Here is a 288,358-nt window from a genome sequence, read left to right as displayed (position 1 = left end):
CTAGGACAGAGCCTTGTGATACCCCACTTGATACAATACCTTCTTCCACTTGGACGTGCAGCCATTTATGACCACTCTTTGAGTATGATCACTTAGTCAGTTCTGAATCCACCTAACAGTTGCCTTGTCAATCCCATATTTGGTCATTTTTTCAGTAAGTACAGTATGAGATACTTTGTCAAATGCTTTACTAAGGTCAAGATAAACTGTATCCACCGCATTTCCCTGATCAACCCAGTCGGTGATACTGTCATAGAAAGAAATCAAATTAGTCTGGCATAACTTGTTTGTTACAAACCCATGCTGGCTCTGGTTAATTACTCCATTTTAATCCAAGTACTTGCATACATGCTGTTTAATAATTTGTTCAAATATTCCGGTATAGAAGTCAGGCTCACAGGCCTGTAGTTTTACGGGACCCACCTTCTTCCCTTTTTTGAAGATAGGTACAACATTTTCCCCTTTCCAATATTCTTGGACTTCTCCTGTTCTACAGGAATTTTCAAAGATTATGGCGAGTGGTTCAGCAATTACCTCCGCTGCTTCCTTTAGTATCCTAGGATGTAATTCATCTGGACCTTGAGACTTGAATTCATTTAAGTTAGCGAAGTGTTCCCTCACTATTTCTCTGCTTATAGATAGTCTGCATTCTTTTATTCCCCCAATAGCACAAGGAAGATCAGTTGATGTTTCATCTACTTTCTGAGCGAAAACAGATACAAAATAGGTGCATCACAGAAGGGGAAATATAAAAAAATATATATTATTTTTTTTTAAATATATTTTAAAAACTATTAAATTTGTGTGAGTGGCTGTCTCATCAGTGTCCTGCACAGGTGTTATTCGCTCCTCCATTTGGTAGTCAGCTACCTGCATGGTGAGAGGATGCATCTATATGCACTCCTTACTCAGTAAGTAATGGCCGTTTTCTGTGATTCCAGATACAAAATAGGAATGTAAAAGTTCAGCCTTCTCAACATCATTCTTAAGCAATTGACCATTTTCATCTTGTAAGCATCCAATAGCATCTTTGACTTTTCTTTTGACATACCCCCAAAATCCTTTTTATTGCTTTTGGCCTCTGTTGTAAGCTTCAATTCATTATTAGCTTTAGCTTTTCTGACACCTGCCCTACAGTTTCTGCAGACCGCAAATAGTTATAAGTGACTCCCTTCTAAATTCCCCAAAGCTGAAGTCACCCAATTTTGAATCACACACACTTAAAAACAAACCACACTTTAAATGAAGCCACACTCGCACTTTTGTTTGCTTTAAATAGCTCTTAGCAGCAGTAAGGGCGAGCACCCACTGGCGTTTTTTTAGCTGCGTTTTGCGTTTTGCGTTTTTCCTGCACAGGCATAGAGATAACATGTGTTCCTGTCCACTGGTGTTTTTTTGCATTGCGTTTGCGTTTTTAACATAGGAACTGTCAGTTGCATATGTGTCCTTATTTTTCTCCATGGAAATTAATGGCAAAGCCGCGAAAACGCCGCGAAAACGCCGCGAAAAACGCCGCGTTTTTTTCCCGCGGGAAACGCAAACGCCAGTGGGTGCTCGCCCTGACTCCTTTAATGAATCCTCCGTTTGGAAAGGACACTGCAAGATCAGCAACATGTGAGAAGGGGGAGCGACAGCCACATGCCAGATACATGGCGACTGTGTGGCTAACACTTTATGGACCAGACGTTTAAGAGCTAGCCAATCTCTTTTAGCATTTATGGCATTTCCACAAGATACATTTTATTAATTTAATTGAAAACAGCAATACCTCGTTAATGAAAAATGCCAAATTTTCAAGCTCTGAGGGTAACCTTCTGGTCTCTGTCCGTGCTGCACTGACCAGAGGGCATGAGACAGTTCTTTTTGGAGGTTAATGCTTCTTCTTTGGGTGTAGGGGCAGTTTTACTGCAAAAAGATGCATCTGGTAAGAGAGTACCATGCGTTTTTCTCTCCAAGTCATTTCCCACAGCAGAGCGAAATTATTCTATAATGGAAGCTACTGGCCAGCAAGATGGCTCTGGAATTTTGGCAGTATCTGCTAGAGGGAGCTTCTCATCCCATTGTAATTTACACTGACCATAAAAATCTGACATATCTTCAGACCGCACAGCGACTGAAGCCCGGGGGCCTTGTTTTTCGCACGATTCGATTTTGTCTTATATTTTCATCCTGCCAATCAGAATATTAAAGCTGATGTGCTATCCAGAGCATTTGACTATAATGACACAGAGGAAACTTCGCAATTTATCATCGAACCTACCAAACTGGTAACCATAGCTCCTGTCCGGGTCAAGAATATCCCACCGGGGAGGACGTTTATGTCCGATGTCAAGAGAAATGGTGTCCAATCCTAAGGTCACTGTTCCAAGTTAGCTCGTCATTCCAGGCAATGCAAGACTAGTGAGTTAATTCGCTGTCAGTACTGGTGGCCATTCATGGTGAAAGATATCCGCAACTTCATGTCTTCCTGCCCTTCCTGCACCCAGAATAAACCCCAGAAACAGACCTGCAGGTCTTTTGTGCTCATTACCTATACATGAGGCTCCGTGGCAGCATATTGCCATGGATTTTATTACAGATTTACCTCCGTCCAGAGGGTGTACTGATATATGGGTAGCAGTGGGCTGTCTTATCCCCCCCAAATTTGTCCCCATGGGATGAGTTACATATGTAGCAAGTTTGGTTGAAATTGCTGCAGGCGTTCATGAATTATGGTGGCACATTCATACATACTACACACACACATTCCTTCCCTCCCCCCCCCCCTCAAATTTGTCCCCATGGGATGAGTTATAAATGTACCAAGTTTGGTTAAAATTGTTCCAGGTGTTCATGAGTTGTGGTGGCATCAACCCAGAGTTCCCCTGCCAGTCTCCACCACATCTGAGGTTCCAGCAGCAGCTTCATCAGCAGAGAATTTTGCCAAGATTTGGCAGGGGACCGAAGTGAATCTGGAGAGGTTAGTCGCTTCCATTAAGAGGTTTGCTGATTGCAGGCATCGGTCCTCTCTGCAGTTTGTCCCAGGGAATAAAGTTTGGCTCGCCTCCAAATGTATCAGGCAGAGAGTTCCGTCTTATAAGCTCGCCCCACGATTTTTGGGTCCGTTTGAGGTTTTGAAGAGAATTAATTCCATATTTTACAGGCTGTGACTCCCCTCCTGCCTGCGTATCGCCAACTCCTTCCATGTCTCTCTTCTCAAAGGCACAAGCAAATCCTGGCATACCTTCATAATGTGAGTACCCGCCTTGGTAGTATTTCCTCCATTGTAGCAGCGTAGCAGTCCCCCGCTGTTGCGGCAACTGCTGCATCATCCCCATCGGTTGTCTCTGTCTCTGGTTCTGGCCCTCGCCTGGCTGCACCGCCTTGTTACGAGGGGGACTCCAGAAAATGTCATGGGTTTCTAAACCAGTGTAGCTTACACTCTGAACTTTTGCCACATCTTTTTTCCTGAGATCGCACCAAGATTGGATTTAGAATATCTCACCTTTCAGGCCAGACTTTGGCGTGCATCAGAGCAGTGGTTCCCAAACTTTTTCAGCCATAGAGCCCTTTTTGAAGCAAAAGTTTATCAGGATGGTGGAGCCCCGTAGAGGGTGTAGTCAGGGGAGGGGTTAGGGGCATGGCTTATCACATATGATTTTTACCTCCATCGTTATAAAAAGGACAGGGCCATTAAAAAAAAAAGAAAAAGAACAGGGAGGAACACTGGAGCACTGGATGGGCTATTGATATACATTAAATTTAAAATGAACATGCTGCAGAATTAAATCCTGCACCACATGTCAAAATCCATATGGGTTTCGGGCAGATTTTTTCCACTTTCCTACTACAGCTACTGTAAATTCCGCAGCAAATCTGCCCCGTGTAGTTATAGTGACCACCTATAATGGTGGCCCCAGTAGTAGTAGCATACCCTATAGCGGCCCCAGTAGTAATACCATCCCTTATATTGGCCCCAGTAGCAATAGTGTCCCCCACAGTGGCCTCAGTATTAATAGTGTCCCCAGTATTGGTGGCCCCAGTAGTAATAGTGTCCCCTATATTGGCCACAGTAGTAATAGTGACCCCCTATATTGGTGGCCCCAGTAGTAATAGTGTTCCCTATATTGGCCCCAGTAGTAATAGTGACTCCTATTGCGGCTCCAGTAGTAATATGCTCCCCCATTGTGGTCCCAGTAGTCATAGCACCCCCCATTGCCACCCCAGTAGTAATAGGGTCTGCCATTGCCACCCCAATAGTGATAGGATCCCCCATCGCGACCCAGTAGTAATAGGGTTCCTCATAGCCGCCCCAGTGGTATTAGGGTCCCTCATATGCTTTTCAGATGCAGGGAAAGGTTTACCAGTGAAGATTACAATTGGGGCCCCCTTGGAGCCTCTGGCCCTGGGTGGTCGCCCTAATCTTGCCCATTATAATCCGCCATTGGTCCCCACTCCACTTACCCCTGTAGCGGTGTCCACAAAGCCTGTACTGAGGAAATATGCATGCAGGACCTGTGGTCAGCATAGCAACACGGATTACATGACTGGAGCTGGCTAATGTGATCCGCGTTGTTATGCCAACCACAGGTCCTGCACACTCATTTCCTCATTACAGGCTGTCCGGACACCGCTACAGCGGTGATTAGAACGGGGATCTAGACCCTACATTGGAGCCCTTGACCATCACTCACGGAGCACACTTTGGGAAACCCTGGCCTAGAGGAAGATCGCAGGGTTGTTCTTATCAGGACGCCAGTCTTGCTTATAAACAAGGTCTTCGCTCTCCCTGTTACCAGCTAAGGGCAAGGTACTCTTCCCTAGCCTATCTCTATATGGGGTTTTGGACATCAGGCATCTTGTCTCCGACGCCAGCGTCAGTTGTCAGCCGTGCTGGATTGATTCATCACTTAACCTGGTAGCTTGATACGGTGGTTCCACGTCCGTAGTCAGTACAGGTGGCAGGTATTAAAAAAATGACTGAACCTTTAAAGTTCTGATGAAATTCTATCCTTAAGGGGCTCACTCAGATGCCTGCATGTAACACACGTAGTATGCAGCAAATACACATGTAACATATATTCACTGAGTATTTTATGTACCCGGCTATGATAATGGTGTATAATAAGCCCAAAATAGGTGTGTTTTTTTTTCACACGTGTAATATGCACATGAAAAACGCAGGTCTGAATGGCCCAATGTAAATCCATGGCCTTGTAGACCTGTGTATTATGCACACAAAAATACTAAAGTAATATGCAGGCTAAATACACTCATGTGAGTGGGCCCTAAATCATATATCCCATGACTCCCTTTCCTTTTAAGTTTCTTGGGCTGATTGTAAGATGGCTGCCACCAAAATGTCTGACAGACACCACCATAGTGCCAAAAAGTTCCACCCCACACCTTCCCTATATAAGTGCTCTAAAAAGTTTCCTACTTGTATGTCTTTTTGTTCAGGAAATGTTCCAGATGGCCTTGATTTTTGATTCACCCTGATTTGATATACTATTGTTCTTTTTATGAGGTCTAACAAGCACCCCTACCCCCTAAAATATTTTTACGTAATATGCCGAATTAGATTCTTTCAGTATATGAAGGCTTGCAGAGACCTCATTGCACACAACGTGTCCTTATAACTCAGCAGTAAGGCATCCTTAGGAGCAACATTCAAGTTCTGTAAACTAATTCATACTTACTTACAGGAGTAAATGCCACCTATGCAGATTTGAAGGCACATTCAAAATTACAAACTTCATAACATCCAGCCTTTCAGTACATCACTGCCAAGTCACTGAGCCAAGAGATATTTCTACTCTGCTCTGTACTTTTCAGATGGAGGAGCAAATATATTTTAACTTGTCTGTGAAGAATTTTTAGCAGTGTAATTACACAGTACACGGCCCTGGGCTGCTTGATTACAGAACAGCCTCTGTGTGAGACCACTGTTTTGGGTCAAGGACCTGCGTTAAAAGCATTCTCAATATGTACATAATAACAGACATGTGTTTTAATACCAAATGTTAAATTATAGAACATCTTATAGGTCATCTGCAGAATAACGGAGCGACTGACCGCTCACCGCACTGCAGAAGAGACAGGATGAAAGGCTGCTTCTAAGACCTTAAGACGGGGTCAAGCAGTGAAATGTGATCACTGTAGTAGCTCTGACATCCCCTCCTATACATATATTAGGAGCGTTCCTTCTGAAATGGATGATAATTGGTATAATGCAGGGGTTGCATAGCAAGGTAACTGGAAAAATAATCCTCCTTCTGAGTAAAACAGCAGTCTGGTGGCGAGGTTGTTCTGCCTGAGCCGAGTGTGTGCATGATATAAGTATATTACATTTGCCTTAAAGGCTTCTTCAGATGACCGTATTTGTGTGCGTAAAATTTGCCTGTGCAATACATAGAGAATAGAACTGATGACGTCAATGATGTTTTGCGTGCGGATTTTGTGCATGCGCAAAAAAATAGGAATTGCTCTATTTTTCTTGCATATTTGCATAACAAGGGCCCCTTAGACGTCTGCGGGAGGTGCGCAAATACGCACTCAGTCTGCACGCAAATGCACAATATGCTGTACAATTCTATGGGAACAGGAACACATCCGCACCTCACTAGGCTAAATAGACTTTTAAACCATGGAAAGGGTGTGTCACACTCACGTGACCTGCCCTGCGTGTATGAAAAGTACAGTACTATATGCAGATACTCTCGCAAATCTACCTTTCAGTGAGCTGTGCAGGCATGGACAGCATAATCTGGTATTGGGAGGCACAGCACATCAGCACAGGTGAGTATGATTATTTTTTTACTATATGTAAAGGGCACCTTTAAAGAGTGGGGGCCTATATGGAGCATTATTACTGAATGGAGGTTTGTGGGGGAATTATTACTGTGTGGGGGCTTGTGAGGTGCATTATTACTGAGGGGGCCTAAATAAGGCTTCATTACTGAGTGGGAGCCTATATGGAGCATTATTACTGAATGGGGGCTTGTGAGGGGCATTATTATTGAGAGGGCCCACATGAGGCATTATTACTGAGTGGGGCCTATATGGGATATTATTACTGAGTGGGGCCTATATGGGACATTATTACTGAGTGGGGGGCTATTTAGTGTTATTATTGGTAATGGTCTTGGTATAATGGGTTTTGTTGAGTGACGTTATGGCGGTAATTATACGGGCCATGATGATTACAGTGATACGGTGTGTGTGTTTTGTTTGTTTTTTTCACTTTTACAAGATAAAAAAAAGTTTTTGTTTTTTTAACTGTGTCAATTTTTTTAAATAAACGTTATTAATAGAGATGAGCGAGCGTACTCGTCCGAGCTTAATGCTCGTTTGAGTATTAGGGTGTTCGAGATGCTCGTTACTAGAGGCGAGCACCACGCGATGTTCGAGTTACTTTCACTTTCAGCTCTGAGACATTAGCGTGCTTTTCTGGCCAATAGAAAGACATGGAAGGCATTACAACTTCCTCCTGTGACGTTCCAGCCCTATACCACGCCCCTGCAGTGAGTGGCTGGGGAGATCAGGTGTCACTCGAGTATTAAAATCTGCCCCGCCAGCGGCTCGCCACAGATGCATGGTGACAGAGATCAGGGAAAGTGCTGCTGATGCTGCTGCTGCTATAGGGAGAGCGTTAGGTGTTATTTTAGGCTTGAAGAACCCCAACGGTCCTTCTTAGGGCCACATCTGACTGTGTGCAGTACTGTTGAGGCTGCTTTTAGCAGTGTTGCATAATTTTTTTTGTATATCGGGCGTGCAGACCATTGCGTCCTCAGTCTGCAGTCATTTTACTCAGTATAGGGGCAGTACTGGTGAGGCAGGGACAGTGGGAAAGGTGAAAGAGATATACTGTGACCGTCTTCAGTATACTGCGTGTCTGCTGGGGGTAGTAGTCCTAATTAATACGCAGCTAAGCGTTACAGCAAGCTTGCGCAAAATTGTTTCCTGGCTCTGCTGTGCCCGTTACATCACCGCCGTGATAGCGCCAGAGGGAAACAGTAAACATAATATATGCTGCATACAGTATCTGTCTGCTGTTTCAGCTCACCATTTAAAAAAAGGGAAGCCAAATACTTAAGGCGTACCACTGCCCTTTGGCGACTTGACTGCTTCTGCGCTGTGAATTCCACTAGCTGAGTGATACGTACCTACGTCTCACTACAGGCGTGCGCAAAATTGTTTCCTGGCTCTGCTGTCTCCGTTACATCACCGCCGTCATAGCGCCAAAGGGAAACAGTAAACATAATATACGCTGCATACAGTATCTGTCTGCTGTTTCAGCTCACCATTTAAAAAAAGGGAAGCCAAATACTTAAGGCGTACCACTGCCCTTTGGCGACTTGACTGCTTCTGCGCTGTGAATTCCACTAGCTGAGTGATACGCACCTACGTCTCACTACAGGCGTGTGCGCAAAATTGTTTCCTGGCTCTGCTGTCTCCGTTACATCACCGCCGTGATGGCGCCAGAGGGAAACAGTAAACATAATATACGCTGCATACAGTATCTGTCTGGTGTTCCAGCTCACCATTTAAAAAAAGGGAAGCCAAATACTTAAGGTGTACCATTGCCCTTTGGCGACTTGACTGCTTCTACGCTGTGAATTCCACAAGCTGAGTGATACGCACCTACGTCTCACTACAGGCGTGCGCAAAATTGTTTCCTGGCTCTGCTGTGCGTTCCGTAAGCGAAGTCAGCCTCCAACCACAGGCCAATAAACGGCACATTTAATTACAGCGTTCTGTTTCTGCTCTACTCGTAATACACCATGCTGAGGGGTAGGGGTAGGCCTAGAGGACGTGGACGCGCGCGAGGACGCGGAGGCCCAAGTCAGGGTGTGGGCACAGGCCGACCTCCTGATCCAGGTGTATCGCAGCCGACTGCTGCGGGATTAGGAGAAAGGCAAGTTTCAGGGATCCCCAGATTCATCTCACAATTAATGGGTCCACGCGGTAGACCTTTATTAGAAAATGAGCAGTGTGAGCAGGTCCTGTCGTGGATGGCAGAAAGTGCATCCAGCAATCTATCGACCACCCAGACTTCTACGCCGTCCACAGCTGCAACTCTGAATCCTCTGGCTGCTGCTCCTCCTTCCTTCCAGCCTCCTTACTCCATTACAATGACACATTCTGAGGAGCAGGCAGACTCCCAGGAACTGTTCTCGGGCCCCTGCCCAGAATGGGCAGCAATGGTTCCTCTCCCACCGGAGGAGTTTGTCGTGACCGATGCCCAACCTTTGGAAAGTTCCCGGGGTCCGGGGGATGAGGCTGGGGACTTCCGGCAACTGTCTCAAGAGCTTTCAGTGGGTGAGGAGGACGATGACGATGAGACACAGTTGTCTATCACTCAGGTAGTAGTAATTGCAGTAAGTCCGAGGGAGGAGCGCAGAGAGGATTTGGAGGAAGAGCAGCTAGACGATGAGGTGACTGACCCCACCAGGTTTGCTAAGCCTACTGAGGACAGGTCTTCAGAGGGGGAGGCAAGTGCAGCAGCAGGGCAGGTTGGAAGAGGCAGTGCGGTGGCCAGGGGTAGAGGCAGGGCCAGACCGAATAATCCACCAACTGTTTCCCAAAGCGTCCCCTCGCGCCATGCCACCCTGCAGAGGCCGAGTTGCTCAAAGGTCTGGCAGTTTTTCACTGAGAGTGCAGACGACCGACGAACTGTGGTGTGCAAGGTTTTTTGGCGCCAAGATCAGCCGGGGAGCCACCACCACCAGCCTCACCACCACCAGCATGCGCAGGCATATGATGGCCAAGCACCCCACAAGGTGGGACGAAGGCCGTTCACCGCCTCCGGTTTGCACCACTGCCTCTCCCCCTGTGCCCCAACCTGCCACTGAGATTCAACCCCCCTCTCAGGACACAGGCACGACCGTCTCCCGGCCTGCACCCATACCCTCACCTCCACTGTCCTCGGCCCAATCCAGCAATGTCTCTCAGCGCAGCGTCCAGCCGTCGCTAGCGCAACTGTTTGAGCGCAAGTACGCCACCACGCACCCGCACGCTCAAGCATTAAACGTGCACATAGCCAAATTGATCAGCCTGGAGTTGCTGCCATATAGGCTTGTGGAAACGGAGGCTTTCAAAAACATGATGGAGGCGGCGGCCCCGCGCTACTCGGTTCCCAGTCGCCACTACTTTTCCCGATGTGCCATCCCAGCCCTGCGCGACCACGTCTCCTGCAACATTGTACGCGCCCTCACCAACGAGGTTACTGCCAAGGTCCACTTAACAACGGACACGTGGACAAGCACAGGCGAGCAGGGCCACTATATCTCCCTGACGGCACATTGGGTGAATTTAGTGGAGGCTGGGACCGAGTCAGAGCCTGGGACCGCTCACGTCCTACCCACCCCCAGAATTGCGGGCCCCAGCTCGGTGCTGATATCTGCGGCGGTGTATGCTTCCTCCACTAAACCACCCTCCTCCTCCTCCTACGCAACCTCTGTCTCGCAATCAAGATGTGTCAGCAGCAGCACGTCGCCACCAGTCGGTGTCGCGCGGGGTGGCAGCACAGCGGTGGGCAAGCGCCAGCAGGCCGTGCTGAAACTACTCAGCTTAGGAGATAAGAGGCACACGGCCCACGAACTGCTGCAGGGTCTGATAGAGCAGACCGACCGCTGGCTTTCGCCGCTCAGCCTCCAACCGGGCATGGTCGTGTGTAACAACGGCCGTAACCTGGTGGCGGCTCTGCAGCTCGGCAGCCTCACGCACGTGCCATGCCTGGCCCACGTCTTTAATTTGGTGGTTCAGCGGTTTCTGAAAAGATACCCACGCTTGTCAGACCTGCTCGGAAAGGTGCGCCGGCTCAGCGCACATTTCCGCAAGTCCAAGATGGACGCTGCCACCCTGCGGATCCTGCAACATCGGTTTAATCTGCCAGTGCACCGACTGCTGTGCGACGTGCCCACACGGTGGAATTCTACGCTCCACATGTTGGCCAGGCTCTATGAGCAGCGTAGAGCTATAGTGGAATACCAACTCCAACATGGGCGGCGTAGTGGGAGTCAACCTCCTCAATTCTTTACAGAAGAGTGGGCCTGGTTGGCAGCCATCTGCCAGGTCCTTGGAAACTTTGAGGAGTCTACCCAGATGGTGAGCGGCGATGCTGCAATCATTAGCGTCACCATTCCTCTGCTATGCCTCCTGAGAAGTTCCCTGCAAAGCATAAAGGCAGACGCTTTGCGCTCGGAAACGGAGGCGGGGGAAGACAGTATGTCTCTGGATAGTCAGAGCACCCTCATGTCTATATCTCAGCGTGTTGAGGAGGAGGAGCAGGAGGGGGAGGAGCATGAAGAGGAGGGGGAAGAGACAGCTTGGCCCACTGCTGAGGGTACCCATGCTGCTTGCCTGTCATCATTTCAGCGTGTATGGCCTGAGGAGGAGGAGGAGGAGGAGGAGGAGGATCCCGAAAGTGATCTTCCTAGTGAGGACAGCCATGTGTAGCGTACAGGTACCCTGGCACACATGGCTGACTTCATGTTAGGATGCCTTTCTCGTGACCCTCGCGTTACACGCATTCTGGCCACTACGGATTACTGGGTGTACACACTGCTCGACCTCTCGTATAAGGAGAACCTTTCCACTCTCATACCCGAAGAGGAAAGGGGTTCGAGAATGATGCTATACCACAGGACCCTGGCGGACAAACTGATGGTAAAATTCCCATCCGACAGCGCTAGTGGCAGAAGGCGCAGTTCCGAGGGCCAGGTAGCAGGGGAGGCGCGGAGATCAGGCAGCATGTACAGTGCAGGCAGGGGAACACTCTCCAAGGCCTTTGCCAGCTTTATGGCTCCCCAGCAAGACTGTGTCACCGCTCCCCAGTCAAGGCTGAGTCGGCGGGAGCACTGTAAAAGGATGGTGAGGGAGTACGTAGCCGATCGCACGACCGTCCTCCGTGACGCCTCTGCCCCCTACAACTACTGGGTGTTGAAGCTGGACACGTGGCCTGAACTCGCGCTGTATGCCCTGGAGGTGCTTGCTTGTCCTGCGGCTAGCGTCTTGTCAGAGAGGGTGTTTAGTGCGGCTGGGGGAACCATCACGGATAAGCGTACCCGCCTGTCAACCGACAGTGCCGACAGGCTTACACTCATCAAGATGAACAAAGCCTGGATTTCCCCAGACTTCTCTTCTCCACCAGCGGACAGCAGCGGTACCTAAACAATACGTAGGCTGCACCCACGGATGGACGCATCGTTCTTTATCACCATCAAAAACAGGGACCTTTTAGCTTCATCAATCTGTGTATTATATTCATCCTCCTCCTCCTGCTCCTCCTCCTGAAACCTCACGTAATCACGCCGAACGGGCAAATTTTCTTAGGCCCATAAGGCCCAGTCATATTACTTTAGTAAACAATGTTTATACGTTTCAATTCTCATTAAAGTGTTGAAACTTGCACCTGAACCAACTTTTATTTTAACTGGGCTGCCTACAGGCCTAGTTGCAAATTAAGCCACATTAACCAAAGCGATTAATGAGTTTCACCTGCCCTCTTGGTTGGGCATGGGCAATTTTTCTGAGGTACATTAGTACTGTTGGTACACCCATTTTTTTGGGCCCTCGCCTATAGTGTAATCCTAGTAATTTTTATGGGCTTCACCTGCACTCATGGTACAGCAAGGTGTGTGGGGTTGGCCTACACTTTGGCTACATAAACATAAATGTAACTGGGGCCTTGTCTATACTGCAACTACTGAAATGTGAAAGAGACTGTTATCTCCCTAAACTGCTGCAACGGGAATGTTACTGTGGCCTGTCTGGACTGCTACTGCTACTGAAATGGAACTAATACTGTGCTCCCCCTATACTGCTGCTAGTGATATGTTACTGGGGCCTGTCCCTAATGCTACCGCTGAAATGTTACTAATTCTGGGCTCTACCTCTACCGCTGCTAATGCTATGTCACTGGGGTGTGGAAACGGAGGCTTCCCAAAGACATGATGGTGGCGAGGCCATTTCCCACCAACGCGGTTACTGTTAAGGTGCATATAACCACGGACACGTGGAGAGGACACGTAGTGCCTTAAAAACATCCCCCTCCTCCTCCAACAATGAAAACATTCTTGGCAAATACCTTTGCGTTGGTCTGTCTGGTGGCAGTCCAAGATTTTCACCTTTACCGACACAACAAGAGAGCCCCCCCCCCCCACCATCCCCCCACTTAATCCTGGCCACATTCCGAAAACCAACTAAATAAAACCGCGCCACTAGGTCCGCAGTCGCCACCACATTCCCACCAACGTGGTTACTGTTAATGTACATATTACCAGTCTGACTGGGGCATGCACTGTGGGCCGAAGCACACCTATATTGTATGTGACGTTAGCTCTGTTGAGCAGGGCACTGCAATGGGATACATTTATGTACCGCCGGTGGGTTCCAGGGAGCCACCCATACTGTGGGTCCACAGGGACTTCACATTAGGGATTTGTACCTGCCAGTGTCTATGTATTAAAAACCCCGGTCAGACTGGGGCATACAGTGTGGGCCGAAGACTACCTGCATTTAATCGGACGTTACCTCAGCTGTGTTGGGCAATGCAATGGGATATATTTATGTACCGCCGGTGGCTTCCTCGGACCCACCCATGCTGTCGGTCCACACGGAGTTGTAACTGCATGTGTCCACTTCTAAAGAACCCCAGTCTGACTGGGGCATGCAGTGTGGGCCGAAGCCCACCTGCATTAAACCTGACACAGGATTGGATTTCTCATTGCTTCTGTACAGCATTGTGGGCTATCGCCCCGCCCCTTTTAAAGAGGGTCGCTGCCTGGCCGTGCCAACCCTCTGCAGTGTGTGCCTGCGGTTCCTCCTCATGGCAGACGCACTTATAGACTCACATGTTACCCAGGAAAAGTAGCAGCGGAGTGTCATGCAGGCAGTGATTGTGCTTTGTTGGAGGTAGTGTGGTGCTTAGCTAAGGTATGCCATGCTAATGAGGGTTTTTCAGAAGTAAAAATTGTTGGGAGGGGGGGCACTCTTGCCGCTATTGCAGCTTAATAGTGGGACCTGGGAACTTGAGATGCAGCCCTAAATGTAGCCCCTCGCCTGCCCTATCCGTTTCTGTGTCGTTCCAATCACTTTCTTGAATTGCCCAGATTTTCACAAATGAAAACCTTAGCGAGCATCGGCGATATACAAAAATGCTCAGGTCGCCCATTGACTTCAATGGGGTTCGTTACTCGAAACGAACCCTCGAGCATCGCGAAAAGTTCGTCTCTAGTAACGGGCACCCGAGCATTTTGGTGCTCGCTCATCTCTAGTTATTAACATTTATCCCATTATCTATTTAGACTCACTATGGACATCATACTTTGATCTTTGATATACTCAGTATAGTAAATAATTATTCCATGTGCATCTAAACTGTAAAGCAATCTATTTAGTGGTGCTGAAGGATCACCCTAATAGTCATACAGCAGTCACATGTCTGGGGACCTTTCCTAGGCACTTTGGCTGCCATGGTTACCCACCAGGATCCCACAATTACATCATGGGGGTCACAAGGAACAGAGGGAGCTCCCTCCCTTTGTCTAATCACCTAGATACTATGGTCGCTATTGACTGTGGCATCTATGGAGTTAAAAGATAGAGATCAGAGTCTTTCTGATCCTGGCCATTACAGCGAGAGTTCAGTTGCCAGTAAACACAGGGATCATACCCAGATAGAATACAACCAAGGGTTCTAAGAGAAGTAAGTGGCATGATAGACAGACCGCTATTTCTTATATTTAGGGACTCTATAGAGACCGGGGGTTGTAACACTGGATTGGTGCATTGCCAATGTGGTTTCAATATACAAAAAGGGGTCAAGAAGAGAACCTGGTAACTACAGATCGGTAATTCTCACTTCAACAATTGGAAAAATATTCGAGGTTTTTTTTTTGAGAGATTCCATCCTGGAATACCTCAAGGAAAACAACGGAATAACTCCTCATCAGCACGGGTTCATGAGGGGTCGATCATGCCAAACCAACTTGATAAGCTTCTACAATTGAGTAAGTTCTAGGCTGGACCTGGGAGAGTTTATTGATCTTGTTTACCTGGACTTCTCTAAAGTATTTGACACCGTGCCGCATAATAGGTTAATATATAAAACGAGACAGCTCGGTCTGGGCAAAAACGTGTGTAGTTGGGTAAAGAACTGGCTCAGAGATAGAAAACAGAGGGTTGTAATCAATGGTTCATACTCTGATTGGTTCTCAGACTTCCTGCCACCGTTGCTAGTGGGGTGCCACAAGGTTCAGTATAAGGCCCTATTCTATTCAATATATTTATCAAAGACCTGATAGAGGGAATGCACAGTAAGATGTCAATATTTGCAGATGATACGAAACTATACAAGGCAATTAATACAACGTAGGACAATGTACGGCTACAAATGGATCTACATAAGCTGGGGGCTTGGGTAGAAAAATGTCAAATTAAGCTCAACATCAATACATGTAAGTTTATGCACATGGGCAAGAGCAACGGATGTCACCAATATACACTAAATGGGGTACTACTGGGGAAAAGTGAGATGGAAAAAGACTTGCGGGTACTAGTTGACTGTAGACTCAATTGGAGCAATCAATGCTAGTCAGCTGCTGCGAAGGCAAACAAAGTTTTGGGGTGCATTAAAAGATGTATAGAGGCGAGCGATGAGAGCATTATTTTGTTCCACTATATAAGGCACTTGTCAGGCCTCACATGGAATACTGTATACAGTTCTGTACACCAGTACTCAGGAAAAATATTGCAATGCTTGATGTAGTTTAAAGAAGGGCAACTAAATAAATAAATGGAGTGGGAAGACTGGAATACTCAGAGAGACTAGAAAAATTGGGATTATTCACCCTGGAAAAAAAGACATTAAGGTGCAACTAAATAACTATGTATAAATACATTAGGGGACAATACAAGGATCTCTGGGACGGTAACAAGAGGGCATTCACTACATTTAGAGGAAAGCAGGTTTCATCACCAACACAGAAGGGGGTTCTTTACTGTAAGAGCAGTGAGACTGTGGAACTCTCTGCATGAGAACATGGTGATGGCAAAATCGATAGAGGAGTTTAAAAGGGGACTAGACATCTTTTTAGAGTGCTATGATATTACAGGATATAGACATTAAATAACCGGTAGGGTTGTTGATCTCAAATGTTGATCCAGGGATTATTCTGACTGGCATTATGGAGGAATTTTTTTCAACCAGAATGAGGGTAAATTGGTTTCTGCCAACTGTTTTTTTGCCTTCCTGTGGGCCTACAAGGGGTTGCAGAGGGGGTTGAAACTGGCTGAACTGGATGGACATTTGTCTTTTTTCAGCCTAGCATACTATGTTACTATGCGAGTGCAGGACACATTACATAAATGTCTGTCATAGAAGCTAAAGACAAGCCAGTCAGTGAGGTTCATTTATGTCATAGAGGCTTAACAGGTGGCACCTTAATGTATACATTCATCACTTCTGACATGTTCTATGTTTCATAGTAAATTTGTTGCAGTGAGCTGTGGCGCACGATTTGCTGCCCCCCTGCCTACCTGTATTCTCCTCTCTTGCTGCTGGTTTGGACCCACCAACAGCATGGAGCCACTTTGTAATTTTTTTCCAGGGCCACTTTTATTTCCACACCTGATGTCGACTCATTTGAGGAAAACTATCAACTCCAGCAACCAGGTACGGACTGTTAATCCTGGTAAACCAATATGAGTTTTCATCATTTTCCCACTAACTCAGAAAAACAGAACTTTTCCTGTTGATTGCAGCTTGTGTTATTTTATACAAAAGACTATGCTATCCCAGAATCCAAAACTCGGTTTGGTCTCCTGATTGCAATTTCATTAATGTTTATTGTTTGAAGCATACGTGATGACTCCTGAGATCTACGTCAGTTTCCAGCAAAGTCCTCATGCTACAGAGGCTAGAAGGACCTATTTCAAGACCTGACCCTCTCCTGAACTGGTATGGTCGGAACCAGGTCATGCAGTCTTGGAGATCAGCCTGGTGCTTCTATCCTCAGAGACAAGGCTGCTTACTATAAATAGAGGCAGGTAGGAAGAGAATGCTCCCTGGCCCACTTCACCTCCATGCCGGTAGTACTGTGAGCGATGGTGACAATACTCAGTTCTGTTTAACAGCACAGAAGTGAGCATCACTGGGATGAGTGTCGGGCATCGTTTGCCTGACAACTCGTCCCATATAAAAGGACCATTACTAGGAGCACTAAAATGGAATTAAACAAGAATCCAAGAGATATGTGAACTAGTTTACCAGAACCACTCAAACTGGTCCCTCAAATGGAGCACGCTTCCCAAAATGGCCGGCCTCATTATGGGAGGAAGTCTGAGAACCAGTCTGAGACATACTGACAACACATGACACCAAATGTAACACCATTGAGACTTAAAAATGTATATTACTAAACAGATTTTATCTTGGATTTTCAGGACTCAAACCGAAGAGCTCCTGTGCACCCACTGAGCCAGCAGCCCATTTGGATAGTGCCTCTGCTGAACCTAGCCTTGTTTCCAGCTCCTGCAATCCAGTTCTTGTTTTGGATCTGCCTTGACTCCTGATTAGAGACACTATATAAATCTGGCCTTGTCTCTCCTTCAGTGCATGGTTATTCACCCCGAGCCTGTAACCTAGCTCGCCTATTTCCTACTTCTCTATTATTGGACAGATACTACATGTATACCGACCTTGGCTTTCCACCGCTCTGCTACTTGCCTGCTCTTCCTGAACTGCAACAGATACTACTTGTGCACCGACCCTGGCTTTCCATGACTCTGCTACTTGCCTGCTCCTTGTGGAACTGCAACAGATACTACTTGTGCACTGACCTCGGCTTTCCACGACCCTGTTACCGATCCACACCGGTTACAACCTAGTGACTCCAATCTAGAACCAGACCATTACAGGGATACTGATCATAGGATGTCTTGGATTTGAGACACAAGATTCCCTGGCACAGCCAAATGGCCAGTACACAAGATGTATAACCAGCAACCCATGTACTAAGGGGCTGGTTTAAATATCTTAACATGTAAACTGATGGGCTGATTGAGCTGATCAACAACCCAACCAACCTATCAGCACTGGCACTCGTTCGCTGACCTGTGCAGAATGACACTTGGCACGCCTGAAAACCCATTTATAAAGTTACACAAAATTTGATTAATTATGTAGTTGAATATTATATGATAAAAGAGAATCATTTCCCCTAATGGTTGGTGCTCCAGGTCTAACATTTCATTTATATATAGTGCTGCAAAAAGGAAATTTTCCCTCCATGTACCAGGTTAAGTCATATACCGGATAATTTGTTTTCATGGGACAACTATTTTAATTGGTTACAGGTTGACAATTCTGAGTTGAAAGTATTGTAACTTGAGACCATAACACTATGTAAATCTAGTAATTGGTTCCAGAGACACAAAATATTACCCTAACATAAGCGAAACGTAAGACTAAAGAAAGATAAACAGATAACTAATACAGATAAAGTAAGCTGTTATACATACTAGTTAAAATGTTATGGCTCTCTATTAGAAACAAAGTAATCTTGTAGATATGATACATTTTAATGGCTAACAGAAAGAAATGATGTTACAGCGAGCTCTCTACTTAGACCTTTGCATCAGGCATATACCGGTAATAGCAAAATTTCTGAATACAAATGTGTGTATTAAATTGACAAAAAAATCCCTCCCTTAGAAGAAGTTGTTGGAATTGAATGAAACTCTCTATGTGTAACATTGATATACCGTATTTTTCGCTTTATAAGACGCACTTTTTCCGCCTCCAAAGCGGGCGGGGGGGAGTTCCTGCGTCTTATAAAGCGAATGTGGCGAAAATTTGTTCCGATCGCCATTTTTAGCGCGATCGCGAATTTAACGCGCGGACGCGATTTATTTGGCGCGATTGCGCGTTAAATTCGCGATCGCGTGAACAAATGTGCGATCAGTTAGAAGATTTCTCTCCTCCTGTCAAAAAAAAAAAACTCACCTGCCCCGGCGTTCTGCGGCACTGCTGCAGACTGTCGCTCCCTCCTGGTCCCTGGCAGAGCATTGCTTTCTGGACGCAGGGCTTGAAATCCCCTCCTCCAGAAAGCTAATACTGTGATTCACTAACACACGCCATCAGCCAATCACAGCCATTCAATGACATCATTGAATGGCTGTGATTGGCTAACACACGTGCGCTTCAGCCAATCACAGTATTAGCTTTCTGGAGGTGGGGATTTCAAGCCCTGCGTCCAGAAAGCAATGCTCTGCCAGGGACCAGGAGGGAGCGACAGTCTGCAGCAGCGCCGCAGAACGCCGGGGGAGGTGAGTACTGATTTTTTTTCCCCTATTTTCCCGCTCTAAAACGGGGTGCATCTTATAGACCGGCGCGTCTTATAAGGCGAAAAATACGGTAAGTAAGTGATTATGACATTATTCATTGTGGAAAACTATACACTTGAGGGAAGGCTCTAGTACCATGTTGTACCGCCTCTAGCTTGGAAACAAGATGTGATATGGAGGGGCATGGAGGCTCTAGTACCATGTTGTACCGGCTCTAGCTTGCAAACAAGATGTGATATGGAGGGGCATGGAGGCTTTAGTACCATGTTGTACCGGCTCTAGCTTGGATACAAGATGTGATATGGGTGGGCATGGAGGCTCTAGTACCCTGTTGTATCGTCTCTAGCTTGTGTACAAGATGTGATATGGCCAGGCATGGAGGCTCTAGTACCATGTTGTACTGCCTCTAGCTTAGATACAAGATCTGATATGGATGGGCATGGAGGCTCTAGTATCCTGTTGTACCGCCTGTAGCTTGGATACAAAATGTGATATGAACAGGCATGGAGGCTCTAGTACCCTGTTGTACCACCTCTATCTTGGATACAAGATCTGATATTGACGGGCATGGAGGCTCTAGTATCATGTTGTACTGCCTGTTGCTTGGATACAAAATGTGATACGGACAGACATGGAGGCTCTAGTACGCTGTTGTACCACCTCTAGCTTGGATACAAGATGGGATATGGGTGGGCATAGAGGCTCTCGTACCCTGTTGTACCGCCTCTAGCTTGGATACAAGATGTGATACGGGCCTGCATGCAGGCTCTAGTACCCTGTTGTATCGTCTCTAGCTTGTATACAAGATGTGAGATGGGCAGACATGGACGCTCTAGTACCATGTTGTACCACCTCTAGCTTGGATACAAGATGTGATACGGGCCTGCATGCAGGCTCTAGTACCCTGTTGTATCGTCTCTAGCTTGTATACAAGATGTGAGATGGGCACACATGGACGCTCTAGTACCATGTTGTACCACCTCTAGCTTGGATACAAGATGTGATACGGGCGGGCATGGAGGCTCTAGTACCCTGTTGTACCGCCTGTAGCTTGGATACAAAATGTGATACGGACAGACATGGAGGCTCTAGTACCCTGTTGTACCGTCTCTAGCTTGGATACAAGATGGGATATGGGCAGGCATGGAGGCTCTAGTACTATGTTTTACCACCTCTAGCTTGGATACAAGATGGGATATGGGCAGACATGGAGGCTCTAGTACCATGTTGCACTGCCTCTAGCGTGGATACAAGATGTGATACGGGCAGGCATGGAGGCTCTAGTACCCTGTTGTACCTCCAGGTTGGATACAAGATGGGATATGGGAGGGCATTGAGGCATACAGGTTGCATATAGTATTCTGTAGTATATTAGTCCACATTTGCTGTAACTGAGCCACTAGTGCAAACTCGTATGCTGTTGAAGTTGGCGTCCCAGAAAGGCCCATAGATGTTCTATTGGCAATAAATCTTGCGACCAGGCAGCCACAGAAGTGTGACAATGTTGTGGAGACATTCCTGTGATCCCTTTTTTTGTGCGCCAAGCATTATCCTGCTGGAAAATGCCTCTTGGAAGCCACCATGATAGGAACACCTGTGGCTGCAGGATGTCCTGAACATATCGCTAAGCTGTCATTGTTCCTTGTAACACTATTAATGGTGTTTGAGCCGCTCCCTCCTAGGTTTCCAGTGCGAAAACTAAACCTGGATATGTCACTGAAGACAACGCGGTTCCACTTCATTGGGTTTCTTGTGGCAGGACATGCAGAATCTTTGAGGTCAGGTTGGTGAGGCAATGGGACACATTTCCCAATTGGAAGACACGATAGCTTCTATTCCTGCTAAGGTGGCAGAATTAGAGAAATCTGAGAACCTATGAATTCAGTGGGCATATGATGTGGAAAACAGGTTGCGCAAAAATAATCTTCACATTCCTGGTCTGCAGAGCACTCTGAGGGTCAAAACCCATGCCAATTTATGGAAAAGTGGCTAAAAGACTTTCTTCCGGAAGCTTTACTGTCTTCTGCATTCACTGTTGAAAGAGTTCACAGGGTGCCAACTTGTCCTCCACCTTCAGGTGCCCCACCAAGATTGATATTTGCCCACTTACTGAGTAGCAAGTACTGAGTAGGACCGGTAGTGTGGGCACTGTGTCAGGTCCGGCAGCTCTGGGGGTCTCCGTGCCCACACTACCGGTCCTATTACCCGGGCTGTGGGGGTGCAGCACAGAGGAGCCCGAACTTGGTGACCTCCCCTGGCCGCCGCGATCTGGTACGCTGGCTCCAGGTGCATGCTCCCGTGCGCAAGGAGCATGTGCCTAGTTAGCTAGGGATGCAGCGGGTTACCTCCCTGTGCCACGTCCCCATTGCCATGACACTCAGGCGCGTTCCTTGTGTCGCTGCCAGTCTTTAGCAGGCGCTGGGGGCTGTTCATTCCTGGCGTCCTGTGATTTGGTCCTGCTGCTGTCAGGCTCCCCGCCCCAATCAGCTGCTGGGGCAGGAGTTCTGACAGCTTTTAAACTGCTCAGTTTTCCCCAGACCTGGCCAGTGTATGTTTGGTCTCCCGCTACACCAGTATTACCTGTATTTGATGCCCTGTTTTGACTGTCTGCTTTGGACCTGACTTCGCCTTCGTCTGACCCCTTGTACCTCATTCTCTCCTGTTGCCTACCCAGATTGCCTAACCTGCTTTTGTGTTTGTTTGTTGTCTTGTATTTGTCTGTGAGTCTGACTCCTGTCCCGCATCCCTAGTGAGGCACCCAGTTGTCACCCTAGGGCCTAGCCTAGGGGGGGAATTAGGTAGGGACAGGGGTTGCGGGTCGTTTCAGGGACTTCCAGTACCCGTACACCAGCTCCCTGACAGGACACTGCTCTGCAGGCAATTAGGCACAATGAGAACTTGAATTCAATAATGCGGTTATCTCCATATTTCTGGATTGCCCTGCTGCCCTTCAAAAGACAAGAGCATCCTTTACTAGTATTAAACACCATCTGCAGGATGCTTCTTGTAATACTTTATGGCATACTCAGCTCCATCTACACATTATTCACAATGACTGGGCCATCTTCTTTTCTACTCAAAAAAAAGCTGAAAACTGGCTTCAACTGCTGCTATCACCCAGGTATTAGTATGTTCTCTGATTTCATATGCTGGTAACAGAAGCTTTTCAGTCCTACCAACTAAAGCTCTCACTGCATTGTGAGTTTTGGGGGGAAGGGGTTTTGGGTTCATACAAGTTATATAGCAAAATTGCTCTTGTTTAGCTATAAACCCATAGAGGCTGTCCAACCTATGTTATTGGGGTCCCTTAACCTCTTACAGGGCGTGTGTGAGAGGTTATTGTGCCCCTCTACAATTACTTCTCTTGGGTGCTCTCTACCCATGTATTATTTAGTTTCGTGTACCAGTTATTGGTGCTACATTTCTCTCACTTTGGTGTCCACAATGACATGATGTTTCAGGTTTGTTTGATATTGTTATGTAGTTCTAGATGGTTTATGTAGGTTTTACTCCAACAAGACAATTCTGTACTTCTGTATGTAACTCTGATATGAAGCTTTGTTAACATACCGCTCTTAGAATGCTTTTCTCTCAATCAATGTTTATGCTTATCCACTAGGGTGGCCCATGGAAATATGGCATAAAGTAAAGTGGCAGGTATACAGCAAGACAGTTTCCCAATTTGTTACATCTGCTAGTAGTAATCATAGGGTAAAGTTTTATTTTTTTATTCAAACTGCAAGATGGTGCTCAAAACTGATGTATATTATGAGAAACTAGTAATTATTAGGAAATTATAGTACCAGTGTTTCTGGTGGCTCAATGCATCACACAGCTCTGCTACATGCACGACACACATACAGCTCTGGTACATGCATGTCACACACACACAGCTCTGCTACGTGTCTTTCACATATGAGCTGCGTGTGTTTTAAGAACTTCAGCTGGTGGTTGAGGTGAAATCGTGGCTTGTCGCTGTATCATGTAAGCTGCATTAGCTGCACGGGGCATGGGTCACCCTAATTATCTACCACATTGCATATAGCCAGTTTTACTTTGCCATGGGACAAGTGGTCTGTACATTCTACCTAGTCTTCATATTCTTGAGGGATTTTTATTCTCGTCCACAAGCAGCTTAGATCAGAGACAGATCTGGATTGAACCATTGCCCTATGTAATTTTAGGTTTTTACCTACCTCCGCCAGCTACCTTGGTAATTCTCAATCAGGCTTCCCAATTTGCCGCTTAGTTCCCTAATGCAATGGTCCTTTGTGTTGGTGATTGCAACTTACCCTAGATGTATCCCTATATAAATTTCATAACACACAACCACCCACAGTTGCATCACACCCTACTGCATTAGTATTATTTATCCAAGAAGTCAGTTGGCAGGATATTTGGAGAACCAGACACACCAACACTTGTATATTCTCTCGTTATTCTGTTGGCAGCAATTCCCTTTCCCGCATTGAGCACCTTTTCAGTAGTGCTCAGGCCTGTACTGCAGTGGTCCATATTGTATAACTCCCCAGAGCGATGCCTCACCATTCTCCTCATCTGGTGTAATTTTGTACTTCTGCCCACCAAGTTATTAGACATGACTGGAGAGTGCATCCCCTTTGGCTAAGTCTATTCGCTTGAAATGACAGAAATCCTGATCCGCTTAATTTGTTTCTAGAAATAAATGACCCTGCTACCCATCCTGTTCTGTTCTGGGAGTCCTTCAAGGCCTTCCTTCAGGGGTGCCTTAAAATCTTCCACCTCATTTGTTAAAACAGACTCTTCCTGGTGTGAAGAAGAAGAAATAGCCTCCTGTTATTCCGGATTAGAATTGGCCTAAATTGCAGATCCCTCCAACAATAACAAAACATGTGGTTACAGCAAGGTTTGCAGTATCTCCTGTTACTATAGGAAAAAAACTCGTAGATCCACTTTTTTTTTAGCTAAACAGAGATATTACGAGCTTGGAAATCAGTCTGGCAGTTTACTAGCCCACTTATTTCACCAGAACTCCACATCCCCTGCAGTTCGTATGAAATCTAACACAGATGAGGTGCTTTCTGATGGGGACTGAATTAAGGAGATATTTCAGCAATCTTATCATGATTTATATAACACTAGATTTAATAATTTCCAAGAAAAACTAAATAATTTCCTCACTAATCTCTTCACCCCGACACTTAACTCAGCCCAGAAAACGCTCATAGCCTCCCCTTTTACGTAAACAGAACTTGTCGAGGCCTTCTCCGATATGGCAAAAGGCAAATCACCTGGCCCAAATGACCTCCCAGTAGAGGTATATGCAACGTATCAGGATATACTTGTTATGTCCGCTCGGCGCACTAAAGCGCCACACCTCAATACGGATGTAAGATGACGTTCTTTTAAAACCACAAACACACTATAGTGTTGCATAACACCAATTGCACCTCTCCAGGCTATGATGGAAGGACACCTGTCCCTTACTAATCAGGGAAAGTGGGGCACCCCTGCCTAAAAGTAGGGTGATTATCCCGATAAGGACAACCTTACTGTCTTCATCTGGGACCTGGCTATGCTTGATTAGGAAGCTGGAGAGATGCACCAAAAACACAGGACACAACACAATTCACACACTCTATACACAAAATAGGACTGCACATAAAACACATGCCAGGCCACTTGCACAGACATATTAAACACGTCACTGTTCACAACAACACACATGGTGTGAACTCACATGCATACATATGGTAAGCTATAGCCAGTCCAAGTGTCCTCACTCCATGGGGAAAGAGAGTCAGCAACCATGCTGAGATACATGGAACAGTGCCAGGTATCACACATTTGACACACACGCAAGACATCAGACGTCTGGAGGTCGCACCTGACAAGGGATAGGGAAAAACCTGCGAGCTCATACACCCCAGAAACCAGAAGGAGGGAAGGGACAGCAGGTGTCCAGACCGTCTTCAGGGAACGAGAAAGAGACACTACAGAGAAGCATGCAAACACCAGCTCTGAGTGGTATAAACACAGAGATATATACAATGACCAGCAATCTCTTCACAAGAGTTGTTGGTATTTATCTTTAGCAGACAAGAGGGATTGGCTGGCGGAGAATACCAGACCCAGCCATCTCAATTAACCACCAGCTGGGAAGGTGTGCACAAGGAAATCTGTAGAACCACAGGTCCCAGACACACAACCTTAACAGTACCTCCCGTTTAAAAAAGTGGCCTCTGGACCCTTAAGGCATTAAAAAAATAAATTATGCAACTCCTCCGCACCTGCTAATGGATAAGAAGAAACCTGTGGGGTCATACACCCCAGAAACCACAAGGAGGGAAGGGACAGCAGGTGCCCAGAGTGTCTTCAGGGAAAGGGAGAGACACTTCAGACAAGCATGCAAACACCAGCTCTGAGTGGGATTAATAGTGATACTGTTACGTTCACTGGGCGCAATAAAATGCCACACCTCCGTGCGGATGAAGGATTGTGTCCTTTTAAAACTGCAAACAATCATACTGCGTTTGCACTACAAATTGTACCTCTCCAGGCTGGGATGGAAGGACCCCTGTCCTTTACTAATCCGGGAAAGTGTGGAACTCCTGCCCATAAGCAGGGTGCTCGTCCCGATTAGGTCGGCCCCACTGTCTTCATCTGGGTCCTAGCTATCCCTGATCAGGAACCTAGAGAAGATGCACTAAACGCACATGGTTGGACACAACACTGTTCACACACACACTGAACACAGAACAGGACTGCACATAAAGCACATGTCTGGCCACCTGCATAGGCGTAGCACATGTCACTGTTTACACCAACATGCAGAATAACACAAACCACATTGAACAGGACTGCATATAAAGCACGTCTGGCCACTTGCACAGACATACCACACATCACTGTTTACATAAGTGACGTTAAGGGGCTAAGGAGTAATGTCTATATACAAAGCCTGGAAGATGGGAATTGTGCATTTAATGCATGCCTAACTTGCAAGTATCCCAAAACGTGGGCACAGGGTAATTCATGCTTAACTTGCAGCTGGTCAAAAGAGGCTAAAATGTTAAGTATACGTAAGTCCTCCAAGACCTGTATACTGAATCGTTCCCATATATGGACAACTTGTAGGGAATATAATTCAGGAAGGCCAGGGTTACACAAAGAGGCATATCAGCCACTATGTCGGCAAATTTACTGATTGTTTCTGAACTTGGGAGGACAGTCTAGGCACAAGAAGCAGTATACTCAACAGCATTCTAATTGCCAATGGCAAAAAATACCCACAGGTAATATCCCCTAAAATATAATCTAAATTCTTTATTATTCAAAAAGACAAAGACAACATTGAATAATATTTAAAATAAAGGGTCAAATAGTCGTAGCAAATGAAATGTGACCAGCAGTCATCAGTATCATGTGTGTAATTGTGCATATGCACAATAAAACAGGCCTGGATGGCCAACTTCCAAAAGCCTATGTAGAGATTATTAAGTCAGCACCACCAAAACCCTATTAAAATGTAGTCCATTCACTGAAAAAACCTGGGACCAGTACTGAAAAATGATGTAAAACGTAGAGAGACATTTAGGCAGCACTATCATTTTGATTACGACAAGCAACTAAAAGTAGTAATGAACCCCATATCTTAAAATTGAACTTAAAACGGTCTATTAAGAGGTATACAAGAAGATCTTAGGAGCACCTAAAGTTGTTGGATACAGGAATTTCCAACTACTTGATCGTATTAGTGATTTGGCGACTGCAAAAGGAATTGGTAGTGATGCGCGGTATATCTGTGCAAGAGGCCAGACATGTGCTTTATGTGCAGTCCTGTTCTGTGCTCAGTGTGTGTGTGAACAGTGTCGCATCAAACCATCACGGGACAGCGACCCCTGCTGTTAACCCCTTCCCTGGCGCGATCTATGTAGATCGTGGCATGTAAAGGTTTTACAGAGGGAGCTCGCACAACAAACTGAACACACGTTTTAACCTGCACTGCAAAAAGTGTAAAAAGAAAACCTAAATAAGGGTGGGTTCACATGAGCGTGTTTTTGTGCATACATACGTGTGCACCTAGGTACGAGCAAAAACACGCGTGAACACAGCTGCGTGCTTGTTGGCAATGGAGCCGCGGCTGCTGCTGGCGGCTCCATTGCAAACAATGCTCTGCCGGCCCTCTGCATTCTTTTTCAGGGAAGGGCTTTACATATAAGCCCTTCCCTGAAAAGAAACATTTTAGTGTAAAAAAAAAAAAAAACTTACCTCTCCGCCGCTGCTGTGACCCTCGCGGGCATGAGGAACACATCTGCCGCATGCAGATGTGGCAGATGCAGCAGAGGAATTCTTCAATTCTCAACCGCAGCTGTCACACATGACAGCTACGGTAGAGAATCCTGCTGCCGACATCCCCGTCAATGGCTTTTCAGGGAAGGGCTTCATAAGCCCTTCCCTGAAAAGCCATTTAAAATAGTGTACAAAAAAATAAATAAAATACTGACCTGCGGGGCTCAGCGGTGACTTCTGCCGCTGTCCCCATCTCTGTAGTTCTGAGTTATCAGCAGAACTAAATACCCGCCTGCTGATTGCTCAGCAGTCGCCGTTTAGCCCCAGCAGCTTTTCAGCCTGAAAAGACTTTTAAAATAGTGTTTAAAAAAAAAAATTCAATCACAATCAGAGCTACCAGCAGGCAGGGATTTCAAATCCCTGGCTGCTGATAGCTCAGTACTACAGAGCCGGGGTCAGCTGCAGAAGGCTCGGCTGAGAGCCGGCAGGTGAGTATTGATTTTTTTTTTTACTTTTTAAATTTTAAATCCCGGCTGCTGATAGCAGAGAACTACAGAGCGGGAGACAGCGCCGGAGACAGCGGCAGAAGTCGAGTCTGAGCCCCGTCAGGATTTAAAATCCCTGCCTGCTGGTAGCTCTGATTGTGATTGGCTGAAGCGCTCAGTCAATCACAATCAGAGCTACCAGCAGGCGAGGATTTTAAATCCCTAGCTGCTGATAGCTGAGAACTACAGAGCCGGGGACAGCGCCAGAAGTCGCGGCTGAGCCCCGGCAGCTGAAGGGAGGTGAGTATGCTTTTTTTTCACACTACTTTTCTTAGATTTTCAGGAAAGGGCTTATGTTTAAAGCCCTTCCCTGAAATCCAGTGACAGGGATGCCGGCAGCAGGATTCTCTACCGCAGCTGTCATGTGTGACAGCTACGGCTGAGAACTGAAGAATTGCTCTGTTGCATCTGCCACAGATTTGGCAGATGTAGCAGCAGGGAATTCTTTTAACTAGCAGGGGCGAAGGCAACATCTTCCGCATGTGGCAGATGTGTTCTTCATGCCTGCGGGGTCACGGCAGCGGCGGAGATGTAAGTATTTTTTTTTTACACTAAAATGTTTCTTTTTTAGGGAAGGGCTTACATGTGAAGCCCTTCCCTGAAAAAGAATGCAGGGGGCCGGCAGAGCATTGGTGCACGCATGTCCTATCTTTGCAGGCACGCATCTGCAAAATACAGAAATGTTCACACACCATAGGGAATGCATTGTTGTAAATACAAACGTGTTTTTGTGCGTGCGTATGCACGCACAAAAACACGCTTATGTGACCCCACCCTGATTTTGCCTCCCAAAAAAAGCAATGAGTGATTAAAAAAGTCATATGTACCCCAACATGGTACCCATAAAAAGTACAGCTTGTTACGCGAAAAACAAGACCTCACAGAGCTCTGTCCATGGAAAAATAAAAAAGTTATAGGACTTTGAATGCAGCGATTTAGAAAAACAAATAATATATTTAATAAAAGTATTTTATAGCGAAAAATGGACAAACCTAAAAAAAAAATAAGAATTTTGGTATCACTGTAATATCATTGACCGCAGTGATTTTCAGGGAAGGGCTTGAAATATAAGCAATGAATTTAATGAATGGCTGAGTGCTGCTCTGATTGTCTGAGCACTGCGACCAATCACAAGCAGCGCTCAGCTGTCATTCAATGAATGGCTGAGCACTGCCTTTGATTGGTTGAGCGCTCAGCCAATCAGACCCAGTGCTTTCAGGAGGTAGGAATTTTTAAACCCCTAGCCAGGAGTAAGAGCTTCACAACAGTGTCGGGGAGTTAGCGAGTAGACACGCGGAGCTGCACAGTGGCAGAGAGGTGATGTATATATTTTGTTTATTTTTTACAGCAGCTAGGGATGATTTTCAGGGAAGGGCTTATATTTAAAGCCCTTCCCCTGAAATCACTGCGGGGGTTGCCTGCATCCGATTGCTTTTAATGGGGAGGCTGCAGCGCCAGCCTCATTGAAAGCAATGGGTGAACATCGTGATTATTTCGTCCCTGCAGGGAGTCCCATCATCACTGAACTCTGTGACAATGCTGTTACAGTGTTCAGTGATGAGGGAACTCCCCGTGGGGAATCTTTATGTGCAGCACGGACCTTGCCGGTGCACACATGTCCTATCTTTTGCAGGTGCAAAGATTTTACGCCTTTAAAAAATGGAAAAGTGGGCACTGCATAGGAAACCAATGGTTCTAATAGACAAGCTTTTTTGCGCACATTGCCACGTGCAAAAAAACACTTGTCTGACTTCACCCTTAGGATGAAAAACACTGATACCAACATTAACAAATGATACATTTTAAGTGGTATTGGAATCAACTTTATTTGTTTTTCCAGCTGCAAACAGATTGATACAACTACATATGATACACCATTGTTACATCACCCCCATGAGTCCAGAGAAAATGGGTAGAGTGTGATCAGCAAAATGTATCAGATGTTCATGTGTTTATTCTGCTTTCTGGCACATGATTTGGGCATGCCCGTTTATTCAGGATTTCTGGAGGGAAGTAATGAGTTTCCCTTCTGAGATCTTCATAGTCTGTAAATTCTTCTGCCCTGGTGTTTGTCTATTTGGAGTTCTTGATGAGGAAAACTGACAGCACAATATAAGGGAAAACATTATTCTTAACGAGAAAAACTATTGCTTTAGGGCTCTTTCACATGGCCATAGGCATTTTTAATAACGAGTGAATGGGCGCACAAATCTAATATTTGTGCACCCGTTCAGATGGCCCAGGCCTGGTGCATATATGCCAAGGCCGCAATGCCGTCTCCCGTTCCCTCCCCCTCTTCTCTCCTTCCCTCCGGCTGTTTGCAATGGATGGGGTGGGGGTGGAGCTAAGCTCCCACCCCTCCACTTCTCTGCAGCCCGCAATAGGAGGGGGTGGAGCTTAGCTCTGCCCCATCGCGCTCCCTCTAATTGCAAACAGACGGAGAGGAGGAGAGAGGAGGAGAGAAGGGGGAGGAAGTTTAGCAGTCATTGGCCGGCTGCTGTCATTGGCTCCCATAGGAGTCTATGCAGAGGCCAACGTATTCCGGGCAGAAAGATAGTTCCAGGACTATCTTTGCTGCCCGGCGTAAAAGCGCCCGGTGCTTCATTGGCCAGCTGAGCGCTTTTACGCCGCGGGAATACGCCTGTGTAATCTAATGCATTGAAATCCAATGCATCAGATGTTAGCGTATACGCTCGTGTGAATAAGCCCTTATGGTGGATGGTTCGTAAAAATCCCTCCCTATCCATGTGAATAAAATTGGTTAACTCTGTCATCCCATTTAACTACATCTATATATATAAAATTGAATGTATGTCTGTGTGTCTGTCTGTCTGTCTGTCTGTCTGTGTGTTTGTCCTTTATGCGCTACTACACCATTCATCCGATCGCCATGAAACTTTGGGAAGTTGTTGAGTACACTCCTGGGAAGATTATAGGCATAGTACAATTATCCTACGATAAATGGCGCGCGTGCGTGCGTCGTCGAAAGTTACGCCCCCCCCACGAAGATCGTTCGATTTCCATCACTGCCACTAATTTTCTCACTTCCCCATGTCATAGAAATTTGAAATTTGGCATGAGCATTGATTATGTCATAAATAGGAAAAGCTAATGGGTCCCAACTCGATTATTCAATTCTATGCGCAAAAGAATTAGCGTCCAAATTTTACGTACGGAATCTAATTTTCTCGCTTCCCAATGTCATAAAAACTCGAAATTTGGCACGAGCATTGATTATGTCATAAATAGGAAAAGTTAATAGGTCCCAACTCAATTATTCAATTCTAAGCGCAAAAGAATTAGCGCCCAAATTTTACGTACGGAATCTAATTTTCTCGCTTCCCAATGTCATAGAAACTTGAAATTTGGCACGAGCATTGATAATGTTATAAATAGGAAAAGTTAATGGGTCCCAAATCGATTATTCAATTCTATGCGCCAAAGAATTAGCGTCCAAATTTTACGTACGGAATGTAATTTTCTCACATAGAAACTTGAAATTTGGCATGAGCATTGATTATGTCATAAATAGGAAACGCTAATGGGTCCCAACTCGATTATTCAATTCTATGCGCAAAAGAATTAGCGTCCAAATTTTACGTACTGAATCTAATTTTCTTGCTTCCCAATGTCATAAAAACTCGAAATTTGGCACGAGCATTGAATATGTCATAAATAGGAAAAGCTAATTGGTCCCAACTCGATTATTCAATCCTAAGCGCAAAAGAATTAGCGCCCAAATTTTACGTACGGAAAATCTAATTTTCTCGCTTTCCAATGTCATAGAAAATTGAAATTTGGCACGAGCATTGATTATGTCATAAATAGAAAAAGCTAATGGGTCCCAACTCGATTATTTAATTCTATGCGCAAAAGAATTAGCGTCCAAATTTTACGTACGGAATGTAATTTTCTCACTTTCCGGTGTCATAGAAACGTGAAATTTGGCACGAGCATTGATTGTCATGAATAGGAAAAGCTAATGGGTCCCAACTCGATTATTCAATTCTATGCGCAAAAGAGTTAGCGTCCAAATTTTGCGTACGGAATGTAATTTTCTCACATGGAAACTTGAAATTTGGCACGGGCATTGAATATGTCACAAATAGGAAACGCTAATGGGTCCCAACTCGATTATTCAATTCTATGCGCAAAAGAATTAGCGTCCAAATTTTACGTACGGAATCTAATTTTCTCGCTTCCCAATGTCATAGAAACTCAAAATTTGGCACGAGCATTGATTATGTCATAAATAGGAAAAGCTAATGGGTCCCAACTCGATTATTCAATTCTAAGCGCAAAAGAATTAGCATCCAAATTTTACGTCCGGAATCTAATTTTCTCACTTCCCAATGTCATAGAAACGTGAAATATGGCACACGCATTGATTATGTCATAAATAGGAAAAGTTAATGGGAAGTTGTTGAGTACACTCCTGGGAAGATTACTGGCATAGTACATCTATCCTACGATAGGTGGCACGCGCGCGTGCGAGCGTCGTCGACAGTTATGCCCCCCAGACAAAGATCGTTTGATTTCCATCACAAGCACAAAAGCAAAAGGCATTACGAGCAACGGGATGCGTGTTCAACTACAAAATGATGCATCCGCCGAACATATCACAAGACAATTGCTGGATATTGAGAATGCTGAGGTAAAATAAAAGCTGTGCTGTGATTGGTTGCTATATATTATACCGCTGAGGTAAAATGAATGCTGCGCTGTGATTCGTTGCTATTTTTTATATTGCTGAGGCAGAATAAAAGTTGCGCTGTGATTGTTGTTATTTCTCTTACTGCTGATGTAACATGAAAGCTGCACTGTGATTGGGTGTTATATTTTATACTGCTGAGGTAACATGAAAGCTGCGCTGTGATTGGTTGTTATATATTATACCACTGAGGTAACCTAAAAAAGCTGCGCTGTGATTGGTTGTTATCTAGATATATAAAAACGAATGTATGTCTGTCTGTCTTCGCAGCAACGCGCGATGGGTAAGCTAGTAGTTTATAAAAGACGCCGTTGTCCTGAAAAATTCGACAAACTTGAGGAGGTGCAACTCTCCTCTTACTCAATATTCCCCACAATGACTTTTCTCATTTATGCCAGTATTTCAGAGGGTTTCCCCCTATTAGCTATGTCTTAAGATGGGACCCGTGATCTTCTGGTTTCTTTGTTCTATTTATAATTGATTGGCTCTGATCATTGTTGATTGAGTTTAACGTTCTTCCATCGCTAAATGGACCGCTTTTCAGGCTGAGAAAATGATAGGCGGCTCTTCATACCTTGTCAGCGTGTCCTACTTTTATACGGATTGGACTAGTTGCAATTTTTTTCTTTTTTACCTACCTTGTATACTAAAATTGTAATGTACTATGTGGTACTTCTGTATGATGTTTATACTTCAATAAAAGGAGTTTAAAAATATATATAATTATATTGCCATAATCATACTGTCGCGCAGAATAAAGTTACCATGTTATTCATACTGTACAGTGAATACAAAACAAAACTACTACTTCTTTTAACTCTAGATGAATACTCTAAGGCCGAACGCACATGGCCAGGTCGGATTCCGCATACCAAGATAGGTTGTCAAGCTTGCCATCTTTTAATTTGAAAAAAAAAAAATAGCTTAAAGGGGTTTTCCAGTGAGAATACTACTGATGATCTATTCTCAGCATAAGTCATCAATAGTTGATCGGCTGAGGTCCGTCACTCGGGATCCGACTGATCAGCTGAACGGGTGCATGCTGTCAGCGACAGACCTCAGCCGATCAACTATCAATGACCTGTCTTGAGGATAAGTCATAAACAGTATTCTCTCTGGAAAACCCCTTTAAGGGCAATCTAATTACTAAGTACAAATACATGAATGAGCGATGGAGAGTTTATTCTAATGATCTTTTTATACCTTCACCTCTTACTCTGAGAAGGGGTCAACCTCTACATGTAGAAGAAAGAAGGTTTCACTATTGTCATAGATGGATATCATGTCTGTTATGTCCTGTCAAAGCGAAAAACACTGAGATTGTGAGGTATGAATCTCTGGGGGAATAAGTAGCCAGACAATAGAAAGCAGGCACCAACAGGGAAAAGCCGTGGGACGGGAACCGCGATCTAACCATGAACTAATTGACACTGCTTAAAAGCAGGTCTACAGTCTTGAAAGGTGCTACCCCATGTCGGGAATCTAACTGGATTCCCTAAATGTTCTTAGAGGGTGATAGGATGGGGCATGACGGAAGACAAAGTAGACAAGATGAGACCGAATTGGAAGTGTGGAACATGGGAAAAGGGACACACACACTAAAAGTGATCCACAGCAGGGCAGGAAAAAATGTTGGGGGAAAGGCAAAAACCAATGGGATGACTGATGTACAAGTACTGAAAATCAATAACCAAAGAGGCAAAGTTTGCAATAACCACAGCAAGGTAAAGGCTAGGCTTATCCGATACTGAGACCAGACCACAATACAGGAAGCATTACGGAATTTTCTGCAGAGACGCCAGAATAAATACCCCACAAGATAGGCTGATTGACACAATTGAATGCTCAGGCAGTCTATCTGTAACATAACAGAAGGGAGCTGTAACTTCCATAGCGTTCAAAGTAAAATGACAATTCACATGTGCCGGTAGCCACATCATGTGGTCCAGCGCCTACGTATACAACCTTTAAAGTGCCAATGAGATGAAAACACATTTTTTTCCATCCCCTACCCCCTCATCTGATTGCCTGCCACACTATGGAGGTCTCTTCTGTGTTTTGCAGCCACTTCCATGCAGTGCAGTCCCCTGCCGGATGCTTATCAGTCACCATCTTGAGAGTGAAATTTTTTCCTTTCACTTTCAAATCTACCTGAATCTAACCTACCATGCATCAGCACAGCATTAGCTAGAGGCTATACCATTCTGCCTGCTGGGGAGACATTTTAATTATTATTACCCTCTATATTCACTTAAATAAGATACAAACCATAAATATACAATCAGGAGGCTGAGCTGTGATCTCCTCTATTATGTCTGTGTGATAGGAACTGTGTGATGATCACCATCAGTAACTGTGATGGGAGTGCCTGTGTCCACCTCTAGGAAGTTTTTGTGGTAAGGTTCATCTAACAGCATCACACAGACTGAGAAATTGACTTGTTTCAAACAACATAAACCCAAGTAAATCTGAGCTGATCAGAATTGAGAAGAAAGAGCTGGGAGATTCAGAGAGATAAGGATAAGGCTACTTATAGATGGCACAGTTGTCGTTTGCATGAACAAACGAGCTGGTGACATCATAACCAGCTCATTTCCTCTTGTGCAATTTGTTTGGACAGGCAGATTCTCCGTTGACTCGTTCAACGACAAACATTTACTTCTCATTCAGTGTTTCACATTAACCAACTATGGTTTTTTATGTCTGCAGAAACTGAATGATAAATGAGAAGCGTTTAGACTGAATGATTATCATTCACTTTCATTCGTTTGGAACCATAGTCATTCTATCTAGAAGCACCCATAGTCACCAAGGTTATACTAGCCCACTCATAATTTACTGGGGGCTAGCTACATAATGAAGGAAAAACAAAATCACCGGGAGTAGCCCTTTAACTAAATTGCATTCACGAATCACATCAAAACCAAAGCAAACCTATATTTGACTATGTGCTAGCAGTATAGCTTCCTGCTTCTTCTGTAAATACACTATGGCTATGTGTGAACATGTGCAAACTATTTCTATGGAAAAACAGTATAAAGCACTTCTCCAGCTTCACAGGAAAAACAATTCTAGTGCAGGACTTTGCAATATAATTGTTTTTCTAAATTATTCTTATAGACTATTTTGCTGTTTATCTGTTCTCTGTGCCGCTGGTTCCTGAAATGAAGGCAGCAGCGTACAGTGAAAGCAGGGTGCCGCCTAGTTAAGTGCAGTCCATAGCACAGGCATCAACAGGTTTACACTGCAGTTAAAAGGCAAAATACTCTAATACAATCATTTAGAAAAACAATTATATTGCAAAGTCCTGCACAATAACTGTTTTTCTTGTGAAACTGAACGTGGCTGTTGTCCACATATGTTGTTTACCCATTGAAGCCACTTCTATACTAGAAAAACAGAAAAATACTGCAGAATCCTCTGGTAATACATAAGATGTCACTCTTAGAAATGTTCACAAAACTGCTTTTATCACAATGTGCAATTCTAAAAATGTGAATGAGATATCAGTGGGAACTCGTCTGAGATACAGCTCGGAAAAATACATTTTCACTTCAGTTTAGGAACTGAATGTTGTGTTTAAAGCCAAGAAAAATGTAGAGTAGAACATGCATGAATCCAGCCTAAACCGGCTTCACACGGGCATATTTGTGTGCATTTGCGTACACAAAACTTGTGTGTGCAATACGTAGAGAACAGAACCCACTGATTTCAATGGCTGCATTCACATTTCACATTTCAGTTGCACAAAAAAAATTTTAAAAAACAGAGCATGGTCTATTTTTCTGTGTATTTGCACACCATAGGTCCCCATAGAAGTCAAAGGGAGGTGCACTAATACGCAGGCAATACGCAAGGAGATGCATGAACCCTTGCGTGATTCCCCTGGAAAAAAGAACACCTCTGGAACTCATTAGATTAATTAGCCGTTTCAAATGGTGTGTCTTTGTTTGCTGCGTTCATATGAACATACCTTGTGGATGCAAAACGTACAGTAAAATACATCAATGCGCATGCAAAACAAGTATAGTTCGTTCCGAAACAACGCTACACTCATGCGCACACAAATATGCATACGCTCGTGCGAAGGCAACCTAGTATGCAGATTTTGCTGTGAAATTCAACCCTCACAATACAGTAACTGAAGTCCATAGCAGACAAAGAAATCTGGTAAAGGAAAGACTGCCAGGGAGACTAGTCCTGATCTGGCACACGCCAACAAGTTGGTCATGTTGGCGGATAAGGGGATGTCAATTCAGGATTAGGAGTGATGCAGCATGACATTTTCTCTGACCACCAGGAGAATGTCTACTCCAATAAGAAAGGAAATAGGAGTAAAGGGCAGGCTAGACAGGTCCCGGTAATGAGAGACTCAATTATTAGGGGGAAATACAGGGCAATCTGCCACAAAACTGGGATCGTTGAACGTGTGTTCTCGTCCTGGCACTCGAGTTCAACACATGACTGACCAGTTTGACAGATTACTGGAAGGGGCTGGTATGCATCTTATAGTCATGGTACACATTGGCACCAATGACAGAGTTAAAGGTAGGTGGGAGGTCCTTAAAATAATTTCAGGGATGTAAGCGTAGGGCAAGGACCTCCAAAATAGTATTTTCTGAAATACTACCTGTACCAAATGCCATACCAGAAAGACAGGTAAACAAGTGGTTCAAGAGTTTGCTGTAGGAAGGAGGGGTTTGGGTTCCTGCAGAATTGTGCTGACTTTGCCAATAGCTACAGGTTCTACTGCAGAGACGTGCTGCTTCTCAATGGGGAGGGTGCAGTTGTGCTGGGAAAGAAGATGGCTAGAAGGTTGTAGGAGTGTTTTAACTAGAAATTGGGGGTAGGCCAACCCCAAAGATAGAAGGTAAGATAGTGTGAACTGTAATCTAGGATTGGGTACTGGAAATGGCGATGGAGTAGTGGGAGGGGTCAGTACAGTTAAAACTGGCAGAATATAAGGGAGTGCTGGTAAGTACTGAACCTACCCAGAAAAAAATTGAGCTAAGAAGCTGTAAATTGCAGGGTATACTTGTCAATTTGTCTATATTTAATGATGCAAAAATCAACTACCTATGATTTTAACGTATCCTTTTTTTCCGGTCTAAAGTGAACATGGCAGCATCTATCAAGACGTTCAGTGTGGAAGAGCATAGGACCATAATCAATTTCCTGTTTCTCCAAGGGAAAGGTGCAAAGCAGATCTATGATGAAATGTCATAAACTTTGGGAGAAAGTGTCCCTTCATATGTAACAGTTAAACATTGTGTTGTACATTTTAAAACTAGCCATTTCGGTGTTGAAAGTGAGAAACTCAGTGAAAGACTTATTTCCTTCTCCTTGCCTGCAAATGTGAAAGCCAGCCATGACATGATCATGGAGGACCACCGAATATCAGCCAAAAGTATTGCTATATATCTGGCAATATCACGTGCGAGGTGACTTCGGAATGAGAAAGCTTATAGCCAAGTGGATCTCAAAACTTTTGATAGCCGAACAGAAGAGGAGACGTGTGGAGACATTGGTGGCTGTTTTGGAGCACTTAGCAAGAAATTAGTCAGATTTCCTGGACAAATTGTTAACTGGTGAAGAGACATGGATCTACTGTTATGATCTAGAGGCAAAGGAATAGTCTAAGGCCAAAGAAGTTCTGTGTGCAAGTGTCAGTGCAGAAGCAAGTGGCAACATTTCTTTGGGATAAGAAGGGAGTTCTGCTTGTGGACTACCTCTCAAAGGGTTCCATCATCAATGCAACATATTACTATTGTTATTGACAAAGCTGAGGCAAAATATTAAGGAAAAACCTAAAAGAAAGCCCTCCAAAGGTGTCATCCTGTTGCATGACAATGCCCTGTCACACACTGCAGGTACCAGTATTGCAAAAATGACCTCCTTAGGCTTTCAACTGATGCCCCATCCACCCTATTCACCCGACCTTCTATTTGCAGGGACTTAAAAATCTGCAGAAGACATGTTGCAAGTGCATTAACATCCTGGGGGAATATGTAGACTAGTGTGGCAGTTTCAGCTTCCTAGCTCAATTTTTTTCTTTGTAAGGCTCAGGAGGGACGTATCTCTTCAGCAAAGATTTATGAAAAACGTTATGAATCCTCCATGACTCCGGTAACGCCAACTCAAAAGCCACCGGATTGATGACTCTGGTGACAGGGAAGGGTCCCACGAAATGTGGGGCTAATTTCAATGTGGGGACCTTCAATCTAAAATTCTTGGAGGATAGATACACCAACTGACCAACGGAGAAAGAATCCGAGATGGTGCATTTATTAGCACCACCCTTTAACATAACTCTCCTGGCCTGTAGTAAATTCTGTTGGACCTCACCCCAAACCTGTTGTAGCTTAGCAATTCTAGCATCAGCTGCGGGGTTCTCAGAAACAGAAGAAACCCCCAATGAACATCTGGGGTGATAACCCACATTACAGAAAAACGGCAAGGTACCGGATGTGGAATTGCAATGGTTATTAATAGCAAATTCTGCCAACGCTGAAAACTCTGCCCACTGCTGTAGCTGATCGCTCACATAGAGCCTGAGATACTGAATAAGTTCTTGATTCATGTGTTCCTTCTGTCCATTGGATTCAGGGTGAAAGGCCGAAGAGAATGACAACCCCACCCCCAAGTTCTTACAGAACACACGCCAAAAACGGGCCACAAATTGTACCCCCCGATCAGACACTACATCATCGGGGATGCCATGCAACCGTACCACTTCCTTAATAAAATGGATGCCAATTCAGGAGCCAACGGTAACTTCTTCAATGGAACAAAATGAGCCATCTTAGAAAAACGGTCAACTACCACCCGTAATATCCTTGAGAAACAGGTAAGTTGGTAATGAAATCCATGGATAAATGCGAACATGGTCTGGATGGAACAGGCAGTGGCAGTATAGGCCCCTTAAGGGCGCTCCTCTTACTCTTCCCACGAGCACAGATGGTACAGGCCTCCACAAAACACCTGACATCCCGGGCCATCTGCGGACACCAGTAGAAACGTCTGCATAATTTTAATGTACTACAGATTCCCGGGTGACCTGCTAAGACTGATGTATAGACCTTCTCCAGTACCTGTAACCACCAGGCACTGGGTACAAAAAGCTTCCCTTCTGGAAGAGAAACGGGGCGTCAACCTGAGCCGCCAAAATCTGGTTGGATATGTCTGACGTCAAGGCCCCCACCACTACCCCTGTTAGTAAGATTCCCTCAGAGTGGGAATCCTTCTGCTCAGGGGGCTCCGAAACTGCAAGATAAAGCATCAGCCCTGACGTTCTTAGACCCTGGGATACATGTTACGACAAAATTAAAGCGTGAGAAGAACAAGGGCTACCTGGCCTGTCGCGCATTAAAATGTTTGGCGGACTCTAAGTATATCAAATTTTTATGAGCAGTAAATACTGCAACTTGATGCTTAGCCCCTTCCAGAAAATGTCTCCACTCCTCAAATGCCCATTTGATTGCCAATAATTCTCTATTGCCACTATCATAGTTTCTTTCCGAATTTCCTGGAAAAGAAGGCACACAGCTGTAATTTGGCAAGAGAGGCAGACAAAACCGTACCCACCCCTTGTCTACCTCCACCATGAAAGGCAGGTTAAGATCCGGTTGTATCAATACAGGGGCTGACGAAAATGCCTTCTTCAGACATACAAAAGCCTCTATTGCCTTAGGTGACCAACTAACTAAATCAGCGCACTTCTTGGTTAGGTCCGTCAATGGTTTGACCGCCACAGAAAAATTCCTGATAAACTTACGGTAAAAATTTGCGAAACCAAGAAAGCGCTGCAGAGCCTTTATAATGGATGGTTGGCACCATATCGGAATCCATCTGAATGGCAGAAGGGGTTATAACATAGCCCAAAAATGATACCTTCTGCACCCCGAACTGACACTTCTTCAATTTGGCAAATAATTTATTGTCACGAAGACGCGAAAGAACAACATGTAAATGCCTCACATGAGATTCCCAATCAGGAGAGAAAATTAATATGTCATCCAAATATACCACCATAAAAGCCCCTGTAATATCGTGAAAAATGTCGTTCATGAAGCCCTGGAAAACGGCCGGAGCATTGCATTATCCAAACTGGATTACCAAACATTCAAAATGCCCAAATGGAGTATTGAAAGTGGTCTTCCATTCATCCCCTTCATGGATTCTAATCAGGTTGTAAGCTCCCCTCAAATTAAGCTTGGAGAACCATCTAGCCCCCACAACCTGATTAAGTAAATCAGGAATCAATGGAAGTGAGTATTGATTCTTTACAGTAATCCTATTTAACGCCCGGTAGTCAATATAAGGCGGGAGACTACCATCCTTCTTCTCCACGAAGAACAGTCCGGCCCCAGTAGGAGACTCCGAATAGCGTATATGGCCAGGGGTTCTGTCGGGACTGGTTAGGAACGAATGACTGGAAGTCCCTACAACCAACCCTCTCCCCTGTACCTACCTACTTGCCCCCCTGGGCTAACCCCCAGGGCGACAACTGGGCGGCGGTCCCTGCTCTGCACTGAAGGAACCCCGGGGACAGGGACTGGAGAGACCAACTAACCAGAAGACAGAAAATACAAAAAGCCAAGTCAGAACTAAGAGAGTCAATTAACCACCAAACAACTATCAAGAAATCCAGAGGGAGACAAATAGGTCAGAGTAACCTGGGTCACAAGACTGGAGCGAGCAACTGGAGCGGGTGTTAGCTGGAGAGCAATTAGCAACCACTGGCAGGGACTGACAGTGTCTGCAGAGCTAAATACCCCAAACCCCGCCTAGGTCGGGGTTGAGCCTGGTAACGCGCCAGCCAGTAATACATGAAATCCGGCCCTCCTCCGGCCGCACGCCCCCTAATAGGGGAACCGCGAGCCTGGCCGCCGAGGCCCTGCCCAGCAGCACTGCGGACCCCACGCCCGCACCGCGCACCACCACCGGCGACCGCAAGTTCCCTCCTGAGAAAAGTGAACTAGAGCAGACTGAATATATAGTTTTATGGGAAAAGATTCAGTATAACTTGTATTTCATTCATTTATATCTCTGCTCATTCAAAATTGAACAGTCCAATGGGCGGTCCTATCAATGATTGACAGTTATTTCTGTATATGCTATCATTCACAGATAGCTGTCAATCACTGATAGGACCGCCTATTCGACCACTGTTTTCAGAATGAGCAGAGATATAAATGAATAAAACACAAGTTATACAGAACCTTTCCCCATAAAACTATATATTCACTTTCTCAGCTCCTCCAGCTCTATAGCATGATGCCTGCATTTTGGAAAGAACAATCGAGCTGACAGATTCCCTTTAAAGCCCACACTACAGGAAGCTGTATGTGAAGGAGATGAACGTGTGTAGTCTCTATGGGTAGAGATATATACAGGAAAAAACAATAATAAAATCCTCACCAAATATAAGAGAATCCACTTAAAACCTAATACTACAACAAATAGATGAAGCAGCAAATCACAATGATTTAGTTATTATGGGGAACTCCAGCTATCTAGATATAAACTGAGAAACTGAAAACTGTATATCTCATAAAGGAAACAAGATTCTCTCAATAAGTAAAGATAAAATTATCATTCCCAACTTGTGTAGAACCCAACAAGAGGGATGGCCATTCTCCTCTTGAACTAATATTATCCAATTGACCTGGCAAAGCAAAAAAGATGCAGGTTGAGAGGCACCTACTATGGGAAATGGTGAACATATTCTTTTTCCATTTTCGATTATTCCTCCCCCTTCAAAAAAATTGTAACTCCTTTATTTATCCATCGATGTCGCTGTATGAGGGCTTGTTTTTTGCAGGACGAGTTGTAGTTTTTAGTGGTGCTATTTAAAGTACCATATAATGTACTAAAAAACTGTAAAAAATTCTAAGTGGAGTAAAATGAAAAAAAAAACAACATTTCGCCATCTTTTAGTGCGTCTTGTTTCTACGGCGCACAAATGGCAACAAAAGCTAAATGATAACTTTATTCTATGGGTCGGTACGATCACTACGATACCAAACTTGTATAGTTTTTTTTTTTTACTATACCATTCTTTTTTTTTTCAAAGAAATTTAATTTTTTTCAATTATTTTCTGCCGGCATTTTGTGCGCGCAATAACTTTTTTATTTTTCCGTCGACGTAGTTGAGCAAAGGCCCATTTTTTGCAGGATGTCCTGTAGTTTCTGATAGTACCAATTTGGAATACATATGACTTTTTGATCGCTTTTTATTGTGTTTTTTCTGTGAGACAGGGTAACTAAAAAAGTGCATTTCTGGCGTTCTTTATTTTATTTTTCGGACGTTTACTGTGCGGGAAAAATAATGTGCTACTTTGATAGTTTGGACTTTTACAGACACGGCGATAGCAAATACATATTTTTATTGTATGATTTAGATTTTTTAATAATAGATATGGCAAAAGGGGGGTGAGTTAAACTTTTGCAACTTTTTTTTCTTTACAATTAAAAAAAAACTTTATTGAATTTTTTTTACATTATTTTGAAGTCCCCCTGGGGGACTTTAACATGCAATGCTTTGATCGCTCCTGCAGTATGACGTAATTATATAGCATTACGTCGTACTGCTTTTTGACAGGTAGTCTATCAAGCCACCCCACAGGGATGGCTTGATAGGCAGTCTGGTAAGCCAGCCCTGGGGACTTTCATTAGGCCCCCAGCTGCCATGACACCTGCACGGCTCCCCCGATCTCACCGCGGGGGGGCCGTGCGGGACCCCCCGAATCACAATTGACAGCAGCATTAAAATGATTAATAGCGGCGATCGGCCACACGGCTGACACCCTCTCTTCATACATACCCCGCCGCTCCATGACGTACCGGTACGTCATGGAGCGCGAAGGGGTTAAAGAATCCCACTTGTCTTTTAATAGGGTGTTTTGTTGGGAAGCTACATAAAGACTAAGGGCGAGCACCCACTGGCGTTTGCGTTTTCCGCGGGAAAAAAACGCAGCGTTTTCGCCGCGTTTCCCGCGATTTTTCCGCGCGTTTTTCGCGGCGTTTTCGCGGCTTTTCCATTAATTTCCATTGACTTTCATGGGTGCATTAGGAGAAAAATAAGGACACATATGCAACTGACAGTTCCTATGTTAAAAACGCAAACGCAACGCAAAAAAAACGCCAGTGGACAGGAACACATGTTATCTCTATGCCTGTGCAGGAAAAACGCAAAACGCAGGTAAAAAAACGCCAGTGGGTGCTCGCCCTAACATTTAAGAAAGCAACATTTTAAGTTTAGGGATGACCTTTATCTTACTAACTGACAATATCCTCAAAAATAAGAGTACAGACAATAAATGGGAAATTTTTAAAAGCATCTTAAATATTCATTCTGAGAGGTACATATCCGACAGCAATAAAAGCGTCAGAAACAGGAGAAAACCAAAGTGGTTAAGTAAAGATTTAAAAGGAGCAATCAATAACAGAAATTATTTAAACTACTAAAACAAAAAAGCAGTGAAGAAGCATCAAAAAGCTATAAGGAAAAAAATACATTATGTAAAAAGTAAATAAAAGCACCAAAACTGGAGACAGAAAGACTCATTGCCAAAGAGAGTAAAACTAATCTAAAATTGTTCTTCAATTATTTAAATGGCAAAAATGTTAAGATTTAAAAAGTAATAAGGGAAGAATTGTAGAGGGTGAAGAGGAGAATGAAAATCTATTAAATATGTTTTATTCTTCACTGAACTCACAGAGGATAATGAAATTTCTGGTGAAATGTAGAGTGATAAAGCAAACTCTTCATTAAATGCCATTCATGTAACCCAGGAAAAAGGACAAAACTTAGAGCATTATTTCTAATATTTAAAGGGTTGCTCCCATCTAAGCAAGTTATTGCCTATCCACAGGCTACATAATAATTTGCTGATCTGTGGGGGTCTGAGCATGCACCTTAAAGTGTAGGAAGTAGAGACTGTGCATATATGCACCTCTGCTCCATTCTTTTCAATGGCAGCATTGAGGATAGCTGAGTGCAATCTGTTATTTCCAGCAACCTCTTCTGCCCACACTTTGAGATGTGCCAGCTGAAATATTGGGATTAGTAGAGGTCCCAGCGGTTAGACCCCCACCAATCAGCCCGTTATCCCATATCCTGTGGAGGTAAGTGCTAGATTGGAACCGGGGAGAGTCATTGGATGTCATCTTGATTTTTTTAAAGCGTCTTATAATGTGTCACATAAAAGGTTGGTATATGAAATGAGGATCCTTGGTCTGTGCAAGAATGTGTGTAAGTGGGTAAGTAACTGGCTCAGTGATAAAAAGCAGAGGGTGCTTATAAGTGGTGCATACTCTGATTGGGTCACCGTTACTAGTGGGGTACCACAGGGGGCAGTATTGGACCCTTTTCTTTTTAATATATTTCTCAATGACCTGGTAGAAGGATTGTGCAGTAAAATATAAATATTTGCAGATGATACAAAACTGTGTGACACAGAGTGTTAAGGCTCACGACCTAAAGGTTGCAAGTTCAACCCCGCTGGTTCAGGTAGCTCATCCTTCTGAGGTCGGTAAAATGAGGAAGGGGGGGGGGGGGGGGGTAATAAATTATCTGAAAGTGCTGTGGAATAAGTTACATGTTATAGACAAAAAAAGTAGGCGCAGAAAGTAATGATACAGCTACATTTTTACCATTTGAGACTGTCTTCAGGAAATGTGGTTCCGGTTCCTTATTGGCTTTCACATTTTTAGGGTCTAGAGTGAGTTTTCTCGTAGTGCTGCTGTACACTTTTGTTTGTTTGTCCATGTTATAGTCTGTTATAGCCTGATGACTTCAGAAGGGTCAGTGATCCAGGGATTATTCTGACTGCCGGATTTGAAGACAGGAAAGAATCTTTTCCCTAAAATGAGAAAAATTGAGCGCTCTACTTCATACAGGGGAGTTTCCCTTTCCCTGGATTAATATTGTAGGATAAAAGGCTAAACTGGATAGACATACTGCAGATTTACATTTTTGCAGTATACACTACATGAGGATTTGTAAACCATGTTCACTTTTTTTTAGACAGATTGGAATGTATACTGTGCAAAAATATGTCATATACTTCAATTGGTTTGTCCACTGACAAAAAATGTGTGACTTTTTACACCAGACGAGTGGCAGAAGTGCCCTGATATACCTTGTAGTGCTGATCATCATAACCGGCTACGCTATTTGGAACCCATAAAATTGTACCCTAATAGCACCTTCACGCGGGATGTAAATGCTGCAGAATTTCCTCAGTAAACTTTGCTGTTTGAAATACTGCAGGTGTTGGCAGCAGACTTCAACCTTTGAAATGCAAGGTTTGAAATAGAAGGCAAATCCACACCGATTAGGTGTGGATTTTGCCCCTGCAGATGTGCCGTGTATTCACTACCAATGTTCTGCTGTTGAAAGTCAGCAGCAAATACTCTCCATGCAAAGACGCCCTTCAATGGAAGCAAAGCCTTTTGTCTGACGTCTGACCCCACTGCACTGTCAGCAGACTGAAGAATCAGCTAATCAGTAGGCATCCCAAAAGGTGAATACCTGCCAATCGACTATTGATGATTTATCTTGAGGATAAGTTATCAATAGTAAGGTGACCAGATGTTCCGCTTTCCTCCGGGACCCCAGTGGGACACCCATTGAAAATTATAGGTTATAAAGGTAACATAATATGTTAGACTAAAAAAAAGACCTATGTCCATCTATGTCTATTACATACACCCACCTTCCCCTCCAAAGTTGATCGAGAGGAAGGCAAAAAGTTCCAGTGAGGTAGAAGACAATTTTTCTAATTTAAGGGGAAAAATTCCTTCCTGAATCCAAGTGTCGCAATCAGAATAATCCCTCAATCACCGACCCTTCTGATTCGAAGTATTTAGTGACTTAAACATGTAATATTGCAACGTTCCGGAAAGATATCCAGGCCCCTCTTGAACTCTTTTATTGAATTTGCCTTTACCATGTCTTAGGGCAGAGAGCTCCATAGTCTCTGCTATTACAGTAAAGAACCCCCTTCTATGTTGGTCTAGACGTAGAGGGTGCCCCCTTGTTACAGTCACAGTCCTGGGTATAAACAGATGATGGGAGAGATCTCTGTATTGTCCCCTGATATAGTTATACATAATTATTAGGCTGCCTCTCAACCATCTTTTTTCTAAACTAAATAACCCTAATTTTGATAACCTCTCTGGCCATAGTAGTCCGCCCATTCCATTTATTACTTTTAGTTGCCTGCCTTTGTACCTGCTCAAACTCTGATATGTCCTTCTTGAGTACCAGTGCCTAAAACTGTACACAATCTATATATATAAAGACGAAAGCCCTCACTGACTCACTGACTGACTGACTGACTGACTGACTCACCACTAATTCTCCAACTTCCCGATGTCGTAGAAACATGAAATTTGGCACAAGCATAGATTATGTCCAAAATAGGAGAAAGTAAAGGGAACCCAACTCGACTATTCAATTCTAGCACAAAAGAACTAGCATCCAAATTTTACGTACGTAATCTAATTCTCTCACTTCCCAATGTCGTAGAAACTTGAAGTTTGGCATGAGCATTGATTATGTCATAAATAGGAAAACCAAATGGGTCCCAACTCGATTATATAATTCTAAGTGCAAAAGAATTAGCGTCCAAATTTTACGTACGGAATCTAATTCTTGCACTTCCGATGTCATAGAAATTTGAAATTTGTCACAAGCATTGATTATGTCCTAAATAGGAAAAGCTAATGGGTCCCAACTCGATTATTCAATTCTAAGCGCAAAAGAATTAGCGTCCAAATTTTACATACGGAATCTAATTCTCTCACTTCCCGATGTCATAGAAACTTGAAATTTGGCACGAGCATTGATTATGTCATACACAGAAAAAGTTAATGGGTCCCAACTCGATTTTTAAATTCTAAGCACAAAAGAATTAGCATGCAAATTTTACGTACGTAATCTAATTCTCTCACTTGCCGATGTCATAGAAACTTGAAATTTGGCACGGGCATTGATTATGTCATACACAGAAAAAGTTAATGGGTCCCAACTCGATTTTTAAATTCTAAGCACAAAAGAATTAGCATGCAAATTTTACGTACGTAATCTAATTCTCTCACTTGCCGATGTCATAGAAACTTGAAATTTGGCACGGGCATTGATTATGTCATAAATAGGAAAAGTTTATAGGTCCCAACTCGATTATTCAATTCTAGCGCAAAAGAATTAGCGTCCAAATTTTACGTACAGAATCTAATTCTCACACTTCCTGGTGTCATTTTATATAAAGGAAATGTCGCATGGTTACTTCCACATGGTGTTTCCTGGGTAACGCAAAGAAACATGCTAAATGGTGAACATATTTTTTTCCTTGGCATCTTTATAGTAACCACGACTTCATAAGATTTTCCGTGTGAACACCAGATAAATACCAGTACCAAATTAACTCGGGCGAAGCCGGGTATATCAGCTAGTATTCCATAAGTGGTCTGACCAATGACTTGTAAAGAGGAAGAACAATGCTCTCATCATGTGCCCCTAGACCTCTTTTGATGCACCCCATGATCGTATTTGCCTTGGCAGTAGCTACCTGACACTGGTTGCTCCAGTTAAGTTTACAATTAACTAAAACCCCCAAGTCCTTTTCCATGTCAGTGTTCCCCAGTGGTCTCCCATTTAGTGTGTAATGGGGACATGTATTTGCTCTGCCCATGTGCAAAACCTTACATTTATCAGTGTTAAACCTGATTTGCCACTTTTCTGATCCCAAATTATCCAGATCCATTTACAACCGTATTCTGTCCTCTCTTGTGTTAATTACTTGTGTCAAATATTGCTATTTTTCTGTTTAATTCTTCCACCAGGTCATTAATAAATGTATTAAAAAGAATGTCAGATGTCAGGCCCACTTTTGACTGGAGGAATACTGAGACCCAGGTTAAACTTATTTCCTGATGCCTGTTATTACTACAGGTTAAGATACAGATGACCACAGCAGAGAGGTCCCTAAGAGAAGCTGATGACTTCAGGGCAGTGAGGACACATACCCACAGACTGCATTATGGAGGATAAGCCAGTTTAGAGGAAAAACGGCCACCACCAGCAAAGGAACTATTCATGAAGTGTTGTGCCTCCGGATTTTGGATGTTTTTATGACAAGTAAACTGTGGGATATCTGCCTCACTGTTCTCTGGACAATCTATTATGTGGGGTTCGCACTGCACCAACACCTTACTGGACAACAGAAGCAGCCCAGTACACTACATCATCATGCCATTTAACCACGGTGTGACTGACCAGATGTGTGGTCGACCCTAGATTCAGCCACAATGGACAATTTAAAAACTTAGCCCCTAAAATAAATTCAGACTCCAGACCCCGAAATACATATATACATACATACCCCTAAACTCAAATAAATAATGTGTTAGATAGACCATAATTACTTATACTTAAGGACTCTATTGTGACAGTGTCTGTTCCACTGGATTGGTGCATAACAAAAGTGGCATCAATCTTCAAAAAGGGTTCAAAAAGTGAACCTGGAAACTATAAGCGGGTAAGTCAAACGTTTATTGTGATTAAATTTCAAGGATTTCTAAGAGATGCTATCCTGTAGTACCTCAAGGAAAATAGCTGTATAACTCCATATCAGCATGGGTTTATGAGGGTCGCTCTTGTCAAACCAACCTGATCAGCTTCTACAAGAAGGTAAGTTGTAGACTGAACCGGGGAGAGTCATTGGATCTTGTGTATCTGGACTTTTCCAAAGTGTTTGATACTGCGCCACATAAAAGGTTGGTATTGGGCCCTATTCTTTTTAGTATAGTAAAATAACAACATTGTGGAGAGATTGTACAGTAAAATAGCAATATTTGCAGATGATACAAAACTATGTAAAGTAATTAACACAACAGAGGACAGACACGAATGCAAGAGGATCTGGAAAACACTGACATGGAAATGGACTTGGGGATTTTAGTTAACTGTAAGCTTAACTGAATCAACCAGTGTCAGGCAGCTGCTGCCAAAGAAAACAGGATCATGGGGTGCATCAAAAGAGGTCTAGGGGCACATGATGAGGACATTGTTCTTCCTCTTTGCAAGTCACTGGTCAGACCACACATGGAATATTGTGCACAGTTTTGGGCACCAGTACTCAAGAAGGACATATCATAGCTTGAGCGGGTACAAAGACATGCAATTAAGTTAGGGCTCCTACCCACTTGCGTTTTTTTAATGCTGCAATATGGCTGCATTTTTTTAACGCAATTGTCCATGGGACTTTCTAATGTTAAAAATGCATCGCAAGTTTGTGCTTTGCCATTTTTGTGCAATGTGTTTTTAACATTAGAAAGTCTCATTGACAATTGTGTTTAAAAAAAAGGAAGTGATATCGCAGCATTTCCAATCCAATCTGTGTCCTGGTTTTCCTAGGGGGCTTACTCTTTTTCTGCCATTATACAACAGCGCTATCTGCTGGCTAAAGCCAGTACTGCATGAGGTGACATGTTGGATAGGCTCCGACAGCAGAGAGGCTGGTCATATACAGTAAGAGAACCCCGATGAATGTCTTCCAACATCGGAGCTGTACAGCCTTAAAATGATAATGCCTTCAGATGTCAGACAGTGGATTGGAAAGGGTTAAAAAAATGCAAGTGGGTAAGAGCCCTTAAAAAACAAATGGGCAGTCTACAATACCCAAAGAAAAAACTGACAGCTGAGAGGCGACCTAATAACTATGTATAATTATATCAGGGGACAATACAGGGATTTCTATTTATACCCAGGACTGTGACTGTAACAAGGGGGCGCCCTCTACATCTGGAGGAAAGAAGGTTTCTAAACCAACATAAAAGGGGGTTCTTTACTGTAAGAGCAGTGAGACTATGGAACTTTCTGCCTGAGGACGTGGTGATGGGAAGCTTATGTAAAAAGTGCAAGAGGGGCCTTCTTGAGCATTACAATATTACATGATATAGTCCCTGATGACTTCAGAAGGGCCGGTGATCCAGGGATTATTCTGATTGCCAGACTATAGTTGAGAAGGAATTTTTCTCTCCTAAAATGTGGAAAATTGGCTTCTACTTTCTGTTTTTTTTGCCTTCCTTTTGATCAAGATTGTGTGTGGGTGGGGGAGGGGTAATAGGCTGAACTGGATGAACATATGTCTTTTTTCAGCTTTACACACTATGTTACTATGGTGTATCCTTAGAGTAAGTAATCCATAGCTAATCAGCAGTGACAGCGCTGGTAGTAGATTGCATTGTCTGTACTGTGGGGACCCAGGTTGGTACTATAGGCACAGCTCCAATTGGACTGAATGGGAGTGGTACATGTAGTACCAACAGGCTACTGGAGTACAGACAGCGCTTTCTACTTTCAGCGCTCTCCACACTGACAGTGGACCTGGTGATCAGCTTATCCACAGAAATTCCAAGCGGCGGATCCCTGTTGATCAGCTCTTTATGACTGATGCTGAGGACATGTCATCAATAATAAAAATCCCAGACAACCCCTTTAACAATGTTTTCATAGAGTGGCATGAACCCTTATTTTCAGTGACATTGCTTCAGAAAACTACATCCTCTGGTAAAGCTGAGAGTTGTCTCTGGGACTTGTTGGTGAACAGTTACCAAAGTAAGGAGTAAAGCAAGTGACAGTAGGACACCCTATCTGATGCCACCTCTTTCCGCAGCCATTACTTTGTCATATCTGAGTTTCCTATGAAGTCCAAAAATGTTTGTGAGGCGTAGGCTTTTACTTTCCACCTCTTTGGCATTGAGGCTGTTACCAAAGATTCCATGATCAGGCAGATTTTAAAGAAGAGGAAAAAATAGAGACCAAAAGGGTCAATTTTTCATTTCTTGGTAAGTATTTTCTGTGCTGCATCAACTTTTGTAGGACAAATTCTGGGGCCAAATTGTTTCAATGTTCTTTTTTTGCACCTCAGCAGAGTTGGTGTTGGTGACTATTTCCCGCTCATCCGGTTTATTGTCTGGCAATGTATTAGTTGTCTTGTGGGACTCCATTAAAGTTAGAGTGCATCCTTCAAAAAAAAAGAAAAAGGAGATTCATGGAAAGGATACATTGTGATCTATTTTAAGTCTTTCCTGGTTGCAGCTCTTGCAACGTATACAGCTCCAGAGTATTTGGTTTTAATCCTGTCAGTCTTTGTGGACTCGCTCTGGTTGTTACAAGAGGAGCTGTTCTCAGCAGCAGGTGCTGAGGGGAGAGAAAGAGGAAGGGAGGGAAGAAGGAGGGAGGGAGAGACTGGAGCAGAGAGAGGGAGGGAGTAAAGAGGAGGGAGGGCGAGAGTGACAGAAAAGAGACACACAGGAGAGAAACAGGGAGAAAGGAGAGAGACAGAGAGGAAGCAGCCAAGGAGGGGACCACGGAGACCTGTCTCCCCATTACACTGGATGTTATACAGGTAGGAACTGAGGATCTGCACATTAGTCTGGGGTGTTCTGGTTCAGCAGCATCAGGTAGTGCCTTGCATGGTTTGCCACAACTCTGGTTACTCAACCCTCTCCCCTTTTCTTCCCTAACCCATGCTTCTTATGTATGGCAGTTGCCTCCTACAGCAGAGACTCTTTCCCTAAGGCTACCCCTCCCCTTCTCATCGCATGAAGCTATATCACCCATAAGATTAGTAGGTAATTTAAATCCTAAAGTCTCACATATCCCAATCTGTATATGATGATGCGATCCTGCATATAATTGTATGATCAAGCACTGACTGCTCTGCTGCTCGTGTTTGGAGATTCAATGCTTTGATCTAGTCGGAGATGTGATTTGGAGAAGAGACAGATGGTGAGCACAGGATCTGCCTAGGAACATGAATCTAGGAATGAAAAATACCCCAGAGGCCATAAACATTCATTGTATGAGAAAGCATTGTAGTCTTATTATCCTCACTGCTTTAGGGCTTTCAGCTTATTGGATGGTTTATGATCTATGGATATCGATGCAAGTCAATGGAACAATCCACGATAATGGAGCCAACAGCTTGCACTCTACTTACACTGTGTTGTCTGGGTAATAGTGTTTCGTCTTTCATATCATGATAGCAACCACTGCAAGCAATTAGTCCTAATAATTCCACTCATTACATGTAATTAATGTATGTTCACAATCTACACATTAGCCTGTAGGTTATGGAAATATATGTATATATATATATATATATATATATATATATATATGTTTTTTGGCATTAGCAATTTCTGCCTGCCTGAACCTGGGATATCTGGGGTCAGTCTTCCAGGCTTTTGGTCTTTCACGAAGAAGGATGGGAGTGGCTGAGTGACTCTTTCTTAAATGCTTCAGGTCTGATGCAGATGGCTGCTGATCTCTAAATTATATGGACATATTTATGGGAATGGACCTGTTTACCCCGTAGGGCAGGGTTGCAAGTTTTACTAACAGCGAAATGTTTAAATATATTTGAAGCAAGACAATGTAAAAGAAGGAAATAAGGTTTGTTAGAGAAGAACTGAAGTTGAGCATGATCCCATAAGAACAGGTGTTCCGTGTAGCATGGCTGGATTTTTATGTGTGGACACTGTCATTCTACTTGGATGTTTCGGGATTAATCATATAGGTGTCGGTGGTGTCTGAGCATCACATTAGTAACCTTCCTGGCATGGATCACATTTGATGATAAATGGATTTAAAAAATAATGGTGTCTTTGAATCTGAGATGAGACTTTGGAAGACAAGAATGGGACGGTGCGTTAAGAAAGTTCCATCCACAGTAGTGTTCCTGGCTGATCAAAGTTTTGTCTCTTTTCTGTCATCTCTGGTCAATTAATTGTGTCCTGGTTGTATTTCTCCAGCTTTCTCTTGACATATAATATATAACCCACATGAGGCGTCAATGAGATAAAACAATTTTATGTCTCAAAGTTAATTGTTTAGAAAGGAGAAAACTTTTGCTTTCTGTACTTTTTGATGGTGACCTTCTATAGATATATGCTCATAACTGCATGTTCCTTAGTATATGAAGTCACCCATGTTTGTAACGTGTGCTCCTGAAAATAATCCTGTTACATCTGCTGTCAGCAAGATGCAAGAAGGCTGGCTGCACCTAGTAATTTGATGTGAGCAGCTTGCACTGAGGGTGGGTGAGGTGGACACTGGAACTCTGGAAGATGTTTAAGCAAGAATGGAAACAACCCCGAAAGGTACCGACTAGAATGGGACAACGAATCACAGTACATGACATATTTTTTTAATATATTTCAGTGGTATATATCAATATGGCAGAATATGCTATGTTGAATTGTTATCCTGTATATATTATCCCTATAAGGACTTATTCACACGGGCGAGAATCTCGCACATTGGTAGACACACAAAACTCACACAAATATGAACTTTATTCATTTGAATGGACTTATTCACATTTCCCTCACAGTATGCGCTATCTTTTGGCGTACCCCCGGAACGCCTCGCCCGTTTTTTCAATGGGACTTTAAAAGACATCGCATTCCACTCGGATGCCATATCCTGTGCATGCGAGTGTGATGTGATGTTTCCCATTGAAATAAATGGGAAACACTTGAGATCCTCTAATGCACATGAAGCATATGCCTGAGGATCGCAATTTCACAAATGCGATGCAAAGCGTTTTTGAATAAAAAATGTCTCACATCGGCGGGAAAAATGCACGTTGGCCAGTGTGCATCTGTGTAACTGTAACCTAAGGATGCTGAAGAAAACCCCATACTTCCCTGGTTAAATGTATTCAGGGTAAAACTAGTCCACCAGATCTTTCCCTGGTGGACCCAGACTCTGACACAATAATGGGCCCCTATTACAGTACGATTTACAGGGGTTAAGATTTCAAGTTATCCCCTATCCACAGTATAGGGGATAACTTTCTGATCGGTGCGGGTCTCACCACTGAGAGCTCCAGAGATCTCAAGAACGAGGGCCTTGCGCAACCCCTTCCTCCTCACTGTGGGGCTACTACACTTGACCTCAGTGAGTAGGAGACTAAATGGAGAATTGATCACGCAAGCATGCTGGTGATCCTTTCACTTTTAGTGGGACTGCTGAGATACCCAAGCAGCAAGCGCTTGGGTATTTCTGTCAATCCCATTGAAATGAATGGAGCGCTGACCGCGCATGCACAGCAAGCGCTCCAAACATTATGATATCACTGCTGGGGAATACACGACCCCCACAGTGATAGACAGAGAGGGACATGGGAACCCCATTTTTGAGATTGGCAGGGTGTCCGTGGTGGGACACCCAACGATCAGCAAGTTACCCCCAATGCTGTGGATACAGGGTAACTTGAAAGCTTAGTTCAACACTAGAGATGAGTGAGTACGCTCGGTTAAGGCAGTTACTCGAGCGAGCATCACTCTTCTCGAGAAACTGCATACTGGTCCGAACAAATTCGGGGGGGGGGGGGGGGCGGCAGGGGGTGGCGTGGTGAAGCGGGGGGAGAGTGAGAGAGATCTCTCTCCCCCTGCTACCTCCCGGCGCCCCCCGTTCACCCCCGCCACACCCCCCCCCCCCCCCCGAGCCTGCTCGGACCAGTATGCAGTTACTCGAGAAGAACGATGCTCGCTCAAGTAACTGCCTTAACCGAGCATACTCGCTCATCTCTATTCAACACCTTTAAAATACCCAAAAAGTAGTCTACAATCCCATTTGCCACTAGGTTCCATTCCGTAACAACAAAATGTATGATGTTATTAAAAGTGGGGATGCACATGTTCTATATAGATGGTAGGGGAGCCCACAGAGTCATTTCCTTTGCTGTGTTAAGCAACCAAAAAGTTCAGTTCATTGCAGAGTGTAATAGATGATTGATATCACTTAGGAGTCCCATTACATTACATGTGTCAGTCTAAACACATGCCATTATAACATTATTACAATTTGTATTGTTAAAGGGGTATTTAAATATCTTCAATTTTTAAAAAAGCCTTTTCCAGATACGCATTTTTCTCTTTTTATTGCCTGGCCTAGTGTGTGTCTGATAGTCTTTGGATGAGTCCAAAACTGGTGTTATGGTACTTGTGTAAGGGACCGCAGGCAGCTAGTTTTAGGCTCTCTCAGTCTTCCAGGTTGGTGCCAGCCTAGTGGGCATAGAGCTGGCCTGATTCCTGAGTAGGGAGAGCAGGCCGAGCTCCACAAGAGATGTCACGGTCTCTTTCTCTTCATATGTGGGCCATTGGGACATTAGGAACTTATGACACAGTTCCGGGACACACTGGTTCAGGTAATGGACAGGCATTGAAATAGGCCCGATTAGCAGCTGTGGCATGGAGGCTTTGGGGATAACTAACATAGATTGCAGGAGTCACCATTACTGCACAAACAACAAGTTACTGTAACTGTAGTTATAGAACTTGGCTCCCAGAATCTGGGGTAATTCATGCTAGTATTCCATGTAAAAGCGATTAGCAACAAAGAGAAAACAGTCCGTGTCCCGTGCAAGTGGAATATCAGCAAAGTTCTGTGTCCGGTTAACCAGGGATTATCTCAAGAAGAGCAGCTTGACTTCAGGTTTCCAAGCTTCCTAACCTTTCTCAATGTGCTTGCAACTTTCCTGGAGGGCACTGTCCTCAGGATCGTGACTGTGACACTGCTGCACCATGAAGAAAGACTCCTTCCACCACCGTCTAGCTTACAAAAGTGAGGAAACGAGAGAATGAGGACCCGGACAGTTGGGATAGAAGATATTGTTGAAAAAGTGGAAGTCAATTGATTGTTTAAACAATTTAATATGAGTCTAGACAGAGTAAACTAATTCCAAAAGACACGGGCAGCTCCAGAAGTCGTGTACCAATAGCAGGTCAGAACAGGAGCAGAGAGGTCAGCTAGGGAAGATTTGTGGATGAAGTCTGATTTGTACTTTGTGAGACATAATGATCAGACAACAAAATGTCAAAAGCTTGATATTTAATTCTCAGGCTAATTGGTAGAGACTGCGGTAATAGGAGGGGTGTATTACCGAAGTCCTTCTCATGAAGCAAATGCAGCCAATAGAGACGGCATTGGGTATGTCACTCCACCATATGTTGTTGGGAGATTAGCCATCTGGCCTCTCCTCCAGTCAACAGAGACAGTCACGTGATCGGCACAACTGATATTGGTCACAAGTGGCCAATCCCCAAACCACAAACGGCAGAGTGATACACTCAATACCTCCGCTATCAGTCATACTAGTAATTATAGTACCAGTGTCTCTGGTGGCGCAATGCGCCACACAGCTCTGCTACTTGTACGTCACACATACACATCTCTGCTACATTGCTTTCGCATATGAGCCGCAAGGGATTTCCGAACTTCAGCTGCTCACTGAGGAGATATGTTGGCTTGTTGCTTTTGCGTATGAGCTACGCAAGATTTACAAACTTCAGTTGGTGGCTAAGGTAAAATTGTGGCTTGTCACTGTGTCATGTAAGCTGCATTAGCTTCGTGGCGGCGTTGAACCCTCTGTGGTGACATGTTTGCACAACAGCAATGGGTTGTTTCAACACTGGACAGCGATTCACGATTAGATGAAGGCTGGACTGCGGCTGGCGGTATTAGCACTTGAGATGACATGATATCAGGTTCAGGAAACTGAAGATAGTGATGAATGACTATGTTTCTAACATTTATGAATTGACTATATAGTAATTATATTTTATGTTTTTATCTTTTCTTGGTTCTGTTTTTATTAGTATTTTTTAAGCGTTGATATTCACAAGATTGTTGGCTTTATTTTTTCTTTTCTTTGCTACCTTTTCCTAATTTATAAATTCTATTTTTATGTCACTCAGCACTTTTGTCCAGCTGACTGATGAAGGGGTGTATGGTGCCTCGAAACACGTTACTTGCTGATTGTGAATAAAGCTTTCTACTGTTCCAAATCATTGGCATTTCCTATTTCTTAATATCTTGCCACCAAGAGATCACACCAGAGCTCTAGTTTTCCAGCTGTTTCCATCTGCTTCCTGGTGCTAATATGGCCTTTAGTCTACCAGCCATAGTAGACCGGCAGCACATCTCGCACTATATTTTGCGAAATATCTCAGAATTGTGCCTCTTTTTAGCTTCTGTTCCCACCCAGATTGCACTGCCCAACCATCCTCCTTACCTACCTCTCTGCAAAGTTCAGGCCACACTGAGTATCTACCTATTTTTCTGTATGGGATATTTTCTTTACATGATTATACATAGCTTGTGCTTGAGATACCTATAGAAAAGGTAAAAGTTCTTCCACACTTTTGTAAAGCTTTAGATATTTTCATTGTTTCTCTGTAGATGAATGAACAAGATGGTGCTACAGAAACCCCAATCCAAACATAGCAACTAAATGTATGTGGATTTCAGGACATGCGGAAGATTTTCAATGCAAAATCCCATCAAATCTATAACAAAATCATACGACAGATGCAGATTTTTGGCTAAAGATTTTCTGCAATAAAATCCAAGGCAGATTTTTCCCTGCGATATCTGAATGTACCCATATGCCACATGGTAAGCAGTGCAATTGACATAAACTAATCCATAACTGCATCTGCCATATGCTGCGACCATTGAAAAGAGTCAAGTTTAAGCCCTGCAAACGTCAAAGCAGATTTTCTGTGACTTGCGAGCCACCTGTTTGTGGCTTGGGCAATGGATGTCCATTTGTTTGCCGTGGTTTGAATTTTTTTTTTTCCTAAATCATAGACATTCTGGTAATTTTGTCATCTTCGTTAGCTGTGAAGCTTATGTCACTGCTGACTGCTAAAATGACAATAAAAGCTTTCTTGCTGCATTGTTGAATACAATCTATAGCAAAGTAGAGGCTGACTGCAGTGTTCTTAAATAGGATTACTGACAGGAAGTCCATAAAATCCCGGCTTCCATCATCACTATGTTATCTGACACATCTGCACGTCTCATCATCTCCAGGAACACTTACCTACATATCTGGAGCTTTCTAGTTAGTATTTGTCATCCGTCAACTGGGTTATTAACTAAGATTAAAAATTATTATCTCCGCCACTTCTGAGTTCTATTTTGTATCCCGCTGAATCTATTCTGCACTATCCATAAACTTTCATGGCCAGAGCCATGCAGTTTTACAGATTTTGCGGATTTTGTAGTGTAGCTTGCAGCCAAGTGGCAAGTAGAGGTGCGGCAGGCGAAAATCATATCATTCACGTATGCTTGAAAACCGCAGCCATTTGTAGTAAAAGTATGTGCAGTTTTAGCTGCATGGTTTTCTCTACATGTGGCAATAACTGAGAAGTGCACAAACACACTAATACCAGCAAATGATAGAACGGAACCTCGGCCGCAAAAAGGCCGCAGCAAATACTGGATGTGTGAAGATGACCTAAAATGACACGGAGATCCTCACCAAATCCACAGGTCTAAACACAGATTTTGATGTGGAATTGCCAGCAGAATTAAGGCATTTTCAATTCCACATCAAAATCCCTATGTCAGATATGCAGATTTTGGTGCACAATTTTCCACGCAACGCAAATTCAACTGCCTTTTCCATCCCATGTGTTTCTTTATATATGGCTGGCATCATATGTGCAGCTTCTGTTGCAGTTTTTGCTTTAGGGCTTAAACAGATTTAGTCCCGTTATGCGGTGTGAAAATCACGGCTGCAAAACGGAACAAAACGAAACCATTAAGTTCAATGGTTCAATGGATTTCACGAGCGGGATTGTTGCGCGTTAATGCTATGTGTGGGAAAGACAGGTCAGGACATATCTTTCCAGGTTTTTTTTTTTCAAATTCGCACACAAAAGCACGAAGTTTGAATAGTCAAAAACAAAACTCGGTTCATGCGCTAATACACTCCGTAGCTGCGAGCGTATTAGCGCATGCACCCACCTGTTTAAGCCCTAATCCACACATTACAGAAGGATTTCAACCTGCTTATTGAAAGGGGAGAACTCCGCTGTGAAAATTTAGAGCAAATAATTGGTGCAGATGTAAATTCTCCACCATACGTAAATCTGTGAGAATTTTTTTGGATGACACTTTGCTGCTACTACAGGATTAGGGCTTTGACAGATGAGCGTGATACACAATATGCTCTCTCCAGCGCAATTTTTTTGTGCAGTGAAAGAGTGTATCTTGTCCGGTTTTCAGAGAATTTTTTCGTCTTGATTTTTTAAATCAGCATACTCGATTACATAAAACCTGAAATGTGCCTTCCATTCAGACAAAAAAGGTCTCTACACTACAGGCTAATGGGTATGCGCTAAACGTGGCATATACCCGCTACAACCTTCACTGTGTTAGTCTAATTAGCCATTTATATCGGGGTGGGGGATTCCCTCAGCCTCGTGAAAAAAGGTCTCCCACACTACAGGCTAATACCCATGCGGGCAGATGTGCGTTTTTGTGCACCTCCTATAGTCCTTTATGGAGCAGGTCCTATTTTTTGCGGAAAAAAAAGAAGTGGGAATCAACTGAAATCAATGGGTTCGATTCTCCACGTGCAATTTTCCCAAATGCAAAATTAGCGTAAGGGTGGTTTTTGACGGACATACGCGCAGCTACCCTTGCCGGTACGGAGCGTAGTTGCGCATGAACGTCTTTTTTTCTCTTCGCCGGCCATTCAAACTACCTGCCATAGCGCAGAAGTTCGAAAAAAGTAGTGCGAAGAAGGGTCCTGCACCATCTTTCTAGAACATAGTATTAACTACGTGCAGGAAAGATAGGGCAAGTCCTATCTTTTCTCGGGTGCTGTATTGGTGCTTGAGAAAAAAGCTAGTAAAAATGAAAACATTGAAATCAATGGTTTTGTTTCGTCCCGTCATGCGGCCATGATTATCACAGCTACATAATGGGACAAAGAAACGCCCATCTGCTTAAGCCCTAACGCATTCATCTGTCGAAGCCCCAAAAGTGGAAGATTTTCCAGACACAATTCCATTTGAGAAAATCTACAGTGTGAATGCAGCCTCAGGCTTCGTCACACATCATTTTTTTTATGTGCAGACAGTAGTGTGTCGAAAAAAGTCTGGCTCATGGCACAACTTTCCAAGAGAAGAAGTTTTGACAAGAAGTTGAGCATAAAGATTTCTTTATTGATGAATTAACAGGGCTGGCCTCGGGTTTATCCACATGCCGTTATGGAGCCTGACCTTTTGCCCACATGGCTCAGCTGTCTTCTCGGGGAAGGTTGTGGCGCGTACCAGACTTTTTTCGACGCCCTACTGTCTGCACATTAGTCCACACTTAGCACCAGTAAATCTGGCTGGCAGCACCTCCATGGGCCCATTGGCTTAATCCTACAACCTCAGCTTAAGGGTTCGTTCACACAGAGCAGAATTTCTGTAGAATGTCTGCAGTGGCCCGCAGCACAAAATCTGCATCAAAAAACGCATTATTTGGTGCAGATTTTGATGCAGAAGCGTCACCTTTAGGAAACTTTTAGATGGGCGGATTAGTTAAGCAACGCTGCCGAATAATTTGCCGCCATGCGAAAAAATTGCACACCCAATCTTCCACCACAATTCACACACCTGACACAGGAATTTCGATGCAGGATTGAAAATGGGAGAAATGGGAGCCTGCAGTTCCACACAGAACTCAGACATTAAAGGGGTTGTCCAGTTATCGGATAACATTCCCCCTATAGGGCCCACTACGCTAAAATAACAAAAAGAACAGTACTTATCCATCCTTTGCCCCGGAGATCCAGCACTGCAGCCCCTCCATGGTGCTGGTGTTTGTTGTGGCAGAGGATATCACCAGAAGCCACCTGACCTGTGCAGCCAATCACAGGCTGCAGCATCACCATCTGTTCTCCTGGCATCAGTGTACACATCCTGGACACCACGATGCCGGGAGTTCGGAACAGTGGTCAGCTGAATTCCGATGACATCATCTGCCAACAAACACTGGGACCATGGTGGGGCTGTAGCACTGCATCGCAGCAGCACAAGAGAGGTAAGTATCGCTGATTTTGATATTTTTGCACAGTAGATCCTATAGGGGGAATGTTCTTCAGTAACTGGACAACCCCTTTAAAATTGTTCATGTGAATAAGCCCTTAAAGAGAACCTGTCATCACGTTTGAACCCCATAAACTACATTAGGGTGGAGCTGTCTTTGGTACTCCGCGACTCCCCCATTCCAGCGCTGTGTGCCTGAAAAGGGGGGTCCATGGATAGAATTTGGGGCCCCTGGCAGGATTGGTCATAGGGAGCCTGAGGAGGGTGCATCATGATGAATTTCCTCTGCAGGAGGAATAGGCTTGGTGCTCTCGGAAGCTCAGCAGAATGTGGAGGTGGTGGGAAATAATCTTCTGTCATCGGATATTGCTGAAATAGGCACGGTTGCAACTGTCCTTACCCATCCGCAGCGTGAAGAAGGACATTGTTTCTAACAAAGGATGCTTGCATACGGGAAAGTCTTTTTATTAACAAAGACGGAAGGATATTGCTACAAGGCTTTACAGATCACCTTCCCTGGAGAGAGAGACCACGTGGCAGGCTTCAGGGCTCCGGGCGTTAGGCTTGGCAGTAGCTAACTAACAGCCCATTTCTTCCATTCCATTCTTCATAGCTGTGGATATGTAACTCTCAGAGAGCTCAGTACGAGGCAGCACACCCAGCAGAGACTGGAATGAAATGCGTTTCTGGTTAGGCCGTTGGCCAATGAATACACACATCTGTCCTCGCTGCTCGCTCACTCTCTGCTGCCCCTTCCCACGTTCCCCGCATCCCGTCTGCCAGCCACAGGAGCGGAGAGCATGAAAGAAAAAAAAAAAACTTTCAATAAACAACTGTTTCAAATCAGTAGGTGGCAGCAAAACTATATTTTTGCATCAACATAGTACAAACATGACTATCATTCTTCACTGTTTTCCTCTATAACAGAAAGGCTTTCCCCCTTTACATCTCTATGCGAAGATGCTGCGTACATCCAGCGTGACTCATTTCAGCCGGCTGTGTGCGCATGTTCTGCCATAGAGATAAGTATCAAACACAGCTTCCCAGGCCCCCTATATGTCACATTTGAGCCCAATAGCATAGTTTATGGGGCTTAAATCTGATAACAGGTTCCCTTTAATAAGTATATTATATTTCCACTGACAAAGTATAGAAATGGTTCATGCATGAAGCAGATTGGTCGGGATTTGCTGCATGTAATTCTTATGATGGGCATGTAAAATATATCAAGAGCTTATCATATATACTCCAACATAATGCACAGCACATCAGTCTGCAAGGGGCTAAAGTCGCGAATTCATCTCATGAATCATGAGGCCGTGTGCCTGTGTATTTCCAGGTATTGATCAGGTGATAATGCACAAGCTGAGCAGTGTTTGCTAGATAAGTGGTGTTCAAGACACCTGTAATTATGTGTGAACATTGGCGCTGTTTGTATATTTCAAAACCTTTCAGAAAATAAATGCCCCTTCCCTGATAACATTTTAGTCACCAGTCATCATTTAGGACTATTTCCAGGACAGATAGAAAAAGGTGCACATTTTTTTGCTTTGTTTTGTTTCTACAGAAAAAAACATTAGGAAGGTACATAAATAGCAAATCCCTAAAATCCCAGCTAAGAAAATGGCAGTACAGAGGAAACATGAGTTAGGTCTCCTTCCACGAACGGATTTCCGCCGCGTAATCCGCTGCGTTGCCCACAGCTATTAGGTTCTATTGAACCTAATAGCTCAGGGCACACGATGCGGAATTCCACCGCGGAATTCCGCACCATGAACTCTCCCGTTCTCACCCGCGGCATGCTCTATTTGCCGCGGGTGTACGCGCTGACGGCTTCCATTGCAGTCAATGGAAGCCGTCCATTCACGCTATCTCCCGCTGTAACACAGTGGAAGATAGCGTGAAAACGCTTTCCCGCCTACCGCCGCCGCGTCATATGATGCGGCCGGCGCATCACATGACACGGCCGGCCGCGTCATGTGACGCGGTGGGCGTGTCATGTGACGCGGCGGAGGTGGGCGGGGAAGCGTCATGCGGGAGCGAAGACACCGGATCCGCTGGTAAGTATGGGGTCTCTGGGGGGCGCCGTGACGGGCTTCGCCGCGGAATATTCCACAGCGGAGCCCGTCACGCTCGTGTGCAGCCGGCCTATGGGAGCCTGCAGCGGAATCCAACCCTTTGCCCGGCCGGCGTCTGCGCGCACCTTTTATTAGGCCTTCTCTTCTGTACTGTGGATGGTCTGCATAGCTCGCCGAGGACATGTGCAGTACAGATTTTTTGTGTAAACCCCTGCTTTTTCTGCAATGTCAATTGCGAAAGGGCTGCTGGTTGGACGGCTTCCATTGAAGCTATCCATGAAGACTCTGCTCAAAAATACAAAATGCTGCGATTTTTCCCTTCGCAAGCGGAAAATTGCAATTTGTTTCCGCTTGTTTGCAGGAAAAAGTGCTTTTCCATAGCATACTATGGGCGGTATTTGCTGCAAAACCCGGAGGCAGACGCCCGCTCCGGATTCCGCAATGCCAATCCTGACGTGTGCAGCCGGCCTTAGCAGAACTCTCAAAGAAGATGACCATCATTCATAGGATATGAAGACATTGATCAAGCTGTGGTCTGGAGAGGGATTGCGGAGTGGGTTAGTGGCCAACCTTAATAGTGCAGCCTGGAACAATTATATAAGCTGCCTTGGATGCCACAGAGTGGCTGATAGGGGCAGTGGGCTTGACTTTGCTTCAGGGCTCAGTACATGGCAGCAGAACTGCTGTAACCCATAAGAGGGGAGCAGGGCACTGCTGACCCCTCTTACACACATGGCCTTACATGCAATTATAAATATTGTGGTGCATCACTTCATAGACGTGCAGTTATAACAGGCTAGTAGTACCATCAGTCATGTGCCAGACATGTTCCCAATGTGCTACATGTGGCCACAATGCACTGACCAGCCAACTTCTTAAAGGACAAGGCGCAGTGCTCAGACTGACAACAGCTGCACATAACGCTCTATTCACAGTCGTTGATCTCTAGTGATTGTTCAGAAGATCCAGCCGTGTTGTAACAACTGATGATTACGCTGCACTTTAAGCGCTTAGAGCATTTTTCATGCTCTGATGGGTTATTTGAGTTCAGCTAAAATACCGAGGGGGATAAAAAGCTCTGTGTGATGGGGACTGAAATAACGTTACATAGAATTATATATCAACACTTGCGTACTCCCTTGGGCCAGAGACCATTCTGAAGGGAAGTCATGCTGGGCAACCTCTTCTCATTGTGTGGCCTACCCAGCAAGCAAAAATATCTCAAAAGTGGAAAACACTCTTTATGCCTAATAGAGCATATGGAAATGCGTTATATTAGGGTATATTAGTATGGGGCGGAAAAATCTACCAAGGAGAAATCTGTACCAAAACCCACACAGTTTACATGCGGATTTGTATTTAATTCATTTATATAGGGGATATGTACTTTGCAGCGCTGTACATCATAGGGTTTGGTCCCCAATTCACCTATTAGTATGGGTTTTTTTACATAGTTTTACAGCAGAGTTAAAAGGGCGAAATCCATACCAACTCTGTGGCAAATGCATGTTGAAGCTACATGTAACATATGTGGATTTTGGTGTGGATTTGTCCATTGAGTATTGATCCTCCACATGTGAAACCACCCTTAAAGGTGTTTCCTGGTTTTTATGGAATTTGTTCTATTGATGACCCATCCTTAGGAAAGGTCCTTAATAGATAATCAGAAGGATCCAACAGATCAACTGATTCCCGTCAGTCAGTGCAGGAAGCAAATCTCGCTGTCCAAATTGCAGTGGCCCGGTTTAGTAGTGCAGCTTTCATTTAAATCAATGGGAACAATGCCTCTTATTAAACTTCCAGCTCTAACTGCTATAAGGAGCCGTAAGTGTACTGGAAGGCATTGCTCCCATTGATTTCAATGAGTAAAGTGGTCTTTTACACTTCCAGCGCTTACCACAGTAGCAGGCGTCCGGCCACTCTGCACTGACAGCGGGGTGAAGGATCAGCTGGTCGGCAGGGATCCCAAGAGGTGGAGATCTGCTGATCAACTATTGATGACTTATCCTGAGGATAGGACATCAATAGTAAATGCCCAGAATACCGCTTTAACTACCAAAGGTCACATAGGTACAAGTTTAATTAGGGTAACAGATATTTTCAGACATAACTTCATGCTATGACCACATATTTTTATGTGAGACTTTGAAGCTGACTCTACAGACATTAAGAGGAGCATCAATATTCCATCCTAGTATGTAAAGAATGAAATTTCATGAACCCCCTGTGTATGGCGGTGCTAAAGTTCACTGGCATTTGTATAATATAATTCCTAATAAGTTATGTTTTATGAAAATGTTGAATATATTTCAAGACGAGCTGAGGAACAAGAATCCAGGTCAATGAACCGCTTCACACCAAACCGGTGACAGCACCTAAAATTGTCAAATAGTTCAGCTAAAAGCCTCACGGATCGAGGAATGGTCCGAAAAAGAAGGTTTCCCTTTACTTATATATTGCTTTACATTTCTAAAGTTCATATTTGGTTTAGTAGAAATTCATCATTTTTTTTGTGCAAGTTTTTTTGTCCCTTTTTTTCCAGGGGTGGGAACACTGCAAGTAGATGTTAGCTGTAGGTCAATGAGGAGTCATGAAATACACTACAAACAGAGCATTTGTTTATGGCAATCTAGCCCACTTTTCTAGTGTTTTTGGGGTCTACAGCACTTGTTTTTCAAAATACAGCATATTTCAGGTGTGGTTCTTTTTTTCAAATGTTTTCCCATAGATGTCTCTATAAGGCAAATAGATAGAAGGTGACTTTATGATCGGTGGAGGTCTGACCACTTGGACCCCAACCAATCCTGAGAATGGGGTTCTGGTCGGTCCACAAGTGAATGGATGACAGCACTGAAGATGGCTAAACTGCTTAAATTTGGTAATCTTTGGCGCTATCATTGAAGTTTTTTGTGGCTGCGCAGCTTCCACTCTCTTCACTCAGGGACCGATCAGACGCTTGTTCTCGAGATCAGTGGTGGTCCCAGCGGTAGGACCCACACCCATCATAACATTACTTCCTATCTTGTGCATAAGGGATAACCTTATAACTTGGCACAACCCTTTAACAACTTGCAGCTAGTGAAGACTAAATTCATAGTCAGCTCCACAGATCTGCATCATTGGCGTAGATGTCAGTCACATCCTTGCCATAACCGAGCTGTGTGGCAGCCATGTGGCTTCTGTTATGTGGGACCGTACCCTCATAGAAGGCCAGCTAGGCTAATGGGGCTGTGTCTGTGGACAATCTTGTTGATTGTTCCTGATAACTGTGAGAACTGTGAATGCAGCTCAGGAGTATAATGTCTAATACAGGCTGTAATTTACAATAAATAATGCAATGTTTTTTCATAATATACAGAACTGTTAAAATGTTTTATGTAGAAAAAAAATACACTGTGTGTGTGTATATATATATATATTCTATTTGGATACATAATTTGCCATATGTGTGTTATATAAATATCTATGGCATATTATGTTTGCAAATAGAATGCACCATATACCTGTCACGCTGACAGCTGGCAATTTGTCTGCCTGCCAAAGGCCATTAGATAATGATCTTAATTAGCCCCCTGAGCTCTTTTTGAAAAACATATGTGATTTGTTCAGCTCAATTAAAGCTATGAAGTAGGACAGTGGCCTGAGGTCTCGCCTGGACGTCCTGATCTCTTGCTTTGTACAAGTGCATGGTCATTTATGTGGTGTGTACAGTTTAGATGCTTTTAAGTGATTTACGTGACCCCAAGCACTTTTCACTGTGGACAAAATGATTTCACGCAGACTCAGTGAGGACTAGTGGGGGCTGTCAGACATATGCTGCATGAATGACTATATATACCTACTATTAGGATGTACGGGACTATATAATAAAAAACATCATCTCTGGCATTTGTGTTGCATTTTTCGTCATTGACTTAACTAGAGCAAAATAAATTGGCAAGAAAATTGACAAAAAAAGGTCAAAAGCATGCTCAAGTCTAAAATTTCCCTTTAAGGGCTTAGACAGGTGAACATATGCACAAATACGCTCCCCGCTAAAAAAATCTCACTAGGGTTTATTCCGACGTGTGTATATCAGCTGGGTTTTCACACCCGGCCAATATATGCTGTCTCTCTCTGCAGGGGGAGGAGGCGGGCTTGGCTGGGAGCAGTGCACTGAGCTCCCACCCCCTCTCCGCCCCTCACCACTATTTGCAATGGGAGGGGGCGGAACTTAGCTCCACCCCTCCCATTGCAAACAGTGGTGAGGGGCGGAGAGGGGGCGGGAGCTCACTGCACTGTTCTCGGCCCAGCTCCTCCCCCTGCAGAGAGGGACAGCATATATTGGCCGGGCGTGAAAACCCAGCTGATATACACACGTCGGAATAAGCACTTACAGTTAGCAGAATGTCATGTACAATGAAACTGCCTGGACTGTACCACACAGGCTCTTCACAGGAGGAAGGACAGAGGCAAAATCACCCATGTGAGGGAACCCTCCTGGCAATGGGAAAGGCCTATTAAATGGTGAGATAATTGTTATTATAAAATAACAGATGGTTGCCATTAGTAAGTTCACCCTACTTCAGTCCTGTATACACACCCCACAACACAATGTATATAGTATTACTAATGTCTTGGTACATCTTGCTCATACTCCTAGGAGTTGGGGCTATATTTTCTTTGCCTGCTCCAGGAGAGAACAGATGGACGGGTTTATGTTCCAGAAACTATTAGTCCTTTATTTAACAGTTTGGATTATGACAAGACCCCTATAGCTTGTAAGCCAGGGTCACAAGCAGCACACCACACTCCCAAATATGGGCAGGAATTAGATACTTAATGCAACAGCCACATGGATCTGGACCGCATCCACTGGTATATCATGCAAAATAAAGAAAAGCGGCAGCATCCAATGGTGTAGAAAATCTCAGCCTTTATTGTCCCATAACCACAGGAGACACAACGTTTCGACCTTTGACAAAGACCTAACCATAGGTCGAAATATCGTGTCTCCTGTGGTGTCTCCTGTGATTATAGGAGAATAAAGGCTGACATTTTCTGCACCATTGGATGCTACCACTTTTCTTTATTTTGCTTAAGACCCCTATACCTTCTCATGAACTGCCCAGTCCATAGACTCTAATGAACAGCTCATGTGTCAGTGCTGTGAATCTTAGTACATATGTAAGCATAGTGATGTGTTATGCAGTAAACCTGTATTGCTCTTGGCATACTATGGCAACATGTATGCGCTGGTTTCCTGCAGTATAAACTGTCATCATATTCTGCCCCGTGCCATCTGCTTTCCTGGGCATTGCTACCTTTATGCGCTGGCAGATGCTCTTACAGGTACAAACAGAGCTGTCATTCTCCCTGCTGGCAATAGTCTGGTTTTTATTTTATTCTGCTTCTATCCTATTTGCACATAAAAAACAAATGGCTTTTCGAGTTATTTACAGCGTAGAACAGACGTTGGAGAAGCGCACTGCTCGGATATTACTGCTCTGTGAAAGGAATGGTAATTCTGCAAAATGTGTAGGCTTCACAGAGGCATAAAGATGTATTCCCATACAATACGTAGTGAGGGCTCAATGGGAGCTCAGTGGTTTCATTTTCACTGCGGGGATTTCTTGTGAATACTACGGCCGAGAAAATGTAGGACCTGCCCTATCTTCTCCGCACATAGTGAATCTTCCCTTCTCTGGCACAGAGTTTGAACTGCTGGCGAAGAGAGGAAAATTTGCCTCGTTCAGGCGCAGCTACACTCCGTACTGCTGACCGTATTTGCGCATACAGCAGTGCGCTTTCAATATGTTCTGACAGCTAGACGATACATTATAGATTGTAAACCCTAATGGGCACAGTCCTCTTTTCCTCTTTATCAGTCGTTAATTAATTCAGTTCATGTTTATTGTGTTTGCTGATTTTCTTCCGTCCCGTATTTAAACCCCTGTTTTCATATGCACAGCGCCTTGGAACTAATGGTGATTTACAAAAATTAGAATACTGTAATGATTATTGTAGTGAATGGGATTTTCAGTAATACTGTTTATCACGGTAATGGGGCCGATGGTCACCAAGCTGTGACATAGGGTCAAACCGTAAGGTCAACTTATTCCCAGCTCCCTGGATCCTGTGCTCATGCAAAATGGAAACTAAGTCACACCCACACGGCCTCCTATGCCCCAAAACACTCCGCTGCCACCACTGACCATTTCTGATAGGTAGGTTGGACACCTCGGTTCTGCTCACTTGGATTATGTGCCTTCCCGATTTGCACTAGCCGAAACACAATGAAAACAATTTTGGGGTTATGGATTGCTTAGAGCTCAAGGACAGACTACATAAAGTTTAAGGCTTTATTCTAAAAACTACATAAAGTTTAAGGCTTTATTCTTTATTTTCTAGCCGTGCTTAGAAAAAATATACCAAATAAGTTATTTACAAAAGGGCAATAAATATACAAAACAGTTATTAAAATAAAAATGGATAAAATAATATAAAACTCCAGTGTACGAGGTTGATTCAAATAGCCCTGGTTGCAAGGAGCACTCAGAAAGATGGACAGTACTGCATCAGATGCGACTCCTGAGTCTGACAATGGGGAGGGGACTTCCCTTTAGTTTTAAAGACTCTTCCACCCACCTCTGCACTCCTCCTTCTAACAGCACAGAGAGGTTGACTACATAGATGCGCAGATCTTACAGATGGAAACCCAATTAAATATTTCAGCCATATTTCCCCAAGAGGCGCTCCAGGAGGGAAACTATGGCCGCCATATTTAATAGCTTGAATTTACCAACAATAAGACATCAAACATGATATGTAAAGGATTAGTCCGGCGAATAAGCAATTCCATGTGCTTTGGGGATCGAAAAATGATGGGAGTGGATCCTTTGTATTCGCTGTACACCCCCAGTTCACAAAATATAACTGGTGTCTGGCTGACATTCTCACATTACTCATAATCCCAATTATTAATTTTTTCTTTGTCTCATCCCAGTAGTTGGAGACCCAGACAGGCAGTCTGTGAGAATATGTATTGGAAGAGCAGGGGGACAATGGAATCTCCGGCAACTAGCTAATTACGTTGTCATGGAACAAAGGATTCCTGGTTACCCCAAAAGGAGCAGAGGGGTTCAATGGCCTCCTGTTCAGGTGTGAATGCTGATGAGGCATTTGTTGGTAACAGGTATATACAATAGGTGAATCTGGCTGATACTAGAAACAATAGCTTACATGCCAAGATGGGGGAATCTACCAGCATTACTTAATTACACTGTTGATAAAATAGGGCTTAAAAGACGTTAAAACCACCTTTTGTTTCAGGGGGTAGGATGCCATGTGAGTGTTTGTATTATTCCTGGCTGTTATATGACTTGAAGCCTGCATTTTTTAGCAGTTGTTTCATCTGTAGGCTCCATAAGTAATTCTCAGTTATCCCTGAGCTGGTGGGTGTACTACTTGCTCTGATATCTCCCATGTACTGCATACAGAAAGTGTAGTGGCCCGAAGTATATATATATCTGGCCCCTCCATAATTGTCATACATGTCATGTCTTTTATGTGGATGCTCTGGGCAAATTGTCTTGTCTCTAGTTATGTGTATTGCACAGCTGCAGCATGTAAGAAGTTAATGTCTTTGAATGTCTGGGATATGTCTGGAAATTGTAACCAATTGTCATGTCACGTGGGTATTTAAGGTATAAATATAACTGAAAGGTAAGATAGAAAGGGTCAATTGCTTCAATGGTTGAGTGTGGAGAGAGAGTGCTGGCCACACGAGGATACCTGAAACCCTCATGTGGTGAAGAATGGAAGAGAAAGAGAGGTACCCTGATGACCTAGTCCCAGGATCCCCACTAAGAAAGATCGAGAGAGACCACCATGCAGTGTTCAGCAGCCTGCGTAAACGTGAGTGTCAGTGGAGTGTGTTGTGCTCCTCCAGTGTGTGCGTCCAGTAGCGGAGTCATACAGATAACTTGGACTGTAGGTCCAGTATCATCCTGTGCCCTGGAGCGGAGTCATACAGATAACTTGGACTGTAGGCCCGGTATCATCCTGTGTTCCAGAGTGTATGTGTCCAAGAGCGGAGTCATAGAGATAACTTGGACTGTAGGCCTGGTATCATCCTGTGTTCCAGAGTGTATGTGTCCAGGAGCGGAGTCATACAGATAACTTGGACTGTAGGCCCGGTATCATCCTGTGTTCCAGAGTGTATGTGTCCAGGAGCGGAGTCATACAGATAACTTGGATTGTAGGCGCGGTATCATCCTGTGTCTTGGAGTATGTGTGTCCAGGAGCGGAGTCATACAGATAACTACAACTGAAGGCCCGGTTTCATCCTGTGTTTACCTCCCTGACCTCCATAATTTGTCTTTCCTGCACTGGTGTAAAAATTTGCCTATTCTTCAAGTAAAGTTCCAGTCATTAACCATTCCCAGTGACTGAGGTTGTCAAGTACTTGTGTGTGGACTCTGTTATCCTTCTTCCCGTCGGACATTCTGCGTAGTAAGGAACGGTGGCGTCACATAATTCTTGAGATCCACCACACTGTTTATTCGGGTAACCGCTGCCCCAGTATTGCCTAGGCCAAAGTTGCATGCATCCCTCCGGGGAGGAGTTGGTAGAGCCACCGTGACAAGTGCCATCTCTACCCTCACCATTTTCTCAGCGTTGGGCCTTGTGTCTCAGTCATTGCAAAAGTATGTTGCAAAATCAGATTTTGCTCCCCTATTTCATATATAGCAAAATCAGCATCATAGAAGACGTTATAGAGAAGTGCTGAGAACTATAGATGTGATCCTAGTAGCTGTCAGACAGTAGAAGAATTACTACGGTATTAACTGCAGGAGCATCTATGTATGTATATTTCCTCTACTTCACTCTACCTCCCCCATACCTCTCCGTAGACTTCCATGGGCAGTATGTAATCTGATCTGTGAATAAGCTTAGTGTACTTTTACATGGGCTGATAGTCGCCCAAATAATTGTTCAAACGAGTGATTACAGGCGACTGTCCGCCCATGTAAACATGACACCCAACAGAGTGCTAAACGAGACGTTGCACAGTATTCGCTAGTCGTTCTGTTTCAGCTCATTGAAATGGAACAAGTAGTGTTGTGACTTCTCTCGCTTAATATGAATGGGCAGACCTTCATCTTTGAATGGCTGCCAGTTTCAGTGAATGATGGCGGGCGACCGGAAGAGATCTTTGGTGTGCCCTGCCTCTATTCTCTGATCAACCATCGCTTTTGTGTGAAAGAGCAGAAGAGTCGTTCATCTAAAACCACCCTTAGTCCACCTTGTCTACAAAGATGGATTTTAGCAGTTTCTCAGAGTGCTGATAAGTGAAGACAAAAGCATTTTTCTCTGAGAAATTATATTAGAAACTTTTTTATATTCATCTGTACTATTGTAGTGGCCTAGTACATCATCCTGGTCCCCTCCATAAATGTCATACGTGTTTGTCCTATGTTGATACACTGTGCAAACCTGTCTTGTCATTTCCAGTGTAAATGTTGCACAGCTGCAGAGCTATAAGAGTTAAATGTTTAATAAAATCCAAAGCCTGCATATAAATGTATCAAGTCTGTCATGTGATGTGGTATGAGAGAAGGTATAAATGTGTGTGCTGAGAGCGGGAAAAGGGTCTTCCATTTTGTCTGCAACCTGAGTTCCACCTAACACAGAGCCACAAGGAGGCACCTTCGGCCTCCCTGTTGGGAAGATGGAAGAGGAGGAGAGATTTCCCAGGCTGCTTGTGTTCTGTATGTAAGTGGAGTGAGCCCCCAAGCCAAAGAGAGCATTTGTAAGTAACTACTTCTTCTCAAAGCCAGTGCAGAGGTACTATCTCATCGTCTAAGTTTTCTATGTGGCCGTTCAGAGCCAGGATCAGCGTGTAGAGGTGCACCCTTTAATTGTCACATCCACGCGTCTGCAAGTCGTGGTGGAGGTACTGTAAGAAAATAATCTTTGTTCACACATGTGTGTCTTTGAGCTTAAGAGAGCCATGTGGAGGTACTATGTTTGAAGTCATTTGCCTGCACTGTAAAGTCTTTAATCAAACTGCCTTGTATTATCTGTTCAAGTTTACAAGTAAAGTTTAAACTGGATTCTAACCATTCCTAGAGACCTGTGGTACTCAAGAACTGTCTGTGGCTACATTTATTGTCCACCGAGAGTCATTCCGGTGTATAGGAATGGTGCCATCACCTGTGACAACTACAACCCCTGTTATCCTGTTAGTGGACATTCCCTATCCTAGGGGTGTCCCAGGTGGCCTGCAGTGATACTCTGGCCTTGCCTGTGAGTGTCCCTCAGAGAAAGGAGACTGGTAAATGCCGCCGTGACAAGCCAGCACTATACCCTCCCAGCTCCCCATGCATGTCAGGTGTCCCGGGTCGCCCTATGGGACGCTGCACTTTTGATTTATATAGTTTGGTGGAACAATAGCAACTGTTTAAAGCTTCTTAGAGCATGTGAAGCAGGGTAGGTGGTGGTGTTATGGCGCAGTGGTAACAGACAGAGGCAAAAGCGGCACACATTTATTTTTATTAAAAAAAATGTTTTACTTAAGAAAACGTGATTTGGATCATTGCACTCCATAGGAGGGCAGTGGTTACTTAAACTTTACATAACATAACTGTGTGTAGTATTTTAAACCTTCTTAAAAGGGTTCTGTCATTACAAGAAAAAAATCTATACTTACCTATTCCTCCCCAGGCAGTCTTCTTACCAAATCTTCACCTCACCTATCTTTTCCTGACTCCTCCAGATCACCTCACCTCCAGCTGTCCGGATCCTCTTCATCCTGTTATGTAGCGTCCATTCGATACAGTTCACTTCCTGCAGGTCAGTGTATGCTATAACACTGGTGACATAGCGTTCACTGCCTAGCAGGGAATTCCAGATCCTTGGCAGCCTGCCTTAGCACGCAGGTGCAGTGTCTCGCTGCTAGTGTTCATATAGTATATGAATAGTATATTACTACTCGCAGAGAGACAGCACACATGCGCAGTTGCGGCAATAGCTTGCGCCCACGTTACAGCATGCTGATGAGGATTCAGTATTTCCAGCTAGGCAGTAGCAGCTTGGCCACTAGTGATGTAACATACACTGACCTGCAGGACGCAGAATGCTGAGAATGTACGCTACATCACAGAAAATAGAAGATCCGTCCAGCTGGAGGTGAAGTGACCCGGGTAACTGGAGGAGCCAGGAGAAGATCGGTGAGGAGAAGATGTGATAAGCAGACTGATAGGGGAGGAATAGGTAAGTATAGATTTTTTTTTTGTAATGACAGAACCTCTTTAAAGCAACAGTCCTTACCTTAATCTGCATCATAGATGCTGCGTCCTTTCAACAGGAACATCTGACGTCATAGATGTCTCTCTCACCTAGATCTGCATTATTCTGCCACCTTCTCTTGAACTTTATATTAGATGGCCTGCTACAACACTACCCTCCATGAGAAAAAGACTCTGAACTCTTTCGTAAGTAAATATCTTCATAGGTGTACTCCATACTCATTGCGGGAGTTCGTATTACATTTTGAATTTCCGCAACATGACAACATCACGGCCTAATGCACTGTAAGTGTCAAAGTACATCTATACATTAGGAGCTCCACGTCACTGCGGACTCAATGTACTGAAGGTGTGAAACGACATCTCCAGTACACTTTTGTCTTACATACTCTTTAAACTGTGCATAACGCAGCTACCCCAAAGTGCTTTGTTCCCCATCACAGTATATCACATGTACATATCACATTTTAAAGATAGACATCAAACTCTCAAATACAGCATCTCAATTCCCAACTTCCCCATATCACAGTCTCTATCGGGGAGATAAGCCCTCTGTCGCATATGTCAGTCCATCACAATCCCTATTGTGCTCATATTAAACAGTGGTTGGATCAGTCTAGAGCATCCTGTAGCTTGGTCACATCTGTATCCATAGCACTGTCATTGAATCCAGGTCTATCGTGCTACCTTCTGCTTCATGGACGGAGTCCCCAGCAAGAAGATAGACTCCTTCTACTTCCACATGCTGTGTGGTCCTTTGCCCCAGTGGTGTGACTGGTCCTCCATCCATTCATCTCTTCGGTACATGGGTCATCAGGCCCTTTGGGTCACAGGCAGTTTCACTCCTGGCAGCTTCCCAGCATGGGGACTTTGTCTCAAACACTATTTCTGCAGACCTTTCTTTGCTGTCATCCTCTTCTCACACCCTGAATTTCTTCTGCATCCCTATCTTAAAATGGCTGCTGGCCCTTCCCCATTGTGTCATATAGAGCTAGACAGCCAGTAAGAGCTCTTTTTCCAGCAACAACCTTTGCTTTTGTTGAAGGTCCATCTTATGGCCAACTTCAACAGCACAGTCTGTCATTGAAACATAGAGTTCCATCTAGAATGCCACCAAGTGGCCAGCATTGACTGAGACACAATCAAAAGCAGGTGGGGAGCAGGGCATTGCTCACCCCCTTTGCACATGTTGCCTCATAACATTTTTAATTTTATGCTTTGTATCATAGTTGTACAGGGATTTTGATGTACTTAAATAGGAAGATGATAACAACAGGACCAGGAAAACAAAAGGACATACAGTGAAATTCACTAGCCAAATCAAGCAGGTGATTTGGTCAACACCAGCCAATCTAGTCCATCATAGGTAGGAAAAGCAGAAGGTGGTCAGTAAAAGAGGGGGAAAAAAAGTGGGGAGGAAAAAAGGAGAGCAGGGGTATCATACCAACATGCTTAGAAGATCGGTTGCCCCTATTGGTTAGGCCTCATGTCCACAGGCACACACAGATTCTGCATGAGGAATCTTCCACAGAATCCGCCCGTGCCCGCAGCAGGCGAACTTGCTTACCTGTCCATGTCTTCTTTCTTCTGTACTGTGCATGTGTGCAGAAGCTCACCGGCACACATGCGCAGTACAGATTTTTGTTTTTAAATCTCCTGCTCTTTGAATCCGTGGCCCGTCCAAAGTGTCAACTGCAGACGGGCCGCGGATTAGCTGGCTTCCATTTACTTCATTGGAAGCCATCCGCGAGCGGAAACCGCAATTGTTTTCCACTCATATACATGAAAAATAATTTTTCAATAGCATGCTATAAAGGGTTATTGCTGCGGAAACGCCCGCTCCGGATTCTGCAGCAAAAATCCACCTGCGGACATGAGGCCTTAGTGGTATATCCACAGTATACAGAATACAGTACAAGGTCAGTGTCTGAGATGCTTGATAGTAAATGAACCATTCAGTGACTCAGAATCTGGTACCTCTACGCTCACTAGATTACATTTAGTATTCAGAACCAGTGCTCAGCAGAGCCAAATTATCAGATTGCACAATTCTTTTTTGGTAACAATAAGTTCAAAGAGTATCTTGTTGCTGGGAATCCCAAAGATAAAAATTCCTTACAATCCTCTGGATTATTTTTGGTAGATATCTGTGGTCAAAGGCAGAAATATTGATAATATTTTATGAAACCATGTACATGCCTATACCTAAATAAAGTTAAAAAAAAACAGATGGGAGAATGAAGTCAGCTTCTGGCCTTTATCTGAGGCATTTTTTTCAGGGTTTTTCTAATTATTTTGGGCATGTTTGCCAGATATATACTTTTGTGTTACACTGAACTTTAGTGGAAGATTGCAGATTAGCACCAATATACAAATTCAGGTAACTAATCTAGGAGATTAAGGCCTCATGTCCACGGGCAAAAGAAGAATTAAAATCCGCAGCGGATTTTAACTCTTCTCCTGCCCGCGGATCCGCACCCCATAGGGATGCATTGACCACCCGCGGGTAGATAAATACACGCGGATGGTCAATAAAAGTAATTTAAAAAAAAATAGAGCATGAAAAAATCTGGACCATGCTCCATTTTCGTGCGGGTCTCCCGCGGCAACGGCTCCCGCGGGCTTCTATTGAAGCCTATGGAAACCGTCTGGATCCGCGGGAGACCTAAAATAAGAATTAACTCACCCGCAGCGGGCCGGGAGGGTCTTCTCTTCCTCACGGCCGGATCTTTCTTGTTTCGGCTCGGCGGATGTGCCCGGCGGATGCGCGCGGCACGCCGGCGACGTGCCGCCGGTGTGCTGAGTTCATCTGCCGGCCGAAAAAAAAGATCCGGCCGTGAGGAAGAGAAGACCCTCCCGGCCCGCTGCGGGTGAGTTAATTCTTTTAAATTCCTATTTTAAGCGCTCATGTCCGCGGGGCAGGAGGGACCCTCTGCAGATTCTCCATGGAGTATCCGTAGCGGGCCTGATTTTCCCCGTGGACATGAGGCCTAAAGAAGATCCCTCCAAACTAGCTGAAATTTTAATTAGTTGCTAAAATGTTTCCTAGTTAACTCATTCTACATGAAAGCGGTTCTAGTTCTAGCAGTAAGGACTGATTACATTATAATAAAATTCTCTTACCACCAATGTGTAGTGCAAGTAATAAAGCACAGAAATGGCCAAATATTTTGTATTTGTCATTTGTTCTTGATTTTTCCATCAGCTCAGGGGTATGGCAATCGGGAGCCCATGTGCCCCCACTTATGCCAACCTATACCTGAGTTGGTGGGAAGAGAAAGTCAGGATACATAGGCCTCAGGGAACTATCTTGTGCTCTAAGTTCTTTTGTAGCCCCTGCACATCCCACCAAGATCTAATGTAATCCCAATATATGGTCGTAATATACCTCATGTTCAGCCACTGAGTGATCATAAGATGTGATTGATTCACACCTTTGATTCAAGAGCAAATGACATACAAGATATTTGGACAGTTTGGGACTATTTTACAGAGTTATGGTGATCTTGTGGGTGTTCTGACACAGAAATCCTTTTTAACTTATAGAAGGGGCAGGAAACTAAGAGATAGACTTGTCCATAGTCATCTTGGACCTATTGTCAGGAGATGTGGCTTAATCATGATATTGCAAAGGGAAATTTTAGATGTGGCAACTGTAAGGCCTCAGGTCCATGGGCACAGATTCTGAGTGTGGAATCCAGCAGCGGTTTCCACCCAGCCCGCAGACATGAGGCAAAAAATTACATTTTACTCACCTGTCCAGACGCTATGGGGCTCTCCTCCGTCGCGGCCGGATCTTCTTTCTTCTGCTCAGTGGGTGCGCACGACACACCGGCCCCATGCTTTCTTTTTTTAAAAATCTTCTGCTCTCCCTTGGATCCGTGGCACAACCACAGTGACAGCTGCGGGTGTGCCGTGGCGGAGACAGCTTTCATTGACTTCAATGGAAGCCATCCCTGCGGGATCTGCAGAAAAATGGAGCATACTGCGATTTCTTCCCACGGGTGCGACCCGCACACCGGGAAAAAAATCACATCCGCATACCCTAAATTTCCTTGCGGATGCTATGGGCTTCTAGGTCTGCGGATCTCCAACACGAGAGACACGCATGGATTTTATAATTAACCCTTTCCAATCTACTGTCTGATGTCTGAAGACATTATGATTTAACGCTGTACAGCTCAGATGTTGGAAGACGTCCGTCGTGGTTCTCTTACTGTATATTGCCAGCCTCTCTGCTGTCAGGACCTATTCAACGTGTCACCTCATGCAGTACTGGCTTTAGCCAGCATGTAGCGCTACTGTATAACGGCAGAAAAAGAGTAAGCCCCCTAGGGAAACCAGGATACAAATTGGATTGGAAAGGGTTAAAATCCGCCCGTGGACATTGGGCCTAAGCCTGCACATTCTAAAGGAAAAGTAACTAGTTTGAGGGTGCATCAACAGGCAAAAAATATGGTAACAGGGAATTCATTAATTGCAAATCTAGAAATATTGTCTTATGAACAACATGTCCCTGGTGGGCAAAGCACACCAGCAGTGCAGGAGACGTATACTGGCCCATGTGGGCAACACTCTGCGAGAAGGACACACCTTTGGTGTTTCATATTCTGACACACCACAATGATTATGTGAATCTAAGATCCCAAGTAATAAAAGAAATATGGCATAATGGGAGATATGTTGATCTAAATAAAAAAACTCCTGCAGAAGGAATCCCGTTAGATTTTTAGACTTGACTGCTGTCACCTACGGGTTGTTAAATGAAATGTTATCTTTCACCCCTTTATCTAAATATATGATCCTTTACAATCACCTTACTTGACATTATTAATTTTACCTTATGCATTAAGAATCCAATGAGAGTATCTAATTTTGCCCACCTTGGGGCTCCTACCCACTAGCGTTTTTTTTCACTGCGAAATTCGCAGGTTTTTTTTTCTACAGGAGGTCTATGGAACTTGTAATGTTAAAATCGCGATCGCGCGAAATCGCGATTTTGCAACTTCCATAGCCCAAAGACCCCTGCAGAAAAAAAAAACGCTGCGAATTTCGCAGTAAAAAAACGCTAGTGGGTGGGAGCCCTCAGATGTATGACATTGTGTTGCATTATGTGTTCTGTCCCACTGGTTCTCTATCTGTAAGGGTTCATCTAGACTACATCCTTTATGCCTGTGTTTCCACTATGTGGCTCCTTATTCCTCTTCTTCATCTACTTTACATAATTTGGAAGTTATGCTTGCATGATCCCATTTTGCTGAATCAATTAGTAACCAATGGATCACTGTGGGTTAATGTATCGGTGCATTCCTGTCACTCTCTGCAGTTGCTGATGTTGTTCCTTCTACAGGCGGGAAAATGGAACTATACCTCTGCAACACCAACTATTGGAAGGTAACATTCCTGCAAGTTAATGTCAGACTTTTTCAACAAGCCTCATATAAATGACTGGGAATTGTAAGACAAAGCCAGAATGCACACATGGACAACTTTTTGTGGGTTTTTGCCCCTCATCAGTGTACAGTAGGTTTCTGGCTTGGCTAGTGAGAGGCCTATAATGTAGGTCAGGAAGGGTATTGTTTCTCCTTAAGGAGAGCACCTAGAAAGTGTGGGAGGAGACTTAGGCCTCCTTCCCACGAACGGATTTACGCCGCGTAAATCCGCGGCAAAAATCCGCTGCGTTGCACCATGCTATTAGGTTCTATTGAACCTAATAGCACAATGCTCACGATGCGTAATTCCACCGCGGAATTACGCACCGCGATTTCTCCCGTCCTCACCCGCAGCATGCTCTATTTGCTGCGGGTGAGGACGGGCTGTACGCGCTGACGGCTTCCATTGCAGTCAATGGAAGCCGTCCGTTCACGCTATCTCCCGCTGCAACCAGCGGAAGATAGCGTGAAAAAACGCTTCCCCGCCTACCGCCGCGCGTCATATGACGCGGTCGGCGCGTCACGTGACACGGCCGGCCGCGTCATGTGACGCGTTGGGCGTGTCACATGACGCGACGGCGGTGGGCGGGGAAGCGTCTTCACGCGATCTTCCGCTGGTAAGTATGGGGTCTCTGGGGGGCGCCGTGACGGGCTTCACTGCGGAATATTACGCGGCGGAGCCCGTCACGCTCGTGGGAAGGAGGCCTTATAATGTCATCCATGCTCCTCTGGAAAATATGCAAATGAGAAGATGGAACAATACCTCTGCAGCGCCAGGTACATGTACGAGGGAAGTCTCTTCAGCATGGCTCTATATGGGAGTCGTGGCTGTATGTTCCTCCTTTTAGCGTACTTGGGGTTTCCCGTTGTGTGTCTTCATGGCAGGGCAGAGCCGACATTGGGGCTAGAAGAAGGATGGAAGTATCCCATCGTTAGATGGGGCAGCCGTGTTGATATCTTTTGAGAAGTTGGTCTTTATTGCACTTACTCCGATACAAAACTCCTAGGTGTCGCATTGTTCGGGTGTCCTTGAATTGGTTCTATTTCTCAGTCTTTTACCCATACTATTGGCACTACCTTTGAGTTCTGCTTATTCCTTCAAGTAGTCAGGGATTGCTTGTACTGGCAACCTAGGCTTCTATGTAAAGATCTGTATTTTTATATCTTTTGTCATATTTACTAGTGGCCCAGTTATAAATATTTTCTTTTAATAAAAGTTACATTTTAGGGATTTCCCTTGTACTTTACATTGGTGGTAAGATTTTATCATGATGTATTAGTTTCTCTTTTTTAATTGATATCAATAAATGTTATGTTTTTATCTCATTTGCTCCTCCCTTTCCATGTTACTATAAAACATTGGTTAATTGATACAGTTGGGAACTGTTGACTGTACTTCCTTTTAGTTCTGTTCTGTACCCAAGTCCCCCAGCCATCACTTGTCATTTATATGCAAATAAGGAAGATTGAACTAAACATCTGCAGCACCACCTATTAGGTAGCAGCATAACTTCAAATTAATGCTTGACCCTTTATACAGGGCTGTAGAGTAATGATTGGGAATTGAAAATCAAGACAGAATGCATACTCAAACAGCTGTTTTGGGGGTTTTGACCCCTAATCAGTGTGTAGTTGGATTCTGGCTCAGCTAGTGAGATGCCAGTGGTGTGGGTCGGTAGGGGTAAAATCACTCCTTAGGGAGAGCACCAAAAAGGTGAGTGAGGAGACTTATAAGGCCATCCATGCTCCTCTGGGAAATATGTAAATAGGGAAGATGGAGCAAAACCTTCATAGTGCCACCTATTGGATGGCAGCATTGATTTGAAAGAATGCTGCCATCCAATAGGTGGCGCTGCAGAGGTTTTGTTCCATCTTCCTTATTTGCATATTTCCCAGAGGAGTATGGATGGCCTTATAAGTCTCATCACTCACCTTCTTGGTGCTCTCCCAAATAAGAGATGATACCCCTTATCATTTATAGTACCGCTTATGTGGAAAAAGACTTTTGGGCTTCCACAAACACCAGAGCTTGGTAACTAATCAAGGTACACACTACCCATTACACCACTGGGTGTGATTATAATTAATCTGTTTTGACTCTTATCTAGGCACCTAAACTGGTCTTGTGCTGTTCTGGTCTTTTGACTTATATTGAGTATTTCATTACATGGGACCCGAGCGGACATGTTTTATGCATGGCACAGGTTTAGAGAGATGACAAATGACATGATCATTTTTAGACTTAGCATTTAGGAGAAACAGTTGGAATTGTAGAAGAAGGAAGGGGGTTTTAGTTTTTCTAGAATTAGTCTTTATTGGAAACCCCAGTCAAAATGATCTCTGGATATGTAATAAATACATTTAATAAATAGATAACATTGGTAAAGTCAGTTAAAAGGTTCTTCAGTAGTGTCCAGAGGTTCCTGGCACTGAAACAGTGGTAGTTTTCTCAGAATGTTGATTCATTTTTTTCAGTAACAGAAATCTTTGAGCAGTAGAAAAGTTCTTCAAATTTTCTAATAAACTCCTTTATTCTGGAAATCAGTGGTGGTCTGAGATCACACACTTCACCAGTGTCCTCTTCTTACAAGTATCTAACAATGTTTCTCAACTCTAGACCACGAGCCCAACAGGTCATGTTTTCAGGATTTCCCTAGTATTGTACAGTGGATATAATTATTGTCAGTGCCTCAGAAATTGACACGGGTGTTCTCACTATTGGATGCTCTCAAATCATGGCCTGTTGGGGATACATGAGGAACAAACTTGAGAAACACTAATCTATAGCATATGCAAAGATTTTTCTGACTTGATTAACCATGTAAACAAGCAGCAACGTTTGCAGCCCCTGACTTGTTCTAAATTAAAGGGGTTGTCCACCTCTATACTATTGAAGTCCTATTCTCAGGATAGGTCTTCAATTGTTCATTAGGGCAGGTCTGCTGGGAGAAAAGCTGATTGGTCAGGACCAAAACAGTTGACCCCCACCAATCAACTATTGATGACCTATCTTGGGGACAGGTCATCAATAATATAGAGATAGACAACCCCTCTAAGTTCCATCTCTTCATCTTAGTTTCCGTTTACCTCATTGCCCTCAATAACTTTGTCATGATTTCCATTTGAAGACCTTTTCAGTAGATATAAAAGGGCTGCACCTAGGCATATAGGAGGTGCTAGTGAAGGGAGACTAGTCCCAAAATCAGTAGTAGGTGCAGGCGCAGCACTCTCATGAATGGTCCATTTGCTTGAAATGACGTTTCATTATATGGTCATGAGAAACTGTCCTAATTACCTTCTTTCTTGGAGTTATTAAATCTTTAATTACCTGATCTGTTATATCATGGCAATACTCTGTCTCACTGTGTGCATATTCACTCCTGCTTTACTGTATCCTGCTGTCTGGTTCCTCCTACTCTGAGGTGCCAGACACCGGGGAGCAGAAAGGAAGCCCAAGCACTGCCACAATATAACAGATCAGGTGATTAAAGATTTAATAACTCCAAGAAAGAAGGTAATTAGGCTAGTTTCTTATAAGCGTATAATGAAATGAATGCTCTGAGTTCCCATCATTAGACCCCTGGTTGGGCTGGGGCACTTGTTTGTATTACAGGAACTTAAATGAGCCGGTAATACTTTAAGTTTAGTTTCATACAAGTATAGTATATTAACAGTTGCAGTCAGGAAATAGGGAGATGTGGGTCACAGAGAGGAGCTATGACAACATGGGGGGTGTTAGCCCATCGGATCATCATCTTTCCTCTACTGGATGAATGTTCACACACCAGCAAACCATGTCCAGGTCAGATGTTTCATACAAACTTAGTAAGTCAGTTCTTTATTGTGGTAAATCAACAGCAATCATAACACAATCTTCACATTGTGTTACTCTTCACAGTGTACTCGAATACATACAAGTCATTGGCCATCTGGCAACTACATAACAGACTTAATCCTACTTAGCATATAGTCCTAGTGCCTTAACACATAGTGTGAAAGGCCATCACAGGTTCTTGGCTTTCTTAGCCAGCATGAAGCGTTTAGCAGTGGACCATGTCTTGCTTTACAATGGACCCAGAGCTCATATAAACCTTTCTGTACTGAAGCCACAGCCACCCAGATGTTGGCTGGTTAATTAAGACCAAAACCCCCTATGTGCTGGAGATTTCCTCTCAAAACCTGTTCTCAAGCACCATAGAAATCCACTTCTGATACTGCATTCCTACATATAGCCCCCTCTGATAAAGGCTATAGGTCTTATGACAGTACGCAATCCCCTGGCGTCAAAGATCCTGCCTTGGGGAATTAATAGCCCTATTAACTCCACTAGGGACCTATGTTTCAGCTGTCTGTTTCCATCTGCATTGGCTGAAGACTTAGGCCCTTTACTTGTCTAGAACACCAGCTACTTTGTCCCTCTACTATCACTGGAACATTCTAGGCTCTTCTGTCCTTTTTCTTCTGTTTGTGACTTCTAGGCTTCCCTTTCACTCATGGGTTTCCGCTTCAGCTCTTTGCAAGTCACCTTAAATTCATCCATTAATTCTTCTCTGGTCAACTTATCAACTGACAAGCTAGTTCTGTAGGATTTTGGTTTCCCAAATTCTTCACTGGAAGCTTTGCAGCATAGACATTTGAACTTTTTTTTCAGAACACCATCACCTTCATTTGCAAGATCTTCTTTCACCATTTGGACTTTGCAGATACTGTTGCATCCTCATACAGCTCAGGAATGACAACAGGATTTCTTAATTATTTGACATTACCTTTATGTGTCAACATTTCGGGACCATGGCCATGCTTTGTCTTTCTCTTCACAGAAAGTTTATGCTTTACATGGATCATCTCCACAGTCATACATCTCACCATCTTCAACTGGGCCTTCATGACTTTTACTTGCTGTCTGAACTGGATCCTAGACTTTTCTAGTCTCTATACCTTCTTTACAGAAATACAACTGATAGATACCCAGTGTTTTACCTGTGTGCTCAACTTAATGATGAGCCCTTGTAACACAGCCTTTTCTTTATAGACTTTTTTTTATCTCCAGCTTCATTTGGAGTACTTCATATTCCAATAATGTCTGTCATCTCAGGGAAGCTTCCAGTCTTTCATTTTGGCTTTTTCTCTCAACTTCAGAGGCTTGTTTCCACCACAAAATTCTTTCTTCATAATCTTGTTTGCACTGAGCCACTTGCTCCTTCAGTATCCGTTTTAGGTCAGCTTCACCTTTGGCTAATCTTCTAAGGTACTCATTCTTGTCTACCTTCTGCTTTAGGAAGACTTCAGCCTTCATCCTCTATTCCAGGAACCTTCCTATTTCAGCTTTCTGTCTAGTGGCCTATTCCTGTGCCTAGACCTTCGCCTCTCAGCTTCTTCAGTCAGAGCACATAACCTGGCAGCTTCCTTTTCTACCAACAATCATTACCTCAATGCTTCTTCTTCATGAGCACTGAGCATGAGAACCTTTCTTGCAAGTTCTTTTTCATTGCCTTCGGCCGCCTGCACACGGGCGGAAATCCCGCGGCGGTATTTCCCGCGGGATTTCCGCCACTGAAAGTTTGCATAGGAGTGCATTACAATACGCACTCCTATGCAGACGGCCGCGGTTTGGCCGCGCGAAATCTCGCGCGGCAAACAAACCGCGGCATGTCCTATTTTTGTGCGGGGCACGCACTCACCCGGCCGCCGGCTCCGGTCTGCGCATGCGCCGGCTGCGCGCCGGCTGGCACATGAAAGAGACGGGGCCGCCAGGCGCGGGTGAGTACGCGCTCGTCCCTGCAGGCTCTCGGGTCGGGTCCCGCGGCGAGAATTCTCGCTGCCGGATCCGACCCGCTCGTCTGCAGGCGGCCTTCTGCTTTCAATAACCTCTGGTTACATTCTTCTTTCACTGAGTAAGGCCGCCTGCACACGGGCGGAAATCCCGCGGCGGTATTTCCCGCGGGATTTCCACCACTGAAAGTTTGCATAGGAGTGCATTACAATACGCACTCCTATGCAGACGGCCGCGGTTTGGCCGCGCGAAATCTCGCACGGCAAACAAACCGCGGCATGTGCTATTTTTGTGCGGGGCACGTACTCATCCGGCCGCCGGCTCCGGTCTGCGCATGCGACGGCTGCGCGGCAGGCGGCACATGAAAGAGCCGGGGCCGCCTGGCGCGGGTGAGTACGCGCTCGTCCCTGCAGGCTCTCGGGTCGGGTCCCGCGGCGAGAATTCTCGCTGCCGGATCCGACCCGCTCGTCACTTCTATTCTGAATCACCACGTACCTTGACAATTTCACATTTGAGGTGGGCACACGCCTTTTCCAGCACCCTGCACTGCTGCTCATCATTATTTACCTTTGTCTTCAGCCGCATAATTTCTTGGGCAGCCCATAACTTGGGGAAAACTGTTTCTTCGGCTATCTCTCTCAGTTTCTCTAATTCTTTTCCTGGGCTGGAATTAACCTTACAGTTTCTAGCTTTACCGTAACACTAACTACCTCCTCCTAAAACCTAGCTGCTACTGTCACTCTTGACATAAATGACTTCTTTCTCATCCAACTGTGGATCTACACCTCCTATAGAACCTAGGGACTCATGACTTTTCTCTGTTTCTGTTTACCTATCTGCCCCCTTTACTTGCAAGAAGTACTTCACTCTATTGCCTAACTCACTATCCCTTGCAGTTACTGTACCGCAGCCTAGGCAGGGAGAATTAATATTTTCAGAACCCCACAAATGACCTTTGGTTGCTGGTAGCAACGACACCAGTTTCACCCAAAACGGCACTGATTACATCACTCTTTGGCCAGCAATCACATTAATTTCATCACATGTAATTTTCACATCATTACACATTTCTTTATTGTCCCTCATTTCACTCTTTTGACGAATCACCACTTCAGCAAGTATAGACAACAGTTCTGGAGTTACCTTCATTACAGATAACACTGGTCAACAGTGAAAATCTTTCTGACTTGAAAATAGGCATTTCCTAATTATTCCATCATGGAAGAAATGAAAATGACATTGAAAGGTTTGAGTTCGCTCTTGGCTCTGAGATATAGCCCATTTAAGTTAAATATATGTCCCTTTATTCAGATCCCCAATGTTACATGACTAAAATCATTAAATAAACAAAAGTAAATATAGTAAAATAGTTGAATAATTAAAATGTAAATCAGATACCGTAATGCTTAAAAGGGTTGTCCCGCGGCAGCAAGTGGGGTAAAGCACTTCTGTATGGTCATATTAATGCACTTTGTAATATACATTGTGCATTAAATATTGGCCATACAGAAGTTATACACTTACCCCCTCCGGTGCTGGTGTCCCCGTCTCCATTGCGCCAACCGAAGCCTTCTTCTCCCTCGATTAGACGCGCTTGCGCTGTCTGCTCTTCTGTTCTGTTGAATGGGGCCGCTCCGGCGTGCTCGCGCCGTGCTCGCGCCGCACAGGTCTTCTGCGCATGCGCAGACCAGCTCTCTGGCGCGAGCACGCCGGAGCGGCCCCATTCAACAGAACAGAAGAGCAGACAGCGCAAGCGCGTCTAATCGAGGGAGAAGAAGGCTTCAGTCGGCACCATGGAGACGGGGACGCCAGCACCGGAGGGGGTAAGTGTATAACTTCTGTATGGCCAATATTTAATGCACGATGTACATTACAAAGTGCATTAATATGACCATACAGAAGTGCTTAACCCCACTTGCTTTCGCGAGACAACCCCTTTAAATCTTAGAATTGATATGTATATATTACAATAAAAAATGCAATTAAGTGTTGTCCAACTTGTTTTTTTTTCGTAATTTCAGGTTAGAATCCAGTATGCCACATAGTTTTAAAAAATATCTTCTGAAATTTTTGTTGCATGGGCTGAGGTGACATTTTCTGCCCTGAAACGTCAAATTACTTCAATCATAAAGACTGCATATCACCAATATTTCGGTATCCAGTTAGGAGATCAGGACAAGCACTGGGCGACTAGCAAAGAGAATCCGTTCACGTGATTAAGCCCTTTTATTTGAAGTTAGTGTATCTATGAAACTGGAGTTAGGCCAACTAAACAAAATCTAATGTCATATTCATTTTCTTCGACCCCAAATTAGGATAGATTAGTTATGTTGAGAAACGAAAGCATTTCAAAGCGTATTTTTTAGTATTTTCATTTGAGATTAGTATATCTTACAACACAGAGCTAATAAAAAATCTAATGTCATATTCTTGTTTCTTGACCAAAAATTAGGACAGTTTAACTATTTTGAGAAAGGAAAAAATTGTGCCTTTTTGTTGTCCAGTGTAATGTGCAGACAGAGTAACCTGACTCAACACTGTCTTTAATAACCACACTCTTTTCCATGGGGCAGATTAGCTCAACTGCACATATCTCAGCAGTTATATGACTAGTTTGGACAGCTAGCAACAAGGTCTCACACACACACTTCAGGGTTAAATTAGGTCAGTACAATATGTTTTCATCTCCCATACAACCTCATCACTTACTGCAGCAGATTTAGCATTCTGGCGTTTAATTTTGTACACTTGACCGGGGCCTGCTGCACAGTTCCATCATCAGTTAGAGAATCGCAAAACAGTCTCACCAGTGTCTGGTCCCTTCTCAATGAAGAACAATATGTATGGTGGCACTCATGAAACCTCTTGGCTGGGGTCCAACTTGACCAACTATTGGGTTTCACCGGCCAACAGCATACAGGTCCTCTTCTCCATCTTTTCTGGCCTCCTGGCCAGAGGACACTCAGGTGTACACTCACTTTGTTGCACCTCAAACAATTGTCTTTTTGCACATTTGCGACTGCCACCTGCGATTGTTACCGCTGGCAAATAGAACAGTCTGTCTGAGCCCACTTGGCTTTGTGGACTGCCGCACAATCCTGTGGGAATGATGTGCAACTGGGCCACCATAAGAACACAACTCCACACACAACCCCGGTATAGCTCCTGTCGGTTATCATTGTTAGCAACAACCATCCGTTCCCCTTATATGCTGGAGATTTCCTCGTAAAACCTGTTCTCCAGCCCCCTAGAGGCCACTTATGGTACTGCATTACCATGAATGGTGCTTATTACTGTGGAGGGGTCACAAAGAAGGGCTTATCCTCATATGGGTAGGTGATTAATGTTATTTGTGGGAAAACTCCTCTGAATAATGCATAGTATTGCAATTTGGGTACTCTACGAATTATATGCTCATTACCATAAAAAGTTTATTATTTTCTCTTTTCTGTACTAAAACAAGCTTCATCAGTCCACAGATTCTGTAATCCAGCCTAAAATCATCTTGTGAAATACTATGTAAACATGTCACTCATACCACCTTTCTCTGGTATTCCGAGATTTCCATTAATAATAATGCCTGACCCCATTTTGGATTGGTGGGGTGCCAAACATATTTCTGCCCAGGGCACCGTGTAAGTTAAGGCAGGCCTCGCTTAATATGATTTCATGCACGACATAAGACCTTCTTTTATGGATTGTCTTTTAGGTAATGAGAGGTTTGTTGATATTCTAATCCATTTTTATGTTAATTATTGAACGCTATTGTATAGTAATTGGCCTTCCAGCATGCTCAGCTTAGCTTGCACTACAACCACTTATTATGTTTACTGGTAGCAGAGACCTATGGGATCAGTGTTGTTAATTACTATTGTACCTAATGAATAGTGAAATAAGAAAGGCTGCTTGCAAAAAAGCTATAATTATCTAGAATAGTAGCAAATAAATGTAAAAGCACCCAGGAGCACCCATTCATCCGCAGTAGGGCTGCAACACATGCTGCAGGATGAAGACAGTTTGTTTGCCTTGTCCATGCCTTTACTAAAGAACCGTTCTCTATTGGCAACTTGCTTGAAGTGAGGTTTACAGGGCGCATTGCTTTATATTATGGAACTAGACAATGGTGAAATGCCTCTGCAGCGCCACTTATTAGACGGTAGCTTTCCAATACAGATATATCATCCTTAAAATTAATTTTCGTCGCGCTGTGAGCATCCGTATGGCACGATGAACGTTTCTACACAATTTGCGGAGTGCAGCCACTGCCATCCAGTTTCAATGGCCAGCTTCGCAAGATGCATTAGTGCCGCTGCATCGGTAAGTCAATATCTGACCTCCTAACAGGCTTTACAACATGACTGCAGATATGAGCCAAACTAGAATCTCAGTGCCTCACCAAATTTGACTAAATTACCACTAAAACGCTATGGAATAGCGTAGCAGACAACATTATTCCATACAGCGGTATCCAGCGTAAAAAAACTGATTATTGTGCAGTACGTGTTCTTTTTTAACATGAGAGTCTATAGGTCACGGTTGCCTCTGTATGGCATCTGTCACAGACATCCATGTACTACCTTGGGAGTTTTTCCTAGCGCATATGTTAAGTGAAAACCAAAACTGTAATGTGAACAGAGCTTTACTATTCACTCAATTATTTAAAAGTTGCTAAGGAACATCTAAGAAAATGTGCATTTCAGTTTGAATGGATCTGCAGTTTCTCTAAGGACTCACTCATATGTGGCCCACATATTAGGGTGGTTTCACATAGAGAATAGAACCTCTTGAGTGCAATGGTTTCACCCCCACCCCCTGTTTTTGCGCGCTCTGAAAGAAATGCAGCTTGCTCTACTTTTTTGCATATTTGTGCACCAAAGGTCCCCATAGAAGCCTATAGGAGGGGTCCAAATGTTCAGTAAATGTGCACGTAAATGAGAATTACACTACGTAATTCTGTGAAAAAAAGAACACATCTGGACCTCACCAGTCTACATAGCCATTTAAATCCGGACGTGTTTGTCTGCTGTACACAAATGAACATACCCTGCCTGCATGAAAAGTACAGTGAAATACACCAGTATGTGTAGCAATACCCATCAGCAGTGGCCAATAGCCACATGAGTTTACTGCAAAATAGTTTGATCTTTAGTCATTGCCGTTGTCAGGAAGGATTAACATTTCCACTGCCATTGGGAATGGTTTGGCCAAGTGTGGCCATCCACACCATGTGATTTCACTGTTAACCCCCAGTGTAGCAAACCATTTTGGAAGGACCTGGTTAGACTGTAGTTATTACCTTCGAGGCAGGCAGCTAGGCTTGTTCCCTAGAGATGGTGCTGCCTTCCATATATACGACTGAGGTTTGCCATCCCTTTTTTTTCTAGACTGGTTATTCAAAAATCACAGAGAACTCTTTTTCACAGAAAACAGACCATTTTTTCCACATTTGGAAAGCAAAAATGTATCATAAAGATTATAAATAATATGTGTCTGATGTTCAGAGTATGAACAGATTTCCAGCATTTACAGTGACCTGTAAGAGGATGAAAATTTCCAATCACAATAACCTGCACAAGCACCTCAAACTTCCAAAACATCACAGTTAGAGATGCAATTAAGGCAAATTACTCAAGCAAGTATTGCCATTTTCGAGTACATGCCCGCTCGTGCCAAAAAATTTGGTGGCTGGCGGGGGTGAGTAGTGAGTTGCGGGAGTGAGCATGGGGGAGAAGGGGAGAGAGAGATCCCCCCCCCATTCCTCCCCACCGCCCCCCTGCCCCCCGCCGGCCCCTGAATCTTTTGGCACGAGCAGGCATGTACTCGAAAATGACAATACTCATTCGAGTAATTTGCCTTAGCGAGTACGCTCGCTCATCCTTAATCACAGTGTATCAATGTTTTTATTTTATGGCCACTGAGAAAAAAGTCCCCTATTTTTACAGAAGGGATTACCACAGTAGTACTTGTGCCTTATTTTCAATCTTAGGCTAGGTTTATGCTGTGTTTCAGTGTACGCCGTCGCAGGGTTCATGGGTGGAACCATAGCCTTTCATTAGTCAGCGACCTAAGCGTTGGTCTTCATTTAACCCAGTTTTTGTTTCTTTCTGTTATCTTTGTAGACTATGATATTCTATCTAATATATTTGCTGGAGAGGAATCAAACCATGTCAAGTGGAGACCAAAGTGGTCTTCATTTGACTAATCAGAGCCTGTGGTTCCATCCAGGGTTCCATCTGATTGCAGTTTTCGATGATTCAGCCTGAACCCCAGGACAGTAAGCCTGTAAACACAATGAAACACAGTGTAAGGCCAGACTTGGACAACACATGGACCGAAAATATGGTTATGTACATAAGGTCTAAGTCTACAACTGACTAGACTCTCGCAGCACACGGACCCATAATAGTCAACGTGCCAATTAGTCTTGAGTCCAAGTTAGCCCACTGCGCCTTTCGCCACCGCAAGTGATTCTGAGTTTGCAACAGTTCCTAGTTTGACTTTCTGCAGACAAAAAAAGAGACTCTGTTGTGTCCCAATAATGTGGCCTTGGTTGTCTTACTTCTTGGTCCACCCATTTAAAGATGGTTACCTCTACTTCCACGAGTCCCAGTTTGCCCGTTTGAACTTGTTCTTCTGTGGCCTTACAGAGTTCTACAATTATTTAATCGCAGCCCTTATATATTAGTGTAGGTTCACAAAAGGTGAATCTGCAATTTCAGGAAGTGAGAGCACCAGCTACGTAAAGGCTGTCAAGTTTTAAACATAATTTCAAGAGACATTGCTTTTGGGCAGTGCTTGTTATATATGGAGAAGTCTAGACAGGCCTCAGGGCATGATACTTACTATCACTGTCACTCTTCATTTTTTAGATACTCATCTGTAAAATCATATAATCAGCCCTGTAAGAGCTAGGCCTAACAAAGGTGAAATTGCCTGAAAATGTGTGTTATTCATATCCTCTTCTATTACTGGAAGACAGTAGATTGGAAAATTGCATGAATGTGGGACATAGTAGTTCTTCAATTAGATCCCATGAATGGGTTAATATGAAATAAGCTTTCTCCTGTATCACTAAGTGCCTCTTAGCAACCACTTATGTAGTATTGTTAGTGTATGATGGGGGACAGAAGAGCTGCATTTGTGACACAAAGTGGAGACGAGACCTGATGTTTTTCTGTAGAGGTTCATAAAGAGAAGTAAATTTGGCAAGTACTGACAGTGCTGTTGCCTCAATCCAGCTTTATATAAATGTAGTTAAAGGTACTGAGATCCCAGTATTGCACCAAGGAAACCTGGGTCTACCAGTAATGGTGGAGAGGCTATTTTTGATGGTCACCCTGGGCCCTAGGCTCCCATGGGGCTATGACCACCTAATCAACCACATCAGATAGGAAGGACAGCGCTCCAAGCAATACAGAACTGGAAATTTGCCTGCTGTGACCAACTTGTCCATTTTGGGACGGGCTAAAAATCAATCAGCCTGGATAATCAATATTAATGTAGTACCTCGGGAAACCCATTCACACAGAAGGGTGCTAGGCAAAAGGTCAAGATCCAAATGGTATCAGTGATACAGGGCAGCCAATAATTGCAAACTTGACCAACCAAGTTCCAAAACCTACGCTTTATGGTGGTACCATAAACGCCAAATGTAAAGCAATGCGTTTTGGAGGAAATGTATAAACAAATACCTCCTTTCGTGAGCAATTAAGAACCCCACAAACTTCATGTGTCATCTTCTCTCAATCTGGACCAAAGATAGGATATTGATTTTATTGTACAGCGATCCTGGATTCATGTGTTACATTAACCTGTTTTGGGAAGTAAGTGGCTTAGCACTTTTTATGGTATTCATTACTACATAATGGTAAGAAAATATGGGGATGGGAACGTTAACTCTAATCAACTTTAGTGTGACAGACCCTGCCTAGAAGACCCCAGTAGGAGCGGCCGCACGTCAAGAACCTAGGGGGCCTAGTCTTCCGTGATGGAGGACAGGGAAGATGTTTAATGCAGATGGAAACAGCTATGTACGTAACACAGTATAAGGTGGAGGTGAATAAGCCCAATACAGAATAAATAGCACAGATATGTAGCTGACAGAAGTCCACTGCCTCACCAAGCACCTCAGGCAGGACAATAACCAGCGCCCATGTAGAGGCGGACCTGGAATAAATATACTTCCATTATGGATGATTGGCCGGCTAGGGAAAACACCTCCCTGTCGGCCAATCAGTCCATACACCACAGGAGAGGGTGTATCAGGGATGTGAAGAAGGCACATTATACACTGAGCCTACTGAGAGATTTCCTGCAGATGACACTTAAGAGTCCATCTGCAGTGGCAGGAAGAAGGCAGCACAAATGTCTGTCATTTGTAAGTTCATCTTAGTCTTCCACAAAGGGCAGCCATTGTATATTACATTCACTCCAAACCATGAGTTGTAAAAGAGGATGTTAAATCTGCAATACTTCTGGCACAAAGGCACTCATTGGCTGAATGACAAGGCACATGCGCTGAAGGCGCAGTCATGTGTGCCAGGGCTGATGTTCCCACCCCAGCCCCACTTCTGACTCACCTAAACAAATGACTTTTGGAACACAGAGGTGGGAAAAAAATCCAAAAAATTACCGAGTCCTTAAGTCCCAAACTAGACTGCATCCTTAGGTTATAAAGCACACTACTTGTCAAAGATTTTCTTTGTGGCACAAATGTAATTTTTGTCACCTTTTAAGCTATTAACACCATGTAAGGTAGTTTGCAAAGCCGGTTTACATTCAGCCATTATTTTCAGGTTTAGTGCATTAAAACTTTAACTTATCATGATCTTAATTGATTGTGTTTGCATAAAGATGTTACCCGTCAGCAATGACTTGTCCCCTTTTATCGCATACCAAGAAAAAAAAATGCCAAGTTGACTTTAAATGAAGCCGCAGCGAGGCAGTGAGATGGCGTTCTTAATGTATTAGCTTTGCAAATATTGTTTCATGTACAGAAAGAAAAATATGGCTAAAGTAAAAAGCAAACACAAAATAAGTGAGCGCTGTGTAGAAGAGCAGCGATCCCAGAGAGGCCGCTTCCCTCCTTCTCCACATGCATTATTAAGTTAATTACCTCCGCAACTCATTCATTTGCTTTCCTTACTAATGAAAAACAGAGCATTGCTTGGTCACAGGGGGACAGAACCCATTAGGTAATGGTACACCGAGGACTTGTCACTGCTGTTTAGAGTCAAAGCCCCTATAGTGGGGAACTTTGTGGACAAAATGCTGAACTGGTGAACTTTTACCTGCTTCATAATTTAGTGTTTAGCTCTGCTAGAACTATATAGCTTTTCAGATGGCAAGTCTCTAGATTGTGATACCAAGCGCGATGATCCGTGGCCGAGGAACTGAGGTGTGTCCTAGCATGGACATGCAGCATCTGTCTGTGGAAGAGCAACACAATGAACATTGCTTGGTAGCTAAGCAATAGTTTTTCTAGCATTATCTATGGGTTACATTAGGATATTTCTGTTAGCACAGGGCATACTTTCTCCTACTTTTTTACCGGACAGCTGTGATACACCAAAATATTTCCTATTTCGTTAAGTTCCTCTATGGTATAGTAGACTCTTGAGTACACAGGCAGTAAAAACATGGACAGAACCGCCGTAACCCACTCTAACTGTATCTCATAATCACGTCTTATTATAGGCGAATGCGCTTTAAAATTAAATGGACAATGCCACTCATTATCATCCTACTGTTAGACTTCTCAAGAAAATCTTTAAGATTTTCTAGACTCAACAGTCGTATAGATTTTTATGTGCATTATAAGCATATGACAGGTTTTCAAATAAATATTTAAAGGCTATGTACTCCTGTGCACTCTTTTTTGTTCTTTTTAACCAATGCGTTTTTTTAAATGAGGACTTTTTGTAATTGATTTTCATTAAAAATTTCTGATTGTTTGGTTTCTATGCTTATGTTTTCCAAGGCACTTCAGAGAAGTGAAATCTTAGCAAATTCTGACAGTCAGAGTAAACTGACTGAATCATCCTCTAGCCAGCTCGATTGTTGTAAATGTGCATTCAGTGTCTTTACACTTAGCTATTTCAGAGGGTTGTATGACAGAGCTGGAGGATGGTGGAGAAGATCAGGAAGACAGAGATAAGAGCAGAGACAGGTACTATTACAGAGGGCTGTGTAATTTACTACGGATTAATTTTCTGCTTTTATCAGCAGTGAGGGGAAACAGAACTAGCAGCTATTCAGAGGATGGATGTGATAGACGAAGACATAGCTGTGTAGTATTTAGAGGGTGTGATTATGCTACACAACCTATAAACGAAAAGAGGCAAAGGGAAGCTGAGCTTGTACTCCTTCATGAGAGACACCAGCTGATCAGTGATAGGAACACCGCCCAGCCAGAAACTTGAATGTAGGAAAGCCTGCAAACAAAGTACAAGGCCTGCTAAATGCAAAAAAAACAGAGAAGTGCATTATTTTTGTCTGCAGTGAGTTAGTAAGATGTGTGTGTACTGATTTTTCATGCACAAAGGTTTCCATGGCCTTTAATTAGTATCTAGCTTTTAGGCTAATCAGTAAGAAGTAAAAATATTATAATGGAATAAGCAGTACATGCCCCACAATTTAATATATGTAAGTATTTTGCAGTAGGGTAACAAATGTTGTGCATAATGCTTGACTTCCCTAGCCTGGCGAAGGGGGAGAGATATCCCCGAAAGCTTGCTTGCTGTAACATCATGCATTTTTGTTAGCCATTAAGAGGTATCATATCTACAAGATTACTTGGTGTCTCTCACTAAGAACAATCACACGGTTACATCCATGTCATGTGGTTTTTCAGGAGGCTTATACAGTGCATCTTTGCTTTTTTTGTCAGTTAGAACATCCCATAGCAGCATCTATCATAACCCCATAGTTACAAAAATTGATTCTGTTGTTAGTGAACACAGGGTTCTGATAGAGCAAAGTATTTTTCAAGTCTAGCGAGAGTGAACGGAGTATTTCAGTGCCCTGAAACATCTTGGGAAATAGCTAATATCTTAACAGCTGAGTCCCGCCGACAGCTGAAAATGGTGATAGGAATGAATAAATTTAGCCTGAACGTATTCTATCATGTCATCTCACCAATTACTAGTATAAAGGGGCCACTGTAATCCTCCAAGTGCTTTGTATTTTCTTTTTGTTCTCAAATTAGACCTGAACTTGTAATCATCTGATTATTTGTGCTATATATCGCAATGCTTCAGTATTGCAGTGCATTACACTACTGACATAAGCCTATTAAGCCCTACCACAATACTCTGAAGTCCATGGCAGTCCTGGAGACCTTCACCGGACCTAATACTGCCACGCAAACCTGCTGTACCTCCCTACAGCTAGCTGTTAAGATATTATGGTCAGCATTGATCACAGCATCTAAGTAGTTAAATGAGCTAGCTCAGATTACTTGTCGTTGCAGCCAGTTAACAGTTGTATAAAACAGCTCCTACCTATGGAGTACTCTGGTCCCAAGCTAACTCCATAGTTCCCCTACATACATCCGTCATATACTGCACATATGTGAAGGGGGATAACTATATCAGAGGTCAACCAGAGATATTTCCCATGATCTATTTATACCAAGGACTGTGATTGTAACAAGTAGGCATTCTCTATGTCTAGAGAAAAAAGGTTTCTACACTAATATAGAAGGGGGTTCTTTACTGTAAGAGCAATGAGATTATGGAACTCTCGGCCTGAGGACATGCTGACAGTGAACTAACTAAAAGAGTACAAGAGGGACCTGGATGCTTTTCTTGAGTGTAACAATATTACAAGTCACTAGACTACTCTAGAAGGGTCAGTGATCCAGGAATCTGTTCTGATTGCCAGATTTGGAGTCGGAATGGTTTTTTTTTTACCCTAAAATTAGGAAAATTAACTTCTATCTCCTGGGGCTTTTTGCCTTCCTCTGGATCAACATGGCAGTATAATAGGCTGAGCTGGATGGAAGTATGTGTATGTTGCAAGTCTGGTGTTGCTTTATCTCACATGTACTATACAGTCCCAGATTTCAACAGGCCAAAAACGAGAGTACACTTTAAGGGCTTAGTCACTCGAGCGCATCGGCGCCCGTGTTACTGCAGGAAGAAGACGGCCGCACTTTAGGACGGATGTCTCTCTGCAGCGCCGGAAGAAAGAACACGTGACCGGCTTCATTGCCAGTCATGTGTTCTTTCTTCGACGCTGCGGGGAGTCGTCCCTCCTGAAGTGCAGCATTCTTCTTCCTGCAGTAAGGGCCAATGCGCCCGTGTGACTAAGCCCTAAAAGGACCTTTCATATTTGCAATCATTGTGACTCCCTATGCACTAATACTACACTGATTACATGATGGAAAATGACCAAAGTTGAACTGACTTTAAAACCTATTTCATACTTTTGTAAATAGGAATAGATAATACTAACTGTGGTAGATAATTGGCTCACAACGTCTTGTTACTACAGTGGTCGCTTGTTTAGTGTGCCTTGATGAGGCAGCCTTGGATATGTCCACAAGGCACCTTTCTGACTCATGAACGTATAGTCCTCAATAGGTTTTAATTATCCCAAATATGCATTTAATCAGGTAACACTGTGTGGAATAGTAACAGACAAAAGTCAATACTTATGTAAATACTATACAGTAACTGGAGAAAAATAGGATATTTCCAGACCAATAAATAGGTGTTCAGTGGCTGGGATTGTCATAAAGACCTTTCTGGCCACTTATCTAGACAGAGAGCAATGCACTTACTATGTTTATTGTTGCTTGTGTAACATCATTAAAGCGCAGATGAGAATTTCCAGGAAGCTTTCATCCAAAGAGGAAATTAAAGCTGCTTTTGTTTGCTGGACATTTAAAAGCTTCTGTGTTACTTAAATAAAAAAGGTCATGCTTTTATACATCAGCAAATCTTTACGTATTATGGAAGTTTTCAGATGTGTTAAACTCCCAGTAACAGATAGGACAACACAAGATGCAGCAAGACATTAAAGAACAATTCTTGCTGTTTATGTGATGCCAACATTGCCGCGTTGTGCAGAAGTCAACCCCATTCACATTAGCCCTGGTCCTCAATAAAACCTACAACTTACCTTTAGACTATGGATACACGGTGACAAGAGTTTCACAACAACAAGTTGCATAGAAATCACGTGACAAAAAGAAGTTGAGCAACTTCTCTGTAACTTGCTGTTATCCGACCTTTTCAAAGCTTCAATTTGGCTGTTAAAAAGCAGCCAAGTCACAGAAAGTCAGTCGGATGTAACTTATACTGATGCCTATGCATGAAAAAAGTTGCATGCAACTTGCAATGACAATCCAATCAAGTCTATAATACAGCAATAACCTCTATCCATGACTCAAGAAACAGTCGTACTATGTACAGGTGGATTGATGTCATGATTACCAGTTGTGGGTTGTCTGATTTATACAGATGCAGCACATTGACATGTCAATGATGGGTCCCGATGGCATCCACTTCAGGGTGTTAAGGGAATTAAGTAACGCCATACACAGACCCTTGTTTCTTATACTTAAAGGGGTTGTCCCGCGGCAGCAAGTGGGTCTATACACTTCTGTATGGCCATATTAATGCACTTTGTAATGTACATTGTGCATTAATTATGAGCCATACAGAAGTTATCAGAAGTTATTCACTTACCTGTTCCGTTGCTAGCGTCCTCGTCTCCATGGTGCCGTCTAATTTTCAGCGTCTAATCGCCAGATTAGACGCGCTTGCGCAGTCCGGTCTTCTTCTTTTCTGAATGGGGCCGCTCGTGCCGGAGAGCGGCTCCGTGTAGCTCAGCCCCGTCACGTGCCGATTCCAGCCAATCAGGAGGCTGGAATCGGCAATGGACCACACAGAAGCCCTGCAGTCCACCGAGGGAGAAGATCCCGGTGGCCATCTTCAACCGGTAAGTAAGAAGTCACCGAGAAGTCCCTGCATCGGGTTTGTCTCGCGCCGAACGGGGGGGCTGTTGAAAAAAAAAAAAAAACATTTCGGCGCGGGACAACCCCTTTAAGGACTCTATAGTGATGGAGTCTGATCCACTGGATTGGCGCATAGCCAATGTAGTGGCGATATTTAAAAAAACCTCTTTATTTTTTTGCCTCCCTCTGAATCAACTTTGGAAGGTAATAAGCTGAACATAAGTCTTTTTTCAGCCTTACATACTATGCTACTATGTGCTATTTCTCATTTGTGATACTGACAGGAATAGAACTTGCAATGAGGTTTTCATACAGAAAAAACATTAATATGAAAAGCCTCATAGGCTATAATGGGGCTGTGTGGTCTCTGTAGATTCCAAATACAGTAGTGTGCCGGAGGCCTTAGGGTGTACTCACACTTCGCTTGGACTGTCAGTTAGAAAGCCTCTGAAAAGAGAGGCAGATAACTTCACACAGCCTGATATTGCGCTAGCCAACATGTGATTTTGCCGCAGATGTGGGGCGTTTATGTAACAAAACTGCCTTGCATCACTTCAGTGAAGTAATGAGGATAACAGAGCTTCTCTCACTGTTTTCAATAGGGGAAACCGCATCACATCGCACCGCGTGTACCTAGAGGGGGTGCGATGCTACCGCTAGAAATGAGTGAGCGTACTCGTCCGAGCTTGATGCTCGTTCGAGTATTAGCGTGTTCGAGATGCTCGTTACTCGAGACGAGTACCACGCGATGTTCGAGTTACTTTCACTTTCATCTCTGAGACATTTGCGCGCTTTTCTGGCCAATAGAAAGACATGGAAGGCATTACAACTTCCTCCCTATACCACCCCCCTGCAGTGAGTGGCTGGCGAGATCAGGTGTCACCCGAGTATATAAATCGGCCCCTCCCGCGGCTCGCCACAGATGCATTCTGACATAGATCAGGGAAAGTGCTGCTGATGCTGCTGCTGCTATAGGGAGAGTGTTAGGAGTGATTTTAGGCTTCAAGAACCCCAACGGTCCTTCTTAGGGCCACATCTGACCGTGTGCAGTACTGTTGAGGCTGCTGTGAGCAGTGTTGCACTTTTTTTTTTTTGTATATCGGGCGTGCAGAGCATTGCGTCCTCAGTCTGCAGTCATTGTACAGAGTATGGGCCAGTACTGGTGAGGCAGGGACAGTGGTACAGGGAAAGAGATATACAGGCTATATAGGCAGTGGGCTTTTTCAAAAAAATTGGGGAAAAATAGTATATTTGGGCTGCCTGTGACCGTCTTCAGTGTACTGCGTGTCTGCTGGGGGTAGTAGTCCTAATTAATACGCAGCTAAGCGTTACAGCAGGCTTGACTGCTTCTGCGCTGTGAATTCCACTAGCTGAGTCATACGCACCTACGTCACAGTGCAGGCGTGCGCAAAATTGTTTGCTGGCTCTGCTGTCTCCGTTACATCACCGCCGTCATCCCGCCAGAGGGAAACAGTATACATAATATACGCTGCCTACAGTATCTGTCTGCTGTACAAGCTCAGCATTTAAAAAAAATAGAAGCAAAATACTTAGGGCCTACTAGTGGCCTTTGGCCACTTGACTGCTTCTGCGCTGTGAATTCCACTAGCTGAGTCATACGCACCTACGTTACAGTGCAGGCGTGTGCAAAATGGTTTGCTGGCTCTGCTGTGCGTTCCGTTACATCACCTCCGTCATCCCGCCAGAGGGAATCAGTATACATAATATACGCTGCCTACAGTATCTGTCTGCTGTACCAGCTCTGCATTTAAAAAAATAGAAGCAAAATACTTAGGGCCTACTAGTGGCCTTTGGCCACTTGACTGCTTCTGCGCTGTGAATTCCACTAGCTGAGTCATACGCACCTACGTCACAGTGCAGGCGTGCGCAAAATTGTTTCCTGGCTCTGCTGTGCGTTCCGTAAGTGAAGTCAGCCTCCAACCACAGGCCAATAAGCGGCACATTTAATTACAGCATTCTGTTTCTGCTCTACTCGTAATACACCATGCTGAGGGGTAGGGGTAGGCCTAGAGGACGTGGACGCGGGCGAGGACGCAGAGGCCCAAGTCAGGGTGTGGGCACAGGCCGAGCTCCTGATCCAGGTGTATCGCAGCCGACTGCTGCGGGATTAGGAGACAGGCAAATTTCAGGGGTCCCCAGATATATCTCACAATTAATGGGTCCACGCGGTAGACCTTTATTAGAAAATGAGCAGTGTGAGCAGGTCCTGTCGTGGATGGCAGAAAGTGCATCCAGCAATCTATCAACCACACAGACTTCTACGCCGTCCACTGCTGCAACTCTGAATCCTCTGGCTGCTGCTGCTCCTCCTTCCTCCCAGCCTCCTCACTCCATTACAATGACACATTCTGAGGAGCAGGCAGACTCCCAGGAACTGTTCTCGGGCCCCTGCCCAGAATGGGCAGCAATGGTTCCTCTCCCACCGCAGGAGTTTGTCGTGACCGATGCCCAACCTTTGGAAAGTTCCCAGGGTCCGGGGGTTAAGGCTGGGGACTTCCGGCAACTGTCTCAAGAGCTTTCAGTGGGTGAGGAGGACGATGACGATGAGACACAGTTGTCTATCACTCAGGTAGTAGTAATTGCAGTAAGTCCGAGGGAGGAGCGCACAGAGGATTCGGAGGAAGAGCAGCTGGACAATGAGGTGACTGACCCCACCTGGTTTGCTAAGCCTACTGAGGACAGGTCTTCAGAGGGGGAGGCAAGTGCAGCAGCAGGGTAGGTTGGAAGAGGCAGTGCGGTGGCCAGGGGTAGAGGCAGGGCCAGACCGAATAATCCACCAACTGTTTCCCAAAACGCCCCCTCGCGCCATGCCACCCTGCAGAGGTCGAGGTGCTCAAAGGTGTGGCAGTTTTTCACTGAGAGTGCAGACGACCGACAAACTGTGGTGTGCAAGGTTTGTCGCGCCAAGATCAGCCGGGGAGCCACCACCACCAGCATGCGCAGGCATATGATGGCCAAGCACCCCACAAGGTGGGACGAAGACCGTTCACCACCTCTGGTTTGCACCACTGCCTCTCCCCCTGTGCCCCAACCTGCCACTGAGATCCAACCCCCCTCTCAGGACACAGGCACTACCGTCTCCTGGCCAGCACCCACACCCTCACCTCCGCTGTCCTCGGCCCCATCCAGCAATGTCTCTCAGCGCAGCGTCCAGCCGTCACTAGCACAACTGTTTGAGCACAATCGCAAGTACGCCGCCACACGCCCGCACGCTTAAGCGTTAAACGTGCACATAGCCAAATTGATCAGCCTGGAGATGCTGTCGTATAGGCTTGTGGAAATGGAGGCTTTCAAAAACATGATGGCGGCAGCGGCCCCACGCTACTCGGTTCCCACTCGCCACTACTTTTCCCGATGTGCCGTCCCAGCCCTGCACGACCACGTCTCCAGCAACATCGTACGCGCCCTCACCAACGCGGTTACTGTCAAGGTCCACTTAACAACAGACATGTGGACAAGCACAGGCGGGCAGGGCCACTATATCTCCCTGATGGCTCATTGGGTGAATTTAGTGGAGGCTGGGACCGAGTCAGAGCCTGGGAACGCTCACGTCCCACCCACCCCCAGAATTGCGGGCCCCAGCTCGGTGCTGGTATCTGCAGCGGTGTATGTTTCCTCTACTAAACCACCCTCCTCCTCCTCCTACGCAACCTCTGTCTCGCAATCAAGATGTGTCAGCAGCAGCACATCGCCACCAGTCGGTGTCGCGCAGCGTGGCAGCACAGCGGTGGGCAAGCACCAGCAGGCCATGCTGAAACTACTCAGCTTAGGAGAGAAGAGGCACACGGCCCACGAACTGCTGCAGGGTCTGACCGAGCAGACCGACCGCTGGCTTGCGCCGCTGAGCTTACAACCGGGCATGGTCGTGTGTGACAACGGCCGTAACCTGGTGGCGGCTCTGCAGCTCGGCAGCCTAACGCACGTGCCATACCTGGCCCACGTCTTTAATTTGGTGGTTCAGCGCTTTCTGAAAAGCTACCCACGCTTGTCAGACCTGCTCGGAAAGGGGCGCCGGCTCAGCGCACATTTCCGCAAGTCCAAGATGGACGCTGCCACCCTGCGGACCCTGCAACATCGGTTTAATCTGCCAGTGCACTGACTGCTGTGCGACGTGCCCACTCGGTGGAACTCTACGCTCCACATGTTGGCCAGGCTCTATGAGCAGCGTAGAGCTATAGTGGAATACCAACTCCAACATGGGCGGCGTAGTGGGAGTCAGCCTCCTCAATTCTTTACAGAAGAGTGGGTCCTTGGAAACTTTGAGGAGTCTACCCAGATGGTGAGCGGCGATGCTGCAATCATTAGCTCACCATTCCTCTGCTATGCCTCTTGAGAAGTTCCCTGCAAAGCATAAAGGCAGACGCTTTGCGCTCGGAAACGGAGGCAGGGGAAGACAGTATGTCACTGGATAGTCAGAGCACCCTCATGTCTATATCCCAGCGCGTTGAGGAGGAGGAGGGGGAGGAGCATGAGGAGGAGGGGGAAGAGACAGCTTGGCCCACTGCTGAGGGTACCCATGCTGCTTGCCTGTCATCCTTTCAGCGTGTATGGCCTGAGGAGGAGGAGGATCCTGAAAGTGATCTTCCTAGTGAGGACAGCCATGTGTTGCGTACAGGTACCCTGGCACACATGGCGGACTTCATGTTAGGATGCCTTTCTCGTGACCCTCGCGTTACACACATTCTGGCCACTACGGATTACTGGGTGTACACACTGCTCGACCCACGGTATAAGGAGAACCTTTCCACTCTCATACCCGAAGAGGAAAGGGGTTCGAGAGTGATGCTATACCACAGGACCCTGGCGGACAAACTGATGGTAAAATTCCCATCCGACAGCGCTAGTGGCAGAAGGCGCAGTTCCGAGGGCCAGGTAGCAGGGAAGGCACGGAGATTAGGCAGCATGTACAGCGCAGGCAGGGGAACACTCTCCAAGGCCTTTGCCAGATTTATGGCTCCCCAGCAAGACTGTGTCACCGTTCCCCAGTCAAGGCTGAGTCGGCGGGAGCACAGTAAAAGGATGGTGAGGGAGTATGTAGCCGATCGCACGACCGTCCTCCGTAACGCCTCTGCCCCCTACAACTACTGGGTGTCGAAGCTGGACACGTGGCCTGAACTCGCGCTGTATGCCCTGGAGGTGCTTGCTTGTCCTGTGGCTAGCGTCTTGTCAGAGAGGGTGTTTAGTGCGGCTGGGGGAATAATCACGGATAAGCGTACCCGCCTGTCAACTGACAGTGCCGACAGGCTTACACTCATAAAGATGAACAAAGCCTGGATTTCCCCAGACTTCTCTTCTCCACCAGCGGACAGCAGCGGTACCTAAATAATACGTAGGCTGCACCCGCGGATGGAAGCATCGTTCTCTATCACCATCAAAAACGGGGACCTTTTAGCTTCATCAATCTGTGTATTATATTCATCCTCCTCCTCCTGCTCCTCCTCCTGAAACCTCACGTAATCACGCAGAACGGGCAATTTTTCTTAGGCCCACAAGGCTCAGTCATGTGACTTTAGTAAACAATGTTTATACGTTTCAATTCTCATTAAAGCGTTGAAACTTGCACCTGAACCAATTTTTATTTTAACTGGGCTGCCTACAGGCCTAGTTACAAATTAAGCCACATTAACCAAAGCGATTAATGGGATTCACCTGCCCTCTTGGTTGGGCATGGGCAATTTTTCTGAGGTACATTAGTACTGTTGGCACACCAAATTTTTGTAGCCCTCGCCTACAGTGTAATCCTAGTAATTTTTATGGGCTTTGCCTGCACTCATGGTACAGCAAGGTGTGTGGGGTTGGCCTACACTTTTGCTACATAAATGTAACTGGGGCCTTGTCTATACTGCAACTACTGAAATGTGCAAGAGACTGTTATCTCCCTAAACTGCTGCAACGGGAATGTTACTGTGGCCTGTCTTGACTGCTACTACTACTGAAATGGAACTAATACTGGGCTCCCCCTATACTGCTGCTTCGGAATTGTTACTGGGGCCTGTCTTGACTGCTACTACTACTGAAATTGAACTAATACTGTGCTCCCCCTATACTGCTGCTAGTGATATGTTGCTGGGGCCTGTCTAGACTGCTACTACTACTGAAATGAAACTAATACTGTGCTCCCCCTATACTGCTGCTTCGGAATTGTTACTGGGGCCTGTCTGGACTGCTACTACTACTGAAATGGAACTAATACTGTGCTCCCCCTATAATGCTGCTAGTGATATGTTACTGGGGCCTGTCCCTAATGCTACCGCAGAAATGTTACTAATTCTGGGCTCTACCTATACCACTGCTAATGCTATGTCACTGGGGTGTGGAAACGGATGCTTCCCAAAGACATGCTGGTGGCGAGGCCATTTCCCACCAACGCGGTTACTGTTAAGGTGCATATAACCACGGACACGTGGAGAGGACACGTAGTGCCTCAAAAACATCCCCCTCCTCCTCCAACAATGAAAAAATTCTTGGCAAATACCTGTGCATAGGTCCGTCTGGTGGCAGTCCAAGAATCTCACCTTTACCAACACAACAAGAGAGCCCCCCCCCCCCACCATCCCCCCGCCACGGCCCACTTAATCCTGGCCGCATTCCAAAAACCAACTAAATAAAACCGCGCTACTAGGTCCGCAGTCGCCACCACATTCCCACCAACGCGGTTACTGTTAAGGTACATATTACCACCCTGACTGGGGCATGCACTGTGGGCCGAAGCACACCTGTATTGTATGTGACGTTAGCTCTGCTGAGCAGGGCACTGCAATGGGATTCATTAATGTACCGCCGAAGCCGACCTGCATTTAATCTGACGTTCGCTTTGCTGTCCAGGGCACTGCAATGGGATATATTTATGTACCGCCGGTGGCTTCCTGGGACCCACACATACTGTCGGTCCACACGGAGTTGTGACTGCCTGTGTCTACTTATAAAGAACCCCAGTCTGACTGGGGCATGCAGTGTGGGCCGAAGCCCACCTGCATTAAACCTGACGTTACCTCGGCTGTGATGGGCAATGCAATGGGATATATTTATGTACCGCTGGTGGGTTCCAGGGAGCCACCCATGCCGTGGGTCCACAGGGACTTCACATTAGGGAGATGTACCTGCCAGTGTCTATGTATTAAAAACCCCGGTCAGACTAGGGCATGCAGTGTGGGCCGAAGACCACCTGCATTTAATCGGACGTTACCTCAGCTATGATGGGCAATGCAATGGGATATATTTATGTACCGCCAGTGCCTTCCTGGGACCCACCCATGCTGTCGGTCCACACGGAGTTGTAACTGCATGTGTCTACTTCTAAAGAACCCCAGTCTGACTGGGGCATGCAGTGTGGGCTGAAGCCCACCTGCATTAAACCTGACGTTACCTCAGCTGTGATGGGCAATGCAATGGGATATATTTATGTACCACCGGTGGGTTCCAGGGAGCCACCCATGCCGTGGGTCCACAGGGACTTCACATTAGCGAGTTGTACCTGCCAGTGTCTATGTATTAAAAACCCTGGTCAGACTAGGGCATGCAGTGTGGGCCGAAGACCACCTGCATTTAATCGGACGTTACCTCAGCTATGATGGGCAATGCAATGGGATATATTTATGTACCGCCAGTGGCTTCCTGGGACCCACCCATGCTGTCGGTCCACACGGAGTTGTAACTGCATGTGTCTACTTCTAAAGAACCCCAGTCTGACTGGGGCATGCAGTGTGGGCCGAAGCCCACCTGCCTTAAACCTGGCGTTACCTCAGCTGTGATGGGCAATGCAATGGGATATATTTATGTACCACCAGTGGGTTCCAGGGAGCCACCCATGCCGTGGGTCCACAGGGACTTCACATTAGGGATTTGTACCTGCCAGTGTCTATGTATTAAAAACCCCGGTCAGACTGGGGCATGCAGTGTGGGCCGAAGACCACCTGCATTTAATCGGACGTTACCTCAGCTGTGATGGGCAATGCAATGGGATATATTTATGTACCGCCGGTGGCTTCCTGGAACTCACCCCTGCTGTCGGTCCACACGGAGTTGTAACTGCATTTGTCCACTTCTAAAGAACCCCAGTCTGACTGGGGCATGCAGTGTGGGCCGAAGCCCACCTGCATTAAACCTGACGTTACCTCAGCTGTGATGGGCAATGCAATGGGATATATTTATGTACCGCCGGTGGGTTCCAGGGAGCCACCCATGCCGTGTGTGCACACGGAATTCCCATTGCGGAGTTGTACCTGCCTGTGACTATTTATAAAAAAACGGGGTCTGACTGGGGCATTCTGACACCTTGACAGAATGAATAGTGTGTGGCACATGGGTTCCCCATTGCTATGCCCACGTGTGTAGCTCCTGATGGCGGTGGCACAGGATTGGATTTCTCATTGCTTCTGTACAGCATTGTGGGCTATCGCCCCGCCCCTTTTAAAGAGGGTCGCTGCCTGGCCCTGCCAACCCTCTGCAGTGTGTGCCTGCGGTTCCTCCTCATGGCAGACGCACTTATAAATAGACATGAGGGTGGTGTGGCTGTGAGGCCAGCGTGTGGCATGAGGGCAGCTGAAGGTTGCGCAGGGACACTTTGGTGTGCGCTGTGGACACTGGGTCGTGCGGGGGGGTTGGGCAGCATGTACCCCAGGAGAAGTGGCAGCGGAGTGTCATGCAGGCAGTGATTGTGCTTTGTTGGAGGTAGTGTGGTGCTTAGCTACGGTATGCCTTGCTAATGAGGGTTTTTCAGAAGTTAAAGTTGTTGGGAGGGGGGGGCCACTCTTGCCGCTATTGTGGCTGAATAGTGGGACCTGGGAACTTGAGATGCAGCCCAACATGTAGCCCCTCGCCTGCCCTATCCGTTTCTGAGTCGTTCCCATCACTTTCTTGAATTGCCCAGATTTTCACAAATGAAAACCTTAGCGAGCATCAGCGATATACAAAAATGCTCGGGTCGCCCATTGACTTCAATGGGGTTCGTTACTCGAAACGAACCCTCGAGCATCGCGAAAAGTTTGTCTTGAGTAACGAGCACCCGAGCATTTTGGTGCTCGCTCATCTCTAGCAACCGCCAGCCCCATTTAGAACAATGGGAGATGCGATGCAAGAGCACGCACAAAGATAGGGCATGTCATGATTTGTTTTGCTCATGTGTATGACCCCATTCAAAAGAATGGGGTTCATATTCCTGCAAGATTTGTGCATTTCGCAACGCACAATCTCGCATGATTTTCTCGCCCGTGTGATTTCAATGGGTTTAAAAAAAGGAAAGCTTTCAGTTTGCTTCTGTTATGTTAGATTTTCATTATGGGACAGAACAAATTGTGCGGTCTGTAGCGCTATTTGTTCCATTTAAAAAAAATGGGAACCTAACGGAACGGAAGCAAACAAAACTTTTGGTTTGCTTTTAAAAACCCATTGAAATTAGTTGGGGGGGAGAAAATGTTTATTCCCGCTTTAATTCCATTTCTCTGCTCCAAAAACAGAACAGAGACAGAATTATAACTGGCAAGACTAATGGGAGTGTGAATATACCCTGATCTGGGTAATATATTGCAGAGGGAGCATTTATCTATATTGACAAGCAGATTATGACACCTCTCTTGTTTTGGACGTAAGACAGCGCCCCTAGTTCTCAAGTATCCAACCAATTATGCTTTGGGGCATGGGAGAATGATCTTCACCAACATTTGTCTAATAAGGCACTTTAGGTAGGTCAAATCCTTTGTTTTTTTAACATAATGCCAGACCTAAAGCTGAGAGAAGCTACTCATGTGTACTGAGAATTACAATATTTCTGTACTTAAAATCCCTTTTTATCTAGAGCTAAGCTTTTTACCAGTCCAATTACCTAGATTCAGTGGTGGATCTCTAGAGAAATGTTGTAAAACATTACATCCTATCCATGGGCATAGATTTTGTTCTGAACTTTAGATTGCTGGATTTACCCTAATTTTAGCTTTGTTTTTTAAGTACTGGCATTAAGCACTTTTTTTGCACTTTTCCATGTCAGATAGTTGAACGGCAGAACACAACGAGACGGGCCTTGAATTTAAAGAAATCAATAATGTTTCCCAGTCAAAGAATTAGAACAGAGCTTTGTGTCTTTCCAGCTAACGAAAGCATCACGTGTAATCATTGTGATACCTACTACATCATCCACCATCATCATTACACCAAGTCACTGAGCCTTCTGTCTACTTACCTCATCATTATTGTCTTCTGGTAGTAAATGAACCAATTTACCATATATACTCGAGCATAAGCCTAGTTTTTCGGCACATTTTTTAATGCTAAAAAAGCCCCCCTCGGCTTATACTCAAGAGAGGTTAAAAAAAAAAAAAAAAAAAAACTTGCAATACTCACCTCCCAGCCTGTGTCTGTGTCCCCAGCGCAATGGTCTCCTCGGCAGTGCGGCAAGCTGCTGGAGGCTTCTCCCCGCTGCCATCTCCCTGCTCAGCTTTGAATTCTCCCGCCGTCAGCACTGTGTAGGTAAGCGCTGTGATTGGATCGAGCGCCAGTCAATCACAGCTGGCGCTCGATCATTCACAGCCATTCAGTGGATGACATCACTGAATGGCTGTGATTGGTTTATCGAGCGCCGGCTGTGATTAGCTGGCGCTTGATGCAATCACAGCTCTTACTTACACAGCGCTGACGGTGGGGGAATTCAAAACCAAGCAGGGAGATGACAGTGGGGAGAATTCTCAAGCAGCTTGCCGCACCGCCGGGGAGACAATCACGCTAGGGATACAGACACCGGCTGGGAGGTGAGTATTGCATTTTTTCTTTACCTAGTATATACTCGAGTATAGCTAGGCTTATACTCGAGTCAATAAGTTTTACCAGTTTTTTGTGGTAAAACCTATTGACTCGGCTTATACTCGGGTCGGCTGATACTAGAGTATATACGGTAATTCATTTTCTATTGTAACACCTAATTTGACTAATAGTAAATAGCTATGAAACAAAAGTTATACTACAACGAAACAAGAATCACAGCACCGCCAATCATTATAAAATAACAAGACAATCTAATTAGCAAACCATTTCAAAATAACCAGGAAGGTATAAAACCATAATAAAAAACAGACTAGAGGTAAGTATATATTAACAAAGTGCAAATAACAGATAAATGGCTCCCAGAAGATGCATAAGAATTAGTCAAAACCTCTCCTACTAATAACAATAATAAAGTACAAGTATAACAGTACTTAGAGAGAAAACAACTTGTCCTATAAAGTTACATACAAATAGCAAAAAAAATTAAATTATATCAGATAGGCAAAAAATACAATAGCAGCATATATGATAGCAAGCCTTGTGCTTTCTCAAGGGTTTGCTTTATTATTGACTTTGGTATTGTTATTTTATAATGATTGGCTATGCTGTGATTTTTGCTTAGGTGGAGGATGTCTTTTTCATCCATGTAAAAGAGGAGTTGTCATCACTCTGTTTATTAAACACTTGCATGCCTGTGTGCTGTCCGAAACGTGTTGTGCCGAGTCTCTCAGGTGCAGCTCGCAGTTACAGCCGGGTGCACCTAGCCTAAGACGGTAGGTATACAGTAAGGAGTGCGTGGATAAACTGTTCCTTATTTAAAAAGGGGCACTGCTTGTAAATAGTACAATCTGTAATACAAAAATATTCTCCAATTTCCTTGTGATTGAATGGGTTCATGTTTGGTATATGGGTTAAATATAGCTTCTATTAAAGGGGTTTTACCAAGATTCAAAAATGTCTTTGAGAATGCCGGGCTCGGGACAACCTGCTGAGTCCCACTCTCAGCACTGCTGGAAAACAGCGAAGAAAGCTGTGGACAACCTGAAAGGTAATATTACAGGAAGGCCCTTCACGTGAATGGAAGAAGAAAACTAAAAGACTGGTGGTGAAGGCGCAATAGTCTTTATTAAATATAGTGCGTGGCCAGCATAAGAAAACGCATTTCAGGGGAAAAGAAACCTTTGTCAGTTCAGCTGGTAAAAGTATACAGACAATTGGAGGCTTCTGAAGAGTTAAAAGGAATCCAGTTTGCCAGTATGAAGTGGGCCGGCCATATTCGTCAAACCTATATATTTTTCTTCACCGACACGAGCCTACGGGTTTTGCTCCACCCCTCTTTTTCTTTTCCTGGTCTTCACAAGAATGGTTATCCTATAAGAAGACTGCAGAAGTTCTGCAAGGATGGGAGCCGCTCTTACTGCATGGCTCTCTATTCTGAGACATAGAATGGGGTCCCAAGTGTGGTACCCAGCTCTATGACATTCCTATGCCCTAATAGGGCATATGAACAAGGGATACCATCCTGGCACAACTCCTTTAACTTCTATTAACTACCATTGTAAAAAAAATATGTACATATTTATATTGTACAATATAGAGATGAATAGAAGAGCACATGCACACAGCTTGCTGAAAATGTCAAACTGTGTGTGCATGCCAACGTGATGGGGACATAGCGAAGAGCAGGCACCTGGTGAGTTTGAAACAACGCTTACCAGACTCCCTGTTCCACCACCTTTGGGCTCCATTACATAGTTTATAGGACTCAAAGGTGATGACAAGTTCCATTAAAAAGTAACCTTGTTAGAACTTTCGTGCATTTTTTGTTACCCTCATTAAAATTCTCAGCTTCTAAGAACTGTGCCTATAAGCCAATGATGTGCGGAGGGAGGAGGCGCACCTCACATAGCTGAGCCCTGACTCTTGTATGCTGATGCTGGGTCCATAATAAACTACCTATTTGTAGTTTGTAAGCCTTGACAGAGACAGCCTTGTTAGTGAAGGGTGATGACAGGGCCTACATCACACTCTTCCTCCCCTCCCTCCATAGAGCAATCACAGGTCAGCAAAGCCTGTACAAGAACTTGCTTATACAGTTTTCATGCAGTCCTGTGAGATCCCATGATCAGCTCAGTGCACATTAGTAAATGTAATGCTGTGTGCTTGTTGGGGCTAATGATCACTTATTCATGTCCATGGAAAGCAAAGCATGCTTACTGTGCCGTCGGTTTTGTTTGTTTTACCCAATGATGTGATACAATCTGAAACCTGATATTTTATTATAAAAAGGCTTATTTTTGTATTTCTAATATTTCTCTGCATTGTTCCTATTTGTGCCGCTTTAACAATCCAGCATTATGCCATGTTCTCTAGTTTTCTCCACACATGCTATATTGGGTTTAATTATTTGTGTTCTAATTACATTTACTCAGTATACTCTCCAGCTTCTCCATCTAGAAACACAACAAGGAACAGGCAGACAGCAAAGATTCTTTTCAGATGTATTATTTCTAATTACACAGTCTCTTCTCTATACCGCAGCTATAAGGTTTCAGTATGGCAGCCCCTATACACGTTTATGACCAGGTTATTGTATATGTTTTCTTGAAGAGGAACACATAGGAGGCCCCACTATCGGCCTCCATGTCCCCCTCCTGGTGTACGGCAGCAGCCTGCGCACAGCTGCTGGTGGTGAGTCTGAGCAGCGGAGGACCGGAGCAGTTCGGCAAGTCATTCAAAGGGTCAGTTGCAACAGCAACTCCACATCACCACAGGAGAGCAGAAAGACAGAGATAGCAGGGCAGTGGCACAGCCAATCACAAGCTGGGGGCACCACCTGTATGTCAACCCAGCTGTATTATGTCTTCACCCCTAACTTCCGGTGGCTACATAATACAACAGTACCAACACTATCTTTAGCTCTATTTATATATGTTGTGAAAACACATGAGCTTGGTTCTGGGGCTGTATTTTATTATGAGCTGAGATCTGGTGCTGTATTTATGTACTGAGCTTGGTTCTTGCACTGTATTTATTTTATGAGCTTTGTTCTGGGGCTGTATTTATTTTATGAGCTTGGTTCTGGAGCTGTAGTTTTGTACTGAGCTTGGTTCTGGTGGTGTATTTATTCACTGAGTTGCACTGCAGTGGGTATTCTGTAATGGTTCTACTTTCTGCACAAGCAAAATACAGGTAGACTGCCTATGAGGGCAATATATATAGCTTTTTTTTTCCTTATGATGAGGTGGCACCAAAAAACATTCTGCACAGGGTACCATCTAACCTAAGACCGCTGCTGGTTTTCATGACTGTAAATCTTTAACACAGTGTTTCTCTAGATAACAACTTATACCCTCAAATGACTATATTTTAAAGGGGTTGTCCCGCCACACAGGGTGACATTTTTTTATAAAAACTATGCTTACCTTTCACTAAGCATCATAACACACAGCATGCAGGGGCTCAAACCGGCAGACATATCAGCTGCAATGTCTGTTTCTTACTTTAATATCTGATGTTTAATATAGCTTTCAAAGATGGCGCCGTTGTGCTGCCTTCTTACAATGCCCTGCGCTCTCATCCCTCTGTGTGCGCGCTCCCAATGACAGCAGGACACATAGACATGAAAAAGCAGGGTTACCTGGCCTCCCTCAGCTCCTGTCCTGGCCCCGCCCATGACACACCCACACCCCGCCCACCTTTATTAAACTAATCTACAGTCTCTCTCCGCCTAGGTCCCCCCCTCTAAGTCCCTCTACAGTATGGCATGTTTTCCTGCTGTACAGTGTAGTTGGAGGGGGCGGGGCCAGGAGAGGCGGTCTATACACACTCGTTGTCCAGGAGAAAATCCTCCCCTGTGACAAGTTATGGTGACAGCCAGCCCCTTCCTGACAAGTTATGGTGACAGTCCCCCCACCCCCACGTGACAAGTACACTGACAGTCCCCCTCTCCCCACCCCTGGCGCGACAAGTACACTGATAGCCCGCTCTCCCCCCACCCACAGCGCAACAGATACACTGACAGACCCCTCCCGCTACCCCCCTCCCCCCCCCCGCGTGACAAGTAACACTGACAGCGGTGACTAGTTGTCAGCACCCCAACCTCCACGGCAACTAGTTGTCAGCATCCCAACCCCCGCGGTGACTAGTTGTCAGCACCCCAACCCCCATGGCGACAACTTGTCAGCACCTCAACCCCCGCGGCGACTAGTTGTCAGCAATCCAACGCTCGTGGCGATCAGTTGTCAGCACCCCAATCCCCGCCACGACTAGTTGTCAGCACCCCAACCCTAGTGGCAACAAGTTGTCAGCACCACCAACCATTCTCAATAGTCACAGCTCACCTCCTCTCCTCATATCTCATATCTATCTATCTATCTATCTATCTATCTATCTATCTATCTATCTATCTATCTATCTATCTATCTATCTATCTATCTCAAATCTATCTATCTATCGCATATCTGTCTATCTATTTATCACATATATGTCTACCTAATATGTATCTATCTCTGTATGTATCTATCTCTCATATCTGTCTGTCTATCTATCTCATATCTATCTATCTATATCATATCTATCGATCTATCTATCTATCTATCCCATATCTATCTATCTATCTCTCATATAATATAATAATCTTTATATATTAATAATTAGAGATGAGCGAACGTGTCCGTTACGGACACATCCGCACCCGGACACCGGCTTTAGCGAACACTGCAGTGTTCGCGCGTAAGTGTCCGGGTGCCGCCGGGGGGCGGGGAGATGCGCGGCGGCGCGGGCGGCAGTAGCGGGGAACAGGGGGGAGCCCTCTCTCTCTCCCTCTCCCCCCCACTCCCCGCCGCACCCCCCCGCGCTGCCACGGCGGCCCCCGAACTTTTTCGCCCGAACACCGAGGTGTTCGCAAAGTTCGGTGTTCGGGCGAAAAAGGGGCGGGGCCGAACGTGTTCGCTCATCTCTATTAATAATCTTTATTTGTATAGCGCCAACTTATTCCGCAGCGCTTAATATCTATCTATCTATCTCATATCTATCTATCTATCCATCTATCTCCTATCTATCTATCTATCTATCTATCCATCTATCTCCTATCTATCTATCTATCTATCTATCTATCTATCTATCTAATATTTATCTATTGATCTCATATCTATCTATCTAATATTTATCTATTGATCTCATATCTGTCTATGTATGGCCGGTTTAAATTATACATCTCCCTGTATTTACTGTATATAATTGCACACTTTACACACAATTAAAAAACGCATCAAAAACACCTGCAGTTTTTAATAGTGTCTGCAGCTTCCAAATATCGTACGCGGTCTTTAAATACTGTATGCAGGTTTTTTATGTGTTTTTCTTAAAACTTTTGCACCTGGGCCCCTGAGCCTTTAGGTATGTCGGTGACTGGGAGGGTATATTAGCTGAGTAATGCACATGTACGGTAGGACAGAAAGGAGTGATGCACTATCAGGACGGAGCAGAGGCAAAGAGTGAAAAGCATTCACAAGAGGACAGCAACAAATGAACCACAGACAGGAGTCAAAGAGAAGCCATTCATGGGTAGGAGGCAAAACTAGGTCACTGTGGAAAGTGGAAGGTTTGGTAAGCAGAATTATTTGATGTGTATCCTTCCAGTACAAGGACCGGCCTATTGGACCATGGCAGTTTATAAATCTTTTTCATTGAAGTGTTGCAAGAGCCATAACTTCCATATTTTTCTGTCGACAAGGCTGTACAATGCCATTTTTTAGTGGGAGGAGTTGTAGTTTTTCTTTTAACTATTTAGGGTACATATTATTAATTGGGGGGAGGGGCAGGATGGAAAAAAAACACAATTCTATAGTTGGGCAATTCCATTTGCTTGAACAATAGTTGTTGTCACAGTAATTTTTGGCTAAAATAACAGCACTTGCAGTTTACGTAAATATACACTGTTAAATATAGCCACTTTTCAAACACTTTTCCTAATAAAGGTCATATACCCCATTTTCTTTTGCTCTTTTTTATGCCACGTGACTGCAGTAATAATATGTTAAAGGGGTTTTCAAGGAAAATACTATTGATGATGTATCCTCAGGATAGGTTATCAATAGTTGATTGACTGAAGTCCGCCGCTCGGGACCTCAGCTGATCAGCTCATTGGGCACATGCTGCCAGCAACACATTACACAGGGGTCAGAGTGGAAGCTGCTGCTCCAACTCAATTATAGTGGCTGATGCTCGTAACTGCAGGCTGGGGTTTCAATAAAATCAATGGAAGTGGCACTTGATTTCAAAGCCGTCCGTGCGAACACTGCACAAAGATAGAGCATGCTGCGATTTTTCCTCTGCGAGCGTAAAATCGCAATTAATTTCCGCTCATGTGCAGGAAAAAGCGCTTTTCCATAGCATACTATGGACGGTATTTGCTGTGGGCGCCCACTCAGGATCAATGCAAATATGCCTGTTTGCAGGTGGCCTAATGTTTAACTATTGTTAATTGTCTTTTATGGGGGTGGGGGAGGGTATTTACACTTCTCCCAGAAATTCTTACATTGTTTTGTAAAAGCTTTTTTTCACACCATACACAATGAGACTTAAATAATATGTTATCTTTTGTCTATGTCATAAAGATTAGGGTGGTGCCATATACCTATTTTTTTAACGATATTTAAAAAGTATTTTTTATGGGGAAAAAAAGGTTTTTCTTTCATTTATTTTGTAAAGATGTTTTTAATTTTAGTAAATGACCACTGCACCTTATGACAATTTCTGTTGATATGATAGCCAATATAATAATTAAGGACTTGTTCAGATGAGCGCTGTTTTTGCGCATTATAGGCACTAGAGATGAGCGAGCATACTCGTCCGAGCTTGATACTCGTTCGAGTATTAGGGTGTTCGAGATGCTCGTTACTCGTAACGAGCACCACGCGGTGTTCGGGTTACTTTCATTTTCTTCCCTGAGAAATTTGCGCGCTTTTCTGGCCAATAGAAAGACAGGGAAGGCATTACAACTTCCCCCTGCAACATTCAAGCCCTATACCACCCCCCTGCAGTGAGTGGCTGGCGAGATTAGGTGTCACCCGAGTATTAAAATCTGCCCCTCCCGCGGCTCGACACAGATGCATTCTGACATTAGTTCAGGGAAAGTGGTATCTTGGTGGAGCTGCTATAGGGAGAGTGTTAGGAGTATTTTAGGTTTCAAGAACCCCAACGGTCCTTCTTAAGGCCATAGAAATCGCAGATCGCACCTATGTGCGATGTGCGATTTCTGTTCTCTTCTCTATATGCGCTCAATGGGGCCGGCGGCAGCAGCGCCGACCCCATTGAGAACATATAGAAGACAAATCATTCTTCTCTGCCACAGCTGTAACAGCTGTGGCAGAGAAGAACGATGTTTGCCCATTGAATTCAATGGAGCCAGCAATACAGCAGGTTCCACTGAAAGCAATGGGCTGCCGGCGTGCGCGGGATGAATTGTCGGGAAGGGGTTAAATATATAAGCCCTTCCCTGCAATTCATCCAGAAATGTGTTACAATAAAAATATATACCGGCGTATAAGGCGACGGGGCGTATAAGACGACCCCCCAACTGTCACCTTATACGCCGGCAATACAGTGGAGCAAAGAATAAAAATCATTACTCACTTCTCCTGGCGTTCTGCGGTGCTCCTGCAGGCCGTCGCTCCCTCCTGGTTCCCGGCAGAGCATTGATTTCTCTACGAAGGGCTTTAAATCCCCGCCTCCAGAAACACACGTGCCTTCAGCCAATCACAGCCAATGACAATGATGTCATTGAATGGCTGTGATTGGCTGAGTTTCTGGAGGCGGGGATTTCAAGCCCTGCGTCCAGAAAGCAGTGGACCAGGAGGGAGCGACAGCCTGCAGGAGCGGCGCAGAACGTCAGAAGAAGTGAGTAATGATTTTTATTCTTTGCTCCACTGTATTGCCGGCGTATAAGGTGACAGTTGGGGGGTCGTCTTATACGCCCCGTCGCCTTATACGCCGGTATATAGAGGAGAACGATCTTTACACTGACAGTGCGGGGGGGGGGCCCCACTCTTGCCGCTATTGTGGCTTAATAGTGGGACCTGGGAACTTGAGATGCAGCCCAACATGTAGCCCCTCGCCTGCCCTATCCGTTGCTGAGTCGTTCCCATCACTTTCTTGAATTGCCCAGATTTTCACAAACGAAAACCTTAGCGAGCATCGGCGATATACAAAAATGCTCGGGTCGCCCATTGACTTCAATGGGGTTCGTTACTCGAAACGAACCCTCGAGCATTGCGAAAATTTCGTCCCGAGTAACGAGCACCCGAGCATTTTGGTGCTCGCTCATCTCTAATAGGCACGTGAAAAGATCGCTTCTATTTTAGACGTGCAAAAAGCATGCACCAATCAAATATAGGACATGGACTGCAAACTCCCATCTAAGGTCCATGGTGCGAGAAGAGATGCGACCCGACCTATCTTTGGTCCGTGCTTTCCATAGACTCCTATGAGAACTGGAAAACACGCACCTCGCACCTCCGATCTAATTAAAATAGTTGGAATTCACGCGAGCTTAAGGCCTCATGTCCACGGGGAAAATCAGGCCCGCTACGGTTTCTTCATGCAGAATCCCGCAGCGGGTCCCTCCTTTCCCGCGGACATGAGGCTCAAAAATCAGAATAAACTCACCTCTCTGGATGTGGCAGATCTTCCTTGCTTTGCGGCTGGATCTTCTTTCTTCGGCCCGGCGGATGTCCGGCGTGCCGCGTGCATGCGCCGGGCACATCCGCCGGGCCGAAGAAAGAAGATCCGGCCGCGAAGAAAGGAAGACCTGCAGTGTCCAGGACAGGTGAGTTTAATTCTGGTGCAGGTGTTCCGCGGGTCCAGACGGCTTCCATAGGCGGGTGTCCAATGCATCCCTATGGGGCGCGGATCCGTGTTCGGGAAAAACGCTGCGGATTTTAACCCCGTGGACATGAGGCCTTAGTGCAGTAAGGCTGTAAACTTTTCATGTGCCTATACTGCGCAAAAACAGTGCTCGTGTGAACGAGCCCTAATGTGCAGATCAGCTATGGCTAAAAATTCCTTTGAGTTTGCTGTTCACTGCCTGTTATCACGTAAAATCCGTCTCTAGTAAAATAGACACCAATACAAATTATAGGAAGTGGAGGTGAGTGTTGTCCATAGAAGTCTATTGAGGGGTGAGAACTAGGAAGAGATAAGTAGAAAGGACTCACACAGATGTTGTTGTTGCAGATAATAATGAGTGTTTACTGTGTAATCAGACCTACACTGCTCAGTACTACTGTACACTGTCCTCCATGCTACTGTAATTTCTTTGTATGCGTTAGGGAGCAGAATCTGCTGTTTTCTTTACAGACAGTGCATAGAAGACATCATAGCAGCTAGTTTTCACCCACCAGCTCAGAGACAACTGAAAATTAGAAATGCAGCCTGCAGAGGGGAAAACAGGTGATACATGCAGAATACAAGTCAAATAATGGCCAAAAATAGTGTAATTCCTCCGGTACACACAGTACAGCTGTTTTTTCTTGTCCCACTAGGAAGCTAGAAGCTGCAACCGACTGATGACTGGTATAACATTTTAAAATATACCAAAGCATTTCTGCTTGTGATTGAAAAATGGCTTAACAGGCACATATCTATGTGCATGGGGGCTTTTTTCTGTTCCCTGGCTGCCATTGAAGCCATTTTCACACACTGCAGAATAGGACATGCCATCGGTCTGGATGAAAAAATGTGCATATCCTAATAGGCATATAATGGGACTTTATGCTGTCCGTGGATTAACACTGACAGCACATGGTTCCCAAATATAGTAGTCTGCTGGAGGCGTAATTCATTGTCATATTACCATGAAAGGCACATATTCACATAGTAGGCACATAGGCATGTAGTGTACTGTAGGGGGCATTTTTTTAGGCCCCCAGCTGCTACTGCCATCCATTAGCCCCCTCAACCTGTCGAATCACAGATGTCGCTGTTGCTATTGACCATGACATCTAAGGGGTTAGTGGTCTGATGGTGAAGGTGTAGCTTCTAAACCTGCACCATATATGTTACAGTGCATTAAAGCGTTACTGTCTGTGCTGTTAGCTTCTATGTAGTGTGGGAAGGGATTACAACTAATTTTCAGCTATAAAGTAATTATACCATACGTCATTGTACTCAGCATCTGTATATGAACACAGCTTTAGAAGGTGATTAAAAAAGAAATTACTCCTACATGCCATTATATATGCCAAACTCAGATATCTCCTAGCCAGCATGTAACTTCTGCCCGACAAGGACTTAAATGATGGTAAACTCTTATAGCTTCTTTTTAGGGCTCCTTCGGACGAGCGTGTTTGTGCACGAAAATTCTGCTTGCGCAAAACACAGAGAGTAGAACCCATTGATTTCAATAGGTTTGTTCTGATAAGTATGTTTTACACGTACAGATTTTGCTTGTGCAAAAACATTTCCTGCATTTTGCGCAGTGAGACGGCCATAGAAGTCTATGGCACGGGCAAAATTATGAAAGAGGAAGGGTGTGTCACTGTAAATGCAGAAAAAGAAGACAGCTGGACCTAATTAGGCTTTAATAGCCAATCAATTTCACAAAAAGGGAGTGTCACATGGGTGTGTAAACTAGCCCTGCATGGCAGAAAATACTGTAATAAGCGCTGACATGCGAGCAACACAATGATTTCCTGGTTCTTCAAACATCATTCATACGCAAATATGCATAATCCATGAGCTATATAATATGTATTAACCCTTTGCAATCTAATTTTGGATTCAGGGTTTCCTAAGGGGCTTTCTCCTTCCGCTATTATACAATGGCGCCGTCTGCTGGCTAGAGCTAGTACTGCGGTATGTGACATGCTGGAGAGGCCCCCAACAACAGAGCAGCCAGTTATATACAGTAAGAATACCCTGCCGGACGTCTTCCAATATCGCAGCTGTACAGCTTTCAATCAGAATGTCTTCAGAAGTCAGATAGTGGATTGGAAAGGGTTAATTAAACTGCAACTGTAAAGTTTTACACAATGTCAACCCACAGTAACTACCATGCAGATCTTAAATTCTGGAAGGAATTGGACTATGTGGTGTGAGGATTTCATGAATGCTAGCAGGTGCCCGTACACATTAGATGTATGCATAGATCCAGCGAACGTTAACTTGACTATTGGGGCTCCTTCAGAGGGGCATTTTTGCATGCAAAATTCAGTTGTGCAAAAAAAATATGCAGTATGCTTTATTTTGGTGCTAATTTGCACACCCAAGGCCCCATAACACTCAACAGAGTGTGCAAATACGCACTTGTCCAAAAGAAATCGTGCACTGAACCGCGCAATTTCACGGTGTTAATTGATAACACCGGTAAATAATTGGTCTGCACTGCCTACTAAGTTTGCTGCCTCACCTATTATGTAGGATGCCACGCCCAGTAAGTAGGTTAACCCACCTGTTCAAAGTTGTGTCCCGTGCCGATGTGAACAGGCGCTGCAACGCAAAAAGTACATTCAGAGCGGAATCACATCACACTCTTGCGAGCGTGAATACGTCATGTGAAGGAGCCCTAAATGTATTAGGTACACAGTTGTAGCACACTTTAAAGGGTTGTCCAGTTGTGAATTACTGATGGTTCATCAATAGTGGCGGTCCATCGTTTGGGACCTCTGCTGATCAGCTGATCTCTGGGATGTTGAACTCATGCACTGAGCTGATTTTAGCAGGAAGCAGACAGTTCTGTCCTCACTGCACTGCCCAGGTTTGGTATTGCAGGCCATTGAAATGAATGGGAAGCTTTTGCATATAATACCAAACCTGGCCACTGCTGTGAGAATGGAGTTGTTTGCTGCAGAAATCAGCGCAGAGCTCAGCCGTTTTATCCCAAAGAGCAGCTGATCATGGAGATTCTTGGTGATGAACCCCCATCGATCGACTATTGCTGACTAATCCTATGGATAGGACATTGACAGTTTACAAGTGGACAATCCCTTTAACTTGGCGTTTTTAATGACTTATGTTGTATTCTGTGTCAATTTACGTTTGTAAAACAATGTATTTAATGAGTTTAGGATATGAGCATGCAAATCCACTGAAATCCACACAGGACTTCATTGCGGATTTTGGTGTGGATTTTCCCAGCGGATTTCTGTCACTGGACTGCAATGAATGAAACACATATTTTGCAGTAGGTAGAGCATGCTGCATGTTTGACTTACTATGTTGCAGAATTTCGGTGTGCATTCCACAAACAAAATTTGGCAACAATTCTGCTATGCATGAAGTCACCCTAAGTGTCAAGCTAATATTTGCAACATCTGTAGACTATTCTCTAATTTCAGTAGGACTGGCTTATTATCTAATGTGTATGGGGTACAGATTTCAACATGGCCAATACTTTCTTCTTTCGGGAGATCATCAGCTCATTAGAGGAGGCTGGAAGTGGCTTATTCCCGTTTCTCATCTGAAAACATATCTACGCTCGGTCAAAGCACCTTTAGATGTTTAAAAGAATGTTGGGAAATCTTTGAAACCTGAAATAGTACAGATTTAGCAATCATTAACATGACTAGCGCATTGCGATACCTTGATTTACAGCATTAGAGGACACTGTCGTTAAGGGAGTGTGCCTATTTTGGACAAAAATATGACTGAAATGAGAACCCTGCTGATTACGAGGTGGCCTGGAAGATGCTAATGGCCAAGCACGGCTGAGTTACGTTGTTTGCTTAACTCAGAGTGATGCAAACAGAGTAATACAGCAAGCTACACTACTTCTACAGCTCCCGAGTTATGGAAACAGCATAGCTTGCCATGCTACGTTGTCAGTATAACTCATATTGACATTGGCTATTTCCATCCTCGCAACCACCTATCAACTGCATTGAGGGTGACCGGGGCAATAGGGACCCTAACTCAAGATAGTAACAAGGCCCAGAGGTGGGATCCACACCTATCAGACTTTTATTGCATATCCTGTAGATATGCCATTAAAGTCTAAGATGGGAATACCCATTTAAGGGGAAAATGACCTAGTGTACAATTCAAGTTTTCATGTTAAATATTTTTAAAGAATTGATGCTTAATTTTTCATTTTCAATATCACTATATATAAAAAATCCTAAAATCTCAGTTTTCACACAGACTATTAAGCCTAATAATAGTCTGACACTTCCTGTTCCGTAGGGAAAACTTTTCAGCAGTGATGTCATTATCATCACAGGCAGGATTACAGGGAAAGGTAACACCTACATACAGATAACACAGATCCATTGTAGATGATAAACACAATTCACTTCCTCCGCTTACCGCATAACGACCTTTACACATGCCCAGAACACTCTCCCATAGAAGTTAATGGGTTAGCTCCTATCTATTATGTCTCTAGCCCATGACTTCCGCTGTTAATCTTATCACTAAATGCTTTAAATTCTTTTAATTGCAGCTTAGAAAGGATGGCAGCCCCAACGTCATGTACAGACAATAGAATTAAAACAATCTACAATCAGAAAATAAAAGCAAATTAGAAAAATGAAATATATTTCACTATTTGGTTTTAATTACTACAAAAATGTAGGTGTTACATTCCCTTTAAGTTATCGTAATGCTTTGAATGTCAGGTTGACATTGGCTACATCTGTAATCTTGTAGTAGAGCCACAGATGTCTCACCAATCATAGGTGGCAGTAGTTAATACCCCTAACTGTTGCAAGTGGTACTAATATTAAAGAAACCCTCTAGTTTCAGGAACAAATTTCTGTCTGAGGACTGGAAGGCAGGTATGTTACCTACTCTTGTTCTTCTCTTCCAATATTTCTCCGACCTGCTGTGTTTTCAGCCATCCAAGATGGCAGCTGCAATTCTTTTACTACCTAATGCATAGTGTGCACTGCTCTGATTGGCTAGCCCTATTCTCATTTGCACAAGGAAAGACTAGAAGCAATGGGATGAACTTGAAAGGGAGGAGACACAGATTAGATATTAGACAGTGAGGGAGATCAGTGAGTGGAACAGGTTACCACGGGAGGTGCTGAGTTCTCCTTCAATGAAAGTCTTCAAACAAAGGCTGGACAAATATCTGTCTGGGATGACTTAGTGAATCCTGCACTGAGCAGGGGGTTGGACCTGATGATCGTGGAGGTCCTTCCTACTCTACCATTCTATGATCATGTGAACAATGCTGAGCAGAGAGCAGGCACAGAGCATTGGTAGTCTAAAACTACCAATGCACTGTGGGGATTAGTCTAAAGATTACGTCAATCATCTTGTAAGATCAAGAACAGGACCCAAAAGCAGTGAATCTGATGGGCAGCCTCATAAAAGACCAACAGCTAGTAGTATAACTGCTTCTTCCAGTGCCAGGAAAAAATTTTGTCGCTAAACCGTAGGGTTACCTTAACAAATATAATCTAGATGAACAGACGCATTCTTTTCTGGTAGTCCGCTTGGCCTGCAGTAATCTTTTTAGCTCCATCATTTTAATTCCATAGTATGCACAGCCGAAATGTACATCACAGAAATATTATACATCCGTACAATGTGTTCTTTTAGTGGGCAGAAGACAACCAACCACACAGAATTCTCTTGGATGGAGATAATATAGCTGCGCTGACACACTCATGTTTTCCAAAGTGAATTGGATATTTAACGGATTTTTCAAGTCTTAATATAGCAGTGCCTGATAGGCAGGAGAAGGTTAAACTGATCTCAGTAATTACATTAAAAGCAGCGTGGGCAGTAGTTAATTTTACCGAATTAATATAAATACCATTAAGAGACAAATCTTCCTTTCCCTAATGAATTTGTAGATTTTTCAGGCAAGGAATGTCTCCTTGCTCTTATTACTTGCTTTTACTGATGGCTGCTCTACTGGCCCCTCTCATCTCTTCACATCTTCAATATTTAATGCTCCTCCTCGCTGTGGCCCATATTTTGACATTTTATGGATGAAAATCTGCTGATGAATTTTTTAAATACATTTTTACATTCTGTAGCCTGCAGAGTTGCAAAGTCTTGCTGCATGAAAGCCATATCAAACAGAAAGCAGTAGGTCGTATTTAGTAAAATCGGTACTGGCAGTTTATTGGCTGCAAAAAATGTTGTCATTTGGATATGTTCACTGAAAAGTTTTAAAAACTTTTACCGTGTGTTAGAAAGCCCTTTAACAGTGAACGACTGGCGTGACCCGCAGTAGGCTGACCGTCTGCAAGGAAACGACATGAGCTTTACAGCATTTTCAGATACAAGAATTTATTAGATGCCCCATTGTAAATATATAAGTAGTCCGGCATTTAGCAAACCACTTCAACAGTGCGTTCACACCTAGCGGAAATGCTGCGGAGTTTCCGTAGCGGAAGATTCTACATCAAAGCACGCAGCATTTGCACAAAATAAACAAGGTCAAAATATGCCCCATCTGTGCAGATTTTGATTCAAAATTTAGCAGCATATCTACAGCCGATTTCAGCCCCCACAGCGCTTTCCCTCACCTTGCAATTTTTCGCATTGTCAGTGTATCCCTTTCCCTCTACTGAGCTCCCCTCTGCTGGTCAGGTGATGCAGAAAACGCATCATGTGACCAGCGGTGCCAGGTAAAGGGGTGCACTGTTTTGTCAAGTTGAAAGGCAACAAGTTCGGATACGGCTTTAAAGAAAGACAGATGGGTTGATGCAACTCATAGAGATAGTTAAACTAAGTTACATAAAATGGGTGATATGGCATACACGTTTACAATATTTGCAAAAAAGGTTTGTTTCCCTGAAGTTGTCACGCATCCAAAGTGGCCACATTTATGGCTCCTGTCCACGGGCGAATTTTTACTGTGTTCCCCGCAACGATAATACGGCCGCAGGGAACACAGTGAATGCTTTCCATAGGGCTGCTATGGAAAGCGCAGCCCCCCTGTCCATGAGCGGAGAATCATAGCGATTCTCCGCTCACAGCCGGCAAATCGCGGCATGCTGCGAATTGCCGCGATTCTCAGTGGTGAGCCTATCTGTCAGATAGGCTCACAGTGGAGATCGGTCAGCTGGCCCCGGCGGCTGCCGCTGGGAGATCCACCACAAGATATTGCAACGCCCGTGGACAGGCAGCCCTAGAGTGTAATATAGTCTGGTCAAACAAGACCTTACTTCAGACAATGGTGATGTTATCACTGGATTAAGCAGTCTCAACAGGTCCTTCACAGAGAGGTTCATAGTCCATACAAGGATACACTCATGGAAAATCAAATTCTACAATCATAGTTTATAATCATGGCTACTGAGACACAAGACGGTAGGCTGCAAATAGCCACTTTTATACATTTTCACCACATGCGCTGACAGTGAGAACAATTGACAAGGCAGCATTGGTACATGAACCGTCTGTCTGCGCTTATAGCCCAGCCCTTCTAAAGAACGATGAGCTGTGTGTTTTGGACACGTTAGTAGGAGAACATCGTTGTATTTGGCTGTGCGTTGCATGCGCATCAGCATGATTCTTTACATCCTCCTCTCATGATTTGTTAAGGTCTCTAGGATCCTCTTTCGCTGGATGTTTTCACCATTCTCAGTATATTCTATATACCATTGCATGAGAAAATTCTACAAGGTTGGCAGTTTTTGAAATCCCAGCCCTGGCTAGTCTAGCCCTGATGACCATGCTTCGTTGAAAGTCGCTCAGCCTTCCCATTTTAATGTAGCATTACACTGAACTGATCCACGGAAAACTTGTTCACTTGATTTAATGCTGCACTTCGGAGTCACGTGTCTAATTTCCATAAAGGAAAGCTCCAGTCGTGAAAGAGCCAATGTCTCCAACAAACTGGCCATTCAGTGTGTAGTCGTATATTATGGAATTGCCTCCATCTGATTTTACTATATAAATGAACATATGATATGAATGTACATATCTACATACAGTAGCCATGAGTTATTCATGTATATCAGACAATGCTGCCAATTGCTGCGATTCTCAGCGGTGAGCCTATCTTTCAGATAGGCTGACAGCGGAGATACGTCTGCCAGCTCTTGCTCCAAGGCGGCGGCTGCCACAGCGGAGATTCGCCACGGGCTATCGCAACGCCCATGGACGGGCAGCCTTAGTGTGATTCCAGCCTGTTGTAAGGATTTGTCCAGCTCTGTTTCAGAAGTCCCCAAACTTTTTAGCTTGCAAGTCACATATTTAGTGGCAAAGGTGTACACAACATAGAGACAGTCTGTGTATATTGTTGGGCTTTCATAGACAGAGGGTATGATTTGCTACAAGACAGTGAGAACTCCCAAATACTGGAGAACTGCGAATCACTTTCAGCTGCCGAACTGCTGAATGGGAAACTCTGCTCTATGTCATGCAATACTGTAGAATTAATATCTAATAGAAGGATATTTACATCATACACTTCCCCAGGATTCTCTCTTTAAGCCAGAAATAAAGAGGTTGTGCCAAGTTATAAAGTATCCCCGAATCCACAACTCCATGATCAGTGAGGATCCGACTACTAGTACCCACATCGATCCCGAAAACAGGGATCCAATCGGTGTGCTCCATTGACCACACTGGAGATTGGCAAAGTGCTGGATCTCAGTCATCTTTGGTGCAGCCTTTAAAGTGAATGTATGGTGGCGCACCTGAACGATCTTAGTGTCACTCACTTGAAGACCAACTGCACCTCCGTTCTTTGGATCTTGGGGCTTCAGCAGTCATAGAATTATCCTCTATCCTGTAGATAGGGGATAAATTTGTATGTTTGAACATTCCCTTTAAGAGCTGCTACAAAGAGTAGTTCTCATTCTGGAGGCTGTTGTGTGACCATTTACTACATGATTGCCCATTTGATTTACATGGGTAACATCTCATACTACAACTAATCAGTGGTTCTAGCAGCCAGACTTCTAGCAATCAATTCTGCATCAATGGACTAAAAAGGGTTTGAGACATAAAAGTGGTTGTCTCATTCCTCATGTTTGTGGGAGCTGCAGATTGGATACTTTTTAAGGGCTCAGTCAGACGGGCATTTTTATTTGTGAATTTATGTGTTCAAAAACGCATGCGTAAATAAATTTGTACCACCGAAGCGGGCGTCATGCTGAAAAAAATTTACTTGACTGTGTTTATGCGCAGATAAACTGTGCTGCCTGCTATCCTTGGATTCCTTGGATGTGAAACCTCTAGATGTTGTCACATCCAGGGGTTTCACCTTTGGTCAATGGCGCCGGCGGCAGCTGTGGCAGAAAGCCGCAATGCTATCCCATTGAATTCAATAGAGTCGGCGCTACAGCCGGCTCCATTGAAAGCAGTAAGATGCTGGCAGCCCCTGCAGTGATTTTCGGGAAAGGGCTTTAAATATAAGCCCTTCCCTGAAAAATCATCCCTAGAATGTGTAAAAATGCATATTCACCCACCTGTTCGCAGCTGCCGAGGCTCAGGCACATCCAGCTGCATCTTCTCCCTGAACTGCTGGGAAGTGCTTTCAGTAGGCAGGGATTTAAAATCCCAGCCTGCTGAAAGGGGTGCCTCTGATTGGCTGAGCACTGTGACCAATCAGAGGCAGCACTCAACTATTGAATGACAGCTCAGAGCTGCCTGTGATTGGCGCCTATGCTCAGCCAATCAGAGGCAGCACTCAGCCATTCTTTAAATTTAATGGGAGGACATTGTACTCCTGTGCCACAGCTATCACAGCTGTGCCAGAGGATCGCGATCTTCACTGTATGTTCTCCATGGGGTCGGCGCTGCTTCCGCCAGCCCCATTGAACACAAGATGAAACCCCTGGATGTGACAGCATCCAGGGGTTTCACATCCAAAAAAGACGAATGCCACAGTTACTTGCGTTTTAAAATCCGCTGTACTGTAATGCTGCGCATTTTTGTGCGCAAGTAAATATCGGACATTTGACTGCTGCCATTGAGAAGCATTGGTTCTTATTAGATGCGGATCGCAAACGCAAGTAACATGCGCACATAAAAACGCCCATCTAAGGCCTCAGGGTACGTTCACATATCGCTGATTTGCTGTGGATTTTATCCCAGATTTTGATGCAGATCTGCCGTAATTTCACCCTGTCAATTTGAATTCAACTGAAAGAGTGAAATCTGCTGCAGATCTGCAACAAATCCGCGGCGTGTGAATGCACCCTTAAGTTTTATTTTCTGCATTGAATTTAAATAGAAAGCAAGCCTCTACCATCTGATAATGCATGTACTTTACAGTTTTTCCTTTACCCATCTATCATCCCACTTCAGTCAGTAGAGTAGGGATCAGTCCATGGTGGATCCATGTCTTTTAGTATCAGTGTTTATCCAAGGTGACAAGATCTGTTTGACATGCACTTATTTGCACAGTTTCCTAATGCCGTGCTGTGGTAATGACAAAATTTGACATACACTTCAAAATGAAATGCAAATGTAATTATTACTATAAGATGGGGTTTATTTACAGAATGTTCTCTACATATTTCACTAACATCACTATGTATAGAAATGTGACTCACCCATCATCTCTGACAATTCTTCTTCTTCAAAGAGAATCGGTAGATATCCTAATAAGGCTGAATTAAAGGGCTTGTCTCATAAAATTAAAGCCTGTCAATAAGAACTAGGAGCCAGAATGCAAAGCCACTAAGTAAAAGCATTTCCTGCCCTGGCAGACCCTGCCAATCTATGTAGTGTATGGATGCCCATTAGGGTGGCCCATAGAGATATGGCAAAAAATAAAGTGGCGGCTATACAGCAAGACAGCTTCCCGATTGGTTGCATCTGCTAATAGTAATGTTTAGGGTAAAGGTTTAGCTTTAAGTTTGAACTGCAAGATGGAGCTCAAAACTGATGTGTATTAAGAGAGATGGGGCTTACGTGCAAGATTTCCAGTTATACTTAAGGCCTTCATTCGGCGACAACTACCATGATAATTCATCTGCACCATCATGATTGTGTTGTGAGGGTGTTAATGGAGATGTTAGTCCCTCTGTCAAATACCTTATATGCCACAGTTGCTTTCGACTGTTGCATCTGAAGGGTCCAATGACCAAAATCAGAGTTTTTTCCAATCCTTTGTATTGCAGCATACTGTCAGCTGTTGTATACAACTGATACCATTGCAAATTGAGCCCAATCCATGCAACATCTGCCATATATAAAAAAGCAGGCGGAGGGTGTCCTACATAAGGAGTAGCTGAACTCAATAATTAGGAACAGCGTTCTCTTACCTTTCTAAGAACCTTTGATAAACAAGTTTTTCTCAACGTGGTCAAGTTCTTTATTTTGTTACTTTTATACATATTATTGATATGGTTGCTGCCTCTATTCATATTGTAAATCCCTCTTGTTATGTGTTTCGGCTGCTCTTATTTCCACCGCAGGTCTGCTAATTGATTTATTGCTAATTGACAAGCTTGGTGTTCGGGACACTGAGCCTCCATAACTCTCCAACATGACGTTATTGAATTAACCAGCTCATTACCTCTTGATGTAAATGCTAACCAGGTTAGGGTTTTCCTGTGATGTCATCAAAGCAGCGAGCTGAGAATTTGCAAAAGGAAATCAGTTCTAAGATGTGGAAAACAAACAACCACATGCCAAGACAACAAAGTACACCAAGCAAAGTTGTATATTCTATTTCAGGCAGTTGACTAGAAGAACAAGTTGCTGTATTGATGTGCAAATCTCCATTAATTATGTACATGCGGCCTGAGGCAATATCTTCTGGGTTTGTTTGTAGTCTGTAAGCATGGGGTCATATAGGTCTGTTTAGCCACAAATGTTAAGATATTTTTAATCAAGGTGGTTATATCTGCTGGCTACCAATGGAAGGTGCCTGAGCAATAGGTACCTAGAGGTTTGGTGAAGGTGCATATGTATCCTGCTGGGTTCTCAGTTTTGATCCTCTGCCTGATATCCCAGGTTTCCTGAACTCTGCTTGTCCTGGATCATTATATAGACTACGCCATCTCCCCTGACCTTCCGCCTAATTACTATTTTGCAGGAACGCTGCCTGTCTTGACCTTGGCCTGTTGTCCACGTCCTTGCCTGTTTCATTGGAACCACGCTGCCTTTTGACTTGTCTGGGTCAGCTTCCAGTATACTAAGACTACTGATGGGGAAACAACCTGGAGCTTCCCTGCAACAAAGACTAGATCCCTCTAAAAAATGGGCTTACCCCTTTGTGACTGGCCTATTTGTGCCTTAACGACCAAGTGATTTACATTGTCGCATTGAAAGAGCCAAAACTTGTTGATCTTGCCATGTGACAGCTGTGTTCTTTGGAACAAGTTGTATTTTTTAGAATCATAGAATGGTAGAGTTGGAAGGCACCTCCAGGGTCATCCGGTCCAACCCCATGCTCAATGCAGGCGTCCATTGAAGTATAGATATAATATGTTGTATAACTTTTATTACCTTTTTTTGGGAGGGAGATGGAAAAATATTTTGAAATTGCACCGTTGTTTTGGGGGTTTGTTTCTATAATGTTTTCCACCCGTTAAAAATAACATGATAATTTTCCTACCTGGATAAGCATGATTACTGCGATACCAATTTTATACAGATTTTTATTTATTTTTACTACTTTTGCGCATAGTAAACACATTTTAAAGAAAAACAATTGAATCAGTACCACCACATTCTAAGACCCATAACATTTTTATTTTTTCAGCAATAGACCTATATGTGGGCTCTTTTTTGTGCGAAGCATTGTAGTTTTTATTGGTACTATTTTAAAATGCGTGTGACTTTTGGACTGCTTTTTATTACGTTTTTTGGGAGGTGAACAAAGGAAAAATTGCTATTCTAACATTATTTTTTTAAATTATTTTTTATGGTGTTCACCATGTGAGAGAAATAGCAAAATAGTTTCATTGTCTGGGTTGTTGAGAAGACGGTAATACCTGTTATGGGTTGCTTCTTAATTTTTTTCTTTTGTATCTTATCATTTTAAAACGTGTTTTTGTGAGGAAACTTGGATTTTTTTTCATCCAATTAAACTTTATTGAATTTTTTGGCACTGTTTTTGGAATTTGATCGCTAGGATACTACACTGCATTACCTTTGTACTGCATTTTACTAAACCTACGACAACAGCCTGTTAGACTCTGTGGGAGGCGGGGTCAAATAGACTAGCAAACATGGAGGCCTTTATTAGGCTTCCGGCTGCCAATGGAACCCATTGGTACCTTGCAAAATCACTGTGGAGTGCTAATTTCGACTAAAAGAGTCCCTCCTTCTGTTACCTGCTTACATGCTGAAGTTGCTATTCATTGTGGCATGTGAGAGGTTAAACTGTCAGGATCTGAAGTTTCTCCAATCCTGGCTGTTAAAGCAGGAGCCTAGCTGTTAGTAGTCAATCAACTCACCGCCTTAAAAAGATTTTTTTCTATAAAGTATTTATAAATTTGTGGGGGGAATGGGGAATGGGGATATGGGTGTAACAGCACACCAAAATTCTCACAACATCATAATTGTAGAGTTGCACTTGCAGCGTCAATGTATAGCATAACAGAAAGTGAGACAGAATTAACAAAGGAGGGAGGGGTAGGTATGGAACAAAAGGGGGTTCGGAACTCTGTTGATCCATTCTCAGAATTATTCAAATAATGTGTTGTATTGAAGAGGTATGTAGATTGGCTCATATGTGTGGTTATGGGATGAGGATTATTTATTTCTATAGGAAATCCACTTGGACCATATTTTAAGATATTTCTTCACCTTTCCTTCTTGGAGTAATCTCATTTTTTCAAGGCAAAGGTCGGATGCAACTGAACGGATAATCATCATCATCATCATCAAGTATGCTGATCTCATTGAGCCATTCCCAGATGTTGGGAGTATCTGCTTCTCTCCAGGGTCTTGGAATTAGTATTTGGCTGTGTCTACTAGGAATGGGAGTAATGTATTTCTCTTTCTTGTTGTGGTTGGTGGGATTATGTTAAGCAGAAAAAGTTCTGGTGAGAGTTATACGTCCTCTCCCAAAATAGGACTTAGATCAATGTGAAAAACAGAAAATTAACCAGCGCTCCGGTGCTTTGGAAAATGGCAGATGATGCAAGGTAGTGCAAACGAGGTGTATATGATGTGGATGTTACTTACTTCGCAGGGGTGCTAGTGGTTAAGCACCCCTGAATCCAAGTTAGCAGGCAGAATTCAGAAGGTATATATAGTAATTCCTTTTTATTGCGACGCGTTTCGGCCGTTATATCGGCCTTTCTCAATTTTCTGTTTTTCACATTGATCTATCCCTATCCCGTGGTGGTTTTTTCATCGCCGGGAGCAACCAAGACGCTCTCCTCAGGATGTCTCGTGAGACCGGTGCAAGGAATTTCTTTCTGGATTGACACGCCATCTTGGATATTGACGCACGGGCACCCCACAGACGGGCCCGGCGTCACGGGGTGAGTTACCTTCTACATACGATTGCCCCATATTTATTTACGTATATTCTCTGTATTTTTTGACAACCACGTCTTATCCATCTCTTGGAGCGCTATCCATCTTTATCTTCCAAAATAGGACTTAATATCCTTTGCACTTTGAGCAGAAAAGGCTATAGAGAGGAGCGAGAGTACAGAATATGTGAGAGTGTACCTTCTGCCTTGAGACATCTCCAACATAGTGGGGGGTATTTTGGATCGATTTTGTGAAGAAGGTCTGGAGTTTCGTACCACCTGAAAATTATTTTATAATTCAGTTCTTGGTATCTTATTGATGTTGAGATTATTTTTTTTAAAGATAGTCTTAATTAGAGATGAGCGAGCACCAAAATGCTCGGGTGCTCGTTACTCGGGACGAAATTATCGCGATGCTCGAGGGTTCGTTTCGAGTAACGAACCCCATTGAAGTCAATGGGCGACCCGAGCATTTTTGTATATCGCCGATGCTCGCTAAGGTTTTCATTTGTGAAAATCTGGGCAATTCAAGAAAGTGATGGGAACTACACAGCAACGGATAGGGCAGGCGAGGGGCTACATGTTGGGCTGCATCTCAAGTTCCCAGGTCCCACTATTAAGCCACAATAGCGGCAAGAGTGCCCCCCCCCCCTCCCAACAACTTTTACTTCTGAAAAGCCCTCATTAGCAATGCATACCTTAGCTAAGCACCACACTACCTCCAACAAAGCACAATCACTGCCTGCATGACACTCCGCTGCCACTTCTCCTGGGTTACATGCTGCCCAACCCCCCCGCACGACCCAGTGTCCACCGCTCACACCAAAGTGTCCCTGCGCAGCCTTCAGCTGCACTCATGCCACACCACCCTCATGTCTATTTATAAGTGCGTTTGCCATGAGGAGGAACCGCAGGCACACACTGCAGAGGGTTGGCACGGCTAGGCGGGGCGATAGCCCACAATGCTGTACAGAAGCAATGAGAAATATAATCCTGTGCCACCGCCATCAGGAGCTGCACACGTGGGCATAGCAATGGGGAACCTATGTGCCACACACTATTCATTCTGTCAAGGTGTCTACATGCCCCAGTCAGACCGCGTTTTTTTATAAATAGTCAGGTACAACTCCGCAATGGGAATTCCGTGTGCACCCACAGCATGGGTGGCTCCCTGGAACCCACCGGCCGTACATAAATGTATCCCATTGCAGTGCCCATCACAGCTGAGGTAACGTCCGATTAAATGCAGGTGGGCTTCGGCCCACACTGCATGCCCCAGTCAGACTGGGGTTCTTTAGAAGTGGACACATGCAGTTACAACTCCCTGTGGACCCACAGCATGGGTGGGTGCCAAGAAGCCACCGGCGGTACATAAATATATCCCATTGCATTGCCCATCACAGCTGATGTAACGTCAGCTTTAATGCAGGTGGGCAAAAAATTAATTGGATTACACTGTAGGCGAGGGCCCCAAAAAATTGGTGTACCAACAGTACTAATGTACATCAGAAAAATTGCCCATGCCCAACCAAGAGGGCAGGTGAAACCCATTAATCGCTTTGGTTAATGTGGCTTAATTGGTAACTAGGCCTGGAGGCAGCCCAGTTAAAATAAAAATTGGTTCAGGTGAAAGTTTCAACGCTTTAATGAGCATTGAAACGTATAAAAATAGTTTACAAAAATTATAAGACTGAGCCTTGTGGGCCTAAGAAAAATTGCCTGTTCGGCGTGATTACGTGAGGTTTCAGGAGGAAGAGCAGGAGGAGGAGGATTAATAGAATACACAAATTGATGAAGCAAAACGGTCACCGTTTTTGATGGTGATAGAGAATCATGCTTCCATCCGCGGGTGCAGCGTACGTATTGCTTAGGTATCGCTGCTGTCCGCTGGTGGAGAAGAGAAGTCTGGGGAAATCCAGGCTTTGTTCATCTTGATGAGTGTAAGCCTGTCGGCACTGTCGGTTGACAGGCGGGTACGCTTATCCGTGATGAGTCCCCCAGCCGCACTAAACACCCTCTCTGACAATGCACTAGCCGCAGGACAAGCAAGCACCTCCAGGGCATACAGCGCTAGTACAGGCCACGTGTCCAGCTTCGACACCCAGTAGTTGTAGGGGGCAGAGGCGTCACCGAGGATGGTCGTGCGATCGGCTACGTACTCCCTCACCATCCTTTTACAGTGCTCCCGCCGACTCAGCCTTGACTGGGGAGCGGTGACACAGTCTTGCTGGGGAGCCATAAAGCTAGCAAAGACCTTGGAGAATGTTCCCCTGCCTGTGCTGTACATGCTGCCTGATCTCTGCGCCTCCCCTGCTACCTGGCCCTCGGAACTGCACCTTCTGCCACTAGCGCTGTCGGATGGGAATGTTACCATCAGTAACAATGTTACCATGAGTACCCTCAGCAGTGGGCCAAGCTGTCTCTTCCCCCTCCTCCTCATGCTCCTCCCCCTCCTCCTCAACGCGCTGAGATATAGACATGAGGGTGCTCTGACTATCCAGCGACATACTGTCTTCTCCCGCCTCCGTTTCCAAGCGCAAAGCGTCTGCCTTTATGCTTTGTAGGGAACTTCTCAAGAGGCATAGCAGAGGAATGGTGACGCTAATGATTGCAGCATCCCCGCTCACCATCTGGGTAGACTCCTCAAAGTTTCCAAGGACCTGGCAGATGGCTGCCAACCAGGCCCACTCTTCTGTAAAGAATTGAGGAGGCTGACTCCCACTACGCCGCCCATGTTGGAGTTGGTATTCCACTATAGCTCTACGCTGCTCATAGAGTCTGGCCAACATGTGGAACGTAGAGTTCCACCGTGTGGGCACGTCGCACAGCAGTCGGTGCACTGGCAGATTAAACCGATTGTGCAGGGTCCGCAGGGTGGCAGCGTCCGTCTTGGACTTGCGGAAATGTGCGCTGACCCGGCGCACCTTTCCGAGCAGGTATGACAAGTGTGGGTAGCTTTTCAGAAAGCGCTGAACCACCAAATTAAAGACATGGGCCAAGCATGGCACGTGCGTGAGGCTGCCGAGCTGCAGAGCCGCCACCAGGTTACGGCCGTTGTCACACACGACCATGCCCGGTTGGAGGCTCAGCGGCGCAAGCCAGCGGTCGGTCTGCTCTGTCAGACCCTGCAGCAGTTCGTGGGCCGTGTGCCTCTTCTCTCCTAAGCTGAGTAGTTTCAGCACGGCCTGCTGACGCTTGCCCACCGCTGTGCTGCCACGCCGCGCGACACCGACTGCTGGCGACGTGCTGCTGCTGCTGACACATCTTGATTGCGAGACAGAGGTTGAGTAGGAGGAGGAGGAGGAGGGTGGTTTAGTGGAGGAAGCATACACCGCCGCAGATACCAGCACCGAGCTGGGGCACGCAATTCTGGGGGTGGGTAGGACGTGAGCGGTCCCAGGCTCTGACTCTGTCCCAACCTCCACTAAATTCACCCAATGTGCCGTCAGGGAGATATAGTGGCCCTGCCCGCCTGTGCTTGTCCACGTGTCCGTTGTTAAGTGGACCTTGGCAGTAACCGCGTTGGTGAGGGCGCGTACAATGTTGCGGGAGACGTGGTCGTGCAGGGCTGGGACGGCACATCGGGAAAAGTAGTGGCGACTGGGAACCGAGCAGCGCGGGGCCGCCGCCGCCATCATGCTTTTGAAAGCCTCCGCTTCCACAAGCCTATACGGCAGCATCTCCAGGTTGATCAATTTGGCTATGTGCACGTTTAACGCTTGAGCGTGCGGGTGCGTGGCGGCGTACTTGCGCTTGCACTCAAACATTTGCGCTTGCGACGTCTGGACGCTGCGCTGAGAGACATTGCTGGATGGGGCCGAGGACAGCGGAGGTGAGGGTATGGGTGCAGGCCGGTAGGCACTCGTGCCTGTGTCCTCAGAGGGGGGTTGGATCTCAGTGGCAGGTTGGGGCACAGGGGGAGAGGCAGTGGTGCAAACCAGAGGCAGTGAACGGCCTTCGTCCCACCTTGTGGGGTGCTTGGCCATCATATGCTTGTGCATGCTGGTGGTGGTGGCTCCCCAGCTGATCTTGTTGCGACAAAGGTTGCACACCACTGTTCGTCGGCCGTCAGGCGTCTCTGTGAAAAACTGCCAGACCTTTGAGCACCTTGGCCTCTGCAGGGTGGCATGGCGCGAGGGGGCGCTTTGGGAAACAGTTGGTGGATTATTCGGTCTGGCCCTGCCTCTACCCCTAGCCACCGCACTGGCTCGGCCTGTGCCCACACCCTGACTTGGGCCTCCGCGTCCTCGCCCGTCTCCACGTGCTCTAGGCCTACCCCTACCCCTCAGCATGCTGTATTACCAGTAGTGCAGAAACAGAACGCTGTAATTAAATGTGCCGCTTATTGGCCTGTGGTTGGAGGCTGACTTCGCTTACGGAACGCACAGCAGATCCAGGAAAGAATTTTGCGCAAGCCTGCTGTAAAACTTAGCTGGCTGCGTATGAATTAGGACAACTACCCCCAGCAGAGACCCTGTACACTGAGGATGGTCACAGGCAGCCCAAATAGATTTTTTTTCCCAAATGTTTTTGGAAAGGCCCACTGCCTATATACACTAAATATGTCTTCTGTCCCTGCCTCACCACTACTGGCCCTGGACAATGTAAAATTACTGCAGACTGTTTCACTGTGGACAGGAATACAGCGGTGATGTAACAGGCAACACAGAGCCAGAAAAGTGCGCTAACGTCTCAGAGATGAAAGTGAAAGTAACCCGAACATCGTGTGGTACTCGTCTCGAGTAACGAGCATCTCGAACATGCTAATACTCGAACGAGTATCAAGCTCGGACGAGTACGTTCGCTCATCTCTAGTCTTAATCATTGATATAATATTTATAACAATTGATATAGTAATAATTAATTAGATTAATAATAAAGTCTTAAAAAGATATATCCTCTTGTTTAAAGCCCATTAGTGAGGTCAATAAAAAGACATATTGAGGTCACAAAGGGGTTAAAGACCTGTTTTAGCAGCTATCAGGAGTAGCCCAAACTAAATCAGTCGGTGGCACATTGGGCCTTTGCCCACTGAAATACAAAGGCTTATTGGTTGCAAAAGTACACATAACCTATAATGAGCTGAACAATGTTACAAACTCTAATCATAATCATTATGACTGTAAATTTAAAAGAAACACTTAGAAGTTACTAATCATTTATTAATAGAACCATAAAATGTCAAAAGGTATATTCAAACTCTTAATTGGATGCTGATTCTATGTATTTTGATCACATTATGGAATTGTATAATTCTTTTGAGTGATGATGGCTACAAATGGCCAAGGGTAGATTGTGGTGAAAATATAATTGGCTATTTGTAGCCATTATGTATTCGAACAGCAATGAATGTTCAGTGTATAAATTATAAGGATTGCATAACTGAGTCTTAAGCTCCATTTGAATGGGACAAATTTTGGGCAAAGGATGCCCGACACTCATCCCTGTATGTATTAGCTAACATGCTTTTGCACAGGAGCGCGTATTGTTGCTTCACAGCAGGGCGGCTGCAGGAAATTTCTCTCCTCGCTCTCCCCTGCCTCTCTTCATTTACTTAACACAGCGGCTGTTCAGCACTGAACGGCTGCTATTTACACTGAACAATCATCGTTCAGGATTTTATGCAGCTTAAACGATGAAAGATGAGATGAACGATGATCGTTCAATGTAAATGGCAGCCGTTCAATACTGAACAGCCGCTAGGTTAAGTGAATGAAGAGGGGCAGGGGAGAGCGAGGAAAGAACTCTCCCCCAGCCACCTACTGTGAAGCACCGATACACGCTCCTGTGCAAAAGCACGTGAGTAGGTACTTGCGGGAACGATTGTCGGGCATCGTTTGCCTGACATTTGTCCCATCTAAATGGGGCTTTATAGACCTGCTGGAACCTTGTTGAATCTGGAGGTATATTACCATTGTCTTGTAATTCTACCACCATTGCCTATAGAGCCTTGTGATTTTAATTAGTCATGCAAATCTATCATCATGGTCTAAAACTGAACTGGGGCCTTATGTATATTTGGAGCTTAGTGTTGTTAGTGTTTTAAGAATCAGTTTTGTTTGTCTGATCTGGTTCTATTTGAGGAATGGGCTGTTCAGTTTGTGACCTTTTTCAAACAAACAACTCTATACATTGCAATATTTGCAATACAAATGTTCAAGCAATAGATCATACTAAGTGTAAAAGACAGGAGAGGGTTTTGGAGAGTTAGAAGCATTTTGGATCAGTGATGGGGAATGTCCTCTCACAGTGGGGTTCCTTAGACGACTCCCTGTTCTCTGACTTTTCACAGCAGCTTCTCTAGTTGATGTACAAAGCAGATGAAGTATACCAAAAGCTCTTGGTGATGTGAGTATTGATGTAACCTGGCTGATGTACGCACATCTGAATAAGCCCTAAGGACCAGACACTTTTTAGGGATTTTACTCATGTGGGGGTTTTACTGCCCTATTTTTTTTCCTTTAGCTATCAGAATTATTATTTATTTTTTTTGTGACATATAGGGCTATTTTTTAAATATCTTTTTCATTGACTTTTTTTTCCATTTTTTTAGTTTTATTGATTTTTTAACATTTCTAGTTTTTTTTTTAATTAGTATATATTCGCTAAAATAAAGTATGGGAACGGGTTCCTCATTTTGTTTTGGACGTTTTGATATATAGTATGTATGGTTTTGGATTACAGGGTGCTTGTAGCAACGGTTTTGGTTGCCGTCGGCTTTGGGTTATTTTCATTCTTATGTATATGTTGTTACTTTATTCTGTAATTTTGTTTTACTTATGTATGTCATACAAGACCTCTGGGGGACATTCTCATGTCTGTTGTTTTTTTTTTTAATTTGACATTTTCTCACTGTAGCTGGGGCATCCATAGGCGGAAAACATTCCCTGTAGGGACATTAGTCACTGGCAGAGCTGGTCAGGGTCTTCGGGGACCCTGCAGCTCTGCTGTAGCAGGGAATCCCGGCGGTCACGGGACCCCCAGGCTCCCGTAGTGGAAGTTACACTTCCACTTTTTAGTACACAGCGCTCATTAAAAAACCCTCCTACCTTCTCCTCCGGACTATCAGCTGTGACTAACAGCTGACAACCCTTCCTGCTTCTGATTGATTACAGAAGCAGGAGACTTTAATTCCCGCCATAATTTTACATATGGCTGGGCTTAAAGCCGGGGACCAAGCGCCATAGATTTACAGTGCCTGGTCCTAACTGGGTTAAAGAACAAAGCTGCCACAGGATTTGTCCTTATGGCTTATACTGTGTGCAGTAATTTGCCCAGTCTCTCTCTGTTTATATAGTTTTTATAGAGTTTGTTTATGTTTTATTCATTTTCGAAATATAAAATCTTTAAAAAGAAACTTGCTTTGTGCTATCGTAGTCTGAGACCTATAACTTTTATTTTTCATTTAATGGAGCCATGTAAGGGCTTGCTTTTTGAGGCGTGAGTTGTAATTTGGATTTGAACCATTATGTGCTACTGTCAATATGACTTTTTGATCACTTTTTAGTTGATTTTGATTGGGAAGCAAGATGATCACAAAACAGCGCTTCTTGCTTTTTTTTAATAGTGTTCACCATGCAGGATACGGTAAATAATCTGCTATTTCAATAGTTAGGATTTTTACAGAAATGGTGATACCAATTATTTTCAGTGTTTAGATTTCATTCGACATAATAATTGGGAAAATGTTTTTTTAGCTTGTAACATTTGTTTTTTTATGTTCTTGAACATTTTATTGAACTTTCTTGTACATTTTTTAGTCCAACTCAGGGACTTGACCATGGAATCACTTCATGGCTTGTATAGTGTACCACAATGCTTCTTGTAGTTTGGAAAGACCACCTTAGAGAATTTGCATTCCTCCGAGTAAGTAAAATCAATCCAATAGCAGCAAGTTCTTTGAAACGTATTAGCAGTGCCCGGAACAGATGCTGTAAGGTTCACCATGCACATTATGTCTTGTTTTATTCTTTTTGTTATTCTTCAGGTTTTTCATCGATCTCTGTGTTGTATCCAGGCTGAATGGATTATTTTTGCCTCCCATGTTGTTGGCACAGACCATTTGTACAAAAACACAAACCAGAGAATGAATTACCTGTAAAAGTAGGGATTAATCAATAAATAGCAGACTCAGTAGGCTTCTTTCACAGGTGTGATGTTGAAACGATGGGAAATATCACAAATTATTATATAAGCATTGCTACCGTATAATACTTTGTATTCAGTTGCAGTGGAGTTTAAGTGTACCTTGATTGTATAGGTAGAGCCCCACATAAGGCCCATTATAGAGATCCCTTACTGGTTTTGAAGTATGAAATCAGCAAGAACTTTTTTGTGTTGTTTTCAGAGTGGAAGAGAAGCTCGCCTAAGAACATAAAAGCATACAGGGGGAGGACGCTGGATCCATGTTGTCTGGTAAGTTCTCTTCATACCTACAAGTTATCCTGAGTCTGCGTTATTGCTCTTCACAGAAACTGTGACACATGGGAGAACCAAGCTGGTGGTTTAATTAGTAAGATATTGATCCCTCTTTCCGTACATCATGCAATGCCTTGGTCTGGGGAGCAAGAAAAATGCCTTGTAGATAATATATTGGCAGTGAAGTGTCTAATGAAGAGTTTTCTAATGCTACTTTATGACTTGCCATATATCATAAAAATGCTATCATTGACAAAAAAGTTCTTCAAAGAAAGATGACACTAAATATTCAACATCACCATGTTGTAGTCTAAAGACTGATACATATCACAGAAATCATTGCTACATACCGATTGTATCTTCTGGGGATCATTTTCACCATTGGGACTCTAAATAATACAGTTAAAGCCACCCTTCAGTTTTGGGACAAAATTCTGTCCTGAGACTGGAGGGAGCAGGGGTATCTTATTGATACTTTAACTTGCTTCTTGGCTCTTCATTCCACTGGTTCCAGTTCCATTTTCAGGTGGCCAAGACTACTAGAGCACCTACAGGATTACCAATTCACTGTAGCTGGTCTGTGATTGGTCAGTACTGCTCAGATGATCAATGCTGGCCAATCACAGGGCACCTTACAGTGTCTGTTGAGTGCTAGAGTGCTGGAAAAAGGTGACAGCCGTCCTGGCCATCTGAAAACGAAGCACCAACCAGCAGAATAGAAAGGCCAAGAGAAGAAGATAAAGTACAGGTAAAATAGCCCTCCACCCTTTGGTTCCCAGGACAGACGTTTGTCCTGAAACTGGAGGGTCACTTAAACTAGACACGCTAATGTAAGTGTTAATAAATAAGAATAATTCCTACATTACTGTTGAAGTATAATTGAATTACAGGTTATTATCAGATCTTAAAATAGCAGGAACGCATTGACTTTTGGGGAGAGTAGATATAAACTATTCTCACATAACTCCCATAGGAAAGGTCTTCTTCCTGGTTCTTAGGAGTCAGGGGTTTAATTAATAATTGGGAGGCTGCCTGAAGATAAGGACAAAGTAAGAAATTGGTACTTCAAGAAGCTGTTTAATGAGCAAAGTTTGACCTAATGATAGCTTCCCTTCAAAATAGAGGTGAGATCCAGTGTAAAGAAAAGACATTCTTTTTATTGAGGGTTGCCTCCATTTTTGTCTTTGTTCCTCTTAGTCTGGTTGAGTATAAACATCATACGTTACTCTCGAATCAAATGTCAGAAAAGCTGTTTAGTTCAAAAGCTGACTCCTGATTGATGTTGGCTTCACACTGACTGTATGTGAGAATGCAATAGTAGATCTGACTGCAATGTTTGTTCAGATTTTGTTGAAGGGTTAGCTGGGCCAACATTCAATGAGCAAATAAGAAACATTTTTGTGCTCCCAATTGGTTCCAGTGTCCCAAAGTTTTACATTCTGAAATGGTTAGGTCAGGGATTTTCTACTTCATATATGCTACCACATCTCCTCACCAATATAACCTATGGTCAAAGCAATAAAGAACAAGCAAGAGTGTTAATGTAGGAATGAATGACCTGAGCACCTATCTTTACATAATTAGAGATAGTAGTTTTAAAGATTTAGCTCAAATTCATTAGTACACCTTTTTTCACTTACTAGTGGACCATACGTATAGTCAAGCATTGGTTCCAGGGAAGCTCTGATGCCTATACTACAATATGCACACTCATACTGTGTCATAAATTCTACCATTGTCAATGTGTGATATCATACTTCTTAGGGACTGTGTACCTTTCATTGTAGAATCTACTACATTCAAGATTAGAGATGAGTGAGCACGCTCGGATAAGTCAGTTACTCGAGCGAGCCTCGCTCTTCTCGAGTAACTGCATTCTTGTCCGAGCGTGCTCGGGGGGGGCGGCGGGGGATAGCGGGGAAGAGAGCAAGAGAGATCTCTCTCTCTCCCCCGCTTACCCCCATCGAACCCCCGAGCACGCTCGGACAAGAATGCAGTTACTCGAGAAGAGCGAGGCTCGCTCGAGTAACTGACTTATCTGAGCATGCTAGCTCATCTCTATTCATGATCCAATAATCTGGGAAATATTACATTGCACTGGTATTAATTAAACCACATAAATGTGTGAGCGAACTCTATTGATACGTCCAAGTTAGGCCGCCTGCAAGACCCGCACAGAAATAGAACATGCCGTGATTTGTTTTCCGCGTGTATTTTCACGCGGACAAATCGCAGCTGTCTGCATAGGATTGCGTTTTGTAATGCAACCCTATGCAGGCATGCACGGGCGTAAATTCTGCGGGAAATCCTGCTGCGGAATTTCCGCCCGTGTGCAGGGGGCCATAGCTATGTTCTAAAAAGATGAATTTATACACACACTCAGCATAAACGCTGATAACACAAAAATAGAAATAGAGGAAAATGGGGAATCTAACCCTAAACCTTCTGATATGAGAAGACTCTACCTAGAAGCAGAGTGCTTGCCCAGATGAGAGAAACCCCACATCAGGACACTGGGGCAACTCTGGCTTTCCTCAGATGGTGACAGGGAATAGTGGTAAATGTTAGATGATACTTAGGCCTCTTTCCCAGGCCTTTAGTCTCAGTCTTCATTGTGGGTTTGCTGAACTTTTCTCTCCACCTATTTCTCTTTCAGAAGAGCGCCATTTTGACGCAAATTAGGCGCGTCAAAAACTCACGCCTATTGGAAGCAATGGTTTCCTACGGGTTCCTTCAGACAATTTTTTTGACACCCCTAAAATATCATGTGGGAAAAGATAGAACATAGGCGCGTTATTTTAACACCAAAATTTCTATCCTGTCGAAAGAAAGTTCTTGCCCTACTTTTGACGGCAAAATCTGGAGGCTCCATAGACTCCTATGGGAGACTGTACGAGCCATTCAAAAAAGAGAAGGGGAGGGAGTTAAACTGTGGCCAGGACTGTTAAACAATGACAGGTGCCTCTAGTGAGGCATTTAAAGTGATTACAGTAGTTTTGCCGACTGAGTGATTTTGGGGCTGTGGCGTTGGTTCACTGCAAGTCGCCGCAGCCAGCCATGAAAAATCGTGAAGAATAGACGCGACTTGGTCATGGCTATTCTTCATTCATGTGATTTTGTACTTCATTAGCCGCAATTTTTTAGCGCAGCTATCAGAGCATCAAAATGACGTTCGTGTGAAAGAGACCAAAATGTATATTAAACTTCTAGAATACAAGGAAACCAGTATACAAACACCCCAGATAAATAAATAGATCACCCGCAGACTCATCTTAACTGAGACACAGGTCAAACCCAGGAGCTGCAGACAAGACCAGAAACACCTTTCGAAGATAGAATAAGCAGCACCTTCTGTTCAGAAGAGCTAGTCTAGATATCAAACGGTTGCTGACTGACTGGCAGAACAGCTAATCATCTCAGGCAGCTAATTACCCACTTAACAACAAGGAGGTGTTGCAGACCAGTGCTGACAGAAAATGAACACATTTACTAGGCACATCACTTGGGCAGTGGCCACGATACCACCCGGACACACGACTGTCCACCAGCCACGCCTATACTATGTAATACCCTAACACAAGGTTATTATCAAATTAATCTCCTTTATGGTGTGTTCCTATTATTTGCAGCATTTCTAACCAGCAGGGAACTATCACATCAGTCTGTGGAGTGCAGATGGACTGCGGACTGCAGAATGTAATCTCCCCCAACTTCTCTATTCAAATTAATTGCTTATTTCAAGTTTAGTTATTCTATTTACTATTGACTTAAGATCTAAAACTTTGACCCCCATATGGTACGGACCACTGTGTAGCCAACCTGATGCACCCTTATTTCCACTGCATAAAGGGGTTTTCTGGGTAAATACTATTGAAGACCTATCGTCATTGATTGCGGGGTATCCGCCACTGTCAGTGTAGTGGGACCGGACGTCGTCATCGGGGTCAAAGCGGGAAGTCTCAGAGGCGACTTTACTCCCATTGAAATCAAAGGGAATAAAGCAGCCTATTACATTTCCAGCTCTGACCCCCATGTGGAGCCGGAAGTGTAATAGGCTGATTCAATGGGAGTGAAGCCGCTTCTGACACTTTCTGCTCCGACTCTTATGACAGTGATCCCAATTGGTGGATCTTGGACAATCATCTATTAATGACCTATCCTGAGCATAGGTCATCAATAGCATTTGCCCATGAAACTGCATTAAGTACTAGTCTTGTTCCGGTGTTGCTCTGGATCTATTTCCAAAGCAATAGCGCTGTTAGTCAAAAGTCTCTATCATTGAAGAGTGATGAGATTAGACGTACTAAACTGTCATTTTAAAGCATTTAAATGGAAGTAAATGCTTTTCACATCCATTTCCCACACATTATGTTCCACCGGGATCCTGAGTGATTGTTTATAAGAAGCCTAGTAATGCAGTGTGCGGATTAGCCTAAAGAATTGTATAAAATATTGGTGTCTTAAATAAAGACAATTAGCTTTCCCTGAATATCTATGTGTGCGCAGGGAAGCTGTGTGGGATGGCGACGCATTCAGATCAGAGCTCATTCCACCTACTTAGCTCTTGTCATTGGCTAATACCTCTAATGCTTTAACCGCAGAGGAAACGGCAGGAGTTAAAGCCAGCATGTGCTATGATGTCACAAATTGCACGCACTGTGTCCTAAACAGCAACGATCGCCTAAAAATAATCTGTTCCAGTAATGAAAATAACAGTAATTAGCATTTTTGATCCCCTTCCCTTCACATACGCGCAATAATGCTCCATATTTATGAGTAATGGTCCCCTTTCCACAGTTAACACACTCAATTGAAAATGGCTTATGCAACACTAAGGATATATTCACATGCGGCAGAGAAATTTCTGTGGTCATCCCATTAGGCCTCATGTCCACGGGGAAAATCAGACCCGCTGCAGATTCTACATGTAGAATCTGCAGCGGGTCCCTCCTGCCCCGCGGACATGAGGGCTGAAAATGCAAATAAATGAGAATAAACTTACCTCCGATCCGCTCCGTTTCTTCTCTTCGCGGCGGCGTCATCTTCTCTCGTCGCGGCCGGATCTTCATTCTTCGGCTCGGCGGATGTGCACGATGACGTCGGTGACGTGCCCCGCGCATGCGCCGGGCCGAAGCAAAATGATCCGGCCGCGGCTGAGAGAAGATGGCGCCGCGGAGAAGAGAAGAACCGGAGCGGGTGAGTAAAATATGATTTTTGTGTCCCGCGGATCCGGACGGCTTCCATAGGCTTCAATAGAAGCCCGCGGGAGACCCGCATGAAAATGGAGCATGGTCCAGATTTTTTCATGCTCCATTTTTTTTTAAATCACTTTTATTGACGATCCGCGGGTATTTATCTACCCGCGGGTGGTCAATGCATCCCTATGGGATGCGGATCCGCGCGCGGGAGAAGAGTTAAAATCCGCTGCGGATTTTAATTCTTCTTTTTCCCGTGGACATGAGCCCTTAATCTGTATGTGACTTGTAAAAATACATGTGCCTACTGCATGAACAACTGTTTTAGGGCGGCCTCACACGAGCGTATGTGCAAATACGCTAGCCGCAAGGCAGCGTATTTGCCCATTAATGAGGTTTAAAGAGGTAGATAATCTATGCGTCTGTGGATAGTGCTGTACTTTTTGCACACTTAAAGGGGTTGTCCCGCGCCGAAACGGGTTTTTTTTTTTTTTCAATAGCCACCCCGTTCGGTGCGAGACAAACCCGATGCAGGGGCTTTAAAAAAAAAACGCACAGTACTTACCCGAATCCCCGCGCTCCGGTGACTTCTTACTTACCTTGCGAAGATGGCCGCTGGGATCTTCACCCTCGGTGGACCGCAGGTCTTCTGTGCGGTCCATTGCCGATTCCAGCCTCCTGATTGGCTGGAATCGGCACACGTGACGGGGCGGAGCTACGAGGGCAGCTCTCCAGCACGAGCGGCCCCATTCAGAAGAAAGAAGACCGGACTGCGCAAGCGCGTCTAATCGGGCGATTAGACGCTGAAAATTAGACGGCACCATGGAGACGAGGACGCTAGCAACGGAACAGGTAAGTGAATAACTTCTGTATGGCTCATAATTAATGCACAATGTACATTACAAAGTGCATTAATATGGCCATACAGAAGTGTATACCCCAACTTTGTTTCGCGGGACAACCCCTTTAAGGCCAATTCAGACGTGTTCATTTTCTTACATTTTGCGCAGTGTTGTACCCTTCCCCTTGCGTATTTTCACACCTCCAACAGACTTCTATTGTATTTCTGCTGCGAAAAATGCAGGGAAATAGAGCATATCCCACTTTTTTCCATACGCGCGAAATGCGCTCACAAAACACGCTTATGGGAATGAATCCATTGAAATCAATGGGTTTTATTCTCTGTGTTTAGTGCGTGCAGATTTTGTGTGCACAAACAGCTGTGCAAACACGGTCGCGCAAGAATCCCTTAGATATGCAGGTTTGTACAGCAGAGTATTCCGCAGCATTTTGCAGAATATTCCGTTTGGTGAAAGCACTCCTATATCAGTACTGACCACAGAATTAAACTGGCCTAACAGGGGGAGAGGGCTTCCTTTGTTTCACAAACAGATCCATGAGAGGAGGTGATAAAGTGCTGTTTGATTGCTTTTGCAGCCTTCTGAATAGAATGCCTGCAAAATTACAATATACTGCAATACTGAAATATTCAAGTATATTGTACGAGCGATATATAAGTGTATAAGCGATTAAACAATTACAAGTTCAAGTCCCCATGGGGACATACAAAAAGTAAAAATAAGTTAAATATTTTTCAATTATTACTACAATTATATATATATTAAAGGTTTCAAATATAGCACTGCATCCCAAAATGGTACCAATAAAAAACTACAGCTGGAACCACAAAAAAATACCCCACGCCATGCCATCAATGGAAAAATTAAAAAGTTATGGGGGTCAGTATATGGCAACAGAAGGTAATTGTTTTCTCTTAAAAATATATTTTATTTTTTAAAAGTAGTACAACAAAAAAACTATATCAAATTTGTTTCTCTTCAATCATGGCGCAATTGTGGGTTTTTTCCATATCACCAAATTTAGAAGTTTTTTTTAATGTTTTCAGTACATTATTGTTACTGTGCGTCAGCCAACATTAAGTAAAACCAAAGTAATGTGACCGTGCCTTTGACGTATGTGCCCTGTCATGTGGCTTTGGGCGCTAAGTGCCTTCTCCCTGTCAATGCAGAAGGTCCCTGAGTTGTCATATGTGAGAAATCCCTCTGGTGGCTCAGTGTATAACGTCCCCTTCTTTACAAACCTGCTATAACATCTTCTGTGGTGTATGGGCTGATTGGCCGACAGGGAGGTATCTCCTTTGCTGCCATAATGGAAGTGTGTTTATTTCAGCACCCATCTCTACATGAGCACCGGTTATTTTTATGTCTAAGGTATTTAGTTGTGTAGTGGACTCCTGTCAGCTAAATCCGTATGGCTATATATACTTAGTTATATATGTTATTTTTTACTTCTGCATACATCTTCCCTTTTCTTCATCTAAGGACACACTAGGCCACCTAGGTTCCTGATTTGCTCCAATGGAGTGATCTACTTCTAGGCAGGGTTTGCCACACCATAGGTGGTTAGCATTCCCATTCCTGTGTTTCTTCTACTGTTATTTGCCCTATCTTGTGTTCCCTGCATTCTGGTGATATGTCTGTCTGCATTGGTCCTTTGGGAACATTTATTATGTTTTCGTCTGAGATTTTTATGATGTCTGTGAGAGGCTCTGTACTTGGACCCTGCTCTTACGTAACAATTATAATGTACATTAAAACTAAAGAGGACTTGTTGAAAGAAGGGGGAAAAAACAAAAATTCAAAAATGCTAAATGGCCATGTCGCCAAGGGGTTCAAGACTTAGCAGTTCATAAATAAATGTAGTGTTCAAAATAGCTAGATAGAACTTGTAAGCACTTCGATATTTTTTGTTGTCAGAATGGTTCTCTATGGGATTGTTCTCAGTAAGAGGAACCAAGTAATCTTGTAGATATGATACCTTTTAATGGCTAACAAAAATACATGATGTTATAGCCTCTCATGGTTCTTCCTCAGGTATTATGAAATAGATCCAAAGAGGCATGCATATATATATATATATATATATATACCTCTTTAGGATCTCTGAATTAGTGTTAGGGGGTCACCAGGCCAGAGTGTTATCTGTGCTATAGATTTCTCATACTTCCCAGTCACGCATGAATCCTCTTGAAGAATTTCACCTCTGTTGAAAATGTCAAAAGTTGTTATAAATTTTTACTCCCAAATTCTTCTATGGCTTTGTGACTTGGAATTCCCTAGAAACGATCATAAGCAAAAGGATATTTTGCACAATATGAGATGCTTTTCTGGAAATATCAGATTCTTGCTCTGTTCCCTCTGCATTTTTTGAACAGTAGTGAAGAGAATGTTTCACTATCAATCAGTACTGATTTTAGCTTTGCAACATTCACATAATGATAAGTATCACTGGCAGAACCAGAACCTCTCACTGAGATCAATGGGGGAAACTATTGCGCAAAACAAAAAAAAATAATCGCTACTGGTTTAGTAGGATAATCTGCATAGTAATGGTAATATTGCATAACATGGATAGATCAGGGTGAGGATCATATGGAGCAATTTCTCAAATAATATATCAAAATATTAACTCTTCCCGCAGGTTTAGCTGCATCTATCCTCTTGTTACATATGAGATACTGTGACGGATACATAGGGTTAGCAGATACTTTGCATACAGGTGGCTATTATGTTAAATCTGTGACTTGGAAAATATCGGCTTATTCTGACAATGTCCCAATCTTCTGGCTGACTGCCCAGCACCGGGGCAATGCAGGGACAGAGTGTACAGCGCTCACTGCTCTCTATTGTATTAACCCATTATCTGCAGTAGCTGAAACCTACAGGAACATGGCAGGTGGCTAGAGATAATGACATGTTGTCACAGCTTCATTTGGTCTTGATGTTTAGCATGCATATTCCTTTTTTGTATCTACTCCTCAGCATCACTCTATCTTTGCCCCAGGCATTAGGTGTAAAAACCTCATGCTTTGAAGAAGTTTTTGATGATTTTGCAAAATGGAGATTAAGGTTATGTCCACGTCAAATCTTCTTATACGGAATGCAGCTTCTGCTTTTTACAGCTAGGAATATGCTAAATAAAACATCCAGTGCTGTATATTTGGTGCACAAAATAGGTGAAACGATAAAAGGTGACTAACATAAGGCAGCTGGGGTGTATGGGGTATTATACAGTACATTAATGTAGATTGCATCCATGCATAAAGTCATTATGTAAATGGGAAGATACAGAAGATGCTAAAATAAGGATGGCATGATACTTTCCAAGCAGTAAGTCCCTGTGTGTGATCTGATGCTGGCACAGTTTGCAGCGTTCGCCATGTGTTGTTGGCTCTGGACATTGCTCTCCGGCTCTAATCAGGTAGATTAGGATTCAGCTTTGTGATCAGGCAGCCGTGTATGCAACAGGCGGCCGCAGTGTTCCCTCCAGCACACGGGACATTGTATCACCTGCCCCTGTTACGTAGGACACAAATACAGCTTTAATCCCACAGGCCAGCAGTTTTAGCCCTGCTATTCATAGCTCAGAAAGCTTGTGCTATAGCAAGATTGTCATGCTCCCACATCATTTCTAACTACTACCATAAAGACAAGTAAATTACTGCAGCTATTGCCAGTTATTGTGTAGTGGCCCGAAGTCTATATATCAGGCCCCTCCATAATTGTCATACGTATCATGTCTTCAGTGTGGATGCACTGTGCAAATTGTCTTGTTTCTAGTTATGTGTATTGCACAGCTTCTGCATGTAAGAGGTTAATGTCGGTGATTGGTTGGGATATGTCTGGAAATTGTATCAAACTGTCTTGTCACGTGATGTTGTATGATGTATATATGTGTCTGCAAGAAGTCAGAGAAAGAGTTCTGAGTTCCATTGCTTCAACGGTTAAGTAAGGAGGGAGAGTGCTAGCCACATGGGGGTACCTTTAACCCTCATGTGGTGAAGAATGGAAGCTGAGGAGAGGTTTCCTGATGTCCCCATCCCAGGACCCCTACCATGAGTGAGTAGAAGAAAGGAGCCTGCTGTGCAGTGTTCTGTCGACAAGTGAAGCAGAGTGTTCTTCCCACCTTCAGTGTGTGACTGTCCAGGAGCGGAGCCTTACAGATAACTCAGCCTGTAGGCCCAGTGTCAAGTGCCATCTCTACCCCGCCAGCTCCTCAGTGTCGTGCCTCAGTTGCTGCGGGGCGTTACAATTGCATCGATCAGTATAGGACATCTAGCTGTAAGCATGACCATGCATCAAACAACCAAACCTGGCAGACTTGGCAGGATCCACTGACAATCTAATGTTTATGGGTGGCTCCTGACTGTCCTCTGATGAAAGATGGGCATGTTGAAATCCAACGTGTCTGATCAAGGGTGTAGCTAAAGGCTTATGGGCTTGGGTTCTGGTGCACAAATGTCAGCTCCCCCCCCCCCCCCCACTTCTCTACGCAGCTGCCAACCACAGCCCACCTACAGCTTTCAGCTGCATCACTGAGCTAGTGTTCCGTCTAAGCCTTTGTAGCTAGTGAGTGGAGCAGTTAAGGCACTGAGTACTGGTGCCTCTGAGCTAGAAAATGCAAAAAAAAATGAAGTAAATATTAATGTACTGCTCCCTAAAAGCAGCTAGATATAAAGCACTACATAACATTGTCATCTGAGACCATGAGAGCGTTTGTCTCCACCCTTTTATATCTTGTGAATCACATTCAACTTTGAGTGATAATCCAAAGCCAAAATCAACTAAAAAATAAAGGAGCATATTAAACAAGCACAGTAAATTAGCTTTGATCCTGGCTGATCGTAAAAAAACGCATGGGATTAAGACCTCATGTCCACGGGGACATATCCGCAGCGGGTCACCCGCACGCGTGACCCGCGCCCCATAGGGATGCATTGGATGTCATTTTCCCTTGAGGCGCAGATTGCGTGTGCGGGGAAACACCCGCAGCATGTTCAGTTTTAGTGCGGGACACCCGCGGGGACGGTTGCCGCAGGCTTCTATTGAAGCCTATGGAAGCCGCCCGGATCCACGGCACACCCGCAGCTGAATTCCTGCTCTCTGGTGCGGGAGTGCGCGAGAGCAAGAGTTAAAAAAAAAGAGTGCATGATGCATGCGCGCAGCACGCTGCTGACGTGCCGAGCACATCCGCTGGGCCGAAGTAAGAAGATCCGCCCGTGATGGAGGGCGGATCCGCAGCGTCTGGACAGGTAAGTAATTCTTCTTTTTAGGCCTTATGTCCGCATGAAAGGAGGGACCTGCTGCAGGATTCTGCCTGAAGAATCCGCGGTGGGCCTGATTTTCCCCGTGAACATGAGGCCTAAAGCTCCTGCTCCTGCAGTGTAGCAGGAGGAGGTTGGGTCATCATGTGTTAATCACAGTCAAGGACCCGTAGGAGAAGGCAGAAGCAGTTTTTAGCCACTATTGTGTACTGATTATATAGCACTCAATAAGCACTATGTAGTGAAGAGAGAAAGCGGAAGTGTAACGTCCCTATTTGACCTTGCAAGCACGTGACTGCCAGGTGCCCCCTGCCAAGCCATTGCTGCAGGGTCATAGTAGACCAAGATCAGCTCTGTTAGTGACTACTGTCACTACAGGGGAATGTTTTACCCTGTAACTGGGGCTTCTATGGATGCCCTAGCTACAGTGAAAGAGTGCGAAATTAAAAACAAAAAAATAGATTGTGAATGTCCACCAGAAGTCTTATATGACAACAAGGACGACATAGGTGTTATGAATATTAGTTACAAAAATAAGCTTTAAAAAATTACAGAATATAATAAAAATAAATATATAAAAAAGAAAATGACCCGTCCGAAACAAAATGAGGAACCCATTCCTGTGCTTTATTTTAGTACGTAAATATACTAATTTTACAAAGAAACAACTATAAATGTAAAAACTTTTTTCAGATTGTTAACCCTAATAAAACGGTTTAGGACAAGCTCTATTTGTTTTACAGGAAAAAGGCATTACAGTTTTGGACAAACAGAGCTAATTTTAATTCAAACGTCTGTAGCTTTGGTATTATCAGTGCTACCGACATGATTTCGATGGAAAACACTTGGCTTTAAAATGACAGCAGATGCTCGTCTGTAGCACCGATAGAACCTGAGCTATAGCCGTTTGAAGTGAGATCAGGAATATTGAATTTGCAGCTGTTATTTCAGTGCATGTACAGAGTAGAGGAGGCAGCAAACATGCAGGCAGCAGAGAAGATCTGCGATTCTGCTGCCTCTCCCCGTGTCCCAGAGGAGGGTAACATGGCATTTTGTTCATGTAATCACCCAACTTATCGATCACATTTACTCTCTAATTGTCACATATTGGGGTCTTTATATTGTCACAGAAAAGGAGGGGAAAAGTGAAAGGATGAGCACTTGCTCAGCTAATCACATGTCTACAATGTTTAATCCACAGATGTCACAGGGATTGTTGACCGCAGCATCTAAAGGTTTTAACAAAAAAACAATTTTTTAGTTTTTTTCCCTTACACAATGCTTTAAATATTGAAAGATTAAAAAGAAGAAAAAACTACACAAAATTGGTATCACCACATTAGTAACATCCAGTGTTATAAAATATTTTATTATTTATCTAGAACGGTAAGTTCCATAAAAAAAAGGAAAAAAGAAAATGCCAAAATTGTTTTCTGTTCATCTCACTAGCTATATTGACCAAAAAAAAATGAAAAAAGTTATGACCGCTGGAACAAAAAAGGGAAAATGATTTACTTGTTCTTAAGGCTAAAATTAGTTATGTCACTAAAGGGATGAAAATGGACTTAGGGTGATGGAGTTCTGCTTCAAATATATTTATATGAGACACTAATTCAAAATCTACCCTGAAAAAAAGTCACATTTTTGGGAGTTTTTTAGAGATGAGCGAGCGTATTCGGAAAAGCACTACTCGCTTGAGTAATTTGCTTTATCCGAGTATCGCTGTGCTCGTCCCTGAAGATTCGGGTGAGTCGCAGCGGGGAGCAGGGGAGAGCGGGCGGGAGAGAGGGAGAGAAAGATCTTACCTCCGTTCCTCCCCGCTCTCCCCTGCAGCTCCCCGCTCCGTGCCGGCACCCGAATCTTCAGGGACGAGCACAGCGATACTCGGATAAAGCAAATTACTCGAGCGAGTAGTGCTTTTCCGAGTACGCTCGCTCATCTCTAGAGTTTTTCCCATTTTAATGTGACTGTTATGGGGTTAAAGTATATACAAAGAGAAGACTGATTAGAAATAGAATTGTCCATGAAATAAGTTTAAAAAGAGCAGAACGTCAATGTCTTAAACTGTCAGTATACGACTGAAGCTTGCTAGTGTTCTGGTACAGCTGGATCTCTCTGCGCGTGGGAGTTTTCCGTCATTTTGTTTCTAGCATAAAATAATTTACTTTGCATTATGAAATTAAGGAGCTATAAAAAGCAACAGTTAAATAGGAAGAAAGGTCACGGGGCTTCTGTTCCGAAGGTAACCTGGCATATAGTATATGCAGACGATAGCAACAGCTTACTGTTATATAAGACAATAAAGCTGCACAGCGTTAGGCACTGCTCTGGTAATCAGATGACCCTCTAGGAGTACCAGTTTTACTAGTATTAAAATTCCTTGGTCTCTATCACAAAAATCCTGCTACTCCTTTTTACAAATGTCTTAAAGGGGTTGTCCCGCGGCCAAAATGAACATTTTTTCACAGCTCAGTCCCCCATGTTCAGCAAACATCACAAACTACCCATGTAAATCGTTTGTATAGGGCGTTTCTACTCACCATGAAGCAGTTTTATAAAGTTATAAAATTCTTCTTCCAAGATGGCTGCCGTCATTTCCCAAGGTGCACCGCTGGTCTTCTCCCATGGTGCACCGCGGGTCTTCTCCCATGGTGCACCATGGATGTTCTTCTCCAGTCTGAGCTCCACTGCCGATTACAGCCACCTCATTGGCTGATCGGCACCACGTGACGGGGCGGAGCTACGCAATGACGAGGAGAAGAGGGAGGAGCCAGTACGCAGCTCGTGAGCCCGGACCATCCAGAAGAGGAATCTTCAGTGCGCAAGTGCGACTGTTCGTGCGACCAGAGGAGAAGTTTGGTCGTCGCCATGGAAGGGGTAAGTATTAGGGAAGGGGTAAGTATTAGGGATGAGTGAGTATACTCGCTAAGGCACTACTCGCTCGAGTAATGTGCCTTAGCCGAGTATCTCACCGCTCGTCCCGAAAGATTCGGGGGCCGATGCGGGGAGCTGCGGGGGAGAGCGGGCAGGAACGGAGGGGAGATCTCTCTCTCCCGCCCGCTCTCCCATGCTCCCCGCCGCAACTCACCTGTCAGCTTCGGCGGCCCCCGAATCTTTAGGGAAGAGCAGGGAGATACTCGGCTAAGGCACATTACTCGAGCGAGTAGTGCCTTAGCGAGTATACTCGCTCATCCCTAGTAAGTATATAACTTCTGTATGGCCAATATTTAATGCACAATGTATATTACAAAATGCATTAATATGGCCATACAGAAGTGTTTAACCCCCCTTGCTGTCACGGGACAACCCCTTTAATTTAGCCAATTCCACTTTTGGAAAATGAGGGGAATCTTAAGAAGCGGCCACTGGTCAGTTCATTGTAGCCGATGTAGTAGTGTCGAGCAATTATTGAAATAATTGGGTCAACAGTTACTGACCTGATTGATAAAATAATTGTGAATTGGGACTCCTGATTCCAACTTCTGTTAATATCAATAGGAGTACAAATTAGGTTCTCCAATTTGGCCTCCTTTAACAACAGTGGAGGTAATGGTGGTGGCGACAGGGTAAAAGCTCCATCACGGTCAGATTCAAGCCTAGAACTCCAGAAATACCAAACCAACACAACTGTCCTTTCTGCTCAAAGCACTGAGCCAATACTTTGGCAATTTTTGCTAAAAGTCGGATGATATAATGCAATTTAGCAAAAATTGACCCGATCATGACGAGCAACACTATTAACCCCTTAACGACCAAGGACGTAAGGGTATGTTCTGGAGCGTCGAGATATGTATGAAGAGAGGTTGCGGGCAATAGCTGCAATGTGGCCGATCGTGGCTATTAACCCTTTAGATGCCGCTTTCAGAATTTAAATCTCCTGAACGATGTTCGGGGGTCCCAAGCCTCCCCCTCCCCCCCCCCCCTCGCGGTGAGATTTGAAAGGCCCCAGGGCTGCCTTAGCAGACTGCCTATCAAGCCATCCCCGTCATTTTTGTTGCAGTTTGTGTGCCGTAGAAACAAGACGAAAAATGGCAGAATGTTGGTTTTTTTTATAATTTTACTCCACTTAGAATTTTTTTAAAGCTTTTTAGTACGTTATATGGTACAGTAAATGGCACCATTTAAAAATACAACTTGTCCCACAAAAAACAAGCCCTCATACAGCGACATCGATGGATAAATAAAGGAGTTACGATTTTTTTGAAGGGGGGAGGAAAAAACGAAAATGGAAAAAAAAATAAGGTGTTAAAGAGGACCTGTTATGGGGTGGAATCAGCAGGGCTGGCTGCATTGCTCTTATGAACAGTGTCCTCTATTGACAGTGAGCAGAGAAGACTGCCCACTTAACATGAGATGTCTCAGAGTTGAACCTAAGAAGAGTCCGTCCAGGTTAGGGGAAGTGAGTATGGAAAAAAACAGGGCTAGAATCAGTGAGTTCGTGGCTAAAGAGCCATTCAGCCAGCCCCATTGATTCTATCCTGTGACGGGTTCTCTTTATTGGAACTTTAATTACAGACAGTATGTGAGGTTGCTGTGACTAAAGGCATCTGCAGGTCATGAGGCCTCTATTGCGTCTCGTATATCTCGGATTGCCTGTGGCAGCCTACAGATATTTCTGTCTATATCCATGGCATGCTCTATCGGACTCCAATTATAACATACAGTCTCCTTAGGGGCACAGCTTTAGTGCACATCCTGTCCCTTATGGGTCCCTCAGACAGACATATTTGTGTATTTGTGCACACAATGCGCAGGGAATACAACCCATTGATTTTATTGCGTATGTTCTCTCCTTTCTTTTTTATGCGCGCATTTCACGCATGTGTAAAAAATAGGACGTGCTCTATTTTTGTGCGCATTTGCGCACCAACGGTCCCCATAGAAGTCTATGAGAGTTGCACAAATGCACAAATGGCACACTGCTTACATGCAGCTCCATTTCCCACATTCTTTTCATCCTCTGAGAGGGGTTTGGATATACCCAAGTTAAGGCTAATTCCCCATCCCTAAGGCCTCATTCACATGACAATATTCTGGTCAGTATTTTTAAACCAAAGGAAGCAGAATTGGAACCATACGTTAAAAAAAATTGCATAGTGAAAAGCTTTGCACTTTTTATTTTTGGATCCGCTCCTGGCTAAAATATTGCTTTGTGAATGAGGCCTTAAAACGAGAGAGAAAGAGACTTTGTTTAACCTTGTCAAAAACGAGGTGCAAAGTTGTGCCGCGTTTTCAGTAGCATTGAAAATGATGCCCATTCATTTCAATGGGTGACGCATAGTGTTTTAAAACACTGAAACACCCCAAAATAGAACACTGTAAAATCGCACGTTAAAAACGATTTGTTTTAACGCTTGTGTGAGCAGCCTCATTGAAATTAATGGAAGCGTTGTACAGCGTTCAACGCAGCGCTAAATCCTGGGAAAAACACCCGTGTAAGGGAGCCCTAAGCGATTTTTGTTGACTTGTTGTACAAGTCAACAAAAATCATTGTTGATAGCGTTTACACAGGTCTAAATATCGGTTGTTGACTAAATATCGGTCGTTGACTAAATATTGGTCGTTGACTACTTAGAGGGCGTAAGGTTTTTCAGCAAGTGTGTATTTGAAATTTAGACCCTTCCCCAATGCACACTTATTGGTTACTGAATCCACTGAATGGACATAAATACATGTGAGCGGTCCTCGAGTGAGTACTGGCTGCTGCCAGAGGCACAAGTGTTTTATCGAAGACCAAATGAGTGAGAGACCGCAGCAGCGAGTGTATCTTCGAAGGCCAAAAGGTCTTTCAGTGACTAGTCCGTTTGAAGCATGTCTGTCTTACATGTTTCAGGCAAGCATGTTGTTCTTAATCATAGTCTATGATTAGGGGCAACATACTTGCCTCGAACATGTAAGACGGCACATGCTTCTTGTTTCTCTGGATTTCTCAATAAAGAGAAAGAGTTTTTATCCTACGCTGGACCTACTCCTTTTATCTGAGCCACTATTTTTAGGTCAGCGGAAATTAAGCGACTAGTGAATGAATTCTTGCTTATCCCTCGGTTGGTGGCTGCCGTGTTTACACAGAGCAAATGTCACTTACACTCACTCTGTCAAGTGTCTATTCAGAAGATGTTTGTCCCATGTAAAGCCACCTTAAGGCCTCTTTCACACAAGCGTCATTTAGACGCTCCAATAGCTGCACAAAAACATTGTGGCAAACAGAGCTCAAAATCGCATGAATGAAGAATTCGCTGCAGATCTGAAATCCCTCGGCCGGCGGAACTGCTGTAATCACTTTATATGCCTCACTAGAGGCGCCTGTCATTATCTAACAGTCCTAGCCGCTGTTAAACTCCTTCCACCTCCCTTTTTTGGACAGCTCGTAAAGACTTCCATAGGAGTCTATGGAGCCTCTAGCATTTTGCTTTCAAAAGATAGGACAAGACCCATTTTTTGATGCGATAAAAATAATGCGCCTAGGTTCTATTTTTTGAAGCACAATTTATTTAGGTGCATCAAAAAATGGTTTGTCTGAAGGAAGCCATAGAAAACTATTGCTTTCAATAGGTGCTATTTCTTGACACGCCTACATTGCATCAAAATGATGCTCGTGTGAAAGCGGCCTAAGGGGCGGCGACACATTGGCGGTTTTGCACGCATGATACACAGAGAATATAACCCAATGAATTCAATGGGTTCGTTCTCATAAGCGAGTTTTGCGTGCACATTTCACACTTGCATTAAAAAAATTGTTGCTACCCGTGTTATCTGGCCTGTGCACGCAAAAATTGCATTAATATGCGCAGACACGCATGCGACAGGCTGATTATATAATAGTGCAGCGAGCGTATTTGTGCTAACGCTCCTGTGACGCCACCCTACGGGGGGGGGGGGGTTGGGGCCTGGAGAATCACTGTTGGCTTTACAGGTAGTATAACTGAGGCACCTTTTGTTTGGCCATTCTCCTCTCTACAAATGGAATGAAGCAGCACTATGACCCTACTCCTTCCTCTGACTCTTTTGCCAAAACGGTGATATGTCTGCAGTGTTGAGACGCTGACGGACCACTAAGAGCCTATGATTATTTCAATGCGAGTAACATTCAGCTCTGGCCGCTCGGCTCCTATGGCTTTGTTCCAGGCTAGCAGAATAGCCTGTTGCTGCTCTTTCCTAATGAACTATCCCTTTAATAGTTTAATATTGTCTGTCACTGCATCTGTATTCAGCATAGCCTGTTCCACCTTATTCCACAAATGCTTAATAGTATTACAGACAAGGGATTGGATAGATCCCTGCATTAAGTTGAATTAACGGTTATATTAGTGGAACCGTGCCAGGACTTTCCTAACCATGTGGAATGAAGCATTATTTGCTGAAAAAGCTCATTCACAGATGGGTTCACTGCTGTCACGAAGCAATGCACCTGATCAGTAATCATATTCCTATGTCTTGTGCCAGGCAAACATTAAATCTGCTCATGTCGAGGGACCAGGATAACACACCCATCACTTAGGCAGTCAATGACGGATCTAGCTAATGAATTCTCTTAAAGTACTCCAGTCAGTTCTAGCAGCCAGTCCAGGTAATGACCCTCTGAATTCTCCAGAATAGAGAATATTAGGGAGCTGCATAAAAAACACTTCCATCTTACGAAGCTTTGATCAGAATATAGCGCTTTAGAAGCTAAATATCCACCAAAGCCCCCAGTATATCCCTGTCACCCAATAATGACAACAGCCTGTATTCTGCATCCGATTTACTGGCTATATTGCGTGTACAGTAGTCTGCTGAAGGCTTCCAGATGCAACTAATCTGCTAAAAACTGCTAGCAGGTCCCTGTTCAAAGTAGATGTATTACATGTAATGTATGTAATACACAAGTGATCCCATGAGTTACAATGGCCATAGGGCGAGCACCCACTGGCGTTTGCGTTTTCCGCGATTTTTCCGCGCGTTTTTCGCGGCGTTTTCGCGGCTTTTCCATTAATTTCCATGGAGAAAAATAGGGACACATATGCAACTGACAGTTCCTATGTTAAAAACGCAACGCAAAAAAAACGCCAGTGGACAGGAACACATGTTATCTCTATGCCTGTGCAGGAAAAACGCAAAACGCAGGTAAAAAAACGCCAGTGGGTGCTCGCCCTTAGGCCGGCTTCACACGAGCGAGAAAATCGCGCAAGATTTGAGCCTTGCCAAACGCACAAGTCTTGCATAGATATGAACCCTATGCTTTTGAATGGGGTCATACACATGAGCAATTTATTTCCCGCATGGCACAGTGATGCGATGCAGGAATCAAATCACGGCATGTCTTATATTGTGCATGCTCTCACATGGCAGCGCACATTGTTTTCAATGATGCAGGCGGCAGCATCGCTCCGTGTGCAAAATGCGCGCGATGCGAAGTCTCCCATTGAAAACAATTGCAGAAACTCTGCGATCCTTAGGATGCAATATTTTCAACATACACTGGTCTTTCCCGAACCATCGTAACTTTAAACTAGACTCAACATACAATGTCACATACAGTCCGGATCTGTGGCACGTTCACTTTTCTGGAAGATCCAGACATTCATCATGGTCATATCATTGGTAAAACCCCTATGGTACTGAAGTGGATGCACTGATTATCTGTCTAGTAGGGCCTCTCTACAGTACAGTACAGTAGTATCCTTTACCTGTGTAGTACACCTGTCAATTATCCCCTCCCTCTTCATCACCTATGGATAGGAGCCCCCAGGGGCAACATGGGGCCGCCTTCATTAGTGCAATGGCCCTGCTTTTAAGTAGGGTTTCCTAGTATTACTATGACAGGGTGAGTTTTCCCTTTCCCTTTTTGGATTTGTTATAATTAGAGATGAGCGAGCACCAAAATGCTCGGGTGCTCGTTACTCGGGACGAAATTTTCGCGATGCTCGAGGGTTCGTTTCGAGTAATGAACCCTATTGAAGTCAATGGGCGACCCGAGCATTTTTGTATATCGCCGATGCTCGCTAAGGTTTCCATTTGTGAAAATCTGGGCAATTCAAGAAAGTGATGGGAACGACACAGAAACGGATAGGGCAGGTGAGGGGCTACATGTTGGGCTGCATCTCAAGTTCCCAGGTCCCACTATTAAGCCACAATAGCGGCAAGAGTGCCCCCCCCCCTCCCAACAATTTTTACTTCTGAAAAACCCTCATTAGCAAGGCATAACTTAGCTAAGCACCACACTACCTCCAACAAAGCACAATCACTGCCTGCATGACACTCCGCTGCCACTTCTCCTGGGTTACATGCTGCCCAACCCCCCCCCCCCCCCTGCACGACCCAGTGTCCACAGTGCACACCAAATTGTCCCTGCGCAGCCTTCAGCTGCCCTCATGCCACACCACCCTCATGTCTATTTATAAGTGCGTCTGCCATGAGGAGGAACCGCAGGCACACACTGCAGAGGGTTGGCACGGCTAGGCAGCGACCCTCTTTAAAAGGGGCGGGGCGATAGCCCACAATGCTGTACAGAAGCAATGAGAAATCCAATCCTGTGCCACCTCCATCTGGAGCTGCACACGTGGGCATAGCAATGGGGAACCTATGTGCCACACACTATTCATTCTGTCAAGGTGTCTGCATGCCCCAGTCAGACCGCGGTTTTTTATAAATAGTCACAGGCAGGTACAACTCCGCAATGGGAAATCCGTGTGCACCCACAGCATGGGTGGCTCCCTGGAACCCACCGGCTGTACATAAATGTATCCCATTGCAGTGCCCTGGACAGCAGAGCTAATGTCAGATTAAATGCAGGTGGGCTTCGGCCCACACTGCATGCCCCAGTCAGACTGGAGTTCTTTAGAAGTGGACACATGCAGTTACAACTCCGTGTGGACCGACAGCATGGGTGGGTGCCAGGAAGCCACCGGCGGTACATAAATATATCCCATTGCAGTGCCCAGCACAGCTGAGGTAATGTCATGTTTAATGCAGGTGGGCTTCAGCCCACACTGCATGCCCCAGTCAGACTGGGGTTCTTTAGAAGTGGACACATGCAGTTACAACTCCGTGTGGACCGACAGCATGGGTGGCTCCCTGGAACCCACCGGCGGTACATAAATATATCCCATTGCATTGCCCATCACAGCTGAGGTAATGTCATGTTAAATGCAGGTGGGCTTCGGCCCACACTGCATGCCCCAGTCAGACTGGGGTTCTTTAGAAGTGGACACATGCAGTTACAACTCCGTGTGGACCGACAGCATGGGTGGCTCCCTGGAACCCACCGGCGGTACATAAATATATCCCATTGCATTGCCCATCACAGCTGAGGTAATGTCATGTTAAATGCAGGTGGGCTTCAGCCCACACTGCATGCCCCAGTCAGACTGGGGTTCTTTAGAAGTGGACACATGCAGTTACAACTCCGTGTGGACCGACAGCATGGGTGGCTCCCTGGAACCCACCGGCGGTACATAAATATATCCCATTGCATTGCCCATTACAGCTGAGGTAATGTCATGTTAAATGCAGGTGGGCTTCGGCCCACACTGCATGCCCCAGTCAGACTGGGGTTCTTTAGAAGTAGACACATGCAGTTACAACTCCGTGTGGACCGACAGCATGGGTGGCTCCCTGGAACCCACCGGCGGTACATAAATATATCCCATTGCAGTGCCCAGCACAGCTGATGTAACGTCAGATTTAATGCAGGTGGGCAAAAAATTAATTGGATTACACTGTAGGCGAGGGCCCCAAAAAATTGGTGTACCAACAGTACTAATGTACCTCAGAAAAATTGCCCATGCCCAACCAAGAGGGCAGGTGAAACCCATTAATCGCTTTGGTTAATGTGGCTTAATTTGGAGGCAGCCCAGTTAAAATAAAAATTGGTTCAGGCGCAAGTTTCAACGCTTTAATGAGCATGGAAACGTAAAAAAAATTGTTTACAAAATTATATGACTGAGCCTTGTGGGCCTAAGAAAAATTGCCCGTTCGGCGTGATTACGTGAGGTTTCAGGAGGAGGAGCAGGAGGAGGAGGATGAATATAATACACAGATTGATGAAGCTAAAAGGTCCCCGTTTTTGATGGTGATAGAGAACGATGCTTCTATCCGCGGGTGCAGCCTACGTATTGTTTAGGTATCGCTGCTGTCCGCTGGTGGAGAAGAAAAGTCTGGGGAAATCCAGGCTTTGTTCATCTTTATGAGTGTAAGCCTGTCGGCACTGTCGGTTGACAGGCAGGTACGCTTATCCGCGATGATTCCCCCAGCCACACTAAACACTCTCTCTGACAAGACGCACCTCCAGGGCATAGAGCGCGAGTTCAGGCCACGTGTCCAGCTTCGACACCCAGTAGTTGTAGGGGGCAGAGGCGTCACGGAGGACGGTCGTGCGATCGCCTACGTACTCCCTCACCATCCTTTTACAGTGCTCCCGCCGACTCAGCCTTGACTGGGGAGCGGTGACACAGTCTTGCTGGGGAGCCAGAAAGCTGTCAAAGGCCTTAGAGAGTGTTCCCCTGCCTGTGCTGTACATGCTGCCTGATCTCCGCGCCTCCCCTGCTACCTGACCCTCGGAACTGCGCCTTCTGCCACTAGCGCTGTCGGATGGGAATTTTACCATCAGCTTGTCCGCCAGGGTCCTGTGGTATAGCATCACTCTCGAACCCCTTTCCTCTTCGGGTATGAGAGTGGAAAGGTTCTCCTTATACCGTGGGTCGAGCAGTGTGTACACCCAGTAATCCGTAGTGGCCAGAATGCGTGTAACGCGAGGGTCATGAGAAAGGCATCCTAACATGAAGTCAGCCATGTGTGCCAGGGTACCTGTACACAACACATAGCTGTCCTCACTAGGAAGATCACTTTCAGGATCCTCCTCCTCCTCCTCCTCCTCCTCCTCCTCCTCCTCCTCCTCCTACTCCTCAGGCCATACACACTGAAAGGATGACAGGCAAGCAGCATGGGTGCCCTCAGCAGTGGGCCAAGCTGTCTATTCCCCCTCCTCCTCCTCCTCCTCAATGCGCTGAGATATAGACAGGAGGGTGCTCTGACTATCCAGCGACATACTGTCTTCCCCCGCCTCCGTTTCTGAGCGCAAAGCGTCTGCCTTTATGCTTTGCAGGGAACTTCTCAAGAGGCATAGCAGAGGAATGGTGACGCTAATGATTGCAGCATCGCCGCTCACCATCTGGGTAGACTCCTCAAAGTTTCCAAGGACCTGGGAGATGTCTGCCAACCAGGCCCACTCTTCTGTAAAGAATTGAGGAGGCTGACTCCCACTGCGCCGCCCATGTTGGAGTTGGTATTCCACTATAGCTCTACGCTGCTCATAGAGCCTGGCCAACATGTGGAGCGTAGAGTTCCACCGTGTGGCCACGTCGCACAGCAGTCAGTGCACTGGCAGATTAAACCGATGTTGCAGGGTGCGCAGGGTGGCAGCGTCCGTGTGGGACTTGCGGAAATGTGCGCAGAGTCGGCGCACCTTTCCGAGCAGGTCTGACAAGCGTGGGTAGCTTTTCAGAAAGCGCTGAACCACCAAATTAAAGACGTGGGCCAGGCATGGCATGTGCGGGAGGCTGCCGAGCTGCAGAGCCGCCACCAGGTTACGGCCGTTGTCACACATGACCATGCCCGGTTGGAGGCTCAGCGGCGCAAGCCAGCGGTCGGTCTGCTCTGTCAGACCCTGCAGCAGTTCGTGGGCCGTGTGCCTCTTCTCTCCTAAGCTGAGTAGTTTCAGCACAGCCTGCTGACTATTGCCCACCGCTGTGCTGCCGTGCCGCGCGACACCGACTGCTGGCGACGTGCTGCTGCTGACACATCTTGATTGCGAGACAGAAGTTGCGTAGGAGGAGGAGGAGGAGGTGGAGGAGGAGGGTGGTTTAGTGGAGGAAGCATACACCGCCGCAGATACCACCACCGAGTTGGGGCCCGCAATTCTGGGGGTGGGTAGGACGTGAGCGGTCCCAGGCTCTGACTCTGTCCCAGCCTCCACTAAATTCACCCAATGTGCCGTCAGGGAGATATAGTGGCCCTACCCGCCTGTGCTTGTCCACGTGTCTGCTGTTAAGTGGACCTTGGCAGTAACCGCGTTGGTGAGGGCACGTACAATGTTGCGGGAGACGTGGTCGTGCAGGGCTAGGACGGCACATGGGGAAAAGTAGTGGCGACTGGGAACCGAGTAGCGCGGGGCCGCCGCCGCCATCATGCTTTTGAAAGCCTCCGTTTCTACAAGCCTATACGACAGCATCTCCAGGCTGATCAATTTAGCTATGTGCACGTTTAACGCTTGAGCGTGCGGGTGCGTGGCGGCGTACTTGCGCTTGCGCTCAAACACTTGCGCTAGCGACGGCTGGACGCTGCGCTGAGAGACATTGGTGGATGGGGCCGCGGACAGCGGAGGTGAGGGTGTGGGTGCAGGCCAGGAGACGGTAGTGCCTGTGTCCTGAGAGGGGGGTTGGATCTCAGTGGCAGGTTGGGGCACAGGGGGAGAGGCAGTGGTGCAAACCGGAGGCGGTGAATGGCCTTCGTCCCACCTTGTGGGGTGCTTGGCCATCATATGTCTGCGCATGTTGGTGGTGGTGAGGCTGGTGGTGGTGCCTCCGCGGCTGATCTTGGCGCGACAAAGGTTGCACACCACTGTTCGTCGGTCGTCTGCACTCTCAGTGAAAAACTGCCAGACCTTTGAGCACCTCGGCCTCTGCAGGGTGGCATGGCGTGAGGGGGCGCTTTGGGAAACAGTTGGTGGATTATTCGGTCTGGCCCTGCCTCTACCCCTGGCCACCGCACTGGCTCTTCCAACCTGCCGTGCTGCTGCACTTGCCTCCCCCTCTGAAGACCTGTCCTCAGTAAGCTTAGCAAACCAGGTGGGGTCAGTCACCTCATCGTCCTGCTGCTCTTCCTCCGAATCCTCTGTGCGCTCCTCTCTCGGACTTACTCCAATTACTACTACCTGAGTGATAGACAACTGTGTCTCATCGTCATCGTCCTCCTCATCCACTGAAAGCTCTTGAGACAGTTGCCGGAAGTCCCCAGCCTCAACCCCCGGAACTTTCCAAAGGTTTGGCATCGTTCACGACAAACTCCTCTAGTGGGAGAGGATTCGGAACCATTGCTGCCCATTCTGGGCAGGGGCCCGAGAACAGTTCCTGGGAGTCTGCCTGCTCCTCAGAATGTGTCATTGTAATGGAGTGAGGAGGCTGGGAGGAAGGAGGAGCAGCAGCCAGAGGATTCAGAGTTGCAGCAGTGGACGGCGCAGAACTCTGGGTGGTCGATAGATTGCTGGATGCACTTTCTGCCATCCACGACAGGACCTGCTCACACTGCTCATTTTCTAATAAAGGTCTACCGCGTGGACCCATTAATTGTGAGATTAATCTGGGGATGCCAGAAACGTGCCTCTCTCCTAATCCTGCAGCAGTCGGCTGCGATACACCTGGATCAGGAGCTCGGCCTGTGCCCACACCCTGACTTGGGCCTCCGCGTCCTCGCCCGCGTCCACGTCCACGTCCTCTAGGCCTACCCCTACCCCTCAGCATGGTGTATTACCAGTAGTGCAGAAACAGAACGCTGTAATTAAATGTGCCGCTTATTGGCCTGTGGTTGGAGGCTGACTTCACTTACGGAACGCACAGCAGAGCCAGGAAAGAATTTTGCGCAAGCCTGCTGTAACACTTAGCTGGCTGCGTATTAATTAGGACTACTACCCCCAGCAGAGACGCAGTACAGTCAGGACGGTCACAGGCAGCCCAAATATATTTTTTTGTCCCAAATTTTTTTGGAAAAGCCCACTGCCTATATAGACAGTATACGTCTTTCACCTTTTTCACTGTCCCTGCCTCAGCACTGCTGGCCTTATACTATGTAAAATTACTGCGGACTGTTTCCCTCTGGACAGGATGACAGCGGTGATGTAACGGCCAACGCAGAGCCAGGAAAGAATTTTGCGCAAGCCTGCTGTAACACTTAGCTGGCTGCGTATTAATTAGGACTACTACCCCCAGCAGAGACGCAGTACAGTCAGGACGGTCACAGGCAGCCCAAATAGAATGTTTTTTCCAAAATTTTTTTGGAAAAGCCCACTGCCTATATAGACAGTAAACGTCTTTCACCTTTTTCACTGTCCCTGCCTCAGCACTACTGGCCCTATACTATGTAAAATTACTGCAGACTGTGGACGCAATGCTCTGCACAGCCGATATACAAAAAAAAAAAAATGTGCAACACTGCAAAAAGCAGCCTCAACAGTACACGGTCAGATGTGGCCCTAAGAAGGCCTGTTGGGGTTCTTGAAGCCTAAAATAACTCCTAACACTCTCCCTATAGCAACTCCAGCAAGACAGCACTTTCCCTGAACTATGTCAGAATGCATCTGTGGCGAGCCGCGGGAGGGGCCGATTTATATACTCGGGTGACACCTGATCTCGCCAGCCTCTCACTGCAGGGGGGTGGTATAGGGCTTGAACGTCGCAGGGGGAAGTTGTAATGCCTTCCCTGTCTTTCTATTGGCCAGAAAAGCGCGCTAACGTCTCAGAGATGAAAGTGAAAGTAACTTGAACATCGCGTGGTACTCGTCTCGAGTAACGAGCATCTCGAACACGCTAATACTCGAACGAGTATCAAGCTCGGACGAGTACGTTCGCTCATCTCTAGTTATAATTAATTTTGTTCTTCGTGTTTACAAGCTGTGTGCATATCCATCATTTTAAGACAACTTCTGTGTTTCCTTGAATATAAGACACTGTCTTATATTAATTTTTGCCCCAAAAAAGGCACAGTGTCTTATTTTCCGGGGGGGGATTCTTATAATACTCACCTAGCAGATGGCGTCTGCCTCCCTCGCGCTGGTCTCCATCGCTGCTGCAGTCTGCCGTATTCTCCTGAACGCCGATAGAGCATTTCTTCCAGGTAGTGGGGCTTGAATACCCTGGCTCCAGCAAGTTAATGCTCTGATTGGTCAATCGAGCGCGACTTCAGGCAATTGAAGCCAGCATTCTATTACCCAATCACAACCATTCAATGATGGAATTCAATGGCTGTGATTGGTTAATCGAGCGCTGGCACTCAGTGGCTGATGCGGTGCTCGATTAACTAATCAGAGCACTAGGCGGAGTATTCAAGCCCCACTCCCAGGAAAAAATACTCTGACGGCATTCAGGAGAACACGGCAGCCTGCAGCAGCGCCGTAGCCCAGCGCAGCCTACTAGGTGAGTTTTTTTTTTCCCATGTAATCTATTTAGGGCTTATTTTTTTTGGGAGGGGGGCTTATATTTCAACCTCCACCATCCCCTCACCCCCCCCCCCTCCCTTCCAAAAAATAAAAGAATTATTGGGGTAGGTCTTATTATCAGGGAAACACGGTAATACGTTTGATCTGGACGAGCTGTTTAGCATCTAACTTGGTGATAACATTCCTGTCCTCTACACAGAAAGTGATGTATAGCTTCCAGCAGCTCTTTGCGACTGTTTTATGTTAGGACAAGCTTTAACAGCATTTAGGTATCTGTTCCATTATTTTTAATCTTCATATTATATTAGTTTGGATTGACATTTTGGAGGTTTCAGGCCCAATTTCTAGTTTTCATACAGTTATAGTTTCAACAAATATTATTTTCATCTTATAACAGTCATCCTGCAACCAATTAATATTGTATGCTGAGGGATCACTTATGTTCTAATATTAATCAGCATTTACTGTTTTATTTAATACTGTATCATAAAACAGGAAACGTATTGCACAATAATACTCAGCACATTCAGAAAAAGTAGCTTATTTCAGTGTTTTGTTGGATAAAATATTCATGTTTTACTGCAATACATAACTGTAAGACTTAGTTATGAGCAGTAATAGAATATTGCATGAAAAAGAAAAATGTACTACAAGCAAAAGCCAAAGAATATAATAATTATGAGTGCACATTTTTATATACCCACTAGATAGATAAATAGATAGATAGACAAACCTGAAATAGATATGAGATAGACAGACATATTGTGGTGCCCAGATGAGCTTTGACCAGGGAAGAGTAGAGGGGAATCTAGACTCTATGCCTCTCTTAATACATCCCAGAATTGTGTTTGCTTTTTTGCATCACACTGTTGACTCATGTTCAGCCTGTGATCTATTAGTATACCCAGATTTTTTTGAATCCTGTGTCTTCTTCAGTGTTAGTCATCCCTCCTCGCTAGATAGATAGACAGATATATAGATTGATATGAAATAAATAGACAGAGTGATAGATATGAGATAGATAGATATGATATAGATAGACAGATAGATAGATAGATAAACCTGAAATAGATATGAGATAGACAGACATATTGTGGTGCCCAGAGCTGGCCCAGATGAGCTTTGATCAAGGAAGAGTAGAGGTGAATATAGACTCTATGCTTCTCTTAATACATGCCAGAATTGTGTTTACCTTTTTTGCTTTTGCATCACACTGTTGACTCATGTTCAGCCTGTGATCTATTAGTATACCCAGATTTTTTTGAATCCCGTGTCTTCTTCAGGGTAAGCCATCGCTCCTTGCTAGATAGATAGACAGATATATAGATAGATATGAAAGAAATAGACAGAGCGATAGGTATGAGATAGATAGATAGAGGATATATCATAGATAGATAGATAGATAGATAGATAGATAGATAGATAGATAGATAGATAGATAGATAGATAGATAGATAGATAGATAGATAGATAGAATGTGAATATGCTTTACAAAATCTGGGTTGTATCCATACTCATCAGTGTTGGCAGGAGAGAGGTGCTGTAACATTATGTAATATGCTCTTATGATGGCACTGTGTTTCTTTGTCTAAACCGCTGGAAAACCCGTCACTGTATGTAAAATGATTCTTCTTCATGTTCCCTGAGGCAAAGCGGTGATAAAACAGTGACACACTTTTTTACTCTAATAGAGACGGCCCTTGGTGTGTGAGCTGTATTACAATCTGTGTGAAATAGCGTACCTTGTTGATCAGCATGACCTACCTGTCAGGTAAAGCTAAGTCAAAGCTGCTTGCTGTACTGAGCCGTCCTATTACTTGCTTAAAATATTGACACTTATTAAAGCAGCAGTTTCTGCTGCAGAGCTGCTGTTCTGTAACTTCAGCTAGGAAGGAGCAGCCAATTATGAGGGGACTTAAGCTGATCTTTTTCTTTCCTTAAAGCTACCTTCCAGTCCTGGACAAACAAAGATAGCTGCACGGCTTCACCGCTTCTCTGACTACCTGATGTATGTTGTGCATAGTATGTATTGGTAGTCTAAGATCCTACATGCTGATCTGATCAGCCAGCACTGTTCATGGGGCAGTACTGGTCAATCAAAGCAAAAATCGCAACCATCTGAAGCATTGGATTCCAATGGTGTCCGCGATAATAGGAGATTGCATCTGAATACGATGGCCGATGTTTTGATGCGGCCAGAAAAGTTAGGTCTTGCCCTATCTTTCGGCCCCGATCAGCTGGTGGATCCCATAGGCTTCTATGGGAGCTTCCAGCAAAGGGAGGGATCGCTGCTAAATCATGTCGTCTGGCTCTATTTAAATAACAAAAGCCATGCTGGGCATTTATTTGAGTAACTATTAGTCCATGTAAAACTACCTTTACTATATATTTTGCAGCGCCAAAGTCAAATCCTTTCTTGTGTACTATGACTTGGCTTCTTTATTGTACCTCTCCTTTGAAAATTGTGTTCCATAAGCCACATTGAAAAAATAGCAGCCATGAGGCTCATATCTACAAGAGAACAAGAACACATAACTTGAAATATGAAATTATACAGTAATTCTCTATACTGCCACGATTTGTGATTCTTTGTAGCCCATGTTTCCCTATGGAGCCTGCGATTTTTTAGCATCGCATAGCAGCCACTAGCAACACGCATGCTATGCGAGAAAACTCTGCCTGCTATGGGGAGCTATGTAAAAAAAAAGGGTCAGAGACCGTTCACTTCACATCTGCCTGATAAATAATTCACCCGCGCTATAAAATCGCACGAGAAAATGGGCACCACATGTGATGCGATGTTAGAATTTTTACGAAAAAAAATCGCATCTTTCACGCGAGAAAAATGCAAGCGTATAACAGACGGCGATGCAATTTTCTCACATCCAAATTGCTATCACCAGTGCGGAAGAGGCCTTATGTTACTATAAGTGTTTGTTTTATTTAGTTTATACATTGAGATAGCACATACTTATTCCGCAGCGCTGTACATCACTTGATGTCCCCATTGAGGCTCACAGTCTAAATTCACCTATTATTATGTTTTTGAAGTATGGTGGGAAACATGGGGGAAACCAGAATACCCGAAGGAAACTCACGCAAAGATGAGGTTGCGTGGGTTTCATACAAACTCCATGCAGATGTTGTCCTTAGTGGGATTTGAACCCAGCACTGCACGGCAAAAGTGCTAGCCACTTAGGCATAATGCTGCCCCATTGTCATCAGACAATGAACTATCCATAGCGTAACCGTTGAATGACGTGTCTTAACAATCCAAAAATATAGCGGGAAATTCGTGAAGGTGCTTGTGCCAGTTGCAAATTTTGGCACACACCAGAATACCATAGCACCAACATTGGTGACTTTATGACCTTTTTGCACCCCACTCTTCACTGTTCTAAAAGTGGGCAGGGCTTGACCGAAGGGCCTGTCAAATTTTCTATAATTTACACCGGCTCATAGTTGGTATAGATTTAAATCTGGCGCAGAAGACCGATCAAGCATCACCTCTTAATAAGCCTTGGGCACTTGACTCCAGGGCACTATTTACTAAGATTGCCATACAAAATGCTGGTCTAAACAAATTCCACACATGAAGTGAAAATCAGAAATTGGTCTCTCATGCTTCTCCTTTAGTTCCATTTTACACAATCAATAGGATCCTGTGAAGTGTTAAGTGATGGAAAGTACAGATAAGCATCTGGCACCATTAAGCGGGATAGTTGTTACAGAATCATTACCTCTCGGCTCACATTTGATAACAGCTTCTTATGATGATCTCTAGATATGTTTGGAGTCATTTCTTGCTTCTGGTTCACAGATGATCATATCTTACAAGTATATCCTATACCCGAGGTCTTCATCCTGTGGCTTTTGTGTAACTATAATTTCCATCAACGCTTCTAGGAGAAAATAGCTGTATACATACAGAATCCGATGGAACCTGCCACAGTGATGCTTCCGGTTCATCCAGAGTCAAGAGTGTGAAGCCTCTTTATGCAAATCAGGGAAAACTATTGAAATATAGCTTTTATTTCTATCAGTTAAAAACAACCTACAAAAATACCTGCAACAATCAAACAAGAAATATAATGGTATTGGACGGTGTTACATTGCAATCCGCTTTCCCTGCCACCCGCACGCTGCCAGGTCTTATTTATTTTTGGGTGGGAAAGAGCGTTGGGGATTCCTTGGAATTATTCAACAAAAATGATCTGCCATGATGAATTTTTTTCGGCAAATTTTTGAAAATTAAACATAAGATTATGAGTGTTTCACATCGGGAAGATCATTTGTAATAATCCTGTAAATACAAATATATTGATATTACATATATTTATATAATACGACTCTATTAAATTCTAATTGTTGTAATGATATCTAATCTGGATCAACATTTGGGGGTAATAGGCTGAACTGGATGGACATATGTCTTTTTTCAGCCTCAGGGCTCTTTCACACAAGCGTATATCAGCCGCTGTTTTTATGGCCGGCTGATATATGCTACCATCTGAGGCATAAAGACTCGTGAACGGGCACACAAATCTAACGTTTGTGCACCGTTCAGACGATATGGGCCCCGGTGCATATATGCCGAGACCACCATGCCGTTGCCCTTTCCCCTTCCCTCCCCTTCGCCGGCTCACCTCCTCTGTCCTCCTCTCTGGCTGTTTTCAATGGGAGGGGGCGGAGGTAATCACCCACCCCCTCCTCACCCCTTGTCCGCAGCCAGCAATGGGAGGAGGTGGGACGGGGTGGTGCTTGGCTCCTCCCCGTCCTGTCACCTCCCATTGCAATCAGCCAGCAGAGAGGAGAGAAGAGGGAGGGAGTTTAGCAGTCAAGTTGCTAAACTCCCTCCCACCTCCCTTCTCCAGCCGCTGTCATCGGCTCCCATAGGAGCCCATGCAGTGGCCGACATATTCCGTCTCGAAAGATGGTTCCAGGACTATTTTTTGAGCCCTACATAAAACCGTCCAGTGTTTTTACGTCGAGGTAATACGGCCATGTTATCTGATGCATTGGAATCCAATGCATTAGATCATAGCGTATATTGGCCGACCGTTAAAATGGCGGGCCAATTTACACTTGTGTGAAAGAGGCCTAACATACTATGTTACAATTTATCTAACCCTGGTGAACCCTAGCAGCACCCTCTAATTCAATTCCAAAAGAATTTCCATTATTTGGTCAACTACTATCATGAGTCGGAACATCACAGGTTAAAGCAAATGCAAAGATAATAAAGTTTGAAAATTAACGGTCAGATGGCCTATGGCCACATATGGTGGGGTCAGGAGCTTGTTACAAAACCTCCTTATGCCTGATACTAGACGCACACAGGTACAGTAAGGATCCAGGAAACTGTATAGGTCATAGTTCTCAGAGGTTGTACGGCCGTGTGCATGGGCCCTTAGTGTTTCAGGAGAACGTTTTGAAAATCCATACCCTCTACCTCACCTTTGATAAACCATCATAGGGATCTAATCTAAATGGATTATGATCCTGGGAAGCACAATCTTTGATTGCACAATATCTTCTTTATGTGGGTCCCTCTGATGCCAAGAGCAACATGGTGGTATGCTGGCATAATGTTCTGGAGAACGCCTTAGATCTCTCTGTGGCCAAACAAAGTGTTTTTTTTAGGACTCAACAATTGATGACCCATCCTTAGGATAGATTATCAATATGCTGATTGAAGTAAGAGCGGTACTCAGATGGGTGCTGCAGCCACTTCGGACCTATGTGTAGTCGCTGTGCCTAGTATAGCAATGGAAACCCATTCACTTGAACGTGGCAGAAGAGGCTACAGCACTCCCCCAAGCGCCATGGCCTATTCAATCAGCTGATCGGCAAGTATCTCAAGCGACAGACTCCACCAATCAATTATTGATGACCTATCCTGAGGATAAGTCATCTATAGATTAGTTTTAAATAAAAACCCTTTAATGGCTTCTTACTCTAATAGTTACATTTGCAGTGTCTGCCTGGAGTTACAAATTAACATGACAGTGCAATAAGGTAGCCTTGTACATCACACAAATTATTGAAATGTCTGACAACTGCTAGCACAAGAGGATATAATTTCCACAGGAAATATTCTGGCCGCCTGGAAACCCAAGTCATAAGAAGAGATTTATAATCATCTTTGTACAAGTAATAGTTGTTTTACTTGGTTTATTATTTACTCTTTTGAAAATCGATGCAAAGGAAATCCTGTAGATGGTTGAATGTGATGGATTTATGGCCTTATTTAACGTCTTAAGTGAAGTTCTCACTGTGTTACTGGAACACGAATCGGTGATCCTAAAATCCATAGATCTCTTAAAGTATGCTACGTACTAATAATTTAGACACACAGACTGGACGACTGCCAGTTCATTGCTAATTACTGATTAGCACGTCACTTTAAACACATTCATTTGCGTAGACTAGACATGAAGTTGAACATGGTGCCAGCATATGCTGTATATCTACAAATTGACTCAGTAGAAGAAATATAGTAGACTAGCACTGACCTGTCTAAATTAGTCCTATGGATACCATAAATGGCTGCTTATGGCCTCTGCTGCACACTGTATACTGCTAATATGAGGTGCAGAGTGTTAAGGCAGCAGAATGCAGTCCTAAGCTCTTGCTCACGATCTGAAGGTTGCGGGTTCAATCCCTCCATGGTTCAGGTAGCCGGCTCAAGGTTGACTCATCCTTCCAAGGTTGGTAAAATGAGTACCCAGCTTGCTGGGGAGGGGTAATAAAACAAAATTATCTGAAAGCGCTGCGGAATAAGTTGGTGCTGTACAAATAACAAGTCCCTTCCCCTAATGCACTTTAAAATGTCTGCAGCACTTACCATGCAGCAAGAATTCCTGTTCATTGTTAAATCATGAACACAGAAACTGAAGAGAGCTGCAGCTACGGCCTTTTTGCATATTCTTGTACTTTGTCTAGGCATCGGCATCTCATCAAACCCCATCTCAAGAAGACAAGGTCTGAACAGTAATGTATCTCTTGACCAAAGATTGCAAATAAGGAAGATAGAACAATACCTCTACAGCGCCACCTATTGGATGGCAACATTCCTTCAAATCAATGTACGGCTCTTTAACAAGTCTGTAAAACAATGATTGGGAATAGGAAACAAAGCCAGAAAACCCATACACAGACAGCTGTTTCAGGGAGTTTGCCCCTCATCAGTGACCTTAGTCCAAAGATTCTAACAATACAGCACAGACCTTTTTTTCTTGAATATTGTCTTTGTATCTTTTTGGTGTTGTAGATAAAGATACTATTAGAGATGAGCGAACGTACTCGTCCGAGCTTGATGCTCGGGCGAATATTAGGGTGTTCGGGATGCTCGTTACTCTTAACGAGCACCACGCGGTGTTCGGGTTACTTTCACTTTCCTCTCTGAGACGTTAGTGCGCTTTTCTGGCCAATTGAAAGACAGGGAAGGCATTACAACTTCCCCCTGTGACGTTCAAGCCCTATACCACCTCCCTGCTGTGAGTGGCTGGCGAGATCAGGTGTCACCCGAGTATAAAAATCGGCCCCTCCCGCGGCTCACCTCAGATGCCTTGTGAGTTAGCTGAGGGAAAGTGCTGTTGTGTTGGAGCTGCTGTAGGGAGAGTGTTAGGAGTGAGTGTAGGCTTCAAGAACCCCAACGGTCCTTCTTAGGGCCACATCTATCCGTGTGCAGTACTGTGGAGGCTGCTGTTAGCAGTGTTGCACAATTTTTTTTTTTTCAAAATCGGCTGTGCAGAGCATTGCGCCCTGCAGTAATACTACAGGGACAGAAGTGGTGGTTAGGCAGGGAGAGTGTTAGGAGTGAGTGTAGGCTTCAAGAACCCCAACGGTCCTTCTTAGGGCCACATTTAACCGTGTGCAGTACTGTGCAGGCTGCTGTTAGCAGTGTTGCATATTTTTTTTTTTCAAATTCGGCTGTGCAGAGCATTGCGCCCTGCAGTAATACTACAGGGACAGAATTGTGTAGGCAGGGCCAGAAGACATATATTATTGATTGAATATAGTCAGTGGGCCTTTTCTTTAAAAAAAAAAGGGAAACATTCTATTTGGCCTGCCTCTGACAGTCCTCAGCGTTCTGGGTACGTGTGTGGTGGGTGGAGAACGTAAAGAAATCATACGCAGCCAGCTACGTTTAACAGCAGGCTTGCGCCAATTTATTTCCTGCCTGGGAAAAATCACCGCTCTGCTGCACTTCATATAACACTGCAGTTCTGTGGAACACATTTATTATCTGATTGAATATAGTCAGTGGGCCTTCCCTTTAAAAAAAAAAGGGAAACATTCTATTTGGCCTGCCTCTGACAGTCCGCAGCGTTCTGGGTACGTGTGTGGTGGGTGGAGAACGTAAAGAAATCATACGCAGCCAGCTACGTTTAACAGCAGGCTTGCGCCAATTTATTTCCTGCCTGGGAAAAATCACCGCTCTGCTGCACTTCATATAACACTGCAGTTCTGTGGAACACATTTATTATCTGATTGAATATAGTCAGTGGGCCTTCCCTTTAAAAAAAAAAAGGGAAACATTCTATTTGGCCTGCAGGCTTGCGCCAATTTATTTCCTGCCTGGGAAATCACTGGTAATACAGCATGCTGAGGGGTAGGGGTAGGCCTAGAGGATGTGGACGTGGCCGAGGACGCGTAGGCCCAAGTGAGGGTGTGGGCACAGGCCGAGCTCCTGATCAAGGTGTATCGCAGCCGACTGCTGCACGATTAGGAGAGAGGCACGTTTCTGGCGTCCCCACATTCATCGCCCAATTAATGGGTCCACGCGGGAGACCTTTATTAGAAAATGAGCAGTGTGAGCAGGTCCTGTCGTGGATGGCAGAAAGTGCTTCGAGCAAGCTATCATCCACCCACAGTTCTGCGCCGTCCAGTGCTGCAAATCCGAATCCTCTGGCTGCTGCTCCTCCTTCCTCCCAGCCTCCTCACTCCACTACAATGACACATGCTCAGGAGCGGGAAGACTCCCAGGAACTGTTCTCGGGCCTCTGCTCAGATTGGGCAGCAGTGGTTCCTCTCCCACCAGAGGAGTTTATCGTCACTGATGCCCAACCATTGGAAAGTTCCCGGGGTCCGGGGGATGAGGCTGGGGACTTCCGGCAACTGTCTCAAGACCTTTCAGTGGGTGAGGAGGACGATGACGATGAGACACAGTTGTCTTGCAGTGAGGTAGTAGTAAGGGCAGTAAGTGCGAGGGAGGAGCGCACAGAGGATTCGGAGGAAGAGCAGCAGGACGATGAGGTGACTGACCCCACCTGGTGTGCAACGCCTACTCAGGACAGGTCTTCAGAGGGGGAGGCAAGGGCAGCAGCAGGGCAGGTTGCAAGAGGCAGTGCGGTGTCCAGGGGTAGAGGCAGGGCCAGACCGAATAATCCACCAACTGTTTCCCAAAGCGCACCCTCGCGCCATGCCACCCTGCAGAGGCCGAGGTGCTCTAAGGTCTGGCAGTTTTTCACAGAGACGCCTAACGACCGACGAACAGTGGTGTGCAACCTTTGTCGCACCAAGATCAGCCGGGGAACCACCACCAACAGCCTCACCACCACCAGCATGCGCAGACATATGATGGCCAAGCACCCCACAAGGTGGGACGAAGGCCGTTCACCGCCTCCGGTTTGCACCGCTGCCTCTCCCCCTGTGCCCCAACCTGCCACTGAGATCCAACCCCGCTCTGAGGACACAGGCACTACCGTCTCCTGGCCTGCACCCACACCCTCACCTCCGGTGTCCTCGGCCCCATCCTGCAATGTGTCGCACCGCACCGTCCAGCCGTCGCTAGCGCAAGTCTTTGAGCGGAAGCGCAAGTACGCCACCACGCACCCGCACGCTCAAGCGTTAACCGTCCACATAGCAAAATTTATCAGCCTTGAGATGCTGCCGTATAGGGTTGTTGAAACGGAGTCCTTCAAAAGTATGATGGCGGCGGCGGCCCCGCGCTACTCAGTTTCCAGTCGTCACTACTTTTCCCGATGTGCCATCCCAGCCCTGCACGACTACGTCTCCCGCAACATTGTACGCGCCCTCACCAATGCGGGTAGTGGCAAGGTCCACTTAACAACGGACACGTGGACAAGCACAGGCGGGCAGGGCCACTATATCTCCCTGACGGCACATTGGGTGAATTTAGTGGAGGCTGGGACAGAGTCAGAGCCTGGGACCGCTCACGTCCTACCCACCCCCAGAATTGCGGGCCCCAGCTCGGTGGTGGTATGTTCGGCGGTGTATGCTTCCTCCACTAAAGCACCCTCCTCCTCCTCCTCAACCTCTGTCTCGCAATCTAGATGTGTCAGCAGCAGCAGGACGTCGCCAGCAGTCGGTGTCACGCGGCGTGGTAGCACAGCGGTGGGCAAGCGTCAGCAGGCCGTGCTGAAACTACTCAGCTTAGGAGAGAAGAGGCACACAGCCCACGAACTGCTGCGGGGTCTAACAGAGCAGACCGACCGTTGGCTTGCGCCGCTGAGCCTCCAACCGGGCATGGTCATGTGTGACAACGGCCGTAACCTGGTGGCGGCTCTGCAGCTCGGCAGCCTCACGCACGTGCCATGCCTGGCCCACGTCTTTAATTTGGTGGTTCAGCGCTTTCTGAAAAGCTACCCACGCTTGTCAGACCTGCTCGTAAAGGTGCGCCGGCTCTGCGCACATTTCCGCAAGTCCCACACGGACGCTGCCACCCTGCGGACACTGCAACATCGGTTTAATCTGCCAGTGCACCGACTGCTGTGCGACGTGCCCACACGGTGGAACTCTACGCTCCACATGTTGGCCAGGCTCTATGAGCAGCGTAGAGCTATAGTGGAATACCAACTCCAACATGGGCGGCGCAGTGGGAGTCAGCCTCCTCAATTATTTTCAGAAGAGTGGGTCTGGTTGGCAGACATCTGCCAGGCCCTTGGAAAGTTTGAGGAGTCTACCCAGGTGGTGAGCGGCGATGCTGCAATCATTAGCGTCACCATTCCTCTGCTATGCCTCTTGAGAAGTTCCCTGCAAAGCATAAAGGCAAATGCTTTGCGCTCGGAAACGGAGGCGGGGGAAGACAGTATGTCGCTGGATAGTCAGAGCACCCTCCTGTCTATATCTCAGCGCGTTGAGGAGGAGGAGGAGGAGCATGAGGAGGATGAGGAGGAGGGGGAAGAGACAGCTTGGCCCACTACTGACGGCACCCATGCTGCTTGCCTGTCATCCTTTCAGCGTGTATGGCCTGAGGAGGAGGAGGCGGAGGAGGAGGAGGAGGAGGATCCTGAAAGTGATCTTCCTAGTGAAGACAGCCATGTGTTGCGTACAGGTACCCTGGCACACATGGCTGACTTCATGTTAGGATGCCTTCCTCGTGACCCTCGTGTTGCACGCATTCTGGCCGCTACGGATTACTGGGTGTACACACTGCTCGACCCACGGTATAAGGAGAACCTTTCCACTCTCATTCCCGAAGAGGAAAGGGGTTCGAGAGTGTTGCTATACCACAGGACCCTGGCGGACAAGCTGATGGTAAAATTCCCCTCCGACAGCGGTAGTGGCAGAAGGCGCAGTTCCGAGGGCCAGGTAACAGGGGAGGCGCGGAGATCGAGCAGCATGTTCAGCACAGGCAGTGCAACACTCTTTAAGGCCCTGGACAGCTTTATGGCTCCCCACCAAGACTGTGTCACCGCTCCCCAGTCAAGGCTGAGTCGGCGGGAGCACTGTAAAAGGATGGTGAGGGAGTACATAGCCGATCGCACGACCGTCCTCCGTGACGCCTCTGCCCCCTACAACTACTGTGTGTCGAAGCTGGACACGTGGCCTGAACTCGCGCTGTATGCCCTGGAGGTGCTTGCTTGTCCTGCGGCTAGCGTCTTGTCAGAGAGGGTGTTTAGTGCGGCTGGGGGAATCATCACAGATAAGCGTACCCGCCTGTCAACCGACAGTGCCGACAGGCTTACACTCATCAAGATGAACAAAGCCTGGATTTCCCCAGACTTCTCTTCTCCACCAGCGGACAGCAGCGATACTTAAGCAATACGTAGGCTGCACCCGCGGATGGAAGCATCGTTCTGTATCACCATCCAAAACGGTGACATTTCTGCTTCAGCAATCTGTGTATAATATTCCTCCTCCTCCTGCTCCTCCTCCTGAAACCTCACGTAATCACGCCGAACGGGCAATTTTTCTTTGGGCCACAAGGCTCACTCATATAATTTTTCCAAACAAGCGATGAAACTTTAACTTGAACCAATTTTTCGTTAAACTGGGCTGCCTCCAGGCCTAGTTTCCACTTAAGCAACATTAACCAAAGCGATTAATGGGTTTCACCTGCCATCTTGGTTGGGCATGGCCAATTTTTTCAGAGGTACATTAGTACTGTTGGTACACCAATTTTTTTGGGCCCTCACCTACAGTGTAATCATTGTAATTTCTATGTTCTTCGCCTGCACTCATGGTACAGAAAGGTGTGTGGGGTTGGCCTACACTTTTGCTACATAAATGTAACTGGGGCATTGTCTAAACTGCAGCTACTGAAATGTGAAAGAGACTGTTATCTCCCTAAACTGCTGCAATGGGAATTGTTACTGGGGCTTGTCTTGAGTGCTACTATTACTGAAATGGAACTAAGACTGCGCTCCTCCTATACTGCTGCTTCAGAATTGTTACTGGGGCTTGTCTTGAGTGCTACTATTACTGAAATGGAACTAAGACTGCGCTCCCCCTATACTGCTGCTAGTGATATGTTAGTGGGGCCTGTCCCTAATACTACCGCTGAAATGTTAATAATTCAGGGCTCTGCCTATACCGCAGCTAATGGTATGTCACTGGGGTGTGGAAACAGAGGCTTCACAAAGACATGATGGCGGCGAGGCCATTTCCCACCAACGCTGTTACTGTTAAGGTGCATATAACCACGGACACGTGGAGAGGACACATAGTGCCTCCAAAACATCCCCCTCCTCCTCCAACAATGAAAACATTCTTGGCAAATACCTTTGCATTGGTCCGTCTGGTGGCAGTCCAAGAATTTCACCTTTAACGACACTACAAGAGAGCACCACCACCATCCCCCCGCCACGGCCCACTTAATCATGGCCACATTCCGAAAACCAACTACATAAAACCGCGCTACTAGGTCCGCAGTCACCACCACATTACCACCAACGAGGTTACTGTTAAGGTACATATTACCAGTCTGACTGGGGCATGCAGTGTGGGCCAAAGCCCACCTGTATTGTATCTGACGTTAGCTCTGCTGAGTAGGGCACTGCAATGGGATATATTTATGTACCACCGGTGGGTTCCAGGGAGCCACCCATGCTGTAGGTGCACACAGAGTTTAACCTACATCTGTCCACTTCTAAAGAACCCCAGTCTGACTGGGGCATGCAGTGTGGGCCGAAGCCCACCTGCATTAAGCACGACATTACTACCTCAGCTGTGTTGGGCAATGCAATGGGATATTTTTATGTACCGCCGGTGGGTTCCAGGGAGCCACCCATGCTGTAGGTGCACACGGAGTTTAACCTACATGTGTCCACTTCTAAAGAACCCCAGTCTGACTGGGGCATGCAGTGTGGGCCGAAGCCCACCTGCATTAAACATGACATTACTACCTCAGCTGTGATGGGCACTGCAATGGGATATTTTTATGTACCGCCGGTGGCTTCCTGGCACCCACCCATGCTGTCGGTCCACAGGGAGTTGTAAATGCATCTGTGTCCACTTCTAAAGAACCCCAGTCTGACTGGGGCATGCAGTGTGGGCCGAAGCCCACCTGCATTAAGCACGACATTACTACCTCAGCTGTGTTGGGCAATGCAATGGGATATTTTTATGTACCGCCGGTGAGTTCCAGGGAGCCACCCATGCTGTGGGTGCACACGGCATTCCCATTGCGGAGTTGTACCTGCCTGTGACTATTTATAAAAAACCGCGGTCTGACTGGGGCGTGCAGACACCTTGACAGAATGAATAGTGTGTGGCACATAGGTTCCCCATTGCTATGCGCACGTGTGCAGCTCCAGATGGAGGTGGCACAGGATTGGATTTCTGATTGCTTCTGTACAGCATTGTGGACTATCGGCCCGCCCCTTTTATGGGGGGGTCGCTGCCTAGCCATGCCAACCCTCTGCAGTGTGTGCCTGCTTTTCCTGTGGCAGACGCACTTATAAATAGACATGAGGGTGGCGTGGCGTGAGGGCAGCTGAAGGCTGGGCAGGGACAATTTGGTGTACGCTGTGGACACTGTCGTGCGGGCGGGGGGGGGGGTTGGGCAGCATGTAACCCAGCAGAAGTGGCAGCGGAGTGTCATGCAGGCAGTGATTGTGCTTTGTTGGAGGTAGTGTGGTGCTTAGCTAAGGTATGCATTGCTAATGAGGGTTTTTCAGAAGTAAAAGTTGTTGGGGGGGGGGGGGCCCACTCTTGCCGCTATTGTGGCTTAATAGTGGGACCTGTGAACTTGAGATGCAGCCCAACATGTAGTCCCTCGCCTGCCCTATCCGTTGCTGTGTCGTTCCCATCACTTTCTTGAATTGCCCAGATTTTCACACATGAAAACCTTAGCGAGCATCGGCGAAATACAGAAATGCTCGGGTCGCCCATTGACTTCAATGGGGTTCGTTATTCGAAACGAACCCTCGAGCATCGCGAAAAGTTCGTCCCGAGTAACGAGCACCCGAGCATTTTGGTGCTCGCTCATCTCTAGATACTATGTTTATATATGAGGGGCGGGGCTCAGTGAGAGGCCTTGAAAAACCATAGTCTGCATCTTTCTCCCGTTCCGTGAGTACAAAACGGCTTCCTTCAGATATGGTTTTTAGTAATGTAGTTTTTTGAGGCTTATAAAAAGTGCCATGAATTTTGTGCATCTTTTACAATCATTTTTGTGTTTTTTAATATACATATGCATTATTTTCAGATGGTTTCTTTTTTCCATAGAGAAGCTTATGGGAAAATGCCTGAAAAAAAAGTCATTACAGCAATTCTGGCAAAAAAGCACATCAAAGTTCACGTTAGACACGTGGGTTTTGATGTGGAATGCTTCTGCACCTAAAAACGTAGTGTGTGTGAAAGCCATCTAAGGGTATGTTCACACAGTGGAATTCATGGCGGAATTTTACACGTGAGTTCCAACTCAAAATTTGGTGTCAAAATACACATCTTTCTGATGCCGTTTTTGGCACAGATTCGCTTGTGTATTTAACCCTATCAGTGGGCAAAATCAGCGAGTAGAATTCCGATATGGAAATCAGTGGTATGTAAATTTTTAACATGGAACTCTCAGAAACATGATTTTCTGCATTGAAATTCCACTCGTGGATTTTGCCTATTGACATCCAGCTGATCAGCGCCACAAAACACGTCAGTAAGCTGCTGATTTTGACGCAGTTTTTAGAGGTGGAATTCACGTAGAAAATTCTGCTGTGTATTTTGCTGTGTGAACAAACCCTTAGTCTTTTTCAGGCTTTCTTCAGACATAGTCTTTTTCCTGGTGTTTTAGGCCGGCTTCACACAAGCGAGAGTCTCGCATGACATTTGTGTGTTGCAAGATGCAAATATGAACCTCATTCTTTTAAATGGGTTCATACACGTGAGCGATTTTTCCTGCATTGAATTGCACCGTGATGCAGGAAAAAAATGGTGGCATGCCCTACCTTTGGGCATGCCATCGCATCGCCAATTGTTAGGTGCATGCTGTGTGATGCAATGCAAGGTTTGCCCATTAAAAATAATGGAAGAAAGCCCGCAATCCTCGCACTCACAAGTGTGAAGTTACTCTTAGTTCCATGTGCATTCTTATATTATGTTTTGTCCTATAGAGAAATCTATAGAAAACCTCCAGATCCAGAGCATGCTGTGATTACAAAAAATGCCATGGACCCAAAAATGTAGCAAAAGTGAGAAAAAACACAATGTTTGCAGGGTGTTTCGTATTTTAGTATTGACCTACAGCAAACATCTAGAAGCAGCATTTTTTTGCCTAAAAAAAGCTACTTCGTCAAAATGCAAAAAAATACTATTTGTGAAACCAGCCTTGGGTTGTGTAAATAACTTGCATAATGAGGAAGGTCAATGCTTGAATGTTCATGGGACTATTAATTAGTGTTTTGTTTCAACTTGGATAGTAAAAACCATAACAGGAAAAGAAAAGAAGTAGGAGGGAGATAGGGGTGTAAATGATAGAATGAAGTTTCTTAGGTCAATGGATTGGCTAGATCGTATAGAATGTAGTAAACTAGATGCAATGGGTGGTAAAGTGTACTATGGTTCATAGGGGTCTGATAATAGCCATGCTCCCTAATTTGATAAAAAAGTATTTATTGTCCCTTTTTTCCAGTTACAGGCAATTGCTAAGCAAACAGAATGCAACGTATGACATGTCTGTATGGGATAAAATCAGTTCCAACCACAATGTGTGCTAGTCCTGGATCTTCATCAATTCAGAAGGAAGTTATGTGGTTAACTAATCTGAATGCTGAGGACCACATGAAAGAGATTATATGGCAGCTCGAAAATATATAGTACAGATCCAGGAATAAATTTGGATAGTTATATAAGAGCTTCACTGGGGTGTAGTACCACCTCAATAATAATTGTTGGTACTAATCCCAGTAGCAGGCGAATGTTGTCGATTTGTAAGCCCATTTTTGGTGATCCCATGATTGGTCCTTCACCCAAATGAGGACTTGTACTGTTTTCTTGAAATAATAGTCACCTGGTAGTAGTTGATACAATGTCCTAGTACCCCTCTAGGAGGAGATAGCTGAAGGATATAGTTGGCTTTTGATGGTATAGAAGTATGGGTGTTTGGGTACGTTCCTCAGTTGCAAAAATATGTAGGATTCTGATAGTGGAATTCTGTATTTTTTCGGGAGCTTGAAATAGGACATTAATTTGCCATTGTGAAAGAGGTCTGTTGAGTTTCCAATCCGTAGATTGGGGATATGGAAGGTTGTGATGACTAGAGGTATTGGAAGGTCAATGTGGGAGTGAGAAGATAGCATAGCTAAGGGTTCATAATTCTAGGCTGCTAGGGATGCTTGAACTACTGGAGAAGTCAAGAGGGGGGAGTGGATTGGGGTAGAGATAGAAAGTGAGCTTTTCAATTAATTTCATGTATTTTTAATACTATTTTTTTACCAGCATTTGTGTTGCCATTTTTTAAATTTATTACATTTTTTAGTCTCTGTTTACATTTTCAGTTAGAATTTCAGTTCTTTTGTTTCGCCATAGAACTGAAGAATGAAAAACCAGCCTACTGGATCCGTCAAATGACGGATCCCAGTGTCACCTGATGGAGTGAATATATTGGTGACAATGTTGATTGCTGGTTAGGAGTTCACCAAGGAAGGCAGACAACACAGCTTCACCTATAGTCCGATTGATAGCAAAAACAAATCACAGGACAAATAATGAAACTGCATTGCAATATAAAAACATCTGATAGGGTTCTGTAGTACAAGACATCATGGAGTAAGTGGCATATAATGAAATAGCAGAGCCCAAATTGCATCATGACACCACGTAGGCTTGCAGATTTAGGGACAAGGTTCAAGAAGAAACCCTAACTCCAGGCCTCAGGATAAACAACAATATTCAAGGCACAGGACACAGGGAAGCAAGATCCAAATTTTGATTTGGGGTGATGGAAACACACCCAGCGTACATATGCAGACTAACATCCAGGGCTCAAGGTTCTGAGTTCCAGTTAACACTGGCCTAGGTTCTGGATACAAAGTCCCAACCACATGAGTGCTTTAAGTAATAGAATAATCAGGCTGACAAAACAACTAGGAATACAGGAACAGGAAACTATGGGTTTAAATAGCCTAGTGCTCACCATGACTGCCAATAGAACAGTTGATGTGATTAATTAAAGGGGTTGTCCAGGACTTTTGTGCTGTTTGATAACCTATCCTTGACTAAGAAGTTTAGCGTTCAAGTCCCAGTGAACACAGTTCCTAACAAATGGGTTCTGTCTGGTTTCCATTATGATTTATGTCAAACTACTGGAAATAGTAGCACACAGAGCTATTTTTCACAGTATTTAGGGCAGTTTCAAATGGGCATAGGCGCCACTACACTCGCCACTACGGAGCGTAGTTGTGCCTGAACAAGGTTCTATTTTTACCCTCACCTGACATTCACACTTTGTGCCAGAGTAGTGAAGATAGCAACTGCCCGATCTTTCCCACACAGTGTATTCACTATGTCCTGGAAAGATCGTGCAGGTCCTATCGTTTCCCGGCTGTACGATTTATGCCAAGAAAAAAGCTACTGAAAACGAAACCGCTGAAATCCATTGAAATCAATGATTTTGTTTAGTCCTGTTATGCGGCCGTGATTATCGCGGCAGCATAACGGGGAAAACAACATTCGTCTTTAACAATGTTTGCAAGTGATGTTTATTTGATTGGCTATCCAATAGTATTATGACGTTTCGGTCCATGAGGGGACCTTTCTCAAATAATTGGGTTGTAAGTTAAAGGGGTTATCCCAAAGTCTGAAGTAACCACCTAAACACAGGACAGGTGATGACTTTATGATCAGTGGTGATCTCACTGCTAAGACCCCCACTGATACCGAGAACAGGGGTCCCATGTCTCCCACTTCTAATCCCTGTGGGGTCGCTTCTCCCACCTGCAGTGATGTCAGACTGAATGGAGCACTGGCCCCACATGCATGGCTGCTGCTCCCTTCATTTCAATGTCGCTGATGGAGATTGATGAGCACTTCTACTCAGCTATCCCCGGCAGTCCCATTGAAAGTGAATCGCAGGATGCATGCAGTCGATGGCGGGGGAAATGTTGAGGTAGGCATACCCGCAGCATCCGCTGATTCAGTTCTTCAGCTACTCTGAGCCAATGACTTTACTTTTTGAGGCTCGTAGGATCAGAAATATTCCCTTTAAGTGTAAATGTCACATAGTCAAATAGTTTTTGCTCTTATGCTTTACATATTAAATTACACAGTGAATAGAACCTATTCATTTCAGTGGGTTCATTCACATGCATGTACTTTGAGCACTCATTTAATTTTTAAAAATGCAGCATACGCTATTTTCCTGCGCATTTGCGCACAAAAATAGCACATATTGAACTAATTAACTTAATTGCTCATTACAATGAATGGGAGCATGGTTGCATGCCTTTTTCTGCACTCAAAAAGTACAGTAACGGTGCTTTTAGACACAATGGCTCATTCACTGATCGTTTAGTTGTTCTCATTTACTTATGAAGCAAATGTGAAAGACTGAACAATTCTGAATGATTTCTCATTTGAACGAACCAACGATGTATCTTCCTGTCTAAACAGGCTGCACGAGAGCGGACTCTGACGTCATTCACGCGTTCACTTGTTTAAGGCCGCCTGCAGACGGCCGGGTCGGATCCGGCTGCGAGAATTCTCGCCGCAGGACCCGACCCGAGTCCCTGCAGACAGCAGCGCGTACTCACCCGCGCCCCGCAGCTCCGACTCTTACATGTGCCGGCTGCCGGGCAGCCGGCGCATGCGCAGAGCGGAGCCGGCGGCCGGTGAGTGAGACGTTTCTGTGCGGGACTCTGCGAGCCCCGCACAGAAATAGAACATGCCTCGGCTTGTTTGCCGCACGAGATTTTGCGCGGACAAACCTCTGCCATCTGCATAGGATTGCGTTTGCTAATGCAATCCTATGGCAGCTTCCAAGGGCAGAAATTCCGCGGGAAATCCTTCCGCGGAATTTCCGCCTGTCTGCAAACGGCCTAAGCGAGGAATTTCGGACCATCTAAAAGTACCCTGAAACACGCACATGCGAAGCATGCGTAAATGCACTTACTTTCATGTGACACCGACCTAAGGAAAAAAATTTGTATTTATTGTCTGACATGCATTTTAATTACATTTCTGAGCAAAATTAAACTGTGCACCTTAAAAATGAATGTGTTTGTATAATGTAAGCAGATGGCACAGACTCCAAGCCAGTCCCACAAGTTCCAAGCCAGCTTCTCAATAAAGTGTACAGCCAGACCTGTCAAGTAGTAGGCATGTTGCGTGGTTGTCTCAGTTTATTAAATTGCCAAAGCAGCCTTGGTGGCTAAGTATTATACTGTAAGCTGCAGGTTCAGTGCAATGGAAAGAAAACAGACTTAGTAATTAAACAGATTGATTTTCTAATAAAAGTATTAAAAGTGATATATTTAAAGAACACTAACTTCAAGTCCATCTTTTTTTTTAAATTTATTGTACAGTTATAGTCTATTTTACTTGTAGGCAGCCATGCTACACTAGGAGTTGTAAGTGATCTATGCGACTGGTTTTATGAATGTTATTGTATTAGGTTTGTTCTCTAGGTTTAGTGATAAGGCCCATTTACACAGAGATGATCATTCAAAATTCGTCAGAAACTGACAGTTTTGAGCGATCATTTTGCATTAATTTGCAAAACTAGCTTAATTTGCATGTATTTAGAGAACAGCGGTTGGTCTGTTCTCTAAATACATCACTATTGTTCTCCAGCAAAACAGCTGCTGAAAGAATGTTATCAGCGCTGCTCACGGAGAACTCAGCATATGGTGCCTCTTATCAGTTCTGATGGATTTTGAGCTGAGCTGAACTCAGCGGTGGCCGAAAAGTGCACGATGGGCTGCTTCTGGATAAAACGTTCACATTTTGTAATGTCAGAAAAGCCCCAACTGAGGACATAAGAAAGGAAAACACTTCATCGACAACAGTAGCATACTTTGACTCAACATTCAATTGAAGTAGATGAACATCTCGTTTCAAAACTCTGTATGGGAGAGCCTCTTATTAGATTTTGGCCCATTGCAGCAAAGATTTCTGTCCATTTATCTACAAGAGCTTAAAGAGTTTGAATCAAGCCTTAGTTGAGTTTAAATCAAGCCTCTCTGTTGTTGTTGTTAGCCATTTAGTTGTTCATGACCCTGAGCGCATCAACAATCTCTATTAGCCTCTCTGTAGTCTATATCCATATGTTATATACAGTTGCAATTAAATTCAACCCCCATTGAAAATTAGAGATAATAGCCCAATTTACAAATTTTCTGTTACGGTATACTACCCTTGATACGCCAGCCCGGGTGCCCTAGATCTCACCCGCAACCCCCGTCCCTGCCTACTTGCCTCCACTCCTGGCTAACCCCAGGCAGGCAACTGGGCGGCGGTCCCTACTCTCACTAGGGACCGAAAAACGGACGCTGGCGTACCTGGATGGAAAGGGTAGAATACCGACAGAAAAGGCAGATGTAAATAACCAACCCGAACACCGGCCAGGCACCCACGCCCCCGGCAGCCAGACAACAAGCCGAGGGGACGCGCCCCGAACGCGGAACCCCGCACACCGCCGCCTCGGGAGGACCAACCACCGCCACATGGTAATACTTCGAGCTGTTTGCAAAAATCAATCAAACAAGAACTATTTAAATAGTTCAACACAACTAATGTAACAAGTGTTTTTTTTCCAAATTCAACATAAATTTTAATAACCACTGCAGTCTCAGAATTATTTAACTCCCCGAATAGAATCCCTAATAAGGCACATGGATGATTTTAAAATTGTGCCCAATATTCTAGGGCACGACTTGCATTGAATGGCACATGGACATCTTGTCCATATGCGGTCCGATGTATAGGACCCCACACATATACATGTGCTGTTTTCACCCGAGAATGGGTCAAGAATAGGACATTCTGCGTCCGTCGGAGTAAAACAAAAAGTCCATGTGCGTACACTCATTCAATGAATGGGTACTATTTCTGTCTGTATTTTTGAGCCCAGTCTTTTGTCTGAAAATCAGACAGAATTATCATCCGGGTGCAAGTAGCCTAAGAGCACATATTTACAGATCAGGTGTTGTCTTAAGCACACCTGATGCAACTAGGGAGCCTTTTAGATGAGACAATTTATCTTTTGATTGAGTGAATGAGCGAGTGACGTCACTGCTAGCTTATTCGCTCATGTAGCTTGTTTAAACAAGCAGATACATCGTTGGCTCGTTCAAACGAGATCTCATTCAGTCATGCACTCATTCGCTATATAAGTGAATGAGAGGGAATGACGAGCGCTGTTTTAACCAAATAAGAAGTGAATGAGCCAACAATGATTTTTATGCCTGCATAAAATGTACGATGAGCAAAAAGCAATCAATTATCATTCGTTGTTCGATTGTTGGTTTGTGCTTAGACAGAGCGATTAGTGTTCACTTTTGCTCCTTTGAGCCATTTTTTTTTTGATCATCTTTCCGTCTAAAAGTGCCTTAATCAAGGGCTTCATTAGTTGCATCAGTTGTGCTTGAGTAAAACACGTGGACAGGTTTTGGAGCCTGCAGAGAAAAAGTAAAAAGGAATGATTAGTATCTGTTTCCTGTTTTGGACCCATTCCTGGTTTTGGAATGGTGTGTTTTTTGTGGCTGCAGCTTTTCAGCAGAATCTAGCATCTAGTGATGTTTTTGCATTTAGTTAGAGATGACGCTAAAACTTTCTTCTCGTCTGTTATTTAATAGAAGGTTTTAACCAGATAACTTCACAACTGCATTATGCTTGGAGGCCACTTGAGTTTGAACATTTATAACGCGATCTTCAGCCTTGGCCGACTCTGCATTCAAGCAACAAAAAAACTCACTCCTTCAAAAGTGAGGTGAACTTTCCCAGAGTTCATCACTTATTTGGATTGCTGAAAAGGGGTTAGGTTGGCTTTCACAGTTTTCAAAATCCTTTCTTTTCTGAGCCTTATACAATTATGACTATATTGTATAACAGAGGCATTATTCTAAGGATACAAAAGAAACACATTATCGCATATAGGAAACGTGGCCTCCTGTACCTGCTGCTCCCGGGGTTTGTTCAGGGAGTCGAGGCTTTCTTGATCATGGTACATCAAGGGTGCTATATTTCTCCTTTGTGACTGACAGCTTCCACTTTTAGGAGCACATAACACACTGTTATAGGACTCTAAAAATGTATTTGTTTTATTAGATGTATATTAAAAATAAAAGTTTTCTTGCCTAAGATTTAGATGACATCAGTTAAGTTTTCTTACTTTTTGCTTTATACCATTCCCGGCCTTATGAAGATGCATTAAAATGCATTGCAATAAAGAATCCAAAAACATCTTTCATAATACTGATTTATCTAATATCATGCTATAATACAAAGCAGCATTGCCCATCAGCCAGCCATCTTGTTGCAAGTTTGCTACATAATTCGGCATCCAGGTTTCCTCAATTTTTCTTCCCCAATTTTATCTTCACTACTCAGTAATGCTAAAAACCGCAGGCTTGTCTGCCTGAGCATATACGGGCCTGCTGTTTTCACAGATTCCATTAGATCACGAGGCCGTATTCCCATGATGACAAAGCACCCAGCCGGCCAATATAGCACTGGGCGTTTTTACATCAGGCCCAAAAGATAGTCCTAGAGCTATCTTTTAGGCCGGAATATGTCGGCCGCTGCATGGGCTCCTATGGGAGCCAATGAGAACGTCCGGAGAAGAGAGCTAGAAGGGAGTTTAGCAGCGTGACTGCTAAACTCCCTCCCCCTTCTTTCCTCCCTTCTGGCTGATTGCAATGGAAGGGGGCGGGGAGGGGGTGGAGCGAAGCGCCACCCCGCCCCACCTCACCTCCTCCCATTGCTGGCTTTGGGCAAGGGGCGGAGCGGAGCCTGCAAGGGTGAGGGAAGGGGAAGGCTCAACGGCATGGCAGTTTTGGCGTATATGCGCCGGGGCGCATGCCGTGTGAAGGGGTGCACAAACGTTAGATTTGTGCTCCCTTTCACAAGCTTTTACGCCCCAGATGGTAGCGTATATCAGCCGGCCGTGAAAATGGCGGCCGATATATGCTCATGGGAATGAAGCCTGAACCAGATCAAAATATCTAAGTTGGGACCGGACCGGCAGAGGACCAAAGGATCCATCAGTAGGCAGAAGGTCTGAACCTTAAAAGTCCAATAGAGAACAACCTCACTTAGAGCTGATTTTGGAGCCAATCCCTTGCTACTATGGTCTATTCCTAATGAGTTGATTCACAAATATCCTATGAAACCTGTTTGATATGTACAAATAGTTTACAGATGGTTGGTGAACAATTCGGCCAGTTTCAGCATGACTTATTTTTTGTGTGTCTGCCCTAGTTGAAAATAAAAACATAACAGAGGCAAAAACTGATGACATATGGTTGTAATGTCATCTGTAACACGTCCATATTACAGATCCATACTTTTTTGAAAGCAGCCATAGGGCTTAAACTACACTTGGTGCTAGCTGCTCATGAACCAGTTTTTTGGGGGGGGTTTTCGGACTATTCAAACTCTGCGTTATAGCGCTAGTTTGAATAAAAAGCAGGAAGATAAGTTCTGCCCTACCTTCTCGCACGTAGTATTGACTATGTGTGAGAAAGATAGGGCAAGTCCTACTTTATTGGGTGTAGTGTTAACGGGCAAGAATACTGCCAGTGAAAACGAAACCATTGAAATCAATTGTTTCATTTCGGCCTGTTATGCGGCTGCGTAACGGGACAAAATCACGCCCATCTGTTTAAGCCCTCAAGATGATTTCTTCTGGGGGCCCAAGGAAGCCCAGCCCGATGCTGCCTGCCTACTCTTCAGCTCTTGAGTAAGACCAGCTTCAGACATCGCATACTAGGTGCAGAATCCGCAACCAAATCCCACGACTAGGTTCAGCGCAAACCCCTTTCACTCACAGCACAAAACAGATTCAAGTCATGTTGCAGGTTTTCGAATCCACAGCATGCTCTATCTATGGATATGCTGTGGAATTTCACTGCAGATTTAATCGCAAGGCAATGAGTGATATTCTGTTTCTGCACCAAAATCTACAAGAAAATCAGGCATGGATTTCATTGTGAATTTTGGTGTGGAAATTTATCATGGATTCACAGCGGAAATTGCGCTAAGTACAAAACATGCAAGCAGTGTTCTATTTAGCATAGAATAGGGCACACTTAGCATGTTCATTGATTCCTGCATTTCCAGACCTCCTTTATGCTGTGTGAAGCACAACTGTGCTATGATTTCAGATAACTCCATCTGACTTTTGAAGGTACGGCTTGGAAAAGTACCACTGCCAGCCGTATAATGTCATCATCTACAAACATAATAGGTATCTTATCCCGTTCCCTTCCGACGCTGGTTTCATTCATCTTAACTTTATTGATCAGGCTGTCAAGCTCCATCTAAATCCTGATCAATGCAGAAAGAAACATCTCTGTGCCTAATGATGGCGAGGTAGTTATACATTGTAATAAAGAACCTGCCATTTCATTTAGTCAGAGTTATAGCTACTCACATGCCTATTAAATATCCCTCCGTGTAAATGTATGCTGAGAGCATAATGGGTTCACTAAACGAAAAGTGTACTTCTCACATTTCTACTGTACCACAATGTTTTTTTGCTTTAGGGTACTTATGTTTGTAAGAAGGCTGGAAACTGATGTGGACTGTCATTACGCTAACTGCCCATCATTGTATCCTTGTAGACTAGTTGACTGCTGGCACGTTCAGCACTGTTATGCATTGCATTGATATACATGTTGTCCTATTGATGAAGTCCTTGCTGTCCTAATATGCACTTTGTGTATAGGCTGTTAGCAGAAAAATGTACCTTGTATGCTGTGAAAATGATGATGTTTGTAATGTTAGTGCACTGTACCTTTAAGGCGTTGGGCAAAGATCCTCGCTGACTAATTGATCATATATGCGGATGCACTAAGATTGCTTTGCATAGCCCCACGTCTAGGAGCATGTTATATAACAAGGTTGCTTAAAGGGGTTGTCCCGCGAAAGCAAGTGGGGGTATACAGTTCTGTATGGCCATATTAATGCACTTTGTAATGTACATTGTGCATTAATTATGAGCCATACAGAAGTTATTCACTTACCTGTTCCGTTGCTAGCGTCCTCGTCTCCATGGTGCCGTCTAATTTTCAGCGTCTAATCGCCCGATTAGACGCGCTTGCGCAGTCCGGTCTTCTTCTTTTCTGAATGGGGCCGCTCGTGCCGGAGAGCGGCTCCTCGTAGCTCCGCCCCGTCACGTGCCGATTCCAGCCAATCAGGAGGCTGGAATCGGCAATGGACCGCACAGAAGACCTGCGGTCCACCGAGGGTGAAGATCCCGGCGGCCATCTTCACCAGGTAAGTAAGAAGTCACCGGAGCACGGGGATTCAGGTAAGCACTATCCGGTTTTCTTTTTTAACCCCTGCATCGGGTTTGTCTCGCGCCGAACGGAGGGGCTATTGAAAAAAAAAAAAACCGTTTCGGCGCGGGACAACCCCTTTAAGTACCTTGTGGCAGTAGACAGAGTGAAAGGGATAGAGTAGTACTCCCATTCAGTGAGTCCTGCTAAGTGAAGAATTGCCTAACCACATTCAATAGCGATAAAACCAGAGTGTGAACAAGGGACTGTACAATAGAGATTTCTGGATGTTGCTGCCAATAGTTGCCAGTTCGAGTAAAGTGTTAATAGACTGTGTTGCTACAAACCACCAAGCTATTGTCTCTGTGAGGACAAGTAAGCAACAAGTTATGTGTCTATATAAAAACTTGTAACTCCCAAGTATTTTGCCTCTGCAAACACGTGTAACCACTAAGCCTGTTGCCATTGTTAAGGAACTGTAACCATTACACCTATTACCTAATAGTGAGTGAATGCCCACTCTAGTTAACCCTGCTGGGTCCATGTCAGTGTTTGCACCATTCTTAATTGGGGTCCCTGGTCACACACTCTGGCCTAAAGTCCATAATGACTAGCCCCTTACACGTTAATATATCTCTTTAAGGTATACTTATATAGCACAGTGTTTTCTTACATCCGTAGCTGGCAAGTGACATAAAAACCATCACAGCTTATTGGGCTAGTCATGAAGGGTCAGGGCAGCAGGTCCTTTATTTTTGTTGTTTTCCTAGGCTTTTGGGGCTTTTAATTTTGCCTTTCTGTGGCTCAATGAACCCTAAATCTAACACATACATGTGCTTGACGTATCATTGTTTAGCCTTGCTATATACTGTATGTATGCAACCATCATCCCCAAATGTTAGATATTCAAACTTTGTTGACAGTTCTTCAGTTTTACTAGATGTACTACCAATTACAGGCATTGTTGGACATTTAACTAGTAGTTGAGTATTCTTTTATATAAAATAACCATAGTCAAATAAAATGAAAGATGACAGATTTATTTGGAAAAATGTCTCAAAAACTATAGATCCCATCAAACAATATATGAACTATATCCATTAATAGTGGGCATTCTCTACACTTGCTAATGGCCTCCTTCCTCCACCGTCTTACTGAGTGGTGTAAGCCTATTGTTGCAATGCATCTGCCACAATCAGAAGGTGAAGCATGGGTGGCGTTGCAAAGCGGGCCTGATCCACGTTCCCGCACCTTCAGCGCATGCGCCCTGTCATTCTGTGCTGAGTGCCAAAGACGTCCTTCTTCCTATCAGGGCAGAAGTTCCCTGAGGTGTCGTCTGTCATAAATCCTTCAGTGGGCCCTTCTTCACAATCCTGCTACAACATCTCCTGGGGTGTATGGACTGATTGGCCAACAGGGATATGTTTCTCTTAGACAGCCAATCAGCCATAAAAGAAGTATATTTATTCTGGGTCAACCTCTAAATGGGTGCCGGTTATTGTCCTGTCTAGGGTGTTTGGTGATGTAGTGGATTCTTGTCAGCTAAGTACATGTTGTCATTTATTTTGTGCGGGGCTTATTCACTTTGACCAAATACTATGTTATATATTGCTCATTCCTTCTGCCTTATACATCTTTTCAGTCCCTCATCTGGGAACAGACTAAGCCCCATAGGTTCCTGACATGGGGCAGCCTCTATAAGGGAGATCACCCTGCTTCTACGCAGGGTCTGCCACCAAAGTTGGTTAGGGTTATCGTTCCCATCTCCGTATTTCTGTTACTGTTATACAACATATTATGTATTCCCTGGGTTTTGGTGGTATTATGTATGTATATATTGTTCTATAAAGGACGTCTTGGTCTGACATGTTAGTGGAGTCCGTGAAGAGTGTTGTACTGTATGAATGTAAACACCTATGCAGGGTCATTTCAGCATAGATAATGCAAGTTTTTGTTTTTTTTACATTTTTACAATAACAATTAAAAAGAACAAAAAAGAAGTCAATAATGTTGTATGCCCCATACTCTCCATCAAACACGCATTGCTTGTAAATAAAGCAGATCCCCTGACCATTCTCTGAGCCCGTTTCACAGATCATGTAGATGTAAAAATAAGAAATCCCAATCAGCACAACTATGAATAGTTTATACTAGGAGCTTGTAATAGTTAAGCAACCGGATTTGTTAAAATTTTGACAGGCTTCGTAATTTTAGCATAAAGGTTGGAGCATGGGCTTCATGTTCTTCAATTATACAGAGGATGGAGAGACGTGGCCAACCTGGAATAGGAAGCATCTCAAGATTATGAGGCTCAGGTTCTACTTAGTCTGGGATTTCAGGTCTCAGTCATACATACCCGAGGTACATGGGGTCTGCGGGTTCTCTGATATACAGTCAGGTTCATTGGCTGAAAGCATATAAAATCATAACAATCACACCGTGTATCTCATGACATTATAGATGGTAAAGAGGCAATCTTGCTCAATGAACTTTACTAAACACAGTCAACTTGAGAAAAGTTACAGTCTTTATCTGTGGCAGTAGCAGCAATTCCGGCTGGTAATTATGCTCTGGCTCATCTCAAAACTTCATCTTAGTGCCTATGCTTTCTTCTCCCCATGCAAGACTCCTCCTGGAATGCTCTGATAGCCACCAATGACCCGCCGGAACTCTGCAGAGTAAATCTCCACAATGCCATACTCTGCCAAAGCTACTTCCCACCATTACATTTCTGTATGGTCAATGTATTTAAAGAGACACTATAAGGCATAATAACAGTTAACACATTCCATAAATAAAGGAAACAGATCATTGTTTCCTGCAAATAAAACAGCAAAACATCACAACCTATGAACAGGATCGAGCATGCCCATGCATATTCTTACAAGCCAGCCCTACTAATGACATTTTGAACATTCCCAAATCCTGGTTCGTAAAGATAAATTTCAACATTTTATACTTGTGTTAGGCCATATAGATTATTAACCAGAATTTTTTAAGCCCACATCATACTATACTGTAACATAGTATGCTGGGCCAAAGAATGACAATTGTTCAACCAGTTCAGCCTGTTTCCAACCCCACCCCTCTTGTTGATCCTGAGGAAGGCGAAAAAAAAAAAAAAAAACATAAGGCAGAAGCCAATTTACCCCATTTTAGGGGGAAAAATTCCTTCCTGACTCCACAATGGCAGTCAGAATAATCCCTGGATCAACATTTGAAAAGATCTCCGGACAACAACCCTTATGGGTATTTAATGTCTATATCCTGTAATGTTGCAGTGCTGTAAAAAGATGTCTAGTCCCCTCATAAACTCCTCTATGGATTTTGCCATCACCATATCCTCAGGCAGAGAGTTCCACAGTCTCACTGCTCTTACAGTAAAGAACCCCCTTCTGTGTTGGTGATGAAACCTGCTTTCTTCTAGATGTAGCGGATGCCCTCTTGTTACCATCGCAGTCCTGGGAATAAACAGATGATGGTAGAGATTCTTCTATTGTCCCCTCATGTATTTATACATAGTCATATGATCACCCCTTAGCCCTCTTTTTCTTAGGCCGAAAAACCCCAATTTTGAGGCCTCTCTGGGTATTTCAGGCCTCCAATTCTGTTTATTTATTAAGTTGCCCGTCTTTGGACCCCCTCAAGCACTGTAACATCTTTCCTAAGCACCGGTGTCCAGAACTTCACACAGTATTCCATGTAAGGCCTGACAAGTGCCTTATTTAGTGGAAGAATAATGTTCTCGTCCCTCGCACCTATACCTCTTATAATGCACCCCAAGACTTTATTTGCCTTTGCAGAAGCTGACTGTAGGTACAACATTCTATGATAGGTACTTAGCACCTAAACCATAGTGTTAGAAGCTTCATTTCAGAATTCCCTGTCATTAGAGATAATTAAATTTCATGTATAATGACGTTAATACAAAGGAGATAAAGAAGACCTTAAGCCCCATTTACACGGGACGATTGTTGGGCAAACGATACCTGACACTTGTCCCTGTGTGTACTCGCTCCCGTGCTGCTGCAGAGGAGCGAGTATCGCTGGCTCTCTGACAGAGTGGCCAGCAGGGGGCCGGGGCGGCTGGAGGAGATTTCACTCCTTGCTCTCTCCCGTCCCTCTCCACTCACTTAATACAGCGGACATTCAGTACTGAACAGCTGCTGTTTACACTGAACGATCATTGTTCAGGATTTTATGCAGCCTAAACGATGAACGATGATCTGAACGATGATAGTTCAATGTAAACAGCAGCTGTTCAGTACTGAACGGCCATTGTGTTAAGTGAATTGAGAGGGGTGGGGGAGAGTAATGAGTGAAGTCTCCTCCAGCCATCCCGCTGCGACGCAACGATACTGGCTCCTGTGCTCAGCACGGGAGCAAGTACATGCGAGACTGTTTGCCCAACAGTCGTCCCGTCTAAATGGGACTTAACTGAACACTGGCTTTGTCTCACATCAATTTGTATAATGTCATCTTGTGATGTATGGATAGTAGCCGTGAAATTCCCTCCCATCTAATAAAAGAAAGTACTTGTTTGTGACTCTGAGTTTACACTTTATTCTACCATCATATGTCTCCAATACAGGGAGATCCCAGCTCTTATTCTTTTCCTATTACTCAGAGCCCAATTATTATTATTATTATTTTTTTTAGTAGCTTAAGTTATAGAAAAAGGCTATTGGAAGACAATGAGACTAATTTTATTGGTGAGTGGCTGTCGCTCTTCACAGTTTGGTTATCTTCTTTAACATAGTATGAACTGAAGAAGAGTCACACTCTTCCAATTATATAGGATCTTGAAAGATTCAGGACAGTCATTCACGCATGATCATCCACATGTGTATTTCAGAATGTGCCTTCTATTAACTGTACAACATGGTGTGAGGGAAAGGAGATGCAACCTTTATGCTCCAGCTTGCAATTTCTGTAAGGCAATATATATAGAAACGCTGTATAGCGGAACATAATTACCACTACTTCCATTTTTCATTGTACATCTCATAAGTTGTATGCTGTAAAGCTGTAATTTTTATTTCAGCGATGAATTAACCAATTAGAGGTTATAATTAGTGCTGTGGTCATGATGGCTATAAACAGATATTTGTATCACTGTGGTTTCTACTAAAAGAGTTTGCTAGCAATACTTAAAAGGGTTATCCAGGCAGGAAAAAATGTAGAAATGAGCAGAGAGTGCTGGCAGAACATAAAAGAAGGCATACTTACCCCGCCCCATCCCGCAATTTCCTGTTCTGCCTCCTTCTGTATCCAATCCCTCATGGGTCTTCACTTCCAACTTCAGCAGTGATGACATACTGACACAGAGACATGTGACCACTGTAGATAGTCGCCTACCAAAGCCAGCTAGTGATTGGCTGAAAGAAGTGAAGACCAGCTGGGGACCAGGCACTGGAAGAACAGAAGAAGCAGGGGACTGGGGAGGCTGAGTATGGCTTCTTATATGTTATATCGCCGCTCTCAACTGATTTAAAAGAAGTTGCTGTCTAAAGAAACTCTTTACGGTTACTTATGACATAAAATTTTCTATAATGATTAATGCATATTTCACTTCTAAAGAAGACTGACATAACATAAAATCCACACGCAGACAAAGATTACAACAAGTAAGGCTAGGATCACACCATGTTTTTTCTTCTATTCGAAACATATTTTTGTTATATTATGCTAAAAAATGGACATTACAAAGGATGGGATAGCAGCATGACAAACCTATTGTACAAAACAGATGCGACGAGGTGTGTAGTTGAAAATAAGAATCCTGACGGAAACTTATAACATATGATCAGTAGAAAGAGAGAGATTGTGATCTGTATAGAGCTCTGGAGAGACCACAACTAGAATACTGTGTTCAGTCCTGCGGATCTCATCTACAGAAACACATTGACAAAAAAGTTCAAAAACGGGCTACAAAAATAGTATCAAGAACAATATTTATAAGGAAAGACTTAAAAAAACCTTAATTTGTTTAGCCTGGAGCAAAGAAGTGAGAGGACATGCCAGAAACCTTATATATGTAAGATTAGGAGACAAGGAAATGGGACATGATGGAAACCTTTATATATGTTATAAGAGGAGAGAAGGGAGAGGAGGGACAAGATGGAAACCTTTATATATGTTATAGGAGGGAAGAAGGAAGAGGGGGGATATCATGGAAACCTTTATATATGTTATAGGAGGGAAGAAGGGAGCAGGGGGACATGATGGAAACCTTTATATATGTTACAGCAGGAAAGAAGGGAGAGGGAGACATGATGGAAACCTTTATATATGTTGTAGGAGGAGAGAAGTGAGAGGGGGACATAATAGAAACCTTTATAGCAGCAGAAATGCAGTTATAAGCTCTCACCCACAACCTGAAGGTTGTGGGTTCAATCCCTGCTTGGTTCAGGTAGCCAGCTCAAGGTTTACTCAGCTTTCCATCCTTCTAAGGTCAGTAAAATGTGTACCCAGTTTGGTGGGGAGTAATAGATTACCTAAAAGCGCTGCGGAATAAGTTGGCGTTATACAAATAAGGTTTTTTTGTTATATATGTTACTGGAGGAAAGAAGGGAGAGGGGGTACATGATGGAAACTTTTATATATGTTGCAGGAGGGAAAGAGGGAGGGGGGACACAATGGAGACCATTATATGTTATAGGAGGAAAGAAGGGAAAGGGGGGAAATGATGGAAAGCTTTCTATATGTTATAGTAGGGAATGAGGGAGAGGGAGGACATGACAGAAACCTTTCTATATGTTATAGTGGGGAAGAAAGGAGGGGGGCCTCACTACTCACATGGTAGTTGCAATTTTGGGTTGCTAGAACTATAAACATTTTCAAATAAGTATAAGACTGAAGCATTTATAATCCCAATTCCCAAAAAGTGGGGGCGCTGTGTAAAATGTAAATAATTGTAAAGAAAAAAATAATGTAATGATTTTGAAATCTAATATAACCATATTTTATTCACAATAGAACATAGAACACATGTCAGAAGGTGAAAGTGAGACATTTTTCAATTTCATTTAAAAACTGTAACTTGTTTAGAAATTGATGGCAGCAACACATTTCACAAAAGTTAGGACAGGGTTAGCCCAAGGCTGGAAACGTAAGTGGTAATAATGAAGAACAGTTGGGGGATCAATTTTCCATTAACTCACATGACTGTATATAAAAAGAGCACGTTAGGCAGAGTGTCTCAAAGCAAAGATGGTCAGAGGTTCACCAATCTGTGAAATACTGTGTCATTAAAAATTGTGAAACAATTTCAGAAAAATGTTCCTCAATGTAACATTGCGAAGACTTTCAATGTCCCACCATCTACAGTACATAATATCATCAAAAGATTCAGGGAATCTGGAGAAATTCATGTGCACAAGAGACAAGGCCGATGGTCAAAATTGGATGCTTAAGATCTACAGGCCCTCAGGTGTCACTGCATTAAAAACAGGCATGATTCTGTAATACAAATCACTGCATGGGCTCAGGAATAGTTCTAGAAATCATTGTCTGTCATGCACCGCCGTACGATGCATAAATACAAGTTACAGCTGTATTATACAAAGAAGAAGCTATATATCAGCACAATCCAGAAACGCTGATGTCTTCTCTGGGCCAAAGCTCACTTAAAATGGACAGAAGCAAAATGGAAAACTGTTCTATGCTCAGATGAATCAAAATTTTAAATTCCTTTTGGAAATCATGGATGCCATGTCCTGTGGACTCAACAGCAAAGAAACCATTCAGCTTGTTATCAGAGCACAGTTCAAAAGCCTGCCTCTCTGAAGGCGTGCGACTGCATTACTGCCTATGGCATGGAAATATTACAGATCTTGAAAGGCACTATCAATGCTGAGCAGTATATAGAGGGTTAAGAACAACATATGCTCCCATCAACAAAACTTCTTTTACAGAGAAGGCCTTGCATATTTCAGCAAGACAATGCTAAATCACACACTGCATGGCTTCGCAGAACAAAAGTCCAAGGGCTGAACTGGCCTGCCTGTAGTCCAGACTTTTCACCAATAGAATAAACTTGGTGCATTATGAAATGAAAAATCCAGAAAAGAAGACCCAGGACTGTTGAGCAGCTAAAATCCTACATCAAACAAGAATGGGACAACATTCCTCTCCCAAAACTCCAGCAATTGGTCTCCATACTTCCTAGACTGTTGTAGACAAAAAAGTGGATTCTTCACAATTGTAGACATACCCTTGCCCCAACTTTTTGAGATGTGTTGCTGACATCAATTTCTAAATACATTTTTAAAAATGAAATGCAAAAATGACCCATTTTCACCTTCTGATATGTACTCTATGCTTTATTGTTAATACAGAAAAATATGAGATTTTCAAATCAATGCATTATTTTTTTCTTTACATTTTACCCAGTGTCCCAATATTTTTGGAATTGGGGTTATATATAATCAGTCTTTTGAATGAAAAAAGGTAGAATAAAGGCCCATTTACGCGGAGCGATGATCGCTCAAAGATTGCTCAAAGGACAGTTTGAGTGACAGCTTTGAGTGATCATTTTGTATAAACTATTAAGTAGCTACTCAGCTACTTAAGAGCAATTAAGTGTGCAAATGAAGCCTTAGCTGAAAGCAGTTAATAGCCAGAGGGCTCTTATCTGCATTCAGATCCTTTGTTCTCCAGCAGGAAACAATGCTATCAGCATTACCCTTGGAGAACTCCTAATAAGGCTGAATGTTTAGGTTAGACTAAATTTAAAGATCAGTTAGCAGTGCATGAAAAATGCATGATGGCCGCGCGTTAAGACGCAACGATTATCGCTCAAACGATCACTTTTTAGCGTGCTCCGTGTACATGGGCCTTTAGACCCTGATAGGAACAATAGGTTTACATAAGAAAATCCAACAGGAAATTTTCACCTAATGTTAAGAGGTTGATTTACAATACAAGCACAATCTCAATATGTCCCATTGGTATATAGGGTTGTCATAGAGGCTATCCCTTGCAGGAGACCTTCTTTATTAGCCAGGAAAGAGAGTCACTAAGAGTACTACAGTCATATATTAAACGCGTGCAGCGTGACTATAGTGACTATAGTTTATCTCATGAGGAGATTGCAGCCAATAGTGATGGCACTGAGTGTATCACTCTACTGTTTTTGTTTATTTATAAGAGCGAGTGGATAGCCAACACTTCTCCTCCGGTCAACACAGAAGGTCACATGATCTGCACCATTTGTCACAGGTTGCCCATCTGCCAACCATAAACGGTGGAGTGATACACTCAATGCTGCCACTCTTCATGAGACCGACTATAGTTGCAAATTCTGTTATTTTCTTGAAAACTTGACTTGCAGTCATCAAGTGCAAAAAGAGAACTTTGACAACAAGTTCATAGAGACTTAAGGAAGCATGCTGGGGATGTGGTCATGAATGAGTTAAATGTACCATATATGTTGTTGTTTAGGCAAGTGCTTCCAACTGATCAATATGAACTTGTGAGTTATCTGCACTAAACAGATGTCCATAGTTCATCCACACAATGGTCTGGAAGTAAAATCAATAGCCCAATAAAGCAGCATTCTAAGGAGCTAAGCTCAGCAGTTTCATTGATGCCAATACTTATATGAAAACTTCATATACAGATTTGTGGGCATGACCTCTACATAAATGGGATAAATAGTTAAATATTTGCTAACCTGTCATTATCATTTTACCCCTAAAACAGACCTCTATGACCATCAGGGAATGAAAAATGGATCACTTCTATTCTCCGTTTTTTCCTAAAGAGCTCATGTACTTCTGCAATTAGGTTCCAAAGTTTATACCTCTTTCTGGTGTTCTGTTCTTGCCTGCTGCTCCCCAAGCTTGGTCTGTGGCTGGTGTCCCACTCATTATCCCAGGCTTTTATCCCTGGTCACTGGCATAACTATAGGGGATGCGGTTGCACCCTGGCTCAGGAGCCTTAGGGGGCCCATAATGTCTCTCTTCTCCATATAGGGAGCCCAGTACTATGAATAAAGCATTATAGTTGGGGGCCCTGTTACAGCTTTTGCATTGGGGCCCAGGAACTTCAAGTTACACCTCTGCGTTAAGGGGTTAAGCGAAGTTGGGGGGCCCCAAGATAAACTTTTGTACCCGGGCCCATGAGCCTTTAGCTACGCCCTGGTCTCCTATTTCCCTCCCCAGCTCTCCTGCTGATATAGTGCTGTTACTCATGTGCATGCATGCTCACTCTTGGCTTTTAAAGAGTCAGTGGGTGCTAAAGTACTTCTCCAGCCAATGTCCAGCCACCACAGGCTCCTTTAGGGCCCTTCCACTATCACCCCCTGCCTGAGCAATTAGGTCATTTAGCTACCTGTTAGCTGCAAAGGTGTTCTTTGTATTCTTTGGCATTGATCAGGCATGTTTTCTAACCTCATCCACCAATCTCCTGACTTTCTACCTGTCTACTATATTGACTGTAATCCTCCTGTTCTAATGTTGGCCAGTCTACTGTTGTGAACATATTCCACCTGCCCTAACCTCAGCGCAGCTCACTATAATTTATTCCTGCTGCCTAGATACCTTGAATCAGTGTCTCCTGGGGTATGATTTCACGATTCCCAGTCAGAAAGTCAATACCTCCTTATGGTGGTTCTAGGGTGAAGAACTCAGAATTCCTTAGATTTTGTTTCCCTATTTCAGCCCAGCACTAAATCCAAAGAACCTACAGGGGCCATATTAGCTCCAGTAAACTACATGAGAATTACTTGATTGACAGTCCAATGTCTTCAATTGACAATGAGCGATGGGGACTGTCCACTTGACACATTGCGAATGCTGAGAGCCAGAACTAAGAAGAGCCTGTCCTTGTGAACGGATGCGAGTGTGAAAGAAATGGGGATAGAGTCAGCCGAGCAGCAGCTGCAGATCTATATAGATATCCCCACTGATACTATAATAATAATAATAATAATCTTTATTTGTATAGCGCCAACTTATTCCGCAGCGCTTATCCAATGACATGTCCTCTTTAGCTCTACTAGCAGTCATAATTTAGTCATTTAACTTAAAGAAGTTTTCCCACAGCTTATAATTGCTTCACAGTCACTATGTGCTTCCTCTTTGCTGCCGACCAGGACATGTGACTGTTGCAACCAATCACTGGCTATTGAAGGTTACTGCTGTGACCAGTGATTTGATGCAGCAGTCACATGTCCTGGTTATCAGCAACCAGGAAGTACAGAGTAGTTTTAAATCAATTTTAAGGGAAACCCCCCTTAATTCTATGCTGTCGATTTGAAAATCAGTATCATATATACAAAATATCTGCACAAAATGTTGGACCTAAAAGTTACATGGTGTTAAAAGGTGAAAATTATTTTCTTTAAGATTTGAGACTGTACATGACCTTTCTTTTTTATGTTCCCAGCTGTGTAGTATTGAGTGGGCATGGTTTTGCTACACAGCCTCTGAAAAAGCAGAGGGAAGGGGAATCTGAGTTTGTGGGAATTCATCAGGGAATATCCCTGAGCCAGAAAATGTAGGAGAGCCAGCAAAGCAAGTGAAAGGCTTTCTAAATGCATGAGAAGGAAAACTCAATGCAAAAAAAAGACAAGTGCATCATTTCTTTTCTGCAGTGACTTAGCAAGATATGCAGGTATTGATTTTTCATGTACAAAAGTTTCCTTAGCCTTTAATTTAATGAGTGTTTACCCAACAGCTACTAACAGTATATGGCCAACTCAGGCACAGAACAATCGCAGCTATTGTAGATACATTTTTGGTATGTCACCTCTGTAGCCTGGATGAGAGTTTAAAAATGAAGCATACTTGTTTCTTTAACACTATGTAAATGACTATAAGTCATTAATAGCTACACATAGAGTACTAACAATTATAGGATACAAGGAAAGTATACAAAGGTATCTTCCTCTTTATCGGCAAGACAAAGATTAAGGTTTGTTGAGACTTTTTAGTACTTCTCTAAAAGTTGGTAAGTGTCCTCGGGGGACCCTATGATCCAGCAGATATTAATGAGTAGCAAGAACCACTTTCCATACTCTGTGCAGCAGTGGCTAATGAGAGAGCAGGACAGACTAAGGCATAGATTTATCAAAGAAGCTGGTTTAACAGATCTCTTCTTCATGCACACTGTGGTTAGGAAGTGGCAGATCTTATAATCTTTTGATGAATTTAAGGAAAGGTATACTGAAAAAATTGCAATGGAAAAGAAACGCCATGGGAACTGATCTATAAGGCAAATATTTCTTGAGATTTTTTCACAGCTGTGAACTTTACATGTTTGCGAGCTTTAATGTTGGCCGTGTCGTGGCTTGAGTTATTTCAGTTTAATTCCAACCAGGACAATTTATCCAGAGGCCAACGCAGGATTTTTAATGGGAGGTTTCCAAGTGTGTTGGTGCCTGCCATCCAACAGAGTTGACAGAATTCCAATCCTACCTCCTCCACTACCAATTATACTTACTGTGCCAACTTTCCTCATGTACTACATTAGACATTATTAAATACGGTGGGGAATGGATTAGTAAAAGTATTCATGTGATCCGTATCTGGACAGTCTTATATGTTAATACCCCGTATCTCTGGTAGTCTAAAATCAAGAAGGGGTTTACATTGATATTTATTCATGGTGGTCTAAGATGTTTATGAATTAATATGTAATATCCCTGGAGGTTTGAGCTGTTTAGTGGTATGCACTATATTATACTATTTTAATACTATATGTATATATACTAAAGCAATTACATAGTTTATTATGTAGTTTAAAGAAGACCTGTCATGGTGTAAAGTCAACATCCTCTACATCCGCAGCCCACTGACTCTATCCCCTTTTTTTCATATTCACCTCTATTTTCCCCAAAGCGCCCTTCTTAGATCCAGCTCAACACTGTCAAGTAAGCAATCCCCACCACTCACTGTCAATAAGGGACATCGACTGTCAATCAAGTTTAGTGTCGCCATTGACAGTTAATAGTGGCGTAGTGACCCAGTACATCATCCTGGTCCCCTCCATAAATGTCATACATGTATGTCTTGTGTTGATGCACTGTGCAAATCTGTCTTGTCACTTCCAGTATGGTTTTTGCACAGCTGCAGCACTTGAGAGGTTAATGTCTAATAAAATCCAAAGCCTGCATGTAAATCTATCAAGTATGTCATGTCATGTGGTATGAAAGAGGGTATAAATATGACTGATTGTGAGTGGGAAGAAGGTCCATGTCTTCAGGAGTCCTCATGTGTTGAAGCATGCAGGAAAAGGAGAGGTTATACATGCTGCTATGATTGGATGCTAAATAGAGTGAGCCCCAGCGAGAGAGGGTGAGAATGAGAGAGCAGCTATAAGTCTGTGGCATTGTGCAAGGCCCAGTGTAGAGGTACTAGTGATTTTATTTGATTTCCTACGCAACTGTCTGAAGTCTGGATCACTGCATAAAGGTACACCTTGTTTGTCTGTCACACCCACGCATCACTAAGGCTGGGTGGAGGTAATACGAGTCAAGAATCTCTAAAGTTTATTCATGTACCTGCATTGAGAAGTCTGTCATTGAACTGTCTTGTATGTATTCTTTTGATTATTCTCCAAGTAAAGTTATTGCCGGGCTCTGACTGTTCCCAGAAACTTGTGGTACTACAAAGACTGTCTGTGGCTGTGTTTCTTTGCCGGGGATCATACCAGTGGGAATGGTGGCGTCACACGTGACAATTACCCCCCTGTTATCCAGTTTGGTGGGCATTCCCTATCCTAGGGGTGTCCGAGGTGGGCTGCAGTGTTACTCTGGCCTTGGCTATGTGTGTCCCTCCGGGAAGGAGCATGGTAAGTGCCACCGTGGCAAGTCAGCATTTTACCCACCCAGCTCCCCACGTATGTCAGGTGTCCGGGGTATCCCTATTGGACGCTGCAGTGGGGGCTGCCCATTTGACATATTGACAGTGCTGTGTTGCTGTACAAAAGAAGGCATACTTACTTCACCTGATCCCCTGTCATTTCTGTGCCAGTGGTGCCTATTTCCCTACCACTTTCTACTTCCTTCCGCAGACATGCCGTTCCAATAACAACGGAATAGAAATGTAGAAAGCATCTTTTACCCTTGTTTTTATCTTCTTCTACCATGTAAGGGAGCCCTTGGAGGAGATTTCCTGGAGAGATAGGATCTGCGATTCTTGTTTATAGAAAGAGTACAAGATCTTAGATCTCTTCTCTGGCACATTAAATAAGGGATGCTGTAGAGAGTTCAGCCATGGTTTAAGATCAGAAGGTAGGCCCATTCACTAAAACAGTGTAGTGTAGCACTGTAGACACTGGTGGGAGATCCAACACTGTAGATATAATTTAGTAACCAGATAGGTAGTAGAAATTTGGGAAACATTTAAAGCGGAGAACAAAAATAGCAATGTAATAGAAATGATTGCGTAGGGTATTATTTTTTTAGAAAATCAGATTGCTGAAATGTGGATGTGGTAAGATCCATGTCAAAACCTATGTGTGGGTTAGACCGGTAAATAGCAAGTAGAAAAGTAACATAAACATTAAGCCTTATCTGAATATATAAAATAACAACATACATATGAACTGGGGAATATGATGGAGAATGATATATTGAGCGGGCAAGAATAACTTTAACTATGAAAAAAATTGACAATGCGGCTGGTTGCTTATGTTGTCCTCAGTGCACAGAGGTATAAAAATGAACTAAGCCCTGCATGACATAGGGCAATAAAAGGACCAAAATGGTAATGGAGCCAGAAAACAAAGATGGCTAGGGGATTAAACTGCAACTTACAGCCCATTGTTCCTACAAACTCCAGTTTGATGTCATCAGTGAGTGGGTCTGGCAGTCAACCAGATACCAAGCTGACTGTTGCGCAGCATTCTTGTTGTCTGACACAGCTTGTGGGTCCAGAAGAAGAGCTTCCCAACCAGGTAGCGACATTGAAGGGAGGTGTCAAGCTGTGCTCCTGGGACCTAGAGACCCTCTTGCTGTAGGCTGTTGGTCATTTATATATTTGCCATTTATCCTATTCCCTCTCAGTACCCTGGTGTTTGGAGTCATGCATATTCTGCTTTGGTGTTGCTTGCATGGATGAGGTTCTGGGTGAGATTCCATCGTCTGTTTGTTGGTATGAAAAGTGAAGTGTTCAGTTTGTATGAAAAAACAAGCTGGAGCTCACCTGTCAGTAGTCTCTGCTGCTTGACCGCATCGTTGAGCACTTTATTCTACTTTCAAGTTTCTCCTCCCAGTCGCAGCGGCATATTTTAGTGCATCCAAATAAATGAGGACTTGACAAGCCAGGAAATGTACATTCAATTTTATTAGAACAGTGCCATAAAAAAACTACAAGCTGGTCACTGAGAACGCGTTTTGGGTTGCGTGCAAACCCTTGGTCACCAACCCGAAATGCGTACTCAGTGACCTGCTTGTAGTTCTTTTATGGCACTGTTCTAATAAAGTTGAAAGCACTTTTCCTGGCTTGTCAAGTCCCCATTTGTTTGGATGTTCAGTTTGTATGTTGTATTTCCCTTGTCTTGTGTCTGCCAGTTTCTAGGGGGAGCCAGGCCCCTAGGTTACAGTGTGGGTCAATCCCTGTTGGGATGATTGCCCTGGTTGGGTTTTAGTTGTCTTGTTAGAGTAGGGACTCACCTAATAAAAAGCAATTACAAAAAGTAAAATGCACTCCAAAAAAAGGCCTCATACAACCCCACTGACAGAAAGATTTTTAAAAAGTTGCAGCTGTCATAAGATAGTGACAGAAAGTAATTTTATTTTCAATATATTTCATTTATTAAAAGTAGTACAGCAAAAAATCAAAAACTAAACACATTTGCTCCCATCATAATCACACTCAACCACACAATATAGTTATAATGTCATTTTTTTCATCGTGTGCATGCTGTAAAAACAATATTTCCCCCAAAAGATGGAGAAATTGCTTTTCTTTTCTTGTTATTTTTTTTTTTCAATTTTAATCCACTTAGAAGTTAAAGTTTTTAAGTACATTATAGGGTACATTAGATAGTTGAAAATACAGCTTGTCCAAAATAGTCAAACTCTCAGAAAGCTACGTCGACAAAGAAAACAAGAGAGATGTGATTTTATAAAAATAAGGAGGAAAAACAAAAATTGGAAAAAAAAAAGAGATGGCCATATCCTTAGGCAGCATGTTATAGAGTAGGAGGAGCTGAGCAGATTGATATATAGTTTATGGGGAAAGATTCACTAGAACTTGTATTTTATGCATTTATATCTCTTCTCATTGTGAGTTAAACAGTCCAATGGGCGGTCCTATCAGTTATTGGCAGCCTTCCCTGTATGTCTAGTCATATACAGATAGCTGTCAATCACTGATGGCTCCACCTACTGGACTGTTCAGCTGAGAATGAGCAGAGATATAAATGAGTAAAACACAAGTTCTAGTGAATCTTTCCCCATAAACTATATATCAATCTGCTCAGCTCCTCCTGCTCTAGAACATGATGCCTGCAATTTGGACCACAATATGCTGTAGTTGAGAGTGTGAGAGGAACAACAATTGTGGGCACCACCTAGTCAATCATTTCTAGTATAAAACCCCTCTAAGTTGGGCTTGGTGGTGGTGAGTGGTGGTACGTACTAAAAACTGAATTCTTACATTCTCTGCAATAAATCCTTGACAAGTCATGCCGGAATAAAGTCAACTGTTATGCGAAATTTTAATTCATGCACTCTTATCTTCGTAAATAAACGCAGTATCTTTTAGCATGTTTGGTCGCCATGAAGCCGCATTATTGCTTTTTTTTCCTAAACTACTTTTGAACTTTCTTATTCTTTCTTATTATTGATCCTGCTGTTTCTCTGTAATTGTACTTGCCATTTAAACTTGAACACAATATATTGCATTCAGTACAAAATGGGTAGGAAATAAAAATGTCAAAAGCTGAGAATTTGTAGATATCTTGGAATGTCAGCAGAGATTGATAGATATTTGCAGAGAGCATCAGTTCACTTATGTTACTTTGCAGAACCGGCTCAGCTGCAACATAGTTTTTGCCTCAGGGAGCAGACACCCCCAAACACAAGCAGACGGAAGGTGCACAATTGATCTGTACTTCTTTTTTTTCAGTGGATTTGTCACTGGAGATAATGGTTATTGTTCTGTCCCAGGAAAGATAAATGTCTTCTAGCGAAAACCAGAGTTAATGGAGTCCCAGGGAGAGTAGACTTCATGTTTATGTGAAAAGAATCATCTCTTCCCCACACTGTTATACTGGCATAGAAATCAGTGGTGGTACTTCCATTGCTTGACAAAAAAGTACATTAACTGTACATGCTTAATGGGTATGATAAAGGATAATAAACTAAGGCAGCGCTCCTGGGATGAAGAAGTAAATAAATTCTCTGAAAAAATAAAGGTGACTTACCTGGCGCGATCAGGCCACCCTGAAAGAGGCAGTCCATCACGCATGAGGTTCTTGTAGGTTATTGGGTCAACCTGCCCTGGTCGCACAAATATCCAAATCAAGAGAGTGTCAATGGGACCCGATGTGGATTTCAGAAGTGTAAAAAGTTCCTGTAGGTTATTGAGTCAACCTGCCCTGGTCACACGAGCATCTAAAGCAGAAGAGTGTCAGTGGGACCCAATGTGGATTTCGGAAGTGTAAAATGTAGAATTAAAATAAGTGAAAAAAACAGCTCTCCAGGGAATACAACCACATATATGCAGTTAATAGGAGTAAGGAGCATTCACTTACTTCACAGAGGGGTCTCCGATTAGAACACCCTCTAATTCTGGTTGGCGATGTACCACAAAAGTATTCTCAACGGCTTGGAAAGATGGATCCATCAAAGATAAGGTTTCCAAAATTTATTCAGAAATATATCGGCTTTACAGTCCCAACAAATTCTAAAAACTTAAAAGCATAGGCTAATAGAGGTGTGCAATGCATTTCAGGGGACAGCTTAACTCCCTTTCTCAAGCACATAACAGGGTGTCTAGCCAATGGTGCACTTATGAAGTTAAAACATCCGTGGGCATGTATTTGTAATTATTCGCTATTGTGATCATGTTGGTGCAAAAACGAGTTTTTACCAACGCTGGGCATCCAGGCGTAGGAACGTTCAGTGGAGCGTTCTTTTTGATGGGTACTGTTAGGCCTCTGGGAGCCATGTTGATATCTCTATAGATAGACAAAAAGAGACAATCCAGATTATACCGCCACAGAGTTTTCATACAATTTTTCAAATCATATTTAGAAGTTTCTCTCTCCATGGAGGGCTCGCTAATGCCGACCAACACCCAATCCTTTTCAAATCGGGTAAATGGCCTCAATGAAGTTTTAGAAACAACTTGAATTCTAATTTTTGTGATATATATTTTAATCCTTTTATCTTTTCCTTCTCACAGGCTTTTATTACATACATGTTTTACCCTTTTAGGGTGTGTTAATAGCCTCCTTTTTTATTCTTGTATTTTTATTATATATTTAAAGAGTAACTGTACTTACATTTTTTTAAAGTGCAGGATTGTGAGATTTTAGGGGGAGGGCAATCTTTGCCAAAAGAGTACTGTTATAATTAAGTGCACAGGAAGTCTTGGCCACACTCCGACTGTCATATCATGTACTAAAACGGTTTTATACTCAAAGTAACAAGTTGTTTCTTTGTGATTTTGGTTTGTATGTGTTTCAGTGCTTCACCTTTCTCACATAATGATTTTTCTCTCTTCTTCTCACTCTAGAATACCTGGTACGGACATGAAAGCCTCAATCAAGCAATGACACGCCTCTGGTTACAAAAATATCCTTGTCCTAGATATATATTTGGTTCAGGTGACATGTCAAGGTGATATTTGACAGAAGAGAAAATTACTCCATTTTGGAAGGGGGCTGGGAGGTGGATATTGCCTTCTGCCCCCTTCGTTCGTATAATTCAGCAAGAGTGACATCATGCAGAAGCTCCCATGAAGAGGACACCACTGAGCTGAGATGGTTTTGCACACTTCCCCCTTCCCCAGTAGCTTCCTGTCATGCCTCCACTCCCTGTCTTGGGCACTAATTTTTCCTTGCTTCTGGCTTGGAGATCGTCTCCTAGCCTCTTTTCTGCCAACCACCTATGAGAAACGTCAGCGGTCCGATGATCCCTGTTACTTCCAGGCACTTTGTATTATCATCACTACCCCAATTTACTTGGCCTTGCTTGTCTCCTCCCTCCCCTTTGCTTTTATTGGATTCTTGGTATGGTCACCTCTCCAAGCTGTTCGTAGACCCTATATCTACTCTCGACTGCAAGACAAGGCCAGGGCCAGTGGAGCAAAGCTGCTTACAGAATGGAGAGCCACAAGTAGTGCTAAAAGCTTTTGCTTTGGCTCCGCCAATGTCTGCCTGTTGCCAGACTCACTCGCCAGATTTACAAACCTCTTCAATACTCAGGCACGGGCCAAAGAAATTGGAAGAAGAATACGCAATGGCGCCAGTAGGCCTCAGATAAAGATTTACATAGACTCTCCAACCAACACATCTATCAGTGCTGCCAGCTTCAGTAGCCTAGTTTCCCCACAGGGGGCAGATGTTACCCACCGAGCAGTCAATATGGGTATGAAGAGAACTACATCCATGGAATACAAAGTAGAAAACTATGGGGAGAATAGCAGTGAAGAGGGAAGGGATGGTAAGAATGGTGGGGATATGGGTGAAGGGGAAGATGCATGTATTATTCGAATCGGTGGTGAGGACAGTGGTCACACAGCCGACACGGAACCTGATCCTATGGGTGGGCATGTTAATGTGGCCTGCTTGGCTGAAACAGAACCAGACTTTCAAAAAAGCCCAACCTCTAACCATAAGCACAGGGAAGGGGATGGTGGAAGTCTGGACAGCTGCACCACTTCCCGTGAGTCCCTAGTCAAGGGGAAGGTGGCAGATGGAGCTACTGACCAAAGCAGCATTAATAACAAACTTCTGTACAAGGCATCCATCATTAAAAAAGCTGCAGCCCGCAAAAAAAAGCATTCAGATGATATCCTTGACCATGAAATCTCTGCCTTCTTCCCAGCCAACTTGGACTTCCTCTGCCTTCAGGAAGTATTTGACAAACGGGCTGCAGAGAAGTTGAAAGAACAATTACACTATTATTTTGAGTATATTCTGTATGATGTGGGGGTCTACAGCTGTTATGGCTGCTGTGGCTTTAAGGCCCTGAACAGTGGGCTCATGTTTGCTAGCCGCTACCCCATATTGGATGCTACCTATCACTGTTATCCCAATGGGAGAGGATCGGACGCGCTGGCCGCCAAGGGAGCTCTGTTTATTAAGGTGAGTCACTGATGTGTATTATACTCTACATGGACTACTCAGTCAATTTTAGTTACTGTCGCTGCTCTGCATATTGCTTGCAGTGAGCAGACTTCCAGACGCCATTTGATATGGTGACAGATACAAACTCATACTCAGAGTGATGTATGTAACACTTAATGAAATCTGAATAGATTCATTATTGAATTTATGAAGGTGGAGGTTAAAATGTTCATGTATCAAATGTTTCCATAAATCACTTTATAAGCTGATAAACATCATTGATCATCTTAATTATTTTCAGCCTCTGCTGTTTTGACCGTAACTGCATTTTTTTCCAGGCCGCTCGAATTACTGGTGTGATGTTTAGCATTCTATACACGTTCCAATAAAAAGGCATTATGTCATACAACAATGCAACATACTCACAGAGCCATGGGAACATGTGTTGTCCAGGGGGCTATTGATTATACAGGATTTGTCCATTAATGCATTGCACACTGTTAGCAAGGATCCATTGGAAATTGTGATTTTGACTTAATTTTTGTCACAAGTAGAGTTGTTTGCTGCTTGAAATGTTAATATAGTTTGCTTAAACTTTAAATCAGACCTACCAAACTTCAAAAAAGTGACAACCAACATTTTATATCTATGTTGCTGTGTTATAAAGCCTAAGGCTGAACTGCTGAAATATACTGATGATCCCACATTCTGTCAGCATTGTCATGAAGACCTTGCAGAGGAGCTTTTACGAATTCAGCTTGGGAGAATTTTGTGTGGCTATTTTAGCCCTTTTTTGATACTTTGCTGTCCAACAATTACAGGAAGGTTACATGCGTGTAATAATAATCAGCATTATTTAGATGGATATTTGCATATCTGATATGGTCTCCATCAGAAGATCAAAAGTAAAGATTTAGTACAAACAAACCACACTTTCTGTGAAAAAGAGAACATATCTGATATTTGAAAATCATTTGCTAAGGTAAAATCCTTTTGTGTCTAAAGTTCCTTTGCAGATTTGTTCTCTACATCTTGCTAACTTTCGAAATGTATTTTAGCAAAAAGTCAAAGATTCAGGCTAGTTTCACATGGGCGAGGGCGATATTGGGCTGTGATTCACAGCTCAATATCACACTTTCCACCATGTGAAAGTCCCATGGATGTGAGGAGCATTCATGTGAAAACAATCTTGCATCACAGAGGGGAATCTCTTCATCCCATTGCTTTCAATGGGGCATCAGCAGCGCCAGCCCCATTGAAAGCAATGGGAGAACTCACCGATCTTCTGTGACATCTGAAGGATTTCCCTACCGCGTCTGAAGGGTTTCCCCGCAGGGATGAAGGAATCCCCTGCCGCTGCTGTCGCAGAGTTCTCCCATTGCTTTCAATGGGCTGGCGCTGCTGCCACCAGCTCCATTGAACACAATGGGCGATATTGCGGGAAGATAGAGCATGCTGCAATGTGTTTCTCGCATAGCATCGCAAATGAATGGGGTTCATATTTGTGCAAGATTTGTGTGTCTCGCAACACACAAATCTCGTGCGATTTTGTCGCCTGTATGAAACCAGCCTAATGGATTATGTATGAAAAAAGCAGTGGAGCTCCCCTAACATACTTTAATACAACGGCATGAAATGCCAGGGAGTCAATGAGTAGTGATGCCAGGTTGTTGGCTGAAGTGTTGATGGCCGAGGTGACACCACCCTTACAAAAGGGGCATTGCAGCAATTTGAAGAATGTGCAAAGAACTGAGGCTACAAGGTTAGGGAGGCACCAAAGCCAATTAGAGTGTATGAGGTGCTCAATGGTTATCATCCATACAGAACACATTACTGTAGAAAAAGTCCAACCGTATTCAAAGAAGTCTCCAGCAGCACAACCAACTGACGAAATCTATTGGGGAGGCTTGCAAAGTACCAGCTCACCGTCTGGATTCTGACTTCATTAGGGTCCAATGAAGGGTACAAAGATGTATCTACAGATGTAATTATTTTAACAAGAAGATTCCCGTGTGCAGCTTACGAAATATTTGCATGCTACTGTAGAAAAAGTCTATGTGCAGCATCCAAGGACCAGGCCCACAGCCGAGGAGACAGCGGGGTAGAGAAAGATCTTGTCACAAGGGTCTACCATCTCCTCCCACTAAGGGTAGCTTGAGACCCGACCATGTTATTGCTGGGGGAGATTACAGGGATATTAACCGGAGGTTACCTGCAGTCCAATTGTCACTCGTGACGCCACCGTTCCTTCTCCCGGGCATGGATCTCGCCGATAAATAAAGTAGTCCAACACCAGAAGAGTATATTTTGTAACAAAACCAGGAATGGTCGATCTTGTCCATTTACTTAAATGGGTTAATAAAGTCAATAACATTAGCTTACAAGTATAACATCTAGGCGGAGCTCACGGGCTATTTGTACAATCCACAGTCTAAGTTTTCTGCAGGTTTCTTTACTCCCGGCACTCATTCTCACTCTCCACGGGCAAACACGCACACTATTTCTTCTCGCTATGAAGCAGGTTTTTCTTTCTCCCAGCGCTCAGCAGAAGCACCGAGGATTCCTGAGTTGACATGCTTTCCACACATGGACCGATCTGACGGCCTCCCTGAGGTGTCCGTGTGGCTCACTCACTGGCTGCTCGACTCTACTCTCCTCTACTCCTCGCATTCCATTCTTGCAAACACATATATCAAGCATCATCAAGATACACACAAAACGATACATTTTCCAGACCGGACAGAACATACCAGACATTAACTCTTTCAGTCCTGCAAACATCCAATCCACATACCTTGATGCACTCCCCAAACAAGACACTGACAAGACAAAGAACATTATTGAGGGGCCCATTAACTCTGGGCCGCTATATAGGCATGAAATACACACGGCACTCCAAAATAATCACAATAAAAAAGATTACATAAATATTACCAAAGTTTATTGAAACACACTTTGAGAAAGACACAATTGTGGTTATACGTGTTGGGCATGGGTATCTTAATGTAACCTCTTTACTTCTTACCCCGTATTATGTCTATTGAACTGTGAAACAGCACTTTATCTTTGCCTCAGATCGATGGAAATAGTCTTTATCAGGGCTCCTTCACACGGGTAGGTTCTTCATCAGTATTTTGTGAGCTAAAACCAGGAGTGGAATGAACAGTGAGAAAGTATAATCGAGAGATTTGCATTTCTTCCGTATTTTAGACCCGCTACGAATGAAAAATACCCCAGTGTGAAAGAGCCCTTATGCTGACTAACCTTTTTAGGCTTTGTATGTGTACTGATACTTGTGTAATACATGGGGATTGGATCTATTTACACAATTGGTAGTGAGGACAAGGTATGAAGATTTCAGCCTCTGATGTCTCATATGTGTGGTGCTGTTTGTATTTTTTATGAGGGCTACTTCACATGGGCGCGATTTAGTCCCGTTATTTGATCATGATAATCATGGACGCATAATGGAATGAAACTAAACCATTGATTGCAATTGTTTCATTTTCATTAGCGGTATTCTTGCCCTTTAATAGTACGGGCGAGAAAAGATAGGACCTGCCTTATCTTTCACACAGTTAACCCCTTAACACTACAGGATGTTCATTTAGGTCCTAGAGGTTAGATGTTTATATGGAGAAGAATCGTGGGTAAATCCTGCTCCATACAATGTGGGTGCCAGCTGTTTCATACAGCCGACACCCGCCCGCAACAGCTCCAATCAGCAGTGCCACTGATTGGAGTTGTTAACCCTTTAAATTCCACCGTCAATTTTGATAACAGCATTTAAATGCCCCGATCGATGTTCGGGAGTCCTGCACTGCCCACCGTGATAAGATTACAGGTTACCGTGCAGTTGCTGTGGCAACCAGGGGCCATTGCAGACTACCAACCAAGCCATGCCTGTGGCAGGGTTTGATAGATTGTCTGTCAGATCGCGGTATAATGTAATGCTATTAGTCCTCTGGGGACTAATAAAATCTCTAAAAATTAGTTTCAAAAAGATTTATTAGTTATTAAAAAAATAAAAGGTAATAAAAGTTAAGAAAACCCTTTTGCCATATTTATAATAAAAGAATCTAAATAATAAAACAAAAATACATATTTGGTATCTCTGCGTCTGTAAAAGTCCGATCTATCAAAGTAATGCATTATTTACCCCGCACGGTGAATGTCGTCACAAAAAAAAAAATGCCAGTATTGTGCTTTTTTTTGGTCATCATGTCTTCAAGAAAAATTTTTATAACAGGTGATCAAAAAGTCGTATGTAGTCCAATAGAAACTACAGGGCATCCTGCAAAAAATGAGCCCTTACACAACTATGTTGATTGGAAAAATAAAAATGTTATGGCTGTCAGAAGATGGCGGCAGAAGAAAATTTAAAAAAATTAAAGTAGTACAGCAAAAAAAAAAAAACAATATAGTTTAGTATCATAGAATAGAATAGACCCATAGAATAACGTTATCGTGGCGGTGTTGCAGTTTGTACACCATAGAAACAAGACGCATCCAAAGAAGGCAGAATTTAGGTTTTTTATCCATTTCACTCCACTTAGAAATTTTTAAAAGTTTTTCAGTACATTATATGGTACATTAAATAGTACAATTGAAAAATACAACTCGTCCCACACAAAAAAACAAGCCCTCCGACAGATACGTCAATGGTTAAATAAAAGAGTTATGATTTCTTAAAAGGGGGAGGAAAAAACAAAAATTGAAAGAAAAAAAAGTGTTGTATCCTTAAAGGGTTAATATCACATGCGGGAGAGATAGGGCAGGACCTATCTTACCGCAGTTTTTAATCACGCAGGGTCTGATTAAAAAAACGGTTCCTGCGCAACTACGCTCCATAGCGGCAAGCGTAGTTGCGCATATGCCTGAGTGTTTTTGCCTTTAGTACAGATATTCTCGGTTGCATGGGGCCTATACTTATTTTGTATATGCCCTTTGTTTATTACATGTTCCACATTTTTGGGACTTTTTAAATGTTTTAGATTGTTTGTTAGCAAGTGTGTGGCAATAAACTTGGGTAATAGTTCTTTCACCCTATTTCTTGTGATTATTTTGGAGTGCCTTGTGTATGTAAATGCGGAGACTTTTTCTATAAGAAGTAGGGCTATGTGCGGCCTTCTGCCAACAAAACAATGTAATCCAAAGCCACAGAATGAACCTGACTACTCCATTTATTAAACTACTAGCCTAGTGATGGCGAACCTTTAGAGACCGAGTGCCCAAACTGAAACCCAAAACCCACTTCTTCATCACAAAGTGCCAATGGCCATTTACACAGGATGATTATTGATCAAATTTAGTTCAAATGAGCAAATTTGACTCGATAATCAATCATGCAGTGTAAATGCAAGAAAATCACTCCATTTGCAGTTCGTTATTGCCGACTTTCAGGGCTTAAACAGATGGGCGTGAGCGCAATTACACTCAGTGCTAAGGAGCATAGTTGCACTTGAACTGGGTTTTCTTTTGCCTCAGACTTTTCAAACTTTGCACTGGTGCGAGCGAGTTTTTAAAAAAGCAGGAAGATAGCACAAGGCCAGATCGGGGGCACAGGGGCCCTAAGGAGAGGCCCTAGATGACAGGGTTGCTAGAGAGCTAGAAGGGGTGAAAGAGTTAATAGGAGAGAGTAGGAGATAAAGGGGGGCATGGAGGTTAAGGTAGGGAAAGATAGGGATTGGGGGAGATAGAATTAGGGGAGTGAGTCGGGGGAAAGTAATTAAAGGGGGAAGCTTTAGGCAGGAGCGCCACTAGAAGAGTGGAGAGGTGAATGGTGAGGGGAAGCATTCCATGAGTTTCAAGAAGTTCAGGTGATACGAATATGTCTGGTGGTAATTGTGCATGTCCTGTCGTGGCAGCCTGTGGCGGGTGGGGGATCCTTGGAGCTGGGTTTTTTATATTGGGTGAAGGGAGTTTGGTGGGTATGGCCTCACCTTTAAGACTACGCCTCCTGTTTGTTCATTGTGGTTGGGTCAGATGCATTGAGTAAGGCCAGAGAAGGGATACTGGGTGGCCTTGATCAGTTTTTGATATTCCAGCCCCCCAGTGAGAGGGGCTAGTGGTGTCTCTGAGCCGGGTGTACGGTAGGAGGTAAGATTTGGTTTTATGTGTGAAACACCAGACCTTTTTGTTGTGGCTCCTAGGACCTCCTCTCCGTATGCTAAAAAGTGCTAATATGTATTGTTGTTTTATTGAATAAAATGGCTGCTGTGGCCAAAATATCCAACGAATATACTGTGGTCTCAGTGTATCATTGAGGGGGAAAGTAGCAAGGTGGTCAGGTCACAGTGGAGGGGACTCTAGTATACCCGGGTAAAGATTCTGCCCTTTCTCGCACGTAGTATTAACGGGTAAGAATACCACTAGTGAGAACAAAATCAATGGTTTCGTTTTGGGACTGTTATGCGGAAATAATTATCACAGCTGCATAATGGGATAAAGTCATGCCCACCTTTTTTTTTTTTTTTTAAACTCGTTTTATTGAACAATTATGTTTCGTACAATATGTATTAAAGCAGCATTGCATACATCATAGGCTCTTTGAAATCGAGTAATTAAGACAAGGTACATTACATATCTTGTATATATACATACATCGTGTTTGGTACATCTATCCATGGTGTTGATATGATTCAATATTTAGTGCTTACTTTAGGAGGAAGATCTGGACCTGGCTCCTATTAATAAGTTTTAGAACATTTCAGGTGTAAAGATTGTGTTTGTTGACCTGCACCATTTCTCCCATATCTTATTAAACTTTTGTGGACATTTCCTGTTTTTATAGACTATTCTTTCGTATGGCAGGGTAGAGTTGATGATATTCTGCCATTTCAGCACAGTCAGGGGGCGCCTATCCATCCAACGCAGAGCTATTACTTTACGGGCGTAGAATAATGCCTTGGTGAGAAATATCCTATCATAGAATTGCCACTGTTCTTCATCCAATATGCCCAATAAACATATGGCTGCTTCAAGTGGCACCGGCAGTTCTAGTAATTGACTCAAGAATTCTGTGATTTCTCCCCAGTATGCGTAGATGTCTGGACACTTCCATATTAGGTGATTAAAGTTTGGCTAGTCACTGTTCTATTCATTTTATGAAGCCTGGTCGGTGTCAAGTAACATTGGTGTAGTATATATAAGTGGGTTAATTTATTATTTGCAGCTGGTGATACCGTGGTGTATGTGGCCATTGCAGTTTCACAGTCCTCAGTAGTGAGGGAGGGAATAAGTTCTCTCCATCTCTCCACTACTGCCATTGGTGTGCCAGGGATCTTGGAATGTAGTAGATGAGTATATAACACCGATATCAGGCCTTTCGGTCCTTGAGTACGCAGTATACCTATCAATGGGTATAGGGAAAAGGATTGCCTTGGTTCCGGGAATTGTGTTGTAAAGGCGAGTCTAAGTTGTAGATATCTAAAAAAAGCCCGTTCTTGGGATTTGGTACATCTGTTGTAGTTGCTCAAAGGAGGCTAGTACCCCGTTAATATACAAGTGTTCCAATGTAGTGACTCCCAGATTCAGCCAGAACTGTTTATCTGGCAGATCACGCCCATCTTTTTAAGCCCTCAGTCAGCATAAAAACTAATGCTGGCTCTCGTTCTGCGTAAACGCTCCCTGCTCAGCGCTTCATATAGAAGGTGAAGCACTGAGCGAGAAGCCCACTATCCAGCAGCGAAAGGGCCATTTACACAGGATGAATATCATTCAGAATCAGGGGCGTAACTATAGAGGGTGCAGGGGATACAGTTGCACCCGGGCCCAGGAGCCTTAAGGGGCCCATAAGGCCTCTCTTCTCCATATAAGGAGCCCAGTACTATGAATAAAGCATTATAGTTGGGGGCCCTGTTACAGGTTTTGCATTGGGTCCCAGAAGCTTCAAGGTATGCCTATGTGCAGCATGGTTGAGGTATGGGTATGGGTACAGTTACAGATAGTGGGGGGGCCCCAGCTCACGTTTTGAATCAGGGCCCCTGAGCGTTTAGTTACGCCCCTGTTCAGAATTGTCCAAATTCCCGCACTCCTGCGGGAATTTGAGTGATAGTCGTTCCATATAAATGCACGCAGTGACTGAAGAAGAGTTGTTCAGTCATTCAGTTTCTGTATGCAGAAAACTGAACAATGCACAATTCAGGGTAAGCAGCAGTCACTCACTTGTGAACGACTGTCTGCTTACTGTGAATGGAGATGGGTGGGGGAAGCACGTTCTCCGGGCCCAACCCACACGGCAGTCTTCAGGCTTTCAATGATGCCAGCGATACTCGCTTCTGTGTAACAGCACAGGGCCGATCATCACTGGGATGAGCTGCTGGGTATCGTTTGCCCCACCACTCATACACGACGATACACATGCCCACAGAGATAGATAGATAGATAGATAGATAGATAGATAGATAGATAGATAGATAGATAGATAGATAGATAGATAGTGGGTCCTGTGTTAGGGCTAATGCCCACACATGGATTTCCATCGCGTTTACTCGCTGGCACTTTTTTGTTTTGAATCGCGGTACTATTGTGGTGTAAATTCGCAGGCGTATTTTGCATCGTTCATGGGCATGAGCCCTTATATATAGACATGAGATACTTTTCATTGTAATGGTTACAGGCAGTTTTTCATACTTCAAATGAAAAATAGTGGCATAGTAAATAACTGTAAATAGTAAAAGGACAAACTACTGCCAGCATAATGTGACCTTTAATATTTAGACTGTTGCAAGTTAAAGGTTCATAACACAAAAATTCAGATTCCAGATTAATCCCCCAAATTAATTCAGGACCTAGACCAGACCCCAAATTCAATTTAGACTGCAGACCAGACCCCTGAATTAATTCCAATTGCAGGCTCAGACACAAAATATTAATTCAGACACTGGAGCAGACCCCTCAATGTACTTAGAGATCTCTGCTGCTATTCACTTCTGGACACTGCGGCAAACAAAGTCCTTATGCCTGCCAGTGTTAGTTCATTGTATGCCCCATTACACAGAATGTCCTGGCTCAAACGAATGTCTTGATGTGGCATGTGGGCCTGTGGACCTCCAGGCTTTGGAGCTTGGTGATAACTGCAACCCTACAGTTAAACTACTAGGCACATGTTCCTAACCTCTGCATCTCATATTCTTACTTCACAGTCATGTCCCAATATATGAATAAATTAATAAACAGTGTGACTTGATACAATATAACTTTTATTAATAACCAATAAAATAATGCCTAAGGAGGCAGAATAGAAAATACTAGGACAAACAACAGATAACCAACGTGCGCATGGAAAGCAAGTCCCTTGTCTCCACCTTCACGTTACCGAAGGGTATGCGACCTCTGTTTTACACCTATGTCATCTGTAATAGCTATAATGTGTAATATGGACAAACATCCAAGCTATTGATAATTGTGGTGCAAATAAGAGAGGCTATTCAGATACTGCAACCGTCCAATTAGCAGGGATCTATCTTATAATATACCCCACATTATATGTTTTAGGCTCCCAATTGAATTATATGGCCCAAAATGTAGACAAATATCTTGGCCCACCTAGATATAGTGTTCAGCCTAAAATGATGGGTATACCGTAAATTTGCTTAAAATCATTACTCAATATAGTGTTAACAAAAAATTTGAACTCCCAAGTCACTGCTTGATATGATGTTTATTCAAATGTGCTACTCGACGCGTTTCTGCACCCCTGATTATAGATCATCAGATCATCAAAAAGACTGATTCAATCGATGTAGTTACCATAAACTATATAAGTGGCCTCCTACCTCAAATAGCATTTCACTAATGTATTCACACAAACAAGTTGCCTTCAATATGAGATGAATAATGCATCGTTTCACCCCGTTTTGCAGCGGTGATTTTAATGGCCACGAGCATCACTAAAACACGGCCGTCTGCAGAAGCCCTTAGGGTTGGGTTTCTAAAGATTTCAAGTTAGGTTCACAACAATTGGAGATTTACTAAGCTCCCTTTGCAGCAAAAACTATTGTATAGGCCTTGCACCACATTTATTATGTGTTGTAGATACTTTTTGTGCCTTGCACTATAAGTGGGCATGGCTTATCAAGAAAGGGGAGAGCCTTGGTTGTAGAAACATGTTCCAAAAGTAAAGCAACCAACAGACAGTGTAAAGTTAGATAAAAGTGTCCAAAGGTGCACCAAATCAGCCACTCTGATAAATCTGACACATTTAGACCTACAGTTGTACATTTTTATGCCATGATTTATGCCAGTTTCTTCCATGAATTCTAGTAAGTAGATTAGGCCACAAGTTTTCATCCCCCTTCCACAAAGCCCTGCCCACCTTTTTGTAAAGTGGCTAGGGTAACGTACAGAGGCGTAACTTGAAGCTCCTGGGCCCCAATGCAAAACCTGTAACAGGGCCCCCAACTATAATGCTTTATTCATAGTACTGGGCTCCCTATATGGGGAAGAGAGGCCTTATAGGCCCCCTAAGGCTCCTGGGCCCGGGTGCAACCGCATCCCCTGCATCCTCTATAGTTGCGCCCCTGGTAACGTATATAGAACAAGAAGCTGCAATTTTATGCATGTTTGGATAGCACATCACTAATGTGAAGAAAACCATTGAAAATCATTGGTTTCATAATTCTGCGTTTGCACTCCCTCTCGCATCGCGTGACTTTCTCGCCCAGGCAGGATTAGTACGTCCGCCCCAATGTTTGCACACCTCCTGTAGACCCCTGTGGGGTTCTTTGGTGCGCAAACACACACAAGATAGGGAAGGGCTGATTTTTTTTTTGCACCCACGAAAAAGCTGTCGCAAAAAGAAAAGATGTGAGAATCAAACAATTTCAATCAAAAACGTGGCATTTCATGCTCATCTATTTAAGCCCTTAGGGCTGTCTCCCGTGAGCGTATGGTCATAGTATATTATGCCTGTTGGGTTTGCACGCAGCATATGCTGTACCATCCTATAGGCGGTTATGTTGCTGCTCACACGAATTGAGCAAAATACACGTGCTAGAAAAATGTCAGCATGTTCTATCTTGGCGTGTATTACGCATGCATACACACCAAGATAGTATATGGCCATGGGAGGCAATTTCATTGCATACTGGCTGCGTGCCCTACGTGTATCTCTCACATGGTGTTCACGTGACCTGGCCTTAGGGCTAATGCCCACAGACGGATTTATGCTGTGTTCCTCACAGCGTAAATCCGCAGAAGAATAACGCAGCTATTAGGTTCTATTGAACCTAATAGCTCAGTCCTCACATGCAGGATTCTGCCGTGGATTTACACTGCGGGAAAAAAATCGCGGCATGTTCTATTTTAGGGCTCCTGCACAGTTGCGTTTTTCTTACGCATTTTTTTCACGGATATCGCTGCGTTTTTTTCATGCAATTGTCAATGAGACTTTCTAATGTTAAAAACGCATCGCAAGTTTGTGCTTTTTTAACATTAGAAAGTCCAATTGACAATCACGTTGAAAAAACGTGCAAGAAAAACACAGGTGTGCAGGAGCCTTTACTGCTTTTTTCTGCAACGCAAAGTTTCCGTTAATATAGTATTAATGGATACCAAGGAAAAACGCGGTAAAAACGGGCCACAAAGAAACCACTGATTTCAATGGTTTCATTTTTACTAGCGGGATTCTCGCGCATTAATACTACATGCAAGAACAGATAGGACTTGCCCTATGTTCCCAGCACGTACTTTTTCTATGTGTGAGTAAGACAGGGCAGGACCTATCTTCCCGCTTATTTTTTCAAACTTGCGGGCAATAGCGCGGAGGTTGATTAGTCAAGAAAAAAACACTGATACAAAAACTCCTCTCATCTGTGGTGAATCGCACGTTGGCAAGTGTGATATTGGGCCAAGTTTCAAAGCCCAATATCACAGACGCCCATGTGAAATTAGCTTACACTTACACTTTTTTTTTTTTTTTTTTTTACAAATGTGCAGAATATGTGATTCTAAGCATTTTTGCTATCGTTTTTTTTATGTCTATTCCACACATTGTTCCAACAAGACCCCTCTTCTGCTATGACAACACATCCACCATAGTTTGACTTTGTGACCATCTCTGGTCACGACAGCAGTACTCCCCATACCATTTCACTCTCTGAGTAGTGGTCCAAAACTACTCCAATACTCCAGTGAAATTTCCTGTAAATGGGTCTCCTCACTTAGGCCTGGCAGTCCCAAGCCCCTTAGCCGACATAGGGGAAGACGACAGGGATCCAACAGCATCTCACGATCAGCAGCCCTATAGCTCATCTCTGTGGCTTGAGACTCAGCAAGATGATTCTTGTGATTCTGAATCAATCAGTCTGACACAGCGACGCCTAGCACTTACTGTCCACTCCACTGCTGACATACTTTAGAGACGGGACAGTAGTGATGATCGTTCAGTGAATGGAGGTGGAGCAACCGGAGACCTCTTCTGACCACCTGCCTTCATTTGCCGTAAACAGGCAGTTGTTCATAGATGAATGATTGCCTATTTACATGGGCCGATCGTCGTTTGATTTTTATGCCTGCCAAAACTAAAGGACGAAAGATAAGCAAACAGATTATCATTGTTCAGTCTCTGGCTGTGTTTACACTGAATGATTATAATCAACAACAAAATTGTAAATTGAACAAAAGTAGCTAATTTGTATGGATTTGATGCTGCTAAAAATGAAAATGACAGACAAAATTGATAAATAGCTCAGCTGTGAACTGTGATTGTTCCCAGCAAGAGAAATCAAGTATTCTTGTAGATATGATAGCTTTTAGTGGCAAACAAAAGTGGCATACATGATGTTATAGTGAGCTTTCGAATCTTTTAGGGTTCTTCCTCAGGCATAAGGAAATAGATCCGAAGAAGTATGCATATATATATATATATATATATATATATATATATATATTTTATATATATATATATATATATATATATATGACAAGGCACATGAATGTGATTAGTTTGCTTAAAAGAATCCCACAACGGGATTAGTTGAGAAATAAAAACATACTTAAATAGTCCACTGATAAAGGCGTGAAGGTTTTATGGTCTCTAAATTAGTGTTACAGGGTCACCAGGCCTGTGTGTTATGTCTGCTATAGATCTCTCATACTTTCCAGTCATGCATGGATCCTCTTGAAGAATTTAGGCCTCTGTTGAATGTGTCAAAAGCTTTTATAAATTTGTACAGCCAAATTCTTCTATGGCTTTGTGACTTGAAATTGCCTTTTAATATGGTGACTTTCATGTCTTCTATGTTGTGTCTGTGACTAGAAAAGTGCTCGGCCACAGGTAATTCTGTCTTTCTTTCTTTAATTGTGTGGCGATGAGATCTCATCCTTGCTTTCAGTTTGTGTCCTGTTTCTCCAAAATAAAGCCCCCCAACAGGACATTCACTGCACAGGATCAGGGGTATATGGATGAAAAGGAAGGCTGACAACTACGGGTTACACCCTTGTAAATCAATATGTTTTTTAACTTACAGATAGTTTAACAAAGTCTAAGAAAATGTATCTGTATTTCTTCTGAAAGATTATACAGGATTAAATCAGTTTAGACTATGGGTTCCAGGTAACTTAGAATTTTTCGTGGGTTCTATTAGCCCAACTTGTTAGTTCCTCGAGTCTCCTAATTTCATTTACTTTAGTTACCCATTAGATATATGTAGGTGCTTCTGGTCGTTTCCACATAGTAGGGATTAAGGATTTTGCAAGCAAAATGAAGTGGGTAATTAGGTTAGACTTCAAGGGTCTAAAATTTGAGGAAGATTTAGACAATATAACATATTTAGTGGAGAGTCTGAAGGTATTATTTTATATGATGCGTATGCGTATGATGAATTGTAGGTCACTACTAGAGGTACATGACCATTTTCTTCCTTCTCTGTGTATTGGAACATTCGATTTCTGGGTATCCTGGTGGCTCTGGTTATTTGGTCATCTATTGAGGTGGGATGGTAGTCTTGGTTTAAAAATGTGTTTTAAGATGGTATAGATGTTCCTCTCTGTCTGTTGGATTGGAGCAGATCCGGTTGTATCTGATGGCCTGGCTGTAGACAATGGACTTTTAAGATGGAAACTGTCCCATCTGAGGTAAGTGGGCAGATCAATCAGTTTTTGGTATAGGGATATCTGTATTGAGTTGTTTGAAATTTTTATGGTTGTGTCCAAAAAGTTGATTTTAGTATACGGGGTGGAATGCATTGAATCTTTCTTGGAATTTTATTAGTTCTTGTTCGGTGTTGGTCTAGATGATTATGATGTCATCCATGTAGCGGAAGTAGGCCAATGGTTTGCTGGAGCAGGAGGCCATAAAGTCACTCTCCAATTTTGCCATGAAAAGTTTGGCATATTTCGGTACCATTTTACTGCCCATGGCGGTTCCAGTGAGTTGCAGGAATATCTCTTTGCTAAAGGAAAACTAATTGTGAGGATGAAGCTTGTGAGTTGTAACACAGATTAAGAGGCAACCCCATTGGCCTCATGGTGTGCCTGGCAAGCAGTCAGTCCATCTTCATGTGGCATGTTGGAATATAAGGATTGCACATCCATGGTGGCCAGCATGGTGCCATCGGGGAGGGGATCTACAGTTGATAGTTTGTTCAGTAGGTCCGTGGTGTCCTACAAATAGCTGGTTGTGTTTCTCACCAGTGGTTTGAGGACACCTACCCATCCAGAGAGTCCTTCAGTGAGGGTTCGCACACTTGAGATAATTGGCCTCCCTGGGTTGCCAGCTCTGTGTAGTTTTGGAAGCATGTAGAATGTTCAAACCCTGGGGTTCTCAGTATCAAGTCCACAAGTTTGTGGAGCCCACAGACAGGCTTCTGACAAACCTTCTCAATTCCCTCACATATTTTTGAGTCGGGTCTTGCTCCATTTTGGTGTAGTATCTGGTGTCTGTCAGCTGTCTGTCTGCTTCTTTTGTGTAGTCTGATGTATTCAGGAGGACTGTAGCGCCACGTTTATCTGCAGGCTTAATGGTGATCTCCTTGTTGTTTTTGAGTGCATAGATAGGCCTTCTTTCCTGCATATTGATATTAAAAGCTTCCCTTTTCTGCTTGTCCAGTATAGTAGATTGCACCGCATGCCTAAAGAAGTCTATATATTTGCTAAAGTGGGGTTGTGGTCAGGAGGGGTTGTCCAATCAGACTTCTTCTTGGCCCCTATTTTCTCCTGCGTTCGGGTGCTTGAAAGTATTGTGTCCTCTGTCATGGAAGAACTCTTTCAGTCTTAGTCTCCTGGAATATTCCTCCATGTCACTGCAGAGTTCTGTTTTTTCTGTTGCGCCTATGGCATTGTGAATAACCCCTGGATATGCAGATTTTCTATTCGTGAATACGCAGCGTATTCACTGAAGAAAAATCAATACGCTCATGTCAATGAGCTGTAAACACGGCATCACACAAGCCTATGTATGAAAACTGTAGCCGCAGCGCATTTGCACATTAACAAGGTTTAAAGAGATTGATCTGCGCGTGTATCTGCGCATAATACTGTACTTTTTGTACATGCAGGGACAGTTCACTCGTGCGTGGGACATACCTTTTCTGTAGATTAAATTGCTATTTAAGCGTAATGAGCTCTAGATGTGATTTGGGTCTGCAAATGGGGGAGAAATATTTTAAGAAAGTACTTATGCTGATGACGTTCTACTTTATATTACCCAGCCCCACATCACACTTCCTTCCTTAAAACAGGAGTTCCAAAAGTTTGGCCTTTTATCTAATTTTTAAATAAATTATTCAAAAACAGAAGCCCTGAACATTTCCCTCCCATTAGCAGAACAAGAACACATCTTAGAACATTTTCCTTTTAGATGTCAACAGGAGACTATGCAATATCTAGGAGTGCATATCCCAGCAGATCGTTCAAGTTATTTCCTTTAAATTGCCAAACCCTTCTAGAACGTACATTAAAGGACTTCTCCTCATCTGCTTCCCGCGATCTCTCTTGGTTTTGGTGGATAAACACCCTTAAAATGGATGTACTACCCAGATTTCTATATATCTTTCAAGCAGTCCCTATTATACCACCAGAACTCCGATTGGCTCTGATCAAGTTTGTGTGGGGACACTGGAGACCTCGGTCTCCCCACACTATCCTATCCTAAGACAAATGGTGGAGTCGGCTTACCAAATTTTAGACTCTATCATACAGCCGCAATCCTAAGTCACCTCTTAGACTGGCAGTACCATGCAGCCAACAAACAATGGGTGACATTAGAACAAATGGACTGCCTGATTCCTTTAAAAATTCTGCCTTTGATTTGACCCCAAGATAGGGTGCAGACTCTCTCCTCAAACTATCTTATGAAAGGAACACTGGGGTTGTGGAACTTAGGCTTATGCAAACAAATCTTGCAGCTCTCATCATGACCAATAAGACCCACACTAGGGTGGCACTCCCTACACTGAAGTGATCACTTTGCAGCAGTCATCTCATTAACATCTCAGGCAGGATTACAGTGAAAGGCGGCACCTATCCTAGACTCCTAAACTTACTAAATACATCAATTCCAACAAAAGAACCACATTAGCCCAGCTACAATGAAAGAAAAGGCCACGACAATTATAACAGAAAACGTAACAGGGATGGGGTGGATGAGAGGGTTTTTTTACAGCTTAGAATCAAGGCAAGTGAGGATCCTTTCCCAGGAGACAGTCCATGAATGCGCCCGACACACAACACTGCGCCAGGTATTCTTCAAAGCAGACGAGCTGAAACTGTGTGGTACTGTGGAGCGTGCTGAGCAGAGCAGAGACAAAGCCGGCATTTTGGAGAATGCTCATGAGGCCTCCCTCACACAGTTGCTTTTTACCGCAATTAATGCGTCGTTCTGAATGCTGCACTAATCGCGGTACAACGTTCCAATTGTTTTCAATTGAGCCTAGCAGACATCCATTCAATCATGGCGCTTTCCAGCGCCACGATTTTTGAGCGGAGCCTGTTTTTTTTTTGTTTAGCGCACCTCATCAGTGATGATGAGGTATGCTAAACTTTGTTGGCGGCAGTAGGGAGCTGCGGTCGAAAACTAAAGTGAAGTTGCGGTGCTTTGCAGCGCTGCTATGTGAGGGAAGCCTAATAGTGCAGAGTGGTTACCTGAGTTCACCAGAAGCATTGGATGACGGGGAGTAGAGGCTGCTGACGAGTGAACTGATTGAAGTGAAAGCCAAACCAGTAAGCCAGAACACTGATTTAACCAGACAGAAACTATCTGTATACTGCTGTTTCAACCAGTCAGTAACTACCTGTATACCACTGTTTCAAACATGCAGTTCAACCATGCAGTACATGCTTTCTTGGCCCCCTCCATAATATCATACTCATATGCCTTAAGTAGATGCTCTTTGCAAAACTGTCTTGTCATTCTGTTATTCTGCAAATGAGAGGTTAATGTCTGCAAAGTGTGAGATGACTGTCTGTAAATGTATCAGTTTATGTCCTGTGACGTGGTATGAGAGAGGCTATAAATGTGAGTGACTGAGAGCGGGAAAGGAGCCAGGAGTCCGGGTCTTCCATCTTCTGAAGCTAAGAGAAAGTAAAGCACAGAAGCACATGAGGGCACCTTCAGTCCTCATGTGTTGAAGATGGAAAAGGAGGAGAGATTTCCTGAGCTCAAAGATTAGCATGAGCAGTGAGTGAGTCCACCCCAGAAAGAGAGAGCGGGAGCCAGTCCTAAATTTTCTTACTCACGGCCTAGTGTAGAGGTATGCTTTCTGTCTTCAATTGTTCACGCCCAAGCGTCCTGAAGTTTGGGACCGCTGGGGGGAGGTACGCGTCTACAATTGTCACACACACAGGCGTCCTGAAGGCTGGGATCGCTGTGTGGAGGTACTTATCTTGAAGTCTGTCTGTATATATCTATAACTATACCTGCACTTGCAAGTGCAATACTGTCTTTGTTTGCCTTGTATTGTTGGAGTTGTTACCCAGTAAAGTTATTTCAGGCCCTGACCATTCCCAGGGACCTGAGGTACTCTATTCTTGTCTGTGGCTCATTTATTCTCCGCCAATGTTCATGCTGGTGGATACCGGAACGGTGGCATCACCCGTGACAACTGCAATCCCTGTTCTGCAGTCTATTGGGCATCACTATGCTGGGGGTGTCCAGAAGAGGCCCAGCGCTGCCCTGGTCGTGGCTGTGTGCATCCCTCTGGGAGGGAGCGTGGTAAGCGCCAGCATCTTGCCCTCCAAGCTCCTCAGCATATGCAATGTGTCCAGGGTCACCCTACGGAACGCTGCACAGTAAATACCTGTATACTGCTGTTTCAACCATGCAGTAACTACCTGTATACTGTTGTTTTATCAAGTTTAAAAAAAATGGTTTGAGTTATATGTGGTAATGCTTGCTTTCTTCTACGCCATCTCGACTGACCCCACAAGACACCAGCCATGACCTATATACGTTTGTTAAAGCAGTGCCACTTCCAAGTGATTTGCATCTGCCTGTTGTTGCGGCAGTGGCCAGTTTTAACCCCCTGGCCTGTCGAGTGAGTCTGCGATCAGCTTACAAATCATTTGACTGTTAAACCTTCATAGAATAACGTAACATACTTGCAAATCCTGATAACAGGTTACTTTTTATTGACTTTTATGTTTTCATTTACCATGAAAAAAAGAAATTTAAAAAGCCAAGAAAGTCGATGTCTGTAACTTTGGCCATTAAAAATTGTGATGGAGTTGTGTTGTAGAAGCATAGAAAGATGGCAGTGGAAACAAGGATGCTCACTTATAAAAAAAAATGGTGTTCGATACCGGTACATATGTGACCAGTGCGGGGTTTTCTTTTACTTCACTGAAATAGATGTAGTATAACACTAAAAGCTGTGTATTGTGTTCTGTCCTTTAGGTGCAGGTGGGGACCACTCCTCAGGACCAAAGAATTGTAGGATATGTCTCCTGCACTCACCTGCATGCTCTGGCAGGTAAGTTGGTTCTGTGTGTGTTAACAGAATTGTATTAATCTTTCAAAACTATAAACTTTAACATACCGTGTTTCCTCCAAAATAAGACCCTGTCTCATATTCATTTTTGCCCCAAAAGAGGCACAGGGTCTTATTTGCAAGGGATGTCTTATCATACTTACATAGCAAGAACTGCCCGGATCCCTCCCACTGGTCCCCGGAGTTCCATCAGTCTTGCTTGCAGTTCTCAGCTGCCAGAAGATTGCTTCCTGGTAATTGGGTTTCCGCCTCCAGGAAGCAATGGCTCTCAATTGTTCTCAAACGGAGCCGCTCAGCCAATCAATGCAGGGCTCGAAGAACCAATCACAGCCATCGCATTGGTTCATCGAGTGCTGGATTGATTGGCTCAGCTGTGGATCTGTCGGTGGCTGAGGACTGCAAGCAAGCCTGCCAGAACTCCTCAGACCAGCAGGAGGGAACCGAACAGTGCCTGCTAGGTAATGTACTGCTTTTTTTATGTAGTGTAGCTAGGGCTTATTTGGGGGGTGGGTCTTATTTTTGGGGAAACATGGTAGTAGGTACATCAGTTGGTACAAACATTACCAATTACTGTGATAGATAGAAAGATAGATAGATAGATAGATAGATAGATAGGAGATAAATAGATGGCGGGTCCTGTGTTAGGGCTAATGCCTCAATTAATCACTGTGTGTTACAAGGGTATATCTTCCTGTGTCAAAAACAGTGTTCTTACCTATATTCAGGGTGCTGAACCCAAATTGTCTATCAGGCAAGATAATGAAGTTAAGGTGATTTTGGGAGAGCAGAAAAGAGTATATTGACCAGGGGCATAACTATAGAGTATGCAGGGGATGCGGTTGCACCCGGGCCCAGGAGCCTTGAGGGGCCCATAAGGCCTTTCCTCTCCATATAGGGAACCCAGTACTATGAGTAAAGCATTATAGTTGGGGGCCCCGTTCCAGGTTTTGCATTGGGGCCCAGGAGCTTCAAGTTACGCCTCTGATATTGACTATTAAAACCACATAAGGCCTCATTTATCAAACTTGTCGAACAGTACTTCCCAGTAGATGCAGTGATTTGCCAGATAAGCATGGTGAAACATACGGGCATGAAGAAAAGTGGATGCCTGCGATGCCGGCTGATTACTGCTGGAATACTCCAAGGAAGATCATTGGTGAACATAAAAGAAACAAGTGACTTATGCAAACATTGCATCTTATTCCCATATTTTTCTGCCACTTTGGAACTTTATTATTATCCATCTGCCACCTGGTGATCCTATGCCCTGCTTATAACTCTATGTTACCCTATTCAGGATTTATTATTTATAAGGACAGCCTGTATAATGACACTTTTCTATAATATATATATATATATATATATATATATATATATATAATTAGGTGACATACCCGTGCATTCTTTATTTATATATATATATGTGCTAGGCGATATACATGTGCGTTTTATATATATATATATATATATATATATATATATATATATATATATATATATATATATATATATATATATGTGTGTGTGTGCATATAGATACAGATATAGATATACCCTAGGTGATATATCCTGCGTTGCCTGACGATTTTATGAATAGCAGTCCTGGAATATACAAAGTGGGTCACAAAAATGAGCCCAGCACCGCACTGTTATAAAAACAGTCCAAAAGCAAATCTGTGTTTGCCCATAGTAACCAATCACAGCACAGCTTTCATTTTACCTCAGCAGTATAGGAAATGAAAGCTGACCTGTGATTGGTTGCTATTGGCAACAATAATTACAGGTGAAGTCTGAGTTTTCAATTTTTAATTCTTCCAGTATTTGGCACCCGGTGCTGAATGCTAAATTTCGCTCAAATCAGACGAGTACTGTGGATTTGTTCACAGCACAAACAAACAGATTTTGAGTTTTATATATAAGATTTATAAAACATATTTAATTGCAATTATATCTACCCTTTGTTATTCTACTGTTAGGCCCAATGTGCACTTGCACACGGATTCCGCTGCTGTATCCCGCAGTGGTATGCGTGCGTGCCCACAGACATGGAGAGGAAAAGACATTTTCTTACCTCTCCGGATCCAGCGTGGGTCTTCTCCGAGGCGGCGGGGTCTTCTTTCTTCAGCACGCCCGATGTGCCCGGCTCATACGCAATTCTTTCCTTTTTGTTTTAAAATCTCCTGCTCTCCTGCGGTTCCACAGCACGTCCACAGTGACAGCTGTGGGTGTGCCGTGCATCAGATGGCTTCCATTGACTTCAATGGAAGCCGCCCCTGTGGGATCCGCAAAAAAATAGAGCATGCTGCGATTTCTTCCCGCGCGTGCGATCTGCACGCTGGGGGGAAAAAAAATCACATCCGCATGCTTTTTACTGTCCTGCGGACGCTAATGCATCCCTATGGGCGGCTTGATTTGCGGATCTCCTGCGTGGGTTTCGCAAATCAAATCTGCCCTGGACATTGGGCCTTAAAGGGGTTGTCTCGAGGAAGCAGTGAAATTTTTTTTTTGCCCAGTCCCCCTTATTAAGCATACATTACTAAGCACCCGTGTAAATGACTTTTCTAGCCGGTTTCTACTTACAGTTCCAGCGTTTCAGCAACTTGTAAAAAGTTTCCCCAAGATGGCCGCCGGCTCTTTTCCCGTCGCTTGCTGTAGCCCGACGTGCGCGCTCCCGAGATGCTACCAGCTGTGTCTCCCTGACAACCAGACGCCCAGCAGCCGCCGACCGGACCCCACAGCCACCGACCGGGCCTCGGGATTGAACGCAGCCGACCACGGCACACGCTCTTGGGCCACAGTCACCCACCGCTAGGCCCCAGCTCCCCCGCGCTAGGCCCCGGCTCTCCAGCGGTAGGCCCCTGGCCCCAGCGGTAGGCTCCGGGGCCACAGCGGTAGGCCCCGGGGCCCAGCGGTAGGCTCCGGAGCCACAGCGGTAGGCCCCGGGGCCCAGCGGTAGGCTCCGGGGCCACAGCGGTAGGCCCCGGGGCCCAGCGGTAGGCTCCGGGGCCACAGCGGTAGGCCCCGGGGCCCAGCGGTAGGCTACGGGGCCACAGCGGTAGGCCCCAGGGCCCAGCGGTAGGCTCCGGGGCCACAGCGGTAGGCCCTGGGGCCACAGCGGTAGGCTCCGGGGGCCACAGCGGTACAGTCCCCCCTGCGCACACATCACCCCCGACCCCTCACTTACATGGGCGGCTGGGCGGCTTCATGGCAGGGCTGCTGGGCGGCTTCACGGCAGGGCTGCTGGGCGGCTTCACGGCAGGGCTGCTGGGCTGGGCTGCTGAAGTTTCTGCACCCCTCTCTAAGAGAGGATGGTAGCAGAATGGCCGCTCCAGCGCGCTCCCGAGAAGTTACAGCTCGTCTGTGCATGAAGCTGAGCAAGAGCTGTAGCGGCGAGCACACTGAAGCGGTTCGTGCTCAGAGCAGAAGACCGGACTGCGCAAGCGCGTCTAAAAAAGCAAGCCGCCAGCGAAATTAGACGGAACCATGGAGACGGGGACGCTAGCAACGGAGCAGGTAAGTGAATAACTTCTGTATGGCTCATATTTAATGCACGATGTATATTACAAAGTGCATTAATATGGCCATACAGAAGTGTATACCCCACTTGCTTTCGCGAGACAACCCCTTTAAGGTTATTGTCTGTAAACCTGTTCCTGACAGTTGAAATCTGAGCACAAATTTAGACGCAGCACCCAAAACTCTGCAAGAAACACAAAAATACTGACCAGAAAAAATACAAAACATTTTTTTGTAACCCGGTGTAATTCCCAAGTTGTTCTGGATCCTTCCCTGCAGATCTACAGTGTATATCAGTGTGCTCAGCTCCCCATTCTCTATGACATGCTGCCCGTAGACCAGACGTAGCAGGTTCCGTTTAAGAAGACCCCCCCCCCCTCATTTATTTTCTAAAATTGTACTTATGACTATTAACCCTTTCCAATCCACTGTCTGACACCTGAAGACATTATGATTCAAGGCTGTACAGGTCCGATGTTGTAAGGTTCTCTTACTGTATATTGCCAGCCTCTCTGCTGTCGGAGCCTATCCAACGTGTCACCTCATGCAGTACTGGCTTTAGCCAGCATATAGCAGGGTTGTATAACGGCTGAAAAAGAGTAAGCCACCTAGAAGAACCGGGACACAAATTGGATTGGAAAGGGTTAATTAGATGCATTTTCTTAAAAGGATCATCTTTTTGCTGCCTATTATTTGCCGGTGACAGTTTTCCGTATGCCGTACCTCACACCTCTACTAGCTATGCCAGAAAGGGCTCGGCACAGAGTCCGGCGTGGTGTCAGGCTTGTGTTGGGATAATACAGACAGGTATTTACATTAGCGGCTGGCTGTGTCTCATTGTTTGAGCTCCCAGCGTGAAATACGACGAGTGAATGTTATGAGTAATGTTCATGTAGCAAATGTACTGACGATAGCCAAGGCTGGATACTGAGTCCTGGGGCTGCGAGTGGTTTACATCAGGCACATGGGCTGTTATGGTAGAATAGTAATTAAGTGGAGTGACTTTTGTATGTAAACACTGATTAGACCCCATAGATCTGCCATATATCATGGTCAGTGCACATTCAGTATCGTCCATTGTAGATTCAGTGCATACACAAGTACAGGTCACATATGTATGAGATATTCTCATTAACCTCTTAACGAGGGTAATATAAAAATAACTAATTGTCCCACAAAAACTCTCATAGAGTTATGTTGATCTAAAAATTAAAAAGCTATGGTTATTGGAAGGCGGGGACAAAAAAACAAAAAAGTGAAAAATCTCTGGTCTTTAAGGAGTTAAAGGGGTTGTCTCGTGAAATCAAGTGGGGTTCAGCACTTCTGTATGGCCATATTAATGCACTTTGTAATATACATCGTGCATTAATTATGAGCCATACAGAAGTTATTCACTTACCTGCTCCGTTGCTAGCATCCCCGTCGCCATGGATCCGTCTAAATTCGCTGTCTTCTGGCGTTTTTAGATGCGCTTGCGCAGTCCGGTCTTCTCCCTGGTGAATGGGGCCGCTCGTGCCGGAGAGCTGGTCCTCGTAGCTCCGTCCCATCACGTGTGCCGATTCCAGCCAATCAGGAGGCTGGAATCGGCAATGGACCGCACAGAGCCCACGGTGCACCATGGGAGAAGACTCGCGGTGCATCGTGGGTGAAGATCCCGGCGGCCATCTTGGTAAAGGAAGAAAGAAGTCGCCGCAGCGCGGGGATTCGGGTAAGTAATAAACTTTTTTTTTTTTAACCCATCCCTTGGGTTTGTCTCGCGCCGAACGGGGGGCCTATTGAATAAAAAAAAAAACCGTTTCGGCGTGAGACAACCCCTTTAAATAGTATAAACCTTTATTGTTTCCTAACTGTAGTGAGTGTTTTGCTAGAAATTGCCAATTTGATGGGTTAATGAGATTCACCAATAGGGAGAGTTTCTGCAGAGAGGAAGAAATATGAGTCTACTATAACATTGTCAGGAGAATTTAGGCTAGAGGTACAAGGGTGCATAATGTCTTGACTTTCCCCATCTGTGATACCATGGGGCGTTGAAGTAGGGGTATAGTGTTCTTTTATGTCCCCGCCACACTGTACGTCATCTGTGCTCACACTGCTATGAGTACAATGGGATGTGCTGTATATGGTTGTGTACAGTAACTTGCCTTCTCTCCAGCCTTACTTAGACCTCCTGAATAGACTTAAGGGCATTGTAAAATGTAACCAAAATAATGTACAATGTAACTTTCTCTTGAAGGGTTTTTCCACATTTCCTACATGTGCAATAAAGGTACGATAGGGTGGGTCACAACCTCAGAGTTCCCAACTTATGGAAAGAATAGCAGGACTTAGACTCGATTCCCACATGTTAAGTGATAGTATATAGTTTGGTGGGAGGTGGGATTTCCACCTATCATACATCAAGGACACAGTCTGTGGAGAAAACCCCTTTACGTTTGTGATATGTACAGCACCTATAAAGGACTAGGTCCATACTGAAATGTGGATTCAATAAATGATACAAACCCAAAAAGAAAATGAATTCACAAAAACCAGCATAGTGCATACAGACCCGAGGAATGGCACACCACCATGGGAGTGCAGCACTCTCAGGGTCAGTATGCACTATGCTGGATTTATATTATGGGATTAAACTGATGAGCGCATGCGCTAATATGCTCACCACTATTGAGTGTATGAGCACATAAATCGGGGGTGGGGTTGACTATTCAAACTATGCTCTATTGTGCGCGAGTTTTTTTTAAAAAGCGGGGAAATAGGTCCTGTCTATCTTTCTCATGCATAGAAAAACTAAATTCAAGAATCATGGGGTAAGGGCGAGCACCCACTGGCGTTTTTTTACCTGCGTTTTGCGTTTTTCCTGCATAGAGATAACATGTGTTCCTATCCACTGGCGTTTTTTTTGCGTTGCGTTTGCGTTTTTAACATAGGAACTGTCAGTTGCATATGTGTCCTTATTTTTCTCCTAATGCACCCATGAAAGTCAATGGTAATTTATGGAAAAGCCGCGAAAACGCCGCGAAAAACGCGCGGAAAAATCGCGGGAAACGCGGCGAAAACGCTGCGTTTTTTTCCCGCGGAAAACGCAAACGCCAGTGGGTGCTCACCCTAAGCCCTATTTTTTCTCGCGCACAGTATTAATGCACGAGAATCCTGATAGTGGAAATGAAACCAATGAAATCAATGGTTTTATCCCTTTATGCAGCCGTGAAAATCACAGCCGCATAGCAAGACTAGAAGACGCCCATCTGTTGAAGCCCTAAAGAGAACCTGCCACCAGTTTTCTGTGAATGATACCAGCTCTACAATAGTCTAGCAGTCTTTCCCACACTGCATCTGATATAAATGTTGATAATGGCATACCTGTATAATTGAAGTTTTAAAATCTCCCGCATCGTATGTAAATGCTGCCGAGCAATCCAGTTGGCATGCTGGAGCCAGTTGGCATGCTGGAGCGGGTCCCCTAATTGCATGTTTTTCATCAAAGTGTGCCTCTTCAGCCCCCTGTAATGTGGATGATGTAGTCAGTGTCATCCACACACCTCGTTAAAATCTTGCGCCTGCGATCATGGCCCCCACAGGGGGGTCACCCCAATCCAAGGCCAGGGAGCCAACGTGGGGCCCGGCCGACCAGGAGATAAACTAATTTTTCTGAAAGCAACGGCAAAGCACAGCATATTTTTTTACCCTGTCTTGTCCCCACAGCACCCTAACTAAGTTAAGGTGCTGTGGGGCATGACAAGGACCTGAGGATGTGATTTTACTCAGCAGGTCCACACTAACAATTGGTCTTCTGCCCTGCAGCAGCTGCTTCTTGCTTTACTGTATTAGCACCTTAAGGACCTGGCAGTTTTGTACCTTAAGGGTGCCTGAGTTTTGTACCTTAAGGGTGCCATGTGAATGAGCGTGTTTATGTGCGTGCATAGGCACACACAAAAACACTCGTCTATTACAACCACTGCATTTCCTATGGTGCGTTCACATGTCTGTGTTTTACAGGCATGTGCCTGTAAAGATAGGAAATGCGTGCACCATAGGGAATGCACGCATTGCCTTCAATGGAGCCGCAGAGTGATTTTTCAGGGAAGAACTTTAAATATAAGCTCTTCCCTGAAAATCATTCCTTTTAGCGTAAAAAAAATAAAATAAAAAAATATATGTATGCATATATATATATATATACACACTTACCTGTCCGCCGCTGCCGTGTCCTCCGTGGAGATGAAGAACACATCTGCCACATGTGGCAGATATTTTCTTCATCCCCGCGGGGAATAAAGAATTCCCTGCTGCACCTGTCACAGATGTGACAGATGTAGCAAAAGAGTTCTTCATTCCCGTGGGGAATAAAGAATTCCCTAGTGCAGCTGTCCCAGATGACAGCTGCAGAAGAGGATCCAGCTGCCGACACCCCTTAATTGTTTTTCACGGAAGGGCTTTAAATTTAAGCCCTTCCCTGAAAAACAAGCCAAACTGGTGTAAAAGATAAAAAAAGCCACTCACCTTTCTTCAGCTGGCGGGGCTCCGCCGCGTCATGTCTTCACTGTCCCCAGCTCTGCACTGCAGTTCTTTTAGCAGGCAGGGAATTAAACTCGCTGCCTGCTGAAAGAGCTGCTTCTGATTGGCTGAGGTGCTCAGCCAATCACAGGCAGCACTCACCTGTCATTCATTCAGACACTTTTTAGGGATTTCACCCATGTGGTGGTTTAACTGCCCTATTTTTTTCCTTCAGCTGGCAAAATTATTTTTGCTGTGTTTTGTTCCATGACTTATAGGGGTATTTTTTAAAATATCTTTTTCACTGGCTTTCTTTCCTGTTTTTTAGTTTTATTTGGGGGTTAAAAGCTAAAAAAAATTTTTTTATATTTATAGTTAGTTTCTAGAGATTCGGGGGGCGCCGTGGGTGAGCGGGGGGTTGCAGAGGGGAGTGGGGGGGGAGAGAGAGAGAGCTCCCCCCTGTTCCGCGCTGCTACCCCCCGCTCCACCACGCCACGCCCTGCCCCCCGGCGCCCCCCGAATCTTTTCACCCGAGTACGGAAGTACTCGAAAATCGCGGTGCTCGATTGCGAAATCGGCCTTACCGAGTACCTTCGCTCATCTCTATTAGTTTCTTTTAAAAATTTGTATATTTACACTAAAATAAAGTAAAGGAATGGGTTCCCTTATTTATTTCGGACGTTTTGATATATAATATATATGGTTTTGGATTACAGGGCGCATACGGCGATGGTTTTGGTTGGCATCAGCTTTGGGTTATTTTCTTTTTTATGTATATATTTTTATTTTATTCTGTAATTTTGTTTTACTTATTACATTTTTTTTTACTGTCTATGTCCCCCATGATGTTATATAACACCTCTGGGGGACATTCACATGTTTTCTGTTTTCTTTTTATTTGACACTTTTCCACTGTAGTTGGGGCATCCATAGGAGCCCCAGTTATGGAGAAAAACATACCCTGTAGTGACAATATTCATATCCCTGTAGCTCTGTTGTTGCAGGGAATCATGGCGGTCACGTGACTGCCGACTCGTGTAGTGCAAGTTATACTTCTGTTATGTCCGCTGGGCGCACTAAAGTGCCACGCCTACGTGCGCATGCAGGATTGTGTCCTTTTAAAAACCGCAAACACTCACACAGCATTTGCACTCACAACTTGCACCACTCCAGGCAATGATGGAAGGACATCTGTCCCTTACTAATCAGGGAAAGTGGGGCACCCCTGCCTAAAAGCAGTGTTATCGTCCTGATAAGGTCGGCCCAATTGTCCTAATTTGGGACCTGGCTATCCCTGATTAGGAATCTGGAGAGATGCACTAGACACACATAGGACACGACACTGTTCACACATACTATACACAGAACAGGACTGCACATAAAGAACATGTCTGGCAACCTGCACAGATATACAAAACATGTTGCTGTTCACACCAACCTACATAGTAACACAGCCCACACAGAACAGGACTGCACATAGAGCACGTCTGGCCACTTGCACAGACATAACACACACATCACTGCTCACACTATCATACCATGTTGTGCATACAACATATAACAGGAACCCCACCCAGAGCTCCCATGCATACAGATGGTAAACCATAGCCAGTCCAAGTGTCCTCACGCCAAGGGAATAGAGAGTCAGCCACTGTGCTGACATAGGGAACAGTGTCAGGCATCACCCAGCTGACGCACACACAAGACATAAGACGTCTGGAGACCGCACCTGTCAAAGGAAAGGGAAGAGGGGGTCTGCATATGATACAGACAAGGACTACAGGTGTCCAGACCGTTTTTAGGGAAGGAGAGAGACACTTCAGACAAGCATGCAAACACCAGCTCTGAGTGGGATAAACACAGACTATAACAGTAAAGCACTAAAATGACCAGCAATCTCTCAGAAGAGTTTGCTGGTATTTACCTGCCGCAAATGAGGGGGATTGGCTGGTAGAGAATACTGCACCCTGCCTGCTCAATTAACCCCTATCTGTGAAGGTGTGCTCAAGGAAACCTGTAGAACCACAGGTGCCAGGCACACAACCTTAACAACTTCCACTTTTTAGTACATAGCGCTCGTTGAGCACTGTGTACTTGGGAAAGTAGGAGGCAGAAAGGGTTAAAAACCCCTCATTCTTTCTCCTCCTGTTAATCAGCTGTGACTAACATCTAACAACCTGACATGCTTCTGATTGATTGCAGAAGCAGAGGCTTTAAACCCCCACTGTATATTTACAATCAGCTGGGTTTAAAGCCCAGGAACAAGCGCTGTAAATTTACTGTGCTTGGTCCTTAAAGGGTTAAAGCGAGATGCCACTGGGTTTGGAGGAGGACCAACTGTCAGTGACCCCTCTAAGTATAACAATGCAATATTAAAAAACATGCAACTAGGGGAGCCGGTCTAGCACGTCCACTGGACCGCCCGGCTACATTTACACACAATGTGGCAGATTTTAAAACTTGGGTTATAAAGGTGTACTAATATCTACATTTATAGCACAAGCCGTGTGGGAAAGACTGGAACACGACGGTAGAGCTGTTTGTTATTGGTTTCATTTACAGAAAACTGGTCCGAGACTGGTGGCTCTTGGACAAAAAAAGGTTGTGTGACACTGTTTTAGAAGCTCCACTTTTATTACTGTCTAGAGACGAGCGAAACTGGAAAATTCCCCTCCAGCACATAGGGATCTGGAACTCTTGTTTTATGGAACCCCATTCTCTGATAATAAAGGTATAAGATTTGCCGGTCAGTGATTCGCACATGGTATATTGTTACAGTTGCATGCATTAACTTAATTTTCTTTGTGTTTTGGTAAATGCAATTCTTATTCTATTATACTGACCACCAAGCATGTGAATCATTGGCAGGAGAAATAACATTTGTTCTCTCTTCTTAGGGGACGCAATGATCCGATGTGAGCAGATCGACTCACTTTTGGAGTGGATGTCAGAATTCCGCAAATCTACCTCCTCCTCCAGTGCCGCAAATCCGGAGGAGCTGGTGGCCTTTGATGTAGTCTGTGGGGACCTCAACTTTGACAACTGCTCATCAGGTTGGAGTTCAAAAGTAAAGTAGTATATTGCATAGAAAAAGCAGTGGTCCTTATGTATCGATGCGTGAAAGGTTAAACACCTGGCACCAGAGTGCCCCCGAACCTGTCACAAGTAGCAAGTGCCATATGTATCACACAGCTGAGACTTTGGAGACTGCCATAGGTACAGTAACATACCAGATAACAAAATGTTATTATTCACAGTAAGGGTGCTTTTAGATGGAACGGTTCCCTGGTCAACGGATTTTAACGTTTTGTTTCCTTTGAAAGGAAATATGCCAATATTTTATGTTTTTGACATGCTGAGTTGGAAAATGACAATGAAAACCTTGGATTCGCTCAGGTTTACGAGATATATTAACGATTATTAAAATAAAACTACAAACATACATATGATGTAATACAGGCTACTTGCAGCACAGGAAGTGTCAAGATATTCCTCCAATTATGAAAAACACAATGTACCTATTAAAAACTCAATTCCTTAATGAAAATTGGATATTCGTTGCATGGACGCCGTTTCTTTACTGCCCTCTTGTATGAATCTACAGGTGTTTCACACGTCATATTCCAGCAGTAATCTGCTAGCATTGATGGGCTCCATTTCTCTTGTTAGCGTCTCTCCATACCAGAGACGTCCTGATGGAAGCGTTCTCCATGCTCATCGCTTACAGAACCACAGTTGTCAGGAAAAAAGTAAATGTGGGAGTGTAAAAAATGTATTTTTAAAGACATGTTGCAGCCCATTTTTTCCTAACATGACAGCATATTGTCCAGCGGTTCTTTGCGGCTTCCAAGATAATTCTTTGCTACGATCCTGAAAGAATTCCAAGTTTCTTTTTCATCACCCTATAGCACATCATCGAAATGTGTATCCTTGAAGAGCCTGGAGATCTGTGGACCCACCAATATCCCCTCTTTAACTTTGGCCTCACTTACATGCGGAAGCTTCTCTCTGAGATAACGAAATGCTGTGCCATTACAGTCCATGGCCTTGATGAAATTCGTTATGAGTCCTAATTTTATATGCAAAGCTGGTAGTATGATAGAATTGCGGTCAACGAGGGGTGCGCTTACAACGTTCTTTCATCCAGGTTCCAGTAACGTCCTTGGTGGCCATTCTCTCCTTTTGAAATGTGCTACTCTGTCTCTGCTGTCCCACTCATAAAGGAAACAACAGTACTTTGTGTAACCTAGCGGAAGTCCAAGCACTATAGCTCCAATTAGCAAATCGCCCCAGACCGGCCATTTGTGTTCTTCATAGTTGATTCTTACAAGAAGGTGCTTCATGTTTTCATTGCATTCTTTCATCTGTTTTCCATTTCCTATAGGAACAGAGGCTAATGTATTTCCAATATGTAACAAAACTGCTTACAGACTCGTCTTGGAAGAGTCTATGAAGAGTCTCCATTCATTCGGTTTGTGGCTAATATTAATAGCTGTCATAAACCCATTTACAACGTTACAGAAGACAAGATTGGCCTCCATTTTGAAGAATTGATGCAAATGTTGATGATGACAATAGAACCCACTCACTGGAAGTTGTCTTCCGGGTGACTCCATTGCTGTAATCTATATTCCAGTATCTCAGATTTATTTTTGGGGCAGTTGGAGGTCATGTACCAGGTTATTAAGTTTAGTCTGAGTTATTATATGAGGTTTTCATTCATTTGTTGCCGGAATGAAATCTGGATCTGTGGATGTTGATGGCTCTGCACCATCATGAACTTCAATTGCATTTTTTTCCTCTGTGGTGTGAAGTAAATATGATTCTGGCAGCTGGGGAATTGGAATATCTTCACTATGAGGAACAGGTGAACGTGCAGATTGAATATCGGGATAATTTATCATCCATTTTTTCTTCTTCGAGTAACCTTTACTTATTGGAGGTACCAAGCAAAAACGGCAGTTATTGACATGGTCCGTAGGCTCCACCCAGACCATGGGAACACCAAATTTTATGAAACACTCCTTTTCTTTCAGCCACTGACAAAGAGTTGTTGCACAAACGATGCAGAATAAGTTGGCACTATACAAATAAAGATTATTATTATTACAACATGTATTATAATGGTTAATAGAGATGAGCGAACCTACTCATTTCGAGTAATTACTCGATGGAGCACTGCGATTTTCGAGTACTCGGGTGAAAAGATTCGGGGGGCGCCAGGGGGCGGGGGGAGGCGTGGTGGAGCGGGGGATAGCAGCGGGGAACAGGGGGGAGCCCTCTCTCTCTCCCTCTCCCCCCCACTCCTCGCTGCAACCCCCCACTCACTCACGGCGCCCCCCGAATCTTTTCGCCCGAGTACGGAAGTATTCGAAAATCGCGGCGCTCGGGCAAAAAAGGGGCGTGGCCGAGTACGCTCGCTCATCTCTAATGCTTAACTAACAACATATATCATAAATGCACTGTCACAGTGATCAGTGACAAGGGAACTGCCCGGGGGAAGTAAAGAATCCCCTGCAACAGCTGTCACAGCTATGGCAAAGGATCGCAAAGCTCTCACCTTGCTTTCAATGGGGATGCCGCTGCTGGCGGCTCCTTTGAAAGCATTAGGTTCCCGGCAACCCCACAGTGATTTTCGGGGAAGGGCTTTAAATATAAGCCCTTCTCTGAAAATCATTCCTAGTTTTGGTAAAAAAATTTAAAAAAATTTATACTTACCTCTCAGCCACTTTAAAATCCCCACCTGCTGAAAGGGTTGTATCTGATTGGCTGAGCGCTCAGCCAAATACAGACAGCACTCAGCCATTCAATGAATTCAATTCAATTCCGAGTACGGAAGTATTCGAAAATCGCGGCGCTCGGGCAAAAAAGGGGCGTGGCCGAGTACGCTCGCTCATCTCTAATGCTTAACTAACAACATATATCATAAATGTTTAAAAATAAAGTAAAATTAAACAGGATTATATGTAGATAGAAAACATTTATTTCTGAAATTTTGAAAACTAGAGCCAAATTGCAATGTTCATTGTCAGGTTCTTGTTCAGCACCCTCGAATTAGTAATATTTGGCTACTTTTGTTTCTGAAGCTTTTTAGCTGTAGACCAGTGTATCGTTAAAAATTCGTTCAAGGGAATGATAAGCGTTTGGTCAAAACGCGAGCGAACAACGAATGAGAATCATTCAGTTTTCACGTGAAAAAAATCATCCAAGTGAATGATAAGCATTCGGTCTACATGTGAGTGAATGACGAATGATTATTGCTCGCTTCTCACTTGTCATACATTTTATGCAGGCATAAAAATCATAGTTGGCTCATTCACTAGTTCATTTTAAACACTGATTATTCAGTGTTCCATGTTCATTATGTGAAACACTGAATGATACTGAATGATTCTCGTTGAATGAATCTGCATGTCTAAACAGGATTTAAAATCCCCACCTGCTGAAAGGGCTGTATCTGATTGGCTGAGCGCTTAGCCAATCCCAGGCAGCGCTAAGCCATTCATTGAATGACAGCTGAGCACTCCCTGTGATTACTCACAGTGCTCAGCCAATCACATGCAATGCTCGGCCTTTCATTGAATTCATTGAATGGCTGAGTGCTGTCTGTATTTGGCTGAGCGCTCAGCCAATCAGATACAACCCTTTCAGCAGGTGGGGATTTTAAAGTGGCTGAGAGGTAAGTATAAATTTTTAAAAATTTTTTTACCAAAACTAGGAATGATTTTCAGAGAAGGGCTTATATTTAAAGCCCTTCCCCGAAAATCACCGTGGGGTTGCCGGGAACCTAATGCTTTCAAAGGAGCCGCCAGCAGCGGCATCCCCATTGAAAGCAAGGTGAGAGCTTTGCGATCCTTTGCCATAGCTGTGACAGCTGTTGCAGGGGATTCTTTACTTCCCGCGGGCAGTTCCCTTGTCACTGATCACTGTGACAGTGCTGTCACAGTGTTCAGTGATGAGGGGACTACCCGCAGGGAATATTGATGCGCATCACGGACCTATGGTGCATGCATGTCTTATGTTTTGCAGGTGCGTGTTTGCACGCCTGTAAAACACGGACATGTGAACACACCATAGGGAACAGTTCTAATAGAGCCGCAGTTTTGTGCGGACGTATGTACGCACATAAGCACGCTCATCTGAATGAGCCCTAAGGCAGTAACCACATTGACTTATAAAGTGTACAAGTCTAGTACACTACAGTTGACTGTTCATTAGCTGTTTGCCAAGATTTTGTTTATAGAGGAGTCTCCATGCAAATTTGTTCGCAAGTTGTTCAAATATGAACATCTATGACTTTATACCAGATAACTTTTAATCAACCGGCAACTATGTTTTGGTAAGCGGAAGAAAAATGACTAGCAACTTAGGCTCAAAAAATTCACATGACATCATCTTAGTTGCAAAAACATAAAATTGCCTTTATTCCTCCATTACATGCTTGACCCCCATGCTTGACAAAGATCTATAGAGTCGAGCATGTAATGGAGGAATAAAGCAATTGTATGTTTTTCCAACTAAGGTGCTGTCACATGCATTTTTTTACTGGATTTGATCCTTGAATTCTGGATCTTGGTGACTTTGCATATAGAAGCCTACTGCTAAGGCGATTGGTTGTGCTCCTTTTTTTTTGGACTAGCGACTTATTACTTGTCACCCTGTTGGTGGCCAACTTTAGGCTTAACAACTAAAAAGGTTGGAAGTAGAGATGAGCGAGCACGCTCGTTTAAGGCTGATGCTCAAGCGAGCATCGCTCTACTTGAGTAACCGATTACTCGTCCGAGCAAATGCGGGGGGAGCGGAGAGGAGAGTGAGAGAGATCTCTCTCGCCCCCGCCGCCCACCTGCATTTGCTCGGACGAGTGATCAGTTACTTGAGAAGACTTAAACGAGTGTGCTCGCTCATCTCTAGTTGGGAGGCAACATAGGCACCCTTGTTAGTGCAGGCCTCCTGCTTGTCTTATCGACAATCATATACATAAAAAGTGTCGGCTCACATGCCTTGTTGTGGCCTAAATGTGACTGATTTCAGAGTATATACAGCTGATGTTTACTTCTTCATCCCAGACCTTCAATATCGGAGAATTTGACATGTTTCAGGTGGCCACAGAAAACATGACAGAATTGCAGTGTGCAAAAAAGTAAAGCATTGCTTTCTAGGTCTGTCATGAGAAACTTAAAAAAGAGAAATAAAAAAGCAATAGAAATGTGGATGCGCTGTGGAGAGGAGCAGACACATCACTGAGTCTAACCAACATATTCTCTGTTCTGACACAGAAGACAAGCTGGAGCAGCAGCATACCCTGTTTACACATTATAAGGATCCATGCAGACTGGGCCCTGGAGAAGAAAAGCCCTGGGCAATAGGTAAGCAGAGAATTGAGAACTATTTTCAACCTGTGCCACCTGCAGGAAGAGATGAGCACTGCAAGTAATGGTAAAAAGCAAAAAAGATTATTAAGATGAAATGGGTGCTTGGGGAGTGGATGTTGTGATAGTAATAATGCACGGAAGACACTGGACATCAATTTTTAAGTAGTCCTCATGTGCTGCTACTAATAAAATGTGAGTTCCTTCAAAACTGCTGTGCAGATCCACCTGGTAGACCTATCATTGTAATCAGTGTGACAGGCACTACCTTGTGATAGGGGTGCAAAAAATGGTGACAGAGTCTCTATAAGGATGGGTTCCCATATGTCCAAACATTCAGCTTTTTTTCCCTCTGGTGTTATAGTGAAGCAGATGCTAAAGCTGATATCGTCGTTTTCTATGGACAGTTCAAGGGGCTTCAGCGCATAAGTTTTGATGCAAGATTAATCTCCGTGCCAGATAGAAAAAAATGTTGTATGCAGCATTTCTCTGTCAAGTTGTGGACAACGGATTAGTGCAAAAAGGGCACCACTGAGGCATCAGTTTTGTTTGGTTCTGGCGTGTCAACACTGCTCGGACACAAGCGATATATAGGAACGCAGCCTAAGCAAGTCATAGACAAGGGTTCCCATGCATCCCTCTGTCTGAGGCTGCCCCTTTTTACAACCTGGAACAAATCACAATACATTTCTTAATTTTCCCTACTTTCTTAAAGGGAACCAGTCACCATATTTATGCTGCCAGCAGAATAAACTAGTGACGGAGTTCGGTCTATGTTCTGCAAAAAAGAATGCTGGACATTCATAAATCCCGACTGCCCCTCCTCCCTGTTGGAGCGCCAGTACACTACTTAGAGGACTACATAAGGCCCATTCAGACACAACGATTATTGCTCAAAATTTGCTTAAAAGCCATCTTTTGAGCGATAATCGTTGGGTGTAAATGTGCCCGTCTTTCAGTTTTCTGCCAAACGATGACTTTCATTTCTGCTTGAAAACCATAATTGGGCAGAACAGCTGATAAGCAGGACCGCACGCTGTGTTCTGCCCGGGGAGAGCTGATTACAGCTGATAACATTGATAACAGCTGTCCGCCCTGCTTGCAGATCAAAGGGAATGTAATCAGGGAACAGTGGGTAGTCTGTTCCCTGATTACAGCTCCCAGCGGCTCACACGTTACTAATTGGTACTAATAGGCATTAGTACCAAGTAGTAGTTTATGCAAAATAGTTGCTCAAAGGCATCTTTTGAGTGATCATCTTTGCAGTGTAAATGCACCTTTACCTATAGTTAGCAAAGAGGTAAATAAGTGCTGATTTTATGAAAACCACAGCTGGTAAAAACCTAAATGACCCAGCACTGCACTCAGTGCATCCAGCACATTTAAATAAAAGGGCAACTCTCTATGTCATGGGGCATCTACAACCTCACAACCATGATATGAAGACAGATACTGTGTGAAGACGATAGATGAGAATGCATTGTGTAAAGAAGGGGGTGATTTCACTGCCAGGAGTGAGTTATGTCTTTCCAACATCGTTCCAACACTGCTCAGTGATGCTCACTGTTGCCAACTCTTCTTCCTCCATTGAAGAAGCTTGCCACTTTTTCTGTACAGAGTTAAAAAGCATGCACACTTGCATTGGGAGCAATTTATTGAGTGGCAATTTCAAAGGGCTGGGAGATGTCCATAATGAATGTGGGGCACAGTCCAGGACAAAAAAAACCTATCAGGAACCAGTTGCCAAATTCTGGAATGTCCCAACAAAATTGTAATAGTTGGCAACTATGTATCTTTGCTAACATTTTCCCATGTAAGTCCCACTGGGCATGAGAGAGAATCTGATGGTGGCGTTTGAGTGTGATCCCTAGCCCTGAGATCAGTGGTGCAGCAGCCTAGTTCTAAGGGACAGCAGTCAGCAGGCTCCTCCTCCACAAGGATGAACCACTGTGGGCCTCCAAGGTCCTGTCTGCTTCATCCATCTTGTTGCCTGGACGTAGGCAAAGCTGTTTTACCTGCAAGGATGGTGAAGATGCTGCTGGGGGGCAAACATGGTTCTATTGCGATGAACAGTTCTGGCAGAGGAAGGCGGTCCATCCGAATATTTGGTGGGATCACAAAGACAATGGCCTCTGGTTACAGCTCATGGGCCTTTCTTGTTATGCCAGTCCTTTCCCAAAGGAGTCAGTTCATCTGAGTCCTCTGGAAATGCAAGTTCTTCTGGGCAGTTGGGGCAATTCTGGGGCCAGAAACCTGGTGTGTGCTGGCAATTTAATGAGCACCAGTGCAAGTTCGGGGCAATCGTAAATTTATACATGTCTGCTCTCACTGTAATGGCAGGTACCATGGAGCAGACTGTTGCTTAGGCAGTTGGTATTAGAATGTTTACACCTGAACTCTTGGGTGGTTGCTGGACATGTTCACGAGGTGGAAAATTCAACTGCAGACTCATTGTCATTGGGAGCATTTCCGATCATTGGTAACAGATGCCGGTGAGGGAATAGCTTGCCCCCCACAGCTTTGGGATTAGGTCTGCAGGCGGTGGGACACCTGATCCAGGCATCACTGGCACCATGTATGTGGACTGCTTACGAGTCGGCATGGAGTTGTTGTGAGCAATGGGTGACTGAGTTAGGGGACGTGATGTCCAACGAGGATGGGGTTGGGGCGCTTTTGTGTTTTTGGAGGGAGGCAGCTAAAGTGGGCTGGTCAGTAGAGAAAGTAAATCATTTCGTGGTGGCCCTGTATTTCAACTTCAAGTTGTGCATGGTTAGAGATGTCATAAAGACTTTTATGATTGGCCAGGCCCTGAGGGGATTTTGGAGGGGTAGGGTGTAGGTAGATAGAAAGAAGCCTGAGTCATTCTGGCTACTAGAGCGAATTGAGGGAGCAGTGTCTTCTGTTTATACTTCGCCATTTTGTACAATTTTATTTTGACTGCCATTTTTGGGGGCATTGAGGGTGGGAGAATTTGGTGGCTTTTTCAGCTATCAGGGTAGGGGGAATCCTGAGCAAAGTTGTGGTGGTTTGTGGTAACAGAACTGAACTTCAGTATTCTATGACCGATCACCTGGGAGGAGAAAAGTTCAATTTATGGGGTCCCAGGGGCAGGAATGTGTTCCGTACCCTGCTTGTCCGCTTATCGAGCTTGAATGTGGACTGAGGCCGGTCCATTGCTTAGGCATGAGGATGGATTCTTTTTGTCTAGGAATTAGTTTATTGTGGTTTTTAGAAGAACTTTTTCTACTTTGGGGCTGGATGGATCTTGTTGTGCTCTGAAGTACTTTCACATAGGGAGAGCGACTGAAGCAGCAATTTGGGTGTTTAAGTCCAGGAATGCTGAGGAAGACTGGTAGATGGGAGTCACAGGTCTTATGCTTACCCCCTATTACTGTAAGTTTAGTGGATGGGACAAAATTGTAGGGTGTAAATGTGTTAGTTTGTTGCTCTGTGTTTTAGGGTGTTTCTATAAATATTTAACATTGTTTCAGGTTGTGTTCTTTTTTGTTTCATGTTCTAGATCGCAAGCCAGCACTAGTGTGGATATTCAGCCATTTTTTTGTCTATTGGGGGGCGGAGCGGGCAAAGGTTTGGCCTAATGAAAGGCAATTCGGCTTTGACAGGAGTGTCATGGTTGTCAGGTGGCTGGGATTCAGAGGTATGGTCTAGAAGCAGGTGTTGCCGGAGATATTGCCCAACTTGATAGGGGCCCTGGATGTGTTAGTCTTACATGAAGGGGGCAACAATTTGGGTGTCCAGCCATTTTGGGAGTTGATTAAGGACATTCTCTATGACCTCTTGTGCCTCTGGTCCCAGTTCCTTAGGCTGATCACTGTGTGGTCCGAGATCAACCCTAGAAGAGGCTGGCATAGTACCTGCTCCATAGAAAAGTTGAACAAGGCCCGTGTTAAAGTTAAAAGGGCTATTTCCTCATTTGTTGCTTGAAAAGGGGGTGTTAGTGTAAAGAATTTGGAGTTGGGGTATGGCAACTATTGGCTGAACGATAGGGTGAACCTGAATGCCATCAGAATTGCTTTTTGGCCATTGTCAATCCGAGGGGTAATTTAGCAGGCCTTGTTGGCTGCCTCGCAAACTCAAGGTTTCAAGGCTTTCTCAGTGTGGTAGGTGGAGGGGTCTTTGAATTTGGTCATAAATTGATGGAAGGGGATTTCATGGCGCAGCTGTGGTTGATCTGGTGCATTTGGAACTCACAAGGGATCAAGTCCCAAATTGTCTGTTTACTTCAGGTAGCCATCTTGGTGTCTAGTGTTATATGGGGGTAAAACATGGGCTTTCATTAAATATGTTTCTGAATACCAGGTTTTTATGACTCCAAGGACTTTCTCCCCCTTATTGATGTAGATCTATGATTTGTTGCATGTGGTTATTTGTTAATAAATTGGCTGCTGTGGCCAATTTAATCCAAAAATTTATATATTATGTCTTTATTTAACATGGGTGGTTTGTGGAATAAATGGGGGAGGGATATTCCAAGGGGATCAGACTCTACAATACCCTTGTCAAGGCATATACAATTTTGGTCTGACAATATTGCACCATTTTCACTATGTGTGTGTTGCATGCATTTTTGATGTTTGTCTGCTTTTTTACATCTGTATTGCATCAGTATTCACTGCATTTTTCATGCCTGCACAAAAAATCTCAAGAAAGCCCAAATAATGTCACTTTTTTTACTGTCTCCAGGCAACACGAGTAAGGGCTTAAACAGACAATTTCAATGGTTTCATTTTCACTATCAGGATTCTCACCCATTGATAGTACGGGCGAGAAAACATAGGACTTTCCCTATCTTTCCCGCACGTAGTAATAACTACAGGACCTATCTTCCTGCTATTTTATTCAAACTCTTGCATAAGAAATATAGATGTAATATGGACAGAAAATATACCCATGTGAATAGGCCCTAAGCAGGGGCGTAGCTAAAGGCTCATGTGCCCGGGTGAAAAAGTTTATCTTGGGGCCCCCCAACTTCTCTTAAGTCCTTAACGCAGAGGCGTAACTTGAAGCTCCTGGGCCCAATACAAAACCTGTAACTGTGTCACAGAAGGGGAAAAATAAAAACAAACAATTACTGAAAATCGCTATATACTTACTGACTCAGGAGGGCAAACACGTGCACCACCTCAACATGCAGGTAGCAAATGCCAAATGAGAGAGCTAATTACACCTGTGAGGGACACCAATGAAACAGGCACTCACACAACCTCCTAATATAGAGGGGGGTGGCAGCTTGGTGTATACTCCAAAACAGCGGCCACCCCCTCTATATTAAGAGGCTGTGTGAGTGGCTGCTTCATTGGTGTCCCTCACAGGTGTAATTAGCTCTCTCATTTGGCAGTTTGCTACCTGCATGCTAAGGAAACCTGTAACAGGGCCCCCAACTATAATGCTTTATTCACAGTACTGGGCTCCCTATATGAAGAAGAGAGGCCTTATGGATTAATACAAGGCTTGTGGGCCCGGGTGCAACCACATCTCCTGCATCCCCTATAGTTACGCCAGTGGCCCTAAGGGTTGTAACTCGGCTCACTAAAAAAAGATATATAGATTCAGAATGTTCATAAACTTGACTTTAGAAGATGGCGTAATCACTTACAGGCTACTTGAATGGGTACTTTGTGTAATCTCTTCATTTTACAATACAACCTATGTGTGTAAATTATCACCCAATAAGAGGCAGGATGTAGAGATATTCCCTATACTGGACTGAAAGTGCAATCGTAAATACCTACAGTGTTCCTAGATCATATTTGGGTCGGGAGGGATATAATTTCTACTTAAGGAGAGCACTATGGCAGAGGATCACAAAGTGTCTCATCAGTGTGCAGTAGGATCCTGGCTTGGCTAGTGAGAGGCTTGTGACGTGGGTCGGGAGGGGTATCATCGCTACTTAAGGAGAGCACCTAGGTGCTTTCCTAGGTGCCTCCTTCCACACCTTCTAGGTGCTCTCCTTAAGGAGTGATGATATCCCTCTCGACTCACATCATAGGCCTCTCATTAGCCAAACCAGGATCCTACTGACACTGATGAGGGGCAAAATCCCCAAAACAACTGTCTGTGTATGGAATCTGGCTTGTTTTCTATTCCCAATCATTGTTCTAAAGACCAAGATAAAGGAATAGGTGGCACTGCAGGGGTATTGTTCCATCCTCCTTATTTGCATAGATAATGTATGTGCATGCACATATTAAAGGCGTATGCACAGAGGATGTAAGGCGACTCAGTAAGCTCGTGTAGTTCTGAATCCAAGGATAGAAGCTTCATGTCGATGGAGTCAAAATCCAATGCAGTAATGTCCTAAGCTGATAAACAGTCAGGAGTGAAGAGGATAAGTGTACAGGACACTATTTACTGTATTAATCCAATATATAATGGGAAATTTAGCTTTTTTGGCTGTGCCTGCACCCTATTTCTTGGCCTCCCTTTCCAGAAATAGGGTGACTGAGTGATGGAAGCTGAAGACAAGGTGACTTCCTGTAAAACTGGGTGAATCAATGTCTGATGAGGGTATATTGTGTGCCCATGGGCATTGTATTACAGATTCATAAGAGTCATGCATGCCTTATTTCCATTTAATGCTGATTGGTATGTGACAGCTGATCTGGGAGGGGATGGAAATTTTGGTTTATTGACCAACCTGGACTATAAAATCATGTTTATTTCTTCAATTATTGACATCTTTCCTCATCATTATGAGAACAAAATGCTACAGTTATGAATGCCTGAGGTTGGATTTAGCTGTTACAACATATGACTTTCTGCTTGCGTAGGAACGCTGCTGGATCCCGAAGGTCTCTATGATGAGGAGGTGTGCACCCCTGACAATCTACAGAAGTGAGTAACTAATCAACTACATTATTTGGTTGATCACTTGGACAAGCTTAGCAAAAGTGAATGCTAACCACAGCAGGAGACTATTGTAAGATGTCAAATAAAGCAGCTCATAATTGTACAGTAAAAGTTGTATGTTTAGTATTAGTTGGTGCCTTTGTGTTTCATTCAAAAGAGGAGTCAGAGGCATAGCTTCGAGAAACTTTACTTGGTTCCAACGCCTACTAAAGACTGATGTAATCACATACAATAAATATACACAGTACCAGAACTAAGCTCAATACATAAATATGATGTAGGGAAAAAAGCTAATTACATACTGGAACTAAGCACAATAAATACAGTACCAGAACCAAGCTCACTACATAACTACTGTACACTGCCCAAAATAAAGTCAAGTTAACCCCTGTTGTGTAACAATCTTATTTACAATCATAAGAAACCACAGGTCTCAATATGATCTAAACCGATGGTAAGGATGCTGGGAGTTGTTTACAAAAACAGTACCACTCATCATCTCATTGAACACCATATGATTGAATAGCACTGATCAAATGCAGTCAGAGACAGAATGAACACTCAAATCCAGTGATTCACACATGACATCTTTTCTGATTGTAGTTGCTCTCTTTCCCCTTTCCTCTTCACCCAGCTCAGACCACCATGGCCACTTTTCTTGGCCATGACTCTTGCTGCTCAGACATTGTTGGCTCCTCATCTTCACACTTTCTAACAACAGAAACTCCTCATCTTTCTGCTTTAACAGTGTTATACTTTTAATGATAGTAGTCTGCTGTCTTCCAATACAATGGCTGCTCCTGCCCCAGTATGGTGTCTGCTACTACCCACAGTACTGTAGCTGCAATACTTCTTGTTCATATTTATGTAGGACTTCTATAGTGTCCCCACTAATAATAGTTCTACATATCGTTCCTCTTAAAAGACTACCCCAAATTAGTGTCCATAGCAGTACAATATTTCTAGTTCCCCCAAAACAGTTCCTTTGATTTATATACTTGCTTGTCCTTGTTTCCACAATGTATCTAGCAGTGCGGGCTGCTCCTGGGAGCGACACAGGCTGACATGATGATGTTATCACACTAGCCTACGTCAGTCAGAGACCTCTGACTCGTGTCTGTTCGAATCTTAGCAAAACAGCAATGTTTAAATGCAGGGTTTGCCGCACTTGCCTCTCCCTGCTGTCAGGGAACAGTTACTCACCTCGCCTCATGGTTGCTGCAGCCATTGCTTGTAATTTTGCCCTTGCTGTTGCAATGTTAATAAAAGGCTGTCGATAGGTTATATGAAACTTCTTATTTTCTAGAGTCCTAGAAAATGAGGAAGGAAGGAAGGAATATCTGGTATATCCCACCAGCAAAAACCATTGTCCCAACCATAAAGGGAGGAAGGTTCCATTGAAGGGGAGTGGGCGCAGAATTGACTATATGCTGTATTCCGAAGAGGGACTCAATATGGAGTGGAAAGTGGTAAGTGCCTGAATATGTGTGTTACTGTTTTACAGATTTTTTAAATTGAAATAGCTGTATGAGGATTACTTTTTTGTGGGACTTACTGTATTTTTAAATTGTACCATTTAAGGGCTCAGTCACACGGGCGCTTTTATGTGTATTTTTTCACGCATAAAAAAGATCGCATTGCGTGCGTAAAAAAAAAAGCATGTGACCACGTCCATTGCCACCAATATAAAATTCGCACATATGACCGCTGCCATTGGAAAGCATTGGTTCTATATAGTGCGATCTTTTTTAACGCAAGAATAATTACACGTTAAAACGCCCGTGTGACCGAGCCCTAATGACCATATAATGAAAAATGAACAATTTTTGGAGGGGAAAGAGGGGTTAGTTTTCAGAGCATTCACATTGTAGAAAAAAATGACAACTTTAAATTTAATTTATATTCTTTTTTAATGTTTTATTACTTTTAAAAAGAAAAAAAACTTTTTTTTTTAAAACAAGAATTGCTTACTGTCGCTAAATTATAAGACCTATAAGGCCTCATGTCAACAGCACATGCAGATTTTTCAAGTGGATTTTCGCAGCAGATGCATTGCGAGCCATCATTAACCCTTTGAAATCCAATTTTGGATTCAGGGTTTCCTAGGGGGCTTTCTCTTTCTGCCATTATACAATGGCACCATCTGCTGGCTAGAGCCAGTACTGTGGTATGGGATATGCTGGAGAGGCCCCCGACAACAGAGCGTCCGGCAATATACAGTAAGAATACCCTGCTGGATGTCTTCTGACATTGGAGCTGTACAGCCTTTAATCAGAATGTCTTCAGATGTCAGACAGTGGATTGAAAAGTGTTAAAGTGATTTTTTTATTGCTTGCGGGAGATCATGGATTTCGTTTTTTTCCTGCACGTATGTATGGAAAAAATCGGCAACCCCACCTCCCAGCCTTTTTCCCACCTCCCAAATGTATTTGCGGATGCACTGCAGATCATAAGCTGCCATTGAAATGAATGGAGCCGCATCCACACGTGATCCGCGGTAAAATGGAGCATGTTGCTATTTAATATCCACACGGGGCATCCGCAAATCAAACTAAACAAATCCGCAGGTGTTAAATGAAGTGCGGATGTGCAATGCTTCCCTATGGGGGTCTTGATTTGCAGATCTCACGCACGGGTGCCATGTGCGGATTCCGCAAATCAAATCCGCCCGTGGATATTAGGCCTAACTTTATTTTTTTGTCGATTGGGCTGTATGAGGACTCATTTAATTGTGAGAACGAGCTGCAGTTTTATTGATATCGTTTTGCGGTAAATCCATCCTTTTGATAACTTTTTATTACATGTTTTTGAAAGCAGGAGTAACAAAAAAAGCCCCGAAATTCTGGCTTTTGTCACAGTGTGATATTAATAGTGCAAGATTTTAATAGTTGGGACTTTTACAAAGATGGCAATACCAAATACAGAACTGTGCAAAAGTTTTAGGCAATTGTGGCAAAAATGCCGCAAGGTAAGAATGTTTTCACAAATAAAAGTGTTAATAGTTCATTCATGTCAATTAAAATGCAAAGTGAACGAACAAAAGAGAAATGCAAATCAGATCAATATTTGGGGTGACCGCCCTTTGCCTTCAAAACAGCAACAATTCTTCTAGATACACTTGCACACAGTTTTTGAAGGGAGATTGTTCTAAACATCTTGGAGAACTAACCATAGATCTTCTATGGATGTAGCCTTGCTCAAAAGTCTTCATGTAGTCCCAGACAGACTGGCTATTGATGAGCTCAGGGCTCTGTGGGGGCCATATCAGCACTTCCAGGACTCCTTGTTCCTCTTTACACTGAAGATAGTTCTTAGTGACATTGGCTTCATGTTTGGGGTTGTTGTCCTGCTGCAGAATACATTTGGAACCAATCAGACACATTCTATTTTTAAAAAAATACTTTCTTTGCAGCATTTTTTCCTACACCTGTCTAAAACTTTTACACAGTAGATAGAGTTTGTTCATTGCTTAGATTTTTTGATGGGAAAAATTGGAAAAGGGATTTTTTTTAAACTTTTAATATTTTTTTTAATGTTCTTTATTTTTTTTCTACATTTTTATTTAGCCCCCACAGGAGACTTGAACTGGCAATAGCGTATATAATTACTGCAATACTACAGTATTGCAATATAAGTATAGTGATTTGCAATGATGCCTATAAAGCCCTGTCACAAGCAGGACTCAGTAGGCATCCATGTGTGGCAGTACTGGGAGCCTTTACTTGGCTCAGAGCTGTAATGTTAGACCACCAGCACCCCTCAATCGTGTTTCCTTGGGAAAGGTGGGCCATGGGGATGTTTCAGATGTGTGGTCACCTTTGACTGCAGCACCTAAATAGTTCACCTCATGTGGCACAGGGTGTTATAGCAGCAGCATGCAGTCCTAAGCTCTTGCTCATGACCTGAAGGTTGCAGGTTCAATTCCCTCATGATCCATCAAGGTTGGTAAAATTAGTACATTTCAGGCAGAAGAAGTTGGTGCTATACAAATAACAAGTCCCACAAAGCAGTTTGAGTGGATTCTGCTCCAGAGTTGGCTCCATGCACCCTTCACAAGACATAAATTTATTGTCAGAAGTGGTTAAGGGATCATGGGCATGGCTGAAGTATGGCTCTCTGGATCTCCATAGCTTGTAAAGGTCCCACACTACATCAATGGGTGCCCCAGGTATATCAAGGTTTTTGGCGTCATGTTCTTATGCAGTATTGTCCCTTAAGAAAGTGGTGTAGGAAAGGAAGTATATAATGTCATGCAGAGTGACTCTGGGTCTATAAGGTAGAGCAGTAAGACCATACAGGGTTCAAATGAATATAATTTTACCGTAATCTGTTGAAAAAGCATTTAGCAGATATTATTTAGATGGCTGGCTTACTTTTGGTTTGCATAGTATGTTGTCTTGCTCACAATGCCATATATAGAGCTCTACAGAAAACTAATACGCTTCTTATATTTTAGGAAATTGAAGAATACAGTTTTATTACACAACTAGCTGGACTTACAGACCATGTGCCAGTAGCAATGCGACTGACCGTTTCTACTGGGGAAGATGAGTCTTAAGCAGGACTGTGGACTCTGCCAGTATTAATGGGGAAAGTACATACAGTATGGCCTACGGGGTTCCTCCAAGTCTCAGAATCTGGAGCAGGGAGATTTCTCCAGCGTCCTAATGGAGCCACTGGAGTCCTCCACCATTTGGACTGCGTGAAGGAGGTAGACAGGAACAGAGTTCAGAGGCTTCCTCACTGGTGCCACCGGGTACCAAAGCAGCTCCCGCAGCCGGCCAGCCACACTCTCTGTGGTTATCAGAATGAGAAGAACTAGAACAGATCCAGTGCCATTCTTACCAAGATGTTTTTATACCACTATATAGCACAATTTAGTTTGTAACCGTGATATGCTGGTCAATGTTTCTTTTTCTTATTCTTTTTTTTTTTGTTTGTTTTTTTTGCAGAATCTTTGTATATCTAAAGAAAAATGAGGACCATTAACCTTTTTACTTCTAGGCTCTTGTTGTAGTTCTGAACAGCTCCACTAGCATGCGCTATAATTGCATGAGGCTCTGCATAAAAATATATAAAAAACAACAACGATATATAAAAAAGTAAAAAAAAAAAAAAGAAAAACAGCCAATTTCACCTGGACGATTTTAAAGGGATACATCCAAGAACATGAAGTGCAGATTACGAAACCTGTTGTTTCCATGATTGGCTAATACTTTTTTTAATGGCTTTGCTAGAATTTCTTTACTCTTTTTTTCCAATGGTTATAGAAACAACACAATAAAATATCTCCCTGCTTTTATCAATGTGGATTCAATTGCACAGATCAAATATAGCCGGCGACGGTCTACGGTGTATGTTAGTGATCGCCAACCTGTGGCTGTCCAGCTGTTGGAAAACTAAAACTCACAATGCACCCTGGTATCCTGCAGTTCACCAACAGCTGGAGATCTGTAGAATGGGGACCGCTGGTTAACCAAGTATGGCATTAAGTAACCCAAGAAAGGTTCCTTTAGGTGCGGTTTCCAAATCACTCAACAATCCATTTAATTCTAAAAAGAAAATAATTGGGTTTGTGTTTTGCGCCTTCTAATACAACACAAAAAGGCGAGTGCATGGCCACCTGTTTCCTTTCATACTACTGCTTCCATGATGTCCAACTTATGAGATGCACTCCGTTTTTTACTTTTTTTTCCTATAACACTCAGGGCTCGTCACACTATCATGAAACGCGCACATTTTTATAAAAAAAAAAAAAACAATGAAAACGTTACATTTAATGGACCCATAGGCTATAATGGATTAAATGTAGTCGGACAATGCATATATTTGACTATGTTCAGCAAGGCATACATTTCTATACATTTCTTTGTAAGATTGTAGAGCGTATCCTACTATGCTTTTCTGTCCCATAAAAAAAGGATAGAAACAAAAATGTTTTTTACATTGCAGCCAATGGAAAACATATGGAAACGTATGTCTGTACATTTCTGTATGCTTAACGTATTCAAATGCCTTAAAGGAAAGAAAAGATGTTGGACTACAAAACTTTATTAAGAAAAATAGAACTTAAAGTGAAAAACATTTTTTCATATCAAAAATGGATCAAAGCATATCAAAACGCATACCACACATACAATGTTAAAACTTAGACATATGCCTGAAATGCATGTGTTTTTACTCGTTTTTTCACCTACGCTTCTCGCATACATGAAAGTGTCACAGTGGACGGGCCCTTAATGACTTGCGTAAGAGTTAAAGGTAACTTTGATTTGGTAATCTGTACCAAAGAAGAAGAGGAGCGCGTGCAGAAATGGGGAACAACTAAAATTTGTCTGCAATGCGGACATACAGTATAAATGGACATAAAAATGCCACACTTTTCAATACAGACAAGGTAAGAATACTGTATTATTGCTTTTTGTGGTTATGCAATAACTGTATTTGGGTCCTTGTTTGAGTTTCCTAAGACAGAACTTTCAAATTAGAAATCAATGTAAAAAGCTGCATCCTGAAAGCAGCAGTGAGACTATTATGATATATCTGTCTGCTCTGCCTGTTCCCATTGATACTCCAGGTAAACGGTTAATAATTGATGATATCTGGAACTCTAGGATTATAGAGGCGATATTGAAATTCCAAGACCTGGAATACCAAATTTGAGTTGCGAAAAGCGCAGCACTATGAGTTCTATGATTATACAAGTATGGCGGGGTAAATCCGCAGAGTGGGTTTGAGTCTCTCTATTAGGGCTGTCTAAGACAAAGTAACTGATATCTGGAAAAGGGTTTTGGATTTCAGTTGCTATCACTTGAAATGATCTGCCCAGTCTTAGAAGTCTTCAGTCATCACAGTTTTTTCATGACCCAGGTATAACGGATCCAGCCTGCCATGACCTAACAGAACCTACCTGCTCCCCAGACGCATTAAACACACAACACTTCTTGTTTTGGATAAATTGGCCGCCATTTATTATAAAAAATTAACAATTCTGTAAAAACACATTATGAAAAAATCCACAAAAAAAAAAGAGAGGTCCTTGGGTCCCAACCAATTCTGTCGCCTCACCAACTAGGGAAAATTTTGTAATGCCTCCCGCCGTACATCAACTGACTTGCGAGACCCAAATTTACCACTAACGCCTCCCGCCTCAAGCCAACCGACTTGGGAGGCTCAAACACACCCAGTTGCCCCCAGTCACCTAATTTGAAGCTTCTGGGCCCCATGGCAAAATCTGTAACAGGGCCCCCAACTATAATGCTTTATTCATAGTACTAGGCTTCCTATATGGAGAAGAGAGACCTTATGGGCCCCCTAAGGCTCCTGAGCCCGTGTGCAACTGCATCCCCTGCATCCTTTATAGTTACGCCCATGCTTCCGACTCAAAGACCCACTAGCCGTTCCCAGGCTAGACACCCAATATCTCTGCAGGGGCTCCGCGCTGTCAGAGCTGAGAGGCAACAGACTCACCAAAACTCCATGAGAAAGAGGGGAAGGTAGCTATCCTGCCCCTGCCTCCCCCCCCCCCACCCATTTCTGCTGACTCAAAGGACCCCCCTTTTACTGCTGCCAGGACAGATCAACTCCTCTATCCCCCCACTAATCACTACGTTAACAACCCAAAGTTTATCAAAAAAAGGGGCAGGTGGGTGGGACTTCCTCGCTGTCCTGTTTTCCTCTTCCTTTTCAGCTCCTTCCTCATCTATTGCTGTCCTGGAAATGGCTCCTCCTCCTGCTGTTCACGCACTTTCTCTCATTTATCCCCCTTCCCGCCCCCCTCTTTTTCCAGCATTCTCTTCTTTTATGAACCCTTTCTTTCCCCATTAACCCTGTCATACACTGCCTGCATCTATCGCCTTGCAGGCTTCTATTCCAGCGCTTCTTGACCCGGGTATAACAGTACCAGCCTGCCGTGGCCTAATAGAACCGACCTCCTCCCCAGACCCATTAAACACACAACACTTCAAGTTTTGGATAAATTGGCCACAACAGCCATTTATTATTAAAAAAAAATAACAATTCAGTAAAAATACATTATGAAAAAAAAACCACAAAAGAAAGGGAGGTCCTTGGAGCCCCAACCAATTCTGTCGCCTCACCAACCACGGAAAATTTTGTAATGCCTCCCGACGCATATCAACCAACTTGGGAGACCCAAATTTCCCGCTAACACCTCTCGTCTCAAGCCAACCGACTCGGGAGGCTCGAACCCAGTTGCCCCTAGTTGCCTACCTCTCGACTCAGAGACCCACTAGCTGTTCCCAGGCTAGACACCCAACATCTCTGCAGGAGCTCCGCCCTGTCAGAGCCGAGAGGTGACAGACTCACCAAAACTCCATGAAAGAGAGGGAAAGGTAGCTATCCAGCCCTTGCCTTTCCCTGCATCCCACATTTCTGCTGACTCCAAGCAACCCCTTTAACCACCACAGCAAGCACGGCCTGACCACCTCATGCCTGTGCCACACCCGACAGAACCAGCGCACACTTTATCCCTTCCTGCACCACCAACAGCCACAAATCCACGCCAATTTTGTTCAGGTGCAGCCCATCACTTCTCCAATAATTCCCTTCCCCTGACTCTAAATTGACATGGCTCACTGCTACTCCCCCATTACGTCACACAAAGCGAGACGGGAATGCAGCATAATGTATAATGCAGCTGCATAGAGACTGGGGGCTAGAAAAGGTTAAGATAACAGAACGAGCTCAGGGGATCAGAGGTGGAGCTTCAGCCGGAAGAGGAGGAGTCAAGAAGAGGGAGAAGAAGAGAGAAGACGCTGGAAGAAGCGGGTGGAAGAAGAAGATAGTGAAGAGAAGAAGAAACCCGCCCACCCAGCCCGGTTGGAAGGGTAAGGGAGGAGAAAGGGTCATTATCGTGGTGAAGGAGTCTAAGGTTTAGGAAGTCGTCACAGCTTGTGTGAGAGCATAGAGCTTCCATGCCTGAGGTGTTTTTTCGAGGAAGGTTAGCAAGCCCGTAACGAGAATGGGACTTTCAAACAGCCAGGATGGTTTTTTCTGCGAAACAAAAAGGTGCAGTTTCAAGCATGGAAGAGTTGGAAATATTAAAGTTAAAATTGGAAGTTATAAAATTAATTAGAGTTAATAAAAGCTGTGGCCTACCCCACAAATATTAGCAACAAGAAGTAGTGAGAGTTTTTTGTTATAGGGGGGGGGGGTCTGTCGATGAATGCACACAGTCACTTCCCGATTAAGTTTTATCCTGGCCTTGTCAATTCCCTTCACCGAACGCGCATTCCACCAAATCATTACCCCCGACATGTAATAATAAAATATCCAGCGCCTTATCGAAACAGTATTTCTATTGATCCTCAATTGCCTTCTGTCTGTCTCTAGCCCTTTCCTCCCTTCAGCAATATACATAAGAATGGCCCATAATCCAGACAAGAGCCACACGTTGATCTGCAATACAAGAAAAACAAAAAGCAACAGTAAATAAACACCTCCCCATTGTAAAAAATGCCTATTCCTTATAACAAATGTGGCCTAATATAAGATTTATATCTCCATGACTTCCATCACCCAATCTTCATCACCACTTCTCTATCCAAGCCTCCCTTTGTTACTTCTGTCGCTGCCCTGACCCTAAATGAATGCGTCCTGAATAGAGTTGAGCAAATATTCTCTGCCGAGCTTGATGATCGTTAGAGTATTTTTGTACTCGATGGTGCTCGTTACTTGAACGAGCATCAAGCCGTGTTCGATCCCATCACAGTTTTTGGCTCCTCCCTGCTGTGACGTGCCTGTTTTGGCCCCTCCCCACCGCGACGCAGCGTACGTCATTGGAAAAATTTTTAGAGAGAGAAACCCACTCGACTCGAATAAAGCGGACTCGAGCATTTGGGTGCTCGCTCATCTCTAGTCCTGAAGCTAGAACTGTCCATTCCCAACTTAACCAAGGTTCTTTCAGAAACAGACTATATTGAAACCTTGACAGAAAGGGCCCGTCCCTATGCCTTAAAAACGGCCCTGACCTCACCCCTGACAAAACACTATACTCTCTTAAACACATGCTCCTCCTCGCACTTCCCCCACCACTAGTCATCGACCTGTTCCTTCCTGATTCGTCTTTAAATGGCAGATAAAAATTTCCAGCCGCCCATTTAATGGTTTCAAATCCTCCGCCTCCAAAGCACCCCTTTATCATTTTATTGGGCGAAAGCAATTTGCCAACTCAAAGAACACCAAAAATGGCAACAAGAAAGCCACCTTAAACAAAGAACTTTCAAAATTGTCATCACACACCTCCTTCAAAACCATTCCTATTTTTTCCAACATGTCAAAAGATACCGTCCATCGAGTATCTACACTCCCTCCCCCTCTCCTAAAACCCTTTAGCGCCTGCCTCACCAACAAATGTTTCATAACGTCCATCATTCCCCTCAACTTAGCACCAAAAGCAACCCTCCTGTGAACCTATTAACCTTTGCTACCGACAATCCTTTCACAATCCAACTCAACAATGCCCCCACCCTATCCCCGTCAGACCTAACTGTCCCAAACTGCACCAACCATGCTTCCCATTCTGACCATGCAGCCTCATAAGCAAGCCTCGTACCCCAAGCCAGTGACAATCCGATCAAGTGTCCTACTGCTCGCTGACCATGTTCCAGATATGAGCCAGGCATGACCTCCCCTCTTCCTCTGCTCCTGGTGCCAACATCTGGAATTGCTCCCACTGACGAGAAAGAGCATCCGCAATTGAATTGTCAACCCCGGCACATGCACTGCCACAAGCCAAATATTAAAAGACAGCGCCTCCAAAACTAGATGGTGCAATAGAACCACCACCGGGGATGGGGGGGGGGGGGGCGGACGAGACAGACAAATTATTAATTACCTGCACCATCCCCAGGTTGTCACAGTGGAAACATACTTTACTGTCCCTAAAATGCTCATCTCAGAGCACCGGAAGTAACCGAAAAGCCGATTTGATGTCCAACTTTGCCAACAGTGCCCCCTTCCTATACTTTTGTACCCAACTCCCATAATTTACCCACAAAAGACCTAAAATCACTACCTATGTCGCGCACGCATGCAAACGCTCCAGCACCCAATGGCCAACCACCCAAACTATCTCCAGCAAGCTCTACCCAACTAACTGAATGAAAACAAACAATACATAGAGGCTGCATAGGGGCCATATATCTCACCAGGCTGCATAGGGGCTGTGAACCCACAATCCACTGATCCTCCCTCCATTGGATCTGAATCCTCATCAGGCGATGGTCCGCGTCGAACCTCTGGATCCTCCTCGGGCTGTAATCGCTCTGCCTGAGTCGCAGCCGCTCCTCTGGACCAAGTCCCTGCTCCCGCTGGCCGCCATCTTCCATCCACTTCCACCCAATCCGTCCTACTTCTGGCCTCCTGGCCCTACCTCCGCTCTCTCCAGACCGTGCCTGTGCCAGACTGCTCCCTGACCGGTACATCGCCAGGCAAGCATCCCCACATGCCTCCTCCGCTCCTGGAATCCAGTCCATTGCTAGGCCCCGCCTCCCTAGCAGCATGAGGCCTAGATCCAAACGCTGTGCCGCCTTGCGGGATTCCTCCCCGGCCTGCACTCTCCCTTTGCTGGTGGTGCAGGAGAGAGCTGGCCCAGAGGGGCCTGTGAAGGGGTTCCTATGTGGCGACGGTGTGTTGATTAGTGCTCGGGGCTAAGCCACACCTGAGCACGTGCCCTTCATGGCCTCTTCTCCCTCACCACTCCAGCTGCTGCCGCCGCTCCTGTCGCTGCTGCTGCTGTTGCTCTGGGCGCTGCTCCTGACGCTCCTCCAGTCACTGCTCCCGATGTCCCCAGCGTGCTATCCAGGGTCCTCTCCAGCCAGTCCAAGCCCGTTCCTCCGCTGCTTCCCGGATCTTCTCCAGCACTGCATCCATCTTCAGGCCAGTCGATCCCAGCACCTCTTCCTGCTGATCTTCCTCTTTCTCGCTGTCCCGTTGTCCTCTTCCTTCCTCGTCCATTGCTGTCCTGGAAGTTGCTCCTCCTCCAGCTATTCGTGCACTTTTTCTCCTTTCTTTCCCTTACCCCCTGCCCCCCTCTTTTTCAAGCATTCTCTTCTTTAATTAATCCTTCCTTTCCCCGTTAACCCTGTCATGCACTGCCAAGATAATGGATGCCATGGTGTGGAAGCTTACCTTTTGATTTTTTTTATTTGCCAGGTCTCAGGCACACTTCTGTACAGGGGCTGTATCAGAATTAACTTTTACCATCAATGCATGGGATAGTTGATAAAAGTCCGATCGGTGGTGGTCTGACTGCTGAGCCCCCCACCAATCCTGAGGACAGGGGGTCCTGTGTCCTGCTCTAAACTTCACTACAGGATCACTGCACCCTCTGCATTAAGGAGGCAATTGAATGGAGTGGTGTTCACGCATGCACAGTGCTGCTCTATTCATTTTCAATAGGACTTCTGGAGATAGGTGAGCGCTTGTACTTGGCTATTTCCGTTGGACCCATTGAAATAAATGGAGTAGAGCTGCACATCTGCAGCTGCCGCATCATTTAAATCTGACATCACTGCAGATGGGTGCAGTGAACCTGCAGTGATGAGAAGAGGTGAACACAGGAATCCAGTTCTCAGGTGCGGTGGGGAGCTCAGCAGTGAGACACCCACCGATAAGACTTTTATCACCAGTTCTATGGCTAGATGATACAAGTGAATTTTGGTACAAACCCCTTTATAACTTCAGATAGCAAATCATTTCGAGCCAAGATGAGCAAATTTCCTTCTTAGGGCGCCCACCCACTGGCGTTTGCGATTTTCGTGCGTGAAAAACGCAGCGTTTTTTGCCGCGTTTTTGCGGCTTTTCCATTAATTTCCATTGACTTTCATGGGTGCATTAGGAGAAAAATAAGGACACATATGCAACTGACAGTTCCTATGTTAAAAAACGCAACGCAACGCAAAAAAAAATGCCAGTGGACAGGAGTACATTCAATTCTAATTGCTCTTGAGAAAAAACGCAAAACGCAAAGAAAAAAAAATCGCCAGTGGGTGGGCGCCCTTAAAGTTGTGATTTTGGGCGCAGAGTTTATAATTTCATCCAAAAGTGTAAATAGAATGAAAATTATTTAGAAAAGCATTTTTAAAAAGCGAGAATTGTGTGTGTAGACACAGAGGAACCAAGAAGAATATTTGGAAGAAACAGAAAACCCAAGATTTAGAACACCAAGAACATGGTAGCGCTGCTTTTGAGAAGAATATGGATTCTATTAAAACAAACTTGCTTATACTTGAAGACATGCTGATGTGTCATCGCAGTAAAACATTCGCTATTAGGATATTTCTTGCATGTTCTTATTTTCCAGCCTGATGTGTTTGGTTATAAATCTGGCCTCTAGGGAAGATCTTGGGTTAAATTAATGCAAACAGATGGTATCGGTGGGAGCAATGCTACATGAGGAAAACATGAATATGTTAATATTACACAGTAGAAATCTTATCAAACACTTGTAATAAATAGGACTAAATGTAAAAGTCTCCTCAATTGTCAGGATAGATATAGATAGATAGATAGATAGATAGATAGATAGATAGATAGATAGATAGATAGATAGATAGATAGATAGATAGATAGATAGATAGATAGATTTTGTTTGAAGATGTCCATTGAAGGAGAACTCGCCATGGCAACCTGTTCCACTCATTGATCACCATCACTGTCAGAAAGTTTCTTCTAATATCTAATCTGTGTCTCCTCCCTTTCAGTTTCATCCCATTGCTTCTGGTCTTTCCTTGTGCAAATGAGAATAGGGCTGATCCCTCTGCACCGTGACAGCCCTTCAGATATTTGTAGACGGCTATTAAGTCTCCTCTCAGCCTTCTTTTTTGCAAGCTAAACATTCCCAGATTCTTTAACAGTTCCTCATAGGACACGATTTTCAGACCGCTCACCATCTTGGTAGCTCTTCTCTGAACTACCTCCAGTTTGTCCATGTCTTTTTTAAATTGGGGTGCCCAGTACTCGCCCAGATGAGGTCTGACTAAGGAAGAGTAGAGGGGAATTTAGACTCTATGCTTCTATTAATACATCCCAGAATTGTGTTTGCCATTTTTGCTACTGCATCACACTGTTGACTCATGTTCAGTCTGTGATCTATTAGTATACCCAGATCTTTTTTAATCCTCTCTCTCTCTCTTCTTCCATGTTAGCCATCACTCGTTGCTAGATAGACAGATAGATAGATATGAAAAAAATCGATAGATGTTTATTAGATAGACAGATAGATATGAGATGGATGGATGAATGAATGAATGAATGGATGGATGGATGGATGGATGGATGGATGGATGGATAGATAGATAGATAGATAGATAGATAGATAGATAGATATTGCGTCATCCTTTTCTGTGAAAGGCATAACAATTCTATTGAGACATTTGTTGCATATCTTTTAAGGAAAGCTGGGTGACAACCAATATAGCTACCATAAGTGCCTGTCGCTGTGTAAGTCTTATTGCTAAATTGGCTGCCACTCAGTTTGATGTAGCTTGATAGCTAGATTGCAGCCCTGTGGACAATTCATTGAAATGTGCAATGTACTTTCAGTCTTCCTGCTGATAAATAATGAGATAAAGAACATACAAAAACATTTAAAGGGAACCTGTCAGGTCCCCTAAGGTGCGTGGGCTGCAGGCAGGCAGCAGTATATAGTGATAGATATACTGATTCATGAAGTCTGTCACTTATACCAATTGTTTTAGTGGTTTTGCAAATCTTTCATTTGATATTTTGCAGGGCTGTACTGGAGAGGAGGTAAATGAAGCTCATGCATATTCATATAGGAGCCCTGTGAGGCACAGAATGCTAGGGCAGCAAAAATGCAGTCCTAAACTCTCACTCACGACTTGAAGGTTGTGAGTTCAATCCCCCCATGGTTCAGGTAGCCGGCTCAAGGTTAACTCAGCCTTCCATCCTTCCGAGGTCGGTAAAATGAGTACCCAGCTTGGTAGGGGGTAATAAATAAATTGCTTGAAAGTGCTGCGGAATAAGTTGGTGCTATACAAATAACAAGATTTATTTATTATATATGCCTGCTCCCCCTACCTTCCAGATACTGATTGACAGGTCTCTCTATGTTACTGTGCTACTCTGAGATATTTATAATTTTCTAAACCCCGGAGGACTTATACTTCTGTGTGCTGCGGATCTGCACCCAGATTTAGCCCCTTTCAAAGGGCAAATAGGATTTCCCGTCTCTGAATCTGCATAACATCTGCGTGACAGAGATTTCCATTTATAATGGAATTTTATTATTTGAATATATATATATATATATATATATATATATATATATGTCTATAAAAGACCATCACCAACATTGCCTCTGTCTGCTTTTGCTGGCAATCAATCATAGTAAGGGTGGATCTAATGAGTTCAAGCGCAAAAATGTTTGCGTTAGCGTGACGTTTTTGCAAATTTTGCCCTTCTCTTTGTTATGTTGGGGACCGTTCACATCAGCGCAGGACAAATTTAAAAGGCTGTGCAGCCCAATTAGTACCAGATGTGCTCGATTTCCCAATGGAGCTTTTTTGTGCGCAAATGAGCACTAAAATAGAATGCGCATGCAAAAACAAGACATAGGAATCAACCCATTGAAAGCAATGGGTTTTATTCTGTGCATATTGCGCATGCAGATTTTGCGCACATAAATACGCCCATGTGAAACTGCCCTAAAAGAAAATTTCTTCACTCTCAGGGTAGTTTCACACAGTTTTTGGCAAGGCACAAACTAGCTGTAATGCAAGTTGCGGCTGATAGATTTGGGCACAACTTACATGGGACAGTACACGGACACTGGTCTGTGTGCTGTCCAATATACATGGACTCTGTGTACTGACATGCATTGGTAGGTCCTGTTTCCTATCCATGAAACAGAGGAATAAGACATATCATGAGTTTTTTCACGCAGATCATTGGTCCATGTGATAAAAAGTACATGTGAACAGTCTCATGGGCCTATAATGGGGCCGTGTGCTATTCGTGGATTAACATGCTACTGGGCTAGAAGGCTTTGCCCGCTTTCACTGACCAATGGCCACAGATTTTGCCAATAATTCTTTTCGACAAAATCTTTCAGCCACTGGCAGTCACATGTGGGTGGGTTTTTCGTAACGTACATTTACCACATCGGAATTCCATAGAAACAATACGAGGTGAGTTTCTCAGTCCTCTATCACGCTCGCCCATGTGAGACTAGCCTTGGGGCAAATTTGCTTCAGAGATTCCACTAGGAGTCCCTATCACGGATTCAATCCAAAATCCCAGAAACAATACCAATATGCCAAACACCTTGACAAAAACCCGATGAACCCTATTATAGTGTGCAGTCCTTCGAGCATCAGTATTCATTTATTTTTTCTGCTCTTATAACGGAGCAGAACAAGTAAAAATGAGTGCCGATGTGAACGTGACTTAGTGCATGTCAGGCATCTGGAGCTAGATACTTTTTTATTGTTTTGTAAAAAAACTATAGATAAATATTTTTATGTTCATTTTACAAAAACACAGAAAAAATCTGCAATGGAAATGCTGGGAAAATCCTACTTGTGAAGATTTCCTTCTGATGTGTATGTAACCCAGTATTTCCAGGTTCCCAAAAAGTAAATCCATCAGACTGTATCACCCTATAAGTCTCCTTACTCATCTTTTAGGTGTCCCCACACCCCTTCTGGGTGCTCTTCTCGGGAAGAGTCTATACCATCCCCTGACCCACTCACCCCCTATGTGTCTCCCCACACTTTTTGAATGCTTTCCTTAAAGGGGTTGTCCCGCGCCGAAACGTTTTTTGTTTTTTTTTTAACCCCCCCCCCCCCCCCCCCATTCGGCGCAAGACAACCCCGATGCAGGGGTTAAAAAAACAAACCGGGTAGTACTTACCCGAATCCCGGCGGTCCGGCGTCTTCATACTCACCTGCTGAAGATGGCCGCCGGGATCCTCTCTCTCTGTGGACCGCAGGGCTTCTGTGCGGTTCATTGCCGATTCCAGCCTCCTGATTGGCTGGAATCGGCACGTGACGGGGCGGAGCTACACGGAGTCAGCATTCTGCATGAGCGGCCCCATTGAAGACAGCAGAAGACCCGGACTGCGCAAGCGCGGCTAATTTGGCCATTAGAGGCCGAAAATTAGTCGGCACCATGGAGACGAGGACGCCAGCAACGGAGCAGGTAAGTATAAAACTTTTGATAACTTCTGTATGGCTCATAATTAATGCACAATGTACATTACAAAGTGCATTATTATGGCCATACAGAAGTGTATACCCCCACTTGCTTTCGCGGGACAACCCCTTTAAGGAGACACAACACCCTTTTGACCCACATCATAGGTCCCTCACAGACTAAGCCAGAAGCCTGCTACATACTGAGCCGGGGCAATTACCCCGAAACAGTCTGTCTGTGCATGGCTTCCTGGCTTGGTTTAATATTCCCAATCATTGTTAAAGGGGTTGTCCCGCAAAAGCAAGTGAAGTTAAACACTTCTGTATGGCCATATTAATGCACTTTGTAATATACATCATGCATTAAATATTGGCCATACAGAAGTTATACACTTACCCCCTCCGGTGCTGGCGTCCCCGTCTCCATGGCGCCGACCGAAGCCTTCTTCTCCTTTGATTAGACGCGCTTGCGCTGTCTGCTCTTCTGTTCTGTTGAATGGGACCGCTCCGGCGTGCTTGCACCGGAGAGCTGGTCTGCACATGCACAGACGACCTGTGCGGCGCGAGCACGCCGGAGCGGCCCCATTCAACAGAACAGAAGAGCAGACTGCGCACGCGCGTCTAATCGAGGGAGAAGAAGGCTTCGGTCGGCGCCATGGAGATGGGGACGCCAGCACCGGAGGGGGTAAGTGTATAACTTCTGTATGGCCAATATTTAATGCACGATGTATATTACAAAGTGCATTAATATGGCCATACAGAAGTGCTTAACCCCACTTGCTTTTGCGGGACAACCCCTTTAAGGCTTGTGATAAGTCACTTGGATTTGAAGAAATGCTGCCATCCAATAGATGGCGCTGTAGAGGTATTTTTCCATCTTTCTTATTTGCAGTGTAACGCCCGTCACACTGATCCTCTGTGTGTATATATTATTGGTACAATAGCATATTGTACACGCACAAAATGCCACCTACCATGTGACTTAAAGTCATCTGGCACCACTGTGTGCACAACTGCTGGTACTGTTAGCAGTGATATACTGGTATGAAGGAGCTAATCATATCCCTCCATCCCCAGTAAAATTGTGTGTGTTTCACTATAAGAGCTCCAGCACACGAACGTATGCGTATACATACTCGCGAGAGGATGATGTGATTGCGCTGTGAATGGAGCGCTATCATGTGTTCTTGTGAGCATATCTGCTTTGCTTATGCAGTATCCCATAGGGAGACCCCGGACACCTGTCACACGCTGGGGAGCTGGGAGGGTATAGTGCTGGCTTGTCACAACGGCATTTACCATGCTGCATTCCAGAGGGACACACGCAGCCGAGGCCAGAGTAGTGCTGAGCCAAACCCCAGACACCCCTAGAATAGGGATGCCCAATAAAATGAAAAACAGGAAAACTCTTGTCACGCGTGATGCCACCGTTCCTGCATGTGCCGGTATGACCCTCGGCGGATAAGAAATGCAGCCACGGACAGTTCCTTAGTACCATGGATCTCTGGGAACTGTCAGAGCCCGGTAAAAACTTTACTTGAAAAAAGACTAACACAATACAAGGCAGTTAAATCAAAGACTTCACAGTGCAGGCAAATGTACAAACTTCAGAGGTTATTAATTTACAGTACCTCCACATGGCTCTTCCAGACTTAAAGACGCGCATGTGTGAACAGAGATTGACTCATAATACCTCCACCCAGCCTTAGAGGCGAGTGGGTGTGCCAGACAAAAAGGGTGTACCTCTACGAGGTCATCCAGACTTCAGACAGCTGCGTAGGAAAATAATAAACTGGATAGTACCTCTGCACTGGGCCTTGTAGAAAACAAGTTAGACTTACTGACGCTCTCTCTCTCTCTCTCTTTTTCTTGGGACTCACTCCATTAACATACAATCACATGTGGAACGGGAAATCTCTCCTCCTCTTCCATGCTTCAGCACATGAGGGCTGAAGGTGCCCCCATGTACCCAGACCTCCTGTACCACCAAACTCCTAAAGACATGGAACCCTTCCCGCTCCCAATCACTCACATTTAAAACCTCCTCTCATATCACATGACATGACATAACTGATACATTTACAAGCAGGCTTTGGATTTTTGCAGACATTAACCTCTCAAGCGCTTCAGCTGTGCAACACACATACTGGAAATGACAAGACAGCTTTGCACAGTGCATCAACATAAGAAAAACATATGTATGTTTCATTTATAGTACTGGTCTCCTCATATGGGGAAAAGAGACATTATGGGCCCCCTAAGACTGCAGGGCCCGGGTGTGACTGCATCCACTATAGCTACACCACTGCACACAACCCTCATACCAAAATAAACTCACCATACTTTTTTCTCCCTTTCCATGTATGTTGCTCTATTTCCCCTGTGACTGAAGCCTTATTCATAGTTTATCATGAGCTGTCTTGCATTTGATCCCATGTGACCACAGGGAAGCTACATTTCCCAGCAGCACACTGCATCTCCTCTGTTCTCCTCCTTCTCCTCTCCACAAACTCCTATAGAGGTTCCTCTGCTATAGTGAGGCAACAGGAGTGACATACTGGAGTGATTATGGTAGTGCAGCGACCTAGACACAAGGCCCACGCTGAGGAACTGGTGGGGTAGAGATGGCACTTGTCATGGTGGCTCTACCAGACTCCTCCCCGGAGGGATGCATGGAACCCCAGCCAAGTTACCTGTATAGGTGTAGTGGACTGTAGACGTTGTCAATTGTGACGCCACTGTTCCTTCTCAACGATGACTCTTCGGTGGTAGAAATAAAGAGAGTCCACACGCGACTAAACGTGAGAAAACTCAATGACTGCGAACGAACATTGACTGGCAAACTTTTCTCAGAGGCGGTTCCTGGGATTGGGGACCACAGGATACCTCTCTTCTACTTCCATCACTTCACCACATGAGGGTTGCAGGTACCACCATGTGACCGGCACTCTCACTCATCTCACAACTGTTGAAGATGATGAAAGACCACACCTAGCCCTCAATCACTCATATTTATATTCATACAACATCACTTGACACTTTTCCAGACATATCCCAGCCACTTGCAGACATTAACCTCTTACATGCTGCAGCTGTGCAATACACATAACAGCAGACAAGCCAATTTGCACAGTACATCCACACTGAAGACATGACATGTATGACCATTACGTGTTTCAGGCCACTACAGTAGCCATAAACATTTTTATGCATACGGTTTGCATTTAGCTATACAGACTGTGAGATAAAGAGAGATGCAGAAATACAATCTAGTATAAATGAATAGTCTTACCGGGGGCATGGATTCTGTCAGCAGAAAATATTCCGGACGCCCCCACAAAACATCATCTGTCACCCCTCTGAAGTCAACAATCGCAGCCAAATATTTGCACCAGTTGACCTCTGTATACTTTTGTTGTACTCTTGAAGTATTTGCAGCAGCTGTCATTAGCTCTTATAGACAGCTCTCCTGTCTACTGTGATGTGTAACGTAAGAGTGCCTTCTCTATGGTTACATAGCACAGTAGTCGGGAGAGCCGTCTGTAAGAGGCGATGATGGCTCCTGCTGCGGCTACTTCAGTAGTACAATCAAATTACTGAATACGGAGCTCAAACAGGGTCAGGATCAGATTACATGGTTTGGGCATTTTTTCCCTTCATTGGAGGTTAGCAGCTGATACACAGCGGATTTATGTTACTGACTGCAGAGGTGAGCAGGGAAGTGTACCGATACAGAGATGTTCTCTGCTCATGCTTGCCCTAGACCAGTGGTGGCGAACCTATGGCACGCGTGCCAGAGGCGGCACGCAGAGCCTCCCCTGCTGGCACGCGCCACATCGGCCGCTCACCACTTGTGAATACCAGCAGGGGCCGCGGCTCCCCTGCCGGCATTCACAAACGGCACTGCTAGCCGCGCTGATCCCGGCACACACTGACTTCAGTCTACAGCTGGAATCCCCCTCCCCCCTGCCCCGACGTCTCCTACTACTTGGTTCCGCCGGGAGGGGGCGGTGTCCAGCAGCGTGTGTGTCAGAATGTGTGCCGGGAGCATATTAACACTTTCTTCCCCACTTCTGCAGCAATCAGCAATTCCCAGCAACCTGATTGGTTGTTTGGTGAATCAGCCAAACCAAGCAACCAATCAGGTTGCTGGGAATTACCTATTGAGGCAGAAGTGGGGAAGAAAAAGTTAATATGCATGCCGGGACCATCGCTGACCAGAAGAGGAGCTGAGCTTACAGGAGGAGGAGGAGGAGGTAAGTATGTGGGTCTCGGGAGGGGCACTGTGGGGTGTCACTAATGCACGGGGGGGCCGCTGGGAGAGTGTCACTAATGCACGGGGGGTCCGCTGGGAGGGTGTCCCTAATGCACTGGGGGGCCGCTGGGAGGGTGTCCCTAATGCACTGGGGGGCCGCTGGGAGGGTGTCCCTAATGAACTGGGGGGCCGTTGGGAGGGTGTCCCTAATGCACTGGGCGGCCGCTGGGGGGGTGTCCCTAATGCACTGGGGGGCCGCTGGGGGGGTGTCCCTAATGTACTGGGGGGCCGCTGGGGGGGTGTCACTACTGCACTGGGGGGCGTCTCTAATGCACTGGGGGGCCGCTGGGGGGGTGTCCCTAATACACTGGGGGCCACTGGGGGGGTGTCCCTAATGCACTGGGGGCCGCTGGGGGGGTCACTATTATCGTTGTGGGGTGGGGGACACGATTACTGCTAGGGCCGCTGTGGGGTGGGGGTCACTATCACCGCTGGAGCCGCTGTGGGGTGGGGGTCACTATCACCGCTGGGGCTGCTGTGATGTGGGGGTCACTATTATTGCTGCAGCGTGGGGGTCACTATTACTGCTGGGTGGGGGTCACTATTACTGCTGGGTGGGGGTCACTATTACTGCTGGGTGGGGGTCACTATTATCGCTGGGGGGTGTCACTATTATCGCTGGGGGTCACTATTACCGCTAAGGCTGCTGTGTGGTGGGGGTCACTATTATCACTCTGGGGGGGGTCACTATTACCGCTAAGGGCCGCTGTGCAGTGGGGGTCACTATTACCGCTGGGGCTGCTGGGGGGGGTGTCACTATTACCGCTGGGGCTGCTGTGTGGTGGGGAATGTTTACATGTGGCGGACATGGGCAGGGCCGCTTCAAAATAGACAGCGTGCAGATTTTGACTACTTTTTGGATGCGGAAATGCTGCAGAATTTTCCACAGAAATTTCCCCCTGAGGACATTCTGCAGTATTTCCGCATCCAAAAAGCAGTCAAAATCTGCACGCTGTCTATTTTGAAGCGGCCCTGTCCTTTTTAGAACGACGGGGGTAAAATCATATGTCGTGATAAGCCCCGCCCCCTGACGTATTGGCACTTTGCGATAAATAAGTGGGTTTTAGGTTGCAGTTTGGGCACTCGGTCTCTAAAAGGTTCGCCATCACTGCCCTAGACTGAAGATAGAGACGCTGCCCATGCGCAATTTCCCTTCATAGAGATACACAGCAAATGAATAGCAGAGGAGGGAAAAATACCTGCATGTGCGAAAAGCTCCAGCGCCCAGGGATGGGATCATCGGAGGGGTGACCATGGAGAAACGGGACATTTTTGAAAACCTGTTGTACCGACTAGCATGCATTGATCAATTTTCATTTGAAAGACACCGAGCCATCAATGTGATTTTGGGAATAAGCGTTAGTATTTACGATAGTCACTATTCATAAATGATAAATAATTGGATGAACACTTCTATAGATCCCACCCAGAATGTCCTATATTTGGTCGCACTAAATTAAATTAACTGCTGATAAAAAAAAACGAATTGAAATTCTAATTGCTACTACATAAGATTACTGTAGCTGCGCATTCTATGGGGCCTCCTGGAATAGAGCTTATGTGCTTTCATAGCCGTTAGGCGGTAATCGTAGTAATTCTGAGACTATAGTGCTCCAAACAATAACACATTTCTGATTACCAGGGCACTTTCTGCAGAGCTGCAGTATTTTTGTATGTTCTGATACGTTCCCTGAGCATACAGCTGATTGATTAGTGCTCAGCCCTTAAGGCCCATTTACATGCAACGATTATTGCTCAGAATTTGTTCAAACAAGTGAAAGTGAGCAATAATCGTTACGTGTAAATATGAAGCCATCATGCACTATTTGTTCACTTGTCGTTTATCTCTGAGTTTCAGCCTGCATAAAAATAATCGTTAGTTCATTCGCTTGTCATTAGGTTTAAACGGCATTCAATCAGTTGTTTAGTCTTACAAGGGACTTGAGGGGTGATTGTTTGCCCAGCTAAACACAATAACTCATGCCGCTGTAGACAATGGCTTTTTCTCTGCACTAATTAAAAACCTCCCATCGAGAGATTCTTCGTATATACACAAACCTACCTGAGCAAACAACATACATATACAGTGTTTATCTAGCTAATGAGGAAAATGGCGAGAATTTCAAACAATTATCTCTATGTGTAAAATACCAACATTTAAAAGCAAAAAAGGCGTTGAGTGGTTCATCGGTTCAAACGACAATCGTTGCGTGTAAATGGGCCTTTAGACATAACCCATTATCAAGAGAAGTTGGAATTCAGCTGGGTAAGGGCCTATTCACACCTGCATAGGGCTGCTGTCACGATTCTGTTTCTCTGTTCAATGTTTGGAGCAGACAAACTAAGTTAAAATGGAAGTAAACCTTTCCATTGGTCTCAATATTTATTTCAATGGGTCTTCCAAAAATAGAAAGTTTTTAGTTTGCTTCAGTTCCGTTAGGTTTCCACTTTTTCTTGCAGGAGCAAATAGCACTGTCTGCAGCCCTATTTGTTCCTGCTACCATATGACATCCATATTCAGAATATTATGTATAATTGAAGACTCACCTGCCTTCCTCCTAATGCAATTATATCCCTTTGGGTCACTGTCCATACAGCCTCTGATAAGGAGTAGAAGCTTCACCCATTAGTCCCTGCCATTATATGTCTCTTCTTGTGATGCCTCCCCTGAATGTCATTTTTTAGCTTTCTCCGAGTCCATGCCGCTCCCCTCATACAATGTATCCAATGCAGAGTTAAACTCCCCTCTTTCTGCCAACTTTCCTCTTCATTGTGGCAGGAACTGATACATTCTCCTAAACTAAAAAATGAAGGAGCCAAATTTAATTTTACATAATTATTGTTAGATTTCAAAAACCGACACCTTCATATGAAACTCCAAGTTCTCGTCCATGGAGTAAATGTAATTAAATATATCCTGAATTATTCAGGGAACGAATCCCATTCCATCCGGGTCATGCAACGTCCACTCCATAGTGCAGGTCTTTCCAAATGATGACTGTTCATAAGCAAATACTGTAGCATTGTGTCCTTCAAGTACACCTTTAACACACATTGTAAACTTGTTCTCTAATGGTGTTTGACTGGAACATACAGTCAAAGAGATAAAGTCTGGATGCGGTGATGACCATGTCCTCCGCCTGGAACTTGGGCCCCATACTTCTCACCCCTCATCACCTCAGCCTTGTTCAGCAGTCTGATGTGTACAAACCTTATCTCTTTAACCTTGTGCACCAGTCAAACACCATTCAAGAACCAGTTTACAAACCGTGTGCGAAAGTAATTGTTACAGATATACTTGAAGGACACAATGTCACAGTATTTGTTTAGGGATAGAGATTCTCTGGATAGACCCGCTCTATGCGCCATGGAACCGGAAACATTCGCCGAATAGTTCAGAATATATATAGTTAATTTTAGAAATAAAAAAAGACTCCGGATTTATTCAAATGGGCGTATGTGCGGCACACTCTAGGAACTTGGACACAATACACATCGGACAGCACACCTGTCCTTTTGCTATGTGAACAGCACAAACACATTGCATGTCCTATTCTCATCTGTAAAGACAAAAATAGGACATGCAGCAATTGTTTCTCAGAACGACATCAGTCCGTGTGAAATCACTCATGTGAATATCCTCATAGGCTATAATGGTTCCATGTGCTGTCCATGGAACACACAGGCAGCACACCAATGAAAATAGGCCCGCCTGAATGGACCCTATTGTGTACGGTCGGCCTCATCTGTAAAACTCAAAAAATTATATATAACCTCCAAAATTATATATATATATTTATACATTTTCTATGTGGAAAGATTAGTGTGCGATTCTCCCACCATGTGAAGTTACCCTAAGGCCATGTTCACACGGAGAAGAAATTTTCTGCTATGTGTTGTGGAAATATTTTAAATGTCCCATCAACATGAACCGTGGCATCTGAAGGGATAAATGGGCTAGATCAGAGTTATCTCCAATGCCAGACGACTGTGCAGGTGCCAGCTCAGAAGTGATGGCGTGATCACAATGTCTTAATAGTGCAGTGGCTCCCATTATGTATGTGTCGGCTGCAGCACACTATTACAACGCAGAATGGAACGGGGATAAGAAATACACACATATTATATACACACATATTTGCATACATTGTATGTTGTGGTCCTGAAGGTAGATGAATATGTCATGCAGCCCCATTAGCAGCAGCTGACATCACTCTCCTGTCCCATCCCAGCAATGCAGGAGCCCAAAAGTTGTGGAGACCCTGGCTGAGACCCCACAGATGTCCTCCCTTCCATTCTGCTCACACTGTACATCCCTACATGAGGCAGGAGAAGGAGGGGACGTGTAGGAGCTCTGCTTGGATAAAGGACCTTTATCATGGGACTGTGATGTCACCAAGAGTCTGATAACCATTTGAATTGTAGATTTGCGCAAAATCGCAAAAGAAATGACCCATGCCTGTAATTTATATAAAGTGGCATTGGAAACAATGTGATTTTCTGTAAATTACAGTGAATTCATGCTGATTTTGTCATAATTTCTTTCCAAGTGTTCCAATGATAACACTGGTCAACAGTAAAAAAAAAAAAAATCTTTCCAACTTGAAAATAGGTCTTTTTTATCAGATGACAGAAAATGACATTAAAAGCTTTGAGTTAGCTGTTGGCTCTGAGATGTAGCCGATCTAAGTTAAGCCCCCTCTACCAATAAAACCTGGACTCGTGAATTACTTTGTAAAGGGGATGAACCGGTTTGGGAAAGCTTTTTAGTACCTCAGAAGACAATTTCCAAAGCTCATTGATACTAAAGTTAAAGAAGGTATCCTCATTGGCCCGCAGATTCGTCATCTTCTTAAAGTTAAAAACTATGAGCAAGCTCTTCAGGGTCATGAGAGAGCAGCATGGAAGACATTAAAGATGTTGTGCATGGCTTCCTGGGAAATCGAAAAGTTGACAACTACGTTAAGATTGTGAATACATTTCTAGAAAAGTACCATCAATTAGATTGGAACATGTCACTAAAAATCCATTTCCTACATTCTCACCTGGACTTCTCCTCTGACAACTGCGGTGGCGTGAATGACGAACATGGAGAGCGATTCCATCAGGAGATATCGAAAAGGAAACAAAGGTATCAGGGAAAATGGAAGGCTTCTCTGCTCGCAGACAACTGTCACTACTTGTCACTGTTGGACAGTAACAAGAGACGCCCCAGAAAAGGAGAACAAGCGACTAGCAAAGAGAATCCGTTCACGTGATTAAGCCCTTTTACTTGAAGTTAGTGTATCTATAAAACCAGTTAGGGCAACTAAACAAAATCTAATGTCATATTCATTTTCCCCGAACCAAAATTGGAGTAGATTAGTTATTTTGAGAAAAGAAAGAACTTCAAAGCGTATTTTTAGTATTTTGGTTTAAGATTAGAATATATTAAAAACCAAAGCTAATAAACTAAATCTTTCATCATATTTGTGTTTCTGGAGCCAAAATTAGGGTAGTTTAAGTATTTTGGGAAAGGAAAAAATTTCAAAGTGCATTTTTGTTGTCCAGTGTAATCTGGCCCTGAGTTAGCATGGCGGGCCTTGTGAAAGAAAAGAGATTATACACTGCAGTACGGAGGTTTTACAGTTTATCATCTGAGCAATCACAGAATCAGAGATTCCAGTTCCTACATGGACATAGAAAAGATCTTAATAAATGAAAATGGTAAAAATATGTGCAAGTGAAAAAAAGAAACCCTTTTTTTTAGATTTTCCATTTTTTTGTTAAAAAAAATAAAATCTGAAAGAAAAATAAGTGTTTGTATTGTATCATCCATAACAACCCCAAGAATAAATTGCACAAACTTTTTAGCCTACACAGACATATTGCCTTCCAAAATGAAATAAAAATGATCAAAAAAGTCATCTACGTCCATAAATAGTACAAATAAAAAAACATAGTTCGTCTTGCCAAAAACAAGGTCTCACAGAGCTCCGTCGATTGAAAAGTTAAAAAAAAAGTTATGGGTCTTTGAATATATCGGTGCCAAAAGAAATCAGGATCCTACTGCACACTGATGAGGGGCAAAACCCCTTAAACAGATGTCTGGGCATGAATTCTACTTTGGTTTTCAATTCCCAATCATTGTTATAAAGACTTGCATAAAGGGTCTGACATTGATTGGCAGGGATGCTGTTATACTATAGGTGGCGCTGCAGCTGCATTGCTATATCTTCCTTATTTGCATTCATTAAAGGCATAATGTAAAATATACAGTCTGTGTAAAATGTTTAGGCTCTTAAGGCTCCTTTACATGAGCATATGTATTTTTGCGCACAACTCAGCGCAACATATTTGCGGTATGAACGTCTTTTTTTGAGCAATGATGTACTTTACTGTACTTTTTGCGCACGCAGGGCATGTTCATATGTGATTGGCAGGCAAACACACCCCATTTAAATGGCTATTTAGCCGAATGAGTTCCAGATGTGTTATTTTTTTTCAACGAATTACAGTGTTTCACGGATCCTCTTGTGTACTACTTGCACATTTACACACCCCCTACAGACTTCTTAAGATAGAGCATGTTCTACTTTAGTGTGCGCACGCAAATTCGGGAGACGTGTATGAACCCATTGTCATCAATGGGCTCTATTCTCTGCATATTGGGTATATAGATTTTATGCTCACAAATATGCACTTGTGAAGGAGCCCTTGCTCGTTATTTAGATGGGCGTATTTTATGTCCATGTACTGTATGTATTTCACGGATCTCACACGGACTCATTACAGTCTAGTCACATGGACGAGTTTTCACACGGACTGATGGAATAGGACATGCAATGTAGACCATCCCCACAGATCAGACAGCACAGAAACGGGTGTCCTTGTGTTGTACAATCTGAATTGGATCCAAGATTCTCAGGTGCAACTCGCAATATAGTCATCTGAATGAGGCTTTAGGCATAACATGTCTTTTTTTTAAACATTTCATTTTTATTGAAATTATATTTTTAAATGCAATTACCCTTTAATTTCATACATTTATACATGCATAAGTATAATATACATAGAACATATCATTATCCCACACAAACAATATAACCAAATGCTAATCTGCATCAAAAAGCTCGGCACTGAAGTGGCCTAATGACATCCAGATTTAGAATTATGTAGTGTAGGAGTGCAGTGTACAGAATGCATGCAGAGGGAGATAGGCAGCCCATTCTGATACCTGAGAACACCTGTGGGTGTGGCAGAAACTAGATAAAAACTTTAGTTCCTACCACCTTCAGGGGGAAGTGATAGCTCAGTGGAGCTGGAAGGGCTGCTAGCATGAGGTCCAGTTGGAACCTGTAAAGGCCTCAAGTTGGACACGGACAACAACCCTGGATTTTTACCCTAGTGGAGGTAAAAATTAACTTTGTGTGTGCTGTACATGATTGAAGTGATGTGGAATAAAACTGTCAGGCACCAGATTTAAAGTAAGTCAAGTCTCTCGAGTATTTCTACATGTTTTGTGCTCATCTACTGACAGAGAGGTTGGCGATCCAAGAGGCAAGTGACCCCAATGCCTCCATAGCATCCTACACTATAGACAATGAGGAAGAGCCGATATTAATCTGAAAAAATTCTAATGGAGCCCCCTCAGTTCTAGCATTACCATCAAGCAGGTTCAACCAAAAGGGATTTAACTAGAGATGAGCAAGCATACTTGCTAAGGCTAACTACTCGAGCGAGTAGTGCCTTATGCGAGTACCTGCCTGCTCGTCTCTAAAGATTCAGCTGCCGGCGCGGGTGACAGGTGAGTTGTGTCGGTGAGCAGGGGGAAGAGAGAGAGGGATCTCCTCTCCGTTCCTCCCCGCTCTCCCCCGCCGCTCCCCACCCCCCGCCGGCAGCCGAATCTTTAGAGACGAGCGGGCAGATACTCGACTAAGGCACTACTCGCTCGAGTAGTTAGCCTTAGCAAGTAT

At 44.2% G+C, this 288,358-nt stretch overlaps 1 protein-coding gene across 1 annotated transcript; it reads left to right on the top strand.

Moving 5' to 3' along the window:
- The first annotated feature begins 52,187 nt into the window (after positions 1-52,187).
- SMPD3 (sphingomyelin phosphodiesterase 3) lies at positions 52,188-264,210 on the top strand. The gene is made up of 9 exons (XM_066584080.1): positions 52,188-52,277; positions 142,782-142,849; positions 215,176-216,748; positions 235,566-235,641; positions 246,567-246,722; positions 251,946-252,035; positions 258,830-258,893; positions 260,215-260,377; positions 263,365-264,210. The coding sequence occupies exons 3-9, from the start codon at positions 215,423-215,425 to the stop codon at positions 263,464-263,466; spliced, it is 1,977 nt and encodes a 658-aa protein (XP_066440177.1). The 5' UTR covers positions 52,188-52,277; positions 142,782-142,849; positions 215,176-215,422; the 3' UTR covers positions 263,467-264,210.
- Positions 264,211-288,358: the final 24,148 nt, after the last annotated feature.

The sequence above is a fragment of the Eleutherodactylus coqui genome, chromosome 11 (assembly GCF_035609145.1).
Source record: "Eleutherodactylus coqui strain aEleCoq1 chromosome 11, aEleCoq1.hap1, whole genome shotgun sequence".
In the NCBI taxonomy this organism is placed as follows: domain Eukaryota; kingdom Metazoa; phylum Chordata; class Amphibia; order Anura; family Eleutherodactylidae; genus Eleutherodactylus; species Eleutherodactylus coqui.
This window is presented reverse-complemented; position numbering and strand designations above follow the sequence as displayed.

What these genes read in the sequence shown, in the direction of transcription:
- SMPD3 (XM_066584080.1), top strand. Translation starts at nt 215,423, where the DNA reads ATGGTTTTGCACACTTCCCCCTTCCCCAGTAGCTTCCTGTCATGCCTC. An exon ending in AGGGAGCTCTGTTTATTAAG is followed by an intron (nt 216,749 to 235,565) that starts GTGAGTCACTGA and finishes TCTGTCCTTTAG; the next exon opens with GTGCAGGTGGGGACCACTCC. An exon ending in ACCCCTGACAATCTACAGAA is followed by an intron (nt 258,894 to 260,214) that starts GTGAGTAACTAA and finishes CTTATTTTCTAG; the next exon opens with AGTCCTAGAAAATGAGGAAG.